We start from the raw sequence: 288,358 nt of genomic DNA, 5'->3' as shown, positions 1-288,358 counted from the left end.
ACCACATATGTTTATCAACTTCTATAAATCTTCCTTGTTGTCAGCCATTAGCTTTATATAATCGGCATATATTAGTCCCGGAAATGACTGTTTAATCCAATCTGCTTACTTGAAAAGGGAAGGCTCCAGCCCAGTCCGCTCCTCTCAAGCTTGGTCTCCAACCCTTGCAGCTACAACATTAACAACAAAGGAGACAGAGGACAACCTTGCCTAAGCCCCCGCTTTATCTCTACAAGCCCCGATACATTTTTCGCGTATTATAAGCAATCTGTACCCTTACTTATTTTAAAAGACTAATTACTCCATCTTCCGCATCCAATAGGCCCAGTATGTCCCACAGGTACTCTAATAACGTTGTCGTACGCTCCCTTAATATCCAGAAAAGCTAGCCATAGGGGCCTGTGTTCTTTTTCAGCAATTTCTATACACTGCGTCAAGGAAAACAAATTGTCCTGCAACCTCTTTTGCTTCCGGAACCCATTTTGTAGCTTCCCTAGCACCCCCTCGTTCTCCGCCAAAGCGTGCAATCTTTCGTTTATAATCTACGTCACCACCCTGCAAACCACAGATGTCATTGTTATGGGACGGTAGTTACTCACGTCATCTTTGCCCCCTTTCCCTTCTACACCACCCTGAGATCAAAGCGCCATCTTTGGCGGCAACTAGAAAACAGCGCATCTCGCATTGAGGCTTGTAGCACCACCTACAACAGCATCGTAGAAACAACCACGTGCCGCGTGCCTATGATGACGTCATTGTCCAATATGGTAGATAGAGGTGGAACTACGCGAGTCTAGAAGTCGTCAAGTACAGGTTACTTTCTATAGTAGATAAGAACTAAAAAAGAGCAGCAGTTGAGGCCATTAGGCCATGGCCCGCAAGGTGTTGCACTGCGCAGCTCACTAATCACAAGAAAAAAAGAAATCCACTTTTAATTGCTTTTAATTATTCACCTTCTACTTTCTTTTTATGAGTCGCCTCTTCTTTGACAACAAGAAACGTTTTAAGATGGACGACCATCTTGTCGTGGAGGTGGCTGTGTGGCTGTCATCGATTTAGACGGAGCTTCACTATAGTTTTAAGTTGTATCTAAGTATAGAACGTTTCTCGTCGCCCGGACTAGTCCAAACCTTTATTGCGCAGTAGGATACACGAGGCCAATGGCCTCCAGAAAATATTCCTCTAATAAAATTGATCATACATATCCGAAATATGTTAAGATGTGATGGTAATCGGTATGTTAAGTCGGAAACGACGCTGCTGACACCAGCGGTACTTTGAACGTTTAGATGGCTTAGTTTTGTGATATATTTGTTTTAAAGTGCACCAAATAATAACTGAAGACGAACGCCTGGCTACAAGACGTAATGAGTAATCGTTAGATAAAGAAAGATGCCGAATAAAGTTTGTTAGAACCAAAAAAAAAATCATTAGTGCTCTGTGCACTGTTCTAGATGTATTACATCTCCAGCTGACGTAAAGCACCTGCCAGCTGAGGAGAATTTGATTACACCACGTCATCACTATCGGTAGTCACCTCACTTTTCCTAAAAAGTAATAAAAAAGTATACCCGAAGTGCCATTTCTCGATTCGTTTTGACCATTGTGGTGTAATATAGGGCGCACTTGTCCTGTGTCTTCCTTGGTTTTTGTGTCTTCCTTGGTCTTTTTTATGTGTGTCTTTTCCTTGCGCTATTAGTTCTTTCAAAAGCTAAGCACTATCTTCCGCAAGTCTAAAAGTTTTGTGAAATAGAAATAAAATAATATTTCTTGCTCCTCAGGAGCACTTAACTACGCTTGCATTTATTTTCACTTTGTAGTGCTCTTGAACTGAATAGCGCAGTTCGAGTTCGCTCTTAAAATTATGGCTCAGAACTTGGCATCAAACTGCAGCCAAAAGCTTTGTCACAAAGGCTAATTGCGGAAATCAGTTTGCGAGGACAAGGAAAAATATTCAACTGAACGCGCGCAATGGCTACTCTCTTTGCAGAAAGGCCCGTGAAAGCCGGTTCCACAAGTGCACCCGTAAGGATCCGGCAAGCACTTCAGTATTCCCTGGAAAGATTTCACGTTTCTGTCAGGATTGGTGTCTGAGCATTTGCGGTGGCAATCCCGACCGATGTACTCGTCTCCGCTCGCTTAAATGCAGAAACAGAACAAAGTGACGGAATATGTGATCGGAAGGATAGGGCTTTACAGTGGCCCAGGCATTGCTCTATGTAAGTTGTCAGTGCGTATAATTGAGAAAAAGTGTATACCGCTTGTGACTGAGCAACAACTAAAATTTTTTGGATTCTTTCCCTCGACAACATCCCACATCACCTGCCACTCTTCAGACATCTGTCAAGCTTACAATTTATGCATCACTGCATTGGCTGTGCAGCTTGCTACATTTGTCTGAAAGACATCTGCAAAACTGGGAATGTGCTGGCAGATTCTTAAAAAGAGATATTGCAGTCAGAAAATGTTCAGCAGGTAGGCAAAGTCGCGATGATATCTCGGCATTGTAACAGGTGTAGCTCTATTATGGGAGCCTTGAGGTGGGGGCAGAAAATGCCATTAATGAAAAAAGTACAGATGGAACGATATTTTTGTCCACTGTTATTGGTTTCTAATTTACGTTTCTAAAGAACACGGTTGCCGCATAATTAATCACTGTGGTTTTTATGGAGGCAAAACGCTGAGGCGTCCGTGTGCCTTGCGATGTCAGTGCATGTTAAAGATCAACAGGTGGTAGAAATTATTCTGGAGCCCTCCACTAAGGCACCTGTTTCTTCCTTCTTTCACTCCCACCTTTATCCCTTCCCTTAAGGTGCGGTTCAGGTGTCCAACGATATATGATATATGAGACAGATACTGCGGCATTTCGTTTGCCCCAAAACCAATTATTATTATTATTATTATTATTATTATTATTATTATTATTATTATTATTATTATTATTATTATTATTATTATTATTATTATTATTATTATTATTATTATTATTATTATTATTATTATTATTATTATTAACAATTTCGCCCAGGCAAATGCGCAGCTGTCTCTTAGTGGTTAAGGAGTACCCTTATCTTAGACAGCAATGACCCCATATAAAGACCCTGACAGAAAACTAGCTGCAGGGATAAGAACAGTGTGGACTGAATTTAAAATGTACTATAGCGTTATGGCCAGCAGCTTACGAACACTCTCGGCGAATTGTGATAGAGTTGTATGTAGCAAGTGCTTATATTGCAATTGAAACATGGAGGCTAGCGAAAAGTTTTTAAATAACTACAGGAGAGCGCAGCAAGCCATGGAAACGAAAGTGGCACAAGTGAAGGCAAGGTACAAGACAGCAGCGTTGTTTAGGGAAGAGACACGAAAAATGACACCGACTTTAAATAAAGGTGAGGACTCAGAAGATGGGCAGCCGGGCAGAGAGGGAAGGGTGTCTAATGCGGAAGTGATATAAACAATAGCATTTACCGCAGCGTAAGTAATTTCAAACGAAGAAAAAAATTTGCAAGGGGTAGATGCAGTCAGGTGCGGAGATGAGTGACGGGAAATTAATTAGGCCACGTGACAATATCTTGAGTCTCTATCGTGAAGTTTTCATGGAAGGGCGTGTACACAAATCTTTTCCGGCGGGTTCGTTTCGCTGGATTGATTTTCTACTGATCTGTGATGCAAAGAGCGGATGAGGTGATACAATTTCTTCCTTGATTTTACAGATCCCCATTTAGCAAGCGGCACGTCAGTGTAGTCATCGCAGATATTTGCCCAGTTTTTGTAACTAAATAGCGTACGTGTTGACCCGAAATTACCTGTGCCTCGTGGAGGTTTTGGGGCTGGCAGAGGGCTGTAATTTGTCTCTTTCTTCCTGAAAATATGTTCCTTTCTTGATTCCATTTGAGTGCATGTCAGGAAAAATTACAAGAGAAATGCATCAAAGTTTTCATAGAATTGCTCACACACAGTTCCTTGTGTTGTGAAGACTCAGATGAATATGTTTTGAAACTTGAGAATTGAATACCTGTGCCCTTGTTGTTGCCTTTAAATAAGCATGTGCGTTACAGTTTGATGCTCGACGTGAATTCGGTTTTTTCGACTTGTTCCAGCACAGATTATAATAAGTGACAAAATGTCGTTGCGTTGCAGTTTGATGCTCGACGTGAATTCGGTTTTTTCGACTTGTTCCTGCGCAGATTATATTAAGTGACAAAATGTCGTTGCCCTAAGCGCAATAGCAGTCTAAATTTTTCTTCCCGGAATAAAAACAAATATTCGTTCGGAAGACTAGGAGCGCACGCAACCAGGCGCTCAGGAATTTCATACCTGCCGAGTGCCAGAATGGGAAACTCCGCAGCGGTGACAGTAATTGCACTTTCCGCGTAGGGCATTTGACATTAGATAGACAATGGCCCGCGCAAATAAACTAACTAAAGTACACTAACTACTTTAATAAAAAGGATAATTAGTATATACGTTGCTGACAAAGTAATGAACCTCCTCCGTACTTTAACATCCGCCACCGCACCGCCGTGGGCGCTTAGAATGCACTATTTTGCCACAAAATCTACACAGTCATGTCCGCTAATAAAACCTTCGTAGTATAAATAACTTATATTATAGACAAGTTTTCTGGACACGAGATGTTCCGACGTATTTTTGCCTAGTTAATATGAAACTTCCTGTCTGCACAATGCACAGGTTGAAAATGTACAGAGTTTAATCGAGCCCACGTATACTTGCTGCGGTAATGAGGACAGTGATAAAATAGAAAGGTCGACTTCCCAAATCAATCCTTCTTTTTCAATTGTTAGACCGCAGAGCACCGTCGGAAGGCAGTGCGAAAGTGCAGAAACCTTGGAGACTTTTTTGCTGTTCGCGGGTTTCATGCATAACGCTGGTAATAGGCACAGTGGTGCGCATTCCCATCAGTCGTATGTCATGACTGGCTGTGGAACAAGCTCTCAACCAACTCTAAGAACTTAAAAGGCGTGTTCAGCTGCTATCGTCCGACCGGGTAGATATTTGCACTATCGGCTCCCGTAACGTCAGCTGTCATAGTAAGCAATACGTAATCCACCCATAAGACTGCTTGCCAGCCACAGACTAACGGCCTGACTTAGCGCTTTAATCTCATCTCAGGTGACACGTTCGTGCGGCTTCGTGCCATTCAGGCTGGAACGTACTGCTACCCTTCGTCGCTGACGCCTACGACACCGCATAAAGCGTACTACCGGTTTATCGCTGTTTTCCAACCGCGCTTCTTAGGCCTCCAAGCAGCCTGTACAATGGCGGAAGCTCGCCCGGTCGTTCAAGTCTGACGACCAGGCAGCAAGAAATACCGCTTCAACAACACGCGTAGCCACGATTGCTTTTTAACGCAATCCGTTGCTCTGCTCCGTGCGATTTCTGCTTTGCCTGACCTATCTTCAACGTTTTTTACAGAGCACAACGGACTATACCGCGCTCTTAAGCGCACTAATCTCGTTACCCGCATCGTGTAGCCCGTAACGCCTCTCTTTGGGTGTCCGACACGCGTGGACGGAAGAATTTCCATATGCATCCTTCGAAGGCGCATTACGAACCATGCATGTTGTCTTCTAGATTCCCGAATGGCTATATTTTTGCTCTGGGGCCAATTCTAAAGAAGAAGATGGTAAGACATTGCCGCCATCACGCCGAGTCACGGCTGGACAGGAGACTGTTTCAGCCCAGACTTGCAGTTTCTTGCTCTGCCTAACATTCGCAGCATCTGCCCACCATTCGCTTTGGTAATACGTGTATTACGAATAAACGTATTACACACACACACACACAAACACGCGCGCGCGCGCGCGTGCGTGCGCGTGTGCGCGTGTGCGCGTGTGTGTGTGTGTCAGTTTGTGCAACGGTTACGCCGCCAGCCCTTTTTGGCTCTACAATAAACCGCTCTTCACTTGGTGGAGGTTTGGTTCCCTGTCCTCGTACCGCCCTGGACCTCCGCAACCGCACGCTACCGGCGCCCGTTATGCCTGCGCAGCCAGAGGCCCACTACAAAGCCGTGCAGGTGGGATCCCCCATCAACTGCTCCTGTGCCGTCCGGCAGCGAGACCCCGTCGTTTTCAGCGGGCACTGCGATCAAGATGTTGAAGACTGGCTGGTCTCGTACGAACGGGTAAGTCGCCATAACAACTGGGACGACCGCATGGAACTCAACAACGTCATATTTTACCTGCGTGACGTCACCAACCTCTGGTTTCGGAACCACGAGGCTGATATTCCTACCTGGGCTAATTTCAAGACGACGTTTGCAGAAGTTTTTCGCCGTCCCGCAGTACGGAACTGCGGGACGGCTCCACCGAACATTTTGTGCGCATCACCATTCCGACCCACAAAGCACTCATGCAGGATTGCTGAAAACCTACGAACGTCTGCGGCAGCGATACTACTGGCGTGGAATGTACAATTTTGTTCGCCGTTAAATACGCTCCTGCATTGCCTGTCAGCAGCGCAAGTCCGCTCCTCGCCCCTCCCCCGGCCCGTTACAGCCATTGCCTTGCCCAGCTCGACCCTTCAATCGCGTGGGCATCGATCTGTATGGTCCCCTGCCTTCCACGCCTGCCGGGAATCGGTGGATTATAGTTGCCGTAGACCACCTCACTACGTATGCGGAGACGGCAGCCCTGCCCTCAGCTAGTGCTCGCGACGTCGCATCCTTCCTCCTCCATCGTTTCATTCTGCGTCACGGCGCCCCTCGGGAACTTCTCAGCGACCGTGGCCGTGTTTTCTTATCTGACATCGTTCAGGAGCTACTGGATGCGTGCCACACCGTTCATCGCAAGACCACTGCCTATCATCCCCAAACGAACGGCCTCACTGAACGCTTCAACCGCACTCTAGGAGACATGCTTGCCATGTACATTTCCTCCGACGCCTCCAACTGGGATCAAATGCTTCCATTCGTCACTTATGCTTACAATACTGCCTCTCGAGCCACAACCGGTTTTTCTCCCTTCTTTCTTTTATATGGCCGTGAACCTTCTTGTCTCCTGGATACCATCCTTCTGTACCACCCCGAAAGCTCGGAATGCACTTTTCTCTCTGACGTTGCCTGTCATGCCGAGCAGTGCCGCCAGCTGGCCCGCTCGTTGACGAGTACCACTCAAGGCCTCCGCACATATGCGAGTGACCGCGGCCAGTCGGCCCATGACTTTCCCACTGACTCGCTCGTCTGGTTGTCTGTGCCGGCTGCCTCCAAGTTTGCAGTTAAGTACCTCAGCCCATACCGTGTTTTGGAGCGCGTCACCTATGAACTATTCCGTCGAGCCAGTGACCCCCTCTTCGGATCATCGCTTTCGGGGCCGGGAAATTGTTCATGTCAGCCGGCTAATGCCATACTATGACCCCCTTGTCACCCCTTCGCCCTGAATCGCCAGGATGGCTCCCTCCTGTTGCTGGGACAGTTGCAATGAAGAAGACAGTGCGCTACCATCGACGACGGTGAAGAGATTCGGCCGGCCTCGGCGACCGGCTGCCGCGCGTGGGAGAGCTCGAGCTCGCTCGGGAAGTCTGTTCTGGTGCCGCTGCTGGTGGGTCAGTTTGTGCAACGGTTACGCCACCAGCCCTTTCGGCTCTACAATAAACCGCTCTTCAGTGTGTATGTATGTATATAAATATATATATATATATATATATATATATATATATATATATATATATATATATATATATATATATATATATATTGGCAGACAAGGTAACGGAAATTAGGGGCTTGTTTGACAAACCCATGAAGGAAGCCAACAGTCACAGAAACCAAGGCCCATAGGAGAATGTTTCTGCTTTTTTTTCTTTTTTTTATATGTAGTACTAATCAGTAGGAGAATAATACTTCTATTAATCTGTCGATGATAAAAAAATTACGTACAAAGCAGCAGAAAAAATAATCATGCCGCCGGTGGGATCCGAACCCACGACCTCCAAATATCGCGTCCGGTGCTCTTACTGAGCTACGATGACGGCTGTCGAATCTGCTGCTCTCGAGGGTATTTATGTTCATTGCGTGTAGCGATTCTTGAGAGTGTTCACCAGCGCCCCCCTCGTCCATAGCGGTGGACGTAGCACGTCCCGTATTATCGCGAGTGTGACGTGGAATGTCATCTAACGGCGAGGGCGGAATGGTTGTTTTTTCTGCTGCTTTGTACGGAATTTTCTTTAAGCGATAGATTAATCGAAGTATTGTTCTCCCACTGATCAGCAATACATATTAAAAAAAAGAAAAGAAATAGGAACATTCCTCTTTGGACCTTGGCTTCGGTGACTGTTGGCTTCCTTCATGTGTTTGTCAAACGAGTCCTAATTTCCCTTACCTTGTCTGCCAATAGCTTAACAAGGGTCTCGGTTCTGGCAGTTTTCATGCCATAGGTAGCATACGAGGGCCCTCGCACAGTTTCCGCCCTCGCCGTAAGATGACGTTCCACGTCACACTCGCGGTAATACAGAACGTGCTACGTCCGCCGCTCTGAACGACGGTAGTGCTGGTGAACACTCTCATGGTTCGCTTACACGCAAAACATAAATACCCACGAAAGCAGCAGATTGGACAGCCGTCGCCGTAGCTCAGTTGGTAGAGCACCGGAAGCCATATTCGGAGGTCGTGGGTTCGGATGCCATGCCAAGGGCGGCATGGTTGTGTTTTCTGCTGATTTATGTCATTTTCTTAAAAAAACAATTGATTGGCACTACAATTGAAAAAATAGAAACATTCCCCTATGCACCTTGATTTTGGTGACTGTTGGCTTCCTTCATATGTTTGTCGAACGAGCCCCTTATTTCATTTGCCTTGTCTGCTAATACCTTAACGGGGTCTCGGTTCTAGCCGTCTTGATGCCATAGGGAGGGTTCGCGCACAGTTTCCGCCCTCGCCGTTAGATGTCGTTCTACGTCACACTCGCGGTATTACTGGACGTGCCAAATCCGCCACTATGAACGGCGGTGGCTCTGGTGAACACTCTCAAGGTTCGCTAACATGCTAAACATGAATACCCACGAAAGCAGCAGATTGGACAGTCGTCGCCGTAGCTCAGTTGGTATAGCACCGGACGCGATATTCGGAGGTCGTGCGTTCGGATCCCGCCGGCGGCATGGTTGTTTCTTCTGCCTATTTGTAAGTTTTTTTCTTAAACAACACCAATTGATTGGCACCACAAACTTAAAAAATAGAAACATTCCCTTATGCACCTTGGTTTTGGTGACTGTTGTATATATATATATATATATATATATATATATATATATAAATTGTAGAAGGAAGACCAAAAATAGATGGCGAAACGAGTGACAGGAGGAGGAAGGTGGTGCGGGGAAATTTGGGCAACGCGGCAAGGACAAGCCAATCACAAAACTACACAGAATGTTTACTACATTCGAATGGGCGCGAAAACACGGATTTATGCCACGTAGAAGACGACGGGGAGCAGGCAGTGCCGAGGTCACGTAGTGAAGCTGTCGCCTCAAAAACAGCCAACCAAAATGCACAGATGGGTGCTGATGCCGATGCGTGGCCAAATATATATATATATATATATATATATATATATATATATATATATATATATATATATATATATATATATATATATATGAATTGCAGAGTGACGCACGTTGAAAAAGATAACAAGGGGTTAATGCCATTTCTACGGGGGACGAGTCATCATCAGGCTGCTACAGGATTGCTCCAGACCGGCACTTAAGAGGGTTGGAAAAAGCCCGATATCATGCTCCTGAGTAAGAACCCAAAATGAACTTAAAATATGTCGTGGCACAAAAATGAAACGTACGCGCGCTCGGCGCGCGATGACTCAAAGTCCAGAAGGATGTCAGGGGTTGCATTCCGTTCACCACACAAAGTCCGCAAGCAGATACGCACACACACCAACACATTCCATTCATTTGAATCTTCTTGGCCCACAGCACGGTGGGTAGGTAGCAGATTGGCACCTGCCATGGAAGAAGCAGATTGTTACCTAGCAGAAGCAGGATTCAGATATGCACACAACGGCAGACTGCGGCAAACGACCACTTCATGTGCTAGCACACAGCAAAATAACCGCGTCCTTATCGACAGTCAGCAAGTCGAATGGCTGAGTAATTTTGACGGATGTTGTCACAGCAAACATAAGCATTGGCGGGCTGCACGAGCCTAGGGAACAGAATAATGCTTCGTCAAATTTTGTTCAATTACAGAGGGGACAAAGTGGACTACTTTCTGCCAAATCGCAAGTGAATGCGGCATTTAAGTCTACCAATATTCTTCACTCATTAGACCGTGGGTCTCGTCCTCTGAAGCGTGTAAAGGAGCCCATTTATACGCAGCATACTGTCTACGGGCTTTAGATTGTACCCTCAGTCTTCATGAGCGCCTTCGACCACTACACTGCGTGGCCGCTGATGTGTGGCTGTCGCCGCGTTCAGAACAAGCAGGAAACGAGAAAAAGGAGATTTCTCGTGAATTCTGTTAGAATACGCTTTTATGGGAAGAATTCCTTATTGAGGTCCCTAGGATCGAACCAAAATATCGCATAAGAAGAAGCAAAAAAATAATCAACGTATTTTGCTTGTGAAAAATTGTTATACACTTATTTCTTATACATTGCCTCCTACGTGAATATGCAACCAGTTGTGTCAGCCGCCGCGGTGGCTGAGTGGTTAGGGCGCTAGGCTGCTGGCCCGAAAGACGCGGGCTCGATCCCGGCCGGGGCGGTCAAATTTCGATGGAGGGGAAATTCTTGAGGCCCGTGTACTGTGCGATGTCAGTGCACTTTAAAGAATCCCAGGCGGTCGAAATTTCCGGAGCCCTTAACTACGGCTTCCCTCATAGCCTGAATTGCTTTGGGACGTTAAATCCCTATAAACCAAACCAAACAGCCAACCAGTTGTGGCTAGCAAGTTAGTCATGAACACATCAAAAAACATGTCAATAAATAGGACGAGCGTATAGTATAATCTGGTAGCTTTTCGCACTTTTTGGTGCAAGCCTTGCACTCACGTGCGTCGCAAATCTTTCCCTAGAATCCTGGCGGACAGATACAATGGCCAGTGATGTCGTCACATACAGCTCCGTTTTGGCAGAAAGGACATTGGTAGTTGCACGAAGAGCCGTAAAGTCCCCGTGGGTAGGCTGCAAGTAAAAAAAAATATTGATTGTGACCTGCCTCTGGGCCTATCATCTGCTCCTACCGCCAACAGGTGTAGACAGGTATTGCCGTTTAAGCCCTGGTGAAAAATTATTTACAGATACTCCTGCAACCCGCCTCACTGAACGCAACTCATACGCGATATTTTTTCTTAAAATCGTCATCACTGCTAGCTATACACTATGAGACCCCGTCTCAGGAACAGCAGCCTGACGAGTCTTGGAGTTCATGACAGGTACACAGTTCCCGCCTTTTTGCACCTCTCTCAGAATAGCCGCTTATAATGTGCTGAACATACAGTCTGCGTGGCTAGTTCTAAGTACACTCTTCTTATGTTTGCTCCATTTCAAATTCCACTTTGTTTCCTATGGTCACTTGTAATCCCATGTTTTCAGAACTTATCAATTGTCTTGAAATAAACGCTCCTTCCCCGCTCTTCACGTAAAACAAAAAATTAGACCATGTTAGGGCGCTGACCTGAGCAAGTTGGTACACGATATTGTAGTTGTTGTTGTTGCGTTCGTGACATGGCACATACCCACGACGAGGTATTCCTGCTCTAGTTTCCTGTTTGTTGTTCCGATATTGTTAAGGCTGTAGGCTTGGACAAAGATGATGACGAAGCATGGTGCTCGTGTATGTGGTGGATGAGGAGGACGAAGTGTATTCCGGCGCTGTCCCTCAGTCTATGGCTCCTCTGCTCTCTCTTTCTGTATATGTTAATCCCTTATGTAAATATATATTTATACCCGCTGCAATATCTACGCCGGCGCGTTATGCCACCGTGCCGATTGTCGTCCCATATTTTCAGCGCTATTTTTCATACTTAATAGGATGAAATTAGGGGCCTTAGGCAGTCATAAAAGCCTCAAGAAAATAATGGAAGCAGGCTTAATCAATCAACGACAAAGACTATCTCAAACACTGGCAGTAAGGACCCTTCTCAAATTTATAGGAATACAACGAAAGCTAGCCACCAGACACAATGAAGACATGCCACAAAAAATTTTGAAGCAGTTCAACGTTGCACCAATACCTAAAATTATGCACCTAGAACACCACACAGATAAAACCGGGGCAAAATATCTACAAGAAACGAATGGTGCACACAACACGCCTAATATGGAGACGCCGCTGAATACAAAAGAAAGCTTGCGATGGCAATATCAAGCATAGATAAGAAGCTAGACGGCAGAGCAAGTGCCAGAATCTGGATGCTCACCCAGAAGAAGCGGAGCACATCATGACAGCTACAACCGTAAAAGGACACTGCACCAAGCGTAAAATAATAATAATAGCAGACTCAGTATCGGCAAGTATTCCTGGAATGACATGAAAGGGAGAGTCTTAAGTAAGGAGTTAAATATACTGCTCAAAAACACACATGAGATGCCGCAAAAAAACAGTAATCTGGGCCCGTGGACACGAAGTCCTCCGGCGCGAAAATTGCGCACAATCCACCGCCTGAAGATAGGCAGGCCGGGCACTGTGATAAGGGAACGCTTCGAAGGCGATCGGCTGACCGCAAAGCATTACATAATAAATTAATACAAATTAACGAGAATGAGATACCCACAACCAGACAAGTTCTTGACAAAAGAAGAAATCACCATCAGGCGCTTCAAGACGAACGCATGCCCTCCACTCAGTCTCTTCCTCCATTCACTACGTCCGTCCTGCCTTTCCTCGTGGTGTGGTTGAGTATCCAGTTAGAAGTGATACAGTTCCTGCGCCTTCGCTGTACCCCCGAGAAAAAAAATATCCTGTCCTCTCTCGTGGCGTTGTCCACTCATGTTCCCTGCGATGCTGGTTACACCCCACTCATTTCCTTTGAGCGTGCAAGTAGGCGCTGATTTGTATCGTGCCCTGTCTAGACCTCAACAAACTGCAGGACTCCAGCATAACGCCAGTTAGAAGTCATAAACTGCTTACTCCTTAGAGCATAATATCCCGTGCAAAGCATACAATTCCACCGAAGTGTAGCAAGCCCTTAAATATCGACTACGCTCTCTAGGGAAAATTTCTCAGGGCGCTTAATTCTGCTTTCGTGCAGGAATGCGAAAGCATGGAACTTTCTAGAACGCGGGTTTTTTCTACGAGGGCAGTAGGCGTTGTATTCTTATGTTTTATTATTTAGTTACTTTTAATCTTGTTTTATTTTTATTTGATCTTATGTTCTTAATTATTTCTTCTATACATTATTTTTATAACTCTTCAATTATTTTTATTGATTTTCGATTTTAATCTGTTCTTTTTTTATTTTCTTCATTTTAGTTATGATGAGTTAATTTGATTGACAGGTGAGGTGGACACTTTCTGCGAACGGGCACTTCCTGCGGACTCATGAGGCAAGGAAGATTTTTGCCTTGAAATGGACTGGCTCAGGACTGTTCGCAGTGACCTTGGCCAGGGGAGCGTAGTTTTAGGGCGAAAGCTTTTCTTGCCTCATGAGTCCGCAGGAAGTGTCCGCCTCACCTGTCAATCAAATGGCGCCATGAAAACTAAAATAAATAGAAATGAAACCGAACACAAACATTAAAATATAATCGCAATAAAATTCAAAACGAACATAAAACAATAAAAAGTGCAAATAAAGATATTTGAAAAACAAAAGTAATGATTCAGAATAAAGAAATGACGTGAAAAACATGCAACCCCTTCTGACGTCGTGTAAAACAGCCTCATTCTAGAAAGTTCCATGCTTTCGCATCCCTGTATGTAAGCAGACTTAAGTGCCCTCAGAATGTATTTAATCTACTTGATTCCTACTTAACATGGAACTTTTATACACTTTATGCTTCAAATTTATCTCACAACACACAGAATCATACCAAGGCAGAATGTTTACATAGGAACACTTCAGTTAGTTTCCTCCTTATTAAGGTTCCTTAAATTTTTACACCTCACAACAGCCCGCGATATTTTATAAGAAGTGCTCATATATAAATGATGTGCCGTGTCTTCATGAGAGCACCATCATGCGCTGTCCAATAGAATTAATTAGGTTAGACAAAACCATAAATTAATGGACAACTCGTCATGGCGGCCTCTCGCGGTAAGCTCTGCAAATTAACTTCGTCAGATTCATTACGCTGCAGTGGGAGTCCTTCCGCTACATTTCCGGTTTGCATCATACGACGCATAATTCACTGCATTATAAACGGGTCCCGCTTATGAATGCTTATCATTATTCCAGCAAATAGGATGGCCCAGGTTTATCGAGGAATCAGATCCGTGAGCTTAGGCCAGTTTGTCTCTACAGTCTTTGCGTCACCGAGTTCCTTCACTTGGTAAACGTTTGAGGACGTTAACACCGCCACACGATATCGCTGAGCAACATTTTTTTTTAAAATATCGTTGGCGGTATATTTTGGTAAAGATACAGCAATAAAACTATTTTGAAGAAGTTAGCATAAATTATCATTTCTTAACAGCTGCTACAAATTGCGCAGTATTTAGCAACGTAATTTTATCAATTTATACTCCGTGCATATTTCTAAAAAAATTCCGGGGACCCTGAAGATCTACCTCAAGTATGTCTATGATCAACTTGCTCACCAGTTAATGTTTTGAACCTTAAGGATAAGTTGTGACAGAATTAATGGGTTCCACAGTGGCCAGGTGTTCTATTCTAATATCACTTCGCACACACGAACACCGTTATAATTTTTTTTCAGTGGGCTAGCTGTGGAGCCCCCACTTTTCGATTTCATCGACATTTGTCCTGTCATTCTGCGACCTTGAAAAGCGGCCCTGTTAGGTCCAACCACCCGGGTGGCAGACCGGCCACCCAGGTCGCATGACCGCTTGATTTCAACACAACGTGGCCACCGGATTGTAACCATGCAGCCGGGCGTGGCAGCTGAAAGTTGGATTATTAACGCGACAGCGTTAAGGAGCTCGTGTCGCAGAAAAGCCGGTGTCATCGCGTCTTTGGCCGTGAGCGAAAAATGGCGCACCGCGGTGGGCACCTGAACCGCACCGTAGGGGAAGGGATTTTCTTTCCCTTACGGCGCGGTACGGGTATAGAGCGAGAATTGTGAGACAGGCGTCATTTCCTTTCCTTAAACCAGTTTTCATTTCAATTTCGTTCCCTTACGGCACAGTTCGGGTGTCCACCGAGATATGTTTCCTTTCCTTAAATTGTCTGGGCAAGGGGTCGCACCGAAGGACGATGGCGTTCCCTGGATTCCTTGGCAATGCTGCAACACGCTGTCGCGTCCTGCTCTTAAACGCGAAGCTTGAGCGTGCTCCAAATTTTTTATTCTCCGTGAGAGGTTGCTTGGGAAGAAAAAAATGACAGTGGCGTAGCTCGGCTACACCAGGATATATGTAGCGAAAGCTAGTGTGAAACTCCCGGTTGGCCTTGTTCACTTATTCCACAACGTATGAAGCACAGGCATAAACGTCCAGTATGACCTGTAGTTCTTTTCTCACAAGGTTGGACAACCGGAAAAAGCGGACATGTCCAGGACCGCAGTGATGCTCTGAATCGGTTCGTCCGTTTAACGAAGCGATAGCTCAGAGCAGTGTGACGCTGGTTTTAGCGTACGAGTCTTTTCTTGTGGGCAAACACCTTTGCAGGCTGAGTGTTCGACGTTGGGTTAGCCCCGAAGGGGCACAGCGGGGTTTGCGAAGCCTCCTCCAAGCACACACACCGAATAGCCGGGCGCCTGGCCGGGTGGTGGCCTGTACCCATTTTTAACCGGTGGGTAGCCGGCGGTGGGTTTCGAACCAACCACCTCCCGCAGCCGAGGCGGACGCCCAGACCACTACTCCACGACTGCGGTTCATGTTTGATTTCAGCACAGAGGCTATCCGAGGATTGAAGGGGTCGCGTCACTCTTACGCCTATTCTCTAGGCTAACGGCACGTTGTTCTTCGGTTTCTTGAGCCCGCTGCTGAAGTCTCTTGGTCGCATTCCATCGTTCATCACGGGCCGTCTTCAGCGAAGCAGGACTCAGGTCTCTCCTCCGGCTGGCGCCGCTGCTGCTAGCGGTCGAGACACCGGACGTTAAACGTACCTGTCTCGCGGCGACATATTCACGGCGGCGATTAGCCAGTCGTTCGGCGCGCTGTTCGTCTGTTTCCTGGGCGATTCGTTTCGTCTTCATCTCGTTTCGCTGTCGATTCCAGGCCTCCTCCTGCTTAACAGAATTGTCGCCGTCCATACTGTCGCCTCAACTGTGGTTGCGGCGCACGCTAGCTCTCCTTTTCAATCCTGTGACATCTTATCACGCATGCGACGCAGCTGTCGAAGCGAGCACAGGCGAGCGCAACGACGAGGAACGCGATGTCACATCCTACCAAACGGCGGAGGCGGCGAGCGACGCGGTGTGACGTCATGCCAGATGGCACGGCGGCGGGCGAAGCACAGTAACCTTCCGCGGCGAGGCGCGCGTTGTGACATCACGTGCCTCCATGGAGTACCGCCACGTCAAAATCGCGAGTTTGCGGCCAGTAAAGCTTTCGCTTTAAACCCTGGGCATCAAAAGCCTCATCACTGGCAGCGCCTGCTACCGCAAGGAAGTGGCGCATCGCTTAACCGCTGCACCACTGCTCCAGGAGTAGTATGAGCTGTCTCTGCATGTAAACTAGAGAATGACAAATGCTGTATGTATTCTTTTTATCCAATTAGCGCTCTCGCGTAATACCCATAAGGTGGAAGTCATGTGTCCCCTCAAGGTTTAATGCGTTCCAATTCAATTACAATCTGGTCCACCTAAATAATGAAGGTAAATTAAACACAACTAGGGCTAGCGCACCTACGTCGCATTTTGCCCAAATCAAGCTCATTCGTCGGTCCTTTTATCTCTTCTTTTTATATGCCATTGTATGCTTTTTTATTTAAGTTCTTTGTTTTATTTCTTTTTTCTAAATAATTTACATATTAACATTAGGACACAGACCTCCCTTTAACCAAGTCCATCGAACGTGCCCTGCACTTCCATGCAACAAAAATTAAAGTTACTATATGAGCAATGAGTGCTGGGTTGGATTCACATCTGACGTTAATCTTCTTTTCAAAGGAAATCATTTTTTTTGCATTTTTTCTTGTGATAATAAAGTGTACCCTACTTTCAGACCTTGAAACCGACGAATGCCAATTCTGTTTTCATACCACAAGGGAGGCCACCGAACGCAATTCCTGCCTTTTACTTGCCGGATTGTCGTTAGCGCGCACTGTAACGCTATCGCGTTTATATACTGACGTGGTGAAGGCAATCGCCTATAGTCTTGCGTCACTCGAACACTCATAGGGCACGCTTTAGTTTTTGTTTTGCTTTGTTTTATTACTACCCCAAAGGCCCCCTTGAAGGGGTATTACATGAGGGAGTGGGTAACAGAGCATAATATTGCTTCAATTGATGCCTTGAATAGTGATGTATCACGGCAGTGATGAATCATGAATGATGGCCGGGTAAGTCATTCTAGTCTTTCGCGGTGCGTACAAAAAATGAGGACAGACGAGCAGATGTGCGGACAGGCGGAGGATAGGTGGTCTTTTCATAATTCGTGCGGCTTGAGTTGCGGTAGGCTGGGATGGTAACAGACTCGTGCGGAACATGATAATAGAACTTGTGATACCGACGTAATCTTGCGCCGTGACGTCGGCTAGTTAAACTTGAGAGATGAGCATTGCGTTTTAGTTAGGTGACACTTTCATAATAAGAATAAGCAGAGACGATGAACCTAGAGGCGTGGTTCAGAATGGCTTTTAGCGTATTAGAAAGATTATTTTGATTAGCGTCCCAAATAGCGCATGCATAATCAAGTTTAGGTCGTACCAATGTTAGATAGGCTAGTGATTTCAAAGATGTTATTGCTAGACATAACGTTCGCCGAAAATACCCGAAGGACGCGATCAGCTTCCTTTGAGATTTGTGTGACATGATATGACCACCGAAGATCATCCGTTAAATGAAGACCTAAGTATTTGTAAGTTGTTTCAGCGGTTATTTGTGAGTTAGCAATAAGGTGCTTTGAAGATGGGTTAGATTAACGTCTGTGGAAGGAAAGGAGAGAAGTTTTTTTCACGTTAAGCGACATTAGCCATTTATCATGTAAAGATAATATGCAATCTATGTCGGACTGAACGAGCTGGTGATCATTGTTAGTGAGTATAGGACGGTAAACAACACAATCATCAGCGAACAGGCGTATGTTAGAGCGTATGTCAGTTGGGAGGTCGTTTATATAAATGAGAAAAAGAAGCGGCCGGAAGATGGTGCCTCAGAGTACCCCATAAATAACAGAGCGGGAGGATGAACATTTGTTAGCAAAAAGGAACTTTTGCCGGTAAGTTAGAAAGTTACAAATCCAGGCCAGAACAAGGGAATTGAGATTAAGATGTAAGAGTTTCAAAAAAGCCGCTTGTGTGGAACATTGTCAAAGGCTTTCTCGAAGTCTAAAAAGAATGTGTCCACTAGAATGTTGAGATCAAGTTTAGCGCTTAGCTCATGAATAAATATAGTTAACTGAGTATTACAAGAAAGGCCCTTTATGAATCCGTGCTGGTTCGCGTGAAAGAAATTGAGAGACTAGAAATTTCCTGACGTAAGAGAAGATTACGTGCTCCATTATTTTGATGCGACGCTGGTAATGAATATCGGACGCTAATGTGGCGAGAAGATGAAGGCCCTTTTTTGGTACTGGAATGACTTTAGCCACTTTCTAGTCGTGCGGTACAATGCCTGATGAAAAGGATTGCTGAAAGATATGAGCAGGACACTTGTTACATGCTTTCTGTTTTTACTACCTTATCATTAATGTCATCAATACGTGCTGATGAGGTTAGTTTCAAAGAATAAATCACTTTAACAATACCAAGGAATTCGAATGATATATTGGTCATAACAGGGAAACCAAAGGACGGAAAATCAGGTAGATCCCCGTCTCGTTCGCGAGTAAATACAGAACTAAAGGTTTGGTAAAGCACTTCGGCAACATCCTGTTCGGCAACTGCAGTGTTATTAATGTCACGAAAGGTTATTGTGTTGCTAGGGTTAGGATTAATGCATTTTCAAAATTGACGAGGGTTTGTGCGCAACATTCTGGGAGTGGGGTGTTAAAAAATGTTTGCTTAGATTTAAAAACTTGGCCGTTATAAATCTTTTCGGCTTGGTAATATTTCTTCCACGTACTAAGGTTATTATTTCTTCAGGCGGCCGGAAAAAAGAATTTTCTTGTTGGTATTGAGGCATTTTAATGTATTATTGAACCAAGGGGTATAAACGCGCTCAGTCACAGTGCTTGTAGGAATATACCGCTGGATGAGGTTATTCATTTTATTCTTAAAAAGAAGCCAGTTAGTCTCGATATTTCTTTGCTCAAAGTCAATTAGGAACCAAACACAGAAATTGGCAAGTTCACGGTTTATGCTATTGTAATCGCCTTTATCATATAAAGTGAGTGTTTTGCTTGCTTTTTTTGGCTTTAGTATGTGGCTGAGAAACTTGGCGAGGATTATAGAATGATCACTCAGTGCTGGAAGATATGAAAGGGATAAGAGGTTCTCTGGATGGGAAGTTAGTATCAGATCTAGTATGCTAGATGATTGTGCATTTTGTCCTGTTGGGGAAGAGACTAGTTGGGTTAAAGCAAAGGTTTGATATGTGTTCATAAAATGGCATTCTGTGGAATTTGATGCGATCTCAGAAAGACAACACCAGTTTATCGCAGGGAAGTTAAAATCGCGTAATATAAAGACAGTAGCATGCAGAATTTTTGAAGTTATACTGTTAATAACGTCATTAAATAGTGGAATTAACGAAGCATCGCTGCCTGTCGCACGGTAAACACTGCAGATTAAAATGGGCGGAAAAGAGGCGGTGGATCAGATGAACAATATTTCAAGAGGTGAGTAAATTTTTAAATCGAAGCACTGAAGGTTACGGTGGGTGGCTATAAGCACGTCACCGCCACGTTTGCTTTCGCAATCGCGCCGAAAAATATTGAATTTCGGAAATATGTACGGCACTTCTTTGTAATCAATTAGTTCATTGAGCCAAGTTTCAGTTAGGACAACGACATTGCATTCAGTGGTGTCAATGAGGCTGGTGAGAGCATAGCGTTTAGGAAGAAGGCTTCTTATGTTAGTGTAAAGGAAAGATACAGAGTTAAGAGCCGCGCAGTGCGAGGGAGTGGGGGATAGCTATGGGGTGAAAGGTACCACCTGGTGAGAATCCGGATCAAATGTGTATGTGGTATTGCTTATGGTCATCCTTTTGTGCCTCAGGGTGAATCTCTCATGTTGGTCTTTTGCAAACTGAACGAGGCTTTTACGAGCTAGGCGGGTGTTCTGGCAATAGTTCCCGGAAATGATGTAATTGGTCCTTTTCAGTTTATTTGCATCAGTAAGTACCTGTTATTTAATTTTGAAGTGCACAAACCTTACCATTATTATTCTAATTTTCTTACTGTCAAAACGCCCGAGTCGGTGTGCTCGTTCGATGTACATTAGTTCGACTGAAACATTAAGCTTGGTATCACAAAATTCGATAATTAACTTCTCAGATTCCGCCCAAGTTTCACGATCGGTATCCCTTACACCAAAAAACAAAAGATTAGGACGACGAGACTGATCCTAAGAGTGATCTATTCTACGCACAAGGTCGTCTAATTTACTTGCGTTATTTTCAGCAAGACACTGGACGCTATAAAACTGCTGTTTAAGAGAGCTTAAAGAAGCACAGTCGTTTTCAATTTCAGCAAGTATAGCTTTAATTTTCCGAAACGCTTTCTCGTGTTCAGCCAGCTGGGTACGAATTGCTTTCTTTTCTCCTAGAATTGATGCCTGACCAGCCTTGATATCGTCCAGTGCCACTAACATGTCATTATTGCTATCGGCGCCACAACGAGTCGTAGGCCAGGGTTTAGCTCGATATCGTCTCAACGGACTAAAGATCGAGCAATACACGTGTGCACTCAATTGAAAGAGAAACGAAATAACGTGGGCTCGGCAGCACAACCAGAGCAGCATAACTAGTACGTATAGCAAGAATTTGGTAGGAATGTTTTACCTGCAGAGAGCAAAGGTGAGGCATTTTAGGCAAGCCAGTCGACGCAGTGCTGTCAAGCCCATTGCAGTGGGTGTTGGTTGTAGGCTGTCTTATATACTGGGACATCGTTGCCGGTGATGGTCCGAGTGATGTGATACGCGGGAGTACTGCGCAGTATTCAGCGTCTGGGGGTGGTGCTGCAGGGCAGGATTGAAGGTCCGGTGCCAGCGATTCTAGGGCTGCTGAAGGCCGCCTCCTGGGGCAATGCGTTTGCAGTAGCAAAGGGTCCAGAGCGATTGGAATTCAAACCGGGTGGCCAGGAACAAATGAGGATGAGAAGCTGCACAAAGCAAAGGTGAGGCATTTTACACAAGCCGGTCGACGCAGTGCTGCCGAGCCCACAAATGTGCGAGCTGGAACAACATGTTTATGGGACAGAAAAAGGAACTTTTGCATAGAATTTCTCAAAATGTATGACATTAAAATATTTCACCGTGAGAAAGACCAATTGCCGGTAGAGAATAAATCAGATTAATATTGAGCATGCAGAATTTAAGTCTTGTGCTGTTTCAGTGTATTCATTCAGAAGTTTTTTTTTCAGCGCACAGTAATAAACTATTTTCAACATTTGTCCGCCGCGGTGACTGAGTGGTTATGGCGCTCGGCTGCTGGCCCGAAAGACGGCCCGAAAGACGGCCGCGGCGTTCAGATTTCGATGGAGGCGAAATTATGAAGGCCCGTGTACTGTGCGATGTCAGTGCACGTTAAAGAACCCCAGGTGGTCGAAATTCCCGGACACCTTCACTACGGCGTCTCACATAGCCTGAGTCACATTGGGACGTTAAACCCCCATAAACCATAAACTATTTTCTACATTTTGAATGAAATCAAACATCTTGGCACTGCACCCTGCGTTGCAAACGCGCGCATGTAGTCGGCGAAAGGAGGTCGTGATGAGTAGCCGCGTGACAGCAGCGAAGGATCAGCATAAAGCGATTCGCACTTCAGCCAGTCATCCATTTTTGGGGGGCTCGGACAAATATTTTCTAAGCTGCTGTCGCCCACGAAGCAAAAGCAGCGATGCAAGTTCGAAAACATTACTAAATTTGACAGAGAGAAAAGGAGGAAATGCCTGGGCAGAGGCTGAACATGTTCTAATCTGTAACTTTCCTTTCACTATAAGGTCTACAGCCTAGCAATGCAAAATTCTATATTCAGATAGCACCACGTGAATGAATTATCATGTTCCATTCTTGAATGACTGATAAAGTAAAGAAAATGGCCAAAATGAACAATGTTAGCGCCCTTCCACGGCTCTAACGTTAAATATTTTTTATGTAATGATTTACTACTTTTCTTAGCTAACAGAAGATCACCTCATACGAAATGCTTACAAAGGAAGCAGGTAGCTTTCGGAAATACTGTCTTTTTGATAGTGATAGGAATTCCCCTATGCAAAACAAGAAAACTATTGTTTAGTACAAAATGTTCTTTCCTTCTAATTCAAGAAATTGTTCCCATCTGCCGCTGCGTCTGCACATTGTCTCAGTTAGGCCATTGCTTATTGCGGACAATTAGCCTGATGAAAACTCGGTAAGGTCCTCGGCCGATGTGCTCGTACACTCCGTTATCATTGATGTCCAAACTGGTAATTGTCCAGCTGTAGTAAGATCCTGTTCCTGTGAGAGGGTCATCACCGTATCCCGTTGCGTCCACCTTCAGCCATGAGAACACTCCCTCTTTTCGAGTGATACCACGTATCTTCCGCACTTCTAGGCCAGCCTGCACCGAAGGGCTAGCTGTGACCGCGTAGTTTACCGGCAGGACAGCTGACACATCTGTTCACGGAAGATTAGACAGTGTGCGAGCAACTAGGTGGGAACTTGGGCCACCTTACAGCAGTTCGCACTTTACTGGAAGAAAACGTTTATTGGCACGCTAAAACAGTGCGATAGAGAGAGAGAGAGAGAGAGAGAGGTTTTTTAACGCATTACTAAGCGCCGAGCAGATATTGTACCAGAGTGGCAACCGCCAACCGGACCACAACCAGCTGGTTGGTCAGTGATTACGCAAGCCAGCAACGTCGGATCTAAACGGTAAGTATAATGAGGCTAGAGAGTGGCGACAGTTCAAGAGTAACGGAATGCTCTTGTGGACACTTGGTTTGGGCGAACTGGGGCATGCAGCGGAAGGCTAAAAGCATTTAGTGAACGTTGCTGGTGCGGTCTTTAGAAGCCGATTGGTAATAATACAGTAATTCGTCATTAGTATCTACCCCAACGCTAGGGTGTACAATTATATGTAATCATCCCCTGATTCCAATTCTACTTAACCTTGCGGCGTTCTCTTGAACATTCGACGAACACCTTTCTCACTGCGAGTTGTAGATCAGTTCTCTCCAGCCCTACCAAGCGCTAGCAGTACCGCTTAGCTCGGCTCGTAGAGTGGCTACCCTGGTGAGGCAGAAGTTCCTGGTTCGAACTCCGACCGGTACGAATTTTTCTTCAACTACAAAGCTTCTCTAGAAGCTGTATAGCTTTTCCTTCTTGCCGTATGACTACGCTTGAATGGTGGCTAATCAGTAATTACTCTCTTTTTGTATCTGAGTAATGGTCGGGCAGAGTTATGGAGTTCATTGGGGTGAAGGAAGCTAAGAACGCCTAGCTGGGAATCGGTGAAAGATTTGTCAGCCGCAGGGAGGGTACGCAAAGCACGAATACTTAGTTCTGATAGCCATCCCTTGAACTTGATTCTTTTGAACACTTTGGCGTACGCAGTTTTGGCATATTTTGAAAGGAGAGATTTTATGGAATGTGTTTTTTTTTTGAGGCCCCTATTCGGTCCTCGGTACGGGTCCCTTTAATGAACGACGATCAGCTGAAAAGCGTTGTGCCATGCGTATATTTCTCAGGTCGGAAAGACACTGTTATTCTTAACCAAAACAGGCGATAAGTGAGGTTTCACCGAACTCGTATTGGGTTTTAGTGGTTGTAGTTGTCTGGTAATTCCTGAACCAGCTGCTTGATTTCTCGTCCCCGCTTCTTTTCTTTAGCCATTGCACAAGAAATTATTGCAATTTTTTTGCAAGGTCAAGAAAATCGTTACGAAATAAAACAAATATTAAAAATATTGCTTTCTTTATACGCCAGGTTTATATCAATTTATAATCTTGAACAACAACGGTGGCTGCCAAATAGCATACTGTCGTGCCTGGAGAGATTCTTTGGAGAAGCATGAAGACATGAAACTGTACAGCATTTCGCGTTCATAATAACGTATTTTTAAAGTCTGCGTTGTAACTTTCATGGTGGCCAATTCATACTCGTAACCTTGACAAAGAAGCTTTTATAATTTCCTTGCAAACTTTGAACAATCACAAAAAGAACGGCGCTGTTACATGACGAGACTATATTTTGAGCTACGGAACATGTATGAGGCGTTTACCAGGACGTTTTCTAATTTCTCTCGTTAAGAATGATCATCCATCAAAATTTGCGGGGCCCTGTTGCTTTGGCTGCCATCAGGGGTCCTCGCTTGGGACGGTCGCCAAAGCACATGGCCTCCCGGCATCCTTGTCCACACACTGCTATTTTCCCAACGAAGATTAGCTAATTTTGGTCCTGCGCAGGTTTTCCTTACCCAGAGGGTCAAAGTACATAGCTGATGAGCCGATTTAGACAGCGTGCGGCGCTCCACCTGGCACCGGAACATGGTTAGTCGTATGAAATTTTCGGTGACTGGTCTTGCTGGCCACTTCAGGATATAAGTACCTTAAAGTATAAAAAGTAAAAAAAATACGCACTAAAACACGGCCGTTAGTCCTGAAGAAGTAGAACAGATAATATATTAAATTACTAGTCAGCGCATTTGCCGTACCACCACGCTTTATTCACTAAATAGTGCGCAAAGTTCAGCTGTATTACCTGACGGTGCGAATGCAAGCGTGCTACACCTTGATCTGCTATGGCGTATACCCACCAAGATTTGTGGCTAGAGGAACAATTATGGTTCCGTTTTATGCGACTTTGATTTGTGCTGCGGCCGTCCTCGGAAAGGTGCGCTGTATCGACAACAAAATGGTGAGCTCTCGAATTAGCTTAGACTTGAAGAGGGAACGGAAGAAGATAGTCAGGAGGAAGTTCATTAATGAGTTAGTGGTAAGAGGGAAAGTGCTGAAATTCAGGATATTGCTGCAAAACTGATATTCGGCTTTAACTGAGGAATGCGACCTTGATGTTCATACAATGAATGATAATCTGACAGCCATCATTATGGAGTGCGCAGTAGAAGTAGGCGGTAGGACAGTTCGGCAGGATCATCACCTCTTTTGACCCCTTTTTTTTCTCTTTTCATGGACGCGGCCAACTTCATTTTTTTCGCGATCCACAACTGATTTTTGTTTTTGGGCTTCCTTGTTTCGGCAGGTTGCCTTTCAGCTATAGAGCCGTCGCTTCTTAATGCTCTACGCAGAATGTTAATTTTTGCGTCATCAAATGTCTGCCAGAAATATGCACAAGTGGCTTTATTACTTATTTTTGTCTCTTTGTCGTTACAATGTGTTAGTTTCATCGTGAGAAAAGAGCAAATTCATGGGTAATAATAGTAGAGGAGGAGGTCGCGAAGTGAAGACTGTCCGAGGGACCTCCTATGTGGAAATGAATAAATTTTGTGGTTAAATTGCAAGGCAGTAAAATAACAAAAGAGCATACAACAGTCCAATACCCAAAATATTTAATAGTGCAATGCTGAAGAAGAAAAAAGAAGAGACAAAAACTTCTATATGTATAAAAAAGAAAAAGAATAACGAAAAAATGTATGACTTGGTGGAGCAAAGCATAGTAGAACACAAGGAAGTTTTTTAATGTTTGATGAGATGAGTGCAAATACGGCACGATATCATTGCTTATCGCAACGAATTCCAATCTGAGATTGCTGAAATGAATGCAGTTTGTTTTCTGTATCTAGCGTTGGTCTACGGCAGTAACAGGTTTTGTCGTTCAGCAAATCTAGTGCTATTTTTGTTAAACAGCCTTGATGACTCAAAACTGATAAGAAAAACATCAGTATTACGTGATTTAACAATATTTCATGCCAAAATGAAGTTGGAGCTGCACCGAGAATGTGAGAACGTTAATAGTTCAGTCAAAATAAGGAACAGGTGCCTGGTAGTGGATGAGGGTGATTATACGTAGGGCTTGATTTTGAATTCAACGAATACATAAAAGATGATTTCCATTTTTTGCCCCAGTGTGACATGCAACACATGCGTTGACTGTGTGTGAAACAAAAATGCACAATAAGAAGCCTAGGTAGGTCAAACTAATGCCAGTCTAACTATCACGCCATTACCTAAAATGTTTTTTGGCTTATTTGAGTTTGGTGTTGTGAGACAAGTTTAAATGATTGTCTAAAAGGACGCCAAAAACTGTTTTTTAACCTGACGGCTATATAATGTGCGTGCCTGAGTACAACTGAAGCGCATGTATTAGGACTTTGTTGCTGGTCCCAAAGCATTAAAGTAGCATTTTTTAGGTTAATTTGTAGAAGCATATTTTGGCACCAAACATGAATGCACAGCAGGTAGTTGCTTAAATTGGCACTCAGTGTAGATGCGTCATTACCGGACGCAAAGATAGTAGTGCCGTCATCAAGAAAAATTGAATATAGTAGTTAAGACATTTGGTCAAATCATTGATAAAAATAAGAAGCAAGTGAGCGTGTTAATTTCGGGTCTTCAAATAGTACATAAATCAGGAACCTCAACAAATTATTGGTACAGCCAAATAATAGGTAAAGCGTAAGCCAAAAACGCCCTGAAACTCAGATTTTTGAAGCAGGATCCTAAAGTTAATTGTGTCGGATTATTTTATTACATCAAGGGAGAGGGTACAAAGAGAAAACCACGACCGTGAGAAGGCATATTTTGGTCAGTGATTTTATAAGGGCAAGATGGGTTGAGTACTTGGGTCTAAATACTAATTGGTTTAATGTGAAGAGGTTGAAATTAAAATCACACTTGATTAAACAAATTGTAATGAGGTTTTTAATCACTTAACTCAAAAAAGTGTAGCATATTAATGGAACTATAAATTGTTACAATACTTCAGTCCCCTTTCTTGAAAACCAGTTCCAGTTTTCTACTTTTTCACCTGAATATGTAAGCTGCCAGGGAAATAAATAGTTTGCTTTTGGTACTGCTCTGAGTTTATGTGCACTGCGTTTCTTCTATGGAGCCATCGCTTCCTAATGCTCAACGCAAAATACTAATTTCTGAATGTCTAGACTTCTGAAGATCGTAGAAATAGGCACAGACAGGTAGCTGTGATATCTAATTAAGCAGTTTAAAGTATCCAAAACTCTCGCGGTTTAGCAATCAAGAGGCGTGCTTTTGAACTTAAAGTGAAGTGTACAGTTTTTCCCGGTGTATTTCGTCTCAATACTTACGTCGAGGTGTCTCCGCACGCATCGACAAAATTTTGTGGACACATGAGGCTTGGATGTGAGCATCACAAGCATTCTCGCAATAAAATTTCAGTTCCAGCCTGTAATCTTTATATTGCTGCGTTTTCAACTCAAAATAACTAAACAAATTCATGGCAGAATAAAAGGCGTAGAGGTTGCCGAAAAATAAAACATTACCTGTGAAAACTGGCACAGCCGGAGATCGCAATTTTATAGAGCCGAAATTATTTCAACCAATAGCATAAGGAATACCTAGTTGCTAAAGGAGAAATAAATTGCAAAATGGTGTTGGACCCCAAAAAAAGATGCGTCCAAGATAGGGCAAAGTTGCACTGCGGCCTAAGTAGTGTATGGGTAATCAGGCCTAAACAGCAGAACGTGCTGTTGAGCGAACTGGTTACACATGAGTATAGCAACCGGCGCCGGTGGATGAAACAAATTTTTACAAACACACGCAAGGCGCACAAGCCACTGTGAGTTTTTCTTGCAACACAGATTATGTAACTTCATCCAAGCGATAAACCTGAAGAAAAACACGTCGTGCACATATCATAAGAACACACGCCGTTCGTGCGATGAACCCCAGAAACGCTATCTCCTTTGCCGATGAAGACACTGAGGGGCTACTGATGCAGAATTCGCCACGCTTACTCATTTCCAGACCAAGTATTTCTTCTGGTCATTTCTTAGCTCTTTTTAGTACGCGTGCCCTCTTGAAGTCCGGTTGTTAATAATAACAATAATAATAATAATAATAATGATAATAATAATTGATTTTGGAGGAAAGGAAATGGCGCAGTGTCTGTCTCGGATATCGTTGGACACCTGAACCACACCGTAAGTGAAGGGATAAAGGAGGGAGTGCAAGAATAATAAGAATTGGTTTTGGGGAATGTAAATGGCGCAGTATCTATCTCAAATGCCGTTGGACACCTCAATCACGCCGTAAGAGAAGGGATAAAGGAGGAAGCGAAAGAAGAAAGGAAGAAAGAGGTGCTGTAGAGGAGGGCTCCGGAATAATTTTGACCACCTGGGCATCTTTAACGTCCGCTGACATCGCACAGCACACGGGCGCCTTAGCGTTTGCCTGCATAAAAACGCAGCCGCCGCGCTCGGGTTCGAACCCGGGAACTCCGGATCAGTAGCCGAGCACTCTAACCACTGATCGCCGCGGCGGGTAAACACTGGACCTTTATGTGCTCCGATAGCTGATTGCTTCCCTTATAATGATGCTCATACAATCTGTAGCTCACAGATCTTCCCGTCTGTCCTATTTATGTGGAACCACAATTTAAAGGAATGAAGCAGACAACACTTTCATCGCTACCAGGTTCAGTTTTTCCGGGCAAAAATTTTGAAAATTGAAAAATTGTTAGACTCTCTTATGAAAATTCTGAGCGTAATGGTTCATTATTATTATATGTAGCAAAATCTTTCTTTTAAAGTGTTTGCACCGATCGCATTGAACAGTTAAGACTGCCACGGCCACGGTGGTCACTGCCACCTGCCACGGTGGTCACTTTTCTCCCAACCCGCTAAGCAGGTTGTGATGACGCCACACGGTCACGTGACCTAGGTAGCCCCCCCCCCCCCTCCCTAGACTGCTTTTCCGACGGGCGGGCACCTGTACCACCCCACGCTACCCTCTTTTTCGCTCACAGCGCCAACGCGGATTTTCTACGTAACGGGCCTTTAACGCTATCGCGTTTAAAATAATGAAATCAAGAAAACGCACTGGGAATGTCAAATATTTTGGGATTTCTTGGAAAAAAAAGATGAAGGAAGCGGTGATGTGGCCCCTGCGTCCAATCAATATATGAGGACGGGTTGTCTGTCTGGGTGGAGACCCGCTGCTGCCAGGTAGCGAATTCTAGTTGGCTTCAGTGCCGGGCAATCCCACAACTGATGAATGTTAGCCTCAGTGTCTCCCCTTATGCTCATAGGCAATAAACAACGCTATAAAAAAAGATAAACTGCGAAAGCAAAACACTAAGAGAGGCGATATGCCTATCTCAGAGTTCCGCACTGCGCCGGGAAGCGTTAATGCTTTCGCATTCTGCTCATCAAATCTCTTGGCGCAGATTTGTGGATGTTTTCAGTCAGCCCGTTCATGGCCAGTGGCCAAATAACATTCAACGTAAGTAGGCCCACGGCTGTTCAAGCGCTAGCACGTTCGTTGTTGTACCCGACGCATTTCATCGAGCTTTCACCTCCAGGCTACGTGCGGCGTCTTAGAGGCGCTTCGAAGCTTTTGAGGCGTCTGATGAGCACACATCCACCCCGTTAATGGCAAAAATTGCCGGAATCAAAATATGGCGTGCATGCAGGGTTTAGTCACCCCCCCCCCCTGTTCCCTGGAGAGCACCCCACCTGATGTCGACGACGACAGCGCTAGGCACGTGCAGGGGATTGTCAACGATCACGTTGTGGGTGGTGCGTACCTTAACTGCGTACCTTAACAGCTTAACTGCTTCGCTTCTGTTTGTATTCATTATCAATACGTTTCTTTACGCACGCGAGTCAGCGTCTGCTGACGCTCCTCAAGCTAGAAGTAGCAGACGACGCACCCATCCCAAAGCGACCGCAGCGCCACCGCCTAGGCGGCACCCGTTTTGGGTCCGCTCTGCACCCGGCCGCTCTTATCTAAAAACGTTGAGCAACCTTTATAGATAACGTTGGACAAAACAATGAAAACTTACGTGGCACTGTCAAAACCCTAGAGATGGCGCTCGCGTCTTTTTGAGGTAAAAGCGGCAACGGAAGTGGGGCACGTGCACGTGCACGTGAATGTGTCAGTGCACGTTAAAGATCCCCAGGTGGTTGGTTGTGAAACTTTATTTCCAGCGGATATAGAGGAGCGACACGAAGTCATCCCCCGCTTAAACGGCGGCCGCTATCCCTTGGGCAGCGGCGGCGTCTTCAGCAAGCTGGAGGAGCTTGATCTGTATCCCCGGGTCGGGGCTGAGCAATAGAGCCTCCCAATGAGCAGAGTCGGTAATGAAGTGACTCGCGGGTAGGGACTGCGGGCAGTTCCAGATCATATGATTTAGATCGGCTTTCGCATCACAATTTTTGCATTTGTTTGAGTAGAGTCCTTCCGAATAGAAGCTACACAATTGGGGATTTGGATAGGTGTTAGTTTGAAGTTTACGCCAGGCTTTAGCCTGTTGCTTGGAGAGAGTTTTATCTGCTGGGGGGAATCTGAGTCTTGCAAGCCTGTAGTGCTGCAGGATTTCTCTGTAAGAAAACAACCTGTCCTTCCCAGAGTATAGGGCGGGTGGGCTGCACGACCCAGCTCGGCAGGACAGTTCTCGAGCTAGGTTATGAGCCGCCTCATTACCAGCAAGGGAAGCATGAGCAGGCGTCCAGATTAGGCGAATGCGCCGCGTGGGCTGATAATTTAGCAGAATCCGTGCTGCTTGTGGAGAGATTCTTCCAAACGTGTAGTTACGTATAGCCAATTTTGAGTCGCTGACAATGGTTTCTGCCGAGGATCCCACAATGGCTAGAGCAATAGCTGTTTCTTCTCGAACATCTGTGTGCTGAGTGCGTATAGTGCCCCCAGTTATGAGTGTACCACGTTCCGTGGTGGCCACAGCTACCATCTTGTCAGCCGAAGAATCTCCCGCATCTACATATACCACAGAGGTATCATTAAGAAAGCGTTTGCCTAATGATTTGGCTCTCAATGTACGACGTTCAGCGTGGAAATCTGGGTGCATGTTCCGAGGTAGTGGAGGAATGACCAGAAGCTGGCGTATATGTTTGGGAAGGTCAGTTGTGGGTCCGCCTTGTCGTTCGTATGTTATGCCTAGTGTGGACAGAATGTGTCTGCCAGTTGGTGTGGCCGATAGTCGTTCGTACTGCGAGACGGTTACCGCTTCAATAATCTCGCTTAGGGTGTTATGAAGACCGAAACCTAACACTTCCTCAGTCGCTGTGTGCATGGGTAGCCCAACTGCCTGTTTGACGCATTTTCTGGTTATGGCCTCCACTTTTTATTTTTCAGTTGACTTGAGATGTAGGTAAGGGCATACGTAAGCTATGCGGCTTATCACAAAGGCTTGTACTAAAAGGAGAGTATTGCTTTCCTTCAAGCCCGAGTGGCGGTTACTAATGCGGCGAATGAGTCGCATAATTTGCTGCGAGGTTCCCTGAAGCTTCCGAATTACGTCACCATTGAAGCCGTGTTCTTGTAGAATTAGGCCCAAGATTTTAATTTTGGGCACTCGAGGAATGGGGACTCCGCGAATACCGAGTTCGATGGCCGGTGGGGTTTGCGCAAGGGATCTGATGTTGCGGAATATGAGAAATTCAGATTTGGCTGGAGAGCACCGCAGCCCCCTAGGGTCTACATAGTTCCCCACGATATCTATTGCATGCTGTAGTCTCTCCTCGATTTCGGCATCATTGCCCTCGGCGGTCCACAAGGTGATATCGTCAGCATAGAGGCTGTGGTGGAGTTGCGGAACCTGCGCTAATAGGTGTGGAAGTTTCCACATTGCAACGTTGAAGAGAAAAGGTGATAGAACCGATCCCTGCGGGGTGCCCTTGTTGCCGAGGGGGAAGTCATGCGAGTGGAGACCTCCTACTTGAAAATGCGCCTTTCTACCTGAGAGAAAATCGCGGATATAGTTGAAGGTGCGCGCTCCCACCCCGAGTTCATGAAGGTTCTCCAAGATCGCATCATGTCTGACATTGTCAAAGGCCTTTTCCAGGTCAAGTCCAAGAATTATTCTGGTGTCCCGCGTTTTTGCCTCAATAATCTGATGCTTGAGCTGAAGCATTACATCCTGCGTAGAAAGTTTTGGTCGAAATCCAATCATGGTTGGAGGGTACAGCTCGTTCTCCTCCATAAACCGGTTGAGGCGAGTATGAACTACGTGCTCCATGAGCTTACCTATACAAGACGTGAGCGAAATCGGCCTGAGGTTCTCAAGGCTGAGTGCCTTCCCTGGCTTTGGGATGAGAATGATCTCTGCCGTTTTCCATATTTGTGGGATGGAGCCCTCCGACCAACATTTCTGCATATACTCAGTTAGTGATTGTAGCGACACTTCATCCAGGTTGCGGAGGATCTTGTTGGATACTGCATCGGAGCCAGTGGCGGATTTGCAGTTTAGCCTGGCAATCTCTGCCCTAACCTCATCCACAGTAATGGGGGAGTCGAGCTGCGTGTTTTCCGGACCAGCATAATCTGGGAAGGCTTGGATAGGAGCATTGCCAATATATCTATCTTTAAGTTCAAGGAAAAGGTCCTCTGGTGGGCCTGCATACTCATGCACAAGCTTCTGCAGGTTCTGCCTCTGGGTGGTTCTGCTACCTGTAGGGTCAAGTAGATGACGGAGCAAGTGCCAAGTCTTAGAGACTCCCATATTGCGATCCATTTGGTTGCATATGTCATCCCAGTTTTGTTGAGTAAGTTTAGCTGCATGATCCTCGATCTCCTTGTTTAGCCTAGCTATTCTTATGCGCAGATTGCGGTTCCACCGCTGTCGTTTGAGTCGGTTCTCGAGTCCACTCTTTGCCTCCCATAGGTGAAGAAGCCGGCTGTCCGCAATCTCCAGGTGGTCAGCCTGGTCTAACGTATGGGTGACTGCTTTGGCATCTTGACAAAGATCCTGTGCCCAGATATCTATGTCTAGTATTTCGGGGGTATCAGCTTCTCGGGCGGCTCTTTTAGCGCGGAACGTGTCCCAATCGACAAGGATGGGGGCTCGAGCGCTACGACGTTTGGGGCCAGTTGAGGTCACTATTTCCAATATGTAATGATCGCTGCCGAAATTTTGTTGAGTGTTTATCCATGTTGGAGTGCCCGAATTTTTAGCAAAAGTCAGATCGGGAGACGTATCCCTGGAAACACTGTTACCGCAGCGGGTGGGGACTAGTGGATCTGTAAGAAGAGTCAACCCACACTGTTGTGCGGTGAGCCACAGTTTTCTACCTTTAATGTCCTCCTGTGCGTAACCCCAAGCCGGGTGTTGGGCATTAAAGTCTCCCGTGAAAATGACGGGGTGATTGCCTGCGAGCTTCAGGGTCGCCTGAAAAAGCGGGCCGAAGCTTGCTTTCCGTAACTTTGGGCTGCTATAGACATTCAGCACAAACAGACTGTGGTCGGGTTTCCTAGGCGGAATTAATTCGACTAGCACGTGTGTGACATTTGTGACTGGGGTATCGTGCTGTACTACCTTAATATTTCGTTTGACAAGAGTCGTGACTCCAAGCGTTCCACCCCCCGATGAAAAGGATTGATACCCAGCTAGCTTGCTATTAGTTTGTGTCTCTTGTAGTGCGATTAAGTCCGGTCCGTCCCTATTGTTGAGGAATTGTTGGAGTACAGCTCGTTTGCGGCTAAATCCTCGGCAGTTCCACTGCCAGATGGTGTAATTGGGTTGTGGCGCCATGTTGTTGCTAGTCGGATACCGCTTCAGAAGAAGCGGGTTTGCGAATTTTTTGAGGAAGGAGCCTGCTCTCTGCTTCCTGCTGCCAGCTGCCTAAGTTAATTAATTCCTGCCGGTGTCTGCATAATTCTTCCATGATGGAAGTCATCGTAAGCTGCACTTGAATGAGGGTGCTGTTAGTCTGCGTTTGCGCTTCTTCAATTTTGTGAATGGTGTCGGCTAGTGTTTGGCCTCCGGACAGGGGATCGCCTGCTTTTCGCTTAGGCGGGGGTGCCCGCGTTGATTCAGCATGCATGTCCGCTCCAGCGGAGGTAGAGGGGGTAGGGTTATTGGCGCCATCGGTCGTAGGCGGTGACCCAGCCTGCATTTGTTGCTGTTTTAGAGCGGCATTTTCTTTCTTTAGGTCCTCGACCTCACGAAGTAATTTCCCTACCAGCACTTTCAGGTCTGCTAGCTCAGAGGGGTTGGAGTTAGATTTCTGGGAGGCTTTATCTGCCCAGCCTACCTTTTGCGTGCCGATGGCGTCCTGGTTCAAACCGGGGTTCCGTGGCTGGTGTGAAGGAGTCCTGGATTTGGAGGCGGACCGGCCTCTTGGTTCCAGTCGTGGAAAGGAGCTGGATCGATGTCTATAGTTTGTTCGTCCCCTGCTTTTGGAGCGGCTGCGTCGCTCTTTAGACTGCGGTGACTCTTGGCTATGCTGGGTCAGATGTTGGCGTTCCTGTTCCCAGCGGCGTTTGCTGACAATGTATGGAGTGCGGTAGATTTCGCGGCATTTGCTGCTGCCCAGTTCATGGCCCTTACCGCACAAGGCACACTCAGGCTCGCAGCTATGTGTCTCAGGAGGATTGGCCACGCCGCATCCGCGGCAGCGAGCGTTTTTCGGGTCCGGGCAAACGTCTCTGCGATGTCCGAGTTGTCCGCACAAAGAACACACTTCGTATTTTTTTTCGTACAGGCAGCAGCGAATCATGCCACCACCAAAGCTGATCCAATGGGGAACTCGCTCACCGTTGAAGAGAATGAGAACCGTCTGCGACTGCGCACCCATGCGCCGGACTCCACATATTGCAGGATTCCTTGGATGCTGAAGGTTCGCAAGGATGTCAGCGTCCGATAGATGTTTCGGAACGCCTTGGATCACTCCTTTACCACTGCCATCCGGCGTGGCAACATACGAGGTGATGGCGATCTTGTTCTCGCCGTAGATGAGCTCCTTGATGTTTAAGTAGCGTTCCACTCGTACCGCGGAATGGGTGGCCACCAGTATGGTGTGTTGCTTGAAGTTGAGTAGCATGCAGTCTTCAGATGATTCTGCCAAGGTGAGGCCCGCGGCGTCCCGGATGAGTTGAAAGATGCCGAGTTGGCCACAGCTCTCGAGTATACGGAGGCCGCCCGATGGCCGGAATATCACCTTGGTTAGGCCCTTGGGTAGGCGAGGTAAGTTCGACGCCACCGATTGTCGAGCAAGTCGTCGGCCAAGCTTTTTCGCAGAGGAGTCGGCAGAGTGCCGCATGCTGCCCTGTCCCTGGGAGCGATCGGTTCCATTGTGTGCCGCGGGGTTATTCCTTTGGCGTTCGTGACCAAAGCGTTTCGATTCACCGACGGTGAACCAGCCATATTGGTGCGAAACTTCTTCGGGGCTAATGTCAGTCCCCTCCACGGTGACTTCCATGTCCAATGTTGGAGGAAGATCCCACTCAGATAATGCGTCACAGCCCCGTCAGAGCGGGGTCGCTAGGCCTGGCGTGGGCCCAGCGGGCCGTGCGTACCGGCGAGAGCCGAAACGCAGAAAAGTCCGCAGAAACAGGCAAAAAGGGACTTGCCGATGCGTCCGACGGCGTTATCTGAGCTTCGAAGACGAAATCCAGGCAAGAGCGGTGTTGACCGTCGCTGAATTCAGCGGTGGGCATGGGTGAAGCGAGGAGCGTTCGCGCGAGCGTCCGATCCACGCCACGTCCGAGCCGGTTCTCCCCCCAGGTGGTAGAAATTATTCCAGAGCCCTCCACTACGGCACCTCTTTCTTCCTTTCTTCTTTCACTCCCTCCCTTATCGCTTCCCTTAGGGCCGCGGTTCAGGTGTCCAACGATATATGAGACAGATACTGCGCCATTTCGTTTCCCCCAAAACAAATTATTATTTATTATTAAGTGGGGCCGATACCCGCGGACAAGTTAGAGGCAAGTTTTCCAACTATCCTTATATAAAAAGGTTGCCATTGTCAAGTTGCATCCCCTCAAGATACGTCCCAAACGGAATTTGCTTTATTTGGTGGGTCAAGGTGGGCTTAGAATTCGGCTTGCGGTTGGATATGGTAACACTTCAATTTCTAATTGCATATATACAATGTTTACCTATTATGTAATTTTGATTTTATTTCTATACCACAACCCATAGGGTTTGATTTGCCTAGCAAATTCGGTATAAAAATATCCTCGGAGAGGAGCCGCTTGTCGGAGCATATATATAGCGGAACGAATGTATACATATGTTGCGGTCACGTAGCGCGGATTCTTTCTACCCCTTTCAGGGTATTTTTTTTGGTGAAGAGGGCCGCGAAAGAGATGAGAAGGCGCAACCAATTTTAATAGCCGCCATCTTGGATTCGAGAAACCGAAAGTATACCGCCATTTCGTCCCTTGACGTCATACTCATATAGTTCCGCCACTATTCACCATATTAGACCATGACGTCATTATTGGCACGCGGCAGGCGGTTGTTTCTACAATGGTATTGTAGATGACGCTACACGTCTCAATGCGAAATGCTCTGCTTTCTAGTTGCAGCTACAGATGGCGCTTTGATCTCAGAGTAGTAGGAGAGCTCACGAAATCTCGAAACGTGATGAGTAATTGCTGCCACAGATGGCGTTGTGATCAAGGGTTGTAGCAGACCCCACGAAATCTCGAAACGTGATCAGTAAGAGCTCACACTCTTAAAATCAAATTATTCTACAGCCTGAGTGCAACTGGATGTCATAGAGTACAGTAAAATGTTTACCTATTATAATATTTGGGTTTTATTTCTATACCCACAGGGTTTTATTTGCATACAAAATTCGGCACACAACTGTCACCGGATGGGTGCCCGTTGTGGTTGGGGTGTATATATATATATGGGAAGGGGTTGTACACAACTAGGTCAGCGGAAAGAGTTCACGGCGGGCGACACATCGGCGAGCAGGACGGCGGGCAGCGCCGACGGCCAGTCCAAAAACCGAGTGATCTCGTGAAGCGCGGCGAAACTTCGTCTTTCACGGGCGCCTCGTCTTCATCGGCGCTTGGTCAACGACCTGCCTATGCGGCATCATGCGCGGCCGTGATCGTTCGTACAATATATATATATATATATATATATATATATATATATATATATATATATATATATATATATATATATGAACGAATATATGGCGGTCCCCTGACGGGCAAGTTTTCGTGCCCGTTATAGGATGTTTTTAAGGGGGAGGGGGCAAAAAATGAAAGGGCACAACCAATTTGAATGGCCGCCATCTTGGGTTTGAGAAACCGAAATTATACCGCCATTTTGTCCCTTGACATCATTGACATAGTTCCACCTTTATCCACCCTGTTGGACTGTGTCGTCATCATTGGCACGCGGCAGGTGGCGGTTTCTACAATGCTATTGTAGATGCGCAGCAAGTCACAATGCGAGATGTGCTGTTTTCTACTTGGTGCCACAGATCGCGCTGTGATGTCAGGGTGGTAGCAGACACCACGAAATCTCGAAACATGATGAGTAGTTGCTGCCACAGATGGAGCTGTGATCTCAGGGTGGCAGCAGGCCCCAAGAAACCTAACAATAAGAGCTAACGCTCTTGCAAAGGAGCAGAAAATATTTTAGCGTTGGTTGAAGAGAATAAGCAAGCGTGAGAAATGTTTTCTCTGAAGGGGCTAAGAGAAAATATGAAATTTCAAATCCACTGCTGACCACTAGAGCCCTCGTGTTTCACGTGTTTGTTTATATCTATTGGTTCTACAATAACTAGGAATAAGAAGATAAGAGGCCCTCAAAAGGGATTTAGCACATTTTTAAATTTACCTGAACCTGTTTTCCTTTTCCGGCTACTCCCATACAATGCGCTTGCAATGAGTCTGACCTTTTATAAGCATGAAGGAAATGATTACGACTTCGATTTTACCAAATAAATGAAAAGCTACGAAGCATAAACTAGCTGCTGAAGAGCTATCTCTGACACTAAACCTTTTTCATGGTCTTTACGCCTCCGATGCCGTTCTCCAAACTAGTGGACAAATTTTTGCTCCCATGGCTACCAGAAGGTTACCTAGCCACGCATAATTGTTAGAAGACGGCCAAGGCGTCCTTGGACGGAAAAAGACCGGAAAAGTTCTGCGTGAGTTGAAACCCGATGCACTGCAGCACTCACTGTACCATGCCAAAGAAAATTCTCCCCTAACTCGAAAGCCCATTTTCAACAGTTGTTAAGAGTGTGAGGTCGAACGCCGTGTATAACTGCAGATATATGGCTTAGAAAAGAGCGACGGGTGTGCCTAAAAGATACCTGCTCCTCTCACGGCGCAGTGTGTTCCGCCGCTGCAATGGGCTCAGCAAACAATTTAAAACTGCCTACTATTGCACTTGGGGAACTATTATGGTCGTCCTGGCTGGTTTCTCAGCTCGAGAAGCCGGCGCCATCAAGAGCTTCTTTCCGCTGGATAGCGCGCTTAGCGACGTTCGCAGCCATTGGTCCTTACGCCCCGCCGCGTTCATCTGGTTATCACTCGCGCTATACATGCTGCTCAGCTTTTCTCACTGCTGCGCTAACTTTTTTTCTATTTCAAACACTTGTCTTGTGGCATAAGCATACGCTGTCGAAAAGCTATACTTGGTCGTGGAGCCATTTCTCTCCAAGAAACCTTAGCTGACTGTGGCTCTTAGCGTTGTCCGTTAGAACAAGGACAGGTGTTCATCCCTTGTAGCCCTGGAGGCGTATTCACACTGCACCAAATTTCCGGCGAGCAAAGCGGATTCGCCCAGGTTCGGCCGCTTTTGACGCCGAAAGCGGCGCACAAAGCGGTAAGGCGGAAAGCGGAATGCGGCGCGGCGAGGGCAATCGGTCCGGTACCCTTTTTTCCACCTTCGCAGGGGAAGTGACGAAGATCGTTGACGTCACAACCGGTCAAAATCCAGTATGTCAGCAAGCATGGCAGTGGAACGTGCTGGCGCTTTCTCTGCGGAGACGTCACCTGATGCCATAAATGAGCACCCAATCCTATACGACAAGCGCCATTCAAATTTCAAGAACGTGACCCACAAGGACGAGCTGTGGTAAAAAAATCGGCAATGAACTTGGGATGACTGGTTGTACAATTTCTTTTATAGCTTGGATCACGCCGATGCTCGGAGGACCGCGAGGACAGTACATTACGTTTCACATTATTCACGCGCCGCTGCTAGCTTTTATCTCATGCACGCAGACCTCGCGTAGTCATGTACGACGCATGTGTTACGTACTGCGAAGCCAGCGTAGGGACCATTTCGCTATTTCTTTTGTTTTCGAGTGCCAGTACAGTACGTTTCGCGTAATGAGCCTGAAACGGGACGGATGGTTGTTTTCGAAACTATTCCAGATACTACCGACATCCCTAACAGCGCCTGAAGGCAATGTTTTTGCTGAAGGACCGAATCACAAAACGTTTTAGCCCGATGAACTCATTATGCTAAGCGGAACTGGAGTGACGCAACTGTAGAAAATTGAGCTCCAGAAATAAAGGAGCTCACGGGCGAACGGTGCAATGAACGAATTAAAACAAACTGGGCAAAATTGGTTTATAATTTTAACACTCCACAATTTTAGTGCACGTTACAAACTGCTGCGTTACAAGTGCTGGTGCATTTGTCGAGAAATCAGAAGAAACACCTTGACCGTGATGCCTCAGTAAAAATAAGAATTTCAAAAATAAATATTCACATAACTATAGAGAATGTTGCCGGTCTGGAGCTTTGAAGCAGGGGGGAAAGCAAGAGTTAATTTGCTATCACCAAGGTTATTTAGGAAGTCTAACTTTCTTTTCTGGAAACTATGAAATTCTTTCACCTTGCCAAACCTCTTGAATGTACAGCTGTTTAATTTTTTATGATACCGCAGTTTGGATCAAGGTACTGCTGACCATTCGTATCACACAATTGTGAAGTTCGTTTACTGGCAGTAATGATTGCCCTAAATGCCGATGACAGTTGGATCAGCCTCTTGACGTATATTCCTTCTGCTCAATAGCTAACTAGGGCCTCAATTCCGGCAGTCTTGATGCCTTAGGTAGCTTAAGAAAGTTCTCGCACAGCTTCCGCCGTCACCGTTTGACCACATTCCTATGTGGCACTCGCGTTAGCACAGGACGTACTACGTCCGCCGCCATGGACAAGGATGGCGCTGGAGAAAACTTTAAATGTTAGCTCACACTAGACATATACACCTCCGAAAGCAGCAGATTGGACAGCCGTCGCTGTAGCCCAGTTGGTAGAGCACCGGACGCAAAATTTGGAATTAATGGATTGGATACCACCAACGGCATGTGATTGTTTTTCTTCTGCTTGATAATTAATTATATAAAAACCTTATTATTATCCGTTTGATGAGACACCATAAACTAAAAAAAAATTTCCTTTGTTTCTTGGTTTCGGAGGCTCTTAGCTTCCGTCATGTATATCATAACGAGCACCTCTTTTCCACTCCCCTGTCAGCCCTTGACATACTGATATTCATGATAACGGCCACCAGTGAGGCACCACAACGTATCTTCGGGCACTCGTGAGTGCATAAATTAATGAAGCTAAATGAACCTGAACCTAAAGTAACACAATTTAGGCTGTTCAGAGACTAGGCTACACATGTTTAAAGGCGGAAATTTCGTGTTTTGCTATCTACCCATAGGTACGGACACTGCACTTTTTTTTTTGTAGATCTGAATATAGAAGCAATGCTATGAACGTATCCGCAGCAGTTGCATAGTCATTCTAAATCTGCCTCGTACGCCCGTAGATGCTGGTTTTCATCTTCGATCTCTAGCGCCACCGGATACCAATCGTGATGCAATGGCTAAGAGCATCCTTTGCACTGGTTACACGGCTCCTTCGGGGTGAAATTTTTGAAAAATGTGCCTTTAACATCATTTGCGCAGAGGAAAATACCTTGTTCTATTGCACTCTTCGGCCAGCGCACATTTGCACCTTTGAAATCCCCTATCATCATCAATTACACTACGCTTGTTCTTTTACGAAGTTCTGTGCTACTTTCGCTTTCATTCGCACGCTTTCATGCGCTAATTCCACGCACCATTGCTCCTCACGGCTATGCATCCGATAGGGACCATGTAGTAAAACAAGTTCCCTTGGGAAACATTGCTCTCTGGCGAGAGTAAACAGGTACGGCCTGTATATTGAAAATTGCTGTCGTCATGTTTAAGGAAAAAAGAAACGCAGCCCACTATGTCCGGGCATTATATTGTATTTCGTGGTTTCTAGAGATAAGTTTTTTGTTCAAATGCTTTGGTATCGTATTTTGTGTAAGTATGTCACGGGACAGTGATATTCAATGCATGTTGTACTAGAAAGCACAAATAACGAGCTTCATAGGGCGTGGAATATGCAGCCAAACGCACTTATGACTGCGAAAGTTACAAGGAACGCTCGCTTTTTCCCAGCAAGGGTGGCGCCGCGCTGCGCTTCATGTAAAAAGAACTACTGCGTACGCACTCACTACTCAGCTATAAGGAAGAAAGAGCAACCTGGAAGTCGACCCTAAAGTAAAAAACTCGGCTACAGGAAAGTGTGAGCCGACCGAGCATCGTAACACGGGCCGCGTGACGCCTTCTGCGTGAACGAGCGCTAAAATGTAAAAAGTCCACAGAGCAGACTTGGATGAAATTTGGCACTCCAAACATATACGACACATTTAGTGGAATACTTACCGACAAAGAAGGCGAAGAGGAACAGTAAGACAACGCCCAGCCGCAACACCACGCTTGATGAAGAGGACAAATCCTATTCCTGGTTGCCGTAGGTCGATCTGGTCAGTCAGCGCACATGGCCAAGCTGAAAAGATGAAAGAACGATGTAGGTGGTAAGCAGATATACTGACAAAGAGATCTACGCGCTGAAGAAAAGCACTATGCTTTGCCGAGCCATCCAAAGAAAGGGTGTCCCCATGAACAGCTCCTTGCGTTCGTCGCACCAAGCGACTGTCCCAAATTATGAAACAATAGCTGCCGGCAGCCCGTCTTCTAGAGCCTCTTTTAGCGCTCGGCCGGCGCCGCTGGCATAACGCAAGGGCAGAGAAACAAATGTACACCGCGTATTTTCTAGCAACCCTCACTCGGAGTGAGGGCCGCGAGGGGCAAGGGCTCCACGATACACGCACAATGTCCGCTGGGTCGGCAGAGCTGGCGTCTTGGTTCTTGAGGCTCAAGTTTGTCACCACGGACTCCTTTCCCGGTCGGTAAGCGGGCAACTCACAAGAAGAGGGAAGCGGGGACCGCCGACTTGCCTCGGTGAAACGCCGTTATGTCAAGGCCGATGTCAAGGCTTCTGCTCCCGGCTACGGAGATCCGCTGTTGCTGTGCTGTTGCTGCACATATAAAGCTCGGCGGCGGTGCCAGTCCAGAACGGAAATGACGTGCCCCGCCACTGGCGCTTGTGACTCACGTCCTGCGGACGACTGCGGTGGCGACATCAATGTCGGCAAGAATAATGGAACGTCGAACATCCTGGATTCCGCATCCCCCTATCTGCGCTACTGGGCGCCAGAGTCCCAGTCAGGATTACATTCGGGGCGAAGGCGGTCTTTGTGCCGCTGCGGTTGGTGTTCGTGGATAACTACCAGCCAATGGTCGGAAAGGGAGCTACGACTACAATCAATTCGTATACGTTGCTCAGTTGCCTATTCTGCCCGTCCAGTGGTGTGTCGATATTGCTTGTTATAAAAACGCCGTCATAACAGAGCCATGCATGCCGTCGCACAAAAGCACTGAAAAAAAGCCAGAGAGAGGGAAAAGTTTGTTCTGTGTTCCAGGTCCTGTCGCTCGCTCTAGTGGGTGGTTGGTGGCTACAGCTCGGGTGCGGGTGATGCTTACCCAAAGCATAGTTTGGTTTGGTTTGTTTTAAGGGGGTTTAACGTCCCAAAGCAACTCAGGCTATGAGAAACGCCGTAGTGAAGGGCTCCGGAAATTTCAACCACCTGGGCTTCTTTAACATGCACTGATATCGCACAATACACGGGCCTCTAGAATTTCGCCTCCATCGAAATTCAACCGCCGCGGCCGGAATTGAACCCGCGTCTTTCGGGTCAGCAGCCGAGCGCCATAGCCACTCAGCCACCGCGGCGGCCAAAGCATAGTTGATATAGCCTCCAAGAGCGGCAACAGCGGCTCTAAGACGGAGCGGGCATACCGAAGGGATGCTTTCTTGTGCTATATGAATGAATAAATTGTATAAAGGAGATCATCTTTCTTTTTTCTGGGGCATCGTTTTCTTTCATTTATCTGTTTTTCATTCGTCTTCACCTCCTTCCCTACTTTCGCTTTAAACTCTTCCTTTGTGTTCGAATAATACACTTTGGGATGATAACTACTGGATATTAGCCCTTCGGTCCACTAGCACTTAGAGGATTTTCGGTTTCGTGTGGGGCAGGAAAAGAATGACCAAATTTATTTTTTTTTGTTTCGTTTATATAAACACTAAAGTTGAAAGGCATTATTTCCCACTGCAGCGTTCTTTGCAGTGGGAGATCGACTGACTGCACTGTCGTGTTGGAGCCTGCACAAACTAAAATCAAGCACTATCCTCGGCTGGACGTTACCTGTATACGGAATGCACAGTAATGCTCTAGATTCATCCCGTCTAATTTGCACATTCTGTCGTACGTAGAAGTGACTGAAAATCGAGACGCTCCGCTATCAAACAAACGTCCGGGAAGTGCCCGATTCAAGAAAAGCAGTTACTTCCTTGCGCCTCTCCCTAGGTGTGCAAGAGGTCAGCCGCCCCGGGCGCCGGAAATCAAGGCTAGGCGCAAATTCTCGACAGGCAGTTTCAGCGGAACTCTCCTGGCTATTGCGCATCCCTTGTGACATCGGTAAAATAAGTGTATTTTTTCCTCGCTTGTGTTTTCGTAATTGTATGCGAGTTACGCTATTTAACGTAAGAGATGAGAAGTCACCATTCGAACCAAAAAATCTGGATCTTGAATTTCTTTCATATATACTTTTCTTGTTCAATTTAGTGAGTTACGCAGAAGCAGTAAACATTAAAGGTTAAAGAGTCGTTTGACTTGTTTAGACCGGTATAGGACAGTGCACTGTAGGGGGGTGAGAGCACGAGAAAAAAACTTGGGGGCTCTTTTAGCCAAATTCTTAAAGAAGAAAATGTGTTACTAATTATGTTGTCTGCCATGGTGCACATAATGAGCTTGTAATGTGCGTCTTGACATTTTTCTCCAAAGCAGCCGTTTTAGCCACTTCCAATTAACGACATGCTGTACATGACTCACGACCTTCTCGAAAATTCGATTCTTCCATTGGAATATTATATTAAATAGCACTTATCCCACCTAATAAACTAACTTATTCCACTCACTAATCCTTACTAACCAGCCTTAATCCATTTTCTGAGTTGGGCCTCCTTACCAACTTGAACAACACCAGCGCGGGAAGAGCGACAGTAATGAAGAGGACGGGAGAGGTGCTACAAAATTTTTGGGCTTGTTTGGAACATTGGGGGAGGCTTAACTTCAAAATTCTGCGGGTTCACAGAATTTGAAATGCGGCGTTGCCCTGTGATTGGTCTACTAGCGGTCCTGTGGCGTTGAGGTCGTCACGATCCTCTGAATCGCATTCGGAAACGCGCGGAGTCCTGCTGCACAACTGGCGCAGTGGTGCAACGGTTGCGCGATGCTTCGCTGCCCAGGAAGGCGGCTATTTCAAACAAAGCCACCGATGGAGCTTGTGAGGCGCAGGCTGCTATTCCTTAGCTCACCTAAGGCTCGCGCGCAGTGCCACTGTCGGCAGGTAGCATGTTGCATTGTGTTTGACAACGCGGTCAGCGGTTTACTCACAATCAGGAGGGCAGGTTGCACGCTCAAGTATTCATGCAGTTATGAGACAGAGAAGCTGGAAATTTTTGCAATTTCTATCATTACGTCTGTAGTGTAGCACGACGTAGTGCAGCACACAGATGCATATTAAAGCGATATCTTTAAAAGTCCCAGTTGCGGGAAAACTCGCCATCGATTCGTTCCTGTCACGAAACAGCAGACGGCCAACCTGCCAGGGTTTGTAGTTGGCAACCTTCCCACCCGGTAGTGCGAGCCTCACCACCATCGCAGCTGGCGATGAAATAAATTGAAATAAATACAAAGCAATCGTAACCTGCTAACCGTGCCAATACTGAGCATTAGCTCATTGGTAGAAGGGCATACAGCCTCCTGAAGAGCAACCTGAGTGTCTCATGCTTGACTGGTGGTTGTGTTTCAAAACGCCGCTTAACCACTGCTCCAGAGCAGTGGTAGACGTGTGAGAGCTCCCGTCTATAAATCTGTAAAAGATTGTACTTTCGCTGAAGAGGACTCTAATGCAATAGTCAGTGTAAAGCTGGATCGTCCAGTCATCAGCCCACCACCCGAACCACTGAGACACCATAGCGAGCGTTCAACTTTGTGGCAGGGGTTAAAATCAGCTACAACCTTGTACGTTTAAATATAGCGGCGTTTAAATCAGGTACAAAACCTTGTGAATTCTCGCAGTATTAACTAACAACAGATGTCCACCGCAGCATAGAACAGATGATCCAAACTGATGCCATTTTTATTGATGCTGCAAAGGTCAAAATCAAGTGCCCCATAATCACCTAATATTTAAAATTAACAGATAGCAATAATTAAATCATTATATGTATAGAAGAATAGCTCACATGGGTTTCAATGAGTTATTACTAGCCGCTTTAAATCTTCTTTTCAGTCTGTAAAATTTGATGTCTCCCAATGTTTAGTTTCCTGATGAATATTATTTTTAATATACATAAATGACATTGTTTACAGCATTACTTCATCAATAAGATTATTTGCCGATGATTCTTTGGTGTACCGCGCAATCTATAATCTTACTCACTCTGTTATGTTGCAGCATGCTTTATAGAAATTATACAAGTGGTGCTCTGAATGGAAAAGGACCACTAACACTAAAAAACACCCTTAATGTGTTTTAGTACCCTCAGTCAGGTTTTGTGGAACACCTACACTATCATCAACGCTGTAATAGAGCCTGTTTCATATTCAAAATCTTGTCAGCGTATCTAACTCCCAATCTGATGTCGAGTACTTATATCAATCACCTTCTCAATGACATGTAAACTCTAGGCGTAATTCCCCGGTCACCTTCATAAGATAACTAAGAAACAATTGCTTATACCGCACTCGTAAGACCGAAGCTTGAATAAGCGTAACTTATTTGATGTCCTTATAAACTGTACATTATAAACAAATCAGACACTGGAAAACAGGGCCTTTCATTGCACCTCCGTACTGGCGTTACTCGAACATCACTGGAATAAAACATTACCCTAGTCTCCGAACATTTGAAAGCAGTCGTAAGAATTCTTGCCTTTCTTTTTTTCATCAACGATACTTTAACCCAACACCCTGTACAGCACGGCTAAGTACTGACATATGAAGATTTCAGCCACTTCAAGAAAATAAAAAAAATTGAACCTCCGTTTGAGCCAAGTAAAGCTGGTAGATTTTCGTTTTCACACCTGGCGATAAGATAATGGAATTCCCTCCCGCATTCTGTAGTTAGCACTACTGATTGTAATAACTTTATTTAACCGCTAAAAGATTGTCTGACAGAGTAGGTATGCAAACTTGACCTTTCGACTGTTTTCTTTTGCATTCTTCGTAATAATAAAAATTGGTTTTTGCGGAAAGGAAATGGCGCAGTATCTTTCTCATAGATCTTTGGACACCTGAACCGCGCCGTAAGAGAAGGGATAAAGGAGGGAGTGAAAGAAGAAAGGAAGAAGATGTACCGTAGTGGAGGGCTCCGGAATAATTTCGACCACCTGGAGATCTTTAACGTGCACTAACACCGCACAGCACACGGGCGCCTTAGCGTTTTTCCTCCATAAAAACGCAGCCCCCGCGGTCGGCTTCGAACCCGGGAACTCCGGATCTGTAGTCGAGCGCCCTAACCACTGAGCCACCGCGGCAGGTTTCTTCGTACTTCTTTGGTGAATTCTTAAAGCGTTTTAGTATGTTGTACTTCATTCTGTTAATTACGACATTCTGCTTGCTGGCATAAAATATTATTGACAAATATAGGTACACACACTACACTCTTGAAGAAATTCCAGTAACATCACAAGGTGCGGGTAAAAATCTATTCTAGATCTGGTGGATGGCCTGGGGGCGGTCCGCACCGGATTAGGTGTTTCTGCCCAATAGCACGCGAACAGGGGCAGTTCCAAAGCCAATGTCTTGTGCCCGCTTCGCAGAGAGGAGCGAGTAAAGGGGCAGGAGTCATCAAAAGGGGCAAGGTACTGTGCCGGCCACGACCAGGTTACCGCTGGGGTAAGGGCGACACGGAGGCGTAACCTCAGAAGCAAGACCTCTTCCCAGCGTGCAAGGCTGCTAGAGAGGTTGGTGCCACGTGTTGCGAGAAGTGCTCGCTTGGCGTGCCGGAGGTTTCCTTTGCTAAAGAGTATTGTCACCGGAGTCGTTGCGGCCGCTTGATGGGGACGTGGGGGAAGTTATTCATGACTTGCTCCCTCCACCAAAGCTTGTGTGGGGTGGGCATCTCGACGAATCCACCGTACACATACCGTGGGTGAGAATTTTTCAATTATATCCTGAATTAGCTGTGCCAGTTAGTAAGTGTTCAGAACATGCCGCAGGCTACGGTTGCCACCTGAGGACTCTGTGAGGATGTCAAGGTAGCTTCTAAACGGCAGAAGTGGGCAGAGGTTGCTTGATGCGCGTCCCGAACGGCAAACAGCTCTGCTTGTGTCGATGAAAAGGCAAGAGAGCAAGCCTATGAGCATGTTGCAATTTGTAGTAATAATGCAGGGGAAGGGGTAGTTGTGGTCACTTGACCTACACTCACACTAGCATCGACATACATACACTGTATATCATGCTTACATGCTTAAATTCTGGTATATCATTTTCTTATTGTTCGTTTTGTTAACTATACTTAAACATCCCGTTATGATGTATTTCAGCGTACTCTTTAAATGTCGTTATATTACTATTGTATTTTGTTGATTGCTTTTCTTGCGTAATGTTCGCCTCCTATGCAATGGCCACTTGGACCTTTATGGTAATTGAAACATTTTGCTGGTATGCGTCAAACTCGTAGTTCAGAACAAAATTTAAATTCAACACTAACATCCAGGCATCCTAGCAGGCAAAAATAACCGAGCAAGGCTCAGCTTACCATCTTCTGCATGTACAACAGTGACATTATTCGTCCAGATGCTGTGCTTGTTGTCCGGTGTCCTCAGTTGCAATCGGATGTTTACTGCGGTGTATGGAGTAACCATTATGTCGTACATATCATTAGGCGTTGTTCCGGACGCAGTCAAGTTGAATTCGTGCGGTACTCCATTTATTTCCAGTACGACGTTCACGCTCCAGCAATTCCAGAACTTCCGATCCGGATTCTGAAGGCAGTAAAGAGGGTGCTTGCCACATTCAAAAAAATTTAAAATCACTAAGCAGAGGTTCTTTCTGGAAAATAGTTGCCGGTTGATAAGAAAACATTTAAGGACGCAAAACCATCTCGCGTTGTCAAAATGGATTCAAATGATAGCACTGCTACAGGTGTGCGAATATTAGATAATATATGTTATTGATATAAAAAGGTGAGCTTAATAGGGCTAATTAACTTTTTTTATCGTTCACAAGTCAGTTTTCGATTATTTGGAGTGCTTAAGATCACACGAGCATGCACATAAATAGACTATCTGGCAGTGCGTTAAAGAGAATCACTTCTAATGAGCGGGGGCAAACCTTATTGAGCTTCATGCAAATTCGCACTGCAATGCCACATCTACGTGAGGTCCAGTCGCCCACGCTATGGCAGTTGTAACGGACGTACCGTTGCGAGATTGTTTGTCATTAAAAGAAGCTGCGTTAGAGTCGCACAAGAAAATGAATCTAAAAGAATTCCACCCGTCTAGAAACACTCTGATTATAGCAATTCTGTGAGACAGGCAAAGCTGCCGCTTGGTTCATGTGGTTGAAAGTCCGAAAGCGGCAGAGGCTATGAGGGACACCGTGGTGAAGGGCTCCGGAAAAGTTTAACCACTTGCGGCTCTTTAACATGCACTAACATCGCACAGAACACAGTCCTCTACCACTTCTCTGCCGTCACAGGCGGGTATGCAATATGAACAATGTGCTGTTGTAGATAAATGAAGAAGCTACTGTAGCCGTAGCGGTATGTAGTGGTAACTATTGACGATGCAAGATAAAAGCCCCTTACTTGATAATGCAAGGACATAGCCAATTTTAGAGCGTTTGTGGCCTCTACGCAGCTTAGCATAAGAACGAGCATGCGCTATATTGAATATGCAGGCCAACTCGTCCTTTGCGCATTTAGGGTTTATATTTGAAGCTATGAGATAAGCATATTGCAACGCTTTCTCGCAGGGAGCAGAAAACGCTGGAGAGGACGCCTCAACCGGGTAAAAGTGGCACCGCACCGCTCTCTACAACTGAAGACTGTTCGTTGAGCACGGTATTTTAGATGTCGTATGCGACAAAGGATAGATTAAGCGTCGTCCAATTTTCTGCCTTAATATATTGCAAAGTCAAGCTGCGCCCAAATTACGCATAAGAGAGTATCACAGTCATTGGTCAACTTGTTTTGTAGGACGCGACTCGTTGAAGCCTGATTAGCGGCACACAACCGTTTGTCCTCTAAATTTGAATACCCTGTACGAATGCGATCAAGTGCTTTTCTCTGCACTATTGCTGCCGATAACACATGTGGGCTGGTTTTCCAAGGTTCCTTTTTTCTGATGCGTTCAAATGACTATAATAAGTGCCTTAAGCGCAGGCTATGCTGATTAAATGTCATTGCTGCTAAGCGCACCCGGAAGGCTACCGTCTTTTGTCTGAAATGAAGTGCTTAAATTATGGCCGACTACTGCACCAAACTCAAATCAGGTTTGAGCAGCTAACGGCTTCTGCGATACTACATACAGCTGATAGTAGTCAAGGCATTGTCATGTGTCTGTGCTGTAAGAAGAAATAAGCGAGGTGCTTCCGCCACGCATCATAACTTGTTCCCAGTATTTAGAGTGAGAGAGAAATGAATTTTAATGAGAGGAGAGGGGAGGTCGGCCGTTGTAAAATGACCCTGGCCTGTTACACCGCACTGGTGAAAGGGGAAGGGGCGGAAAGGGAAAGAGTGAGTGAAGGCTGATGATGGCATAATACAATGAGTTTCAGAGGGTGATGTCCACCCACACTAGCTGGTACTCGCGCCTAAAAGCGTTTCCACAGAGAGAGGGCGTCAGTCCAGTTGTGTCACGGCCGCTTCCAGTGTTCTCTCATCAGTGCAGTTCGGGCACTCTCAAAGAAGGTGTCCAATAGTCTGTGGGGTGTGGCACTGTTCGCAGTTTGAATCAGTTTCTATTCCGATCTTGCGGAGGCAGTGTTTGGCGTAGGCAACGCCAAGCCGTAACCGCTGGAATAAAGTCATATGCCCAGTATTAGAGAAAAATAACACATAGTGCGGGGACCGGGATGGTATCTATACTTTCCTCCCTTTCCCTCTTGCGTTGTGAGGAAAAACGAGTTACTAAAAAGCAACAGCACTTATATCCACTATCATGCAGCCAGAATGGTGGAGCGTGTCGTGAACACAATGCTACGGCGCATCAAGCCATGACTCCAGGAAGACCTGCGAGGCGCATGCGCTGTGCGGCTGCGTATCGAACGCCATCGTGCGAAAGGAGTCCAAAGGGGCCACGCGCCGTCATACGCTCGTTGCTGGCACGTTCCGCCGCTCGCACTTGATTAGAGAATCTCACTTCTTTAAGAAAAGATCACCAGCGGAGGTTGCAACCGGCTCTAATACCCGTTCCGGAATTCGCGGGAAGATAACATCCTCCGCTTATTGTGGGCCGGTCCGGCATCCTGTTAGAGTCTGATATCTGGCTTTCACTGACTTGAGCGGTGCAATTCCTTTGCTAGTGTCACGCGCTGCGCATTCGCAGACCAGCTGCGGCATACGCGCGATTGCGAAGGCGGCCAGGCGCACAGCGTATACACGTGTGATGTTTCAATAGAACCGGAATTAGTAGTGATTGGAGCTCTAACTTCTGATTTCCTCTGATGAAGGGAGTTGGGCCGCCGCGGTGGCGGAGTGGTTATGGCGCCCGGCTGCTGGCTGGAAAGACGCGGGTTGGATCCCGGCCGCGGCGGTCAATTTTCGATGGAGGCAAGATTCTAGAGGCCCGTCTACTATGCGATTTCAGTGCAAGTTAAAGAACCCCAGGTGGTTGAAATTTCCGGACCCCTGCACTACGGCGTGTCTCATAGCTCTGAGTCGCTTTCGGACGTTAAACCTCCTTAAGTGAAACCATAAACCAAGGATAGTTGGGCTGTGTTGGGTTTTATTGTACATGGCTCTCAAACTACGATATACAAGATAACAGTCCTTCTAAATTCTAACAAACCTATAAAAGATCTCATCCATAAATACAGAAATGAGCGCTTATTTAGGAAAAATTAACAGAAATGCTTTTTGTAGAACACTCATAAACTTACACTCGTGAAAATGTTCCTAATCAATAGTGTAAATGACTACTTATTTTGTTTCATTTTTTATTTGACGTGTCTATGTTAATCTTGCCTTTGTAATTCGTTTGTGTTAATTTATATGTTACATGTTACGCTTATATGTTACATGCTACGCTGTGTTGCTGTGCCAGGTGCACCAAGGGGGACGGGCCTCGTCAGGCTTAATATGCATTTTGCCCTCCCCTCAAGTATGTACACATGCTTGGAATAAAGAACTTACTTACTTACTTACTTACTTACTTACATAGGCAACTAAGGCCATCATGCACCAAACGGTAAGTTTAATGTGTTTGTTTCGTAGGCGAGAGTTAAAAATGTTTCAAAATACCCCAACTGATTTAGCAGCTTTGCTTCTTTTACGAATGCTATATTGCAGGAAATTCAAATCAGTGAATTTTCTCCTAAGAGTAATCTGGGGAGAATATGTTGTTTTGATCGAAAAATTGAGGCAAATATTTGTTCTTTAGTCTCTGGAACTTTGTACATGAACATAAATGTGGGTTATGAGGATCTCTTCTCCGCATATTCACATAAAGATATTTCTTGTTTTGTAAGAATAAAACTGCATGTAAGGTGTGTGCGGCCAATACAGGGGCGACATTAAATTGCTTCAATGAAACGTTCTTTAAGTGAACATGGCTTCCATTTTCCTGTGAAATGTTTTGCAAGGGTTTATTATTTACTTCAATATTCCATTTAAACTGCCATTTATCTTTCACCTTGCAACGTACCCACTTCACTTTATCTCTGTAGCGGATGCTGACACCGTTGATTTCTTTGTGCCAGGCTTGTGCAGTACATATTTCTCATTTCTACTGATCTCAAAGTGGTTCGGAACCAAGAAAAGTTTTATGCCTTGCTCCTTTGTTGTGGCTCTTGTTATGTTGTGTTGTGTATGATATTGCCGATAATTGGCACAACTGCATTCTTAGGGTGAATTGCAGTGCGTATGCTTAAATAATTGGTATAAATTATGCTCTTCACAATGTTCTCGTTTATTATTTTTTCTAAAGCCACAGAGACTGAGTAACACTCGGTTGTGGAAGCAGATGCACACTGTGGCAGCCTTACTGTACTCTCTCATTTGTTTTGTATTTCTTTTGTATTTATTTTTTACGAATACCAAGCTTAGAAGCGTCTTAAAGAATCCCGAACTTTCAGGTTGTGTCATATGCCTTCTCTAACTATTCTCTAATACCTTCTATTCTCTAAAAAGACAGCAAGAAAATCTTGTTTGTGTACAAAAGCTTCTTGGACTGTGTTTTCGAGACGAACTAGATGGACGGTTGTGGAATATGCTTTTTTAAAACCGCATTTGATGTTGTAGTAGTTATATATTTGTTTCACTATGTTTGGTGACCTTTTTCTTTTTTGCAAAGTTCATTGCAACGTCTCTATTTTCCTTTGTTTTGCCAACGTTCGCTGTCTGCCAGGCGCTGCCACTCAAGCCCTTTGAGGCTTTGGTAGGCCTGATTTATGTTGTCTGGCAATTGACATGAATAAAAGTTCTATCTATCTATCTATCTATTTATGATTGTCAAGAAGTTCTCAGGATAGAAGGACAAAGGTTAATCTGATATTAAGGACGCTTTCAAAGGATTTCGCAAGACATGTAAGGGCTAGGGGCCAGTAACTTCTAGGAGAGGTAGGTGGGTTTCCTGTTTTTTTTAATGGAACAGTAATAGCTTTCTTTTATGCTTTGGGTACATTCAGCAATACCAAAACTTTGTTAAGTAACCTTAAAGTGCCTCTACGGCGGGTTCAGAGAGAGAGAGGCTAGCATTGGATAATGTATTTAGTCAAGGCCAAGTGCAGTCTCTTTACCAGCGGGCAATAAAGTATGAATTTATTGCGCTGTAAATAAAGTAATATAAGGGTGTTTGTACTGCAATTTCTTGAAGACTTTGTTTTTCGGCTCTGTGTTTCTGTTTTAAAAAATTATTCTGTATGGTACGATGAACTGGAAAGTGCAGAAAAATATTCACCCGAAATGTCCGCTTCTTCTTTTATATCAATCTTCATGCCAGGAGCTATCAGGAGAGGAAGTGTGAATGGGGACTGTCTGCCCGTAAGCTTTGGAGCCTTCACCCACATTTGTTTTGAAGGCGCTGAGCTCTTAAAGGACTACGCGTATTTTTAGCAGCGACTATTTTCTCCACTGACACGAATATGTCGGGTTTTCATTTTAGTATTTATAAAAATTAAGAAACTCTCTTGTGTTACGTATCGACCAACAATGCCCCAGGCTTTGTTTTGCTTGTTTCAACTTCTTTGCACTGTTATGTATACCAAACTTAGTGATTTTGTTACTCCAGATTTTGTTACTCCAGCTACTCCAGAGGAATAGCGAGGCGCCCAGAGGTAATAATACAATTTGTGAAATGTTTTTTAAGTTCGTCTACACTCATATTATCCGAAACTATTTGATATATGCTCCCCTGTTCTCCAACCATTGCCCAGTCGGCTAAATGTAGCTTCCAACCTCGTGGTTCTGCTAAGATCATAGTGTTCCTTACTATTAGCTAGAGGGAAAGCTGGCGGTGCTGCATCTGAGCCATCATGGGAGCTCAAAACACCTTGGGTTGATGAGCTGTTTGGTGTAGGACGGTCAGATTTTTTCTGGAACACAGAGTGGTGGTACTGAGATGTTCCATTCCCTATCCACGGTGCGCCCCGCGCACAGACGCCTTCGGTGTAAAAGTAGTGCGCAAAATCCATAGTAGCGAAAACGCAACAGCACATGACGCCAATAAAAGGTTTCTGTTTTCAGAAATGCTGTGAAAAAACCTCTTAAAGTGTTCTTGCGACAACACTTTTTTTAACACTTTTCTTTTTAAATGTGCGCCTATTGGGCACGAAATATTGGCTTTTGTGGTCTGCAACACATTTCCGATAGGAGAGTAAGCCATCGCTTATTTTGGGCAAACATTACATTTGAAAGCTTTTCTGCTCATTTGATGCAATTTATAGACAGGGTATTAAACTCTGGGGCATTCTTGATTATCGAATAACGTTTGTTTTCTCATTATTTTTTGGTCAAAAGTTGTGGTTCTGCAGTCGATAGCTCTCCGTCCCATGGTGCTTAGAGCGCCCATGCTGACTGAGGTGGCCTCGAGCAACCTATATGCAAACTGCCATAGGCGAGGGGCCAGCTTTTCCTTTAGTTAATAGTAAGAAACTCGATGGCTGGGATCACTTCTGGTGCAGGTGTTAGGTTGATTAGTACTGGAAGGTGATGGCTCTCATGTGGGTTCTCGATGATATCGCATTCACAATCGCTAAACAGAGAGGGTGAACAAAAAGATCTTACAGCTTATTTTTTCAGACGTATAGGAGCAGTGTGTAGGTTTATCATTGTTTAGAAACAACATTTTATTTCATAAAGTGAAATCCTCTATGATTTTGCCTCTTGAATCAGTTTTTTTACTTCCCCAAAAACATGAATGGGTGTTAAAATACCCAGCTACAGAATACTGCTATGGCAGCTGCTCAAAAAAGTCCCTACTTCATGCCCGTTTACGCCAAAGTAGGGTTCGATAATAATACAACACACTTTTATTGTTTTCTGTGAGCAGAGTGGTTGCTACAGCTTCAAATTTAGTCTTTAGTAAAAGTTCACAAGCTGCAACGTCGTATTTTACTTTGATGGCAACGCCACCGGAGAGCCGGCTTGCCTTCGCACGGTCGCGGCGAAAAATTATATTTCTTGATTATATCTTCGTGTTGGGGGCCTAAGTTTGTTTCCTGTGTACCCAAGGCAACAGGTTAGAGTCTGGCTTTATTGTCTTTAACATCGGTTAAGTTAATTAACAGCCCTCTACCATTCCATTGCATTAGGAATTACACAATGAATTCTTGGGGATGTATTTCGAAAACTTAGGTCCCTCTTTCTTATGGGCCCGTTATTGGGATTTTTACCTTTTTTCGTTCAGGAGCTCGGCGCTACGTCCATCACCTCAACAGCGGCTCTGGAGGCCCGCAGAGATCCCATGTGTGTGCGCTTTCTAGGCCTCTCTCAACTGGGGAAGCCTGGCGGGTCGCGACCCAGAGGCCGGCTGGACATTTTTCTAGGGTGGAAAGGCGGCTTTCGCTGCATCTGCCCGAGGCGCGGATGTCCCTGTCACAGGCTCACTGTGTGTGGGAAGGGCAGGTGCTGAAGCCCGGTGTGGTTCACGACCCCATCACACCACATCGGCGAAATTTGTCCTTGCTACAAACAGGAATATGCCTTGTGTCTCTCTGAATTGCTGACGTGATTCTTTGAAAGATATATTTTTTTGTCTTTATAGTTATCTCCTATTCTGTTTTCCATGTCGGACACGACCTCGAGTACGCGGGGTGATCCCCTTCACAGTTCATGCACTGTGGTGCAGCGTTGAAATTCTCCAATTCGTGATCATTTGATGCACACTGGTCACAGTGTTTGCGCCCGCGACAACTCTGAGAGCCAAGGCCGAATTTTTGGCAGTTGAAGCAGCGTCGGTGATTTGGGGCAAAGGGTCGTCGTACAGCTATCTTCAGATATCTTACTTTCGTGGATTCTGGGAGTTGGCTGGAGGTAAAAGTCAGGACAATGTGCTTTGTAGGCATTTTTTTGCATATTTACGAATGTTTATTCGACGGACTTCAGTGATGTTTTGCTGTTTTATACCTTCGAACATTTCTTGTGCTGTGATAGCCAGGAAATCACAGTCTGAAAAGAGACCTTTGACAGTATTTAGGGATCGATGCGCAATAACTGAGAGAGCAAAGCTTTCTAAGTTTGTTTCATTTGGGAGTTTAGAATATTGTTATTGGTCTCGGAATTCGAGGAGGATGTTGCCGCTGGCTAGTTTCGCCACCTTGTAGCCAATGTCGAAGGCATCCGTCAGAGACTAAAAAAACTATGAATGGCGTTATTGTCTTTGCTTTTCCTGCTTCTTCACTGTGTATCACATGATACTTCGGGATGGTTTGTTGTTTTTTCGTTAGCAACTGAGCGATTACATCGATCCGCACTCTTTTATGTTAGCGATCGTGTTTGAGGGAGAGGGGGAGCCATAAATGTGTGTTCTTCGACCATTGTGCCAGCAACACACCAAGGAGCCCAACGAGGGGACGGGACTGGAACTTGAAAGCTAGTCCTGCCCCGCCAGCTGTACACCCCAGTTATAACCAAATATGACGCAACTCAGGGTAGTTGGTCACACAAGGTTAACCGTCACCACTAAGAACAAAAGCAAAAACCAAGAAGTGAAAGGAGTCAGGACAATTGTTACAAAGAAGATAGGAAATTGAAAGATGGAGAGGACAGGAAAAGGCGACTGCCTATTTCCTCCTGTCGGGTAAGGTCCGAGCTGCCGTCTACAGGAAGCTGGTCCCAAATTAGTGCGTTGCCTCCGCCGAGGGGCCTTAAAGGTGCAAACTCTCGGCACCGGCTCAACCACAAGGATCCCCTTTTTCCCGGACACGGCTGAGCCACGCACAGTTAGGCGCGGGTGTTCGGGCTAGTGGTGGCGCACTTCTCACCATCATCCCCCTGTGGGGATGTCCCTGCGGATGCTCGGGAACCCGTGGTGTCGCAACTAACCATCATCTGCATGTTACAGACGCCCCCCTACGGGCTCTGATGAAGAGAGACGTGGACTGCTGATAATGGTGACCTTCAATTTGCTCTCACGACTGGTTTCTGCTGTTAACGCTTCGAACGTAGCGACGAATCTCATCGTACGCTACTGCCCTTATCCGAAGTTCGTGTCTAGCCGCAGGCTGTTCAAATATCCAGCGGGAGAGGAAGCTTTTAGGGTGCTCGGAACAGTCGACTTACAGGTCTCGGCATCGCTTGCATAATTCAAGAGAACCTAGTAGGGCCTTTTAAAGCACTCAATTATGGAGCTTTGCACAGAACGTCCCAATAAACAACGACGGCTTCTACAGCGGACACAGTTTCAACGCAGTAAACTCAGATTCACGCTGATAGATCAGCTCTATTAGTTTTGGGAACATTTGGTGCGGGAGCTATGCGCAAGCAGGTTTAAACTTCCACCAGATTTTGCGGACACTTCCTCTTAGTACCGAAAAGTGTAAGCCACGTTTATATAAATACCCGAAGCATATTTCAAGAACTTTTGTGTGCAAAGGTTAATTAAGAAGACCTGCAGAACAGTAGCAGCAGCGTGTGGCTTATAACATTTCATGCTGTGCAGTTCATGGCGAATTAGAACATTAATAAATTTTCGAACTTCGTATTGCCGATGCAGGTGCAATGCTGAAGGAAAGACTATCCTTCTCTTTATTCCGTTGAAGACATTCACCTAAAAAATGCAAACTAAGCAGTGACCACAATGTGGAGTACTCACCGTCCATTTAACCTTAATTTTAGTTGTACTGCTGTTGTCAGTCTTAACATTTTGAGGATGAATTGCTGGAGCGAAAACAAGTCACATTATTAAACTAAACATACGCTACTCGAACATATATTTCAGCTCACCATCGCGCGTCATTTGAAATTCAGTAACGTTTAGACCATGCTCCCGGTAGTCTTTATCATCGTCAATGACAGTGACATAGACCTCATACTTTGTCACGCTTTGTAACAGCTGGTTGATGAGAAGGCGATTATGTCCAATGTTCGTGCCAGCAGCAACAGTTCTGCTGGTCTAAGTTTTGTTCCCTGCCTGGTATTGTGAGAACATTCTCTGTAAGCAACCCAATGCATGCTGCGAAGAGTGGCTGTCGATGTGCGCCATAATTAAAACTACAGAAAAAAGCACTACCATACGTATATTCCACATTCTAGGTCAGCTAACATGAAATCCTGCAACGTTATAAGGCTAAGCGAAGGCTATTGCAACAGGCAGTTTATTGAAGCCGTAAAAGCACGGAGTCAGAGCAATTACCGGCGTTGCGCACAGTCAAGTCCTCTTCGCACACACTATTATATAGATAGATAGATAGATAGATAGATAGATAGATAGATAGATAGATAGATAGATAGATAGATAGATAGATAGATAGATAGATAGATAGATAGATAGATAGATAGATAGATAGATAGATAGATAGATAGATAGATAGATAGATAGATAGATAGATAGACAGACAGATAAATAGACAGACAGACAGACAGACAGATAGATAGATAGATAGATAGATAGATAGATAGATAGATAGATAGATAGATAGATAGATAGATAGATAGATAGATAGATAGATAGATAGATAGATAGATAGATAGATAGATAGATAGATAGATAGATAGACAGACAGACAGACAGACAGACAGACAGACAGACAGACAGACAGACAGACAGACAGACAGACAGACAGATAGATAGATAGATAGATAGATAGATAGATAGATAGATAGATAGATAGATAGATAGATAGATAGATAGATAGATAGATAGATAGATAGATAGATAGATAGATAGATAGATAGATAGATAGATAGATAGATAGATAGATAGATAGATAGATAGATAGATAGATAGATAGATAGATAGATAGATAGATAGGTAGATAGATAGATAGATAGATAGATAGATAGATAGATAGATAGATAGATAGATAGATAGATAGATAGATAGATAGATAGATAGATAGATAGATAGATAGATAGATAGATAGATAGATAGATAGATAGATAGATAGATAGATAGATAGATAGATAGATAGATAGATAGATAGATAGATAGATAGATAGATAGATAGATAGATAGATAGATAGATAGATAGATAGATAGATAGATAGATAGATAGATAGATAGATAGATAGATAGATAGATAGATAGATAGATAGATAGATAGATAGATAGATAGATAGATAGATAGATAGATAGATAGATAGATAGATAGATAGATAGATAGATAGATAGATAGATAGATAGATAGATAGATAGATAGATAGATAGATAGATAGATAGATAGATAGATAGATAGATAGATAGATAGATAGATAGACAGACAGACAGACAGACAGACAGACAGACAGATAGATAGATAGATAGATAGATAGATAGATAGATAGATAGATAGATAGATAGATAGATAGATAGATAGATAGATAGATAGATAGATAGATAGATAGATAGATAGATAGATAGATAGATAGATAGATAGATAGATAGATAGATAGATAGATAGATAGATAGATAGATAGATAGATAGATAGATAGATAGATAGATAGATAGATAGATAGATAGATAGATAGATAGATAGATAGATAGATAGATAGATAGATAGATAGATAGATAGATAGATAGATAGATAGATAGATAGATAGATAGATAGATAGATAGATAGATAGATAGATAGATAGATAGATAGATAGATAGATAGATAGATAGATAGATAGATAGATAGATAGATAGATAGATAGATAGATAGATAGATAGATAGATAGATAGATAGATAGATAGATAGATAGATAGATAGATAGATAGATAGATAGATAGATAGATAGATAGATAGATAGATAGATAGATAGATAGATAGATAGATAGATAGATAGATAGATAGATAGATAGATAGATAGATAGATAGATAGATAGATAGATAGATAGATAGATAGATAGATAGATAGATAGATAGATAGATAGATAGATAGATAGATAGATAGATAGATAGATAGATAGATAGATAGATAGATAGATAGATAGATAGATAGATAGATAGATAGATAGATAGATAGATAGATAGATAGATAGATAGATAGATAGATAGATAGATAGATAGATAGATAGATAGATAGATAGATAGATAGATAGATAGATAGATAGATAGATAGATAGATAGATAGATAGATAGATAGATAGATAGATAGATAGATAGATAGATAGATAGATAGATAGATAGATAGATAGATAGATAGATAGATAGATAGATAGATAGATAGATAGATAGATAGATAGATAGATAGATAGATAGATAGATAGATAGATAGATAGATAGATAGATAGATAGATAGATAGATAGATAGATAGATAGATAGATAGATAGATAGATAGATAGATAGATAGATAGATAGATAGATAGATAGATAGATAGATAGATAGATAGATAGATAGATAGATAGATAGATAGATAGATAGATAGATAGATAGATAGATAGATAGATAGATAGATAGATAGATAGATAGATAGATAGATAGATAGATAGATAGATAGATAGATAGATAGATAGATAGATAGATAGATAGATAGATAGATAGATAGATAGATAGATAGATAGATAGATAGATAGATAGATAGATAGATAGATAGATAGATAGATAGATAGATAGATAGATAGATAGATAGATAGATAGATAGATAGATAGATAGATAGATAGATAGATAGATAGATAGATAGATAGATAGATAGATAGATAGATAGATAGATAGATAGATAGATAGATAGATAGATAGATAGATAGATAGATAGATAGATAGATAGATAGATAGATAGATAGATAGATAGATAGATAGATAGATAGATAGATAGATAGATAGATAGATAGATAGATAGATAGATAGATAGATAGATAGATAGATAGATAGATAGATAGATAGATAGATAGATAGATAGATAGATAGATAGATAGATAGATAGATAGATAGATAGATAGATAGATAGATAGATAGATAGATAGATAGATAGATAGATAGATAGATAGATAGATAGATAGATAGATAGATAGATAGATAGATAGATAGATAGATAGATAGATAGATAGATAGATAGATAGATAGATAGATAGATAGATAGATAGATAGATACCTTAATGAAACAGGAGAGGTCTATACAAACTAATAACTGCCTGCACCAAAGACAGTGAGGTCGATACCGTTTCTGGTATGTTCTGTATACTACAATGACAGCGCTCACATCTTCCCGGACAGCATATACATGAGGAGTGCCCAAGACATACCAGTATCTAGGCGAACATATATTCCGATTTAAATCTGGCAAAAAAAATAAAGTGTGCACTGGCAGAGCATGTCATATGCCTATTTTTCAACATATTTTCCAATATTTCTCAAGAAATAAATTGATACTTTTCTACTCCAAAATACAGCCAAATTTGGAGAAATTCTAGGCTTTCTGGGATCCAGTTTCAATAGTTGACTGCAATGCTGGAAAGTATGCTTAATCTGGGCAGAAATTCATTAGGTATATTGCAGCTTAACGTTAATATAACAAAGCGTGATCCGTTTAAACGATAATAAAATCAAAATCAAGAGGCATCTTCATTTCTTGGGTCCTCATTACCTCTCAGAAATTTTGATCGCGCATAGAAAGCTCACGAAATCGTGTCCGAACTAAACTGTGTGGGGACACTTCTTCCTAGCAGCACTGGTGGATATCATCAATTAACACGAGACATTGTAAACTGTGCAAATAACGCATAATCCCAGACTTTGCTGTACCAAGGGTGATTTTCTGTACTCGCTGTTTTTTTTTACCTGCGTTCTGGGTGTATTTTATAGTATCGACATTTTTGTATATCCAGCGTATCTGCTTTTGTGCAAGCGCTATGAGCACCTTTGTTTCGTTTTGATTTTTCTTTACTGGCCCAGCAGCGCCGAATTCGCCGTGGACTGCAGTTTGACCCTCATTTCACCGGAGCTGCGCCGTAGTCTTGGCAACACCGCCGCCACCGCTGGCTTGGCGCATGCGCACTCCGCTGCTGGGTTGTCGCCTGACCACGTGACTCGCCTCGACAGTGCAAGCGTGGCCACGCATGAGAGCTTGTTCGGGCCGTCTCATCTGAGCGTTGGCTTTCAGCCATCGTCGGAAAGCGGCGTCGCAACACCCCTCGAATATGGCCCGGCGAGCTGCTACCTGGTGAATGTCCGGAATGCCAAGCGCGCTAAACTTTCGCTTGTATATCCAGGCTTAGCCACAGTCAAGCCACAGCCGTTTTTTTTTATTTTGGGCTTATATGCCATGTGCATATCGCAGTTATTATCTGTGTTAAAATCACACTTTCGTATAGATGGTATACTTTTTATGCAGTTGTTTCGTTTTCTATTGTTTTCACTCTGGCCTACTTTCATCACGTACGCACTCTAATGCACTCTTGAAACGATGCACTCTCGGCGCAGCAGGTCCATAAACGAAAAGAAAGGTTCTCTGAATCACAATCCCATTGAGCCCACGTGTCTTGAGAGAGGAAGTACTAAATGCTGCGTATATATCTCTAAGATCACATGGTGGTTACGGTTTTATTTGAATGGATCATCCAGGGGCTTATCTTACGCAGCGGATACCTAGTGATTAAACCTCCAGCCTCCTATGGGGCAGGTTCTGTGCTCTTATAGATCGCAGGTGCCCCACAAGTATAATTTTACCCGAGGGAGCCAGCATGGTGAGCATGAGGACACCGACTCCAAAAAGAAAACAGGAAAACAGAGTTTAGTTATTCTTCCGCACGTTCTAAGCTCAGATAGCGGAACGTAGCATCTGCGTCTATGCTACAGGTCGTCGGCACATTATATGAGTAGAAGGTAGGGACTATCTCAATGATAGAATCGTAAGCTTAAGGAAGGGTGTGAGAAATGCTGCAAGTACATCGTTTTTCCAGCTCTGTTTTAAATCTGATTACAAAGAACTCTATGCTCAAAACCAGCTTGCCACACCTCCTGCCAAAAAGGCTGGGCTACATTTTAAATGTGAGCGTAATTAATAATTTTTTGTTGAAAGAGGAGTTTTTGAAGACACGCATTTGGACATAAAAGGCGACCAGGCTTTCTACCACAATCTGAATTACTTGGTTGAGAGCTCCCGGTTCACCCATTTCCACAACTTACTAGTCTTTGGCGCATATAATATATACGTCAACGGAAAGCATAATAATATCGGCAAAGAGCACTTAGAAGCCTTGTGCTAAAAATACTAGGTTATTTTTAACAACACTTATCACAAAATTGCACGCATATTTAACGTCAGCAGTATATATCAAATATGTGCCTGAATAAGGATTATAAAACAAAATAGGTGGCCTGTTGACTACAGTGCTACAAAAGGATTGCTACACCCACAGAAACTGCCTTCTTCAGCAAAGATGACTCGAAGGCGGGAAGCTGCTGCAGCATCCGATCAAGACTGTTGTGTCACCTGTATTCTAGGGCATCTGGGAGGCCCGAAGGAAGCCCATTGCACAATATTCCGTCTTTAAGTGGAACTCACCTTTTGAACCAGCTGTTCCAGCATTTTTCTGAAAAACAGGAACAGCTAGAACGCTCAATTCTATTTCAAGCAGAAACAATTTTGAGCGTTTTCTAGGATATTGCCGGCTACAGTTCATCTGTTGATATTTGCGGTGATCATTAGAAGACAAAGGGCACCAAGTGACTTGTGGCGAACTCTGGGCAAGAATGCCGGATTGCTGGATTGCAGGGCAAACTTTGTAGAGAAAATTAATAGTGGCTGCAGAGATATCCCCTATTCGAATCGGTTGTTGCATATCCAGAAAACTTCAACAATTATATTTGCCCTAAACTAGGTATGAGACAAACGTTGCCCTGAAATTTCGTGAAGAAAAGTGTTTTCTCAGTGCCGCGTATTCACGGGACTCAATACGGGGCGTTTGACCCGAGACGTTTTTAATTTTTTAATACAAGCTTTTTGAATTAGGGGAGCGTTTTTTTTTTCGGCACAACTAACACGTGCTAAATATGAGCTATTAGGATGACAAACTAATATTGAATATCTACCTTTTTAACTATTACGGTTAAGCTCTTATTGACTTACAGGCGTTTAGCCTACCGTAACTAATATCCACATCAGTTTTTCACAATGTTTAAAACGCAGTTGCCCTCGCCGCTGTTGCTCAACGTATTGATACGAGGTGGCAAACCAAGGAACAGGACATGACGAGAGAGTAAATTTATTATTTATAGGCTGCGGGCCTAGCGCGATCATTCCGTCCCATGCTACTGCCCGCTTCTTCTTCGTAACAATATTTTGGCCATTTCGACGAGTTATGGTATGTCGGGGTTGCTTTGCATATAATGTTTTTCAAGGCGCGTGTATTTTAGAGTGGAGAAGGCCACATTTCTTGGGCAAAAGCGCCGAAGGCAACCGCTTTTCTCAAGTTCTGATAACTAATGTGGATATTACTTGCAATAGGCCAACCGCTGCGGAATCAGTAGGGTAACAGTCATAAATAAGAACGTATCTATCCGTATTAGTTAGCGTACTAAGCACGTCTTAGCTGTCACTATTAGATAAACAGCATACTAGTTAGCATGTGTTAGCTGCATTGTGATGCGCTCTCCCGATGAAAATTCTGTGCCGAAAAAGCTATCTTCTAAATATATAAGCGTATTTAAAGAAAAATTGAGACCATCTTAGCTAAACGAACAGTATTTAATCTCAAGGGCAAAAAAAAATGTCTAAGTATCTTAAATCCGGTAATACGTTGTGGAGAGATTCATTTACTTGTAGTAAAAATCATTATTGGTTTCTAGCGTCGTGTGCATGATTGAAGGAAATTCTGACCCCCTGATTCTTCGAGCATCCACTTGAGAAAAAAATGTAATTCGAGTTACATTCTTCAACGACGGCAACGCTTTGTACGAGATGTTGCACATGCCTGCAAACAGAAATTTCTGGTGTTTTGCGCCGCAGATATAATTGAGTGTATTACTTGAGCATTATAGTATTTCCAATTTCTTTTTTTAGGCTAAAAAAACATTCAGCGGATGTAAGTAGCGGAAAGAACTTCACCCCAGGCCATCAGATTTCGAAAAGATTAATTTTGGGAGATTTACACTGATATATCTCAACGGATTTTGCTATTTACTGAAGAAACATTCGGCAAAATGCGCAGTTTAGAAGATTTTTTTAAACAAGCAGTTATCGGTATGTGCGATCACGGAGGATTGGCTCTCTTGGCAATTTGAAGCTCTCAGACTACAGCGGTCTGAGCATCCGCCTCGCATGTGGGAGGTGCGGGGTTCGATCCCCTGTGCCGCCGTGTACCCACCGATGATATAATGGGTACAAGCTTTCCCCTAGTCTGGTGTTCTACTTATATAGGAAGAACTGCTTGGGGAATGGGTCTTTGACCTCACCTTGAGTAGAAGAAAATGCCTAGTACCACGGCGCTCTTTGGCCACAGCCCTTGCGCCAAAAAAAAAATCCATCATCACCTTAATCAATTTTTAGGCCTTAAAACTAGATTCGTAAAATGGTCACCGCAAAGACCTTTGATGCGCTAGGTTTCCTTAATGTGCAAGGCGCACTGCAGGTGTGAGAAGATTAACCGTGCTTCCAAAGCAATTTTAAAAATGGCAATACAGTTTAAGTTCTTGTGTCGCAGAATGGTGAGTTCCTCCAACCCTTACGACACCTTCCGTCATTCTGAACACAGGTTCCTGTGTGAATGTTGCTGAATTTCTCTTTGATGCATAAGCACACGAGGTGCTGCTTGCAGTCAGGTGGACATACTGCGACACAAGGAACCACGCAATGAAAAGTGTGCTCAAGCTATGAAAAACACCTTAATCTCGAACAACGATATTACTGTGCTTGAAGCTATGTTTTTCTTACCCTTCGTATGAAAGGTTGCTGCAAAGGGTGTAACACAGTCGAGCAAAGAAACAAAATACTATTCCTAAAAACCACATACAACAGACCAAGCGAAACGAACCACAATCATCTAAAAAATATTGCGGGCACTGTACCTACAAGTTAGTATAAGATTTGTGATCTATAAGGATTTAAATTCCAAAATTTACTCAGGCTATGAGAGACGCCGCAGTAATGTGTCCGGAAGTTTTTACCTCCTGGAGTTCTTTACTGTGAACTGACATCGCACAGCACACGGGCCTCTAGAATTTCGTCTCTATCGAAATTCGGCCGCCGCAGCCGGAATAAAACTCACGTCTTTGGCGTCAGCAGCCGAGCGCAATCACCACTGAGCCACCGCGGCTGCCATAATATAAGGTAATATTGGTAATGTTATGACAAACAATCGTCGGTGCTTTATAAACAGATTTAGGGAGCCTGAATTTCCGAGCAAAAATAACAAAGGTAGAAAAGCTAAAGGGAGTGCCATTGAAACATGTGTCGCTGGTATTTTAAGAAATGTTTGATGCGCGAACTTTCATTTGTATTGTTCATTTCAGGCTCAATAATATCTGTGCTCGAATTCTGTGCGGTTGGAAGAAAGATGACACAGAAGTACATTTCTCTATAAATCTGTTATCTAGTCATTTGTCTAGAGCCGATGAGCAGTGATGGTCTGCAATGAACCCATTTACAGCGACCTTGGGAGCGCAGTAGTAATACTATTTTAAGACTGGACTTAAATAGAATCAGGTTCACGCATTATGCTTCGAAGATATTTATTTAGCTGAGCCGGACCATGAAATCCCCCCCAAAGCAGACCGCAGCGTGCTATTTATGAGGTGCATATAGTGTGGAGAGTACGGAGCTGCCAAAGAGCTCTTCCAATATGCATGTGGTTTTCTGGCCAAGGATGTCGTTAACGTATGCTTTAGTTCGTATTTGTAAGTCTGGAGTGTAATAAAAAATTGAAAAAAAAAGATGACCTTCCATGACAGAGCGGCGCTCTTTGCTTCCCGCCGTCACCTGGGCTTTAGCGCGGAATTTGGCGTACAAGGTGCTGAGTGTTTAAGGACTCCACTCTTCTAAGGAACCAAAAATCCTGAGAGAGTTGATGGCGACCTCACGCGAAGCATTGCGACTGAGATGCGCGGGAAAAGCTCCTTAGGTGATGATGCTGTGTTTAGTAGGAATCCGAACTCCAAAAAGAAGGGAAAACTAAAATGCCCATAAAACTTCCATACAACACTAGCTCCGTCTCGGCGCGAAGGGCGTGTCGCTGCACGTTGATTTCCGACTCCGCAGATTTGGGGGCCCGCGTGGACGTGAGGCTAGGCGAACAGTGTCTTGGTTTTGCGCAGCACACGTTTAGCTGCATCGGTGAAAAGTACGATGGGATCAGCGGGAAACGCCGAAAAATGACATCGTTAGTCGCTGGCCCAGGGGGCCATTTAGCTCTGGAACTATATACTACCAGCGCTAACACCGACTAAGGACCAGGCCGACATCATCTTGATCTAGGCTATGGATTGTTCTTTCGAGCTTGCGTATGTTTGTATGTGAAGTAAAGTCAGGAGAGGGAAATGACTTCAGTGGCTCGAAAACGGTTCTGCGTTTTATAAGCTGGCTCCACAATAAATCTGCGTCTGAACATCATGAAAGCATTTATATCACCACTCTAGTACACTGAAGTAAAAGCCAAGGTTGGTTTATGGCTTTTTGGTGGGAAAGAAAATAGCGCAGTATCTGTCTCATATATCGGCGGGCACCTGAACCGCGCCGTAAGGTAAGAGATAAAGGATGAAGTGAAAGATGAAAGGAAGAAAGAGGTGCCGTAGTGGAGGACTCCAGAATAATTTCGACCATCTGAGGATCTTTAACGTGCACTGACGTCGCATAGCACATGGAAGCCGCGGTCGGGTTCGAACCCGGGTATTACGGATCATTAGCCGAAAAGCCGAGGTACCTTCTTGGTTTTGAGAAAGCCTTACCCTTTAATACCCGAGAAAGTTTGTGGTAATGGAACTTGGTCTGAGCAAGGAGGCACCAGTTCATGACCCCAATTAGGAATGCTTGTCTCGGTGGGCCAGAGGCAAATACTTAATTGTGATGGAAGTGCAATTGACGCGGCACGCTGCGCATTTCGCAACGAGCGAGCTCTCTTCCTCTACGCAAATCTGTGAATGAGCTCGACTGGGTCAGTGTATATTGTCAGATTCTCGCGCTGTACCCGCTCTCCACCCAATTCCCATAACCCCATCCGTCATAACAATCCTTTTACCTTGCAACCCAACCTGCAGCCGCTTCGCAATGGCAGATTAGAGGAACCCGCCTGGGTGCGGTGCCCGGCTGTGTGGTGTTGCTTTTCAGCTTTATTCTAATGGTTTTAGTTTCCACATACGATTCCACAAAGGAGAACTTGCCCTCCATCGCATAAATTCATTCATATCTGAAATTAGTTTCAGAATATTTTGTGTTACTCTCGGAGATAGAGTCTCATTACTTTGCATTCCTTTTAAAGTTGCCTAACGTAACGATGGTCCAATATTCGCAATAGCGAAACGTCAATTTCTTATATAATACTGCTCAATGACCTGCGAACTTCTACAATTCTTTTTCTAGCGAGGAAGTGTGCAGTTTATCCAATGAATAAAACAATTTACAATAGCCTAAATTTTAATTCCAAGACATTAAAAAAATCTGAATGGTTCAATTGCCAGTTCTGCAGCAGTGCAGCAAATAATTTCGGGATCACTCTATTAAGTACGTCGCTATCCGCACTGTGGACTGGTCCCGTATACCAACAAATTTTGTGCCCATACCGTAATTGAATTATTTTAAAGACCACAAAAATCAACTGAGTGAGTCAGAAATTATCATGAAAGTAAATTAATCAGAAAATATCCTATCCGTGTTTTCGCACATATAAGTTGATTTTTTAATAACCACTTTCACGTGAATGAAAGTTTGTTCCAGGACTTGAGCCGTTTGTCTCATAAGCTGGTGGGATGGTTAGGCTATACAGCGCTCGATTTTGACGACTTGGCGCACAATCTCATCACCCCCCCCCCGCATATAAGCTGTACAACTACGAGCGCTGATTCACTGAAGCTATCGCATATAAAAGCGCCCTCAGGACTTAGTAGACTGTCGAATCAGCCGTGGTTTTCGCAACAAGAAAAAAGCACCCGGGTGCTCCCCACTCTCTCCTACTAAATATTTCTAATAATCGGAACTCCACCACACTTAGACTGCTCTTCGTTAGTCAAACATACCTCTATACCTCTCATCTAGGCCATACAAGGGGCAACGAAACGGGAAACTTCCTTTGCAAGTCTTACTCGATTGCTTTTAATATATAACTGCATTCCACTGATAAAGGCATAGTGCTTGATTTTAATGGTTTGTGCTAGATTTACACCGGATATACGGTTATCCTCCGTGTCGGCTGACCGAGAAAAAAAATATTTGTTTGATTTATTACAGCGCCATACGAAGTGGTTTTTAAATTCTCATCCAAGTAAATGGCGCATATTTATGTAAATACTTTTTTTAGAAGAACTGAAACCACCTTTCAATTAGACGCAATAAAACAAAAAAATATTGAGGGCACTCAGGTTTGCTTACATGGAGGAATGCGAAAGCGTGTGTTTTGAGGAAAGGAAAGGGCGCAGTAGTTCCCACATATCGACATCTCGCTGGACACCTCTAGCGCGACATTAAGCATTCTACTGAATGTGCATATGTCATCGGCCCGAACCCCTGTCGCAAGCTAGCCTCCAACTTGAGTAAAACATGTAAGCTACATGCAAGACAAATGCTATGACAGCACCCGGAATGGTCTACGACGAACGGATGCTCGAAATTTTGATACGAATGTAGTCAATAATGCTGCCACTACATTGAGGTCAGTCAGTGATGCCGTCGCAGGGGTTTGGTCTACAGCTTCATGAATTAGGGGTGTATGGGGACTTTTCATGACGTCACATTACAGTATTGTCACTTGACTTCGCGTTACATCACATTATATCGTTGTCACTAGTCCCGGTAAGACGTCACATTGCACCGTTGTCTCGTGACCAGGAATTAATTTGCATTACATCGTTGTCAAGTGACTTGGCATGACGCAATACTCATATCACGTCATCACTAATTATGTTACCTAGGTTCTTATACGTGCACTGACATCGCACAGTGCACGGCCTCTAGAATTTTATCTCCATCGAAATTCGAGTGCCCCGGTCGGGATCGAACCCGTGTCTTTCGAGTCTGCAGCCGGGCGCCATAACCACTGCGTCACCTCGGTATCTGAGAAGAAGGAGGGGGAAAAATCTTTATTTAAGGCTAGCACTAAGACACAGCGATGAGCGCTTGCTCCGCAAAGGCCCGCTGATAATATGCCGAGCCCGTGTGAAGCCAAGCAGTTCAAGAAGAAGGGGGAGAGTAAGAAAAATAATGAAAATCAATGGCAGTGTAACATGACTACGGAATGTGCTGTGTGTGTGCCCTGATCTCTGGACAGTGGAGACAGTGCTGCGCCATGCCATCCGAAGTTGTAGAGCACTAGTGGTGTGAGGAGGTTGTTCACATGAACTTAGCGAAAGACGTGTGCTTGTTCCGCACTGAATGACGGGCGAAGCTGAGGTAAAATTGTGCGATTTTCGCTTGTGTTCTGATAGTGTTCAGCTATTTGCTCTTTGTATGTTGCGGCGTCTTCCGCTGACGTTGGAATTGGCAAGGGGACCGAAGGCGCCCGGGTTTTGACTTCGCTGGCGCATTGATGAACCGACTAATTTCTCTCAATCCCAGCATGATCTCTTATCGTACGCAGGGTGATTGTAATGTTCAGATTGCTGTTATAGGACTCTACTAGAACGTTATGCAGATGGGTTTCTAGTAGTGTGCTTAAATATTGCGGATGGATTTGACGAAGCTAGTAAAGGTGTTAATGCTAGTAGCCTGGTGTTTAGTAGAGATGCTTCCGTGCCGTGCCTGGGGCGTAGCGCACCTGTGAGTGTCACTTCTTGATCCGTGAAACGGGCTATAACTGTGTTCATTGTTTATTTTTCAAGAACAAGTAATCGTTCCGAATTGTCGTTACCTTCTTAATGCTTTATGCTTACAACACGCTAATTTTGTCGAGGATTAACGGACCTCTTGGACGATTAGATACAAGGCGCTTCTTTTCTTATAGCGATGATTTGTTGCCTTTTTTAGCTTTACAAACACACTAATGAGATCGACAGGTAAGCTAAGCAGTGCGGACAGGCTCAGTGCTTACAGAAACGTTTCGGAACGTGGTTCTAGAGCACGCACTCACTGAGACTTTATTCTCAAGCTCAGTTTCAGTGACAACTTCCACATTCGGAATGACAGGATGCAAATTCACGTAGCGGCGGACAAGTAGGATGTTTGTGGTTTTGAGGTGACAACGCCAATCAGGCTTGTACACCTTATTGTTGTGTACGTGGTTGTATAGGTGCCCCATTGTCATTTATCTGATTATACGTGTGTACAGTAAAGTGCACTTTGCAGGAATTTCAAGGGCTTCGGTTTAGTCGGTTTTGCTCTCTGACTCAGGAAAACTACTGTTGTGAACGGAGACCGAGCGCATAAAGTTTGCAATAATATAATGAGCATCGCCTAATGAAAACAACACTATGCTAAGCCATAAGGCCGCAAAGCATAGCACTCTCAGCTTTCAACGGGGTCTAACGCCGTTAACGACGCTTGTTTAAGGGAATAACGGGTTCTATGTCTTAGGTGAATACATTTATTCAGTACACAAACAACAAGAAAAAGCAAAACGTTTGCAATATAACACCGATAATTTTGGTCACCTTGCAAATTAAAGGTCTCTATCTGAATGTATGCCGTTATAGCATTTTAACTTCAAGAAGAGCTTAGACGGCTAGATCCCCATTTTGGTAATTGGAATTTTCTCACCTTATCTCTACGACCTGCATGCAGTCACTACCATAGACAAGAGATAACACACTTATGACTTTCTTCTTAAATCAGCGAGGAAAAAATTTATGGCTTCCGCTACGTGGCTCAATGGTTACGGCGCTCGGCTGCTGAACCGAATGACGCGGGTTCGATTCTGGCCATGGCGGTCACATTTTTATCTAGGTGAAATGCCAGCGGCCCATGTACTGTTCGATGTCATTGCACGTTAAAGAACCCCAGGCAGTCGACATTATCCGGAGCCTTCCGCAACGCCACCTCTCAAAGCCTGAGTCGCTTTGGGATGGTAAACCCCACAAAACTAAAGCCAGAAATTTCTGAGTGTCATTTCCTATCGTTATATGAATAAAAGGGGAAGGACGCACGGAGGGTAGCAAAGATAGGTTTTTATGGCCGCCACGAAACGCTCAACTTCAATAGTCGCATTCTTCGCCTGAACGGCCTTCGCACTGCTAAGTAAGGGAATGGGCACAATCGTTAGTTCCGTGACGATCATTTCTGTGCACCGTTCTGTCCAGCAGTGGATTCCAGCCTCCCGCTCCCTTCCGCAATCGCCGTGCTTAGGTAGGCACCTTGACGCCTTGATTCCACAGCGTCCATCTTGTCGAAGCGTTGACAGGCACCCCGAGGCTATCCTCTCCTTATATTCGAGAGCATGTCATATAAAACTGTTTCTCTTACGGAAGCCAACAAACAGTCAACGAAACCAAGGAGCATAGGAGATGTCTTTTTTTTTAATTTGTGGTTTTTCGTCAATAGCAGATTAATAAAAGAAGAAGAAAAAACAACGACACGCCGCCTGTGGGATCCGAACACATGACCTTCCAATTTCACGTCTGGTGCCTTACCAACTGAGTTGCTGTGACGGTTGTCTAATCTTCTGTTTTCCGGGGTATATATGTGTGGTATAATTGAACCTTGAGAACGTTCATTTGCGTCACGCTTCTCCATGGCGTCGGAAGTAGTCCTGTATTACGTAGTATACGGCCATTTGTCATTTTTGGCTTAGTCTGTTTGTTTATTTGTTTATTTGAACCTCAAGGGTGCCAAGCGGGACATTACATGAGGGGTGGGCGCAAGAACAGCGGTTAACAATAAATGTTACATGACTTAACTATAGTCACAACTTTGCCCAAAATTTGGATAACTCCATGTTATAATGGCGGGAATATGGCCTAGCAGGCAGTTATAGTATATTTATTTGCTTTTATGTGCCAAGATAATTTTTATGCGCAAATAGACAGATCTTGAGGAGCATCTAATTAACGGTCCTTATTGTGCGTGTCGACTAGGCGTCTTGTATTTTTCAGTGTTGATGGGAGGTCAAATTTCTGTCAAGTTCGCCCGAGCACTTTCCCGCTGAACTGGGGAGCCTGTGTTTGTTGTTTTACACCAAAACAGTAGCTCCGAGGGCAACAAAGCACACCTAACACAACCGTAAGCATTAAAACGCCTTAAAAATCTTCATTTCTTAAGCAATAGTTCGGAGGACCAAGAGCGAGGTAATAGATAAGCTGCTGCCGTTAAATCATTCTTAGCCTGTCAAGGCAGTAGTTTACTAAACATTTGCTCAGAAGCTAAAAGTGGCCGAATTGGTATATATATCGCGATATTTTTTTTCCTGTATAATCTGAAATACCTTTTCAGTAGATATCAAAACAATCAGCGCCTTCTGCTGTAGAGAGTTCATAATGCTTCACTGACGAGTGACTTACTGCGGACAATAAGCCTGAAGAAAGCGCGATGTTTTCCGGCGGAGGATTTCCCTTTTTTTTGTCCCTTGTCACGTATGCTGCGCTGTGACCGATGCGAGCGCTGGCAATACTCCAGCTGCTGCTGGAAGCAACACCTGGCAGCATGTGAGCATATCCTGCCGCGTCCACACTAGACCATTGGTCCACATGCGGCTTCACAGTGACATCAGGCCCCGCCCGCACCTTCAATGTGGCCGATTCTTAGAGGTTCGCTGTGACCGTGTACTTTACCGGCAGGAAAGACAGGCTTTCTGCACAAGAAAAGAGAGAAAAATAGAAGATTAGCACTCCGGATTAAGCACTACGCGTTAACAATCCATGCTACTCTTTAGAAAAAAATTAAATCAAGTTGACGAAAAAGCTCTTTTCGTTTACGTATTGGGATTATGTTCTTTTCTTGTAGCATAGCTCATTACTTTCCGTTTCTTTGCGTCGCGGCGGTCACGATCGCGATTTTCTATGATTCGGGGGCCCGGCGGGGATGTGCCGTCATCGGTACGCTGCAAGATTATGCGTCACGCTAAGAAGACCCCTGCCTGCTTGCGTTTTTTTAATACACCTGTGCCTGCGTTTTTTATTACATTGATTTGTAGAGCCGAATAGGTGCAGAAGAAAAAGCCGTACAAAGGATTTAAAAAGCAAACAATAGTAAAAGTGCTGCACCGCTTGCTGGAGGGAAATCGATCGAGAAAGGCCCAGAGCGTAGCTTTGTAGTCCTCTCTACAGAGATGCTCTCTTGCCGACATCTGGTTTGGAATGTTCCGAGATAGAGTTGACCACAGCCTACTGGCTAATTTTGAAAGACTGATATGCTTAATGAATTACCTTGCAGAACGTATGTGCGATTGTGAAAATTCTTTCTGATGATAGATTTTGTGGGAGCATAGGTATTCGTTGTTCCTCTGATACAGTTAGACGCACTCAGAAGTGTGCGGATATCTTTGGCTTCATGTTCTCGGTGGACACCAATCATCTCCACCTTTGAGAAGTACCCGTGTCGGCCTCATTAAACGCAGGCGCTGCCAAAAACATGACTGTATACTTAAGCTTCGCATTGCCTTCATTTCAACCCAGGCCCCGAACAACGCCTCCCAACTTTCCGCTCAATACCGGCTTCACTTCTGCAACACGCTAAAAGGCACTCTAAGCACCTCCAGAACCTGGGCTTTTCTCTGAAGCCTACTTCAACCTCAGCCTAACAAGACAGTATCAGATTGCACACTATTACCCACTGTTTATCAAGCCCTGCTAACCGCTCTGCAATCTCAATATTTCGGTACCTACTCCACATCTGCCCTCCACACTGCGAAATCTGGTCTCCCCAACCCAGAATTTGATGCCCCAATCACAGACGAGGATGTTTACGGGGCCGCCCGTTTCTCCACCCGCAACAATGCCCCTGGGGCGGATGAAATCACCAACGCTATCATCCTGGACCTTTCCATAGAAGCCCTCCAAGCGATAACTGTCTACATCAATGATGAACTTCGGATCCCGCGCCTTCTCCCGGATCAGTAGAAGCACGCTGAGCTCATCCTAATCCCCAAGCCCAATAAACCGCCCTCCATCACGGCGATCAGATCCATATCCCAAACTTCATTTCTGGGTAAACTGCGTAAAAGGGGCCTACACATTCGCCTCCAGAAATACATCGATCAACACAAGCACATCCCACCATACATTTTCTGTCTTCGGCCAGTCATCTCTGCTCCATAATGATTTTCTTCTCAAACGTTATGTCTTCGAGGCCATCCCTCAGGGAGCTGAAGGTGTACTCCTCACCCTGGTTATTAATGGCGCATTCGACAAGATATCTCATGACGCCATATTCGAGGGACTAAACTGCATCAAATGTGACCCCGCAGCTCTAAATAGATCACCGCTTTTTATCGAACAGCATCTCTACCACCAGCATCGGCTCTACATCTTGATCCCATTCACAACGTTCAACAAAAGCACTCACAAGAGTGCAGTCATCTCCCTAGTCCTTTTCAACATCGCCATGACCACGCTGGCACAAATATTTTCAACCCTCCCTCACCTCGGCAACATACTTTACGCTGATGGCATTACCGTTTGGTCTACCCGTGGTTCGTTGACCCACAAAGAGACCGCTCTTCAATATGTCATACGTACAGTCAAAGCCTTTGACACCTCATGTTAAATGCAATGTGCCCCCGAGAAATTTTAAGTTCCGTATCCATGAGCGCAACAACACATCACAGGGACACATTTACCTCAAACTCCTTAACCACCCAATCAAAGAATGCCAAAAAATACGATTAATACAGCGGATTCCTGGTCATTGAAATGTCACGCGTGAAGAGTGCCCCCTCCAACTTGTAACAGCCGTCGCTATCCGCTGCATCTATTATGCCCAGCCATATCAACACCTCAGGCATGCTGACCCAAATCAAGGTCCTTCTCCTACGCTCCTTCTACAAAACTGCCCTGAGCCCTCCCCCCCTCCAATATTCACGTCTACAACACGTTTCTTCACCATTGGCATCCACAACCCTTTCGAGCAGATACAGGAGGCTGTCCTCGCCTCCCCATGAACTCGCCTCATCGCTAATACCACAGGCAGACCTATTTTAGCCATATTGATGACCCACAAGCTTCGCGCCCTGGGCCTCACAGGGGTCCTCCCTCTTCAAGTAGGTTCAAATGTCCACCTTGATGCCCTCCCACGCAACATGTACCTCCAACTCAAGCCTAGTCGACATAGGGCTCACGTTTGCTACCTCCGCAGACAGTACTGTAACGAAAAGCCGGTACTTACGCAATAGGTTTTCGCGCCGTTTGACCACCCCACCTTGCTGCAGCATCTGCAGCTTCTAACGTAGCAGCGGTGCAGAATAATGCCATCGGGCTCACCATCGAATCAGAAGACATACAAATGCGCAGCTCTCGCATAATCACCTACTCGCAGGCTGCAATGTCGGGCCTTCACCAACGGGCGAGTTCCCAAAACTTTCCCTCCACCAAGATGACGTGATCACCTTGTCCCCCGGACACAAAGCCCTACAAGGCAATGTCGAGGCTGACACCCTGGCTTTTGATTACACTACCCGAGAAGGAAGCAAAGTGTGGCGTGGGGGCACAGTGGGGGACATTAGTGGGGTGTGATAATTACAGTCCGAGAGGGTAGAAGCAGTCTCCACAAAATTTGTCGCTTGGAAAAAAATCCTCCAAGACTTTCTCTGTATACAAGAAGGCACGCAGGCAAGTAGGAAAGAATTGCGACTCCTAAAGCATATTTGCGCTCTGGCCGCACACACTCGTTCTCCACAGCCATCGCTGCCGACAACACAATGACGCGTAAAGTGTTAAATCGGCGTTTGCAGGAGAATATAGCTTCCGCACATGAGACCCGTTTCGTGGGCAGATCATTCTGATGCCTGTAACTTGAAGCAGAAGGTGCGCCACGAGCGTAGGTCATCGTGAATAAAAAGGGCGGGGAGCCTCTGCGGTGGATGAGTGGTTACGGCGCTCCGCTGCTGGACTGAAAGAAGCGGGTTCGATCTCAGCCGCAGCGGTCGAATTTCGATGGAGGTGAAATTCTAGAGGCCCGTGTACTGTGCGATGTCAGTGCACGTTAAAAAACCCCAGGTGGTCGAAATTTCCGGAGCCTTTCAAAGCGGCGTTTCTCAAAACCTTAGTCGCTTCGGGACGTTAAACCTCCATAAACCAAACCAAACCAAAAAGGGCGGGGAGGAATGTGTAACCATACCTCGAAGACGTTGCGAGGTATTAAAATTATGTTTCTTCTAGAAATTCCAACTCACCTTCGAAAATTCCTGACACCACTCTCAACGCTTCCAACAATACCATTGTAAGCAAGTACTTTCGTGGCTTTGCTCGTTTAACGTCTTGCAGGGATGGTGATCACTCGGCTGCCTTCTGCGATGCATTCTGCCTACCCTTAACGAGGCATTAGTAATTCTTACCTCCAGGCCTGTAGAACATTGCTGGGAAACCGAAAGACGATAGCGTGATGTGGTCCACCCGACACCGGAGCATGTTTGTTCGCAATTGCAGGTAAACTTCTTTTGGCTACGTCAGAATATGCGCGCTTTAAAATTATAGGCGCAGTGACATATACCATATAGTTGTAAACACGGGAATAACAGCCATGAAGAGTCAATTAGACATTTATTTTAGGACGCCTTTACCGTAATTAAATCCATCCTTGTTATTGAACGCCGCTCCAAAATTGATTGACAATTTGTAGCATTTACAGCAATCGTGTTAATGGAGTGTATGAGAACATAAGAACGGAATTGCTCGTGTTTTAATACTTTAATGTGCTTTTCTTTGTAACGCTACCTTTCTAAAATCTCCCTTCGACATGCTGAAGGTGCAAAGGAGATGCACGCGACTATCGACATACACCTTTAGCACCTGCTTTTCATAGTGTCTGTTCTTAATAAGTTATTTAACAATAAGACTACATAATTCACTATATAAACGTCATAAAAGCAATGTTTGACATGCTTTATCATCTTGATTTTTTAATTTTTGCTATCCTTAGTCATAAAAGAAAGCGCGTACTGAAGATGCGGCAGAGCAACGTGTTCCGATTGTCGTGCTGACTCCCATAATTGAGTTCATTTTCTTTGCACCTTCACAAGCACACCCAAAAAACACGAAACCATATAACCCCTTTGTGCATTTCCACACTGCAGCAATCAAGCGCTACACATGCAAACTCGAGTTCTATCATGAAGTTAGCAAAGCTCCCAGTTGCTTTGTCGAAGTTGGAAGGAATGAGTTGAGAACGGATAAGTTCAGCAGCTTACATTCTTTTGAAAATATTTTGCTATTGAGCTTTCAAAAGTTGTTTTGGAGATTTTGACGCTGCAATATCGCACATCGTTCTTCTAGGCTCTTTCTAATAAAAAATGCATGCCCACACTGTCTTTTTGAGCAACCTTGCCAGTCAGACAGTCAACCAACATATTGTATTTGCATCAAAATGGTATACACAGCTAAATGACGGCGACAGGAGAACAATCTTGTCATCAGCTTGACAAGCCTCCGGCAACCAGGAGAACATGGTATTGGTTTAACGTTAATTCTTTTATAGTTTTTATTCAGAATACAGAAAACGGTTTATGGTTGATGGTTCAAAATAAGATAAAAAGTTGACAGTGTAAACAGATGACACAGTCTTGTAATCTCTTGATACCGGAAGTTTACAGAAATAACTGCGTTCTTATTTATGCTAAGTTGTATTCCTTCTATGATATGCTCTGCTAGATTGCTAGGCGTGCTTGGGAAGGTGCAAGCTATTTGAAGATTTCTCACTGTAATCAATGGCGATGAGGCTAAGAGTAGCCTTGCTTGCGTAGGTTATTGCGACTGAAAAATCAATCCAGCTCTCCTGTACCGCTCTCGTTTAACCTAATGCGTTTGCGATGGAACGTACCAGCGACATTTACTGGTTCTTTTCGCGGAAAATATGTTTAGCATGCTAATCAAATGGCGGATATTGTATTACCCGAATCGCGTGGTTTTTTTATTCAGATGGGCTCGCACAAAATTAGTAAAGTTGTTTCTCCAGATACCGTTTAACAGTGATTAAGTTGTGGGTTTAAAAAACCGTTCCAGAAATTTCGCTTTCTATCGAGAAATATAAGGCGAGACCTTTTAGGAATACGCACTACGTTCCACGCTTTTCATCAAATAAGTTTAAGATGCGCTCTCCAAAGCACAGGTAACGCCAGTGCTTTCACATATTTCTCTGAGTTAATTTCACACAAGCCAACGGCAAAGCTATCAGGCATTTAACTAGTGCACGAAAGAGAACGCACTGTGTTTTTTCATTCACATACCACGAGGTATTATTATCGACACACTATTGTACATTAATATTGCTTGCTTGGGGTAAAACAGTTGCCTCAACATATCTAGCATGAAAAATATTAGAGTCAGCGTAGGTATCTAACTCGCCTAATTTGTCAATTAGACCAGAATCATTTACATAAAACAAAAAGATGAGACTCAGAACGCTGCCTTCTTACAAGCCACATTTTGGAATTCTTAAATGTCATTTGTGTGAATCAATTTCGACGAATTGTAAGCGTGAGGACATGTTTGATCGGAGAAGTGGAGAACGTGTACTGTGGAAACTACATCGTCCTAATTTCTTCAGTAATAAGCCGTTCTTAACGCCAATTGTAGCTCCTCTGAAACAAAAGTAGAATCCCAGTCATGAGGTTCTTTTGTACATTTATCAAAAGCGTCCTTTTCGGTAAGGAAACCACTTTCAGCATGACATTCTTATTCTTCTTTGCCAAGCTTTACGACAAGCGTGGGGCCACATGCCAGTAGAGATGTCTTGAGCAATGTGCACGTGAAGCCTTTTATTAAAGGACGCCTTTCAGTCAATCTGTCCGATTCTTCTATCATTCATACTTATGTTTAAAAGGCACAGACAGCTTTAAGCACAAAAATTCTTAACAGTAATATGAACAGCCTTCTTACTCTCCCTGGCATAAACAATTTCGCTCCTTGAAGCTCATGCGGACTGTACGCGAGTAAGCAATTGCCATTGAAGCCTTGAAATATGGTTACAACCAATCCTGCATCGATAACCTCCTTATCCCCTATTTCCATTCTTGGATACATAAAAATCTCGTCCCCCTCCTTTCCACTTTAATATATTTTAAAGGTTGTGCCGATCAACACGTCGTATGTATATATTTTCGGCATGTACAATAATATTACGGGAAAGAAAGCAATAGTGCTTATAAGCTTTTGCATTGTTAAAGTGTTGTACTCTCAGTTGTAAGTCCATTAATATCAAAAACTGTTTTTTAGGTCATTGCTCCAAGCTGACCTCGCGTGTCTGATGATGGCCATATTACAGAACCTAAGACAAAATTGGACCCCTCTTTTTTAGGCGAGACCCGCGTAAAAGGGCACGAATAAAATCTAAGGTAAAGACAGGGTGGCATATATTCAATACAGGGAGTAGGATACCAGAGGTATAGGCTCAAAATCAATACTTGAGATGCATACTTTAAGCGCATGGCTACAGACGAAGTCTAGGATGAAGGCTTTGCACTGTTGTTTTTACTTTCTGGACCCCATAATCTCCAGTAAACTGTTCAAGCTTCCCAAATAAAATATATTCTGTTTACAGAAGCGAAGCATTAGACAATATTTGTTTAGTCATACATGCATTTGAAGAGATTTGTTTGTAAACCATTCGTGCACAGCACATGAAGTTTTTATTTACGAACGTTATCTAGCCTGTTGAAAAGCTTTACGCAGATTAACGAGCCACTAGGCTGTCACTAAGGTGCTGCTAAAATGGTGTTTCAGACGCATTCTAGAAATCCATTCAGAATTTGTCGGTAGAGCACAGAACTGCAGCAAACGGGATCGAATTCTTGAATAATTGGCACCTTGCCGACTTCAGTCACCGAGCTTATGATAGCACAAGATCGGTAATTAAAGAATTATAAGCACAGAATGTTTGTTACCGCTTCCCGATAATATGATAATATTCGACTACAGACAGATTTGGCTAAGAGCTATGACACTAGAAAATCCAATGTAATGAAATGATGTAGGCCAGGACGCTAATGTGTAAAACATCCGCTAGCGCCTATATAGCATATTGCAATATTGGCGCACTCTTTTAAAAAAACAACGCGAAGTATACCTTATCTGTGAAGACAGCTATGCTCAGTGTTCTCAGGTTTAATAAGAACGAAATCTGATGCAAAACAAATGACAGAGTAGCAGTGTAGTTTGTTCCGACAATAGAATTTGCGGTGTTCTAGGTGGCTCAGTAGTTAGGTCGCTCGATCAGCTACTGATCCGGAGCTTTCGCGTTTGAACCCGACCGCGGCGGCCGCGTTTCGATGCAGGCGAAACGCTAAGGCGCCCGTGTGCTATGCGATGTCAGTGCACGCTAAAGATCCCCAGGTGGTCGAAATTATTCCGGAGCCCTCCACTAAGACACCTCTTTCTTCCTTTCTTCTTTCACACCCTCCTTTATTCCTTCCCTTGCGGCGCGGTTCAGGTGTCCACCGATTTGTGAGACAGATACTGCGCCATTTCCTTTCACCAAAAACAAATTTTCATTTTTTCAGTGTTCTAGGACATCACTAGAAATCAAATAGTGGAACTTGTACTAATGAACTTGCGTTCGAAGAGACGGTTGAAAGCTTGTGAAAAGAGCAGCTAAAGAGAACCTCCATCTCTGTAGGGCATTACCACATTACGCAGTGTATATTTGAGAGAGAATAGATTAAAAAAAAAATCTTATCCATCACGGGCCCGCCTATTACGCCGTAGTTGTTCTGTGGTCAATTCGGACACGTTTCGCCCCACCGTCGAAGATCTCTCTCTGCAATCATCTACACTACTTGTGGACTGCATACAAATTGCGCTGAATAAGGCTACTGCTGTCACCTGGACGGAAGTGAATCGCCCGGCGCCGGATGTGGGTCTGCTTAACCTGTGGGCTGCTCGCCGACAAGCGGAGATGGCAGCTTCAGAAGAACCGACTTCTGCGCAAGCACGCACAAGGCTGAATTACCTTACTGCCAAGGCTCGCTGATATGAACCGCGATCTCTCGCGTCGGCAGTGGCATGCGTGGTGTGAGCAGTTCTCGACAAAGTCATCGAATGGTGCTCACTGGCGAACGTTGCGTGCAATGAAACATGGTTCCCGTCGTCCTGACGCAGCGGCCACAGCATGCTTCGCAGCTAACTTAGCTCCGGATGATTTCGCCAGAGAGGCAGCGCGGAAGTTTTTCCCCAAGTATGATGTGTTGCCGCAAAGGCCATTAAAGCCCCCTTGGCTGCCATTCCAGCATGTGTCGATAAGCATCCGTCTACAGCCGACGCCGAGAGAACCGCAAGTTCATTTTCAATGCCCGAGTTGCTTGCAGCAATAGACGAGGCCCGTCGGAAGATTGCGCCCGGACCGGACTCTATTCCGCGCGAGGTTTACAAGAACTTAAGTTCCGCTCTACTGCCTCAACTGCCGAAGTAGAGACTGGTAAAAATTAAAATTTTAAAGATACGTTGGAGTTAGCCCGTCAGCGGCATTTTCTTCAAAGCGATCTGGAACTTCCGTTTTTACATTTTATTCCTGACGCAAGGAATAAGGGCATTTCCTTGTTTTTTATCATCGCATTAAGCTTTCAGAAGGCAGAAAATGCAACTGACTGCGACATGCAACTCTAAGCAGCACTGAGTTCACTCTCACTCGCCTTAGAACACGTTTTTTTATGTCTGTTACATTTTGCTGGGACCCATCACGGGGCGTAGCTGGTCGTTAGCAACAACTATAGCACATTTTAGAATTTGAAACAAACGATTGCCCTCCACTCTGTGGCCTGAAAAATGTTGGTCTATATTGGTGCGCTTTTGTAATTGCGGACGTTCGGGGCCTGCGCTAATACTATCGTCAGTTAATGTCACTCCCTGGCGCAATCAACTTCGACGAAACCAGCATCCTCAGAACCGAAAAAAATTGACACAAAAGGCTCCTTCTCGAATCCTAGCACGTCCTAACCACCCCGAGCAACATCAACCGCAGAAAAGGAAACCTGCCCCCAGTATATGCCCAGGGACTTCGCTCTGCAACTCAACGAAAAAAAGTCGCCATTGACCCGTCTCCCCACAGTGCTACAACGTGGCTAACAGGCTTAACCTCCTCCACTTCCGCCACGCCTTTCACATCACAGCTTTCATTCCTTTGACCCCCTCCTCCCCTCCATAGTTCTGGACGCTAGCTACTGCCCCCAGTCACCCCTGATGAAGGAGCCGAGCTGGCATCGAAACGTTGTGTTTGAAATTAAAGTTTTTTGGTTGGAGGTGTGCAGTTTATTATAAGTCTTCAGACATAACCAGACAGGCAAATCTGTCGAAATGTTTAATTTTCAGTAGCGTAGGTAACACGTGACTTTTACTCTTTCACCTGTTATAGAGAAATGAGCAGCGCAGTGCGAGGGGAAAAGGTCGGAGGGTGTGCTGCGCAATGATGAAAATCTAGAGGGCATGGCTGCGTGCGATAAACGCGCGAGGTGATTGAAACGCTCCGTCGTTGCCAAAATTCTTAAGACAGGGCCGAGGGCGACGGCATTTCTGCGATTGTGAGACTAAGCGCCAGCTAAGGAACTGCGACTTCAAGAAGGCGCCTAGCTGTAATGCGTGCAGTGTTATCTGCAGGAAAGTAGCTAAGCAACTTGCATTTAAGATGGATGACCGCCAGCTCTTGAATCAGCATGCCGCAGAAGGCATCTCGAAGCACCAAAATACAAAATTTAAAGCTGCTGATTTATATATTTTATTTATATTTATATTCATGGCTTCTATATTTGCGAGGTGCGTGTGTCACGGAGGGTTGCGATTTGACTGTGACGTCGTTTTGCTCCCTGCCGCAGTGGCACGGTTTTCGAATGGCGCGAGAAACGCCCCAAATTGATTGAGCCGCACCAGCGAGAGTATTCTAGGAACTGATAGGGCTGTTACTAACGGCCGGCTAAAAATCTCTAATTACATTTAGGTGCCTATCAGTAAATGTTAAAGTTACTTAATAGACTTTAGTTAATCGCTTTACTAGTTAACATGAATCTCCTGTATTTTAACGTCGATCAACACTGGCGGCTGTGCGGCAAAAATAGGTTTCTTTTTTAGCTGAAGAACTGTATTTTTGAAAATTAGTGGACGGCTTTCCTGAAACACCTGGTATAACATCAGAACGTGAATGTTTCTAAACAACTTTGGCAATTAAATGTGAGTAGTGATAGTTAGAGACTGGAATACGTTGAAGCGAGATCCCAGGTTCGCAAATATATAAAGTGAGGCACATTAGTGACAAAAGGCACAAAGTTATGTAGCTCCTAATAATAAAGCAAGCCGGGTACGGCTTTTTTTACCTTTCAAATAAGCGACAAGGAATGGTTTGCAGGCAGAGATACTGTGTGCCACCTTCCCTCCGCAACAGTTAAAATTCATGTTTCTTATACTAAAGAGGGCGGTCAAAAACCAATGAATTTGATTGAATGAAATTAACACTGTTCTATAGTTGTGAATGTAAAATTGTCCAACCACAATCTGAATAACTGACTTGAAGGCGTACCCACGAAGGAAGCGGCGAGGAGCAGCAGCAAGAGGCTCCCGCTTGATGTGACTCTTCATACAATGGCGTATACGCCTGCTCCAGGCCTCCCGATGTTGTTGATCCTGTATAGCACTGCAAGCTGAGCGTAGTGGTGGCTCGCTGCTGCGCCGGACGAGAGCGGGTATCGTGTCAGCGCCCGCTCTTGTGCCTAACCGGCTTTCTGCGCTTCTGCGATTACAGCGTTGTCGCTTGCCAGATGGAAGAATAAAACTTCCTGCATCGCGAATCTGACTCTCTCTTACACTTTCCTGTGGGACCGTCATTCGCGATGTACATGGCTCTCTTGCCGTTGTGCGTCATGTCGTCCCGAAATGGCTTTCGCGGCATTTTTTCTTGTTAGAATAAAGGGCTTGGAACGTCGCTACCAAAACTTTCACCAGTGCCAGAACTGCTTTAAGTCAACTGCGATGTTATTCCATATAATAGTTGTTTGATTTGCCCCTCTTTCGAACGGCCTGTGTTGCTAGCTGAAAGGCCACTTGAAGCGAAAAGAACAAGCGATTTGTTTTCATGCTCCGTAGTCAAGGCACACAATCATTCACAGCCTTTTTTGCGTTTTTTAGCACGTCACTGTACGTGTTCTGTGGTTTCTTACAACGTTTAATTGCTGGTCTTCTCTTACTGCCGACTCTCAAATTTTTTTACGCGTCCCAAGGTGTTGCACTCAAACAACTAGATTTGGCCAATGGTCATAATGGCAAAGAAAACGGATGACCTTTGGGAATGTTCAAGAAAGTACGTGTTCTGTGGTTTCTTACAACGTTTAATTGCTGGTCTCCTCTTACTGCCGACTCTCAAATTTTTTTACGCGTCCCAAGGTGTTGCACTCAAACAACTAGATTTGGCCAATGGTCATAATGGCAAAGAAAACGGATGACCCTTGGGAATGTTCAAGAAAGTTGAAATTGTACACCTTCTCTTTATCCTATATGCGCGTTTTGGGGGGGCAAAGTATGTCCTCTCTTCTACCGCCAATCAAGGAGCATGCATTTTTTTTTGTCCGTCAGGCTATAGGGATAGAAATTGTTTACCTTTCCACAAGCCTCACATACACAAACGACAGCTGTCAAAAATGCTCGTTGTTCCGTCATTTTTCTTACAAGCATTTAACAGACACTTCCTCAGTGCAGGGACAAGTGGAAGCCTACGAGAGCTCAGAATACGACCTGCTGGAGACTCAGCCGATTTCTTTCGCAGAGCTTTAAGAAGAGGACGGCAAAGACACGACAGAAGCGTGAGAGCTGAACGGTATGACACCAAAAGCCAGTGCAACGTCACAACGCTGCACCGAGGAGTGTTCTCATGATGGGAGAAGTCTTCTTAACATGGGAGAAATAACGATGGCAATGGCTGAGCCACCCCGCCTATGTTAAGATGTGTCAACCCCGGATATTTCTGTTCATGAACCCTCCAAAATTGACGGCGAGTTAATAACGTAGGTGAGGTAGTATGGTTTTTTTTTTCTGGTTACCGTCATGCAAAGTGACAACTTAATGTCAGTGGCTCAGGCAGAAGACAGTAATTTTATTGTTTGTGTCACTTCAGCGTGGTAATTGTACTTTATACAGGAGTGGTATAGAAAATAAGAGAGCAAGTAATTGTAGTACCATTGCATGCTGTGACGTTCACAATGTTTCCGGCAGAAAATCTCCCAGGTTACATTTATTAGGGAAATTATGAGGACAAACAAGTTAAAGGACACGAGTGCAGTAGAACTAAATATAACTGCAACTCCTGCCTGTAACATCTAAACCGTTTGAAATTAGAAGTCCCTCACTTGAGACTAATGCGCGGTATTTGATTGTCAGAACCATGTTCCCGTTTTGTGGCAATGAAAAATCACGTTCTGCATTCTGTGCCTCTCCTATCTTCGATAGCTAAGAAACAAGCGAAATCACCGATATGGATAGAAGCCTTGCAAAATCGCTGATCATGTTCCGCTCCGGCAGCGTGTTGCACATCCGCGTTCATTCTATTATTTTCCGCCGCCTGAAAAGTCCGGCTACCAACTTTAGTCCGCCGCATTCAGGTGACATAAAATCCACTTCAGATTGAAAGGTGTTTTGCAGAGCAAAAATTCGAACTTTCTACTGATTTATTTTTCACAAAGAATTAATTTATGAACATTAGCAGTTGCTGGTTAGCTCCCGTGCCGTCAAATTTCGCACTGCCACTCTATGCTTTGGTAGTTAGCACTGGAAGAGCCAGAAGATGACGAAACTTCTCCTTTTATTAGCTATGCTCTGGGTAAGTACTGGGCTCCACGCGCTGAATTTAAGTAAACAAAGTGCCTTCTGGAAGAGGCCTCTGAGTTATTCTGTCTGCTATAGGACAGAATGTAAAGCGCGAAGGGAATTGGGCAGTTCTGCCGTGCTGTGCATGCTTTCGCAGCCCAAGCACGTAAGTAGTGTTCAGTGCCCTCCGTAGATTTTTAGTACATTATCTTTCACTGGTTCTGGGCCTGAAAAAAATTTCGCTGGAAGTCAGCACATTGTGCGCTCGTGTTTTCTCTATCGTCCTCTGTTCTTCAATGCAGGTCTTTATTCAGCCTTAATGGTCCTGAGCCGGATTAAGCCATCTGCATGACAAAGGCCCCTTAACGTGATCTGTTTTTTTACCAGCCGCATGGCCCTATACCAAAAAAATTGTCTATTACCATCTTCCCAGTTGGCAGTCTCCTGACTCCTGCTATGTGTCTGTACCTTGGAATAAAACCGCTTCTCCTCATATTGCGTCGGTTATACGTTCTTGGCCACGACGTTCCTGCTAAGTTCAGTCCTTTTCCTCAATTTTTCTGGCATGTCATTGAATACATTCATCTAATACATGCGTCTCTGCTCTTTTGCTGTCTGTAAAATTTACCCATGCTGTTTGCTTGTCCATATCTTGTTGAGTTTTCCGTAAAAATTTTTTGAAGCTTTTTGTTTCCTAAACAACCCAATTTATCCTCCACAGGTGAGTACCCGCACGATCCAACTGTGGGGTGCTTATTCAGACAAAACAGGGTTTTTACTAAAAACAGCTTCAAAATGGTGTGTGAGTATTACGGTCCTATGCTACTAACGGTGCTGCTCAAATCTTGTAAATCTCGAGAGGGACTTTGTTATTTTGTAAAAGAAAGTTTATTTTCAGTATAACCACAATAAGGCCACCTTATCAAACAGTCATAAATATTATTACAGCTATGCAGCGTATTTCCTCATAACATCAAGAAACACGCGTGATGTATGCATTCATGCCAAAAAAATACCATCTCCTCTCACGTTTGCATCCTTTTAATTTTCGTGATAAAGCTCAAACGTGCGGAAGTACGCGCATTGACTCGGGATTGGGTTATATTCCAGACATATCGCGGCTCTTACCGCGAAGATTTTTCGGCAACCAGTCTCAAATATGACAGGTATACGCATGGGACAACACCCGCATTGTCATCTGTCGAGTAGAATGACAACGGCAGACTATTCTACGCTCTCATTTATCAAAACCTCATAAGTGCTGGAAAATATACTCGACCAAGTAGGTCTGTGTTTAGCCAATGAAACGGTTTTGACCAGGAGCGTAGATATATCATGCAAGGTATTTAAAGTGATAGGAAAAAGCGCGCCATATTGCTTGTGAAAAAACCAGAAAAGCAACATAGGAAAGATGGACAGAAAGAACATATTGTTAGGGGGATGAGAGGGGGGATGACACGCAGCAGAGATCCGCAGGGCGCAATTGTTATCCCTCAAGACCGTGAAAGCTGGCCCTTCGGTCTCAAGCATGGCCAGCAATGCATCGCTGATTACCTTCCGTTTGCGCATGGCAATGCATGCCTGAGAATCCAGTGGTAATACCTTCCTGCTTTCGGGAAATAGTTTACGAAATTTAAAGTTATTGAGGCCGCCGACCTTTCGGCTATATATTCAAAGCTTCTGCTCCACTCCAACGTAAAGGCAGCGTTGAAAGTGGTTGATCCATTACACACTTCAGACCAATAAACTGGTAAGCATATCCTCACCACAGCTCACCGGCAGAAACTGCGTCAAGTCTGAGACACACCCGAATCATGCACGTGGTTAAATATGGCACTCTAAATAACACACAGGCTCTTCCCAATGTTCTCGCAATTCATGCCGATCTAACTGGTACATTTTCAGCTCAACTGAAAAAAAATTAATATTTTATAAGCGCCTTGTGTCGATGACGCCAACAGCGATGAAATTAACTGTGGTGGAATACCGGTACGCAAAATTAAAGCCAAAGGGTTTCTTTTAATATTCTTGAAATGAAACGCATACGCGTAGGAGCTCTCGGCTTAGATATCGAGGAACAAGCTCCATCAGCTTTTGTATAGCATACGATCTTATTCCTCCAATACTATGTGTAAACAACCGGGTGAGGTATTCATCGTAATTACGCATTCATATAAAAAACGATAAATTCAATAAAAACGGAACCTATATATATATATATATATATATATATATATATATATATATATATATATATATATATATATATATATATATATATATATATATATATATATATATATTTTGTGAGCCACCGCTTGCACAGGCGTCTTTTCTTCGGGAACAGCCGGGCACACAGCGCGCGCTCCCCGGAGCCCAGGCAAGCGACGATGATGATGATGGGAATATACAGATGAAAGAGGTGAAAGTTGGCGCAAAGCGCTCACACAAATAGTTCCCCGGCAAGAAAGCGGCCATCCTGACCGCGGATTAAATAGAAGAGGGGCGACGGTTGTAGAATTTCATCCGCGATACATGAACCACATCTTGAGAGCGGCGACGGCGGTCGATGACAGAGTGCGAGGGAACAACGGCGTAGTTGACCGGAGATGTTTGCTGGACGACAAGATAAGGTCCGATAAAGCGCTGGAGAGACTTTGCGCACAGTCCAGGCGTGCGGACGGGTGTCCAGAGGAGGACCTCATCTCCGGGTCGGAAGGAGACCGTACGGTGGTGCAGTTCATAGCGGTGTTTGCGGTCTTGCTGAGTGGCTTCGGTGTTGACGCGGGCGAGGTGGCGACAATATGCCATCCGAGAAGCGAACTCTTCTCCCAGAAACGCAGACGGAGATGCGGGAGCAGAAAAAAAGGCGGTATTGAACAATTGGGATGGAACACGGCCATAAACCAAGAAGAAAGGGCTGTAGCCAGTGGTGCGTTGAACTGCGGAATTGTAGGCAAAGGTTACAAAGGGCAAAATGTTGTCCCAGTTCTTATGGTCAGGCCGAATGTACATAGATATCATGTCAGACAGGTTACGGTGAAAATGCTCGATGAGACCGTTGGTTTGAGGATGGTAGCTAGAACGTGTCTTGTGGACAGTGTTGGTGGCGCGGAGGACCTCTTCAAGCACATGGGACAAAAATGTCTTCCCACGGTCGCTGATCAGGACACGAGGAGCACCATGGCGCAACACTATCGCATGCAAGAAAAAGTCTGCGACTTCAGAAGCGGCACCGGAGTGAAGCGGGGCTGTTTCAGCATACCGCGTCAGGTGGTCAATGGCGGTGACAACCCAACGGTGGCCAGCTGGCGTAAGGGGAACGGGACCAAACAAGTCGATGGAGACGGTGTCGAAAGGCACGGATGGGCAAGGAAGAGGCTGTAGGAGGCCGGCAGGAACGGATGTTGACCGCTTGCGACGCTGGCAAGACACACAGGAGGATATGTATTTGGCGACGCTAGTAGAGAGCCCAGGCTAGAAGTATCGGCTCTTGATACGGTCATACGTCTTCAGGTGACCCAAATGACCGGCAGAGGCGTCGTCGTGGTAAGCCTGCAAAACTTGAAGACGAAGGGAGCGAGGCACAACGGGAACCCACCGGTGACCCGTAGGGTGGTAGGTGTAGCGGTAGAGTGTGCCGTGCTGAAATCTGAACTCGTGAAGCTGGCGGCGCGAGCGACTGTTGGGTGCCGCTGATTGGCCTCGGAGACGATCGATGATAGTGCGGCAGTATGGATCAGCCAGCTGATGGGAGGGCAAATCGGCGTGGACGTCGACTGGTGCAACAACAATGCGTACACAATCCAGAGTGAGGTCGGACGCCTGAGGTGAAGGGCACGTTGTTGAGGGAGCCGCAGAGTGAGTCCAGGAGTCAGGCAACGGGCACGAGACAGGGCGTCAGCGTCGAGGTGTTTTCTCCCGGATTTGTAGGTGACAGTGAAGGTGTACTCCTGAAGATGTAGCACCGAGCGACCCAAACGGCCGGACAAGTTCTTCAGTGTCGACAGCCAACAGACCGCGTGATGATCGGTGACAATGGTGAAGTGACGGCCGTACAATTAGGGGCGAAATTTCTGGATTGCCCAAACAATGGCGAGACACTCTTGCTCTGTTATGGTGTAGCTACGCTCAGCTGTAGTAAGAGAACGGCTGGCGTACGCTACAACCTGCTCTTGGTTGGCATCGTTGCGTTGTAAGAGAACAGCGCCAAGGCCTTGTCTACTGGCGTCGGTATGGGGAATGGTGGGGGCTGCCTCATCAAAATGGCGAAGCACAGGCGTTGAAGTGAGCGACTGCTTGAGGGCTTGGAAGGCCTCTTCGCATTCAGTGGACCACAGATAAAGCATCTCAGAAATCAATAGTTTATGGAGGGGGGACGCTATGGATACAAAATTACGTATGAAACGGAGGAAGTAGGACGCTAAGCCCAGGAAGCTGCGAAGTTCTTTCAGGCGCTGGGGGCGAGGAAAACTGAGGACAGCGACAATTTTTTCCGGATTAGGTCGGATTCCGGCCTTAATAACGCTGTGGCCGTGTACTTTGATGCTTTTGCTGGCAAAGTAGCACTTTTTGGTATTTAATTGAAGACCGGCTTTCGCAAGGCACGTGAGAACTGCGTTGAGACGGTGCAAATGCTGGGAGAAGTCGGACGAAAAGATGATAATGTCGTCCAGATAGCAAAGGCAGGTCTTCCATTTCATGCCACGTAGCACGGTGTCAATCATGCGCTCAAATGTGGCCGGGGCATTGCACAGTCCGAAAGGCATCACATTGAATTCGTAAAGACCGTCCGGGGTTACAAATGCGGTCTTCTCCTTGTCTGACTCGTGCATGGGGATTTGCCAATAGCGCGAGCGGAGGTCGAGGCTTGAAAAGTACTCAGCGCCTTTGAGGCAGTCCAATGCGTCGTCGATGCGAGGGAGCGAGTAGACATCTTTATGGGTTACCTTGTTAAGGGCACGGTAATCCACGCAGAAACGAATTGAGCAATCTTTTTTAGGGACGAGAACGACAGGAGATGACCAGGAGCTTGTAGACGGTCGAATGATGTGGCGCGAAAGCATGTCTGCAACCTGGTCCTCAATGATCTTGCGCTCAGATGCGGAAACGCGGTACGGATGGCGCCGTACAATAGCTGAGCCGTCCGTCTTTATGCGATGGGACGTTACAGAAGTCTGCCCTAAAGCGGACGTGCACACATCAAAAGAGTTCTGGTGGGTCATAAGAACTTCTAGTAAGGCTGTCGACTGCTCAGACGTAAGGTCAGCGCTGATGGCGGCTGCGAGCGCAGAGGAAGAACACGGAGCGGGATTATCAGCTGGTAGCACAGCACATGAAATCGGGTCGGTCTCGAGAGGGACAGGTTTACCCTCAAACAGGAAACCAATAGTAGCGCCTTTGGGTAGTAACATGGACTGGCTGGTAGTGTTCAGCGCCGTGATGACCGCGCAACTACGGACGAAAGATGTTAGGCAAGAGGCAACAGCGATGCCTTGGGAGGTCCAGCGTGGCGAAGGCATGACTAAGGCATCGCCGTCAAAAGCGAAGTCTAAAGTTGCAAGGATGAGCTGTTCACGGCCAGGGGGCAGGGCGAAGTCGACAGCAGCGACCACACGTGTCAGACCAGGGTGCCAAGTCTGGATCTGCTATGTGGATGAGGCGGTCGTTGCAAGAGATGAGGGCAGAAGACGACGACAAAAACTCCTACCCCAGGATTATCGGACGAACGCAGGACGGGAGGATAACAAATTCAATATGATAGCGCTGGTTGGCGATGAAAACACGCACATTGCATTGGCCAGTGGGGTGGATGAGCGTGCCGTTGGCTCCACGTAGAGGCGAACCGGTGTATGAAGTTGTGACTTTGCGCAGGCGGGAACACAGGGCAAGGTGAATGACGGAGAAAGCGGCACCCGTGTCTGTGAGAGCTTGAGTCCACACCCCTTCAACACACACTGTCAACATATTCGACGGGCGGTCAGGAGGAATTTTAGAGTTCGCACGGCAAGCAGCTTTCCCTCCAAAAACTGCTTCGTTTAGTTTTCCGGGCAAGGAGCGAAGGGCTGCGAGGCGGGACGAAGAGGTGATGAGCGGCGAAAAGGTGAAGGGGAGCGGCGGCTAGTAGAACGGGAGGACCGAGTGATATCCTGGGAGTTTGGAGGCGAGGGGGAGCGACGGTAAATTTGGGAGAACGGCGAGGTGGAAGTATCAGGCTGGCGCTCAGGTGCATGTTCGAAAGCAGCATAACCGCGTCGTTCATCTTGTTGCCGACGGCGGCAGACGCGTGAGACATGACCGCGGATCCCGCAGTAGTAGCAAGTAGGACGGGGAGTACGCCAGGCTAGAGCTTAAGGCGTTGCTGGAGGACACGGAGCCACGGCAGCCACGTGACCGCAGACAGGCGTTGGAGTAGACGTAGGGACCGGGGCGGGTGGCCTCGAGGCAATGTCGGCATAGGTGGGCGGGCGAGAAGGTGTCTGAGGGGTGGCAGGGGCTACGGCGCAGGTGAAAGCGGCCTGCTCATCTTTGATGACACTCCCCAAGTCAGGTGGGCAGGCGGGATATTAAAGGTGGGAGGGCCGAGAGTACTGGTGTGCCCGTAGAGTTCATCGCGTATCAGGGCACGGATGACGGAACGGAGGTTGCCATCGACGAGGACGCTGCCATCACTGGGATCTGGCTGAATGCGGCATGACTGCAGCTCATCCAGGCGCTGGCATGTGGAGGTAATGACAGAAACGCTGGAGGGGTTCTGGGCTATCAACACGTTGAAAGCAATGGTCCCAATGCCCTTAAGAATGTGGCGAACGCGCTCCGACTCAGGCATGTAAGCACTAACGCGGCGGCAAAGAGCAAGAACGTCCTCGATGTAAGAGGTGTAGGACTCCCCAGGCTGCTGAAGCCGCGCGGCAAGCTTCTTCTTGGCTAGCTCAGAGCGGCCTGTCGGCGTGCCGAAAATTTGCCGCAGCTGTTGTGTGAATGTAGGCCAGTCGGCGATGTCATCTTCATGATTAAGAAACCACGTCTTTGCGACGTCAGTCAAGTAAAAGACGACATTCAGCAGCTTGTGGGAGTCATCCCACCGGTTGAACGTACTGACCCTGCTGTAGTTGTCGAGCCAGTCGTCGACGTCGTCGCCACGAAGTCCGGCGAAGACCTGAGGGTCACGTTGACGGCTGGTGATGGTCCAGGTTGGGGCAGCCGCAGCAGCCGGGGATGGCGACGGGGGTGAGCGCGTTCCGTTGCCTTCCTCCATACCTGAGGGCTGCAGACGCAAAAGACGGCCTGATCGGAGCTCCAGGGAGAGCGAAAGACGGGTCCGAAGCGAGAGGTAGGGGATACGAATAGCACCTCCGCCACTTGTGAGCCACCGCTTGCACAGGCGTCTTTTATTCGGGAATAGCCGCGCCCCCCGGAGCCCAGGCAAGCGACGATGATGATGATGGGGATATACAGATGAAAGAGGTGAAAGTTCGCGCAAAGCGCTCACAATATATATAAATATAAATATATATATATATATATATATATATATATATATATATATATATATATATATATATATATATATATATATATATATACATAGTTAGGTTCTGTTTTTATTGAATTTATCGCTTTTTATATGAATGCATAGTTACGATGAATGAATACCTCACCCGGTTTGTTACACATAGTATTGGAGGAATAAGATCATATGCTATACAAAAGCTGATGGAGCTTATAACTCGATATATTTGTTTATTTATTTATTTATTTATTTATTTACAGATACCTTACAGGCCTCCGGAGAGGCATTGTGTAAGGGGGGTCAAATACAGAATTTTGTGCAAAATAGGTTAGTAATCAGAAAAACATAGTAAAGTACAGCAAAACACAAAAAACAGGTGAGTTCAGATACGATATCGCAATTCACAAAAAGAGATAGCAGCTAAACACAACTATGCGTCATGTAACAAAAATAGAGGAAATGCACAAAAAGTTATACAAGAGCAAAAGAGTATATCAGGCATACATGAGGAAAGCTGCGCATCAACAGAACCAAAGAGGCAATAGTCTCAAGCAGCTGAAAACGAAGTTATATGCACCTTGAGTATAACAATGACGTGCTAAGCGTTATCAATGAAGTGCTTGAGTAGATATTTCCGAAAGGTGTCATGATTACCCTCCAGGGCGATGCAGTCCGGAAGATCGTTTCAGAGACGAATGGCACGCGGGAGTGGTGAGAGGTTAAAAGCATGTGTGTTGCCATAAATCCGGGCATAGCTGTAGTTATTATGTTGTCTACGTGATAAGTAGGAGGGACGCTGTAGATGTGCTGGCGGTGAATCAGTGGCATGGACTTATTTGTGAAAGATAGATAAAAGGGCAATGTCACGACGAATCTGCAGCGGATGGAGCGAAATTACGATCTTTAGTTGGGATACACTGGAATGATAGTTGTAATTTTGCGAAATGAAACGACAAGCCCTATTCTCGACAGCTTCCAACTTCTCTATTAGATATTTCTAATGAGGTGACCAGATGGATGAAGCGTACTCTAGCTACGGTCTGACAAAAGTAATGTAGGCTTGTTTACGCACGTGAGGGGTAGTGCCTTTCAGGTTACGGCGAAGGAAACCTAGTGACCTGGAAGCATTAGCGAAAATGGTGTTTATGCGTTCAGCCCAAGAAAGGTTTGGTGAAAGCAGGACGCCTAGATACTTATACTGCGTAGTCCGAGCCAATGTATCCTTATTAATGTGGTAGCAAAAATCCGAATTGACTGATTTTCGGCTAAAAAAAATTATCTTACACCTAGAAATGTTTAAGGTCATTAGCCACGTTTTACACCAGTCGTTAATGCGATCGAGGTCACATTGAAGTGCAAGGTGGTCGTTAGTACTTTTTATTGGTCAATAAATAATGCAGTCGTCAGCAAATATGCGAATCAAAGATGAGATGCTTACTGGCAGGTCATTAATGTAAATTAAGATGAGCAATGAACCAACGACGCTTCCTTGCGGCACGCCCGATGTAACGTCGGAGAGAGGAGAAGAATAATTATTAACAACGGTGAACTGCTGGCGATTAGAAAGAAAATTACGGACCCATGACAGAGTTAAAGAATCTAATTTGAGCTCAGAAAGTTTGGATATTAGTCGGCAATGTGCTACCTGATCAAATGCTTTGGCAAAGTCCAAAACGATGCAATCAGTTTGTAAGTTACTGTTCATGTTGAAGTGTAGGTGGGTTGTAAACTCAAATAACTGCGTCTCAGAGGAAAATCCTTTTCGGAAACCATGCTGCTTAGTGAAAAAAAAATAATCATATTCCAGGTTATTGTAGATGTGTGATGCGAAAATGCGTTCAAGCATCTTGCAACAGATGCAGGTAAGTGAGATGGATCGGTAGTTTTCGTGCGAGTGTTTGTTGCCACTTTTGAAAACCGGTACAACCTTTCCTATTTTCCAATTGGAGGGCAGCTCACCTGTAGATATTGACTGCTTAAAGATATGAAGTAAGATGATGCTGGCGACAAGAATGGTATTTTTCAGTATTTTTGAATTAATTTCATCAACACCTGAGGAAGAGGATAAGATACTTCAGATATTAGTAAATAATACTGATAAAGGGGAAGATATGACAGGTTTAGTTTTTTGGGGGATATGCGTACTATTTCCTCGTATGAGCTATTGATGTAACTGCACGAAAGCATCAGTAGCGACATTGTAGGTGTACGTTTTTGAGCCCATGCGCAGTTTATCAACTGATAACTTATACTTCAACTTATGCTGTTTTGCGAACTCGGTCAGCTTTGCCCTTGCCTTGCGCGTTGTAAGCGAAAAATCTTTACGGACTGCAAAATTTTTCCTTGAAAAAGGTCAACTTTGCAATTATCGGCCTCCGCTTCTCAGCGTTATATTTCCCCAGTCGGTGAACCCGCTCGAACTGATGGCTGGTAGCGGTAATTTCTAACTTCTCTGCGCAGAATTTTATTATTTTCTCCTCGGATTTTGCCCAGTCTTCCTCTGATTCATCTTCTATTCCGAAGAAAAGAAGGTTTGAACGCCGCATCCTATTTTCCGCATCGTCACACCTTGATGCAATGGCTGACAGCTGATTCGAGACGCACACTATGTCGGCATTTTTTTCTTCCTCTTTTGTACTACGTGATGAGATGGCTGCTTCTAAAGTCGCTACCTTAGCACTAAGTAGCCGAATTTCGTTTTCACTTTCTGCCTGTTTTTGTTTGGCAGCTTTTATCTCCTCCAGTAGGAAAGCAGAACCGTCTTCAAGTTTACGGATCGTCTCAAGGGCCTCGGCAAATGTGTCAGCTTCGCCTTTAGACATGGGACCGGGGTTGGATTCAACATCACCAGAGAGCATTAGAAAGATGTTGCACAAGCCGGAAAAAAAGCCACTAAAAAACGCGAACATTCACTTTAAAATGTCAAGAGCAGGTGGGCACGACACACCAAAAGACAGCAATTGTTACTCTTAACACAAGTCGCGTTGTTCAAGTAACTAACCTGCAACATCAAGCAGCGTGAGTGCATCATCCCAGGTGCGATGTCGTGCCCGAAGTGTGCGCTTGCTGGGTGATTCTTATACTGCGCGCCAACCACCTCGAACGCTGGTGTTGTAGATCCGGGTTGCCAGACGAAAGGGTAGGATTCATCCAGAAGTGGCGTGCTCCGACTGGAATTCGGCGAAGTCAGTAGCAGGTGCGGTGACGGAAGGTGCCCTGGTGTGTGTGTGTGTGTGTGTGTGTGTGTGTGTGTTTGCGTGTGCGTGTGCGTGTGCGTGTGAAGAGCTATACTTATAAACTTATATAGAGTTAGTAATAGAAAACTTGAAGCCCGTTCTTACTTAATGCGACTTGCCAAACTTCTCAGCAAATTCAGACCACACTTAACAGTCATCTCTTAACGGGTACTATTGAAGATATGCACTATTTAATTCAGAGCCGTGCACTTTTAAATCACAATCCTTGCGACCATTATCAGTCTGTATACACATAGACGGCTGCCCACTTCGCTGCCAATTGCAAGCTGCGTGGGGTCGCCCCTTACCTCTCAAGCAGTGATGTTCTAGTAAGAGACAATAAAAAGGTGAAGGAAGAAGTTATAAAGCTCAATATAACATAACCTAAACATTGAAACTCGTTGCATCAAGAAGCATGATTACATATTCGTGAGTCAAAAATCAACATCTCCATGCAAGGTGAATTTCTTTACTGCGCACTATTAGTAGTGAGTGAAGTCCTGTACGATATTTTTTGTTCCAGCTTAAGGACACCATAAAAAAATTTTCTTGTCACGCCCTACAGAAGAAATTAAGTAGAAAAGCTCTCTGCAGGGGCAAGATTTGAACCCCCGCCGGCGCGACCAGATTCGTGCCGCTGGCTGGTGCTTCAGACCAATACGTCACTGCTGCAACAAGGCATCCCGCCTGTTAAAAAGCTAAGCGTAGACAGCTGGGCTAGTTGGTTCACAGTCGCATTATGATACATCGTTCTGGCACACGAAAAACACGGACGAAGGAAGAACAGACACACAATCGCCGGACATCAACTGAAGTTTATTCACAGAAACCAGTCATATATGTACACATGTGACCGCCAGGTAACTGATATCAAAAGCACAAAATCGGGAAAACCAAAAGGCAATCAACCAGAGCCACAGGTTCCATATCGCGCAGTTGTCTGAGTATCGTCATCTTGATTAACTGCATCAACCAAAACGTTTCATCGGGCTCCTTGTGCTATCGCAAACCAGGCTAGGCATTCTCTTGTAGTGCTCTTTATCATTTTCAACGCCTAATAAAGAAACCGACTGTGGCTGAATTAACACAAGACTTTTTTTATTTCAATAAATATATATTCCGATCCTTCGTTGGCCAGTTCCGTCAAGCTCGATTGTCTTGTATGGCTACATAAAACGCAATTCTGAATTCTGACAACATCTAAACAGTAGGTACATTTATTTTAGTTTAGGACACAAAACTACTCGCAGTTGAAGCTAAGCTAATGCTTTTTGTTTTGCGACAGCTGTTTTCTCTATTCATTTTTTCGTTCATTCGCCATTGGCTACGCTCCTTTATTTTAGAAAATGAAGTCGGTGTCGTTCCTACATTGATGTTACCTCGGACGTCAAAACAGTCACAATCAATGACTAAAGTGCATAAAAAAGGGAAACCATGAATAAGATCCTAATTTAATGTTCCACAAAAAGCTGTTCGAGAACAAGCAGAGGCCGAAGTGCTCAACTCACAGCAGGAAAACTGATATTCCAATATTCTTGAAGAAGATCATAAACATGAGTTATGCCTCAAGAAAGAAAATCGCTGCTGCGATTGTATTGCGGACTCAAAATTATAAAGTGTACAACTATGTCCTGAAATTATTTTACCCTCTCTTATTCCCTTCAAGTTCGAATATTCGTGGCTCGTAGCTGTTGTGGCAAAAATCCGCGTAATCTGACACAAAACAAGCAGTTTCGATTAAACTTTAAGAAAGCGGAGCACAATCCAGTTTTGTTTTTATTCTGTCCTTATTTTTTGTCTTCCCATCAGACGAAGAGCGCAAAGGCAAATCCGAAACTTTCTATTCGTGGGCGGAGGAGGAACAGATCGAACAGAAAACGACATTGGCGCCCTCTTGCGTCCCCTTGTAGGAAACAAGAAGGCTTTCTGTATGGTGCGGGGCACTTCCTGTTTAAGATAGCTTTGCAAGCTGTTCACAATTTCCGCCTGAGGAGATATCACGCGCAGCTCAGATCTTTCATCCGCTCTTAACTAAGAGGACATCTTCAGAGACGTTCTTACGTAAAGTCATCCGACACTCTTCTAGACATCCCGCGGATGTTTGTTGTAGGCAGGAGCATTAGCGATATAACTTTCCGTGCCTGAAACGGCCTGGAGAAATAATATTCGCGGGGCGTATATGACAATCGTGGCTTCTGAAGAAAAACAGCGAAAGTAGAGGCGCTGGAACCTCGTCCATATTGTCACGAAGCGGTGACTGCAATCCACAGAGCAGAAATAGAGCGAAAACCGCGTAGAAACAAAACTCTTTGTTTGGGCTGACTTGCGCCCACAGTGGACTGAATCACTCGGCGGCGACGTTGCAAAAAGCATGCTCGGCAGTCGTCGAACCAAATGCACTCCGCTCTCGTCCCTTCTCAATTTAAAACTAAGAGCAAACTTGATAGATAAAGCCTGCAATGTTACTAGAACATTCTGTAACAACATAGAGTCAGCTCCGCCCGCATGCGATCTGTCGAGATAAATCTTGTCGCGTCTTGCATCCACAAGTAAAACGATATAGCGGCGTGCCGGCAGCTTTGAAGAATGAACAAACACTACAAAGATTCACGGCAATATAATAATAGAGCCTATAAAGAGGGAATATACAGCCGGCGGGGACAGCACATGAAGATATAGGATGCATGCTCATTATTCATACTCAGGCTGCAGGAACACGTCTTCCATGCGCCATTCAAAATTTGTTACTCCAAAACGGGCATAACAAGCCTCTGATAACCTAGGTATGTCGCTATATTTATGCAGTCGACATACGAAAGCCTTCTTCAACAGGAAGTTGGACACACGAGATTTCCGTCTTTTATTTTGTGTCAGCACTATATATGTGAACCTAACTGGCGTTCTTATGTCCCGAGCGCGGCAGCCGCGTTTCGATGGACCTGGAACTGAAAAACTGGCAGTGGCTTAACTTGGCTAACCCTGAGATTCAGCGAAAAGCAAGCGCGTTTGCTAAGCGTCTGACGCTCGTCCGTGGCAGTTCCGCTACACGTTCGCGACAGCCGTTCTATATACCATATCTCATCATCATCATCATCATTTATTATCTATTAAGGGCCCTCGGTTGATCATTACATAAGGAGGAGAGTGGTAACGAGTAAAGTATTCACGTTGTCATATAATTATAAAGCGAAATAAAAAGCAGAGAGGCAAGATAACGTTATACATTGCTATGAAACCGTGGTTATTGAAAGGGCCGAACGAAGAAAAAAGACGAAAAGAACACTCATGCGATTGATTTCCGCATATGTTTACAATTCAATACAAAGGTTTACATGCACAATTATTGCAAACAAAGAGAAAAAAATTATACAAGACAAAGCAGAAAATATGACATATACATGGGCTTAGGGAAGAGGTACAAAGCAAAATTCGCGCTTTATATATGAGTAAAGCAGGGAATGTTCACTCATAAGGAGATTATTTGCAAACTGAGCAGATACTAGCTGCCTGAATTTAGAGTTGTCACGTTCATGAAATATTTGTTGAGGAATCGAATTCTATTCTTCAATGGCAAAGGGTAATAAGGATTTATTAAATGCGTTTGTCGAACCAGTTATGCGTTGCACAGTGATAGAATTGAAAAGGCGACCTGATATTCGTACAGGTGGTACTAAAAGGAAGGTTTTCAGGTCAGGGCGAATATAATATAGATGATGGAATATGCACAGCCGTGAAATCATCCTTCGATGAGCGAATGATTCAAAGTTTATGGATGATTTAATGGCACTAACGCTAACCCGTCTATCATATTCGCAACAGATGAAGCGAGCCGCCCGATTCTGAATGCTTTCAAGTGATTCAAATAGATATGGCTTTTGAGGACTCCATATTGCGCTGGCATATTCAAATTTCGGCCTAACGTGCACCTCGTAGGCGAGTTTTCTGATGTAACTGGGGGATAAAGAAAGGCAACGCTTAATGAAACCAAGTGTTTTAGATGTATCTGCTACTAATTTCGTGATGTGTTCAGACCAGTTGAGTTTGTCAATGATAACAACACCTAAGTGTCGGTACGATTCAACACGTGAGATGACAATGGAGTTTAACGAGTATGAATGGTTGAAGGTGGGATGCTTTCGGGATATTTGCATACCCTTGCATTTGGATGTGTTTAGATTCATCAGCCAGGTGGTGCACCAGGTTTCTATTAAGCGAGGTCTTTCTGGAGTTGTCTCTGGTCAGAGGTGGCAGTTATGCGATGATAAAGAACGCAGTCGTCAGCGAAAAGGCGAATTGTGTGAGTAGATAGTTGCAGGAAGGTTGTTTATAAAGACTGAAAGTAATAGTGGTCCAAGGACAGAGCTTTGGGGTACGCCTGAAATAACTTTGCAGGTTTTGGAGCGGCGATTGCCGATATAAGTAAACAGGGTGCGGTTTGAGAGGAAAGAAGAAATCCATGACAGTATTAAGGGATCTAGGAAGAAAGAGGAGAGTTTAGTCATAAGACGTTGATGTGGAACCCGGTCAACGGCTTTAGAGAAATCCGGGTAGATGATATCAGTTTGAATTGATGAATCTGAGCTCAGGTGAAGGTCGGTAGTAAACTCGAAAAGCTGGGTATCGCACGAGAAACCACAGTGGAAACCATGTTGTTTGGTAAAAAAAAAGGAATTCCTTTCCAGGTGAGAGCAGACTTGTGAGCATATGATGTGTTCCAACATTTTACAAGCAATACTTGTTAATCTAATTGGTCTATAGTTTGATGAATCAGAACGGTCACCAGCCTTGAAAATCGGCACAATCTTACTTAATGTCCAGTCATTTGGTATTGCAGAACTTGAAATTGATTGACTAAAAATGATTTGTAATATCTAGCATGAAATATCTCTTGTACCCTTTAGAATCTTGGTAGTTATGTCGTGCGGCCTAGGAGCGCTTGACGGCTTCAAGTTATCAATGAGTTTAGCTATGCCTTCGACTGAAATGGAAATTGGAGGCATCTGGCTGAAATTACGGCTGGGTAAGCTGAATACATTGAGGTCTGGTTCTCGAGTAAAAACTGAGTGAAAGTAGGTGTTCATGACATCTGTGCAGCAATCTGCGGGGACATGCGAGGCATCTTGGTCGTGCAAGAAGATATTTTGAGGCGAGTTACGGTTTGGCAACAGGATACTCCAGAACTCTTTAGGGATATTCCGAATAATTTTATGCAAGTCTTTATGGAAAAATTACTTTATGGAGTGGCTCAAGAGATTGCTATAAGTCCGGAGGCATTCAAAGTACTTGTCCCTGTTTGGAAGCTACGACCACATGGCAGTGACGTGGTATCACATGGTCTTACGACACCCCCATCGGATGTCATCACGTGGCTTCACATCACCCCATCGGTTGCTCTTAAGGTCGAAGGGCAACCAGAATGACGTCACGCAATGTCAAAAGTCAAAGGTGAACTGAAGGTCATCGGTCAAGGTCAGGGGTCAATGGTTCGACACCATAACTGTACCACGTATGGTCATACACGGCTATCCTTGGTTGGGCTGAATGTCGTCCAAGGTTGTTGTACTGCCTACTCGAACACTGCTTTAACTACCATAGTGAAGCTTTTCGCTTCAAAACGCGCTTGTCTTCATTGCGTTATCTGTGCAGGTTAAAGAACGCCTGCTTCTCGGAAATATTGCAGAGCTTTCCACTACGATGCCTCTTTCTCCCTCGAATTTGCAGTGCCCATTCGTCCCTTTCTTCAACATTTTTTTTTGTTTCACGGCTCAGGCCCCGCCGCGGTGGCTCAGTGGTTAGGGCGCTCGACTACTGATCCGGAGTTCCCGGGTTCGAACCCGACCGCGGTGGCTGCGTTTTTATAGAGGCAAAATGCTAAGGCGCCCGTGTGCTGTACGATGTCAGTGCACGTTGAAGATCCCCAGGCGGTCGAAATTATTCCGGAGCCCTCCACTATGGCACCTCTTTCTTCCTTTCTTCTGTCACTCCCTCCTTTATTCCTTCCCTTACGGCGCGGTTCAGATGTCCGCCGATATATCAGACAGATACTGCGCCACTACCTTTCCCCAAAAACCAATTATTATTATTTCAAGGTGTCCACGCAGGTAGAGACAGTTGTAGCGCGCTTCCTTTTCTCGTACCAGTCAAGTCTGAAATGCAACTCAAGGTAACTTCGATCGACAAAAAAAAGAGAATTGAAAGCTTCGTTGTGCTACAAAACAATAAGCGGTAACTAGTTGCATTCTTTAACTTTTCTGAGGAAACAACTAATTTGGTTAGGGTTTTTTTTAGCGAAATTTGAGCCGCTGTGTATCGTGGAGTTTGCCATGTCAATTTTTTATAGTCACTAAGTGGTCGCAACTAGGAATGTTTAGTGAGGTTGCCGTGAGAATAAAAATGTTTTTAGGCAGCATTTGCAGACCTGTTTTGTAGTGTATTTGCAATGACGGAATCTCGTTTTCTCGTATAGAAACGAAGTGGGAGAGTCCAGACTTGTATACATTTAATAACCAAAGCTTACATCATTTCTTTCAATACGTCCCAGTTTTTTTTCGTCCTTCTTTGTGTAAGGGTTGCACAGCTCTCACGCATATACTGACATTAACCCCGCACAAGAATTATGGGTTAAAAGCACTCTGCTCACGGCAGCACTTCTATGCTTTATTTTGAGCAAAGATAATTTTTGGAAGCAGGAACATAAATATCCGAGATGTGAGTCGAAAATTAAAGATTACTCAGGAGGAAATGAAATGAAATTGGTTTGGGGGCAAAGGAAACGGTGCGGTATTTGTCTGACATATCGGAGGACACCTGAACCGCGCAGTAAGGGAAGGGATAAAGGAGAAAATGAGAGAAAAAAGGAAGAAACAGGTGTTGTAGTGGAGGGCTCCGGAATAATTTCTACCACCTGGAGATCTTTAACCTGCACTGACATCGCACGGGCGCCTTTTTGTTTTGCCTCCATCGAAACGCGGCCGCCGCGGTCGGGATCCAACCCGGGTACTCCGGATCAGTAGCCGAGCGCCCTAACCACTCAAGGGTGCGACTCCAGGGTGCTGGGTATTAATTACTCCAGGTAGTTTGTAAGCTGAAAAGTGAATAATCTAGAAAGTTGCTGTCACGTGACGCGTAGTAGAACAATTGTTTGCCTCTTTGGTTCCGTCCCGAATTTTCCCGCATTTCCAAGCAATTGCCTCGAGAGTCGCCTGCAGAGATGCAATACTAGTGTAATCAAGAAAGCGTTCTTTTTTTCATGAACGGAAGTGCAGTTTCTTAGCAACGGGGAATGCCAAAAACGGCAACTAATTAACTACAAATGCAGCTCAAAAAATCTTTCGCAAACTAATCCGACTATCCGCAACACTTAAGTGCACCAAATATGCATGCTTGTCTTCAATTAGACCAGAAACTGTAACTTTTTATTTGGTTACTTTTGCCATTTCTAGTGTTCTATAGAGCGCAGTTTCTACATAATTTCAAGTCAGAAAGACTCTCCTTTGATTTTGAGATTAATATTTCTTTAAAATGACCTTTGATAGCTTAAAGTATCGTTACATGGCGACCAGCCAAAGAATCAGGCGAGATGAACGATGGCAGCGAGATGATTTTAATGACTGCTGGCCTAGCGCGAGCGCTCCGTCCCGCGCCACTGCCAGCTTCGTTGTCTTCGTGACAGTATTTACAAAAATTTTTGCAGAGCTAGGCAAATCGAACAAAACATCACCTTGCGCACCCCGTGGTTTCCTTACTCAGCACATGTCCACGTTTTCTGGCGTTCAAAACGGACAAAACACATTCCTATATGCGACGAACTAGAACATTTTTTCTAGCGCAAGCTAGAGTGCCCCAGCGCTAGCGCAAACTTTGTCAAAAAGAACGAGTGGCATTCGCCAGCGCAATACGAGTTTTTTTTAATTTTAAGTTCAACGCAAATTGTACGAACAGCGCCATAGATGGGCCATTTAATGTCTCCTAGCGGGTCTCAGTGCGGTCACAGCTAGAACTTTCTTTTCTGCAGGAATAAGAAGACGCTGTTTTCTTGCCGTTTTGCGACGCTGGTTCTTTTGTTTTAAATGGATTGTGTTAGACGCTCTCAGAAATATCCACTAAGCAAAAGTACCCGTTTAATGTTTTTTTTTACTTTTCCAATCCCAAAAGAACCTACGTGCACCTTTTGATGTCTTTGCTTCGCACCCTACCCTAAACTAAAAGTGGAAGCAACCCTAATTTGAGCTGAAGTATAAACTCGACCGCAATGCCACTTTTGTTCACGTGACCCTTCATTCTTTCTGTTTTGTTTGAATTACTTGGTTAGAATTTTAAAGTGCAGCGGATAACCTGGTGTTGACCTCGGTTACGTTCACAATGCAAGATTCTGAGCCCGAAAAGCACTCAAAGAAGCATCTGACCGGACCATACTACATTTGAGCATTTTACTGAAGGAAGCAGAGCAGGAAAGAAACTAAATATAAGCATTTGCACGCTCTGAACGGCATAAACTCGGGGGATGAATAAGAGGGCGCCATATTCTCCGCTTCCGATGAACTCATCCAAGCTCTTCCTGTTGCGAGAATGTGGATTATCTATGCGTGCCAGCGGCGCGGTGATCTCATGTTCGCGAGAGTTTTGTCTGTTCTCCAGAGCCCTCTGTCGTAACGTGCAAAGCTATGATGACACTTATCCTCGGTTGCATCCAACGTTGTTTTTCCCTCTTGACACGAAGAAGCATGTGTGTCCAATTGAAAGCCATAAAGATACGAACTTCCTGTTTGAATGAACTAGACTAAGCGAACCCTCACAATACTTACAGAACCGCTCATTCTACGAGCGAAGATCTCGACTTTCTTACTTTACAGTTTTACAGCCTTTGAACGCTCTAGGCCTAATTTTTTCAAGCACCACTTACCGGGTCATCTTGGTGCAACAGCAGACTACTGTACTTCACTCAAGATGTGTCAGTTCTCATAGGTAAGAATTTTCGGCAATACATTTCCAATGGCGAAAAATGTCTTTTTGAAGCCTGCATGCATTTCTACTTCACTGCCAAGCGATTCGACGTCTCAAAATTATGAGAGCATGCATGCGTGAATTGCAAGTAAAGCGTCGCCGCTTCATACGAAGTTCTTGTTAACGTAGAGTTCGTTGTCTTTTCAAGCATTTTTTTGCGCGGCTGACTGAAGAATGCCCAAGCACTTTTGAAAAAGACAATGCGTCTCCCATGAAGCATTCAGGATGAACACTGCCGTTGTCTTCATTTTGTGCCTTACTTCCTGCTCTGTGGGTAAGTTCAAAGAAAGTGAACTTCTTGCATCTTTTTATTTGCTGCTGTACTCAACTTACAAAGCATTCCCTTCTATACTTCGTCCTGTTGTCATTGCAAATTTCGTTTTCGATTCTATAAAATTAATTATCAGTTAGCCAAATATCGACAGATTTTTCGCGATCATAACAGGTTTTCTGAGAAAAAAATTTTCACTAAGGCCTCAAAAGCATGCAAGAATATTATGTTGAATAATGAATTCTTAAAATGTACACAATACTGTTTTACACACACCGTGAACATAAAGGTGCCGACCAAAAACCAAATTTGGGCACCCCACATCATCGGCACAATAGAAATTTTCCAAGAAAGTTCCGTGTCAGTGAGGCATTCTACAGCTTAAAACAAAAATGAAAGAAAATATGTTGTCACTTCACTGTTTCATATCACAGGCAGTATCATGAAGCTCCTCATGGGAAGGGTACCTCTTGTTTAAAAAAAGGCGTATATGTTGATCTTTAAAATTCTTGTATGTCGTAGCTTTTGCTCGAGGCTCCGGTGGCGTACCAGAAGAAGTTTTTTACCGTTGTCTTTAGTTCAAGCCGCGTTATAAAAGAAAAAGTTGCATTATTCGTGTGCTATCATAGTTGTGCCTCTTTTAAGGAGATTACTGGACTGTGGTATAGTGATATCCTTTTGGGAATGCCAGGATGCTGTAAGTTAGGTGCCGAATTTTCGCAATGCAATGCCTGATTATAAGCACGATTGGTCAGATCAGTTACAGAACTTTACTTTGTTATTCACCGTTCAAAAAATGGTGGTCGAAAAAATACCTTCTAAATCGCTGTTCAACTCAGCTCTAGACTCTTGTGAGGACTAAAGGGGAAACGAAATTATAGAACACGAAGTTTTAATAGTGATTCTAATTGATCACCTATGATATGCGAACCTAAGTGGGGTATTGCTAAGCCTTTAATATCTACAAGCGCGGTAATTCCTCAACAAGAGCAGTCGTTTAGTAGCCACGGTGATCACTTCTTTCCGTCTTCGATTTTTTTGCCCTAGTCATGAAATGATACGTTATTTTCATCCGATGCTAAACACTTATTTAAGTTGTCAGCAATGAAATTTGTTTCAGATCCAAGCTTGTGCTGAACACGTAACATTTGCAGGAGGGCATCCTGACGACATCGACTGCCGAGACACGGCCGCCACGCTAATTAACAGAATATGCTATTACGGACAAACCTGCACGTGAGTATCAAAACTAGTGCTCTGAAATGAGAAGAGCGGCAGTTTACGGCAGAAGTTAGTGCACCCTTATTTCAACTCTTCTGTGAAGCAGTTTTTTTTACTTTTCCACTGCCCTATCTTTATTCTCTCCCATCAATGTGTGTCGCAGGGGCCATAAAGAGCGCATTTCATATGTTCGAGCATCGCATGTATTAAGGATGACTAGGCAATTTCGTGCAGCTGAATGTTTTCATTCTCCATTGCAACACTGGGCCATCTGCTAAGAAACGTTCGCTCGCTTTTGACAAGAAAAGGCATTCGAACCTCTGAGGAAATGTTTGAAAATAAGTCGTTGTGAGCAGTTACAGCTGAATATGCACCTTTTTTTTCATGATAAAACATTTGGGTTCTAAAAGGATGTCTTTGTTTAGGAAAAACAGCCAGGGATGGTGCCTGAAGAACTCCTGGCAGTAAAATCTCTTTAGAGCCCGTCATCATTTTAATAGACTGGAAGTTTTTCTTTATGCTGAAAGGGCTGCCAGCAGTCGCTGAATTGTAAAGAATTTCTTAAACAGAGGTCGCAAGCTATATTCACAAAGCTGTTATGAGACGATCTACAAGCACTCGGACAAATATTATTTTTCAGAGAGTAGGAAAGAGTTGAAGTCCAATTTTTTCTCTTTACGATAACCTGATATGTTGAGGTGTAATTATTTAATTTTGAAGAACTTTTGAACTTTCTTTGGGCAGTATTATAACCTATCCATGAGCTTTTATAATGGGTTAAAGTGCACATCATTACCTTAGTGTGCACTACAAATTCGGTGTGTTCTCCTGTACATTCGGGCAATAGATCTCTAGGGTGCGTCACAAATGTAAATTTAGCTATGTGAAAAGCGTTATGAACATAACATTTGTAAGGAACAAACCTATGAATACCAATAGTTAGCGCAGGTTTTGACCACAAAAAGACAAAAAATAAAAACCTGTCGTAGCGAATTTGGCAGCATTGTGGTTATACACAAAAGCTTGACCCAAACTGCATGGGGAGGCCTCATATTACAATTTTATCCAATCAGTACGCACCAGTGCTTAATAGACCCGAAATCCCTAAAAATAAAGCTGTCATCCGATAATCATAAATACACGCGTGTCACACATTTGGGATTTCGGTCCCGAGACTGTCCTGTGAGGACCACGTAATGATCTGAAAAGCGGAGGGAGGAGTGACTATAGGTTTACTTGTGAAAAATGGCAGTGAAGTGTGAATGAGGCGCATTGCGTGTAGCGTAGTTCCGATGAAGTTTGTCTTGCATTCGATTCAATGCAGGAATCGTGTATTCATTGAGAAATTGTTCTAGACACACATTTTACACGATGAGTTCCTGGTTCGCGACGTCAAAGCGGTTATTACAATCTTTCTGGTTCGGTTATAGTGTTAGCCACTGTGTGGTCCTTCTGGCGTCTATCAAAAGTTGTCCTAGCCTTCAAGGGAAGCTGTATGACCTTGCAATGTAGACAGCAACGAGGAACATCGTGCGCACCACACAAGTATTAAAAGGCTAATTTTCTTTCTCTCTTCTTTTCAGTGTGACGTGCCCAGCATGCATTGATGCTGAAGAAGGTCGCGTCTATGGAACAGCGCAATACGCATCGGTAACTGTACCCTTCTCATGGTTTTTTAAAACAATTCGATTTCAGCTATTACCATTCTCGTATGACAATACATTTAAGCACCACAGCTACATATTGGCTTTTAGAGAGTTGATCAATGAAGCTGACAACAAGGCTTTTAACTTCGCCGATTAGATAAATTGATATGCACTGAAAATAATCAATTTGTTTATTGAATAAGCCTCGTACTAACCCAGACATTACGTGTGGCTCTTTGTGCAGCGTTTACAACCGCTAAGCTGCCGTCACGGTTTTTCATTACTTGAAATTCCCGCGTTAAAATGCGATCTAAAAAAGCCGCTATGCGAGCGTCTCATATTTTTTTCCGCGCCAGCCACGTTGCTCCCTTCACAATGGGAGACTCTCCGATGTCGCAGTTCGGACAATTGCAGCGACGCGGCCCTAGCAAGATGGAGTGAAGTATGAAGTGCTGGGAGGTAATTCGAAAGGAATAATGGTTCCGGGGCTCACATTTAGGAGTGCCGTTTTGTGTCCAAGAGCCGAAGTTGAGAAGGGACTAGAAATCAGTCCCTACTAATCAGTCCTTAGAAATAAGTTCGTACGATACCGTACGGGGGGATATAGCCCGTGCATCGCTCCGAGCACGGGTTTATCAGAGTTAAATATTAAACGAAGAACACTTAAGGAAATTGGACAATAACAGGTGGGTAGGCAATGTATTTGAGGACTTATACTGAAAGAGCGTTGGCTCCCAATGGCGAAAAGATAGGAAACTAAGCAGTAAGTGTACAGGAAGCAAGGATAAAGAAATGAACATTAAACAGAAGATGAAAAACGCAGAAGGTAAGTACTGGGTTATTTCAGTGGATGAGAAACAAACTGTATAGACATATAGCAATTGGAAAAGAAAGAAATCAAACAAATTGTTCTAGGATAACTCAAAGCGCAGTGCGCCAGTCTTGGATGTTAGATCAGTGTGTCTTAGATCGCCAAGCTACAAAAAAATTATTAATTAGATGACATGCCCAGGCTGTTGTCAATCTACAGAAACAATAGGAATTGTTATACTAGAATACGAAACTATCTATTAGATATCGATAGATCCTGAGGCCCCAGGATTGAGACAACAAATGTCATTTGAATGAATCTGCGTTAGAAGTTAGCAAAAAGCGATTGGAAGATTGTTGGCTCAAAAGTGGGGCGGTGACTTAAGGTTACAAGTTCATGATTTAAAATTCTAACAAAGATAACTGGTGAACTTGTAGCTAATCCCGTTAACCTTGACGAATTACTTAAAGAAAATGGAGGGTAAGAAAGCCGAGCTTGTTGGCAACTGCCACTACCCCCTTAAAAAGGGGGCGCTCTTAACTTCCATTCATCCCTCCATCAGATTGGGAGACCAGCTGAATGTACCGACTTCCGAAGATGTATACGGCTTCAGGGGCTCCTTCGAATTCTTCTGCGTTCCGTAATAAGGCGCCGCCACGAGAGTTCTCTCCCCAAAAACGGTGGAGAAGGCGCCAAGGCTAGCCGACATAGAATAGCAGGAAAGGATGATGCGAGCGGGTCTTGATCGATCGGTCGGATGAGCCGCATTAAAAAATAGAGGATTAAAAAATATAGGATTAGGAAGTGATGCATGAGAAGCTGGACATGCATGCCACTAAGACTGCGCCTACTGTAGAACGAGCTAATGCGCATGAAAGTGTTTTTGTTGTTTTTTAATGCCGCATAGTTTTTGTTATGCAGCAACAAAAAGACAAATCTGAGCAACTTACAGGACTTGAACACATGTTCAGTACACTGGCTAGTTATCAATGCCTTTTACTGTTTTGTGTTTGAGGGCAGTAAACAGTTTGTACAATTTCATCTGTAAATAAACAGATTCAATGTAGTTTCGGGAATACAGTGCATGATTTATACAAGCATAAAAATCGAAAGTTTGCGCTTTGCAAACCACCTCTGGGCGTGGACTACAGAATGTATCGTTGTGTTTCATATCGTCGAAAAAACAGTATGAAATGACCAGCGCGAATGGGTCAGGAAATTTTGCATTCTTGCACTGTGGCTTACTGGTCGCACGAGTGCTCACCGCAACGAGATTCTATATCGATTTCAAAGGCCTTAACATTATGCATATATAGGCGTGCAGGCGGATGATCGAATACGTAAAAGCGATCCTTTCTCAGGTTATCTTTGACAGCTTTGCTGAAGCAGTATTTGCCAACTTCTGCGCTGGATGAAGTGACTAAAAGCAAAGATACCGAAGTCAATGACTACTGCCCCAGCCTGCTGCCCCAGCGTGCATAATAATGTTCAGCGCCACGTGTATATATATTTTTCCGTACGGTTTCCTAACCTGGCTTCAGCGGACTATTACCGGCCCTGGGCCCCGAGCAAAAGCGCTGACATCGAACAGCCGCAGAGAATACAGAAAATTTATTAATTTTCCAAAGCGGCGGTAACGAAAAAGAAGGATTCGAAACTTTTATATCAAAACTTACATCGCTAAGATCAAGCAATACCTAAAACATAAAACAATTAATCCGTCGTTTTTCCTCGACATTTTGGCTACATAGGAGAAGCATGAGATTCCACTGCCAATGTTACAGAAAGCCATGCTTGATACTGGTGGCTTTTCGCATAAATCAACAAAGTAAGGAATGTTGATATCTTCAACAAATTTGATGAACGTCGTACGGATAAATGATTGCGCTGAAACTTTCGGCAGCATGGAAATGTTCCTTTAAGAGAGTACCCGCTAGCGTGGACTTCATAATTTCAGTTTGGTTTCCGCTGAGCATTTCAGTAGCATCCCCTAATTCCAATCTTCTCTAGCCTGGATGGAAGTGAGTGTTAAATGCACAGTAAACTTCAGAGAATCTTTAATCCTGCGTTTTATATTCAATAGCAGTTTGATGACTTATGAAGATTTTATCTCGTCAACTAATAACCGCGTGTAACGCTCAGAGAAGCGGTCGCGGTGCTGCAGTGAGTTTGCTATGACATACGGATGGTGCAGGGAGCAAACTGTGTGGGACTGAAGACTGAAGGATGTTTGTTTCAGGACCTGCGAAATGTCGGGCCGTGGTGCCGGAGAAACGGGGTACCTAATCAATGCCAGGGCGCACAAATGCAGACGTTCTTGTTATAGTGTTTGGTACCAGCAATAAGAATCAGTGCACTAATCAATTCAGGGCAAGACGTTGTGGAAATGCGCTACTTCATTGAGTTTTGCTGATCGGAAGCAAAATCAGTGCCAGTGCACGAGCCCCTGCATGACCAGATAAGAACGGTGCGGTTCTCACCGCAGCGACGTTTGGAATGCCTGGAAAAAATGGTGTGATGACCCCCATAATGCGCAGGTCCACACGGGACGGAGAGGCAAGGAGACACCGTATGGCTCAGTTTAAACAAACAGGTATATTCAATAATTACACATGATTAAGATTATACATCAGAGGCTGGGGCGTCCGAGCTTACGTGCCGACGACTTCATGGGGGCGATGGAGTGGCTCCGGAGTTGGGCTCGAGCGGTTGCTGGCAGAAGCTGCACGCCGTCGGGCTTCGGCGCTGAAGGCCCTCTTGGCGAACGATGTCGTCCTGAGCGTCCTTCTTCCGTACTGCTTCTCGATATTTATATCCTCTTCTCCACACTCCCTAGGGTGAGGACGCCCACGCCGGAGGGGAAGGAGGGGGGGCTAGGGCTTTCACTTGGGCGCACAAACATACCACCGCATCGTGGTCTCGCCCCCCTCACGTGTTGAGTCCGCGGGAAAGAAGGTTGTCTTCGAGGTAGCGCATAGCGTCGGCTGTGGTAAGGCGCGCTCTGGCTTGCTGACAGTTCCCGCGGGTCACCGGCCTCCATTCTCCATCCATCAACTGACACTCGCTCCTCAAGGTAAGGCGCGCTCTGGCCCGCTGACAGTTCCCTTGTCCTGGAATGTGCTCGGAAGGGCCGCCCCTGGAACCGCCACGCCAATTGGGGAGGATAAGCCCGTTTCCCCGCGGCGGCGGCGGCGGGTCCGGTTGGGTCCGGTTGGGCTTAAACCCCTTCGTTCTGGTCGTCACTCAAAGAGCATGGCTGGGTAATTGATGATGCCGCTGTCATCTGGGTCTCCGTCTACGCCGCGCCGACGAACGCGGAACCTCGTAGCACACACAAGGAATGTCACACTCGCTCACCCTCCAGAAAAATGTTCTCCGAACATTTGAGTCCACGCAGCTCCCCTTGTCTTTCTGAATCGCCTCGCACAGTGCGTCCGACAAAACACTTTTCGCTGCACTCAACACCACTGCACAACACCATATGCCTCCGCTGTCATAACTGGCGTCTCCAGGGGCAGCACTGATCTTCTTTTACAGATGAACATGAAACTCAGCACCCAAGCCTCTCCTTTCTAGTCCAAACTGGACGAAATAAATTTACCACAGTTACAAAGGAGCTCCCACTTCTAGCACGATCACGGCACAGACAAAAATATAGATAACGAAAGGAAGTAGAGCAGGTTCTGCATGCGCTCCGCATGCTCTCCTGTGAAGGTGTTACTTAATGACAGAAAGGTTTAACTACCAACTCCAATAACTTAACACATAAGCACATAGCAATGTTATGAGCTGTGGCATTACACAATTCTATCCAGTTCACAACTCCGCTCTGTTTACGCCATTAGTCCGACTTAGCTTTCCGATTTCGCAGCGGATATCGGCCTTCATGAGTCATACTAAGTAAGTCTGTGACCCTTTGTCTGGTTTGGGACTCGCGAGGGCTCGTGGCAGGAGCCTCCCCTGGCGTTATCTGCGCGGCAACCTCGCGCGCTTCTTCTTCTAGCAAAGCATGAAGTAAATCCGGTGGCATTCCGGCCGTCACCTCTGGCGCCTGCCGAACAAATGCAGGAGAGGGCGTTTCTTGCGAACTATCTGCGCGCTCCGCTTCACTTCTGTCCCCATCAAAATTCGCGCTTTCCCTTTCCTCATTTCGTGAATACTGAACCGGTGCCGACTTGAGGCGATTTGCGTGTATCCTTATCAAGCGCCGGTTCACGTCTCGGACTCTGAAGTTTACCGGAGAAAGCTTCTCGACAACCTCGCACGGTCCTCTCCACTTCGTCTGGAACTTACGAGCTAGCCCAATCTGCCTTTGGCAGTTTTCAATGTACACGCTGTCCCCCACATTAAACGGCGCGTCTCTAGCACTGCGATCGTGCACCTCCTTCCTGCGCTTCGCCGCTTTCTTTAAGGCCTCCTTTGCGATGTCCCTCGCCACTTGCAAGCGCGATTCTAGCTCCACCTTATAGTCGTCCAGTGAAGCGTATGGGACACGACGGGGGCCCTCTGGCACTTCACTAGGCTGGTCCGGGTCTCGGCCGTAGAGAAGAAAGAATGGCGATTCGCCCGTGCTCTCGTGTGCTGCGGAATTGTAGGCAAACATTGCATACGGGAGCCACAAGTCCCAGTCCCGCTGGTCGCGCGAAACAAAATGCGACAGGAACCCGGCCACGGTTTGGTTCAGTCGCTCCACCGCGCCGTTGCAAGCCGGATGGTACGGTGTTGTCTGCTTCTTAGCGATCTTAAGCAGCTCGCAAACTCTCCTCATTAGCTGCGACACGAAGTTCGTTCCCCGATCTGTCAAGAGTTGCCTCGGGGGTCCATGTCGGAGCACGATCTGTTCGAGAAATGCTCTTGCAACCGTGTCTGCCTTCTGATCTGGGAGTGCTACCGCTTCCGCGTATTTTGAAAGGTGATCGACAAATACTAAAATGTACTTGTTTCCGGAAGTGGTCGTGGGCAATGGGCCCATTATGTCCATACCTGTCCGCTCGAAGGGAGCCGAAACCTCAGGGAACGGCTGAATTGGAGCTGGTCTTTGTCCCTTGGGTGTTTTTCTTTCGAGACAGGAATGACACTTCGCACAGTAGTCTCTAACATCCTGTCGCATGCCACTCCAAAAGTACAAACGCTCCACACGCCTGCGTGTCTTCGCTACGCCAAAATGACCGGCGCATGGCGCATCGTGAAACGCGCGAAGAACCCTTTCTGTCCACGACCGAGGTATGACGACTCTCTCCCAAGCGGTTTTCTCTGGTCTCCCTTTCCTGGTTGGCCTCGTGCGCCGACACAGGGTGCCGTCTTTGCCAATGAAATAACCTAGCTGTTCGGGGTGAGACGGTGCGCCCTCTAAGCTTTCGATTATTCGCTTCAGGTCAGGATCTTTGCACTGCTCTGTGCGTAATTGGGCGGGGTCGACTACGGGGACAAACTCATCTATAGCTGCCACGGCAGCTGTGCGGCTGAGTGCATCAGCATTCAGATGTGTCTTTCCTGACTTGTGCTCAACTTCAAAGCAGTATTCCTGCAGGTGTAGATTCCATCTAGCGAGTCGCGAGCTAGGGTCCCTGACACTCATCACCCATTTCAGAGGATGGCAGTCTGTGACTAGCTTGAATTTGCGGCCGTAAAGGTAGCATCTGAAGTGCTTTACTGCCCAAACAACGGCGAGGCACTCCCTTTCCGTAGCTCCGTACTTTTGCTCTGTGGGGCTCAGCTGTCGGCTAGCAAAAGCAGCGGGATATTCTTTGCCCTCGATAACCTGAGATAGCACGGCACCAACTGCGAACTTTGACGCATCTGTGGCCATAACGAAGGGCAAATTAAAATCCGGGTGGCGCAACAGCGGTGCACTCATTAGCTTCCTTTTCAGGGCCCCAAAAGCATTCTCCGCGTTTTCGTCCCAGCGAAAGGCGACATTTTTGGCTGTTAAGGCGGTGAGCGGCTTAGCGAGCTTGGCGAACTCCTCTCTGTGCCTTCGGTAGTAGCCGATCAGGCCGAGAAACTGCCGGACCTGGCGGACGCTAGTCGGGGATGGAAAATCCGAGACACACCTTAGTTTCTCAGGGTCCGGTCGCACGCCGTCAGCTGAACCAACGTGCCCGAGGTATTTCACCTCGTTTTTGAGGAATTGGCACTTAGAGGGCTTCAGCTTGAGACCCGCTCCTCTTAGTCGCACCAAAACCTGCTCAATATCGCGCAAATGGTTCTCAAAACTGTCACTGTATATGATAATGTCATCCATATACACGAAGCACAGCCTCCCCAGAAGACCTGCCAGGATAACATCAGCGGTTCTCTGCCAGACAGCAGGGCTGTTGGCCAGACCCATCGGCATTCTTTTCCATTCATAGTGCCCTGAGGGCGTGTTGAATGCCGTTTTCTCGGCATCTGCCGGATCCATTGCTATCTGCCAGAATCCCGCCGCCATGTCCACTACCGTGAAGTACCTGGCAGAGCCCAGCTGAGAAAGCGTCTCCTGTATATTGGGGATAGGGTATGGATCGATGCGAGTGACGGCATTTAGTTTGCGGTAGTCCACTACCAATCGATACGAGCCATCTGGCTTTTCCACCAATAGTGCTGGTGCTCCCCAGGGTGACTTTGAGTGTTCGACAATGCCGCGATCAATCAGGTCCTGCACCTGCCGCTCCATCTCCTCACGTTGGGAGTAAGGAATCCTGTACGCACGCTGGTAAACGGGCGATGAAGTGCCAGTTTCTATCCTGTGCTTTATAACGCCACAGCAGCCCAAATCCAGGTTGGACGCGGCGAATACCTCCGAGTAGTCGTTCAGCAAACCAGCCAGAGCCTCCCTCTCCCTGGATTTTACGTGAGAAAGATCGAACGACACCTTTGGAGCAGCCGAAGGGCTAGCATGCTCTACAGTTGCGAGTACCGTATCGGTGGGCTCACGTTTCTCTATCGCAGAGGTGAAAAAAGCCAATGTTTTGTTCTTGGGAAGGCTCAGTGGCTGCTGGCTACAGTTAACCACCCGTAGGGGCACTCTGTGGGCGTCATTAACTGTCACGAGGCACGCGGCTGCCTTCAGGCCATTGCTGAGAGAGTCGACCGGCTCAAGCACTCCCACGGCGCCGCTCTCTACATCTGAAGGCACAAACGCGTACAAAATGTGCTCCGACCAAGGAAGGACGACCGCCTCATCGACCAGCCTGACGGCAACCCGCGAATATACCTTCTCCAATGATCCCACTGTTTGACGGGTGTCAATATCGGTAATGCGAATCTCAGCCCCTCTCCTGTTCAAAAACGGAACTTTTGATCCGCCCGCATTAACCTCTTCCTCAGAGAATGAGACTACTACCTTCCCTTTTCTCAAAAAATCCTGCCCTAATATACCTGACACTCCGTTTGGCAGAGACACCGTGTCCGGGCATACGTAGCAGGGGTGCTCCAATGCAATTCCGCCGAGAGAGAAGTGTAACCGGTAGAGTCCACTTATGCCAAGAGGATCCCCCGTTATGCCTACAAATTTGGTTGCCATACCACCAGACGCTTCCAACACCTCGCGGTCCCCCTTCCTTCGAAGCGTGTTAAAACTGCTCTCCTTAAGCAATGTCACCTTTGACCCCGTATCTATCAACAATTCCATGCAACAACCATTTAACTTGCAACGCACAACAGGGCATGCCTCGTCGGCCACACAAACTACCACCACCTCATCATCCACTGCTCCCTCCCCACGCTCCTCAGGCTGGGGAGGACTATCTAGTTTTTTGTCTCGGTATCTGGAGCCCCGCTGTAGGCTTGCTTAGGGCGTGTCTCGCCTGCTTCTCTTTGTGGCTCCCCACGGCGCACGTTTTGGCAGAACCTGGCGATGTGTCCGCGACCTTGGCAAGCGAAGCATACGATTTCTTCAAACTCTCGCATACCGCGCCTGTAGCTTTGTGGCGGTCTCCGGTTTCCAGCGAATGGGCGCTGTTGAGCGCGCGCTTGAACCTGGCTGTCAAGAGAGCAACCTCAGGGTTGAGCACCGCTCTCTCTATGACGCGTACTCTCGCTGCGGCTGTCGTTAACGCCTCATTTTGTTCCTCATCCAATGCGGCCTCCACAGCTTGGTCGAAATTGCTCGGCTTGCGCGAGAGCACGAACCGGCGCACGGGGTCTTGCAGACCAGCCACGAACAAAGCGGTCATTTCCTCTTTAAGTATATCCTCCGCGTATTTCTTCTTAAGCTGGTCTCCTTCCTCCTCCCTGCTTAACGTATCGCGCGCTAAGCGCTGAAGCCGCGACGCAAACGTTTGCACGTCCTCCCCTACCATCTGTCCGGCGTCACGGAACCTCTGTACTCGCACGTGACGTGGTTCAGTGTCAAAATGCTCAAACGCGAGCTTCTTAAATTCCGCAAATGATTTTGTGGATTTTACTTTTTCGTCTCGCCATCCAAAATCATGAGCAGCTCCTGCCATCTTACACCTCGCCATTCCCAGCATTTGAGCATCGGACCATCCCCCCATTTTCCCAATCTCTTCTAGCATGGAAAAGAAATCGCAGATTGGAACCCCTGTCTTATCTCCCGTAAACGTCGGAATGACGCTTCCTAATGCCAGCATGCTTGCTCCGAGCGACGGCTGTGGAGTGGGAGCTCCCTCAGAAAAAGACATTTTTTTTTTCAGGCCCTCCGGTGCCTCAAGCCTCTCAAATGGGGGTAAAAGTCCCACAATCAGTCCCGTGATTCCCTTTTGATTACAATTTTGAAGTCATGAATGTCGCAGCATTCAGAGGACATTTGCTTTTGAGACCCCACTTCTGACACCAATGTGATGACCCCCATAATGCGCAGGTCCACACGGGACGGAGAGGCAAGGAGACACCGTATGGCTCAGTTTAAACAAACAGGTATATTCAATAATTACACATGATTAAGATTATACATCAGAGGCTGGGGCGTCCGAGCTTACGTGCCGACGACTTCATGGGGGCGATGGAGTGGCTCCGGAGTTGGGCTCGAGCGGTTGCTGGCAGAAGCTGCACGCCGTCGGGCTTCGGCGCTGAAGGCCCTCTTGGCGAACGATGTCGTCCTGAGCGTCCTTCTTCCGTACTGCTTCTCGATTTTTATATCCTCTTCTCCACACTCCCTAGGGTGAGGACGCCCACGCCGGAGGGGAAGGAGGGGGGGCTAGGGCTTTCACTTGGGCGCACAAACATACCACCGCATCGTGGTCTCGCCCCCCTCACGTGTTGAGTCCGCGGGAAAGAAGGTTGTCTTCGAGGTAGCGCATAGCGTCGGCTGTGGTAAGGCGCGCTCTGGCTTGCTGACAGTTCCCGCGGGTCACCGGCCTCCATTCTCCATCCATCAACTGACACTCACTCCTCAAGGTAAGGCGCGCTCTGGCCCGCTGACAGTTCCCTTGTCCTGGAATGTGCTCGGAAGGGCCGCCCCTGGAACCGCCACGCCAATTGGGGAGGATAAGCCCGTTTCCCCGCGGCGGCGGCGGCGGGTCCGGTTGGGTCCGGTTGGGCTTAAACCCCTTCGTTCTGGTCGTCACTCAAAGAGCATGGCTGGGTAATTGATGATGCCGCTGTCATCTGGGTCTCCGTCTACGCCGCGCCGTCGAACGCGGAACCTCGTAGCACACACAAGGAATGTCACAATGGTGTCCCCGATTTTATTCACCCCGCCGCGGTGGCTCAGTGGTTAGGGCGCTCGACTACTGATCCGGAGTTCCCGGGTTCGAACCCGACCGCGGCGGCTGCGTTTTTATGGAGGAAAAACGCTAAGGAACCCGACCGCGGCGGCTGCGTTTTTATGGAGGAAAAACGCTAAGGCGCCCGTGTGCTGTGCGATGTCAGTGCACGTTAAAGATCCCCAGGTGGTCGAAATTATTCCGTAGCCCTCCACTACGGCACCTATTCTTCCTTTCTTCTTTCACTCCCTCCATTATCCCTTCCCTTACGGCGCGGTTCAGGTGTCCAACGATATATGAGACAGATACTGCGCCATTTCCTTTCCCAAAAAACCAATTATATATATTATTATTATTATTTTATTCACATAAAACAGCTACGCCTACATGGCAAAATCGCGGACACGCAAGGCGTAGATGGCGCGGTTAGGTCAGGTTAACTGCATATAAGGTCAGGGTTAAAATCTGGTTAGGAGAGGTTAAGTGCATTCCTGCTTTACAAACGGACTTGCGGTGCCGTAGAAGGCTGAAAGAATAACGCCACATATGAGAGCTAATATTTTATTTTTCCTTCATAGTGCAGGGTTTTCTCACTGTTTTAGACAAACGAAACAATTTTCTTCGATTTTAATCAGCAATACTCTATCAGTCTGAACAGAATTGAAACATTGTACCGTAGGCCTTTCTTAGTTATCGTCATCATCATAATGAAGCAACTTGAAATGTATTGGTCGACTGTACACTGAGGAGGTACTTTTTTCGGTGGAATTTCACAAAGCTCAGATATTGCAAATTGTCTGATCGCATTTATTTTGGTATGCCTTATAACACTGATTGATGTGCTTGGATGTATATTACACTAACTACAGTATTCAGCGGATGCTGCTAGAGCGATGCGCTTACATTGTTATACTAATGAACTATTCCTTGCTTTCTTATTTTCGCATACACTTTCTAATTTACGCATACCAGCGGACGAATAACGCTACCAAAGTTTTGAAGCCATTAAACTACCCGATGGAAACCATATCAATTAATTCTGTGACTCAACTGTAAAGTTGCAGTTTGATAGGGGCTATAATGTCTTTTGTGAAGCACTGGCAGCAAGTAGTTACGCGGATCTGATCAGAGCACAACGGTGTTCTCGTCCAGTCATGCCGCTGCATTAAGAAGTTTTCGAGCCACTGAATCTTGTGGCAGCATACAGTTAATGGGATTTTTAGGTAAATCTCAGACACAAACTTCTGGGCGTCATTGTTGTATAGGAAGAGAAGATACAGCGCCTTTCTTTTATGGCAGCAAACCTTCCTGCCAATATATAGCGTCGAAAAAGGCTAATGCCTAAACTCTAGAGGATTATCGCCTGACGTACAAGTCACCTCAGTGATGATTATAATAATAAAGATGGTGAGAATGGCCTGCGCACGTTGTTGCGGCGATGCCTTAACCTGACTTCAATCAAATTGCTTCGTAGGGCTGACTGAACTCATGCTGCTGTCCATATCCTTTCACTTTTCCTTCGCCCCCCCCCCCCCCCCCCCCCCCTCCGTCCACCTGTTTTAGCTGACGGCAATACTTGATCACGGATTATGACAGAGAAGCCCGGTAAAGGCAAAATGCAAATATGTCTAGCCATTGAGAGCGCAAATCGTTTCCTTGCGGAGGTGGTGACCTCCTCGACCCATGTTTCCTGGGAAAACAGTGCATCGAGAATTTACCCATTGAGACGGCAAAGCCGCATGCAAGCATCTCCCCAACGTGTAGAAGGAGACGCAAAACTTCTTGCGCCGCCGCGGTGGCTCAATGGTTATAGCGCTCGGCTGCTGACCCTAAAGACGCGGGTTCGATCTCGGCCGCGCGGGCCGAATTTCGTTGGAGGCGAAATTCTGGAGGCTCGTGTAGCGTGCGATGTCAGTGCACGTTAAAGAACCCCAGGTGGTCGAAATTTCAGGAGACCTTCAATACGGCACCCCTTATACTCTGAGTCGATTAGCGACGTTAAACCCCCACAAAACCATCAACCAAAGCCTCTTTTGATTCTTTCTCGTTCCGACTACAGCAGTCATCGGTGTGCAAGAGTGCCATTCATGACCAACGAGTGTCAGGGGCGGCCCCCTTTCGGGAGATAGTCTCTTTGTTGGTCTATGAGGAAGATGGATACATGGACTTCACCGGTTCAACACGCTTCAGAATTACATCAGAAAGGTGAGCATTGTACGCTTCCCTGAGCTGCTAGCGCACGAAAGAAGTATCTATCGTGGCACGGGCGGGAACAATTATCTTGCAATAAGAAGATATCTGATAAGTAATAGAGACAATGTGCACAGTAGGTCGGCTTGGCGACAGAGCGTATTCTGTAAGGCCTCAGAAATTTTAAATTCAGCCTAGTGCTATTTAAAAGCAGCCCTCTAAAATGGACAATGCGGTCGTAACGGGAAACCGGTATAGGACGAGTGGCGTGCTTTCGTAGCAGATAAGGCTGTCAATAATTTTAGAGCAGCTACGTGTTTTGTCAGTTTCCTTTAATGGGTGCGGAATTCATTAGAAGGCTCCAACAAGCAGACCGAATTTGTCTAAAATTATTAATTAAAAAAGTATTATTAATGGTAGAAGCTTTTTTTGGGTTGGTTGGCTCACTTAAATAAAACGTAAAACTGCGCGAATCTGACCGGATAGGAAAGAAAGAAATGTGAACACTATAGGCGCAGACATTCAACTCTTTATTCTCCAGAGAAAGCGCCTGCCATATAAGAGCGGAACCGAAGTGCGCAACAAAACTTGTCATTTGCAGGAGAACTCCTAAAAGGCAGTACACAGTGATCGTATTGTGGTTTTGGTGAGTAAAAAAACACGCGAAGAAAAATAACCACAAAATTGCGAGAGGACGAATTTAAAAACAGATAATACGACAGCAGGTTAGTACGAGCTTCATGTCAAAGCAAAATATTTTTACAAAAGAGGAAGAGAATTCAGCAATCACGCTGAGTAAATGCGAAAATAAAAATAAGACGAGGAGTGACAGTTTAGAAGGCAGAATGGAAAAACAACGACCAATCTCAATTTTTGCGATAGTTATACAACAAAATCGTGGCATCAAGTCTGTACAAGAAGGCATAACAGGTTCCAAACCGGTGAACATTAAAACGAAATGAAAGAATACATTTCAAGACCCGAAAAACTGTTTACAGCCGTGCATGGGACATCAAAGACATCAGAAGATTATAGGTGGCCTAAAATGGGGATGTCATTCAGTGAAACCGAAATAGTTTGAGTGCTCACAGATTTTTCGTCAGGTTTCATAACATAAAAAGCTTCGACGACCACTATTTCGGTCTTGTCTTCTGAACTGAACCAAATATTGGTATTGCGATAGACGGGGGGGGGGGGGGGGGGGGGGGGGAGGTGTCAAGCCCCTTTTTTCTCAACGTTACCTTTACCCTTACATTTCTTACAAATGTGCTAGGTGACCTCTTGGGGTGCTCTTTACAGACGAATTGTGGTCACATGCTCGCTCATTAAAACATCTACCAGTCTCGAGCAGGTGGAGGTCAAGTTAGTTCACAGCAGTAGTTAGATATGGTTTCCGCGCATGGGACATTCACATGAAAGAAAACGGAAGAGAAGCCTGTCCCGTCTTCTTGCGAGTGGGTCATATGTGCAGCCCATCTGTCTACCAGTCTGACCAATTCAACACCTGCCAAAAGAGCTGAATCGCATTTCGCGCACTTTGTGCCGTGATTCCTGTCGCACTGCAGCTTGCTTTTTTTCCCCTTTAGACATCAAAGGAAGACCCTGCTCAATATTGTACACGATGCCGAGAAAAATATCCCGACATCGCATCGGTTCGCCACTTTTCTAATGTTTAAGGACAGATGGCGCATGTACGGCATCGCCTGCAGCTGAGCATTTTCATAATCGCTTTTGCCGCCTATAAGCTTCTGTAATAAACTTGCACAGGCTGCGGTGATCGCACTGTGAGGGCTACCAACGCAATAGAAGCGCTGGACTTGTTGGTTGAAGCTTGCCTCAATTTGATGGTTTCATAACTTCTCTAGGGCAGACTGGGAGGCTGAGTTATGATCGCGATTTTTACAAGCTTGGATTGCGCGCTTCCAAAAACAGTGGGTCACTTATTGTTATTTCTTTGTATGATTAGCACGTATGTGGAGCTGAAATCTCAAGCTTTAGGTCGAATTTTTGTAGTGGGGTGTTAGGGGCCACCTCGCAGAAGAAGGTTAAGCCACTGTAGAGAATGTAAACATTCCTTGAAGATTAGGAACAACTTCATTAAGCCTGTCATCTGGAGACTGGTTAAGTGCAAGTAGGTAATAGTCCGCATAAATGAAAACACACAAAATGTGCTGCCAGGACAATCTTTGCTGTTTGACGTGCTGATCAAACGCTTTCAAGTATACCACAGGGAAGAGGTGCTACAGATGAGGCAATACAAATTTCTAAAATTGTTTCCTTTGAATTTAATGGCAATGGAGTTGAGCTAAACTCTTGAAGGAGTACAGACCCAAACTTTAGTTGAAAACAAACTCTAAGGCTAGTTTCGATCAGCAATAAGCATTCATCATTTCCGTCAAGAAAAAAGAATACAACAGCTGTATTTTACAGGTACTCACCTCATTAACACTTCCCTTTTGGGCTAGTTGGTGCGTTTTCAACCTAAGAAAAGGCAACTCTTGTGTCTTGTCCTTGCTTCGTCTGTGGTTGCATGCTTTGGCGCTGCTACTTTTCTTAGGTACTCACCAACGGAGCAGAAACGTGGAGGCTAGCGAAAAGTGTTCAGCTTAAGTTAAAGGCAACGCAGCGAGCCATGGAAAGAAAAATGACAGGTGTAACGTTAAGAGACCGAAAGCGGGCAGAGTGGGTGAGGAAATAAACGCGGGTTAATGACGTCCTAGTCGAAATCAAGAGGAAGAAATGGGCTTGGGCAGGGCATAACAGCTGATCCTTAAGGGTAACGGAGTGAATTCCAAGAGAAGACAAGCGCAGCAGGGAGCGGCAGAAGGTTAGGTGGGCGGATGAGATTAAGAAGTTTGCAGGCATAGGGAGGGCGCAGCTGGCAAAGACAGGGTTAATTGTGGGGGACATGGGAGAGGCATTCGCCCTGCATTGGGCGTAGTCAGGCTGATGATGATGATGATGATGATGATGATGATGATGATGATGATGATGATGATGATGATGATGATGATGATGATGATGATGATGATGATGATGATTTTTCCTGTGCCCTTTGCTTCTTAAAATTGTTGTCGACTGAATTAGGGCTACTGAAACAAAACGAAATCATTACTAAATCATCTATGAAGAAGAAATCAATAATGTATACTTTCATTTATTTTACAAAGGCGTTCAACAGCTTGCATCATGTTACACTAACAAGGAAATTAGAATACTGTGGTTATCCCCCTTTTGCCTGGGCGTTCCTAAAATCCTATCTTGCGAAAAGCAAACACTGCGTTGATTTAAGTACAAATTTTTCTTTTTATGAATTTTAACGCAGGCGCTCCTCAGTGAAGCATATTTGGGCCGCAGCTATCGAACTGGTACATCAGTGACGTAATGAATGTAATCAGCCAAAAAAAAATTCGTTCTTTATTCGGACTACGCAATTCTTTTTGTAGAATCCGAATACATTATGAACAGCGTCATGTTGCAAACTCAACACTTTAGTAGTGCTCGAATGGGGTAATAAAATTTCTCTGCACATAAACGGCACAAAAGCCAAAACCGTGTTGCTTACTTCGTGCCAAAATTCAATTATTTTAACTTTAGCTTTGATATTGCATCAATGCTCTTCAAATAGTTTCGGAATCAAGAACGCTAGATGTAATATTAGATAACAATTTATCATGGAGCTCGTAAGCGCAGCACATATTAAATAATCTTGCATAAACAGCAGGAGTACTCTGCACGCTTCGTTGCACGCTAACACTAAAATTCAAGTTGTTATTATATAACCCGCTGTTTTGTACCCACTTCATTGCTACGTACTCTTGTGGGGCACGACATCAAGCAAAAACTTAAGATTTATTCTCTTCAGAAGAAAGGTTTCCCTCATGTAACCATCATTTCTAATGAAAGCCCATTGCGCGATAACGTTTACACTTAAAACTTTTGTCTTTTCAAAATTTAGTGATTTAAACTTTGCGTAAGATTCAAACATAACTTAATATCCAGTGTATAGTGCCAAACGTTTCCCGGTACTGAAGTGTCTTTCTATGTCGAAACAGTGCTCTTTGACTCGGTTTTTCACGGGTGCTGACTCCTCTTTTCTTGAGATCACCGAAGTTTATTTCCCCACACCAAAAAAGGTCAAGAACAAAATTCATTCATTCATCCATTCATTCATTCTTGTTGCCTCCAAACGTTCGACGGCTATAAGGATGCCTAACTGGAAGTGTCACCTTGAAATGCAATGTCTGTTTCTCTCGACTCTGTTTATTTTTTTTCAATATTTTGCAGGTGGTCGGACCGCACCGATTATTTTGTGTTCGCATCGCCTCGAAGAACCGGTATGCTTTTTATAAGTTTGTTCCTATGTTTTTTTAAGAGCTTCCATGTCCTTGCATCTGCAGGCAAAAATAGTTTCCTCAACAGTACGCAGGGGGTAACTGTATTTACAGATATCCAAGCGAGAATTTTAAAGCAGCCCGTCTCAAAAGAGCACTTATAGTGCAAAGAAAGCAAGCATCACTTGTCTTTTCAGGTGCACAGAAAGCTTCGCAGGAGTATAGAGGATGTTTCAACTAAGATGTGAACTTTTTAAAAAGTAGGCTTTTTGAGTTAAAAGAGGGTTTTTTCGGGCTTACCATTGTCAGCGGTGTAGCGCAACAAAATACAGCTGAGACGTGCTAACTAGCGGGCTGGTTTCCTAATACTGATTAGCTAAATTGTAACTATTACTACTGACGAAGGCCTTTAGGCCCATTGCATCAAACCCAATATTCGGGGTGGCATTGCGGTAAAAGGGTGAAAACGAGAGGGGCGTCGCACGTTAAATTTTTCTTCAACAGCAAGCTTCAGGTTTATGGAGAAGGCCGCGACTGCTGATGCGGGTGCGGGGAACTTTGTCAGATAATTTATGCCCTCGAAATTAGAGAAAAACGTAAGCAAAAATAAGCTGAAGTAATAAAGAAATGTTCTCTTTACATAATCATCATCATCATCATCAGCCTGACTACACCCGCTGCAGGTCGAAGGCCTCTCCCATGCCTCTACATTTAACCCTGTCCTTTGCCAGTTGTGTCCACCCTATGCCCGCAAACTTCATAATCTTCTTTATCCCTCCACATATCTGAAAAACATTCGGGAAGAAATCACCAGTGCAGCGGAAGAAAAAAAGCAGCGGTGCTGATCAGTGCTGGCGCATAAAGGCCCGGCGAGGGGAGCAGGTTCAAGTGAAATTACAAAGGCGTGTGTGGTGGAAAATCTTACCTTGCCTATTTGAGAGACTGTCACTGCATAGCTTACTGGCTGAAGTTTTCGCTGTACTTTCTGACTTCTCGTTCTCTATATGCGAGAAGCTGAACTCGTTTTTTTTTTTTTACCGCCAACAGATTTCAAGCGTACTTTTTAAAACCGGACGCTACTCAAAAAAGTTCTATGAAGCAATGAACACCCAAATTTTTGTTACAAGTGCTACTCAATTACCATTCAAATGTTATACAATGTCACTTATATTTTGAAAAACATACATTTGTCAAGAATTTTCCTACAGTTTGTATGACATCTGTATGACAAAGCCTGTATGAGGTTGTTGAAGCATATAACTTTTTTCATTAGGGTAGTACATGATTATCGAACTTATCATCAGCTGGAATAAAGTGATCAAACCGGTTTTAGACGGCAGTTGTAACTTTAAACGCCTGTTCAGCTTCACGCTCGCTGGCTATACTTGCAGGCTTACTGATTATTATTTTTTCACACTTTGTACGTATAACGAAGGGGCGCTTTTGAAAATAATATGGCTACGAACGGAGAACAGCCACCAAATATGTTTCCGGACATTTGTTGCAAAATGATTGTGGATCATTTTCATACATGTAATGAACGGAAGGAAAAAGTGCAGAGAGAGTTGTAATCTTCACAGCCCAAAGTGAACTAAGAGCTTAAGGAAAGCCTCAGTTCTGTGTACGGACTGACGCTTTCCTCTCGACCTTTGTTTTTCATTTGGCAATTATTAATAGAAAGCCTAATGTAGAAATCTCAGATTAGTCTTAACAATAAGGAACTGCGGATTTATTAGGGACTGTATTGAATTAAATGGGGAGGAACCGGACAGTACCGAAATTAAAAAGTGGGTTGATGAAAGGGTTTGTTTGTCTTCAGCAAAGAACTGTTCATGCCATTTTGTTTCGCGTTCAGCAAGAGGGGCTTCACTCAACATACCTGTTTAGAAACAATGTTCTTAGTTTGTTCTTATTTTCCCAAGAAACGCTGGAAATCGCCTCAGTGCTGAATGAGTGAAGTGATCGTTCAGAAACACTTTTTCATTTCAGTTAGTCTAAAACACATTACTCATTTTTGTCGTCAATAAAAAAAGCTGTTCTTACCTCGTGTCACCGAATCAACTAGGGTTCCGTCAGACTGATTCATGGGCCAATAAGGCTATTAAAAATTGTAACACAATGCCATCTTTTTTGGGGATATGACGGTGGTGAAATATCTGACTAAATCTCGTTCTTGTTCCAGAGCACCTTTTGGACATCACCGCATTGCACAGAAATTTTATCTACGGTAAAAACACTGCCTCGGCGCTGGAGTGTCACAGCCCTGAAAGCCCTGTTGACCGAGCCGACTACACCATCAAGGAAGTTCCATTTCGCAGAGCACTATCAATCTTAACGGGTTCAACTGAAGGTAAATAAGTACACCGAACGTATTAAGGCGCTTAATTAGCACTTGGTGTCGTCTCACAAGAACGTCATTAAGCTGTCCTTAATATGTCACAGTTTACAGATTATGACTGCCTTCGTCCGCAAAGCAGACAACTGGAAGTGGACGTAGAAGGGTGCGATTCGGGTGACTAAAAATAAATGGCCATCATGAAGATGGCTCACGTGCAATGTGTGGCAAATCCACAGACATACTGTAACATATTTAGCTAGAATGTGGCAGTATCAATCCAAAAGAAAACACTGACGCCAAATCGGACAAAACGCAGCAAGAAAGACTGGAAAGACTGTCCACTCTTTCTTGCTGCGTGTTGTTAGAGTTTACGACAGTTTTTTCGGCTGATATGTACCAACTAGCCCCAACATGTTGTACCCATTATCAATCTAGGTGTCGATACAGGCACAGCAACTCTCCCTGCGGCTCTAGGGCTTAGAGATGACAAATGTAATGTGAATTAGCCTGCGCTAGACTTTATCAAAAAGCGATTTTAAGACTAGTGACTCAAAAGGGTGACGTAAGGATTCGTGTTCAGTATTAACAATTGTTCAAGAACAAAAATGAATAGAATTTATATGTAACCAAAATATCGCGTTTGACAAGTTGGCTACGGAAAAATAGACAGAAAATACACTGAGAATAGTAGCCCCTGCGCTGCTCAATTTCAAAAGGGACGCTACTATCACCCATCCGTTCTCAGGCCTATAGCTCTCGTTCATGTGTAATCTGACACAAGGTGATTTTCGGCTTCTGCCCAGACTCGTTTGGCCTAAGAAATGAGCGGAAAGTTGTTTTCAACATTAGGACGCCTAATAGCGCATCTGAGTACTCCTGTTATGTTTATTTTATGCGGCATCCGGCCCTGTTGAGTCATTTGCATAAAAAAACAAGAATCCTTAGAAAAAATTTGATTGTTCTGAGGCACATCACACGCTCGCAATTGAAATTTATCTTCGAAAACTGAGAGCATTGGAAACAAAGTTACCGAGTACCCTCTAATGGAGATTTGGTTCCAAAGCTGTTTGAACTGCTGTTTTTCTTCACTTTTTTTTCGCATCCTATATTACAGCATCTCTGCGCGATTTCTGGAGCCGTATTCAATAAGCTGTTCATTTTCTGTGGTCCAGTTCACGTCTATTCGGTCCTCGCACAGTAGTCACTCAGGTATACCCGCGGCTTTCAAGCTTTTGGGGGCAAGCGATTCGGCCACTGGGCGGTTGTTGACCGGAGCCAGTGGTCCGGTCCGCTCGCCCGCTTTTGACAGAGCGCGGCGATGCAGCTCCAGCCCAGACAGCGCAGGTAATCGGCCCAATATTGGAATTGCCAGTGTTCACGCTGGTCCTTTGTAGCATCGGCCTTTGCCAACATATGTCCAATATTGGGCCGATTAGCTGTGCTGCTAGGGTGCAACATTGGCTTCGTGTTGCATCGAGTTACAGCCAACGGGAAGGTCCGGTCGCAGCCTCCTAATGGATGGGACTCATGCCTCACACGCTTGAAAGCCGCGGGTATATCTGAGTCACAATTGAGAGAGGACTAAATGAGCGTGAAATGGGGAACAGAAAATGGCCTGCTTAGAGAATACGTCCTCTGCAACCGTGAGGCTGTTTAACCGTGTTAGCCGGGAAAATCTGAAAGAGACTACCAGCAATTTTGCCTCGCTTCTCTAGAGCCGTTCCCATAAACTGCCATCTTCCGAACGAAGTGATGGATGCGGCTGATATTGAAAATTTCGAGAGCCTTATTCATTAAATTTTTCTGAGTGTTTCTCTTTTTCTTATTATCAACTTTAGCCTATACTGTGGTGTGTGCTGTTCATATGTATTTCTTTTTTTTTGTTCTACATTGTTATTGTACTTTTTGTGTGCCCTCCAGTAATTTTGATTTTCTGTTGGTCGTTAACTGATGTATTGAGGGGAATTGTGGCGAACTTTTCACCATTGTGTGACCCCGATGTACTTATCCCCCCACAATAATGCCTTCAGGCAGTGTAGTTACTATGAATAAGTAAATAAATAAATATTTCCCTCCATCCCACCAATATATGATACATGAAAAGTACCATATAGCTAACTGTAGTATTCATGCTGATGCTAACTACTAACTGATGCTAACTGATGTATTCATGCGCATTATGGCGAACCTTTCACCATCCTGTGACCCGATGTGCTTAATCCCCTACAATAAGGCCTTCTGGCGGTGTGGTTATTACGAATAAGAAAATAAATAAATACCCGCCTCCATCTTAACCCCATATGGTATTTGAAAATAACCGTGCGGAGTAAAATTAAATGAATAAAGAAAGTGCTGCTGTCGTACATCGAGGCAGCACAACTAAAAAATATTCTTTTTGCATGAAGGATGGCGTGCCTTAAGTTGATCTCCGTAAGAGAAAACAAAATAATTCGTACACGCTAATTGCTTTTGTGTACACCACCACGGGAACAGACCCGGCGACGAATTTGCTATAAAGTAAGCGATTCGCTCCTAAGCTGCGGTCAAATTTTGGAGCAAGATGAACAACATGTTTACAAAGGGCTCGAGTTTTGCCGCTTTACATGCGAAATGGAACTTCGCCAGGCACATTGAAATACGGTTTTCTTAATTTTAAACTTATATGTGCGCTTAATATATAGAAAACAAGGTTTACATTTTTTTTCACTGAGAAAAATTAAGTGTCAAGAAGAATCGGCTTCTAAAATAAAGAAAGTGTTTGGAATAAAATTCTTTATCTTCTATCATTGCATTCCAAAAAACTACTTTCTGGCATTACACAAAATCCTGATTTTCAGGTGTCTTCCCGGTGAATATTCCGTCCAACTCCTATCCCCATTCCAGGACAAACTTGTTTTGGTGCATGGTGCACTCCTCACTACTTTCTGACGTCGCTTCTCCAGCACTTTACAACGATCATGAGGGTAAGAAACAAAATATTGGTTTGAAATAAGTGCGCAGAATAGCTTGAGTGCTTCCAAGTTTTAGTAATATAGCACTCGAGAAATTACAGCTGCGAACCAAGACCATTGCGTTTGGCAATGTATTAATGATTATGCCATTCAGCACTCTCTGAGTATTTATCCATTAATGGAGATTTCTCTAAATTTCCCGCAACCTTACTTTTTTTTTTGACGTTCAGTTAAATTTTGCTGCACTTCTGGCGCATATTTCATGTGATATTTGGTTTATTAGATAGGAAACTCACTTCCAGACTTTTTCTTAAACCGCTTTAAAAACAAACTCAATGATATTAAAATTTAATCCATGTGTTATGGAAGGGAAAACCTCAATTTTTGAATTCGCAAATACCAAAGCTCTAAGCTCACTAACGACCTCAGAGTTCTTTACTTTTTCAGCGTTTTAGAATCCCGATTGGACACTCTTCTGTATATTTTAGCATAAAACTAAATAGACAGTTAAAGAAAACAAAAAGGCATTGCAGCTATTCCTAAGTTTAATTTGTGTTACACTTGCTTCTCCAGACGGACCCACCTTCCTTCCTATCAAGTTCACAGTCACAGCCAGCTTGGGTGAGCCGGTGACTCTACAAGTCCAGGCGGTTCCAGGCAGTGCAGAAACACCTAGAGTAATGTCCTGGGTGAGGGTGACTGCAGGCGGAAGAGCAGACGAGGTCCTTTCAGATGGCGGCTGTCGTATGACATGGACAATTCCGAGAGCGGATGTGAAACACAACGGTGTGTACATTGCAAATGGACCCAGAGTGACCAGTCCCGGGAAAAACAGAGCTGTCTTCAGGGTTATTGTGCGCTGTAAGTATTCAATCCGCAGCTACGCGTAACTGGAAACCGATATATTACTAGCTTAATAAACATACCCTGTCAACATTCTATAAGAATCCTTACAAAAATGGTCTGCAGACAGTCTATAGACTTCTTAGAGACTTTTTCCTTCCCATATACATTTATTTTTGTCTATTCTTAGTCTATGGAGTGTCTATAGGAAAAAGTCTATTAAAGAAGCATGGTCATAAATCCATATATTGTCTAGTATTCTCTATGGGATTTGATATGCCTATGGACTGTTCCTAGGGTTTGTCTATAGAGAGTCTATGGACTTTATATACAGATGTCTATGGACAGCGTATACACTGTCTAAAAAAATTTTTGAAAAAGAAGGATCATTCTTTCTCCACCATAAGTATTATCACAGCGGCACCGGTTGGGGTTACATTGCGCGGTTGTATGGTGCCCAAGTAGGCGGTGCGGCCGTAACACCACGCCGCCGTGATTGGTCAGTTAACAGTGGCATGGCACATGTCGGCACCGCAACGAGTCAGGTTGAATGGCCTCTATTCAAAGACTGCTCGTATGACATAACTGCAACGTGCTATGACTAGGCACCACGCTGAGTGGTCCGAACAGAAGGCCTTCGCCAGTCATAGCATAGTGATGTCCCGCCACTGTTAGAACAAACTGAAGTATCACGGAATAAACGCCCTTATACCCCTCACCAAGAGCTGACGCTGAGTCTCCCGTTACAAGCTGTCGACCGCGCTATGCGTTTCTTTTTATTTTAAAAAAAGTATTCATACGACATCGTAAATTACGTATAAAAGGGGGCGTAATTATAAGTTCATCGTGAATCAAATTAAGATCACATCATCGGAATTGATCACAGTGTTGCTAGTCTCGCTTCTTTGTGTGCGCTTCATTGTCAGTGTATGTTGTGTGAACGTGAGTATAAACATTCCACAGATTTGTTACCGAACACGATATTAGACCAAGTAGCCAAAGTACAACCTTCGGTACAAAAAATGAGTGCAGATTTTTTCTGCTACGAGTTGCACTTAAGTCTCCTTGCGTGCGAAAATGCGAAACCTTTTCGAAGTCCGCCATCTGAGTTTGCGTCTTGAGGCATCGCTAAGTGGCCGAGCTGGCGTTAGCTTCTTTACTACGGGCGCGCCATTTGCTGGGCCAGCGTCGTAGATTGCGAAGGGTGTTTTCAGTGGGTGTCGCATGATGGAGCTATGACACGCCACGGAAGTAAATTTAACGGAAACGTACTTTTGTGCTCAGTTAATTGCGACATATGTAATTTATCTGCTCACAACTACACATGTACGCCTCAGAACATACCTCTAAGATGAGTTTCTAAGACAACTCTGCATTCACTAAACGCCCGTTATTCAGCTGTTATTGTCCAAACGTCGTGGCGCAATGGAATCGTCTCCGTCTCGCACACCGCAGGCCCGAGTTTGATTCTAGCCTACACCCCAATTTTCTTTTCTTTGTTGGCAGTCCATGCCTTGTTGCATTCTGGATTCCTCTTAGGATTAGATTATAGATTAAGGTTTGCGATGCTGGATCATGGATTTGGTTATGGATTCGGTTGTTGGACGGCTATCTATTGGATTGTTGATTTGGCTACGGATTGAAGAATGCGTGACACATCCTCTCCTTGTCAATCATGAGGCAATAAATTCTTCTGCATTGAAATATGAGGCTGTGAACACCATAGCTACAGAATAGCAATGAAATTGGGAGTATTAGTCATTAATGTCGCGCTACTTCTCGCGCATATTAGCTACACAATAAGCCACGCGTATCAAAATACTGTATCTTTGGGTCTCACAGAAAGTTCGCCTGATGCGATCTGTGTAAACCTACTTTGCCTGGAAATTTATCAGTGCGGAAGCAGTAATACCATGCCTACCAAACCCGGTAAACATCAGTCGTTTTCTGTTCTTGTTGTCTCTTCGCCTAGCGCGAGTGCTCCGCCCGCGGCACTACCATCTGTTCGTTTTCTTCTACGTGGCACTAATCCGGTGTTTAGGGTCCCAGCAGATACGTCCCTTTTGTGTCTGCAGCTGGACCAGCGCCAGCGCTTCGTCCCGCAGCACTCCCGGCTTATTGTCGTCTTCTACCTACCAAAAGTTCGTGTTTTTACACTGATTCGAATGCAGCAAATTTCATCGGTAGTTGTTTAGTTTGTTCCTTTGATATCAAGTGATAGCCACAGTGCGTAAACTCGTAACAAGAGCGTGCGAGCTGTCTGCTGAAAGGTTAAGATAGACATTATAAAAAAAATTGCTTGGCTTAGCTAAGGTTAAGCCTAGGATGCGAAGCATAATAGATTTGTGAAAGGGTATAGCCTGGTGACGTTGTCGTCGAGCTGCATACTGGGCACGACGCTTGGCGAGTCGTTCTTCTCGTTCTTCATCAGTCTCAGTGGCTCGCTAAAGCTTACGCTTTTCATTCCGCCGAGCTTCCCTGTCTGTAGGCGGCATCTCGCTGTATGACTGCCTCGGCGTGAGGAGCGGGGCTCTTTTATACAACGCCGCGACGACAATCGCCCCCTGGCGGGAGGAGCGGGAGTTAGCCTTGGTGGTCACGGCCGCGCGGCGACCGCGCGAGTTGAGCCCCGTTTCTCCACAGCTGGCGTGACGTCATACCATGGATGGATGGATGGATACGGCTGAACCCTTTACATCGGGCGGTGGCTCAAGCCACCTAGCCATGTCTTGTGAAATTTTACTCCTGTCTTGCTTTTAGCCACCAATCAGATAACCTTCGCTTGGTTACTTCTAACCTCTTAAAATCCACTTTCCCTTCACTATCCCTAAACCCCAATGCCTTGGGTAAGTCAGCCCCGCTGCCTTCCACTGTAGGGTGAAGCCCTTTACAGAAAAGTATCAAGTGTTCAGCCGTTTCCTCCTCCTCTCCGCACGCAATGCACAAAGTGTCTATCTCCTGGTACCTGACTCTATACTTCTTAGTCCGCAAAACTCCAGTCCTGGCCTCAAACAACAAAGAACTTCCCCTACAATTATCATAGATATTTTCTTTGACAATTATCTGTTTAAAGGTCCGGTATGTTTCTAGTGCCGATTTCGTCAGCATCCCTGTTTTCCACAAAGCTCTCTCTGTTCCTTTAACCTTTTTCCTAACCACGTGCTCGGCTGCAGCGCCCCTAGCGGGAGGAGCGGGAGTTAGCCTTGGTGGTCGCGGCCGCGCCAGGCTGGGCTATGGTTGAGCTAAGTAGTGTCCCTATTACGCTTCGCATAAAAGAATTCAGAATTAAAGGACGGCTTTGAAATACAAGTTTCTTCTTTTCCAGCCTGCCGTCATGGCATGTATGGCATCGACTGCAACAATCAATGTCCCGACTGCAAAAATGGTGGCGTTTGTCACGACACCTCCGGAGAGTGTATATGTCCTCCAGGGTTTAAAGGACACCTCTGTGAGACACGTAAGTGACAGGTCTGTCGGCTTCACAGACGGCTGGTGCCTGCATCATGTGTCCTTTATTTCCGATTCACCGCGATATATCGCCCTCAAGAATTTGTCTGCTGCATTATCTTGTGAAATGCAAGAGAAATTCATGCTATTTACTAATAAATAGACAAATTAAGGCATATGGCGACGTACCCTAATGATTAGTGGGTTCGCCGACTAAAAAAAATTGCCTTTATGCGAGTTGCAATGACTTTCCCCATATTATAACGTGTTAAATGATTTGGCGACATGCCTGAATTCGGATAGAACAAAAGGAGGATAGGTGAATGAGATTTCGGATAGAAGGAAAGAGGACAGCTTAGTCGTTTCGCCCATACACCGTGCAATCAGAATATGGCGTGACACAATAGGAAACGTGCATGGCCTATTACACTACCTACTACTTACATGCTTATTTGGGGGTTTTCATCTCGTTTTTCCCTTCAGCATGCGGCGACGATTTTTTCGGGCGACAGTGCTCAAGAAAATGCTCGGACACCAACCTCGACAAGAGTGTTAAATCCTGCAAAGGAATTTTGGTGTGTCTAACAGATCCATACGGCTGCTCCTGTGGAACTGGCTTTCATGGTCCCTTCTGCACAGAAAGTAAGATTTTCTGCCTTTTATTTTAAGATTTTTCATCTCTGAAAGTGTTAGGAGCATCGCGGACAAAACAGTAACCTGGAAGACTTAACCACGTGCACCACGTAGGACCCAGTGAAAATAAAAATTTGTTTACACTTCATCTTTAGCTTTTCTGCGACATTATGGGGATAAAATAATTTTTCAATCTCCTGTACCAAATATAAGCGTATGGACAGTTTTAATAAAGCGGCAAACTCTTCATGCTTTTGCAAACTGTAAAATATTGATTTCCTCGGTTATCTCTTTCATCCTTGTGTAAAAGCTAGAGCATTACCAAACGTTTTCGCGGCGTCGCATGTTTCTTCTCCGCATACTGTCAAGCTAAACTTTCGATACTTTTCTACTTTCACCCAAACCTTCTCTGAGGCCCTTATGCTCAAGATTTCTACATCAAGTGGTAATTGCCTAGGTTTCCAGGAGCATATTAAATTCTGTATGTTTGTAATCAAAAGAAGAGTGCTCAAGTACAAACTGTGTAAAAATACCGCCCTATTTGCTTGCGCGGGCTTAAGATATTCGTGATGGTTGAAAATCAGTAGCGACAGAGCCTTCCTTTGATAACGCGTTCCGTAACATTAAACGCCGGACAATGCACGAGTTTCTGCGGTCTCATTTTATTTTCGTCACTGACGGACATCGGAAATTTGACTTTGCTTAAATGTGAACTCCCCTGCCGCCTTGCGTCATATTAACATTATTTGGTTGGTTCGACAGAATACCGGCAAGCTATCTCAGGAGACGAAAGTTTTAATTAAGAGGCGTCAAAGCCGTCTAACCCCACGCAGCGAATATAACTGTCAAAGCTATCAAAGTCAATGAATAAGCACAAGGCAGCAGACAAAAGGAACTTTACTATGTAGACAATCGAGCATGCTCTAAAGAATGGAGGTAGCCAAAAAGCAGAGAAGCGGAAATAAGGCATAGCCAAATGTATTCCATAAGAGACAAAGAGGGCAATGTCACTAGCAATATGTATAAGACTGTTAAAGTAGCCAAAGAGTTCTACACAAATCTGTACAGTAGCTAATGTAATCAGTATGTCAATGAGCGAGACAGTAGCGGACAGCAATGCGTCATCCCGCCAGTAAAGAAAGAGGAAGTAAAGAAAGTTTTACGCGCAATCAAAAGTGGAAAAGCAGCTGGGGAAGATCAGGTAACAGCAGATTTGTTGAAGGACGGAGGAGAGATTGTGCTAGAAAAACTAACCACCCTGTATACGAAATTCATTATGGCCTCATAGGTACCAGACTCTTCGGAGAACGTTAGCATTACCTTAATCCTCACGGAAAGAGACATCATGGAGTTGAATAATTACAGACCGATGAAGTGACTGTCTGTTTTTTATAAGGTTTGGTTTATGGAAGTTTAATGTCCCAAAGCGACTCAATCTATGAGTTTAGTAAAACGAGCTTTTGGGCAAGTTGGTTACTTTGTTTCCACATAACTGCAGCGTAAAAAATTACGAGCACAAAAAAGGGGAGAAACACATACGACACACATACGTCCGTGTCGTATGTGTTTCTCCCCTTTTTTGTGCTCGTAATATTTTACGCTGCAGTTATGTGGAATCAATCTATGAGGGACACCGTAGAGCTCTGTAAATTTCGACCACTTGTCGTTGTTTAGCGTTCACTGGTATCGTACAGTACACGGGACTCTAGAATTTCGCCTTCATGGAAATTTTACCGCCGCGGCCGGGGTATTTCGTAAGGTAATTCCTAACACTCAGGACAACCTTAGACTTCAATCAACCAATTTATCAGGCAGACTTTCGCAAAGGGTACTCCACAATAGGCTATCAATCATATCAATCAGGTGATAGAGAAATGCCTGGAGTATAACCAACCCCCATATAAAGGCTTTAGAAATTAAGAGAAAACATTTGAATTAGTTTGAACTTCAGCAGTCATGCAGCTATTCCTGTATTATGATGTTAAACTACTGGAGGATATGTGTAGCGGCTGCACAGCTACCATGCTCCTCCATATAGTCACCAATAAAATTCCAATCAGAAAAGGTGTCATGCAGGCAGACCAGAACTCGCCAATCTTATTCACGAAAGACATGAGAGCGCAAAAATGGCAACACTGACGAGTAAGCGAACAGGACGAGCGCTGCTCGTCACAGTGAAATGATGTTTGTTGATGCACATCTGTTAGAGGTGATTGTTGGTCAACTGCGATTAAGAGCATGGATAAGGGCAGAGGCTATATAAACTCTCTTCCTTGAATAAATCCTGTTGAAATGCAGCGCTCGTCCTGTTTCCTTACTGGTCCGTGTTGCTATTTTTGCGCTCTCATGTCTTTCACGAATACGCACCAACAGGCCCTGTTGCAAGTTCTTCTTAATCTTATTCACCACCAGTTTGCAGGAAATATTCAGAGGCCTAGTTTAGGAACAGCTGCGGATATAAGCTGAAGGAGTATATGGTCAGCAATCTGCGATTCGCTGATGACATTGCCTTGGCAATTCGCTCAGGAGATGAACTGCAAAACATTATCAATTAGTTAGACAGGCAGAGCGTAACGGTAGGTCTTAAAATTAACATGCAGATAACCAAAGTAATGTTCAACCGTCTCGGATTGACAATTGGTAGCCAGGTGCTTGAAGTGGTAAGGGAATACGCCTATTTAGGGCAGGTAGTGACTGCAAACCAGGATCACGAGAGTGAAATACCTATGGTATTCCCCTATGGATAACAAACGTGGGAACCAGAGAAGGGGATTCAGCTTAAGTTAGGGAATGAAATGTGAGCTGTGGAATTAAGAATGATCGATGTAATGCTAAGAGGCAGGAAGAGGGCAGAGTGGGTAAGATGTCAAACTCTGATTAATGATATACTAGTCGAAATGAAGCGGGAGAAATGGACGTGGGCAGCGCACGTAATACGAAGGCAAATAACCGATGGTGCTTAAGCGGACTGACTGGGTTCGAAAGGAACGGAAGCGTGGCAGAGGGCGGCAGAAGGTTAGGTGGGCCGCTGAGATTAAGAAGTTTGCGTGGATAAGGTTGCCGTAGCTGGCACAGTACAGGGCTAATTAGAGAGATATGGGAGAAGCGTTTGTTCCGCAGTGGACAGGCTGATAATGGCGATGATGAACCTTTCTCGTCCCAAAAGCGCACTTGGCTCTTCAGATGGGTAATTGAGCAAGAACGCTAGTGAGCTCAAACCAAGGGTTTTAACCGCATTTCTTTGAATGTTATTTTAAGTTTCCAAAAACAAGTTATCGCGTGCCCATTAGGAGTTCCCGGGTTGGAACCCGACTGCGGCGGCCGCGTTTCGATGGACGCGAAACGCTAAGGAGCCCGTGTGCTGTGCGATGCAAGTGCACTTTAAAGGTCCCCAGTTGGTCGAAATTATTCCACAGCCCTCCACTATGGCACCTCTTTCTTCTTTCATTCCCTCCTTTATCCCTTCTCTTACGGCGCGGTTCAGGTGTCCGCCGGTATGTGACACAGATGCTGCGCCATTTCCTTTTCCCAAAAAGCAAGTTTCATTTTTTTAAAACAGCGCAACAAAACGACGGACAAGAATAAAGGCAGACACAAGACAAGCGCTGACTGTCAATTAGGGCTTTGTTCAGAAAGCCTGGCATTTATAAAACAAGGATCGAAGGCATGACGCATGAAGGCATGACGCACTTTGTTTGATAGAAAGCTCGCGTTTTTCCGGAAATTTCTGAGCGTCCAGCGCAACCTCGATCGTTTCTTAATTGTTTTTTACTGCTTTCTTGTGTCCTGTCTTCGATTATTCCTTCATGAACGCTAGGCTTTGTCAATAAATCCTGAGCTGTGAGTCAGCGCTCGTCCTCTGTCGGATTTTCTTTTCCGTCGTTTTTTCTTGCGCTGTTTTAACTTCATTAAAGCAAACTTTCCTCCGCAGTTTTTAGTTCTTGAAGCGGGAGCTTCACCACGCTATATAAACCCGATTTCGCTGTGTGTTGCCGGTTGACCTTCAAGTGAGCCAGAGGTCAAGTATGGCCGTAGTCCTTGCCATATTGTGTCCATCATGGTGTCACACCGCTTGACCTTTGACGTTGACCTTTGGCCTTTCTATTCGCCGGTGGAGGGCGGTAGAATAGGCCGCAGCGTTCATTTAGTGACTAACCTCTCGCGATCAACCATTAAATGCCACCTGCCAGTGCGGCAGGGTTGACGCGTTGCCTATCCTGTAGGGGAACGCACCCAGCGTTACAGACGCCAAGCCGCTTCTATCAGCGGTAGTTAAACAGCAGCTAATTTGTGGTATGGTGCCTATGTGTGCATCGTATGTATAGAGTGGTTAACATGGTTTAGTCATGAAGTATCAACTAGCTATTTTCTTTCGTCTCGAGCCAAAGGATCGGTACCATCAAGTGACGAGAAAGAGAGAGCTAGCAACTACGTAGCACAGTCCCTTGCGCTGTGCCATAACGTTCGTCATCGCGTTTTAAGCTTCCTGTATTCTGCTGTCAGGAAAAACAAATGTGGAAACCGATTTCCTGTCTTCCAACAACTGACTTCCACCGTCGCTGCAACAGAAGCATGCTGGGTTTTGCATCGCGTTTGCTGACGACAGCAGTACGTTTTCACACTCACAACAGTTTTGTGTTGTTTTTGATGTCGGGGCGCTGTTCTATTCCGTATCAGAAATGCCAAACTGGCAAGGATTGCAGCAAGGTGTTCATTGCGAATAATGCTCTAGTTTAGACTTCGTGTCGACCCCGTTCAAATTTTCAGTTTCGAAAAGGACTTCTCGGATAACAGGATGCGCGGTGTATGTTGGTGGTTATCATTTACATGCGTTAGTATACGGGTATTTCAGTGAACACTTAAAATTTTTTTTAAATATAGGCTTTTTGGGGCCAAAGTGTAGCTTTTTCGTTATAGTATTACCAGTGTTGACGGACATCAGAAAACCGGTGAATCATCTTATCCAGTAAGCTGTTTAAGTAATATTTAATGATTAACTTTTTAACTAGTACAGTTAGGCGCCTAGTTGCAATCACAGATTTGTAGCCGGTCGTTAGTAAAAAACATATCAGTTTTAGACTTTCGAGAACGCGATTACCCTCACCGCTGTGGCTTGACAAAATTTGGCTGCATGCTGCCAAAAACCATGCGCTTTCGGAAGCATGCAAGCAAAGAAACGCCTCCAGTGCACCTAAAAAGTCTAAAAAGCCAAATTTTCTTGACCCACAGCGCCAAGGATAATCGCGTTTTCGATATTATAAAAAATGATATCACTATTACTGATCACTAACCAGGCGCCTAGCTCTATTAGTTAAAAAGTTAATTATTAAAAATTACTGAACCAGCTTACTACTTAAACGATTCATCGGTTTTCTCGTGTCCAACACTGGTAATACTATGCCACAAAAGCCATATTTGTGCCCCAAAAAGCCTATTTTTGAAAAATTTTGAAAGTGTTCACTGAAGCACCCGGATATATCGAGAAATATTCTGGACGTATCAACTAAAGGACACCAGGCTTATGATGAATGCTAGCTAAATGAACAAGATCATTCGAATCAGATGCAGACAGCTCTTTGCATGTAACCATTTGCCGCCTTCATTTGCAGCCTGCCCGCCTCACCGTTACGGAGCTGACTGCGCGCAGAGCCGCGTGTGCTTCTGCAAGACCGCAAACTCCTGCGATATTCACACAGGAACGTGCACACAAGACAACGGAGCCTGTCGCCAAGGCTGGGGAACCGCTCCTTACTGCGACATAAAAGTGGATAAAAGTGAGCCTATACCAATGGATTCGATGTTTTAGTGCCCTTCTGTGGCATGCTTTCTTGTCCTCTCTCCTCAGCGCTCTCTCCGCCCTTCACGAATGAAAGGTCACTCGCTCGAATGCTTGGTGTTTTCTCCGGCCAACAACTGCTTGCGAGAGCAACGTACTTGCTAGCAATGATTGAAGTCAATGCTACTCTTAAACCTCAAGTAAAAAAAGAACAATACCGTGGAGCAGCAGACAAGCTGAAATGTCGATTTCGCTTCCTTTGGCTCGAAACCAAGAACGGCTCACCTCCGTACATTCGGTGCTGCCATTTATCAAAAATAAGTCCTCCTCCGTCGAAAGCTTCACGTGAACTAATCTGAAATTTCACGTCTAACAGTGCATCATCTGCCACAGCACGAAAAAGCTACCGCCGTTTTAAGCTGCTCTGAATGTTACTGCAAACTACAAGCCAAGAAAAGTCAAAACAGTTATATGTTGCCGAAAAATGAACCAATCTCTAAACAGTGTGCAATGTGAAATCGATGAACAAGTGTTGGTGTTTTGGATAGATTCTGCCTAGCGCTACTACCTCCTAGCTGTACTGAGTAGCATAGTTACTCCAGGTTTTGCTGCAGAAAGCATGTGGTCCCGCAATCGAGGCTCGGAGCACTACGAGGATTCTTTCAGCTGTGAAACTTAAGAGAAATATCAGCAGCTTTCATTTGGCAGCCGTATGCCAGCGTTGAGCTCCATTTTGTTCCGCTTAAGCTACAGTTTATGAAAAGCTGCGAAAAGAAAATTGACAGTATTAAGAATATTCGCGCCTCATCACAACGTTCACTTTCAATTACGAGCGCAAATTACAGCAGTGTTATTAAAAATTATGCGCAAACTCAACAACACAAAAATGCCGTAAAATACGCACGGTTAGAACTGAGTGGCAACGCTACTAAAGTGAAACCAAATACATAATTTTCTCTTCAAGGACATAATTTTATTCAGATAAATATTCGACCATCGCTGAAATAAAGAAAAGATTTTCAAAACGCTACAAATTGCTGTAATAATTTACCCAGTCCGAGAAGCAACGCTCTTTGACCCAGTGGCAAAACGCTTCAGTAGCATGACATGCTCTTGTTATGAGCGGAATTATATGCTGATATGCATAATAAAAATCTCAACTTTGTCTCAGTTAGTGTCTATTTAAGTAAATATAAACTATATGAATCAGCAAATCTTCAGATATTTCCTACCAAGGCGTCACCTGCACACATTGTACTGCGTATAAAAGCCTGGAATGCACCAGGTTGACCTTCTGTATGCTAAGTAATCCGTAATAATCCGGATGTCGTGATTTTAAAGCAAATAAACGTTGACATTCTCTTGGGGTTGTAGCTACCAAAAAATAAATCTCACCTCTGCGTGCGAAAGAAACATAAGATTCTTCCTCTCTTAATGTGCATGTAAGAAAAGTATTCCAAAAATTATTACACCTGTGTCCATTATTTATATAGAATAGTCTCACCTCATAGCAAATGACATGTTCAAAGCAAGGACGACGCAGTTGATTCTGCGAAGTAAGTATTAATCAGTTGTTTTTTAGGCAAGCACTGAACAGAATGAATATGATTATTCTTCTGCCGAATTCACCAAAGCTGTGCTATTTTTCGCACTTTTATTGTGTTATAAACGACAGCAAATAATTTCTTTATTGAGAAAAACGCGCACTATATACATCAGAGTCATGTGACACTAAAATCCAAGAGCATTTTCAAACAGCACTTTAAAGAGACATCACAATATATACTCATCCTCCACGTGGTTAACCCCTGTCAAAAACCGGGCCATTTCCCCCAAAACCTCCTTTTTCTAACCCAATGTCATCATCAAGAATTGTCAAGAAAAGAATCCCCTCAATAAACGGGGATTAGAGAAGGCCGACTTGCACATTGTAGCTGTTTCACTCTGATGCGGTGTCCTTGTATTATTTCTCTTGTTTCTTTCACTGACTGTCTGGTCCTCCCTGTGTCAACCGCCTTAAATACTACGAATTACTTGCGCAAGCTCTGCCAAGAAATCTTCATGCCTTCAGATTGATAAATGGCAGCCTTGCAGCACCACAACGCATCTTGCCGTCACCGAAAGACTACATTAGAAAAAACCGCCTGTAGCTATACCTCATCACTCTTTTTTTTTTGGTAATAAAAGGGTTTTTGGTAAAGTAGGGTTTTGTCAGGCGCGGAGCAAGTGAGAAACTTTCGCACGAAATTTCGCCCTCATGGTCAGCTGTCGTAGAAGCGTACAGCAAAAGCTTTACGCCTAGCGAGGACCAAGTTCGCATTATTCCCTTTGGAAAGAAAACAGGGTCAAAACCGGAATGGTCTGACGCTTCATTTTCTTTTTGCTTCATTTGTTTGGAACGGATTTCACGAAAAAAATGCATGGAGGCGACACTTCAGATCCGCTTCACCGCTGCACCACTCCGAATTTCCTGGACTACGGGGTCTTTAACCATATCGCGTTAACATCATGTGCGGGCGAGAAAATGCGCAATCGCAGGTACGGCCGGTGCGGACGCGGCACCACCGCCATTTCGTCACAGGCACTTTGCAGCTTTGTTCTAGATAAGAAATTAAAGCCCTAGCAGCTCGTCAGGCATCGTCAAAAGCGTTTTCGGGCCAGCGCAGCCTTCGATGAGGGCGCAGGTACAGAACTGAACCATGGGCTGTGGCGAAGAACTTGCGCAAAATAATAGTTTCTTGTCTTCCCCAGATGTAAATATCCGTTAAAAATTCACAGCAACACTTAATTGCACTAAGATTTGGCAATGCCATTGCTTTGAAAGTTGTTGATCTCTTACATCAGCTGTGGTCTCTGAGCTGTTGATCTCTTACAGAAGCTCTTGATCTCTTCCAACATACGGGACTGGTGGGGCTTGTGAGAAACAGGTTGGTCTTCCCGCGCAATGCTCCCTCCGAGCTCTTCTCGTACGCCACCTGCCACTTATTGGGGATTCTGTGACGTCGCGTTTTTTATCAATGAGGCCTCGAATGCTCATCATCATCGTCAGCCTGACTTCGCCCACTGCAGGACAAAGGCCTCTCCAATATATTTCTTATCATCCTTGTCCTGTTACAGCTGCGGCCGCCTTATTCTCAGAAACTTCTATATCTCGGCCATCCATCTAACACAGGACATCAGCGCCCGTCCTGTGCTTCGTGTTTCTTCTCTTCCTCGTTCAGTTGCGCTGTGTCAGTCTGCGGCGTAGAAAGTATGCACCAATTAGCCCACACCAAAATTTTCTTAGTACACCCATCTAACTTTCTGATCCCCCTTCTAAGCTTTCCGTCTCTCGGTATCCAGTTCGATACCCTTAACGACCATCGCTTACTTTGTCTTCGCATTGTACGCCCCTGCCCAAGCCCATTTCTTTCTCTTCATTTCTAGTAGGATGTTACCAACCCGCGTTTCTACCCTTACGAAGTCTTCAGTCTTCCTTTCTCTTCGCGTTACACCCATCATTTTTCTTTTTATAGCTTGCTGCGTTTTGCTTAAGTCGCACACTTTTCGTTAGCGTCCACGTTTATACACCATATGTGAATGCCGTTGAGATACAGTTGTTATATACTTTTCTTTCAAGAGAAAAGTATAGAAAAGTATATAAAATTCTCTCCTATTCTTTTTCTATTTGTATCAGAGATCTCGGTATATTTGCATTTTTTTTTTATTCTGTTTGATCACATTGATGCATTGTAAACTTTTGCATGGGCCCGAAAAGGGTCTGCAGCATGTTTCAATAATTGAAATAAAATAAATTAAACCTGTCCCTGCATTTGTTAACTGCCATTCATCATCTGAGAGAGCTTGCCAAATGCGCTCCACTGCATTCTTATCCTTCTAATCTAATTCGCTCTCGCGCACCGCATCTGCAATTTTAACCTGCCCTAAATTCATGAATTCCACTACCACTTCCAGCTCCTAGCTACTACTCACAAACAGCTGTTTTCTTCCGAGACTGTTGAACATTACTTTATGCTAATTTTTAGAACCATTGTCTTGCTCTGTCGGTCCAATACTATCACTACAACAAATTTTCAGGCTCTCCCGTGCTGCGTTCTAGACCGTTTGTGAGCAGTGTCACAGAAGATGCAGCGACCGTCATCTTCCGAAGGTGGGACTCAAAGAATGACATAGGCGTCGGAACTCCGCGCGAGTATCGCATCCAATACAGGGTAAGACTTTTTTCCGTTAATTGGAGACTTACCTTTAATAAAATTTAAGACAGCAGCAGCACTTTTTATAGTCAACACTGATTTACATAATCTAATCAGCTCGACCTGGTTCATCTGACAAACTAATGCAAGGTTAGGTTCTTACGGGTGAAAAATTGCTTTTATCATTTATCTATTTATCAACGATCTTTCAATTACCTAAGATAATGGCTTCACAGAAGTGTAAAATCCTAGTGCTTATTTGCAGTCAAAATCTATTGGTGCATGAAGCAATGGTACCGAACCCACACTGATACGGCAAAAAAAGCAAGTTTCTCTCATCTCGTTTTGAAAACACTCATTAAATAGTAAACGTGCCCAGAATTTTATGTGCTGATACGATACAGCGGCCTTTTAAAATCGACCTTACGCAATTTTGTCGTCCGTGGTACGTGGTCGTGCAGAGCGAAAAAACAGTAATTTTCAATATCAATCTCTGCATCAGCAACATTTACTTTATGAACTTTCTTGTCACGTAGGACAAAAAGACAAGCAGAAAAAGGTTTTTGCCATTTAGCAGCACTATAACACAGAAAGGGCTACATTTATAGAGAACTGTGTTCTATCTTCAGGCCTGAAAAATATACTGTTGACCTATGTACAAATGTTAGCGCAAAAATAAGAGACAATCACAAGAAAGGTGGACAAGACAACGCGCGTGGTCTTGTCTACCTTGTGATTGTCTCTTATTTTTGCGCTAACATTTGTACATAAAACTATGGACCAACTAGCCCCGCAACAAGTGTTACTTGAGTACTGTTGACCTATTGACCGGCGCGGAGTTTCCTTTAGTCACCTACTTGCACAGCAGGTCACAAAAGCAACCCGAGACGATATACGACAGACAGCTAAGTGCAAAGCAGAGTGACATGGCAACCATGTTATTTGGCTCTATTTGGGAAACGGCTGAACAAAAGTTGGGGCAGTAAAAAAGTTACCAATCAAGATGCTTTTTTTTATTTAACGCGGCTATCTGAAAGCGTCATTTTTTTTTTAAAGACGTCATCATTGTGAGACTCAGCCAAGATAAAAAGACAGCTTTTTATTCCTCATCATTTCATGCCCAACATTCTCGGGCAAAAATTTTTGAAAATTGAAAAATTGTTAGACATTGTTATAACCATATTCAAAGTACTGGTGCACTGTTCACATATTTAGCAAAATCCTTCTTTTAAAGTGTTTCCTTCGAACGCATCGAGCTGTTAAGACGGCCTTAGAAAACCAACGGGAAACTCTTTTGACGATATCAAAAACTTTAATAGAACAAAAAATGCAAGACTGCCATAAGGTGATCTGCGGATATATTGACTGTTATAGTGAAATGTTACATTATAAGAGAAAATGGCGTTCTTAAATGGTTTACCGCTCAAAAATGCTTTTCTCCAGAATCACTGGGTATGGTAAGGAGAAGCGGGCAATTATTTTTACTGAAAACTAATCAAAAGTATTCAATGTTTTTTTTAAGAAAGACAAATCGACACCAAGGGAGTTATTCGACTAAAAAAAAACATGAAATTTTGTGCTTTTATGTCATGAAAAGTTTTGGTTTTGTTACTCCTCTGCATCCCATTTCCTTATAAACTATGAACTTCCTTTTTATTGAAATTGCTTGACTCCTCATCGCCTCTGTATTGCTGGAGCTCAGAGGGAAAATTAATTAATTAATAGAAATAATCATTTAACAAAGCACAACAAGCAGCTAGTGGATATCCCTGTTAGTTACTGCATAAACGTGTAACGGAAGACGGCCTGCAATATCTGATAGGGATATGATATAGTTAACCACGCTGAGCGCCGAACACCGCACGATAAGAGCAACCACGGTTTATAGCCTTCAAATGAGTAACTTCATTATGTAATTACGCAACGAAGAGCGACGATATAGTTACACAGCCCTAGAGTTCGGCGCTTAGCAAGCCAACGGCGTAGCAAACAATAACAATGTCCCTTTCACATCTGGACGCCGCAATGGAAAAAGCGCCACGCTTAAAAGCTCTGCAGAGCAGGCTGGAGTTGCCAGCCGCTCGCCAACCTTATATCTAGCGGTTATGTCTAAGTTGAACATTAAATTTAAATACCAATATCTAAGAACAGTCGTCGCACGAAAAGTTTACCTATTGGAATTATCTAGAAAGAAAGACCGCCCTTTAGCTCTGAGTGCAGTGATTGCATTTTGGTGTATTACATTTATGGCAACATTAACGGAACAGTCACAGTCCAAGAAGCTTCTGTTGGGCTTCTTGTCATAAGAGCGCAGAGAAACAACGCAAACATACCAGCACTAACAGGGAAACAGCATCTGCCCTTTCTTCAGCGCCCATCATTTGATACTCTTTACGGCTCCCCGTATGTTCGACATTTCACACTCTGGTAAGTTACTGTATGACTTGGTGCCACCCTATTCCCTAACCGACATACTAAAATGGCGTCTGCTGAAATTAAGGTTTTAGAATATATCTAAAAGCCAAGGTTTCAACACCCTGAATCAAACAGCATTAGACTTTAATTTAGGGCGACTTATCTCATAGTGTTTCCACTGGTTCCCCAGGAGGCTGAAGTTCCTTAAAGATTCTGAGGCGTCACCCCTTCGCCATAGGACTGCATGAAGAGCGGCTTTGTAATAGCTATATAAATTCTTGCATGCCTAGAAGTGGGATCTAGCAGAAATTTTCTATGTCGATTATTTTTACGTAAAACTAGATAACAAGAAATTATTTCTATTTACTCAATCAAAACAAAAAGTGTGGCCTCAGTAAATGTTCGCCTAAAAGCCCCCATCCTCCAAGCAAGCAGAAGTTAATTTTTCAGCTTGCTTAGACTATAACTTTCGAAGCCACTGTCGCCGCATACTAAACTGTTTTGAAAGAAAGGCCTTCCAGTAGGTTAGGCTGTCTGCCTTGTAGGCTTTTAGTTAAGTAGACGGTTTAAGACAACCTGAGTGATTTTTGTGCTGGTATTTTAACCTGGGATTAAGCAGAATTACCCTTTTAAATGAGTGTTTTAGGACGCACAGCTTATCGGCACTTGCCCTAATGACGTAAATTTTTTCAGTTTTTCAGTACCCGTAGACCTCCAGAAATACACCTCGAACATTTCATATCACTGATTGCGAGCGTTCATAGGTAGAAAGAGTTATTCTGATAACACATTACGGGACAATCGCTGATTCTTAATAGCATGAGGTATACATTCTCGTTTACAAGCTGAGAATACCCGTTCTCAGTAACCTTATTGCTAGGAGAGCCCTTACATGCGGCCATAGCGGTTTTTGATTTATTTGAACCGCTCATCTATTGTCCCGACGAGAGACAAACGCCTAGAAGTGGGCGCTTTAGCACGTGTCATACTGGTAGAGATCTCGTGCACTGGACGTAGAGTCAAAACTACCGAGTGCATAACCCATCTTCGCTTGTGGCATGTCATTAATTGATCGTGATTGAAATGATGACAACGCCGAGGAGAGGACTACTGATCTAGCCATAGTGGGTTATTTATCTCATTCTTTCAACTAAGCTTAAAGGCCATTTCCCTATATAAAGGTAAGGCTCGAAAACCACGTACTTCGTCCGAATAAACCCCGTTAACTCATTTAATCCTAAGAGTTTTGTCAATATTTGCGTCAATATTTGCAGAACTAGCGTGTGACAACCAGCATCGTGTGCAACGCTGCTCAATGGAACTACTGTTTTTTAAGAGTGGGAACAATTTACTCCATAAGATGCTGGCAAGCTGAGTGGATGTTAGTGTGATGCGGCGTCGACTAGTCACAGAGCATTTCTAATATTCAAACGATCACTCTCTGGTAACAACACTACTGACGCTTGTCAGTCGCGACTATTATTAACCACTATTATCAACGCCTTAGGGCGGCCTCACGACGCAACTATACGCCTAGTTCAAGGCCTCGCTGGGTCTGAGCGCCTTTGTATGTCGCACTACTTTCTCGGCCTGAACCCTCAGTACCGTTTGTGCCGCTCTCCTTAAGGATAAAACGTTGAAGTGCGTACCATTTCTTCCACACATCAGGCAAGAAGGTTAATCTCGATAAGAATGCTTTCGTAACCCTTTACGGCGCGATTTTTTGTTTCGTCATAAAATTATTTCAGGAGACGCAGGCAGCCAGAAGAATCACTGTGTGCACATGAAAAATTCGTTCAATGGTTTTGTACACTTTTTAATGACCCAAAATATGTATGTTACATTTTGCAACCGCATGCAGATAAAAAACACATTACAAAAATGAATATAGCGCTTGGTAAGAATTAAATACAAATGCTGAGTATTGAAACAAACACAACAAAAGCGTCATTTCGCCGTGCGGTACTGGAGAAAACAATTCATCTTGTTTGTCGAGCAGATGTGAGCACTTCACTTTGAGCAGTAGTTCATACAGATTGCTGTGCATTTCTGAAACTTGAAATGCTGCCCCTTCTCGCTATAAAGGACACAGTGGCCAACCTAAAAACAGAAAAGCAATCATTAGCATTGAAACGATGTATGATGTTCCAGAAATTATACCTCTTCGAGCCTCACATCCTGTGTTGGAGTGGGTGCTGTTGAGACTCCGCAATAGCCCCCATGCGAAAAAATTCAGGCATTCTACAAAAAAATGCTCTAAGAAATAAACTTGCTCTCAGGATTATCATCACTACCGGAAAGGTCGCTGTCTTCGTTTTCCGAAGGAAGCGCCAGTACATAGAAGGTTTTAGGATCCATCGCCTGTTCTCACGAGAAAAGACTCCATGTGCACCTTGTTGCATATGCGCAACATATCGACTGTTCGTTGTCACAAAATAACCGCTCCAAATAAAGAAAGTTTTGTGGCTTCTACACATTAATATTGATAATTATTAAAGCCCAAAAAAGTTTCTTGCACGTTTCTTGCACTTTATCTAGTTCAGAAACCCAATAAAATTGCAAACACTTTCCGGCATTAGTACACGTGAGCTCGCGAAGCTTCCACCACGTTTGTTTGGCAATAATTCCGCTGAATAAGTAGATATGGCAGCACAAGACGGCGCGCGTTTCAAACGTATGTTGTAGAAATGCAACAGCGAGCACAGGAAGCTCCAAATCTAAATTCATTTTGTTTTTGGAGCCATTATGGCTAGGTTGCATATATTCAAGAACTTGCAGTAAAGGGATTAAGTGCGTGTTGCTGGCGGCCATGGTGCGCCTTCCTTGTGTCCTTTACGGCTACGTCAGTACTGCCGGCATCCTGTCTAGTTTCTGAACACACTGCCTATCATTCACCCCGAGCGCAGGCCATTCTGGGCCACCATGAGTTAATGACTGATGAGAACAAACCTTCCGGCAGCTTGGACCATACAATTCATGTAAACGCAAAACTTTGTATCGCTCAGGTGGTTCCGGGCACTACGTGGCAAAGCAAAACCGTCAGTGCGACGTCTTCAGAGATGTATGCCGTCCTCGTAAATGGCCTGATGGTCGGCGCTGAATACGAAGTTCGAATACTGGTCGTCACTGAAGACGGACTGTACACGGAGCAGGATGCGAAAGCTACACGTTTCCAAACCCAATGCGGAGGTAACAAATACAGAGACAGCATAAAGCTGTTTCAGCTAATTCTTTTCTTTCTTACCCAGTGCCCAAAATACCACCAGAAAACGTCTCTTTTGATAACCACAGCGCCAGTGAAATTGTGGTGAAATGGCAAGTAAGTATGTCTTCAAGGCTGGCTTTCTTCTCTTCTTGCTTACGCCGCTGGCATGTGTCGGCCCGCCATACCTCCGTCACAACTGCTGATTTATTATTGTTTCCCTGCCTTTGAAGTATAGTCTTTTTTTCTGGAAAGAGTACCATGTTTGATTTGATTTGATTCGATTTATTTGTTTCTTTCTGATGCAGAAAGAGGAGCAAGAGCAAAAGGCGAAACGCCTGACGATGGCTCTTGCCCCGCATACAGTTTGGCACAAACGTTAAACATAGCTTTTTAAAGAAAGTTTCACACCAAAATCTTCTGGGGGAAATAAGAAGGAGAAAAAAGGTAAATAAATCATGTAAAGAAAAAATAACAGTATACAACAAACAATATTGATGTTCTAAATTGATGTTCTAAAAAAAATCCAGGCCCCTAATCACGAGTGGTTAACTTGTCTTGAAGTGACTGATTGGACAGCCTCAACAGCATGGCTAGTCTAAAAAGAAGTTTGTAAGTGTGTAGAGGCATTTTCATCACCCGCTATGCCGCTCGCTGCAGGCCTTAGCAGAAAACCTAATGCGCAGACAGGCGGGATTCCATCCCCTTTGCCAGTGAGTACCCATCGGTTTGGGGGTGAGTGTCAGTTTTCCCAGACTGTTCACTGGGAAATCTTGGGGTGCCATGTTTGGGAACATGATATTTCACTCCGCATCGTGGAGACCAAAACAGGTGACCCCTGACGCTCTTTGGATAATACAAAATTGCGCCAATAACGCGTACTCAATGTCATCGCAACAAACAGACAATGTCATTTTAAGTTTCAACACAAAACCTGAGTGCTCTTAGAGCAAGGAAAATGAATAAATCTTTTGATTCACAGTCGGAGAGCAAAATGTTCACCAATAATTTGTCTTTGCGGTACGATATTATCCCAACACAAAGTCAGATCATGAGTTGCTTTTTCATTCCTTTTTGGCAATGGTGCTCTTACGCCATAACAAACATGTTCAAATTTTGAAAAATGTCTCGTTATTTGCGCAAAAAAAATTGACCGATGATTACGCTTCTCTGTAAAAATATTTTTAAGTAGAGCTGCGGGGGATTTTAAAAATAGGCCACCGCATACGAAACATGCCGTGCCGAATGGAGGCGGCTGAGAATTTCGGCTTGGTGTACCGCATAGCGGTCCACTTCTGTTGAGCCTCTCATTGGGCGAACGGGCGAAGGCACGCGCACTGAGGCGCCATCTCTTAGCGGGTCGCTGCCGCGGAGACCGCCTCTGGCTGCCACCGTTCCCTCTTCCTCCTTTTTCCTACTTGCGCCGTCTTAGCTAACTTTAAACCTCCGCTGTGCTGCTCGTTCGCTCTGCCGTTTACGCTGAGGCTGACGACGATGGCAATGGACGCCGCTCAGCCCATGAACGCGTGCTTAACAGCTGCTCTCTAAAATGGCTCATGCGTTTTCTCATGTTCCGCTGAGCCGATTTCACGAAACCACTGGCGACTGCTTCACGCAAGGATAAGGTTGCGCCAGTAGTCTTGGAACTTTACTGCTAAATGTGTGTGCTTACCAGCAGCAGCTGCATGGTGACCTAGCGCTTTTACGGCTGTAAAGGCGCCCTCGCCACCTTTCCAATGTGATGGGTGTGTTCACGAGGGTGGTGTTGCGGCCTAGTTGGTTTAACATTGCGTAAAGGGAACAGCGCAAACGCAGGACGAAGAGAGGAACGCGCAACACAGGCGCTGACTTACAACTGGTGTTTATTCTAAAGGTGCACACACATATTAAGTGGTCTCGAGGCTAGCTGTCATCTGAGTCAACGTCAGCGGTTATTCCCTACCTACACGAAGCAAGCCACAGAATCAAGAAAATAGCCGATAAACACGGAATACGCATGACTTTTTCGGGGCCCAACAAACTAGAAGGCCTATGCATAAGAGTTCATCAAGAAGATCTGCCGAAAAGCACGTGCAAGATCAAGCACAGGACGCCATAGTTAAAACCATGCGGGATCTCGGCTGTATATAAGATGCCTCTATCATGTGGTGCGTCCTACATTGGAGAAACAGGAGGATGTATCAACGAGCGTCTGATGGAACTCTCGAATCCACTCAAGACCGGCACACGCAGCAACTTGCTCATTCACTGCAAAAAAATGCTCTTGCCTGCCAACCCTTGACAAGAAAAACATTTTGAAAGGATACTACAGAGAGCGCACAAGTGAGATACATGAAGCTTACCTAATTCAAAACAGTGGCGACAGGTGTGTCAGCAGTCCCACCATCAAGGTATTGACAAAGGAGACTGCCTATCTAGACAGTTTATCTTATTTAACTTTTTAACTCTTTTACATAAAGTGCTAGCGCGTTCCTTTTTTTACTCAACCGCATGCCCATTATCCATCCTTCACTGCATCTTCTTGTTTTCATTCTCTCATGTCACCTTTCAAACAGGCATCGTTTCATGATAAAACTTTTATAGCTTTTAAGAAATTATCGCTTTTATCGGTCCCTTTACACCGCCCCTGACGTTGACTCAGCTAACAGCTAGCCTTGAGACTACTTAATATGTGTGTGCACTTTTCCAATAAACATAAATCTGTAAGTCAGCGCCTGTGTTGTTCATTCCTCTCTTTGTCCTGTGTTTGCTCTGTTCCCTTTTAAGCAAGGGGTGTGTGTTATTATTCGTGGGAGCCAAAATTCACAACAGCATATTGATCCAGGGTTGCTCAAAACACATTTAAGCAATGTTCAAGGCGCAAACTGAGGAGTAGTCTTTGTTCCGAACACAAGGTGACCACGGTAGTTTCTCAGGCCGGTTAATTTCGCAACTCTCAGCAACGCAGTGCTCAGCTTATATAGCTGTAAAACGCGTCACCTTGGCCTGTCAATAAATTTGTCGGGGACCCATCCTAAGGTAACGAAGCTTTTGATAAGCACGGATTTTCCAACCAAGTGAAACAAACTGAGAGCTGTTTAGGGTTGCATGCCCTAGTATGCTGTGCTGTTTGTTTCAAAAAGTTATTTGTTTAATAAAAATTAATTACCTAACCCAATAGTATTGGCTTTATGAATGAAGTGTAAAAGCCGCCTGGCTGTGCATCGGTTGGGGTGCTTGGCTACTCACCCCCAAGACGCGGGTTTGATTACAACCGCGTTTCAATGGAGGCAAAACGCTGGGAACACCGGCTAGATTTCAACTAACATTTACTGGACGCACACACGACATGTATAGGCTTCCTTGACCACATGCAGGCGACCCATCACTCAGAATAGGTATAACTGCTGCCGGCAATAATTTCCTTTGAAATTTACAAGGCGGGCAACATGTGTGTTAGCACCCCTTCCTGGCGTTGCCAGCGAAATAAATTGATTATCGGCGCAATCACATGCCAAGCAAGAGAAGGGGAGGCAGCAGTTAAACCTGTTGTGAATAACGAGGCACCTGCGTGAGCTCAATGAAAGCTACAGCAGGGAACAAAAAGGTATGATATATCAGTTCCTGGAATATAACTTCCTTTAGCGCACTGAAATTTGCGCACAAGGTTGGTGTGACGACAATATCAGAGTTTTTCAGAAAATGGAAATAAATATTTATCATCGCATTAAGCGACAATCTGTTGCCTCAGCAAATTTATTGAACAACTGCTTTCTGCGCTGTGTGGTGATATCGGCGATTATATGGTTTGTATTCCATATTAAGGAAAACGTATAAAGAACGCCTTTTCACAATAACGTAATGCATCAATACTTTACATGCAAGCCTTTTCCGGCTATCACTCCTTGATCCCGCCGAAGCATAGAGTCCAGGAAGCTGTCACTGAACGTCTAGCCTAGTGTCCCCACTCCTGCAGCAGCCTATCGACTTTATACTTGGTGCTGCTGCTTTTATTTTTCTCCCTCAAACGAAGCACGACGCTTATCCAATTATATACAATTAAAGTTATTTGGGTAAAATGGCTTGACCCCTCGATAATGTAAACTTTCTTCTTCTTCATCCAATCTTGCACAAACGTATAAATGTACGTCAGGTCGTAATTCTTTTCAAACGCATATTGAAATACCCGATTCTTGTGTGCTTGTGGAAGCATAACCTTTTCTAGAGTGTTCTGGTAGACCTCTTCTCTCAGGGTACCTTGAATACACTCAAGCAGACAAACTCCGCGAGAGGAGAATCAGCCCTGTGCTGTTGTGCTCCCACCTCTGTGGTTTAGCACGGCAAGGTGACAACGAGGTTGGCATAAATTGCGTTCGAAGCGACGTATACATCGGAATCCCATCAGTTCCGCACGACAAGAAATTCTATTCACCTACTTAAATCACTCTTTTCCATTCGTCCCCTATCTGCACTGGGGTTCCTATACCTACATCACCCTGGAAGCCCAATTCATTTCACAGATGTATGGGCCTTGAGCTGGCGTCCTGTTTTTCAGTTCAGCAAATCGCACATGACGTCTCACTGTCCATACAACTACTGTATAGCCTGATAACAGGGTCAAACATTCTGAAATGTCGATAACAGCCAGTTTAGAGTTTTTCAGGCACGCTCGAACAATGTCTTTCCCAACAACTTCGTTGGTCGTTCTGTGGTATCTCCAGCGAAGGTTGAGAAACCAAACCTCCGGAGAGCCTACACCTCTTCAAAACTTGTGAATGTGTCGACTGCGCTACTCTAAAATTCAGTGAAATGTGTTGGAGTTTCATCACATAGTTAAACTGCTATTTGAGGAGTCCTGATGGCGTTATGACAACCTCACACTCACACTCCACCCATTGCTTGTACAGAGATAGAGTAATAAATGTAACCGCAGAATATATCACCTTAAAGTCACAGCAGGTTAATAATAATTTATAACAGAGAGAAGATTAACGCTGTGAGAAGCGCCCATGAATGAAAAAAAAATCACAAAAACTCAACACGCAAGAAGATGGCATTACTTCATCATAATATATTCAGAAACAGCACACAGGTCTTTTATATGTGGGGTATTTTCGACTTATGCGAAAAAATTGAAAATATCTCTTTGTTCACTAGTGTATATATGTCATGTATGCGTCTAGTAAAAGTTAGTTGAAGTCTAGCGGATGTCCGTTGCGTGATGTCTGAGATGTAGTGGCTGTGTTTTAAAAACCTTTAAGAAAATGAATTCACTGCGCTTAAACAGCTCGTAAACCGTGCTGAGTTGGGCGCCGGTCACAGCCGCTGCTACAGCTTGCTCTTAATGTGACTTTTTGAGCTCTGATAATGGAACCACTGCCTACTGAAAGGGACTTTGGGACAGGGCCTTGTTTTATGCCTTGCGTTGCGCTTAAATGGCGGCAACCCACAATACCACCCGCTACTGACGTCTTTCATTGAAGTGTATAGAGTACGTACTATATTCATACAGAAAATTGGCACAGGTAAACACCCCCGTGCAAGTTGTGCCAGTAATGCCTAATTTGTTTTAATTCATCGGTGTGGCTAACAGGGCTCAACTAAAAACCTTGCGTCGCTGTGGAGGCAGCAACGGTAATTGCCTTTCGAAACTAAAAACTTAATGACATCCCCCTTTTTCTTGATACTATTACAGGTACGATCCTGAATGAGTGCGTGTGGCACTAAGTCATACTGAGGGGAGAGGAAGAGCAGCTGCTTTGGAGAGTGTTGCGTAAGAAAATAAATGTTGCGTTCGAAACACACGACCAAACAAAGTAGACACTCACGTTCATAGTATTTCAGCGCAACGGCACATAGCCAAAGGAAAGAAGACGGAAAATTAGAAGGACGAACACAGCGCTGACTGACAACTGTTTAATCAGAGACGCCCACACAGCTTAAATACTCTTAGACCAGCGTAAGCGCACACCGTAAAAGAACCAAAAAGGAAAAAATAGGAAAACAGAATCTCATCACATCTTTATCGCAAAAACTTTGAAAGGAACGCCTTTTCTGCATTATACAAAAAGACTTAGGTATCGCTGACGCATCCTGACCCAGCTTTTTTAATATAGTAGGCCTCTATCGTTTCACGGGTTGTTTTTAATTTGCTTCTGCTCAGAATCCTTACTCCCGAAAACCTCGGTGTGCAATACTTGCAAGTTGCGCAGTGCTCGACAAGGTTAGCACCTTCCCTATTCCTTAGGTCTCTTGAGTGTTCCCTAAGGCGGTCGTTGAAGCAAATTAAAAACAACCCGGAAACGATAGAGGCCTACTATATTAAAAAAGCTGGGTCAGGATGCGTCAGTGATACCTCAGTCTTTTTGTATAATGCAGAAAAGGCGTTCCTTTCAAAGTTTTTGCGATAAAGATTTGATGAGATTCTGTTTTCCTATTTTTTTCCTTTTTGGTTCTTTTACGATGTGCGCTTACGCTGGTCTGAGAGTATTTAAGCTGTGCGCGCGTCTCTGATTAAACAGTTGTCAGTCCGCGCTGTGTTCGTCCTTCTTCTTTTGCGTCTTCTTTTCATTGGCTGTGTGCCGTTGTGCTGGAATACTATGAACGTGAATCAAGAATACCAACTAGCCCAAGAACTGACTCTAAAGTAGACACTATTTACCGCATAATGGTGTCCTCTTCACTTTGTCGAGTTTCAAGCACTGCATTTATCTTCAAGAAAAGAAGGAAACTCATGTTACCGTCGCAAGAAAGTAGCTGTTACTGGCCCACCAGATTTACACCCGTATATGTAATATTCAACGGCTACTCACGCGAAAACAATTGTCACAGAATCCGGCTCGTGAGCACTGGTCTTGCTGGAGTGCAAGCGTGGTCCTTGATGTCAACGAAACATCGGTGGAATTCAACCTCACGTCAATAGAAACGAATCCTGTTGAGATGTATCGGATTCCAGTTGTCCCGCACACACTGACAGACATCAGGATGTGCATTAAGACACCTTGCGGCAAGCAGAGCGTCTGGACCAGGAAATGGAGTGTAATGTCTGCAGAGGATGGTAAGAGATTTCTTTTTTTACAACTAGAGTAGCGCTGTAGAAATCAAGATGTTTAATATTGCCTACTTGTTTCAAAATGTTCCTTTCGACCAGAGGTGTGAAAAAAAACACCCTCGATATCACCGCTTTTTTATAATTATAATCAGAGTATTATTAATCGGACGAAGATTACTTTGTGGAATAATTTGTGGCACTCATGTAGACTGACAAAGTAACTCTGTCTTTGATGATGGGCTCAAAAGCAACAACAGTTTCTTTTAAATTATTGCTCACGCTGTCTAAATTCGATAGGTGACTTCAGAGACTGTACATTAACGCTTGCAATCTCATCCCTTGTCAGTTTTTTTCCATGAGAAAAGCGCGAACGAATATGCACCTTTTCATTGTAGAAATCAATTATTGGCGCCCACTTCGCACATAGATAGTACGCCAAACACCACCCATTTTTTGCCCGTTCACTGGGTTGTTGCTCTATGGATCCTATACGAGCTGCTCAGTGGTGCCAAACTTTGTGCAGTTCAATATTCGGCATGCATTCGGCATATTGGAGCACAATTGTCAATACTTCAGTTACTTAAGCGTTTACCTGCCATCTGTTCGCTCACCGATGGCACAGTTTATTTTCGTTACGGTATATTACCCGATGCACATCCGCATATTGCAGCTGTAAAACGCAGCAAAACTGGATAAAAACCGCGAGCCCAAGCGGCAAAAACAGCCATAGGATAGTTGTGTTTGAGCAGCGGAGAAACAAAATAGCAAAGGCAACCAAGACGACAAAACGGTAGGAGTGGTGCGTGAAAACCAGAAAAAGGCAGACAGCTAAAAAAATTGTTTCAGCCTCGACTCGGAAGCACGCAACTTGGCACGATATTGGGCCAGGCGCCGCCTTATTGGGGCTTTTTACCAGTAGTCTTCATTCGAACGAAAAGCTGTTCATTTCTTATATATCTGCCTCACAAAAGAGAATGTTTAGTAATCACTAAATATCTAACGATGATAGCGGCTAGTTGCTGCACGAGAAAGAGTCAAATATAATGAAATACATAATTTTGGATTTCTTCTCCAGCTCCAACAGTGATCCAAAAAGTCCGCCTTGAGAAAACAACCGCTCATGATGTTCAGTTGTCATGGAGCCTGCCTCAAGAGTCCAACGGTATCATCCGCCACTACCGGGTCGTGTACACGCCTATAGCACCATCCTGTCCTCGTTTGGAGCAAGGAGAGACTCAAATAACTGTGCCGTCGTCTACCAGGAGCACCACTATAACGGGTCTGCATCCTTCGACCAGATATCTTGTTTCCGTAGCGGCTGTAACCATCGCAGCTGGACCCGCTTACAATATGACGGCCCAAACACTTCCGGATGGTGAGTGCTTCATTCTTCTTGAAATAGCGATAAAGTGTGGTGATACAGAAGCCCAAGCAAATTTCCTGCCTGTGAAAGGTTTGGACGCATATACGAGGAACGCTCGAAGCATCTGCATAGCATCTTTTCAAATACAGGAGGCTTCTACTGGAGCATTATAAAATGCAGGCGCTTTAGTTAAGATGAGCCTACAGTCTACTATGCTGACAGCAAAAAAGATAGCTGCTACCAAGATTTTGTTGCTGAATGATGGGTCTCTTGTGCTCCTGAAATCTATAAATGCCTAAAATCAACTCAGCTTTTTTTTTCGGAGCATAAAATGCATACGCTTTCGGCTATGCACAGATATCAAAAGGCAAGAGAAGACAAACCGCATTGGTACTGCATCCCTATAATGACTAGTTTAATGAGCCTAGTCGAGCAGTGAAGGCCATCAGCCATTGGATCCTTGGTGTCTCCAAACCTCGCCTGAATGCTACCTGGCGCAAAGAAGAGGGGATGCACGAATAATTTCAAGCCCCCTTCAATATTGTCTATTTTCTTTAGGCCATTTTCGGAGTGCGCAGTTTTTCCTAAGAATAGGAAGAGAAAAGAAGAAAGACCAGTTTTTAGTTCACTGACAGCATCCGCGAAACTGCAGTATCAATTTCAAGTTTTGCCTGTTTGTTGCATCTTACTCATTAAGTCATTTTTCTGATTCATCACGTTCAAGAATGCCTACAGTTCGGTTTGCATAAATACTGTTTTTTAAATGCTTGCTGACCTCAGTCAGCTTTCCGTAATAAATAACCACTCTGCTCAATGGTAAACTGGGCCCGCATTCACGACGTTTCATTTCTTGAACTCTTCGTGCTCGATGCGCGGAAGAAACACTGAATATGGCGCTCAAATTGTCACTAAAAACATTTTCAAAATCTGCAATCCTGCTTTTGGCTTCACAGATCCCCAAGGTCGACCGATCAATCTTCAGCATTCGGCACCCCTGCCGGGAACAGACCTATTGACGTGGTCTGAAATGCCTTGCGACCAAATCAACGCGAGGACATACTATTATCATCTCGAGTTCGCAAGCAGGGACCCGTGGGAGAAGACGAGTCATGAGTGGAACACGTCTTATCCCTTTCATGTCTGCGGGAACTTGCTGCCTTTCACAGCGTACGAGGCAAGAGTTTTCGCTGGGAATGAAGCAGGGCGGTCGCCGCTGTTCGCTGCTGTGAACTTCACTACCGCTGCTTCTGGTAAGTCCTTGTCTGATCCATAAAAGCACTAGAGACAAGACAATGGCTGTCGCACAGCAAATAGCCGCCGCGAAGATAGCCGTCAAAAATTTTATTGTGCGAATAGCAGCACAGAATCAATTTAGACAAATGATTAGTAAGTGAACTGTAGCGAGACCACATTTCTCTTGGAATACTCTAATCCCTCACAAGCACTCCACGGGAAGTTAAAAGTCTGATGCATGGTTTACTATACTGTACTAACCGCTTTCGCTAGGCTCGTATTCGACGGGACACGAGAGTGTGCCGCAAGCTAAAAATACGCATATAAACCTGTCCGCGGCTTTGAACAGGTTGTCGGAGCCTCAGTGAAAAAAACTTGCAAAACATTCCATTCCCCTAACCCTAGCCTTACGGTGCAAGTCCAGCTTTCTTGGACAAAAATTTTGAATATTGTAGTATCATTAGCTCCTGCTATGGAAATATTGAAGCTAATGATCCATTCTTCGGAGGCGCTGCAAAATGTGTCTTTTTAAAGTTTTTCCATTGCTCGCATCGAGCGTTTAAGACTGTCTTAGGAAACAAATGCGGAACGTTAATGATGGTAGCCCGAACGTTAATAGCAAAAAAATTCAAGCCTGCAAAACGTGGATCTGCGGACATCAGGATTGTTTTAGTGAACTGTTACAACATATAAAAATTATGTTCATAAACTATTTCGTGTTGAAAAATTCCTTTCTCCAGAGTTTTCCGGCTGTGTTGGAACAAAAACGTCGTTGCCAGCACCCTCCTATACCGGCGTTTGATTATACCTCACTTCAACGCATCAGCTTCTATCATGCTGAAAAAAAAGGCTGTACCTTTCTTTAATTTGCCGAAAATTGTTCTCCAGTGTGGAATGGCTTTGGCAATGCTTATCAAGTAAAGATGGTATTGCTTGCAGCTCCTGCTGAGCCAGAGGGTCTCGTTGCGTCACACGTTACACAGACCACAGCTCGCCTATCTTGGGAGGCACCGTATCCTCCGAGAGGCATACTCGATCATTACCAGCTGAAAATATCGAGTGGCGACTCTCTGTCAGAGACTGTTGAGCGGAATGTGGACCATGAGGATTGTAAAGTCGCAGGATATGCTGTCGGACGGCACTGCTACACCATCAAGGACCTACAACCAGCCACAACCTATAGTTTTTCGGTAAGTTGGGGTGATCCTTTATTTGCTGTTCTTCCCATAAACAGCACAACTCGTGAACTAGTGCACAGCGCTACAAAATCTGTGCTGAAAGAGAAATAAAAAATGTCACGTGACCATTTATGAGGCGCGTAAGGAGAATTTCTTGGCATTAGGTGAGGTGTGGGAGCGAATACTTTGCATAGTGTTGTGGCCTCCACTACTCATTTCCCTCGGGTACTACAGTGCACGTACTGCAGCACAGCGCGAAGCCAACGACCGAGCTAAGAAGACCTAACGCTCTTGGACAAAACTGTGCCTCATGCACTCAACACAGGAGGTCCCCATGAAAATTTGGCAAACCGTTGTTTTATAGTCTGAAATTAGTATGTTCAATACCCGCTAAACAAATTAGCGCTATATAAATGAAATTTGGCCAAGATGGCTCTGGTGATAGAATTGTGTACTTTAAACTCAAATCGCACTTTTCAGGAGCCCTGCTCAATAAAAATTAAAAAAATGTTAGAAAATAAAAACAAATTGCACTTCATGTACTAATAGTCTTATCCGCCACGGTGGGTCCCTAGCTATGAAGTTTGCCGGCTGGAAAACAAGTTCGCTGAATTAAATCTGTTCGCGGCGGGCTACGTCAGTACTCCAGACGCGAAGTTCAAAGACGCTAGTGCATTTTTGTTGTGATCCATATTAAACACGCCGTTGTTAGACATTTGTTAACAGCTCTCCCCTCTTCTGTGAGTCGTGGCCCTCGTTCCGAGGAAAACTGCCTTAATTGCTGAAATTTTCAGGTGCGAGCTATGAACAAAGGAACAGCCTACTCTCCTTATTCTTCCGAGCTGGAAATCACTACGGAGCAACTAGGTACGTCTTTGAAACATACGAACCCTACTTGGGGCTTTGGCCCTGTGCCTTCTTCTGAAGAAAGCCACTTAGGCTTCCTTCAGATACTGAAAGGGCAGTGTCTTCAGCTCCAGACTAGACTCACTGCAAATTATTTGTTCTCACTAAGTAATGGCTCTCACAGCCACGTTACGTGCTGTGCTGCGGACCTTCAAATCCATCTTTTTTTTTATTTTTTTCTTTCCCTTCATCCTCCTCCCTACATGTACTATCAGCGTCAAATGAAACGCGAACAAGAGAATTTCAACGCTAACTGCAAAACTGGAAGGTGTTGCACAAGCAAAGCAGCATACAAGAACGGCTGCTATTCGCATCGTGGATGGAAAGACCGCTCTTTGGAAGTGTTAATACGACACGCCTGTTTTTCGTCTCCAGCCGCAATAATTTTTCTTTCTTTCTGCTAGCGCTTGAGTTCATTTGTTCGCGTTTCATTTGACGCTGATGGTACGGTAGAAAACCGGCCACTGCTGACATTTGATAAGAAATGTTCAAAATTCCGCAAATGCATTTTCACGCGTAACAATGTTGCCCAAGACAAGATGGTTGACATTGCGTTTCCAGCTGAAACAAAGCAAAAAGGAATAGCGTTTGTTTGATTCATCCAAAATACATTTCTTACATTTTATCCCCACCCTTAGCGCCTGTCCTGCTGCCCATGCATGTTTTTTTTTTTTATAGAGAAGTCGGCCACCTTGCCTTTGGTAACACAGTTACGTGGAAAAACGAAAATTTGTTTTTGGGGAAAGCAAACGGCACAGTATCTGTCTCTCATCTCGGCGGACATCTGAACCGCGCAGTAAGGGAAGGAGTGCAAGAAAGAAAGAAAGAAAGAAAGAAAGAAAGAAAGAAAGAAAGAAAGAAAGAAAGGAAGAAATGACGAAAGAGGGAAAGAACAAAAGGAAATAAGGAAGGAAGAAGGAAAGAAAAAAGAAAGGAAGAAATAGAGAGAAAGAAAGAAAGAAAAGGAAGGAAGAAAAGAAAGAAAGAAAGAAAAGAAAGAAAGAAAGAAAGAAGGAAAGAAAGGAAGGAAGGAAGGAAGGAAGGAAGGAAGGAAGGAAGGAAGGAAGGAAGGAAGGAAGGAAGGAAGGAAGGAAGGAAGAGGGAAAGAAAGAAAGAAAGGAAGAAATGAAGAAAGAGGGAAAGAACAAAAGGAAGTAAGGAAGGAAGAAAGAAAGAAAAAAGAAAGGAAAAAGAAAGGAAGAAATAGAGAGAAAGAAAGAAAAGAAAGAAAGAAAAGAACGAAAGAAAGAAAAGAAAGAATGAAAGAAAGAAAGAAAGAAGGAAGAAAGAAAGAAAGGAAAAAAGAAAAAAGAGAGAAAGAAAGAAAGAAAGAAAGAAAGAAAGAAAGAAAGAAAGAAAGAAAGAAAGAAAGAAAGAAAGAAAGGAAGAATTGAAGAAAGAGGGAAAGAACAAAAGGAAGTAAGGAAGGAAGAAGGAAAGAAAAAAAGAAAGGAAAAAGAAAGGAAGAAATAGAGAGAAAGAAAGAATGAAAAGAAAGAAAGAAAAGAAAGAAAGAAAGAGAAGAAAGAAAGAAGGAAAGAAAGAAAGACGTGCCGCAGTGGAGGTCTCCAGAATAATTTCGACCACCAGGGGATCTTTAACGTACACTGATATCGCACAGCAAACTGGCGCCTTTGCGTTCCGCCGCCATCGAAACGCGCCCACCGCAGTTGGGCTCGAACCCAGGTACCCTGGCTTAGTTGCCGAGCGCCCTAACCGCTGAGCCACTGCGGCGGGTCATGCAAAAGCGCACTTGCAGAATTTGGAACATTATCTGTCGCTCTTTATTCTCTCTCTCCGCCCAAACAATGTGTCTCTTACGATGAACTCCTTGTGCAAGACTGTCCCACTAACGCCTCAGCCAATATCTCCACCTGCTTTCGTGACGAACTTGGAATCAACACCGAGGCAGTTTATTCAATCCAAACCCTGCTAGTGCATATTTGTTTTCTTTTGCAGAAGGTCCTGAGAAAATTGAGTGCTCTGACCGCCAACAACACAGCCTAAGGATCCGCTGGCACATGTTGGATAGAGCGAACGGCATGTCCACGACATTTGTGGTAAGGATGATCAATTCACACACACAACATAATTTTTTATCAAAATCTGGTGTAAGCTGTGCAAGGCGATAATAAAGTGTTTAAGACCAAAATTTTGACGATTGCATCGAAGGTTATCGTTGCTGTTATTGTTCCGCCGCGAGTCTGTTCGCAGAGTACTGTGTTTATTGCACTAAGAACTTAGATTATGAGTGCATTAATGTCAAGTAATAAGCATTTCTCGTCTATAGCGAATGTAATCGTAAATAAAAAGTTGCCGCCACCGTCCGGAAGATTAAGTAACGAGCGTTAGCTGTTTGTTTTTCTAGATTTGATATGAATGACTCAATAATCAATCACCAATTTGATATTCTAATGACGTCACCAATCAATCACCATGTGGGTTGCAATATCGATTTACTATGGAGGCCGCCATCTTGAATTCTTCGGACTTGGAAAATTTCACCCCGAAGGGAAATGGTAGCAGACTGAAAGACATCCAGAAACGTGACGAGTAAGAGCTAACGCTCTTAAAAAATTTAATACGGTGCACTAATTGAAATGCCATCGGCAGTTTTTCATCGACTTTATGCTTTATCAGTTATTGATATTTTCACCGGTGAAATATGGGAGCGCATCCAGCCGGCTCGGCAGTAGTCAGGGCACACAGACACACAGGCAGCAACACTGATGCCGCTGACACAGCTCGCACAGTGCATCTGGGATTCTCTTGAAAACAATTGCCTCGATCCTAAACGGACGCAAGATAACAATAAACATGACTGAAGAACCCGAATAAGGCTCAAAATAAGGGCAGCAAACGGCCGAACAGGTAAACACTGCGCTTAACGTTAGTGGTAAGGTTTCAATCTACTAACATTCACAACGTCAGACTGAGGAGCTTGGAGCGAAGAGTGGACAGTCTTTTCAGGAAGAACTTCGCAATCCGCTTCTCTGACCCGGCGGAGCAGCCTGTATGATATTCAACGTCCCTGTGGCGGAGGCTGTATCCCTGGGTGCCTTGGATTTGTTGCTGACTAATGCGAAGTCTAGCCGGCTGCCAGGATTCTTTGGCAAGCTGCGCAAATACTTCTGCACCCGAGACGGAAGCGAGCGCTCCACCTGGAAGAAGCATCGCATTTAGCATTGTCCTCACTTCACTTCCATGAACAAGGCGGAAAGGCGTGTGGCCGGTAGTTTTCTGAACTGCGGTATTATATGCCAACGTGATGTAGGACAGACAGCATGCCAGTTCTTCTGGTCGACGTCTGGGCGAATGGAGAGCATATCAGCCAGTTTATTGTTTAGACGTTCTGTGAGTTCATTCGTGTGAGCGTGATAGGCAGTCGTCCTGCTTTGAGTTGTGCAACTGAGCCGTTTTACTTCGTGCAATAGCTGGGCATTACTTGCGGTTCGCTTCCTGTGATAACAGCGACTGGAGCGCCGTGCAAATCACGATGTTGCGGACAAAAAAGCCGCTATTTCAGCAGCAGTGCCTTGCTGGAGGGCCTGTGGTTTGCAGTAACGTGATAAATAAACGTTAGCGAGTCCACCGAATAATAATCGGGCACAGTCCACCTGTGCACCAGAGATAACGGATGAAACGGCTCCAACAAGTCTGTGTCAATTATTGAAACAGAGATTTTAAAGGTACTGCCTTCTGCGCTGGCCGTCACGAAAATCATCATGGCATTCAAACTACAAAATTTTTGCGGAGACTACAGCCATAGACATACCGTCGCACTATGACCGCAACCCTGCGCCAGTAATACTTCCGGCGAATTCAGGCCAATGTGCGAGTGAAGCCAAGATGTCTAGAAGAAGGTTCCTCGTGACAGATGCTCAGGAAGTCGGCACTAAGAGCGACAGGTACGACAAGGAGACACACTGGCTCAAAGGATGCCAAAGTCTTTTTGTACAAGACGCTGTTGCGGATGGAAAACGAGGTCATCGCACGTGGCAAACGACTACGTGGGTGTCACGTGCGGCATTCAAGGCAGTCACTGAGCGCGCAAAGCTCCGCGTGATCTCGCTGCAGTTGAGTAAGGGTAGACGTTCGCACAGCCCCAAAGAATGCGTCGTCGTCCAGGTCGGTATCAACCTGGCCGGATGGTACTGGAGCGCGTGAATGGCAGTCGGCACTGGTGTGTTTTTAGCCGTATTTTCAGATGACAGTAACGTCCAAATCTTCAAGCCTCAAGCTCCACCTGGCAAGGCGTCCAGAACTATCTTTGAGGTTTGCCAACCCCCAAAGGGTATTATCGTCACTGAGAACCCTCAATCATCATGGCATTCAAACTAGAAAGTTTTTGTGGAGACTATAACCTTAGACTGGTCATAGGTCTAGACGCAAGCATATTTCAGAGTCAGGCTGGAGCAGGCAAGCCAATCAGAACCATGGATCACAATAACTCTATGTAACGTCGAGCTCGAGCAACAAATTGAACAAGTGACAATACTATTGGTATAGAACTGTTTCGTACAGTGATATTAATAAAAACTGCACGAATTTTCGGGTACAGGGCGCTGTATTGCCAGGTTCTCTAGATGGAGCGTCTACTATACTGAGTTAGCTAACTATTTCGCGAAGATATTTCGTCATCTACTGCAAGAAATGAGAATATATTCGCCTTTCCAAAGAATTGCCTTCTGTTCTAGCAACCTTGCAGCCAGCCTCCCAAACCATTTCCGCTTTGAAGTTGTGTACAACAAGTGAACATAACGGCGTCCTCCAGGTTAGGCACTCGCCGCAGTATATTAGGGGTCTCTTAGAGACCTTTTTACTCGGCACCTCACTTTGCACATGTTGCTTTGGTTGGATTAAAAATGTGATCTGGATTTGCTTCTCTGTCGAGCGCGTAACCACGCCGCATACAAGTAGCCAGTGTTTCCGTATATGAACGCAGCTACTTCCGCTGTTGCTGTCGTGTCTTGTGTGTCCAAGTAGGCGCTGTAGCTTTAGTTTAGTAGTCCGGAGGTCATTTTAGTGACGAATCGAACACGTAATACACAGCCCACTTAAAAGAAGTTTAACTAGGTGAGTGATAGCACTGCTTGCATTGGGAAGATGACTTGTAAAGCTACTGCATCGCCTTCTGCGCAATACGCCGCAAAGTTACCGCTCTTCGTAAAGCGGAAAGAGGTACCCCACTTTTCTGTTCTTCTAGGTGACTGTAGTGATGTGCTGAATGGAAGTCTCCAAGCCCTTTTGCGGTTCGGGTACCACCTCCCATCTTGTGTGTCTGGCTTCTTGAAATATTAACTCGAGGTTTCAAGGATGTAATGAACGATGTGTAAAAAAAGACCAAGAGCGCTGTCGCGTCCGCGCAAAAACAATTTAAAATCCTGCCAGATATTCCGTACGTTCTTCCACCAGAAGCGTTTCGGGACGCTGCTGCCTCCAGTATATGCCGGGCATGTTTAAAACATGAAAACTATGAGCTATAAATTATAATAAATGGTGAGACATTTGCTTGTTTTTATCAGACTTCAAGCTTGCAGGCGGGTTAATGGGCACTGACCGTCCCAATTAGAGCCACGTTTAATTTTACAAGCTTTTCTTTGTATAGATATTAAGATAACGCTGATTAAAATTCTCGTTATTTGCGGCTATTGTAATTTGTGATGCAAATATAACGGAAGTGATTGAAATTGGATCACTGGTTCACAAAGGAGGCATACTGAACCATTTTTATTATTATCGAATGCGTCTACTGCTAGCCCGTGAAATGACCTGAACGAGTCCGTGCCAGGCACAGAACTCCCCGTGAATCTAGTAATCGTAGAGCGCTCTTATGCAGACGCTCTACAGGAGTCAAGCAAACGACAAATGTGTAACTGCGAGGCAATATACAACTCGTGTGCATGTGTAAAGTTACTGCTTATGAATTCTGTACATCAACTAGACAACACGGTGATGAAAAAAAAAGCAAATTATCGTCCGCATTGCACAGTGGCCTCGCTCTCTGTAACATCTAGTAACACTTCTTGAAACGTCTCTTCCGTGGGGCTATGTGAAACATGTTTTACCAATGTACAAAAGAGGAAGGATTAAAACTTGAAAAAAAATGCATCGAAACACACTGTTTGCCTGCAATCGTCTTTCTGCCCGTTGTGGTGTTCTTATGTGCGATGCTGAAACCATGGAACGAGCCTACCCGTTAAGAATATCCGTTTTTCGCAACAGCAAGAAAAAGCTTTAGAAAATACAATTGTTGGATTGGCGTTAAGCAAGGACGCGAAAAAACTTTACTCAATCAACACATAATCCCTGGTAACACCGAATAATGTTGTTGACGGAGGTCTTGCGAACAATGCTAAAAAAAATCTTGACTTAAACACAAGAGCATATCGCTTCTTGAAATAAAAAAATTATCAGCTCCAGCTAAAAAATTTTTGTTTCGTGCTGGTTGTTTTAGCCTAAAGTTCCGAATTCTCTAAATTCAGTTGGTTGCATAGGTAATGCGCTCCTGAAAAATTTAGATGTTCATCGAGGCTAAGAAAATAAACGATGTCCTGACCACCTGGAGAAAATGCCAAGAAAATGTAATTCTCAGGGCATTCTCAAGTTTTCAAGAGCACAGTACTGATACGTACACAAATAAACGACTGTGAATTTATGTAGCTGAGCCCATGTATAGCTTTGAAAGATCTGCATTATATAGTAACTCGCCAGGTCAAGATAAAAATTATACAAAAATACTTATCAAGGTACACGCGTGCTACACTAGATATTACTTCAAGAGCGACAAAAAAAACGGGCTATGTGGGTTGCTGATTTGCAGGAGATGCATGATTTTTTCTTGTAGTGTAACTCAAAAAGAAATAATGTGGTTAAGACCGGTACATCACAGAACAGGAAACTGGTGGCCTCTGATAATGAGGGTGAATATATAAAGAATCCTCTCATGAACGTGAGAGGGGCTTAACATAGCTATGATATCCTAATAATTTCATTGCAATCTATAAAATACAGGTATTGAGCGCAGTGCTCCTTAACGTAGACAGTTACCGTTGCTTTCCAGGTGAATGTTTCACAGGTTAATGCCACGAATAGCAACCTGGTACCATTTACAAAGCCAAAGGTTTTCTTGATTAACGACACTGCACTTCGGGAGTACACACTGACTGAGCTTTCAGCAGGACTGGCGTACTCAGTCTGCGTTCAGACGAAGACAGGCCATCATTTGAGTAGGCCCACCTGTGCGAACTTCACAACCCTGCCTTCAAGTAAGCACGACAAAAAGCTGCGAACAGTTTCGGGCAATCTTCTGCCTTAAGCCTTGAAAACTGAACGGCTGGGAATGAACTATTCCCTTTAGTAATGCTTATCAATCGTGTCTGTGAGCAGTGTATATTATGCAGTAATTTATACAGTACGTATGTGGTACTTCCCTAACGCTGCATATGCTTTGTAATAATCCTAGCGAAGGATGGAGCAATAGCAAAGTACGCACGGCTTTTTTGTTTCAAATCCACTGCTCAGATTAATTTGTTAGTGCTACCAATGTGGCTAAATGGCGTCTCATCTTGAAGTGTTTTTTATTGTACAAAGTTGTTCTGCTCAGTGCTTTGCGCCTCAACAAAACTACTGCTGCTGCTATTGTTTGCAGTCTCCCCTAGGTTCCTCTAAATAGAACTATTTCTTCTGTGTTTATCGCTTCCAGTGATTCCGGCGCAAACTGACCTTTTGATAACTTCAAGTGCTCGAACAGCAGTTGCCACATGGAGACAGCCTAAAGGAGCAGACCAGTGGATAGACCATTACCATGTTCTCTACTGGCCGGTGAAGCATATGCTGCCTTCTTGTTCTCTTGCTGATAGCCTTGAGAAAGAAGTCATCGTGCCTCCGAGGTTCTGTAACGCATCTCTAGAAGGTCTGGTCCCGCACACTGTGTATGGTTTGACTATCACTGCGATTACTGCTGGAGATATAGGACTTCTTGATCCAGGAAGTCTCCAGCAGAACCTGACGTTCTCAACGAAGGAAGAAGGTAACGTAAGAAGTTTCAAAAGTTCACTTTAATAATACTTTAATAAAAGAGGAGCCCTGCTCGTTTCGACTGCTTTTATGGCTGTGAAATTGTGCATGTCTCGAGAAACTTGCTCCAGCCATTTTCTTTTCGACATTATTACGTGAACTATGAAGACTGTATTGGCACTCTAGTTCTGGCATAAAGTCACACTTACGCATAACTTACAAGGCTAGACAGAGGTATTCTGTAATAGTGCAACATATCAATGTACATGTAAAAGATTTCATGACTACTATATATATCATGTGTACATGTCCTTGGCGCCTAATCTTCCCGTTCCAGCACCTAATGGAAGGCCAAGGAACCTGCGACATTCCAAATCTGTGCCTGGGCTGGATGCCCTCGAGTGGTCAGAAATTCCATGCAAAGAGGCAAACGGGGACAGGATCAGTTACTACCTGGAGCTGGAGAGTTTGGACATTTGGGGGACGAAACATAGCGAGTGGAACACATCTTATACTTATCAAATGTGCGACGGCCTTGTGCCTTTCACGATGTATATGGTAAGGTTGTACGCCCAGAACGACGTAGGCCGGTCACCACTGTTCACTACAATCAACTTCACGACTGCGGCATCTGGTAGGTTGTCTTGTGCACTTATCACGTGGCTGTCTAGTGTGGAATTTAAACTGCCGTAATGGGCTTGCACCTAAACGCTCTGATTTCACAAACGCCCACCAGTGGTCGCTTTACGGTGCAAATGGCAATGCATAAAACGTTGCCTTTCAAAAGCATGAAAAACTACTGTATGCATGAAGATAAACATAGAGAACTATTAGGATTGAAATTCAGTCAGCAGCAAATAATCTTTTGCGCGCGATTTCTATGTATGACGCTTTCACTTTCCCCTGCGATCCAATGTCGCTCTTTCAGATTATTGCATTTCTGTCAAATTTTGTGCTCTCATATTGCATTACCCACCATATTACCAACATTTCACATCTTACCCACCACAGGACTTCTCAGGTTAGGGCTCCATTATGAAACGCCTGCTTTTTGTTGCCATAAAAAGCGACCACAATGCTACACTGCTCAAATGAATCGTTTACGGATTGCCCAGCCCATGTCGCGTTACAATTCAGCACCCCGCAAGAATCCGAAACCGTGCCGCAAGGCAACAAAGTTCCACCGTCCAATCTGCAAGCTTTTGATATTTTAAATCAGTTTAATATATCGGGTCAGCCCTGTCCGCGTCTTTGCTATGTGGCTGCGTTTCGTGAATCTTAAAAACCTGTGGCTTTTGTTTAGAAATTTTTTGCGCTACAATATGGACAGGCGTCAAATGTAACACCAACTTACAGTAACCGGACATATTACACACTCGTACACATCACTGTCAGGGACCGATACGTGTGCGTCCGGAGCCGTGAGAGCAGCAGTTGAAATTAAGCAGCTGCTGCGTTCCCTTTGTATATCCTCAGCACAGAGCTCGAAAGCCGCACCCACTTCTGATTAGGGCTTTTCGAAAGTGTAGTGCTCCTCACCACGATTAGCACTGCTACTGCGGACCAGATCGTAGTTCTCTTAATGTGCTCTTGTAGAGTTATAAAGACCTTATAACTGTACAAGTTATAACAATAATTATTCTGAACTGCTCATGCATAAAATGATCAGTCCGGATGAAGAAAACTCTTATTTCGTCTATAGGAAGCATGGTTTTGGCCCTCATTTTAGAGCTCGTAAATCGCAGAGTTTTGCAGAAGGTGCAAACACGTAATGGTAATGACAGCCCCGCTGGCATGGTAGAAACTTCTCATAAGGAAAATTAGAAATAGTTTCGTTTTTTAGCAGCGATCGATTCATAACAAATTTCACAGTTCTTTTCAAAATTTGAATGGCACTTGATGCAAAGGCAGATGATAAATACAATTAAGAGCCCAAGCTGGTATCCTAGGTGGGCAGTTTTCCTGAGAGGACTTAGTCAAATTACCGACGACGCATTTTGAGATAAGTAAATTCTCTTTTATATATCAATAAGTTGGCTGCTATCGAGGATTAAAGAAATGTTTTTTGCTCACACATAGTGAGATCACACTGACATGATAAAAGCTAAAGTCGCGTAAAATCATAGTCGATATTGCGAGCACTTAATCTCATTCATTGGTTTTTGCACTTTACTCCCTTAACTTCATCGTATGAATTGAAGTAACTGATGCGGCCGTAATCTAGAAGTTAATATAACGTAACTGACAAACTAACCAGATAAACAATACATGCAGATAAAGTTTGTCTTAGATATTGAAAGATTCTTGGCCTATATGAAATTCGAGTTAAAATATTGAGATTTTTTTATGCAATAAACGGAAATATATATATATCAGATTGCTCAGGTACTCACCACTCATGCTGCAGAGCATCGCAAAGTATATCTTTTGCTTAATTCCTGAATAACCGCTCAATTTTCAATGGTAGCAATACCATGTTTGTGAAAGAGGCCTTGACTGCTGCCTTTATTGGCCAGTGGATAATTATTTATACCTTGAAAAAAAGAGCAGACTAGAACATAAAAAGTTCCTTCGGAAATTTTGGTGCACTTACTCTGCTTCTGACCTATTGTTTCGTACAGAAATTGAATACATTGCTTGAAAAGTAATTTCTAGACCAATCTAAAGTTATTTTGATAGGTTTTTCTTCAAGGGTATGTGTCGTCATTTACACCGAGGCTTATCTCCTCAAGTGTGTTACCTATTCCCGTTCAGATAGTCACTCACATATCAAAAGTAAGGAAGCATTTCTTGAGCTCCATATCGATAAGTATTTCTTTAAAAAGTAAAAACATATCCAGTGTTTTGGAATGCTTAAATCAACAGGGACAAAGTAGCAAACCTCCGTGCACCGTCAACCCTGGAAACTAGCACAGCCACCGGTGGAGCTGTGCTGAGCTCCATAGGTAATTCTTGCCAGCCCAGTTCGCAATGATTGTTCATTTTTTCTCCTATCCTTTTCCTGTTAGATACCATAAAAGAACCACATTTTTATGATACACCTGAAGTTATCCCATGATGCTGCCCATTGACTTGCAGCTCCACCCCAACCGACAGATATGGTCGTGTCCCAGTTCAACCAGACTACTGTGCTTGTCTCCTGGAAGAAGCCTTACCCTCCTAATGGCATCCTCGACCAATATCAACTCAGGTTCTGGAGTGAAAGCGATCTTTGGAGGGTCACTCAGAGTAATTTTGTGCACGAAGAATGTCGAAATCAAAAGGCGGAAATCCCGAAGCACTGCTGCTTTGTAGGTGGTCTGGACCCTAGCACAACTTACTATTTTTCGGTAAGTCTGTTGTCGCTGTTTTCTGAATCCTCTTAATCTAAGCATATTCACTTTGCTCACAGCACGTGAACGTTAAGTGGGATAGATTTGATATTACGAATAAGAAAACAAAAAAAAACCAGTCCTGGAAGACAGAAGCACACAAAAAATACGTACTCAAAGATCAGCCACATCATATTCCACATATATGTATATATTCGCATCCCAAAGGCACACTTAATGGCATATCGCGCGTTTGAACCGCTGATTTAAGAAAACTCTATTGACATTTAATCATGTAGCGCTAACAACTATATACCGTGTTGATAATTAGGATAGGTGTCATGATGTTCATTTCTGAGCCTCTAGTGGAGAATCGGCTATGTAAAAGGCTCGAAGGTAAAGTGGAGTAAGCACAGCATTATATATAAATATAAATGACTGGTTGGTACAGCCCCGATAGAAATAAAGCAAATAGTGCGGATTAAGAAACGTGATCAGATCAGGGATCACCTAGCTAAGAGGGAAAAAAAGAGACTTCGGCGAAATATGTTATGTTGCCGTCGCGCTATTGCTGGTTTGTACGCGCTATACAGTAGATCCCTAAACAGTGAAATAATGGCTTGAATGAACAAAATGAAGTTTTAAAGATAATATGGTGAAGTTTTTTCAGGAGTAGAGGAGAGGCAATTCGCGAAAAAGAATTATCTTAGCAGCTTTTAACAGGCGCATTATTCTTGCTTTTGAGTTACTCCTTAACATGATGAGACTTGCGCCAGTTTGAAAGAAAAACGTCTTGCGCCCTCCTTTCTTTTACAAAGATGGCAAAAGTTAAGGCATCGTCTATTCCAACTTGATGGATCACATTGACAGCTTGCTGGACAGTAATCAAGAAGCGTTCTAAGCCAGACTTCCTCTGAATCCGAATTTAATCTATACATCAAATCTTTATTTAAGGGTCTGTGTTGCGTTCTGTATTGCCTTTTCTTCAATCACCTCTAGAGTGAGCTTTTTGCCCGTATTAGTTTAATCGCACTCAAAGGGAATCTTTTCTAAGCTTGTGCAGTAACCTTTGATATGAAGTTGATTCCTTTGAGGCAGAGTTTTAGACGTCTGTACAACGTATTTACGATGAATTTCACTTCAGGCCTTCCCGCTCTCTTACCATTTTTCGGAAATAGGTTTCGACTATGTATGCGTAGCTTTTTAGTTGCGGACAAGTAGGAAAAAACGTTTGATATACATTACTCGCTTCCAATCCAGACAGACTGATCGTTACGCTCTTAGGAGAGCATCATACCAGTGTCGTTTCCAACATGTGAACAGAGCAATACGTAACAATTAGACTTCTGCTTCAGATGGAATACACGTGCTCCATTCACACGAAACCTACTAGTAGCTCTATTCACTCACTTTTACCCGACTTCGGCTTTGAACACATCAAAATACAAATGTGAAATCATGAGAATTGTGGTCGATAAGCATTACTTGCGTTCCATTCCGAAAAATTAAACAGCAAATTTTGTGCAAGAATCGCATTGCGAATTTGATCATGGCAACGCGCAGTGTGAAAATAATACACTCGATAAGGCAAACCTTGCTTTTCATTAATATTCATTGATCACTCAAGTTTTCATGCAGAGTTATCGCACTTCTTATGAGCACGTGTACGCATCACTCGAAATGAACGCGAATAATCGTAGACACACAAGGTTCACGGTTAGTGTCGGTGTGCTAATGAATGGTCCCTGATCTATATTGACCTTATTGAAGATATGTTTCTGTTTACCTGTTCTGTTTTTTTGTTTCCAGGTTAGAGCGATGAACAAAGGAACACCTTATTCTTCCTACAGTCCAGAACTTCAGTTCAGAACTTCTGAACTAGGTGCGTAATTGTTTTGCCCGGACTGTTATTTTGTATTAGAATACATGTCCTATAATCAACATGCTACCAGTGCCATTAGTTTTGCTGTAAACAATGCCATGTTATTACACCTTAATATTCATCTTCCGTAAACTCGCGAACATCCCTGCTTTTGACGTTAAAGGCTGTAAAAAAAGATATTCCCTTCAAGCTTTTTCCAGCGAAAAAAATTTGACCCGGACCTCATTTAGGCGGACAGATTAGTTTAGTCTAAAAGCAAACATCACGTTTTCATCCTTATTGCACTCATTTACATGGCTACAACATGAAGGAGGAAGATAAAAAGTCTCTTTGCAGGTTTTCAAAAACTCTTCGAAACGAATTGTGACCATCGGAACCTGCAGGAGGATGGAAAATGATGAAGCAAAGCTTTAAAGAAAAAAACATGAATTATAGAGTAAAATAGCGGTAATAATAAGATGGCAGACATTAAAATAAAAATATAGTCATCTCTAGCGCATGAAGGCGGCGGCCAGCAGATGAACTACGCTCTCAAATGATATCTAGAAGAGTGCTGAAATGATAACAGAATAAATTCTGGAGGTATGAAAGACGATACAAGGCAAGACCGAAAGTCTGGCCGTAACTATAAATAAGCATGCTGAAATTGGCGCTGGAAAGCAATATATAGAGAGCGTACGGAGTGGCGTTTATCTTGATGCTGACATAACCCATCTAATTATAACAACGTTCAGCTTCATTAGAGTGCCGGCACTGCTTCGTCACCTAAAGAACGATGCTAAAAAACGAAAAATCAATAATTTTCTACTCGATTTGCATACTTTTCTCTTCCTTTGCAGAGCCTCCAAACAACTTGTCTGTTTCTGAGCGTACCGAGACCAGCCTAACGATCCACTGGCAGGATTCTTCTATGAAGAACCAAGGACCCGCAAGATATGCGGTACATGAAGTACTCTGTTCTTTTTCATAAAGAGTCACGAATCTCACTTTTGGAAAGAAGCATCGATTAGGCTCAGCTGAGAGTAATTGGGGCATTGTTCCTTTAAAGACCGATGCTTGTGGTTTCATTGTTTAGACTACTCGTTCTGTAGAGCTGTTTAGAAGTTTATCACACCAATAAAAGCTGAAACCATGCCCTGTGCCTTCCAATGGCCGGCCGCATCCTGGAATAGACCTCTATGTTTGCTCCAATACGTTTTCTTTGATGACAATATTTACCGGACCCCTCTTTGTTTTGCGTGCTTTAACCACAGTCACAATTTTGGCGCTGAAGGCAATACGGCTGAAGAAAAAGAGGTTTTTATCATCTTGCATCAGTAATCAAAAGTGCTAAGGAAAATTATCTTTAAAATGCTACAATGCAAACTCGATGACAATGAATGGCTTTCGGTGTGATAATGAGCCTGTACCAACGCTAGACAAGCGGCAATTTACGCCTTGAAAAAAAATATGAAGGGGCTGCGAATATAAAGACGGACTTCAAGAAATTTCATAGACTACAAGTATTGTGCCTTGGCTTTTATATGCTGCTTAATTAGTGACGCAAAGTTATCTGTTCATCACTTTCTCTGCTTCGCTAAACGTAGGTGAACTGCTCAGAAATTATAGAAGACAACAGCTTGGAGACAGAATCATCGAAGACATCTGCCACGATCAAGAGCTTCATGCGCTTTCAGCATACGATAACAGGACTTTCTCCCGGAAGAACGTATTTCGTCTGTGTTCAGGCTTTGAGCGACCGTCATTTCAGTGAAGCCAACTGTGCCAACTTCAGCACAAAACCTTCAGGTAATCATCAATGATACTAAGCTGACATCTCCCAATACAACTTAAGCAGCCCAACATAAGGACTCAGTCATCGGCAGGTTTTACAACGCAGCAATCGTCTGTCATTTGCATGAAAGACTCCTAATGCATATTCCAAGGCCACCTGCCGGCTACATTATTTTAAATCATTTCACAGCACCCTACAGAACTTGCCGTCCTTGCAAAGTTCCCGCGGCAAGCAGTTAATAAGACCCTTAGACAACAATACGCATGCCACATAACATACAATGGTTCGCAAGAAATGATAGCCTTCCCAAGGTGCAAACCTTCTGTTTATCACTGCTGTTCGCTCTCCTCTTCACAAATGTCCCCGATAACTCTATCAGAGCCCAATTCCTTTTGGTTAAACAATCATTTTGAGCGTTTTGAAGTGAAAAGCATCCAAAGCTTTGTTAGGCTTCAAACATACGCTATGTACATTTTCAATCAATGCTATTAAGCAATAAATTTAAGTTTGTGTGAAAAAAGCTAGCAACTTGTGGCTGAAGCAGATGTAATCCGCGGCCACTCAGTGCTTCTCCTTATTCAGTGAGGCCAACCACTGATGCAGTATATACAATGAGCTCCAAATTCAGGAGGGCACTTTGTTGACCTAAAGTGCGGTGAGGCGAAAGCTTTCAGCGCGATGTTGCTGGTGTCACTGAGGTGTGGTTAAGATGTTAATTAAGTACACAATTGTTTGTCAATATTAAAGACTGGAGACACTGGAAGGCGTTTGCGAGACATCTGTCTGATTCGACGCCTTCCCGCAAACACTCTCCAGCGTCCTATACAAGCAGAACTCCATATCCGTTGGCAGGAAGTAGCGTTGTCGTTAGCACACTGGGCTACGCAGCGGGAGCATGGTGGTTCGAATTCAATCGTGCACAAAGGTTTTTTTCTTATCGAATTGAAGAGCGTATGGATGGACGGACGGTATGACGTCACTTCCGTTGTCGTGACTTCCGGTTGGCGATGTAACAGGCGGACAGGATCTCGACCAGGAGTATGAGCCATTAAGGTATTTCGCCTTGAAATTGAATTTGGAGATTCAGACACAGTTTTTTTTAAATAGAAAATGCAGAGGGCGATCCGTCTTTGAACGAGGGCAACTTGTACATGAATGTATATATATATATATATATATATATATATATATATATATATATATATATATAAGCAGGCAAGGTAAAGTAAATGAGGGGCCCGTTTGACAAACTTAAGGGAGCCAATAGTCACCGAAACCAAGGTGCATAGGGGAACGTTATTACGTTTTTTTAATGTGTTGTGCTTATCAGTGGGATGATATTACTTAGATAAATAAATCGCTTAAAGAAAATTACTTATAAAGCAGCAGAAAAAACAACCATGCCGCCGGTGGGATCCGAACCAACGACCTCCGAATATCGCGTCCGGTGCTCTTACCAACTGAGCTACGGCGACGGCTGTCCAATGTGCTGCTCTCGTGGGTATTTGTTTATTTCGTGTACGCGAACCTTTAGAGTGTTCACCAGCGCCACCCTCGTCCATAGCGGCGGACGTAGCACGTCCTGTAATACAGCGAGCGTGATGTGGAACGTCATCTAACGGTGAGGGCAGAAACTGTGCGAGAGCCCTCTTAAGCAACCTGTGGCATCAAGACTGCCAGAACCGAGACCCTCGTTAATTTATTAGCAGACAAGGTAAAGTAAATGAGGGGCCCGTTTGACAAACTTATGAAGGGAGCCAACAGTCACCGAAAGCAAGGTGCATAGGGGAACGTTATTTTTTTTAATGTGTTGTGCTTATCAGCGGGATAATATTACTTAAATAAATAAATCGCTTAAAGAAAATTACTTATAAAGCAGCTGAAAAAACAACCATTAAATAAGCACAAGACATTAAAAAAATTAATAACGTTCCCCTATGCACCTTGGTTTCGGTGACTGTTGGCTCCCTTCATAAGTGTATATATATATATATATATATATATATATATATATATATATATATATATATATATATATATATATATATATATATATATATATATATATATATATATATATATATATATATATATATATATATATATATATATATATATATATATATATATAGAGAGAGAGAGAGAGAGAGAGAGAGAGAGAGAGAGAGAGAGAGAAAGAGAAAGGACAGGCTCTGTCCGAAACGTCGACTCAAAATAAATCTATGGCTAAATGAAGCGTTTTTGAACTTTGCATTTTGCCTCTAGCAACCATATGTTTATATATATATATATATATATATATATATATATATATATATATATATATATATATATATATATATATATATATATATATATATATATATATATATATAGATATATATATATATCCCCTCGTAGAATTCTCGCGTCAACTCAAAAACAAGAAAAAGAAACTGCGCGTGCTTAGTTTTTATGCCGCGCTACTACATCCGTCTTGGCGTGGCATTTCTTGCTTTGTGCTGTAAAACGAAACACGAAACGAGTTTGGCTTTAGCAGTTAGTGTACCATGCATGTGTTCAAAAGTGCTTGCTTGCCTTAAAACTAGTTATGGCGCATTTAAGTGCCAAAAATTTTTCATGATCAACGTTTTGAATCAGTTAACTTCAGAGTAGTCCACGTATAAAGGCAATAGAATTTGTAAATTACGTGAGCACAAGAGAATAAAGCTGTCCGAATGCACACCCTCTCACAATAGGCGATAAGGCTGCAGAAATAAGCCCTTTATATATACGCATGAACTTTTTCCAGATCACTCATGGTTTAAAATGCAAGTGTTTAACGAAAATACAGCACATCTTCCTGACTTGGGTCGAACATTTATTAGACTATCCCGCTTCTTACCAGATGCTGGACATGGAACTGGTACAAAATACAGCTTTTAAATATGTCGTTGCAACTTAACACACAATGCACTTAGATCTTGTTTTATATTACGACATCATAGGCGACAGCACCGGCATCGCAATGTGCAGTTTGCTTTGAGTTCAGAATAATTAGTCAGTCTGAAAATCATCTTCTTATCAGGTCAGTGTGCTCACAACACTGAAACCTTTTGTTTCCGCAAAATTCTCTCACTTTAATTCCAAAATCTCACGCTTCTATTTGTTCACGAAACTTGCAGTGGTTCCAGCGCTAAGAGACCTCAAAATAGCTGCCACAGCCCACGAGGTTATCATTAGCTGGAGTCGACCGGAAGATGCCTACCAGTGGATAAGCCACTACCACGTTGCTTACTGGCCAGTTGCACATATGAATCCTCATTGTGCTCTGGCTGAAAGGCATCAGAGAGAGCTCATTGTGTCATCAAACTCCTGCAATGCGACTCTACAGGAACTGCGTCCTTACACGCTCTACTCTGTCATCGTCCGCGCTGCGACCACGGAGGACATTGGGCTTTTGGATCCAGAACAACTTCAGCAAAATGCATCGTTCTCAACCGAAGCAGCTGGTAGGCATTTTAAAACACATGAATTTGGAAAGTCAGAGGTATCGTAGGCGATGAAGTGACAAGCACTTTCATTATTTTCATAACAAGCGCACATGTGTTATCTTGTTTCTGTATTCTTATTTTCAGCTTCTCATGAGTGAAGCTGTATTTACGAGCGGCAGATGTCTGAATTCAAACGTAAAGCTATCTTCGAGCCTATTCGAGAGTGGCGTACATGTCTAGAAACGTTGAACTCGTGTAATGTAGCGCCCATACGACTGCGTACAAATTGCGACAAGCATCGTTTCTGACTCGCTGCCACTTACACTGTCACATTTAGTCTGTTTTAGGAATCCATTCAGCCTGAACACTAACTCCGGTCCGCTGTTCGATAGCCCACAACCAAAGCAGCACAAGTAATTGGCCCAACATTGAAACTCTATTGGCAAAGCTGGCCCTACAAAGGACCAGGATGGGACCATCCTGTTGCAATATTGGGCCGATGACCTGTGCTGCTTGGGAATAGCATCAGGGTTGTCGCTAAGCAACAAAAATATATCCTCTAGTTATCAAAGTTACGCATGTGGGAAGCTTAGTTTAAAGCCGCCTAAGCTATTTATATAATGAAAGGAAATGCTTTGGCACCACGCATCGAAGAAGTGAGTTAATCCTTTTTTTGCATGACTGGAATAACCCCTCGTCTAATCTAATTACAGCGATACCAGATACATTTCAGATGTCAACTTTGTATAAGCGCCGTTATCATTTCAGTGAAGCGGCTAACAGACAGTGCGCTGGCCCTGTCAGGTAGTGCCAACGAATTCCAAAACCTTCATTTAAAGTTAACTTCAGTCTGGTATAACTTAGTTTTCAGGTCAAAAAATGCATTTTGTGTCTACTTTGCTCACTTTCCCGTTATTAGAGTTTGATGACCGTTAGAGAAAATAAATATAGGCTCCTGATGTTCCTCGGTTCGGCTTGCAAAGAGTGTGTTTTCAACACCTCACACCCGGTGAACATTCTAGTCCAGCTCCGATCACAAATTAATGCTGAACAGAGGCAGCTTAAACAGGTTTAATTACTACTAAAATTTGCTTAAGTTTGTTTACATTAAAAATTTTAAAAAGTTAGGACACGTGCTTTGCAAAAGCGCTGCAGGGCGTTCCTGCGAGCATGAGCAGTATGACGTAAAACTAAAAAAAATTTGTGTGCCACTTCACCAAAGAACAGAATATCTGTATTTTCCAGGCTCGCCGGGATGAAGCAAAAGTTAGCAAACAACTGTCATACCGAACACACAGATCGGTCCCCATATCTTTCTGCTCCAAAAAATTCCCCAAAAATTCTAAAAAGTTGTGTGCGTGCGCTTGAATCCGTGCGTCGGCCCGCGCTAGTGACCTCGCGCCACCTCAATGTAAACCAGCTTTGCGATGGCCAGTACACCAGAGTGTGCTCATCGCGAATAATCATGTAACATTTATTACGCGCTACGATTTCCGTCAAGGCCAAGTGGTTTGAACCACTGTGCGCACTAAGGATTGTGCCTTAGGACATAGCATAGGCCGTTTGAAATACAAAGAAAAATGAAAGAAACTGTTTTAAAAACTGATATCTTTTTTTCCTGGCTGTTTGCTTTTCAGCACCACACGGCAGACCAAGCAATCTACGGCATTCTACGTCCCTGCCAGGAATGGACGTTCTGAAGTGGTCTGACGTACCCTGCGCAGATGTTAACGGGCCAACCCATAGCTTCTACCTTATGCTGCAGAGCCTCGATCCCTGGGAGAAAGAGCCGAGAGTGTGGAACACTTCTGAGACTTTCGTAATGTGCCCTGACCTTGCGCATTTTGCCACGTACCGAGCAACTCTATACGTCCAGAACAACAAAGGTCGCTCGCCACTGTTCGCAACCATCGACTTCAGGACGGCAGCATCAGGTAGGCTTGTTCCTTGCGAACTTCTGTCTTTCTCAAGCGGAAGCCTGCTGTTGAGAATTCATTCCTGAATTGGATTGCAGTGGCCACAGCAATTATTCTCTAAATCCCAAAGGTTAACATGTAGGCTAGAGCTTGATACCAACTATGTCTGGCAGCGCGCTTAAAAGTAACGCAGGATAATAGGGGAAAACTGGTCGTTGTATTTTTCGCAAACAAAATGAAATGCGCCTAAATAACGTATCAGCGAGTAGTTGCAAAATAGCCTCAATCGTAGATCAGATGTATTCACAGAAAGAAAGCGGAGCTTTCGCGGACACGTCACATTCAAAACATCTTTAATTCAATATATACGTTTGAACAATGCGCAAACTGTCAACATTACGTGACTGTCGCGAGACGTTCACTTGATCAGTAACGAGGATAGTGGGACCGCTACGAGTGTCATCCGCTGAACCACCGCCAGGCACGGTACCATGGCCTCGTTGTGACCGTTGTTGTAGCCCATGTTGAATTAAGTATGCAGGTCTTGGATTTCAGAGTTGGGGCATTAACGAAAAATAGCCAGCAGCACGGCTATAGGTTTCGATGACTTTAGCGCATTATGCAGGACACGGTAAACACTAGGCAGTTTTGTTTTTTTTTCGAAAATTGTGTCAGGTCGAATACAAACCACACTTACCGGTTACGTGTGCTTGTTCAAGACTCTCAGTAATTGCGTTAAAGAGACCACTTACTGACCTCCAATGTATACCACTGGAGAATATATTTTTCGCTGTTCTCACATTTATGCTTCATTCATGCTTTAACATTAGGAAGCTTAAATGAGCTAAAACCCGACTATTGGAGACGGTGTGTAACCAGCCTCACTAAACTTACCATACTTCTGGTGACGAGTGATTTGGAGCCCACGGCTCCGAGAACATATCAGCTTCACTGAGCGTTGCTTTAGAAAACTCGGCCATCAGCACAGCTTTCTTCTCACGCGTTATACTGACCGCCTATTGCGTTGTGGTTTGGATGTAGCAGTCTTCATCAAAATTCATAGGTTTTTCCACGCGAAAAGAGCAATCAATCGTCATAAAGTCTCACGGCACGGCAGAAGATGTCAACCACCGCACAAGGACAGCAAATAATTTAAAATGCTATTGCTAATTATGTATTCAGCTTCACACGCATCGCTCACAAAATCTGGGATAACATGCGAAGCTTTTTCCTAGAAATAAATCGTAATGATCGCACGTTAATTTCTCTCGTTTTTCTCGGACTGCACTGTTCTTTAATATTTTTCTAAAAACCGAAGAGACTCAGATGCAAACAAACTTATTGTGAAATCAAATTTGTTTGGTGTACAAAATTTGCCATGGCGTGCAGGTGAGTGTCCACAAGCTTAGCACTCGCTGACAGTGGCTGATTAGGCCAGTTTTATCACGGGAGAGGAAACTCCGCGGTTACGCTTCAGCAGTGTAAAAAGACAGTTGGTCCGCTAATGCCAGTAGTAATGCAAGGAAGAACCAATTTATCTTGCAATGCCCTGAAAGATGCTTGTCAAAACAGACCACAAATAGCCGGATCTAAATTGCTATCATATAAATAGAGTTCGGAAATATGCAAGCAACTTCGTCCATGGCATTCATAGGTCTTAGAAATTATCCGTATTGTAAAAAGCATTCACACAGCTTTGTTGATATTCGATCGGCTTCATCACACAATATGTGTATACATAACAACGCAGATCTATGGGCGCATTGTTATGGAATCATAAGCTGAAAACAGCACACCAAGAACGAGTTCGTGTGCTGTTGCGCTGTTTTTAGCCTTATTATGGCTATATGTCATGTTTGAATGTGTGTGTGCGTCTAAGTGAGTTTATAAAGAATAAATCTGTGCACCTATTTTTTCTCGAACATCAGTAGTTCTCATGGAATGAAATGCTTCACAGCTCCAACGGAAATAACTGAACTGCTGGTCTCCCAAGACAACCAGAGCACTGTGCGTCTGTCCTGGAAAGAACCGTATCCACCGAACGGTATCCTCGATCAATACCAGCTAAGATTTTGGAGTGAGGACGATCCTTCCAAGGTGACTGAAACGTCTGTTCCCTACTACGTCTGCGGGGGCAAACGACCACAAAATCTCAGACACTGCTGCTCTCTGGACAATGTAGCGCCCAGCACTAATTACTATTTCTCGGTAAGTTTACTCGTAATCGTTATCATGCGGTTCTTATTGCACGTGTTTTCTCATGACCTCATGTATTCGAAAATTCCTTCCGCCCTTGCTTCTACTGTACAGTAAACGTGCATGGTAAAAATTGCATAAACTGCACCTACTATACCGGCTCGTGGAAAACATACCGGCTGCTTTTACCTAAATTGGGCAGACGATTTAAAAACAGATTAAGACCGGACATGGGTAAAACCTACAGCATAATATATTCTTTCGGCTGGAGCAAATGGGGTACTTTATTACATACTTCCTAGTTAATTGTCTGATGGTTACTTCAGCGAGTTTTATATATTCATATTCATCACGTAGGTAATGGAAAGGCGTCATGTAGCCTTTCCCCTACTAACGCCGTGGTGGCCGTTGCTCCCACTGGTATCCCCACGCTGACCCGGTCAAGCCCGCATGCCAAAGTTCTAGAAACTTTTCCTGAGTTCACCAAGCCCCGTAATCTTAACCAGACACCTAAGCACAGCGTGGCATCCCACATTATCACGCGTGATTCACACGCAAGCAGCTTGTCCGTGCCGCTTCTTCAGTGAGTGCCCGGCGATTTCTAAGCAGGACTTGCACGTATGACCCACCTAGGTATTCTACGACCTTCATACACCACTTGAGCCTTACCCCTTCATCTGGCGTCCAAGCAAGAATCGAATCCCTGGTGACCGTGTGCAGACTACGAGGCCCTAAAAACGCACACGGTTCGCGGTACCCATTCCCTTCCATGCATACAAGATTTCGCCGCCAACATGGAAGCTTGCCAGCTTAACCTTCTCAAGGCTCGCCATAAAATTCCAGTCTACTCTGCCTATATACTAAAGACAGACATCACTACACCATTCGCACTATTAGATTACGTGCGAACGCCTTTTGGAGCCCGTAACGCATCTCGAGACCTTCCAATAATTTATTGCAAAGGAAACGCGCTGACACCGAGCTGTATTTGCCTATATCGACGACATCCTCTTCGCGAGTCGCACTGAGCAAATTCACCACCGTCACTTCTCTGAACTTTTCCAATGCCTTCAAAAATTTTGGCCTCAATGTGTACGCCAAGAAATGTGTCTTTAGGTTTTCCGAGCTTCAGTTCTTGCGTCTCCACATCTCGGCGTTGGGCATCCGCTCTTTGACGTTCCATTTCCTGTTCGTGGAAGACCTCCCAACACTCACGGCCCTCCGCAAGTTGCTTGAGTTCCTGGGCTTGGTGAATTTCTCACGGCAGTTTATTTCCCACTCTGCAGAGCTCCATTACCGGTTGACAGACCTGCTCATTACAAACAGCTCGCTTCCCTCTCACAGCTAAAGCTGCTTTTAAGACTGCTAAACAAACCGTCGCACTTGCGGTAACCTTTGTCCACACGAAGGCTGATGTGCCCACTCGCATCTCAGTGGACGCTTTTAGCGTGACCATCGGCGCTGTGCTACAAAGAACAAATAGTCTCCGAGTGGCACGCACTGGGTATCTTCTCTCGGAAACGTTAACCTGCCGAAACCCGCAACAGAGTTTTTGAGCGTGAGCTCCTCGCCATATACTCTTTCATTACGCCCATCCGGCACCTCATAGAAGGCCATTAAGACGGAAGATCGGTCTGGGTGGTAATTCATTTTGACGGAACAGCGAACAAAAGCAAACGGACACTCATGTCGTCGTGTGTTTCTGAAAGCCAGTGTCTACTTCCGCGCTGTTGCGCAGAAGTGAGAGGGCCAGCAATTTTACGTCCTCACGAAACACAAGCCCCCGCCCCACCGCATGCCAGCCCTTTGTCAACGGAATTAGTGCGCGCCTGCATCGGCAGCTGGTCTCTCCTCCCTGCCCACCAGCACAGGTGGCAGTGGGTCGGCAATCTTGCTATGGTGTTTCTCAATTTACGCGCTGTACTACATAGAGACGCTGGCTTTTCAGCAGCTTAACTCGTCTTCTGCACATCCCTATCGCTTCCTGAAGACTTGTTATTTCTCTTCCTCACCCCAGCCTCACCTATACCTCAACACCCGTAGAACTGCATTCAGCATTTGCACATGGTTCCACCTCGATCATGACCTTGCGTCTTTAGCGCTCAATTTTTGGGGCAAGTCGTTGCAAAGGTACCAGTCATACCTGCTCAAGATGCACCGTACCGCATCCTCCACAATGCATTAAAGTTTGCGACCATCCTACTAAAAGCTCAGGAAGAGGCAGACACGTTCGACCACCTCACACCAGCCTACAACCAAGTATCTCCCAAGGAGCACACCGCAGATGTCGTCGGTGTATCCACCGATCTACCTGCTACCAAAGCACCGCCATCTCGGCCTCGTCGACGTTTCAATTCCGCCGTTCCGTCTGGGCGGAGGATCCTGTATATAGCGTCCGCTTATTCCACATCGCAGAGGCGCAAAGGTCGGCGCTCACAGCCGGCGCCTTGGTGCAGGCTGAGATCTGAAATTGAGGAATCAAGTTGAGCGGCGGGCCCTGTGTGCGCATGCACAGCATGAGCAGTCAAGTTCCAATATCCCGCTTTTATTGTACTTTTTACTATGAAAGCTCTTCTTCACTCGCAATCCTGAAAAGGGCGATGTTTGTCTGAAGCCTCTCAGATGCCCACAGACAGAAGTAGTGCCGCGACTGGGAAACGAACCCACGCTGACGCGAACATATCGACTTCGCCGTCACTCCATAAGATTACTTTGTTGTCGCCGCAGCTGATCACGCCTAGTGTTAAAGTGCTACACTCTCGCGCTGTGCAATGCACACCGCCGTCTTCATCAATTACCCATAAGTGCGCAAAAGTCGCAAAATCAAAAAGAAAAACTCATAACTCGCTCCTTTGCTCAGTGTAAACCTCAATCGTGCTTTGAGCTACGTGACTGTAGTGAATGGAGGTGTACTATCGGGAGCAAAATTAAAAGACCCATACTAGCAAGTGGCGAAGCGGGCCCGGCTAAAGTCACTGGAACGGGAAAAGTACCGCATTTGTTTTCTCTCGCCGCCGCGCCGGCGGGCCAGCGCGTGTGCGCTCCCGATTCGTTCTCCGCGGTGACGTGGTCATTCCCCGCCATAAATGGTCCGCTCGCTTCTTTCTCGCGGCCGCCGACACACAGACCGTCCGGAGCATTACGTAGCACTTGCTCTTACGGGCCGAGATAAGCGTGCACAGTATTTCCAGTCGCGTAGTGACACTTGTGCAGTTTATGCCTACGTAGAGATTGCGCGCGGCCGTCGCTTCAGCGGCGTTGGACCAAATACGGCGGCTCCGGTGATGGTTGCGGTACTTTTCCCGTTCCAGTGACTTTAGGACCGACTGCTAACGGGCGCCACCTGACCAAGCACTCCTGTTGTCGAAACTGGCACTGAGTCGCTCTGCTCGAGATAAGAGCCCGTAGGCGCGCGCCAGTGCGCCCTTCTCGACAGCAGGAGTGCTTCGTCAGGTGGCGCCGTTTGCAGTTGGGCCCGGTTCGGCGCTTGCTAATATGGGTCTCTTAATTTTGCTGCCGATATTACGCTGCTTGCGATTGCGTTGACCACGTTTCCGGAGGTACGCGGCACTGGAGCAATACGCCGCCTACGTTCTATGGCTTCATTGGCGCTGGGATTGGCAGCGTAGTGGACCCTGTTGATTTTTAGGAAAGAAAAGCCGCATAGCTGGCTCCTTTCGTCAGTGGACAGCTAAATCACGCTTTCGTTAAGTGGCGGTGGTGTCCACTTTCAAAAAACTGTTTTTGCATATTTCGTGCTTAACGATGCTTAAAGCGATAGATCTACTAAGTGCAAACCATGAGTATGTATGTGGATTTGACATTGAATTTAACTTCAGGCTTAGCAAGCGCGTAGCAATAGACTTAGATCACGTGCTCAGCAAAATGTGAATTTGGCTAATGCAATGATGACCTGCAACTTTGGCTCTGGTCATTATAAATATATGGTCCACCCCGCCCCCAAATTGACCTTGAGCTTTTTGGAACAAAATTGATACCCGATCAAATCTAAATATGATAAATACGATGGGGGCCTCCATATGATCCACTCCACACCAAAATATATGGTGGCTTCCAAATGTGGCCCACCCTGCGCCCGAAATTTGGCCCGCCACCTGAGGTTTGGCAGGCTGCTTTGATCGGCTGTTCAACTCTCCAGGACCAACGAGCCTTGGTGACAAGAGTCTGGGCCGCCGCAGAGGCCGCATGGGTCCGGGTCTAGGGAGCCCTCCTAGTGATTGTGAGGCTCGGGCCCTTCAGGCCCGGTCCAAGCAATACCTCTTTTGTAAATAGTATAAATAAATGTTTTACACCACCTCCACCACCTTCAAATTTGACCTCAGATGGTCAGCACGATAAATGTCAGGAACGTTTTCGCGAATAAACATCCCAGCCTATCTTCGACCTAGAATTCTTGCCATCTGGGCAACTGCTCTACTTGGTGCACCAGTATGAATGCACAGCAAACGCCTCCTCTCTTGAAATGCGAGCCACGCCTCCAGCTTTAAGGAACGCCTTTTAAAAACGTCGGTTCATTCGTTCGCCGCGATATGCTGCTCTGACGGATATGGTGACTTACGTCATAACGAGAGTTGCAGGGATGGCATACGAATTCTCCTGAATAAAGCGTTCCGTCGCAATGAAAAAGAGAAGAAAAATCTAAGTACGCGGCGTTCAACGTCGCGAAGCGACATATGCTGCTATGAGAGCTGGCGTAATTGAGTGGAGTAAATTTCGACCCATTGGGGTTTTGAACTTTCCAGATCGTAGAGCACATGGGTATGTTTTCATTTAGCCTCCATCAAAATGGGAAACCCTTAGCTAAGATTCCACGGTGATAATTTGGGATTAGCAGCTGAACGCTGCAGGAGCCATCGCAGCGGGTAGAACCTCTATGCGTTCGCTACTATCCCGAGGTGAGCCTATGAGTAATCTTGTGCTCTGTCACTTTAAATCAACGTGGGGGCTGTCATGAAGGCCAGCGAATTGATGGAGGAGCGAGCCCGATTTTCCGCATACCCGCTGATCTGGCTACCATTAAAACTGGAGAGGCATAGACAAAAGTGTTCATGGCCTGTTCTAGCATTTTACATGCCAATTCACAAAGAGAAAAGTGTGTACTTTCTTAATAAATTACGGCATCCGCATTTTATTTTCGTGCGCGACTTCTGCATTGTTTGTTCTTCTAAGCATTTTATTCCTCTTTTCATTTGCAGGTTCGGGCCATGAATATGGGAACTCCTTATTCACCGTATACCGCCAAAATTCAGTTCACAACTGCTGATCTTGGTACGTACGAAAAAAAAAAGCTTCTTAATTTGATTTCACTTGCCCGAGTGTGCATCCACTACGATGCATGTCCCTCTACCGGGTTCCAGCACAGTTTGGAGCCAAGCAATGATTGCAAATAAATATTCATATATGTTCAAACCTTTAATAAATTAACTGACATCTATGCAAAATTATTACGCTTCGTTGGCGCGAATAGTTGGTTCCTGTACTGTTTCCAACCCCAATACATTGGCTGAAAAAAGCGTTGCTGTGACCGTCTACGTGACCAAAAAGATATACATTTTCAACTCCAGTATTTCAACTTGCTATCCACCTAAGAGGTAACTGTCTCCCTCTTACAGAACCTCCCGAGAACCTTTCTCTTTCATTGTGCACCGAGACGACCCTTCAAATTCATTGGCAGGAGGCACCCATGAAGACCGCAGGACCTACGAGCTATGTGGTAACGATCTGCGTTTTCTAATGTGCTATCGACGCAGTACGATTACACGTCCTTACTTTTCAAGTTCTTATCGATGCTAATGTTTCAAGTGCCTCGAAAAACGGCGCTTTCCTTTAGTTCGGGAAAGAGAATGGTGGGCCGCTATCTCCAAGCCCAAGGTAAACTTTCCATATTTTCTAAGGAGCAAGATAGCGGAATGCTCATGCAGGATTCATGGTGCATTCCAGATAAAAGTTAGGACTGCGCGCATGGGACAGGACAGGTGAAAGAGTAACAAACCGCCTGCGCTTGTGTTGTCGTCTTCGTTCCTTTTTATGTGTCTTGTCCCATTCGCGCAGTCCTGTATTTTATCGGGAGATCGGAACGTTTCCGGGGATACGGTGGTCGCAGCTGTTACGGAATAGGGTAAGCTAAAGGTCAGTGGAACCAACCGTTGTTTAGTTTAATGGTTTATGTGAGTTTCCCCTAAAGCGACTAAGGCGCTGAGGGACGTCGTAGTGAATGGCTCCGGAAATTTCTACCAACTGGGGTTCTTTAACGTGCTCTGACATCGCACAGTACACGAACCCCTATAGCATTTCGCCTCCACTGAAATGCGACCACCGCGGCCGGAATCAAACCAGCGTCTTTCGCGTCAACAGGAGAGCGCCACGCCGGAATATTCCACAGTCCTACACTGGGTGCAGTTTGGTGGCTGATGATAGTGAAGATGGTGATTAATGTTCCCGTTATAAAGATCCTGCTCTTTTTGTTTGATTGTTGTCTTCAGCATCTCTCATTTTGTGGCCCACAGAAAGTCAGCAACTTAGATTAGTGACTTCCGAAAAGATGATGGCGTGTATTGCTTCCCCAAATATTAGCTAATTAAACGTCAAGGTAACTGATAAGACTCCTTGCAATCATACAGGCCTGATACGAGGACAGAAGGCAGAATACACACCTCATTCAAAAACTGTATCCTTGAATCTGATACCCTTAATTTCCACTATATTTGTTCAGCTTTGAGGAGGCAATTTTAGACGCAAACTACACCTTGAGAACCATTATACAAATTACCCGTTTAATTGGTACTTTGTGATAAATGGTTTTTACAATGCAGGTGAACTGCACCGAAGTTAACGCATTCAACAACCAGGAGATTGTTTCGGCACTGCAATCATTTGTGATCAACGACTGCACACTTCACACCCACAGCATAACTGGGCTTTCTCCCGGAAAAACTTACACTGTCTGCGTTCAGGCTGTGAGAGGAAGCCATTTCAGCGAGGGGAACTGCAGAAACTTCACAACGAAGCCATCAGGTAGGCACTGGAAAATAATACTAGGTTAGTGTCTACGGCCTCTGCTTGGGCATCCGGAACCGGTCTCCGGATCCGAATCCTCTCCTATTTATTTGTGAAATAATCACATATTTCTTTTTCAACAAATAATAATAGCAGATCACAGAAATCTTAAGTCGGCGCCTGCCACATAAAATCGGGTAATATAAATTTATTGCTCACATATGTCTGGTTATTTTTTGTGCGGCACAGTTCTACGAGCATTGCCTTATTTTTAGGCACCGCTTGCAGGATTTCAAACTGGTTTTCCTATTCACTCAAGAAAGCCCACAAACGTTAGAATGATGTAGCGGTCCTGTTACTTCAAGATCTTCGCAAAAACAGGGGTAAACGGCGGCTTCCTAGACCTATAGTTGTTTAGAAGTTGCAATATTTGGCGGCTTCAAAGGGCACTTTGCTCGTTATTCTAATCTATCCAGCTTGCGCGAGGAACCTGTATCCGCTGAGTGCGCTGTCAGATCTGGCCTCCAGGAAGCAACGTAGCTAATAAAGCTAATGCTGATAAACACTACTTTCATGCAATACGGGCCACCCATATCTCTGAGTTAGAAAATGAATAGAATAGAGAAAATTCTCTTTCAAATGTCTCTCACATTGCGTCGTCGTCGTAGGCACCGCTGCAATTCTGCCACTTTCACATGAACGTATATTAGCCGCCGCGGTGGCTGAGTGGTTACGGCGCTCGGCTGCCGGCCCGAAAGACGCGGGTTCGATCCCGGCCGCGGCGGCAGAATTTCGATGCAGGCGAAATTCTAGTGGCCCGTGTACTGTGCGATGTCAGTGCACGTTAAAGAACCTCAGGTGGTCGAACTTTCCGGAGCCCTTCACTACGGCGTCTCTCATAGCCTGAGTCGCTTTGGGACGTTAAAACCCCATAAACCAAACCAAACCAACATGAACGTATTTATCTCAAGTCCCCTCTCACACCGGTGCAGTGCGAAAAAAATCGGTGGCTTTTATTATCGGGTCAGATATGCTGTACCACTTCCTTTCACATAAGGAATTTATGACTGCGCGCATTTTGAGGGAAACATAAATGTTTCACAAGAAAAAATTATATTTTTTGTTGTTTTATAGTTTGTGAAACATGCTTTTTTTGCAAACATAGTATTCTGCATGTCAATCACAAAATAACACCCCATCAACAACCGTATACGTGCATGAAAAATACCAGTCCGAAATTGAGACTGTAGCCAAGTATTTGAAATTTTAATTTGAATTTTCTCTGAGGTTCTTAGTAGTTCTCCACAGAGCGTGTAAACGTGAAAACGACACGCCAGAAAGGTGGTTAAATTCCCGAAATTTTTGAGACAGAATTTTTCCCGCAACGAAATTATGCAAAGTCGCCTTTATAGGTGAGTTTTGGGTCACGATTTGGAAACATCCTGGCTTTCTGTGGAGAACTTGCATTGTCAGTTTTTGGTGCCATTTTCGAAGGGATAACATATATATTTGTTTACAAAATTTGCAGTCATACCGGCACTAAGTGGTCTCACTGCATCGGCACGAGCTCACGAAGCTTTCATCAGCTGGAGTCAACCGGAGGGCTCCAGCCAGTGGATACGCCACTACCACATTCTCTACTGGCCCGTAGCGCATAAGCAGCCTCAGTGCCTACTGCGGGAAAGCCTCCAGAAAGAACTCATCGTGACGGCAAACTCCTGCAATGCCACTCTGGAAGATCTGCAGCCATACACCTTGTACGCTGTCACCGTCAGTGCCGTCACAACTGAAGACCTAGGATTTTTGGATCCTGAACGCCTTCAGCAAAACACATCTTTCTCAACGAAGGCAGCAGGTGAGATATTTCTAAATCCCTGTGAGGAACGTTCATGCGTATCTAAAGCACGTAGTTCATGCAGGATCATGTCTTTTAAAAATTCAAAAGGATAAATGAATGGGTGCATTTTACTCTGAATTTTTCATACAGGCAACCTCCATTACCTTAAGGCAACCTTTACAGGCAGCTTTCAATGCCACAGGTGTTTATTGCGATATTGGACTCAGCGCTGCCGTCGACATTCTTTCCAAATCATTATATTCGCCCGCAAAGAGGCCCTGTTAGAAACCTTCACTGAATTTTTGAAAGTTATCGATCATTGCAAGGTATTTTTGGAATGTTTCCTGATATGCTAGACCATACTGACACATTGACAGAGATTCTAGAACTATACAATATGTCAAAATTCTACTTTCAGCTGAAATTTTGGCGTACCTACAGAAAAAATTGCCACGAAAAGAAATTATATGTTTTTTTTTACTGCTTCCGAAGAAATTTATCTTAAAATGGTTGCCGAATCACTTATGTGCCTTTCTTACAGAGCGTAATGAAGCATTGCAAGCTGGGGGTTCAAAAACAAAATTTGCTAGTCGTTTTATAAAAGAGCGATGGTCTGTGATTTAGTGCTTCTACAAACGGAGCCAGAGTGGTCATCGAACAATTGCGGCGACAGAGAGCAGGCAGTACAGTGTTTTTATTACAGTTCACTAACACTCACTCCCATATAAATTGTGTGTGATATCACTTGTACAAGTGATGCGTAAAACTGACGTTCGAATCGACAGAGAAATAGAACATTGATCTCATCATATACGATAGAAATGCAGAAGTGGAATAAAATTCTTAATATTAAATAAGGTGCCCAAAGTTTTGGCTACCAATGTATTGATCACCTTCCAGCCCTTTTGCCAAGAATGAACGGTTGTTTCGCGCTTGCATACTCTTGAGCGGATTAAGCCTTCCTGGCATTATGTGCCAAACAGACCTAGTTCTTCTACGCTTACATCACTCCATTCTCATTGAACGCCGGGACCAATGCCCAAGTACTCGGTGTAAATGAGGTACGCAAATATGGTGATCGGCTGCGATTGCGGACGAGTGTCCCTTCACGGCGCTAAATAAGCTTGCATTCCCCTCAGCGCATTAAGACTCACTGTCATTATGTGCCACGCAGACCTATACTTTCTACACTTACACCTCTCCTTTCTCATTGAACAGCGGGACCAATGCCCAAGTACCCGGTGTAAATGAGGTACGCAAATCTGGCTTGCGGCTGCGATTGCGGACGAGTGTCCCTTGACGGCGCTTAATACGCTTGCATACCCTTGAGCGGGTTAAGCCTCCCTGGCATTATGTGCCATGCAGACCTACATCTTCTACACTTACACCCCTCCTTTATCACTGAAATTGGGGACCAATGCCCAAGTACTCAGTGTAAATGAGGTACGCAAATATGGTGAGCGGCTGCGATTGCGGACGAGTGTCCCTTCACGGCGCTAAATGCGCTTGCATTCCCCTCAGCGCATTAAGACTCCCTGTCATTATGTGCCATGCAGACCTATACTTTCTACACTTACACCTCTCCTTTCTCATTGAACAGCGGGACCAATGCCCAAGTACTCGGTGTAAATGAGGTACGCAAATCTGGCGTGCGGCTGCGATTGCGGACGAGTGTCCCTTGACGGCGCTTAATACGCTTGCATACCCTTGAGCGGGTTAAGCCTCCCTGGCATTATGTGCCATGCAGACCTACATCTTCTACACTTACACCGCTCCTTTATCACTGAACTTGGGGACCAATGCCCAAGTACTCAGTTTAAATGAGATACGCAAATATGGTGAGCGGCTGCGATTGCGGACGAGTGTCCCTTCACGGCGCTAAATGCGCTTGCATTCCCCTCAGCGCATTAAGACTCCCTGTCATTATGTGCCATGCAGACCTATACTTTCTACACTTACACCTCTCCTTTCTCATTGAACAGCGGGACCAATGCCCAAGTACTCGGTGTAAATGAGGTTCGCAAATCTGGCGTGCGGCTGCGATTGCAGACGAGTGTCCCTTGACGGCGTTTAATACGCTTGCATACCCTTGAGCGGGTTAAGCCTCCCTGGCATTATGTGCCATGCAGACCTACATCTTCTACACTTACACCGCTCCTTTATCACTGAACTTGGGGACCAATGCCCAAGTACTCAGTTTAAATCAGGTACGCAAATATGGTGAGCGGCTGTGATTGCGGACGAGTGTCCCTTCACGGCGCTAGATGCGCTTGCATTCACCTCAGCGCATTAAGACTCCCTGTCATTATGTGCCATGCAGACCTATACTTTCTACACTTACACCTCTCCTTTCTCATTGAACAGCGGGACCAATGCCCAAGTACTCGGTGTAAATGAGGTACGCAAATATGGTGAGCGGCTGCGATTGCGGACGAGTGTCCCTTCACGGCGCTAAATGCGCTTGCATTCCCCTTAGCGCATTAAGGCTCCCTTTCATTATGTGCCATGCAGACCTATACTTTCTACACTTACACCTCTCCTTTCTCATTGAACAGCGGGACCAATGCCCAAGTACTCGGTGTAAATGAGGTACGCAAATATGGTGAGCGGCTGCGATTGCGGACGAGTGTCCCTTCACGGCGCTAAATGCGCTTGCATTCCCCTCAGCGCATTAAGACTCCCTGTCATTATGTGCCATGCAGACCTATACTTTCTACACCTCTCCTTTCTCATTGAACAGCGGGACCAATGCCCAAGTACTCGGTGTAAATGAGGTAAGCAAATATGGTGAGCGGCTGCGATTGCGGACGAGTGTCCCTTCACGGCGCTAAATGCGCTTGCATTCCCCTCAGCGCATTAAGACTCCCTGTCATTATGTGCCATGAAGACCTATACTTTCTACACTTACACCTCTCCTTTCTCATTGAACAGCGGGACCAATACCCAAGTACTCGGTGTAAATGAGGTACGCAAATATGGTGAGCGGCTGCGATTGCGGACGAGTGTCCCTTCACGGCGCTAAACGCGCTTGCATTCCCCTCAGCGCATTAAGACTCCTTGTCATTATGTGCCATGCAGACCTATACTTTCTACACTTACACCTCTTCTTTTTCATTGAACAGCGGGACCAATGCCCACGTACTCGGTGTAAATGAGGTACGCAAATCTGGCGTGCGGCTGCGATTGCGGATGAGTGTCCCTTGACGGCGCTTAATGCGCTTGCATACCCTTGAGCGGGTTAAGCCTCCCTGGCATTATGTGCCATGCAGACCTACATCTTCTACACTTACACCGCTCCTTTCTCATTGAACAACGGGACCAATGCCCAAGTACTCGGTGTAAATGAGGTACGCAAATCTGGTGTGCGGCTGCGATTGCGGACGAGTGTCCCCTGACGGCGCTAAATGCGCTTGCATTCCCCTCAGCGCATTAAGACTCCCCGTCATTATGTGCCAAAGAGACCTATGCCTTCTACACTTACACCTCTCCTTTCTCATTGAACAGCGGAACCAATGCCGAAGTACTCGGTGTAAATGAGGTACGCAAATCTGGCGTGCGGCTGCGATTGCGGACGAGTGTCCCTTGACGGCGCTTAACACGCTTGCATACCCTTGATCGGGTTAAGCCTCCCTGGCATTATGTGCCATGCAGACCTACATCTTCTAAACTTACACCGCTCCTTTCTCATTGAACACCGGGACCAATGCACAAGTACTCGGTGTAAATGAGGTACGCAAATCTGGTGTGCGGCTGCGATTGCGGACGAGTGTCCCTTTGCGGAGCTTTCTACGCTTGCATACCCTTGATCGGGTTAAGCCTCACTGTCATTATGTGCCATGCAGAACTACATCTTCTACACTTACACCGCTCCTTTCTCATTGAACTCCGGTACCAATGCCCAAGTACTCGGTGTAAATGAGGTACGCAAATCTGGCGTGCGGCTGCGATTGCGGACGAGTGTCCCTCGACGGCGCTTATTACACTTGCATACCCTTGATCTGGTTAAGCGTCCCTGGCATTATGTGCCATGCAGACCTCTATCTTTTACACTTACTCCGCTCCTCTCTCATTGAACACCGGGACCAATGCCCAAGTACTCGGTGTAAATGAGGTACGCAAATCTGGTGTGCGACTGCGATTGCGGACGAGTGTGCCTTGACGGCACTAAATGCGCTTGCATTCCCCTCAGTGCATTAAGACTCCCTGGAATTATGTGCCAAACAGACCTATACCTTCTACACTTACACCTCTCCTTTCTCATTGAACAGCGGGACCAATGCCCAAGTACTCGGTGTAAATGAGGTACGCAAATCTGGTGTGCGGCTGCGATTGCGGACGAGTGTCCCCTGACGGCGCTAAATGCGCTTGCATTCCCCTCAGCGCATTAAGACTCCCTGTCATTATGTGCCAAACAGACCTATACCTTCTACACTTACATCTCTCCTTTCTCATTGAACAGCGGGACCAATGCCCAAGTACTTGGCGTAAATGAGGTACGCAAATCTGGCGTGTGGCTGCGATTGCGGACGAGTGCCCCTTGACGGCGCTTAATACGCTTGCATACCCTTAAGCGTGTTAAGCCTCCCTGGCATTATGTGCCATGCAGACCTACATCTTCTACACTTACACCGCTCATTACTCATTGAACACCGGGACCAAGGCCCAAGTACTCGGTGTAAATGAGGTACGCAAATATGGTGAGCGGCTGCGATTGCGGATGAGTGTCCCTTGACGGCGCTAAATGCGCTTGCATTCCCCTAATGAGTTAAGCCTGCCTGGAATTAAGTGTCATGCACCCCTAGATCTTGCCCACTTACACCACTCTTTGCTCACCTAACACCCAATGCGTCTGAGGTGCTTATTCTTGAATGCTACTGTTGCCGGCTAAATTAATTATGGGCCTGTCGGTGTAACTAACTTCCACTCAGCGTTCTAGCACCGATCGGCACAAGTGCAATGATTTAGGAGAAAACAAAACTTACTTCCTACTGAATTTTCTCGATTTTTTTCTCGTGCTTGTTTTTTCGTGAGAAACATATTCATTTCACATCAGTACCCCGCCTTTTGGCAGCAGTGAAATCAGTGAAACCAGAATTGATGTACAAATTCGGGAAGCGGAAGCCAGCCGCGCTTTCTGTTGGACTGATTTTTTCACATCCAGAAAAAAATAATATCGCTTCATAGAGAACACCCTGTACCAAGTTACGTGTTTTTCCGTGTGGACTAATCTTCCTGCTGCAGGCCACTACATCCTAGCTCTAACACAGGAGCGGTCATTGCCAATAATTGGGGAAAGCAGTCTTTTTCGATTGTTTTGGCAACACGGGTGCCTGGCAAGAAACAAACGGCTGTCCTTTTTTTAAAGAACCGCATGTGGTGGTAGCGAAGGTACGACATGTGCACCTTTCAATCTGTTCTGAGCTTTACACCATTCGGTCAAAGCCGCGCCTATACGTTGGTGTAGACGCATTCGGTTAGAGCTCTCCAGCGCGAGACATTAACCGTCTAATTTAAGGGTCAGTTTGGCCAATTGTCCTATCGGTTTTGAAAGCATCAAAAAATTGAAAGCCCAGTTCCTATTCGGTGTAAAGCTGTTGAAAAGGACCAGTTGGAACTCAAGAGTCTTTAAAAATTGTTTTCACATTACGGAGAAAGCGATACATTTTTCGGTTCCCTATACTTCAGTTGTTCAAAACTTCAACCATTTCAGTTCCAATAGCAAGGGAGGCATCCAGGCGATGCTGACGTGTGCTTGACATCACTTGAAACCTAGCTCTTCCCTCAAAAACACAGGCCGTTATTTATATTTGTTGACTAACAAACGTGATTTAGTTGTCCTAAAGTGCAATATGCTGGAAGGTTTAGCGGTGCTATCTAGAGGCTGTCCGAAATTTCACATAACCAGGAATAGAATGACGTGAGGAAGACATGTATTTCTTTGTCTTCTCTGCTCTTCAGCGCCTCATGGCAGACCAAGCAAATTCCGGCATTCAACGTCCCTTCCTGGATTTGACGTCCTCGAGTGGTCTCACATCCCCTGCGAAAATGTCAACGCGGCAAACCACAGCTACTGCATCGAGCTTGAGAATCTGGACGCCAGGGAGACAGAGCCAAGAGTGTGGAACACCTCTGACAGTTCCCTGGCGTGCCCTGACCTTGCGCATTTTACGGCGTATCGAGCAACTCTATACGTCCAGAATGACATAGGCCGCTCGCCACTGTTCGCTACCATGAACTTTAAAACAGCAGCATCAGGTACATTCTTCTTTTCGGTGCATTTTCAAAGTGTGTGGCTTATACCACGTATTTCCAACGCCCAAATTTTAGTTAAGATATCAGCTTGCTGGAGTTTCAATGAGTTTCAGGACGTACCGTCAGCTTAAAGAGGTATGTTGAAGGGTACATCACATTATCTTTTGGCCAGTAAGGCGTACTTACTCATGCATAACAGGCGGAAACATGATCTTATTGGCAATATTTCGAGATTCAACATAACTGTGCGGCACAACAATTATTGTGGCCAGTGACAACGCCAAGCCGAGAAAGTAATGGCGGCACAGGCTATGTCTCTATTGCAATCCTACTGCCAGTGACTGCGCGGCGCGAATATCATATAGTGCTCCCAAATTTCAATAGAAACCAAGGATTTATTTCTAAGAAGCCCTAATAACATCTAAGGTATTTACGTTCATATGGAGTCTGCTTGCGAAGCTGAGTAGTCCTAAAATCTTGGGAACATAAATTCACAGTCTTTTTCTGTGACCATTGTAAGAATATCGTTGTCTTGTGGCGTTAAGTACTAATCAAATCAAATCTAATCCAATCAGTTTATTCAAACATCCTGAGATGCTTAGGAGCACGGAGAGAAAGCCAAAGGTTGCTTGATGAAGCCCGTGCTCCTTACAAGGTATACAATGAAAAACGCGGAATGTTTGAAATACAAGCAGTGAATTAGCAAAAAACAGTAAACAATGGGTTCTTCAAAGGCACAGTTTATTAAAAAGACAATAATTTGGTTTCCTGGACTGCTGGCCGACCGTTGAGCTTAATATCAATGCATGTCGCCCAAACAAAACTAAATATGCTTTACAAAAGCTCCGCTGACATTCAACGCGACCATAGCACACTATACTGACTGCATATAAAATGTGAGATTATTGTATCCATGCTTTGGTTACATCGCTCTCTGCCACACTTCTGTTTGTCCTTGTTTCTTTTTTGCCACGTCAGATATTACAGAAGGAGTTAGTTTTCTTATATACTTAAAATAGCCACGTCAACGTTGAAATTTTTTGCAGCTCCACCAGAACCAACTGGTTTCCTCGTTTCGTATTTCAACCAGACCAGTGCGCGCCTTTCATGGCACAAGCCCTACCCTCCAAACGGCGTCCTAGATCATTACCAGGTCAGATTTTGGACGGAACATGATCCGTCTACAGTGACTGAGATGATTGTTGCCCACGAAGATTGTGAGAATCATCGGAAAGAAACTCCTAGACACTGCTGCATGCTATATGGCCTAGACCCGAGCACAATCTACCACGTCTCGGTAAGTATTAACACTAGCAATGTTTCACATGCGCGCGTAAACTCATATTTTTCTCCTTGTCCAATGTCAACTATGCTTTCCACTTTCAGCCGGATGAGCTCGTAGCCTCACTTCAGCTGTTTCGTGATGTTGAGAGCATCATTATAAGTCTAATCTCAAAACCCAAGGCGTATAGTCACCTATTTCTCCCACTTACCGGCGCCAAAGGGGGGCGAACTTTTTTTTCGCGTTTTAAAAAAGCTGCTTCATTACCGGTTTATCTCGTTCAATTTTGGTATTTCTTTTGGTTGCAGAATTCCATCTTCCTACATGAAACAGTGAGGGTTCATTACGTAATGAAATTGAAAGAAACACTATTTATGTGAACACAAAGAAAGCTATATTCACAGAATGAAAAGATATCGCTATGCGCGTTACTCACGCATTTATTCTCAGCCTCTTTGTTCGCCAGTACTGGACGTTCTAAAATATATATCCGGAAGGAAAAAGTTTAGACAATGTCCGTGGTCCAGTTCGGCGTCATTTTCGATATAGAAAAATTTATATTTAGCTATGTCTGAGGTCTCTAATTGTATTCTAGAAACTGTATATTCATACCTCGTTCAAAATACATGTACATAACATGGTTCAAACATGCTTCTAATGCAATTTTTCTGGGAAAATCTTCGGACTTTATACACTTCTCTTATAAGCGGATAAGGTCTTTCGGTATTAGGCGAATTTGAATTTTTTTTACTTTCGTGATTAGGGTTTTGGGAAATAAAAACACCGCATGATGTCAAGACTTTCTGGCGCTGTTCTACGAAAGCATATGTAGCGGTGCTTCTATAGAGGAACACAGGTCTCTTCAGTACGTAAGTAGCCTCATTGACGCGGCTGTGGAAATCAAACGTCAAGCCAGTGTTCATGAAACGCTTCAACATAGAATTCAGACTGTGAATGAGCCTCTTTCTCCCTCCTCTTCACTCACCCAAACCAACACCTAATAAAGCAATAAAGCATGTTCTTCATTTTCTATCCTTGCGGCTTCCTTAAGCCTTAATGTAAACTCTGCAATGAGTGCAGTTATACAGCCGCCATTAGGCGAACAAAGCCCAACGCCTCCTACGGCGTTTCTCAAAAATAATATATTTTCTACGCGGCCCCAGCGCACCTCTGTGCTCTTAGTGTACAGCGTAAAATCTTTTTCCCTATGCAGCAGAAAGCGTTACTAAATCCCTAAGTAGCTAGTGCAGGAGGAACTTGGCGGGCTTCGATACCAGCATTACCGTGCCAGGCTAACAAAAGCATGCATCGGGCGAGACAGATCACTCTAGAAACAGAGAAATTACTTGCAGTGAGTCACATGAGGAAGGATATAAAGGGACTTACAACTGATACCAAAATAATTCGAAAACAGGACATTTCTAACTCTCACCTTTCGTGAGGATGATAGGACTTCAATAATCTCTAACATACTTTACCACTATCTGAGCGAACGAAGATTTCATGGTGGCGTGAGTGACAGACAGCTGTTCGTTAACCTATTAATCTTAGAGCTCTATAATGTTCCACGTCGACGGTGCCACCCAAGAGAAAAGTCAGTGAATAAAGAGCGTGTTAAACACAAGAAATTTTACATTGATCACGAGAAGGGGCAATTACAATGTAATCGTTATGAATTGTTAGCGTGGCGTGTGCGTAAACGTCCTGGAAATAAATGCGTTCTTTGAGGCAAGCAGTAGTTCAGAGCCGCTAAACAATTACGATCGCCTGTGATTGTTTCACCTGGGCTGACATCGCACAGAATGCCGCCATTCATTCTATATCACCTCCTTCTAAAGGCGTGAAATCGCGTGGTCTCGATAGTCGTCACGTTGGGTGAGGCTTCGTGCTCTTCTAAGCACTTGCGTTTATGACTGAGCAACTAATCTGACGATGATCGATACCCCAGTGGATGCATATTCAAGCTCTCAAGCAATTTTTGGCATAAATTAGTAAACTATTTTTATAGGCACAATATGTTTTCATTTCGTTTCTGGACATCTTCGGCGTTACGGCAACGACGCATGTTATTGGTGAATAGTTGTGATGGAGATAAACAATAAACGGGTAGAATAATGAAATGTAAGCTCCGGAGAAAGTTGCTTATACTTTTATTATTTTGCTTCAACTTCTCAAACCACAAAAAACTAATAATCCTTCAGATATTCTTGAGTAATGGTCTGTCTTGGTAACCGCAGGTTAGAGCCATGAACCAGGGAACCCCTTTCTCTTCGTACAGCGGCGAGGTTCACTTTGAAACTGCGGAAATGGGTAAGTTCAGATAGCAGAAATCATACTGCTTTCTTTTCATGAATGCACTGAGTAGTTTGGCAAAATGTATTAGGTATTCAATTTACAAAGCACCCTAAATCGCTTAATGTTTTAATTGGGCTGGTTGGTTTCACTTTGCGTCTATCCCGACTACCGCAGCCGGACGAGCACAAGATACGACGAACAAGAGAGTCGATATAAAAAATATGCTTGATTTTCATATACTTTACTCCTATCGGTGCGCTTAAGGTACTTCGAATGAAATCTCTCGTTAGTTTGATTTGAACTACACATTGTGATAACATGTAAATGAAAAAAAGGATAAGATGCAAAATAAAACTCTTCAAGACATGTAGTTTTTCTTTCTAAAGTAATATGCATTTGAAATATTAAAAATAATGGTACCGTTGACTTTATTCACATGTACACCTCGAGTGTCAGTCGGTCGGTCTTTGTTTAGCAGCTCTTTTTGCTGCAATAGTGGAATAACATTCTGGCAACTTGCATCTTTTTAATTGCATTTTATTATCAGTTGTGCTCTATTCACCGTATATTCATATTATTTACTACATAAGCTTTGAAACATAGTAATTTAAACGCAGAACATGAAATACGCTGTACACCGCAGAAGTATTGCAAAACTTACAATGTTGACACAAGCGGAGCGCCGCTAATCCCTTTTGAATAATGGCTGTACATCAATAACAATGGCAACAATCGATCAGATGTGTGATTTCCTTAATGCAAGTTTTTTTATGCAAGTGACTATTCTTTGTTTGCAGAGGCACCTCGGAACCTTTCTTTTTCGAACCGCACAGAGAACAGCATCCAGATCCACTGGGTTCACCCATTCGAGAAGTATAATAGGCCGGTGACCTACAAGGTAAACTGTTTGGGCTTTTATTTCATGGAGAAAAATAACATCGTAAGCTCATCATATAGAAGCGTTCCTTCTGGCCTTCATATCAACCTTAGAGTCTTAAATGACTCGATATTGTGCAGAACTAATCACCAGTCAATAGTACATTTCGTCTGCTTTTGTTGTCGGCTTTATAATTGCTCCCCAGAACTCGTTATCTTACTTCTTCACTACTATGTTCAGTATTAAGAGATGCGGTCTACTTTTTCCCTCAAGCTAATCGGTAGGCTGTTTTTGTGACATGTTTTTCACCTTCCAAAGATGTAAACCTTAGATTAGTAATAAATACTCCACGGTCTCAGAACTTCAAGGGGGACCATTGCGAAAGCATAATCATTGTCAGTGCAGTCATATTCCATTGATTTTGCATATAAGTACTTGAAGTTAAGAAAGTATGCACTCAATGCTGTTTTCTTACTCTCTACAAATTTTACAGGTCAACTGCTCCGACTTTGATGCCGGTAACGGAAGCCTGGCGTCCGCCTTAACACAGCAAAAAACTTTCGCCGTCAAGAACTGTACACTTCAAAGTACCCTAACCGCGCTTTCACCAGGATCGACTTACTTCGTTTGTGTCCAGGCCATAACAGGTCTTTATTTCAGCGAGGCTACTTGCACAAATTTCAGCACGAAGCCTTCAGGTGAGCATCGCAAAACTAAGGAAAACCTAGGACACCATCCAGCATTATGGCTTGTAAAACCACACAATTTCTTTTATGTTCAAATGAATTATTACTTCTTGATCGGGTTTTGCTCTTTATGGAACTCATTGTAAAGTAGGTTCTCTGCATTTTCATATGTTTTCAAAAAAAATTTTGTTTATTCCAAGAAAAATGTTTTGTTTATTCCAAGCCCCTATTTTTCTAGGAGACTGCTACAGCTAAAAGTAAAGTTTTTCTTTCAGAACAATCTAGCTTTCTTCACATTGCAATTGGCATACTTCTTAATATCACCTAGTGAGAAACAGAGTGCAGTATGGATTTTTCATTTCGGCATAAACATATAGCTAGACTGCCGGTGGTTGTGCTAATTTCTTCCAGCACCCGGCAACCTATAAAAAAAATATTTTTAGAGCCATGTTTTCTTTCTTGCAAAGTTGTTAGAATTTAGAACCATTGTAGTGGCCTGTAAAACGTTCTATGCATACCTGCGGAAAATTACAGTCGGCGCTTAAGATTGAAAAAAATAATTATTTTACTTTCTACGTAAAATCTGTCGACGAAATTTCTTTTAATCAAATTAGAAACCGGAGTCCTGAAAGGACAAATTTTATGAATTGGCTTCCCAAAAAGCCGATTCAGGTCAAAAGGTTTCATGGGGCAGATGGACTCATCATTAGAGAGAAAAAACTGATACTGCAACCAATTGTCTTGGGAGAACCGACGTTTCGGTGCCAAACGTCGGTTGTCTCATGAGAACTGAGTGGAATTATAAATGTTTATCTCTCTCTAATTCTCCTCCCGACCAGGTAGATTTCTGCCAAAATATTCGTGTTTAAACGTACTTTTCATGCTACTGCATAAAAAAATTGCATTCTTTATCTTGATGTTCGAGCACAAAAACGATTTCTTTAACTCTCGTAATAAAATGAAAGTTTATAATCAAATGTGTATATCCTGTGAATGTATTTTTCGGAATGTTGAGTTAAGGTATTTACGAGCAGATGTGCGTTAAGTTAAGAAATCCTGCAGTAGGCTCTTCCTTGGGAAGTCCGAGTTGCGGCCGCGGAACCACAACACTGAAGGTACAACAGTCATGCGCGGTGTGTCATTTGACATATATTCAAAACATGCTCAATATTTGCAGGCAGTGAACTCTGCTAACATTTTGGACCGTTTCTGCCGTGAGTCTGAAGAAAACTTCGAAGTAACACATAAGAACAAGGCCATAATAAGAACGAAAGCGGCCTGCCCTAAGGCTTTGGCATTGATTCCTCGTTAGATCAGGTATTTTGGCGCTAATAATGTCTCTCTTTGTGCGAAGTAGCAACTAACAAGATTGAAACAATGATAGAAAAAAGCAGCAAGAAACCCTGCTCCAGATAATTAGAGCAATGATGGTCGAGATGTGCGGGTAGGCCTGTCTTTTTCTTCTTTCGAATGCTTCGACTGTCAAAGGTATTCTATGCGATGGGCGTCTGTGCAGCAGCATCCCAGTCTTAGCGCCCTCTGCTTATTTTACTTGTTTCTAAATACGCTGCCGATCCGAATATAAATTTATTGCTGGTCGGTCCCGCTTTCCATACTGCTTTCGCCTTTCGTGTCGTGTTCAAGCTGACGCCCGATATGACTTCCGTACTTTCACCAAAACACTGTTCACAGAAATGATAGCTAACCTAAGCGTTTGGCTATTAATTGAAACCGAACACTAGAGCTGAAAGCTGCATAGGTGATCTTTTTTTTTTTGAGAAGCCGATTCTTAACCTTGCAGCAAGGTCTTATACCTGCATCAAACTTTCGCGATGTTTGCGATGCACGTGATGTCGGAATACAAGCATATAGAGGGCCAATTACCTTCGACAATTACGTATAGCCTCTTGTAGTGCTCGCATTGTTTCCCCTTACAGTGAACTTTTTTTCGCCTTACTTTCAGCGGTTCCAGCGTTGAGCGATGTCGTGATAGATGCAAGATCTAATGCGGCCGACATCTCCTGGAGCAAGCCAACCGAAGCCGACCGGTGGATACGCCAGTACCGCCTCGTCTACCGGCCGGTGGTGCATATTCGCCCTCGCTGCCGTGTTACTGAGACGTACCAGAGAGAAATCAATGTGCAGCCCGATTCTGGCAAAGCGACGCTGGAGGAACTGCGTCCTTACACCCTTTACGCTATTACAATCACTGCCATCCCCAGACCAGACAGAGGATATCTAGATCCAGGACGTCTACAGATAAACGCATCTTTCTCAACGACGATAGCACGTGAGTATTTGCTAAAGCCTGTCTAAAAATCTAATTAAGGTTGCATGTGCTCAAGATATGTGTTCTCTACCATTGTCTCGTAGCCAAAAAGAGTGCATCGCGCTGGGGGGCAGCTTTTGCAAATGCCAGCTTCAGGTACTTAAACTACCTGAAACTGCTGCATCATGGCCATCTAAGTCCACGCATTAGCCGTCGCAGTAGCCCAGTGAACATGGCACTCGGCTGCTGAACCGAAAGACGCGGGTTCGATCCCGACCGCAACGGGTGCATTTTAATGGAGGCAAAATTCTAGAGGCCCGTGCATTTTGCGACATTCGTGCACGTTAATGAACCCCAGGTGGTCGAAACTGCATGGAGTCGTCTGTTGCGGCGTCCCTATTAGCCTAAGTCGTTTTGGGACGTTAAATCATATAAACCTAACCAAACCAAAGTTCACGTAATGTCAAGTTCCTTTCAAGTGCCAAAGAATAAGAGTCAATTAGCGAAAAGAATAAGAATCAATTAGCGAATTACGCTGAAAAAAATCTGTCGCTATTTCCAAATGACAATCTTTACTTGGAGGGCCAGATATTCGGCAACGATTTCAGACCAATTAGGCATTTTTCAGCCGCGAGTTACAGGGTTCAGGGCATGTTCTAAGTATTAGTGAAAAGGCTTGAACAAGAAAGCATGACAAAAAATCTCCCATTTTGCTTCATGTCAGTAGGGTGTCGATGTTATTAGCGATACTCTTTGAGTGACATCCTTAATGATAGAACCCTGCATAAGCATTTCGTCAGACCTCAAAAGCCAGTGATTCAACGCATACGAAATTTCAAGGACCAAATGGCAGTACCGATGGTGTAGATAACAGTGTTCTGCTTTCTTGTAAATGCTGGCAGAAATTCGTCTGAAACTCCTGCTCAACGTGAGGAATGCGAAGTCGCTGGTGATCAAAATTAAATATATATTTTGGTCGCAAAGAAGAACGTAAAACGCGTAGGCAACGATCTGGCGTGTGACTATTCCAAACCCTCTGCTTCCTGCCTATTTTGCTCTAGCCAGTCCAACGCGTTCTGCTAGTTCAAGACTATCAGGGTTATCTGACAAAAGGAAACAAATTCAGTTAACGTGCACATGAATACCACCACACACCAAGCCATATTCGCACTGGGCTCGTCTATTCTAAATGCCGAACACTTATAAGGAGCTGTTTACTGTCAGGGGAAAAATTGTTATCGCAGAACTTTCCAATAGAGAGAACTACATATCTGTCTCTGTATCTCTGCCTATCCAGCTCCAGAAGGTCGACCAACAAACCTGACCCACGCGGCATCCCTGTCTGGAATGGACGTAGTCACATGGTCGGAGTTTCCGTGCAGCCAGGTCAACGCAGCAACACTCTCTTATCATCTGCTGCTTGAAAGCAGAGACCCATGGGAGACGAGCAGAACTGAGCGAGACACGTCACAGCCGTTCTACCTGTTCGAAAACCTCGCACCTTTCACAAAGTACGAGGTTAAATTGTACGCTCAAAATGACGCTGGACGCTCGCGAAAATTCGCTGCCATGAACTTCACGACGGCCCCTTCAGGTATGTTGACTGCGCATTTTGATTTTTTTATTATCACAAGGGTATCGCCTTGGCCGACCACAACGCGCAATCATAGCTCGAAATGCGAGAAATGTCCCCTTATATCACGAGTCCTCAATAATATTACCCTTAATCAAACAACACGAGTACGTCTCTGGCGTGTGTCATCTAAAAAAATCTAATCAACCGCCGTACCGCGCCGATGATAATGCTCCCCTCTTATAGTATCAACAACCAGTGTCTTGGGGTGTCTGTTGCCCGCCACTGGGTAGCACAGTCATTCCCGGCTGCCTGGGACAATCATCAAGAAAACGCTTTTAAATCGTTAGCTCTGCAGCGAAGCTTCCCGCCATGTGCATAGCAGCTAGTTCTGTCAGCATGTGTCCGCACATCGGCAGGGCGGCGGGCAGGAAAAATTGAGAGAAGCCGTGTCCAACTTTCTCGGACACAAGTTTCTAAAACTGTAAAATTGCAAATACTGTTATGGAAATATTGATGGTAATGGTCAATCTGCTGATATGTAACAAAATCTTTCTTTTTTAATGTTTCCGTCCATCGCATGGAACATCAAATACGGGCATAGAAAACCAAAGGTGGACGGTTTTGATGATAGAAAAAACGTTAATAGAAAAAATACACGACTGCCAACGGGTGATCTGCGAATATATTGATAGCCATAGTGAAATCTTACATTGTATGAAAAATTTGCGTTCGTAAACGGATTCCCGCCCACAAATGGTTTTGTTTCACTCCCTCTCTTATCCCTTCCCTTACGGCGCGGTTCAGGTGTCCAACAATATATGAGACAGATACTGCGCCATTTCCTTTCCCCAAAAAACCAATTATTATTATTATTATTATTATTAATTGCAGGGTATGAGAGTGGAGCGTGCGTCACGCGTGCGGACATTGTGATTGAGCCATAATTTACCAGGTGCCAAGTGGGCAGCACTTACGTATATTCATGCAGTGTCGGACATCACATGTGAGCGTGAAACCGAAGTATGTTAGCGGGAGAGAGAACGTCGTGTAAAAGCTAGGGTGTGAACCGCGGCCCGCGAAAATGGCCAAAGTTCTCAGGGAAGTTGCGCAAGCTGAGTAAGGGAGGTCGCATCACTAAGGTTTCGCGCAAGAAGCAATGGGTAAGAACACCGAGGTGCTGGCGCAGGAGCTTTAAAGCACTCGTAAAAATAGGGCGTGTTCCACAACAAGGAAATCGCCTCGTAGAAACCGCATGCGAAAAATGCCAAGAGGGTGAAATTTCTCAATTATTTATCGCGAAGCTGAAAAAAAGCTAGCTAGCGCTGATAGACCTCACAAACCATGCATCTGTGCTGGCCGTATTTAATTTATTCTTTGTGAACCTCATACCATAATACATTTGTAGCGGAAAAGTTCAGATAAATTCATCTATAAGGTTTATTGGAAGAATGTGAGGCACATATATGCTAAAACTTATGAGTGAAATTCTCCACTGCAGTGCATTATGGGCAGAGGGGGTTGAGCTAGCGAATTTTCTAGCGAATATTTTTTCACACTCTGGACCAGCAACATGTACTGGCGTACTTTCATGGTACACTGCAGCCTTTCGGGAGGGATTGCGACTTGCAGACCACAAAAAGGAAGTCAACCTATGGGTGTGACAACACTTCGGTGTGACAAAGCGTGCGGCTTGCCATCGATGGGAAAATCACATCCGCGGAAGATTCTGAAGGACAAGCATGTTCTGCCATGAAACAATAGCTCTCGGACGACATTAAGCACAGCGCGGATTCAGGAAATCATAAAGGACTCCTGAGTCATTCAGGGAAGCGGAGGCCCAATGGTGCGGCAAGCTTTCTTATTGCCACTCGTCGACTAATACCAGTGTTAACAAAATTTTAGCATAGTGGAGACGTTCTAGCTTGTGCAAGATTACCAAGCGCCGGCTGCGAAAACACAGTGGCATTGCGGGCGCGCAGCCGACACCCCATAATCTATTTTTCTCTAGCCTAATATCTGTACATCGTCGCAAAACTCAATATGTCTTGATAGTGCCTCCACAGTAGCGATGACACTGAAGCTACGCAGGTGCATGTGCTTCTGTCAGCTACCTCATTGCCAAATGCACTCGTTGAGACATCCTTTCCTCAACTTCCAATCCCTGGGACATCATTGGAGATTTCAACGCCCATCATACACTCTGCGGAAGCCGGATCATCAACGCAAGAGGCAGAGCTCTGGTATCTTTCGCCTCCAGTAATGAACTTTGGCTGCTGAATGATGGAAGTCCTACGTTCTTACGTGGCTCCACGTACAGCAGCTGTCTTGACTTGGCTTTCGTCTCACGAAGCCTAGTCAGACGTGCAGGGTGGTTTGCGGACATAGAGGCGCACGGCAGCGACCATATCCCCACGTACATCAAGATCAGAGGATTGACCGCTTCCAAAACACAGGATACGATCCAAAGAGTGGACTGGCCTAAATTTCAGTCTCGTATGGAAGAACACTGCGACGCCAATTCATCTTTCGACTTGGAAGAGGCAATCAAGAGCGTGGTGCAAGACACTATGTGTACTCTAACATGCTCCTCGAAACTTAATGATTTTGATGTGGAACTAGAACGACTACGAGCAATCCGACGACGTGATGAACGAAGGTACCGACGTACGAAAACAATGGACGATCTACGGACCGCCAGGCGCACGCAAAAGAAGATACAGCGCCGGTTAGACAAGCTCGAATCGCAACGTTGGGCTGCCTTCTGTGAGTCGCTAGATTCACGCAAGCCTTTATCGCAACTATGGAGAACGGTGCGCGGGCTGCGGACACTTCCCGTACAGCGATTCCCATTCAAGGCGCTTGCCCTCTCTCAAAAGAGATCAGAGATTGACGTGGCAGAGGATTTCTGCGCCAGATTATCCGGCCAACTCACAGCTACCAACATTCCATCGCCTTCGAGCAGCTACCCGCCACCACGTGATTTCCGGTTGGATCTACCATTCTCGATCCACGAACTTAAGGCAGAATTAGCTTTGTGTAGCCGCACATCAGGGCCAGGACCTGACGGAATTTCCTACCGAGCTCTGTGTCACCTGGGGGAGCGAGCGAGAGGAGTTCTTCTTGAGGTGTACAATGAATGTTGGAGAAATGGCACGCTACCAACAACCTGGAAGACAAGTCGCCTTGTTCTACTGCTGAAGCCTGGCAAGTCGCCGTTGGAGCTCTCATCATATCGCCCGATCGCTTTGGCGAGCTGTGTGGGCAAAGTAACGGAGAGGATAGTCCTAGGACGCCTGGAGTGGTACTTGGAGTACCACAACACCTACCCAGATGCCATGGCGGGCTTCCGACGCGGTCGATCATCGATCGATAACATCGTCGACCTGGTGACCTACATTCAACATGAGAAATGCCGTAAGCGTCTCTGCGCATACTTATTCCTCGACGTTAAAGGGGCGTATGACAACGTTACGCATGAAGCCATCGTCTCTGCTCTCGCAGAGGTAGTAGTGGGTGGTCGGATGTTTCAATGGATACGGAGCTGTCTATCCATGCGATCCTTCTTTGTGAGCACCGAGGAAGGCCATACTTCTCTTCACTATAGCTACCGCGGCGTCCCCCAGGGCGGTGTACTTAGCCCCGTGTTATTTAATCTAACACTAATTGCTCTCCTTGAGCACGTGCCAACCACAGTCAGGCTGTCAATGTACGCGGATGACATCTGCATATGGACATCTGCAGTAACACGTCTACAGTTGCGAGCGAGAATTCAGAGAGCCGCCACACAAAGTGTTATCTACCTCCGTAATCGAGGCCTGGAAATTTCCTCCAAGAAATGCGCACTATTGCCATTTACGCGCAAAACCATGGCAAACTACAGTGTAATGATAAATGGACAAATAATACGACGGGTCCGATCGTTCAAGTTTCTAGGTGTTATAATCGACAGGGACTTGTCATGGAGCCCACACATATCATACGTGAAAAAACGGTTGACAGGCATCAGCCACCTGTTCAAGTTTTTCGCTGGCAAGACCTGGGGAATGTCGCCTAGTGCCATGTTTCATCTGTAGAGGGTGCTTTTTTTAGGATTTCTGCGATACAGCTTGCCAGCAATAAACAACACAGGCAAAACGAATCTACACACAATACAAAGTCTTCAGGGTCAACTGCTCCGGATCTGTCTAGGCCTGCCTCAGATTGCTTCAACAGTGGCTACGATAGCAATCGCTAGAGACCACCTTGTCAAGACCCACATTGAAATTGAAGTACTCAGGACCCATATAAGGCATCTAGCCAGGAATCCTCGTCACCATTTAGCCTCTCTACCAGCGGACAGGCCACACACATCTTTCAGCCAAACGATAACTGCATATGATTAACCTTTGCCAGCTTGTTTCACTCCGGCTGCGAGACATTCGATCCCTCCATGGTGCCTCGCTCAGCCAAAAATCAACCTCGCAATAACTGGTATCTCGAAAAAAGCTGATCTGTCATCACCAGCCCTTAGACAGCTCACGCTACTACATTTGTACGAGAACTACCGTGACTCAACGCATATTTACACTGATGGATCTGTCCTTCCAAGCAGCTGCGCGGCGGCAATCGTCATTCCAGCGAAAGCTACAACAATCAAATTTAAGACGACGCACGCGACAACATCGCTCTTAACTGCTCTTCATCACATTGGTGATGAACCGCCACACAAATTGACAATATTCTGCGATTCGAAGGCGGCACTGCCGTCTCTACTGTCACCTCTACGACGCGGACCGCACGAACAACTAATCTTCTATATTACAGAGACGTTACACCATATAAGTGATGCCGGCCACGAAATAACGTTCCAGTGGCTTCCAAGTCACTGCGGGATTATCGGCAATGAACGGGCGGATCACGCTGCCCGCTCAGCCCATACTGAGGAGCGCCACGTCCCAATTCCTCTTTCTAGAACTGACGCGGCACGGAAGCTCCGCCTACTTGCTCGGCAGTGCACCGAGTCGCAATGGAATGAGCCACATTTAAGAAATACGCGGCTGTACTCACTTGATCCAACATTAAGTCTTCGAGCGCCATCACAGCTTCGCCGTAGAGACGCCACGCTTTTATATCGACTTTGGTTGGGTGTTACCATTACTAAAGCCTATGCCTTCCGCATAGGGATGACCGACAACCCAACCTGTGATCACTGCGGCCATGAAGAATCAATTGGCCATACATTGTGCTCCTGCCCCCAGTACAGTCCACAGAGGGCATGCCTTAGCCACGAACTTGACCAACTGGACGACCAACCGCTATCCGAAAAAAGAATTCTACAACATCGAAAGGACCTACCGTCGCAGAAGAAGGCCGTGAGAGCGCTTTTGCGCTTCTTACAATCTACCGGCCTGTGTGAAAGACTTTCACTGGAACGCCTTGTGTGTGTGTGTCTCCATGTGTTCACGTTCCTTTTTTTGCGTTTTCCTCTCTGTCATCTTTCTAACCTTTATCCCCCATCCCCAGTGTAGGGTAGCAAACCGGAGACTCACATCTGGTTAACCTCCCCGCGTTTCCTTTTCATTCTCTCTCTCTTTCTCTCTCTGCTCCCTTTTCAGCGGCCTCTCTGCGAAAAAGGGAGTTCCATTGTTTGATAAAACATAGAGCGAGGACATTACAATAAATGTTGCAGGATCTTCCCGTACTCCAAATCGTTAGTGGCCAATTGGGAAAGTGTACTCATGTAAACATGTATTCTTGTGTTGTTACATCAGTATATTTTATGCGTAGTAATTATCAGAACCGTCCTAGCTAGAACAACATGCCGCGGCCGCTTACTTCGCAAGACGCTTGTTTCCTAAGCCAAAGGACACAGGACCGAGCCCCGACGTGGACGGAGCATTCCGATGGAAGAGCAAAGCAAAATTATCCATGTACTGCACAGCTGACGTGTGTGTTAAAGAATCCCACTTGACCGAAATTTATCTGGAGCCCTTGACTGCGGCATTTATGTGTCCCCATATGCAGGTTATGAACATTTAACTCCACATACTACGGCCTATGCCATTCCTAGCTGTAAGCCTTAAATAATGCCGAGCGCAAAGCGAGGGAAGTGTTGCGCTATTTTTGTGTTGTGCTCACAGGAAACCCTAGTTCAGTGACTAAAAAGACGACAAAAATGCTCGGGAAGCTGTAAACTTTGCAAAGAAATAAATAAAAAAAATATCGCTTCATAACAAAACAGGTCACTTGCAATTTCTTTTGTGGAGCCCTGCCGCGGTGGCTCAGTGGTTAGGGCGCTCGACTACTGATCCGGAGTTCCCGGGTTCGAACCCGATCGCGGCGACTGCGTTTTTATGGAGGAAAAACGCTAAGGCGCCCGTGTGCTGTGCGATATCAGTGCACGTTAAAGATCCCCAGGTGGTCGAAATTATTCCGGAGCCCTCCACTACGGCACCTCTTCTTCCTTTCTTCTTTCACTCCCTCCTTTATCCCTTCCCTTACGGCGCGGTTCAGGTGTCCAACGATATATGAGACAGATACTGCGCCATTTCCTTTCCCACAAAACCAATTATTATTATTATTAATAATAATCCGTGAGGAGCTTATCTTTTATACCTAAGATCCTCACCACAGCATACGAATTTATTTATTCGTTTAAAATACACACGACAATGACAAAGACGTTGCTCATGCCTGCTAAGAAACTTTTCTTATTTTCAGCTCCACCGGCGCCAAAATACCTTCTTGCGTCAGAGGTTACCGAGACCACTATTCTCCTTTCTTGGAAAGCGCCGTATCCTCCTAGAGGTGTGCTTGATCACTACCAGCTAAAAATATCTGCTGATGAGCAGCTGTCACAATCTACTGAGAGGGTCATCGCGTTTGAAGCCTGTGATAGCTCTGGAAATGCCACTGACAGGCATTGCTACACTGCCAGAGATCTCGACCCCAGCACCACCTACAATGTTCAGGTGAGCGGCCCTGTTCAAATGCGCGTGCAGGATACACACAAGTTACAGCTGCAGAAAAAAATATGTAAAACACGTTTTAAGAGGCGTTAAACATCTCGGCGCCACATCTGGCAGAGGCTGAAGCGCTGTATTTGGTTCTTTCACAACGGAATCACAAATTGCGCCAGACTGCTCTCATGAGATTACCATATCTCCTTTCCGCTGTCCTAGATATCAAAAAAGTATTTCAGCGTTGTTTGATATATGACTCACCTTTTGGTAATATTAATTAGAATACCTCAATTCAGAAGTTGAAGTTGTAAGTTTTTCGGTAAGTTTTATTTATTTGTACGGCTGTCTAACCAGATGATACCAAGCAGTAAAAGCAGGAAATAACATTGCCCAGAAAATATTAATCATGTTTGGAGGGCCACAAAGCTCAATACTTTGGCCGCTGAGTTTCAGTGTTGATGTAAATAACCTAAATGGTTTTGATATTTCAAAGCGCCTTGATTTGTACGCGGATGCTGCGGCAGTGGTTTCTGGCCATTCATCTTATGAATATGCATCAGAAGAAATTCAACGAGACGTCCGCATTGCAATAAACTGAATATTTAAATATTATCAATATAAATTTCAGCTAAAGAATGTGGACACATATCAGGAAAGCACTCAAGCGCATTGAAACATAGGCTGCATTCAGGTACTACGCATAATGTAGTTATTATTCGTGTTGCGTTGCACTCTGTATTAACCCACCGTTGAATATTTCGCTGACCGCAGAGGCGGCTTCATCTTCGGGACAAACACTCGATATATGTTTGTATGAGAAAGCGGAAAATTACAGCATGCATATACGTAGTACGAGAAGTGCGAAGTATAAAAACGCTCTAAAATATTCTAAGTGAGAGCATTCCACGATTCGCGATAATCGTAAAGAGGTTTCTGCCATATCACTCATCACAAAAAAGTTCGATAACTCTCGCAAAACTTCCATTCATATTGCTTATGATGCACGACCCGGTTACAGGAAAACATTCAAGAACGTTAAGATAGAAAGAAATGGTTTTGTCCAAGCGAGTTTACACAAATAATCATAAAAGACCACGACAGTGTAAGGTATATTCTTTCTTTAGAAAAAGGAACTGAATAACGTCGTAGTGCAAGTGGCATTAAACAAGCAAACAGGTTGTCATAAAAATGCTTACTTTCATGATACTCCTTTTTTTTACTTTTTAGTTTGCAGAACTGCATATGTGAACAAGGGTGTTTCATTCATAATGATTCGCGTTCTTTTCTTTTATTTGCTTTCACTCTCTGTAGTCCTCTACCTGAACACTTATTTATTATACACGTTGTGCTATTGTCCAATGGGAGGTCAGCACTACTTCTGTCGTCCACCCAGAAGCACATAACTAATAGATAAGCCAGGAAATATAGTTGAATGTAAGCCGGGAAGAATAACATTAATTATTTTGTTATTTCAGGCATATACACCCTAAACAATACATTTTGGAACAATAAGACTACAATGATCATTGTATGAGCCACATTTTACTCCTCAAGCTTATAGAGAGCTGCTTTTGAGCTAGCAAAGCTGATCAGGTATAATACGCAGGTGATCATACCTTTGGTAAGCACAGCCTCATTTCTTGCACTATTATTCAGGTGAGGGCGATGAACCGTGGAACCTCATACTCGCCATACTCTTCCGTACTCAAAGTTACAACTGGAGACCTAGGTACGTATTGAACGCCAATGGCTGGCAGATGCCAGTATAGGCTCCTGCAGTTTATTCAATATTGTTGAGATGTGATCTCATGCATCAAACCCAACATTTGCCTACACAAGCTGCCAAACTTCGTCACAACTTTGACACTATAATGTTACGATCAAAATACCAAGAAGTCTTACCTGTACAATCTAGCTTTCACATATCATGCATCTTGAATCCATGCAAGAACTTTGCTAGGCTTTGAAAACCTCTAAAGCCGCCTTTACTTCCCGACCTATGGATTCCGAAAAATTAAGGCTTAGAGCTCTTATGAAATCACACTAATGGCTGACACTGCGCGATTTTCTTCATACCCATAATGGTACTACGCAAACATGCAAAGACAGGAGCTAAACCTGAACCACACCAGCGCTCATGTTGTTTTTTTCGCTATTCGTTTCTGTTCTGCTGTGTCACCGCTCCATTGTCATGTATTGATATGAGACCTACACAGTGCTATTTACCGGCGTCTTAGCTGTACAGTGCTTGGTGTTGTAACCTAACTGCTTAAGTTGGGAAGTGCATACTGCGTACATAGTGTACTGCAAAAGAGCTTGCCTAGTGCTTTAAAATGGAAACATTCAGCAGCCAAATCTACTTGAAGTTAGTTATACAAAATCGGGTTGACATTTTAAAGTTCTTTTTTCGTTTTTTTTTTCAATTCGTCTTTTTCTAATCACCCCTTGCTCTCGGTGACACATTGCCTGCGCCCAAATGTTCACCCCACACTGCCGGACCGACTCCGGCGCAACTAGTGGCGAAAACTGATGACACGTTTGGCATGTCTGAAGAGCTTTCCAGTCATTTTACGCCTGGAGGAAAAAATTTATAGCTGTTTATGATTTGTCGGGGCACTGTTTTGGTGACACAGCCAGACTGATTTCGGCAGCAGTAGGACGGTAGGAGCTGCTCCGCGCCAGACAAATCGTGCCTTTGCTTGATCGCTTACGTAACCGAGTTCTGTTGTTTCCGTCATGTTGTCGTAACGAGAAAATTAAACGAAAGCTAAATGCACTCCCATTAGTCGAATGGAGGGCTGTGTTGCTTACCACGTAGTGTTTATTACTGAAATATTTTGACGCAGAGTACAATTAACATCCCAATAAGAGCAATGCTTGTTAGTGCTCATACACACTATGAACGATAGAACAATTGCAGAAACTCCGTCCACAACGGAGTTTTTTTATGTTCGGTGTAAACCACCTCAAGATCCTCAGAATGAAAGAACAGGCTTCATCGCTCCACATGTTCTCTAAGCTCTGACATCGCTAAGCATTGCACGCTTCAAACAGTATTCTCCTGCCAAAGATCCTTCCATATCGCTCTTTTTTGAGGCATACAAAAACATCTTGCATTGTTGTGAACGCAGCTAAATTATTCAGTGCATAATACCAACTTGTGCTCTTCTACTGAAAGATGTTGCCAGAAATAAGCAAATCAATAGTTGCTTTACACCACGTTGCCATCGCAATTTGGATGTGCATACTTCACATGAACGCTTTGATCATTTTATAACCATTGTCCTGAAACTTTCTATCTTAAACTTTTGACATTTCAGAGCCTGTAGAAAGCGTATATTGCTCCGAGCGCACCCGAAACAGCCTTACGGTCCACTGGCGACTGCACGGAGCGAGGAATTGTATGCCCACCGAATTTTGGGTAAGTTCCTATGGGCAATGAGAAACCTTTTGAAGGAACCGCATAATCTGCCTTCATTTCGTGCAAGCGCTAGCTAACTCAACGCGTGCAAGAAATGCTACTGTAAATACCGACACCTTATTCTTGATTCTTCAAGGCAGGTGTCAGAGGGTGCACCGTCTTTGTTTAGCCGTAGTCTAAGTGGCAGTGATTTTGCCTTGCATATTTCGCAATTATGGGCTTCGGAAAACATATTTGCATGAAGAAATTTCATATCCTACAGCACTCGCCATGCGGAGGTATCGACATCGTGTAGTTGAGTTGAGTTGAGGTGTTGAATGCTACAGGTGGAGTTAGCCTTGCTTATTCTGCCGGCAATTGCTCCTCCGTAGCGTCCCTTCTATGTTAAATAATGTCATAAAGCCTGTCGCTTCAACCCCGCTATGCGCACAGTCTTTTATAGTAGCACACATTCTCTCCCACAGTCATTCCAGAAGGAAAAAAAATGGTCATGGGCAGTTCAGATAAGCAACGTTTTACCTAATAAGTGGCAGAGCATGGAGGAAACCAGGGTGGACGTATTGGAGATTACCAGTAGCGGCCTTTAAAATCACCGGATACAACCCATGACCAAAATGATATTTAGTGTCCTGCTGACTGCTGTGTTTGTATTTTCTTTTTGTAATGTTCATTATCTCCCAAAGCCGGCGTTAAGGTTCACCTACTTCCGCGAAGTAAAAGACCTGATTTGTAGCGTACACAAAATAGACTGAACTTGATTTCGTTCGAGGCTTCGAGTGTAATGAAGGAGTCCAACGTGTCGCACGTGCTTGTGGAGGCTTTTTGCACTGTTCACACTGCATTCTGTATGTTTGAATTGGGTTCTTCGTGGTAATGCCAAAATTTAAGGGTGTTGAGAGCATTTTCAAAGGAATTTAAGCCCATCGTAGATATGGAAATATTTTTCATGTTCATATCACTTTGTTGTCTTTTCGTGTTCGCTCCTAACGCTTAAAACTGACGAGTTTCGCAAGAACATCATGACAGAACGACAGGATGTTTAAGCTTCCTTGAACTGTTTTGGTGCATTTTCTTGATTCACCATAGGCGCATTGCGCAATCACAACTAACCACGATTTTGGTTAATGCTTAACATACTTACTGGACACGTTCGGCATAACTTTTGGAGCTATGTAAAGTGCTCTACATGTACAATTTCTGCATGTGAACAGGGCTGCTAACTGTTAGTGTGTCTTCAACTCACTCATTTACCAGTTTCAAGGCGCCTGTGTAGAAGCTCACTTCTGTGCTGCTGCCATGCATTCAGGTTATACTATAATAAGTAGTTCGCTGACAAACTAAGTTATTTTCACGTAACAGTGATTCTTTCTGAACCCAGGTCAAGTGGTCAGCAGCTAACGCCACAAACGACAGTCTGGCACTAATGTCACTACAGCAGTCATATCTGGTCAGCGACACCACAATCCGGGAGCACATCCTAAGTGACCTTTTCCCGGGAACGACATATTTGGTTTGCATTCATGCAAAGAAAGGCACGAGGTTGAGCGCAGCCAACTGTGCGACCTTCACTACAAACTTTACAGGCAAGCATCAAAGACTCGTTCTCGAACAGTTGTTGGTACTGCTGCTTTTCAAGCGCCAAACATTCTGATCCCAGTGAATTATTAGTGTATTCATCTTTGATTGCTTATTATGTGCACATTTCTTGTGTAAACCAATAGGAGGACACTGTATTCAGCTTTATAAATGCGCCACCTTGAAGTTGTGCTCCAAATATATCCTTGCGTAAAAAAAAAACCTTGCGTAAAAAGAAAGAATGCTTGTTTGTATTCTTACACTGTGATACGATGGTGTTCTGCAAGCTGTTGTATTACATCCACGTGGAAAAACCTCTCTTGTCATTTTGACTTAACACTATATAGGATGCTTAGCTTTTATATACATATCGAATCAGGCTTTAAAGTTGTTGATCACGTGCTTAGGACTCTCTGCAATTGTACGCAATGGCCTTAGAACAGAAAGTAAAATCTGTGCTGCCCGGTTCGTCACGATGGCAAGCGAGAGAAACGACAAAAACCAATAATACTTTCACCTTGTTTTTACTTACAGAAAAACTGAGGCTTACTCACATCAAAAACTGTTTAGATGAATGCGTTTGTTTGTTTTTCGAAAAGGTTTCGCAACTATGTCTTAAGAGAGCACAAAATTTTCCTTACTCAAAATAGTTCCTGTACAGCAGGTGCTGCAAAATTTCTCGCAAGAGCGGATGACAACGACAAGACGAGTAATTTTACGTTGTTTCTCTAGACTTTGGTTTAATATGAGCAGGCAACGAAGTTCTCACATTGACAACATTTTGGAAGGGACTACAATTTCCCATTCACAAGTTTGCCATTTTGTGCAGTTTATTAAAAAGCAATCATTCCTCTTGAAAACACCTATTTGCAGTGGTGCCTGCACTGACAGACCTCGTAATCAATTCAAGAGCCTATGAAGCTTTTATGAGCTGGACCCAACCAGGGGGAGCTGGCCATTGGATACAGCACTACATCGTCACTTACTGGCCGGTATCGCATATGCGCTCCAATTGTCCTCTGGCGGGTGGCTCTCAAAAAGAATTCACTGTGCCGTCGAAGTGCATCAATGCAACACTGGAGAAACTGCACCCTTATACCGTGTACGCTGTGACTATCAGAGCCGTCACTAGGACTGACAGCGGGCTTTTAGATCCAGATCGTCTTCATACAAACGCCTCTTTCTCAACATACCCAGCAGGTGAGTGCTATGAAAAGTGTTCAGCAACAAAGCAATGGACAGACTGTTATCATTAAAGTGATTTTTTTTGCGACAGGCAATTTTATAACGCCTTAGTGAATGCTTGGCAAAACACTTTTTTATTTCCAAGTATTCAGTTTGGCTTTGTAATAACGTTTTGCTTGAGGTAACTATAAGATTTGAACTCAATATAGTTTTGGCGCAGTGCCTAATAGCGATCTTTCAGAACGAATAATCAGTTACCATATTGCAGCACCGTATGATCTTCCATAGTTTGACATGCACTACATGCGCCTTTTGCATTAGTGTCTTAAGTTGGTCGTTACCTTCACGTTCATTGTCAGAGATCAGAATAAGAACATGTTCAATGCTAAATTGTTACAGCTTGAAATATTTGTTGTAACAAGAGCGCGGGTGTATATTTTGCAGTGAAATTTGAACAAAAAAAGCTTCGAAGCACATAGAAATAAACCTGAGACTTCGCATTAAATTTATTAGTGCAGAAACAAATTCCCTTGATTCACTTTTCAAACGCGGGTTCGATCCCGGCCGCGGCGGTGGAATTTCGAAGGAGGCGAAATTCTAGAGCCCTGTGTACTGTGCGATGTCCGTGCACGTCAAAGAACCCCATGTGGTCGAAATTCCCGGAGCCCTTCACTACGGCGTCTCTCATAGCCTTAGTCGCTTTGGGACGTTAAACCCTCATAAACTAAACTAAACTTTTCAAATATTTTTCTGTTCATTATCACAGGCTACGGCTGATAACTTCACAGTTAGCTGTACTGATAGGTGGTCTAAATGTTTTAAGCAAGCATGGTATTTCGGTGCTCGGATTTTGAGGCCAGGTTTCTATTTATGAACAAATCTTGGCGTACACCTCGCACTTTCTCAAATAGCAAAACGCAGTCGGATTTTGTTTTCCAGGTAGCACTTGTTTTCATCTCGTAGGACACAAGGTTGTAAGGCGTCATTGAAGGCTTTGAAATACCCTAGGGCATTAGGTGAGAGTTGGTATAGGGGCTGTATGTAGTTATCAAGAAAAGCGAGTTAGCCACTCTCCTTATAAAGGGTGGAATCTTGGACCGCACCTATAAAGGATTGTATTTAGGCGTGTGTGAGAGGTGCATATACATTAAAGAGAAAGCATGCAACTTTTTTCCATCCTCCCGTAGAGTTCGCGACGTAGGAAGCATATATCATAGGCATATTATATTGGACGCCAGTCTTTAGTCAGACGTATATACAGTTCATTTTTGTGTAGCAGCCGGAAGCGCAGAGAAGCTCTAATTAAATTATTCCTTAACAGAGAATATTTCAATCTATATCGCTTGCAAAATGCATTCGCGAACCGATCATGAACTGCTTTATTCCATTAATGCCAGCGTTGATTTTGATCTGTAATTGTAAGAAATACTCATTAATTACGTTTGTGCGCACATTCTCTTACAAACCCTCCTTCTCGTGGCAGGTTTGCATGCTTAAAAGTTGGTCATCACTATAGTTATATGAAGTAATTTCAATCCTATGTTGGCCGAACATCCTGCCTTGGTTGTGTTAAAAACTTAGAGCTTAAAGTAATGCTTAAAGACCAAGTAGCAAAAAATGTTTCTTCAATAAACAGACTCATGATCATCTCTAATCCAGTATTCCTTTAGAGCTTTCAGATAGCATAGTGTAAACCAGGACCATCCTGGCACACCTGTCACTGGTTATGCATTTCTATCATCTGACCGTAGAATAAACGTTGACTATGAAGGTGGAAACCTGCTCTCAGCGAAGGATAAAAATATCACACAACAAAGATAGGCCAGGTACGACCTTACATATGGAAACCGGAACTCTAAACTGTATTTAAGAGTGAGCTCCCTGTTCGCATACAAGAGAGTGACACCGGTCGCTAGCGTCGCTACCAAGGTCGCGCGGATACGACCGGTGTCGTTTCCTCTGTCGCTTAGTAGAGAAGCTTTTTTTAAGCCCAGGTGACATGCGTCATCTGTTGCAATGCAGGTACTTTCGTGTGATGCCTGTCACACTGGCCTGGAAAACACTGTTAATCTCTCTCCTCTATCTGCTTCTAAGGGAGCATACTATTAGCTAACTTCAATATACCTGTATGCAACTGAGCATACCCGCTGCGACTGATGAAGTGCAGCGGCGCTGGGAATCCGGGGTCCGTAACTAGCTCGACACGTTATTCTCCCTGGCATGCGCCTGATCGTAGGCCGCTCCAAATGTTGTTAGACCTGCGTTGCCCGCAAGCAAGTTGTTCTCTTTCGTTAAACCTGGTGGGTGTGCCTCACAGACGATGGAAAAGGAATATTTTCTCTACTGCAGTGGTACAGCAGCCGCGGCTGTGACAAAGCCGGCGAGCTTACTATGCAAATTCAGGCCACGGGGCAGGAGCAATGCCACAACTCGGAAACAGCCAACGGGGCTGTGACCGGCTAATCAAGGGGGCCTTCAGGGCGACAACTCAATTTTGTTTTTTTTGTTAATGCATAATCAAGAGACGAGGCAAGCGACACGAGTAAAGCAGTTCCCGCCAGAGGGCCGGTCGGCGCTTGACGTCGTCCTTTGTGCCTTCGTGCAAAATTTAGATTACAGTGAGCTCAGCCTTTATTCATTCTTTATACGAAGCTGCAGGCCATGTCATTTCTCTCTAAAATACAACCTCGCAAATTGAAGCACCTAACCATATGTTTCGTAGCTTTCGCCTATTCACTGCCCAAATGCAGTGCCATATAGGTGTATCTGCCAAGCACTCCCGAATTTTCGCTCAAATTTTATCCGTGCGAAATTTCACAGATTACCTCGCAAGGATACAGTTGTGGGTTATTAAATGAAACCAAAAACAGAATTTCTTTCTAGCAGATCTTTCGGAACGCATTTATAAAAACGCGATGAAGAGGGTGGTGACTAGAAAAAATACATTGAAGCATAATGGAATCAAATCAGTCTACATTTCACTTCAGAAAGCCGTTATTTTTTTTTACTGGGGCTCCTGGTGTTTCTTATATGTATTTATATCACTAAAAAAAGTCGTTTTTGCAGGAGCAATTTTAGTGCAAGGCGAAAAGCTTAGTTAAGATCAGTTTTACAAAACTAAACGTCCATCTGAGTGGCACGTAACTGAAACTCGGTACAAAAACGCTATATCTTCGCTTTTTGCTGATGTTAACTCCGAACAAAGTCATACCAGAGCGAGTAACAAGCCGTGTTCAAAAGCGTAAAATTTCTTCTGCATGGTACCACTCGTGGTGGCTCAGTAGTTAGGGCGCTCGGCTACTGATCCGGAGTTCCCGGGTTCGAACCCGACCGTGGCGGCTGCGTTTCGATGGAGGCGAAACGCTAAGGCGCCCGTGTGCTGTGCGATGTCAGTGCACGTTAAAGATCCCCAGGTGGTCTTACCTACGTCTCAGTTTTATATACACCGGTGATAGGCGTATTTGAAATAAACTTTAGGCTATATTGTATGGGTATCAAGCTACTGCCTGCTTTACCGATGTCGACACGCTGCATGGCTCTTTGTAGCATGATGAACTACAGCGCAGGATTCCGCTCTTTGTAATGAACGGTGAGCGAATTGCTACTGCCGCACGAAACCTTGCATAGCGAAGAACTGCTACCTCCTGTGCTAAACATATAACCACACTTTCTTAAATAAACAGTCGTATTTTACAGAGCACTCTCCATAACGTCGCGCGTCTTGCGTGGCCAGGAGAAAGAAAGTCAGTCAAAAGAAACCATTCTCTATTTTTCACAAAAACAATAACAGAGGAGTCCAGTAGCACACCGCAAGCACTTAAAACCTAATATGGTCGTTAAGAAAAGGACCACTGAGAGCGACCCCAAATTGGGAGTTTTTTTCTGCTCGCCTTGTAAATTGCGCAGCGCCCAGCAGCTGGCCAACAAACCTCAGGCACTCGCTATCCATGCCTGGGGTAGATGTGCTGTCATGGTCGGGGATTCCCTGCCATGACGTCAACGCCGAAAGTGTCAGCTACTACCTCGAGCTCGACAGCCCCGACCCCCGGAAGATCGAGCAGAGCGAGTGGAACACGACATACGAATTCAACATGTGCGTCGACCTGGCGCATTTCACTACGTATCGGGCCAGGCTGTTCGCTCAGAATCTTCGAGGCCGCTCGCTGGGGTTTGCATCTATCGACTTCACCACGTCTGCTTCTGGTGAGTCTCACTTCAAGGTTCAAGCTTCAAGGTTCATTTATTACATGTTTATGGTACAAGGTTGGAAACACTGGAATACAGAAGGAGGTCCCAAAGTCAGAGACTGCGGACGGGACCTCCTGTAAGAACAATTGTAAAAAAGATTTACATACAGCAGACGCAAAAAAAAATTAAAGTTGTTGGCATCATGAATGAGCAGTGAGGGAAATACGAGAAATAATGCAAACCCTTATTTGAATGAAAAATGATTACACACCTAATAGCATACAGACCATTACAAAACACAAATCATTGAATGATATAAATGACAAAACTAGTATCATATACGAAGTAAAATACTATTAGGGGGATTGTAAAAACTGATGGAGAGCGGATTTGAAGGCACAGTTATTAGACGATTTTATTTATTTATTTATTTATTCAAGGTACCTACAGCGCCTTGAGAGGCATTATTGTAGGGGGGGGGGGGGGGGGTAAGTACATTAACAGTAAAATTCAATACAGCACAAGAGAACAAAACAGAAATAAAAGTTACAGAAAAATGATAAGAACTTCCAAAAAGATAAAAGCGTTCTGATTGCACCCGAGACACAGAACCAACACTGACAGCAGCATAATCAGAATATTGCAAGGTCAATTGCTGCCTGGAAATTCTCGCTCTCAAACACTTCATTAGGCAGCAGATTCCAGTCACTTATTGTGATGGGAAAAAATGAATATTTAAATGTATTGATCCGGCAGTTATACCCTCTAATTTTCATGGTATTGTCCCTTCTACTCGAAACGTAGTGAGGTTGCCTTAAATAGAGGCTTTTATTAATTCCTGTTTTATTATTGTAAATGTCGTACAAAAACTTTATTCTAAAAACTTTTCTTCGGTGGGATTCTTCGGTGCGATTGCTTCATGCTAACTGGTAATGAGTTCCATAATGTAGTGGCAGTGAAACGAACTGTTTGCTTTCCATAATTAGTGTTAGGTTTAGGGAGTAAAAAGTTACTGTTATTAGAAAAAGGCGTGTCGTTGCGATGCGAATTTTGGTCGCTGCTAGTTAACGAAAAAGGAAGTAGATTTCTAACAGATTTGTACATAAGGGTACATAATTTGTAGTTAGATCTGATATGTAATCATTTACTTGTAATGTAATCCTCTGAGCGCAATATTGAAATATGAACACGTTTAAAGGCCGGGCTTCAAGCACACACTGCAGCTGCACTGCGCACCAAGCCGGCGGGAATCCACGTACCTTCATCTCACCAAAAATATTCAAAGGCGATATTACAGAGAGCTAACACGAAATTGCAGAAAGAGGAGGTTCCCATTAAATCTAGTAAATGACGCGCTGAACCGCACTGCTGCTAGTGCTAGTTGTTTTTAAACAACAGAAAAGAACCGCGCGAAACTCCGATGATGAAAAGAGACAGCATTGCCTGGACGCAGGGACCGTACCATCGTTCTCTACTGGACTGCATAAAATCTGATAGCCTTTTTCTATTCATTTAATCACTTCTACATCTTTCATCACACCTATCATTCACCTATCACCTATCATTGATTCCCTGGGGCAATAAATTTCTCTTCAAAAAACAGACAGCAACAACGCTGACTATCCACTGAACTTTGTTGTGAAAGCTTGCGTATAGTACATAACGTATAGCAATGCGGGGGCGTATCAGTTCATTCAATGTAAGTTTAAGTCGTCGAGCTCTGCCTAGCGCTCAACCTTAGTGACCTGCTGCTAAAGAAATTAGCAGGCAGGAGTGCACTGCCACATGTAACTGAAAGCGGGGTCAAGCCGATGCGTTGCGTTCACGATTACCTACCACTTTTTCAATCGATCGCGGGAAACGAACCAATAACCGCGGAAGCCATTATGGAGCTGTTTCGAGGCGAATTACCAGGCGTCTGGTTAACTTCAGAAGAACCAGAAAATAACAAATTCTGGATCATCTCTACGGTTCTCCCTGTAACAGCTGAGCGCATGTGCCTGCAGAGTGCCTAAAGAAGTTAAATTTAGGCACCGAAAGATGTTTAAAACTTTCTCTTTCTAAGGGAGAGCACCTTTACTCATGGGCATTTTATATTCAAGAAATTTTTTCTAGTACACGACACCGGCTTCATAAGAGTCTCTAATAAATAGCTTTTTAAGATGATTTTTTTCTTATGTTCTCGAAAACAGGTAATGCACAGTCTGTTTCTTTTGCAGCTCCACCGAAACCAACGGAATTACTCGGGTTCAATGCAACGGAAAGTAGCATTACCTTGTCCTGGAAAGCCCCTTACCCCTCGCACGGCGTCATGGAAACATACAAAATCAAGTTTTGGGGGGAACGAAACCTGGACAGACACACTGAGATGGACATAAGTGAAGAGGATTTCCAGCGCTCAAACTGCAGTCTTGAAAATCCTTGTTACACCATCGAGAATCTGCGGCCTGGTACAACATACACCTTTGCGGTGAGATGCCCCTTTCAGTTCATACTTTTCATTCCTAAAGGCTCAATTGACAACCACAAAATCTTTCCAGACCTAGTTGCTGTTCTTAGGACGCTTTTCAAGGTATAAATATGTATATCGCTCACAAAGGTCAACGAAGGCTTGTGAATCAGCATCTTAGCTTATTCGTATTAAGCCTCTCTTTCCCCAGAGAATTCTGAGGTCTCTGTTGAGACACCACACTATGATCTCCCGCATATGTTTGTTGTCGTTGTAACACAACACTTTTCTTGAGAGTTACAGGGAGAGTATATTTTATACGGCTTGCGTTACACTCCACACAACCGTCCACACAACCGTGGCGAAAATGGCCACACTTTGCCGCAAATGAAAACGTATTAGCAAGCATATATCTACGAACTGATCTCAGGAATCTGCGTGCCACGGTCTACGACAGCGTGTTAGCTGGGTTGCTGATGAAAAAAATAAATTGGTGGTGGTTTAGCTGTGGTTAAACCTGGAGTGACGCAATAGCCACAGCTGGCTGAGTGGAAATTGGTCACGTGACCAACAACCCAACGAAAGACGTGATCAGCCACGGCGCCGCGCCGCCGGCAGCTGCTCCGCACCACGTGACCAACTACATGACAGCGTGGCGGCGCAGCCACAGGGTGGCGGCGCCGCCACGCTGAAGGCTCGAAACGCTACCGTAATGTAGCTATCGCTACAAAAAATAAACCTGCAGCGCCTAATAATCTGTATACCTAAAGGCTATAGGCATGTTGCTATCAAAAATAAAATACCTCGACATCTGTCACTTCATCTCGCGTTACAGAGCGGTAACCAACCTATGAGTTCTTTTCTTTAATTATCTGATGAGTACATTGAATAATCGTTCTCTTGCCACTGCAGAAGAAGTAACTGCGGCCTCTATAGTGCGCAAGCATATTTGCATGACTCGTCTGCATTGCACTACTAAGCCTACAATTGGAAAAAAGTCAACCATTTTCCTTTTTTGTCGGGAATGTAAAAATTGTGGCCATCCGTGATTCTGTTACCACTTAAACTGCTTTCCATAAGATGCCAGCCTTTCTGCACGAATAAAAAGTGTTCCACTAATGTTGTGGCACCAACAGCGCAAAGAGCTTATTTTTTGTATAGAGCCTTTCTGTAAAGCTAACGACACCATTTACGACGCCATCCTGCGCAGTTGCCACCACCTATATCTTAGGAATTATAATGAATAGGGGCTTGTTCTAGACAACACTCTCTTTATTTTTGTTGTCACTCCCTTTTCATGCTTCGGGGAACGTTTGCCCGTAGGCTAAAGTTGTTTTTATGTTCTCTGTAATTCCTAGTTTCGTGACTGAAACAATATTAAAAATTACGCCTCGAATTCCTAACTCGAAGCTCAGTAGGGCTTAAGCTGTTATTATTCATACGTTACGAAGTTAGCCTCACTGATCAGGAGGGTACTAATATTGATCATCATTACCAGGTAAAAGCAAAAAACAGAGGAACATCGTACTCGGACTACTCAGCAAAAATAGAGATTGCAACAAAAGAGTTGGGTAAGTATGAATATTGCATATTTGTGTGGACAGACTCCTGCTCCTCGTTTCCGAGAGCAGTTTATGTCATTAAGTTAACACACCTGATCTAGCAACTAAGGTGTTCTGCGCTTTTCTAAATAGCCTTTTTGAGTTAGAGGAGCGCTTTTTTGCAGTAGCATTATCTGTGGTGTAGAGCATTAAAATACAGCTAAGTCTCGTGAACTTATACGATGGTTAACTAATATAATGTAATTCGCTTTAACTATTGCTGTTGCTAACATTATTTATCAAGAGCGTGTAGCCCACATTAAGTAATATAAGTATTATTCATGTCAGTATTTAGAATTTCAAAAACGCATTCACCCTCGGCGCTGTGGCCGAACAATTTTAGGATATTTTGACCGTTCACTTGTCCTTGAAGAAATACCTTGCCTGAAAGCTCCTCGAAAGAGCACGCAATTTGGCGCGACGTAGCCAAAATTTGTTGGGCCTCTGCGTCGAGGGTAACTAATTTTTAGAAATTCTCAAATCTGATATAGATATTATTTACGGTGGGCTACACGCCTCTGAACAAATAAGTAGACTACCAGTAATAGCCACAAGGTTAACTACGCAATATTAGTTAGGCAGCCTACTAATCAGTACTCCTTAGCAGTATTCTGATGCGATAAATCGCTTGCAATACTCTGCCTTGAATAGCGTTTTCTTACTCAAAAAGATTTTTTTTTAATTGCAGTACATCTCACGTGAAACACAGGGCTTTCAACTACTGCAGTTGCTGTCATTACAGCATATCTTGTTTATACTAACACGACTAGGCAGGAAAAGAAATTACCGAATTTTTGCCGTTTATGAGAATCCGTAGATACAGCGATAACTTCGTCATTAGGCCCCCTCCTTCACCGTTTATAAGCCATTAAGCCCAAATTTATGTAGGTGAGACGCACCTTATCCAGACAGCGGCACGTATTATCAAGATCACAATCTTTTTCGCTTTCCTGGAAAACAAGATCAGCCAGAAGTTGTCTTTTGCACAATGCTAATATATTGGCGCCATTTAACCAAGAGAGAGCCTACTGTACTTCCGTCGCCGTGGAGGAACAATTGAAAGGTGTCGGATTTTCTCTGCCTTCCTAGGCATCAGCCACAGCGCGAAAAACATGAACGAAGAGTAAGACGAGACAGCGCTATTTTGGTCTCTACTTCGCCCTAATATTGTTGGTGCTGTGTCAACTCTGCATGTTCAACGAACTTACCCAGTCTTTCACGCAAGTTGCATATCATGGTCATTCGTACCCTGTAATCTTTATAAATCGAACACACGCTTTATTAAAACTGACGTCTTCGCTCTATGAAAATCAGATTAATTTTATTTCGGAAAAACTTGCGCTAAATCTAACGCTTAGTGATGAGAGAGATCGTTAGAATAAGTAGCCCAAATGAGCTACCTTAGATTTCGAAGCACAACAGAAAAGCGCCTCGCCATCGGATCCAGTTTTCGATACGTATCAGTAACCATTGCCTGTCGTTCACTGGCATCGCGCTGCTGCCGTAGCTATGGCCGCGCACAGTTTGCCTTCATTGCTTGTCACAAATTCCCGCCCCGTGTTCGAAATTCCCAACGTGCGCTACAATCGTTGCCCTGTTTCCGTTTGTGGTATTTTCGATGAAATGAGTGCCGCTCCTGTCTACCCCTCATTTTGTCCTGCGCACTAGGCGTGGCCAGAGAAAGATGATCTGGGATGCCACTGGAGCCTTGCGGCCGTTGCCGTACCTCGCAGCGTAGCCAACTCGGCATAACCTACTTGACATCAGCGCTTACTAGTCGCATTCGTTCGAAAACGCTCAGCGCGCCAGTGTGTTCCGAGTGCAGTTTCCAGAGCAATCGAATTCATCAACCTCATCCTCCTGTCGACTGCCCTTTAGTTCGAGTCACGCTTATGTCTCATAAAGTTTTAGGTCTCTCAGATTTAGAAATATTGAGATTCAATGTTCTTCAGGCAAGGGTCGCATTCTACTCTAACTCACCTGACTGCGTGGTTTAACAACTACACACGGCTGCCGTCGCTTTGGTTGTTCTTTTTTTCAGAACCACCTCAAGAAATTCGCTGCACAAAGAGGGCTGAACATGATTTGACCATCAACTGGAGTTTGCCTGACACGGTGAATGGAAAATCAGCGATCTACGTGGTCAGTATATCTCGTTTGCATTGCCTTTGTCGCAAAAGAACAATCTCTGAAACACGAACCTTTAATGCCATCCGTAGTTCAAGAGAAGTCTTGACGTAAGAGACGGTGGTGTGATGGCCATTCGGTTTAGAAGTACAGTAGCCTTGCTTTGCGATTGGAAAGGAGTTAAATCTTCTGGCTCTAGTTCAAATCTCTTGCTCGCGGCTCCGTAACATAAAGCATGGGATTTAGCTCTCTTCAGGCACGGAAAAATCACAAATATATGAACTGGTTGGTACATCCTATTCAATGGAAATGAAGACAGCAGCGGACTCCAGAGTAAATGGTTGTTAGTTCATCACTGATCTCGAACACACCCCACCCCTCCCCCCACTCGTCGCCGTTTCAAAAATGTGTGAAAGCGACAGTGATGGTTGCACTAGAACGGCCCCCCATTACACTCTCAATTCATTAACACTCCGGCCTATCTGTCAAAGGTCACTTTTAACCCGGCGAGCTCTCTGAGGCATTATAACAGCGGCTAGGCTGGACTGAGGAAAAGACAGGCCTTTGTCCCCATCCAGTGGGGAGTGGGTTGCTCGTTGTTCAGGCCAGAGGTGCAGAGGGCTATAGGGGGGGGGGGGGGGGGCTGATGGAGAGACAGTGCAGGCTCGCTAATGGTCAGGTACCCGCACCCCACGGTAAGGCGACGAAGGCCCGTCTCCTTCTCTTTCCTGCCGAGCCTCAGCTGCAGTACCCCAGAATGTTTACAAGGGGTGTAGGTGTGGCACCCACTATTCAACTACTCGCGGCTTTCAAATTGGTTATAGCACAAATTCGCATGGGCCGCTTTCAGTGCAGCAACAGGTGAGCGCTGCAGTCCTTGGTTTACACAGGGGAACAGAAAGCCTGTCATACAGCTGGCGTTGGGAGAAAAAATTACAACTGCTTGTGACAATAAATTCATTCGCTTCAGGGTTACCGCAAAAGCTCGCATTAGTTGGCTAAGCCGCTATCACGCTTTCGCGGTATTCACGAAATTATTTCGCGCAGAGATTTCTTTTTTCACACACATGCCCCTTGGGTGAAGAAGGCGCCACTGAGTATGCACCTTTATTTCAGTAGCCATATATTTTCCGCAGCACTATTGCGTCAAGCTGAGCGCAATGTTAGCTAATCTCCAGGCTTAAGGCCGCAGTCATCTTCAAGACATTAGTCGATTAGTTTCTATCTTACTTCCTCCGCCTCGTATCGTTTCCATCCAGGTGAAGTACACCGCGGTCAACTGCTCCGACCGCAGTCTAACAAAAATCGGATCAGAAGCTTCCATCATGATAGAAGACCGCAGCGTCAAAGAAACTCAACTAACAGGACTATCACCTGGTTGTACGTACATGGTTTGCGTTCAAATCAGCGTTGCAGATAGCTACAGCAAACCGAGTTGCGCGAACTTCAGCACGAAATTATCAGGTGAGCACTGAGAATTGGTTTAGGTCTCTCATATGCATTTTGCTTGTTTCTCGTTTTAAATAAGTATATCTCAAAAAACTGAAGACGAGCTGCACGTAACTACTTAATCAAAGGGATTTCTCGAATGCGGCGTCCCATTTAAGAGACATTGATCTAAGTTGTAGTGGAAATAGCACTAGATTCTTTCCAGAGTTTCGCCAACAGGAGAAATTATTTCACAGCTAAAATTATATAGAAAAATAGCAGACAGAGAGTTACCTAAAATGCTTTCATATATTCCACCCTAAACTTGAAAGAAATCTGCACAAAAGCCCGAGAAATGCGCAATACTCTATTATACTGTTAATCATATGAGATTCTGTACTCCAGTTTTAATTCCTCATAACGATCTTGTTTACTTTTTTTAATGTTTTAAACTTCTGTTTGCTTCTGCCATTATTTCTTCTCTTTTAAGTCGCGTGTATCCATCCCACTAAGTTGGTGCAACAAAGTCGCAGTACATTTAAAACACCTAAACACTACCGTACGCAATTTTCTAAAACGTTTCACCAAAAATAAACACAAGTTGGTTTAAATCGATAAGGTAGAGATTTCACAGAGAAGAAATTTAATTTCATAAAGGTATGCACATACAGACGCAGCCCTGGTTGTCTATATAACTCTTCCGCAGTACCTCCCTGCCATGCTAAAACCCTCTAAAATATGCAAGAGGTCATCAGTTATATCACACGAAAAAACAGGGCAGGAAATTGTTCCTTAAAGCCACCCATGAAGGACCATAACTATGTTATTGGCGGATTTCCTGTCCCAATTATGTATAAAATGTGTCATTCTCCCTCCAACTATACAAAATCGTGAAGTACCTCGCTCGCCACCGTCGCCTTCGTCCGCCGCGCTGGATCAGTGGTTATAACGTTCGGCTGCTGATCCGAAAGACGCGGATTCGATCCCGGCCGCGGCGGTCGAATTTCGATGGAGGCGAAATTCTAGAGGCCCGTGTACTGTGCGATATCAGTGCACGTTAAACAACCTCCCGTGGTGGTCGAAATTTACGGAGCCTTTCACTACGGCGTCCCTCATAGCCTTAGTCGCTTTGAGACGTTACCCCCCCCCTCGTACCATGTTGTTGTTGTTTTTGTTGTTGTTATCCTCATACTATACGTTCCATGTACTATGTACCATCGCCTTTGCTTTAAATTCTTCGTTCTTTTTTGCAGTTCTTCTGCTGGATCAAGCACCAATCGTCAACGGCCTTCATGGTAGCACAGTTAGTGTTACTCTATCCCCAGTCGACACAGAGAAGATACTCCTGACGTAGGCATTTTGGAAACTTTATCGCGCACTGCTATTTTGACGGCAATGAATAACTGAAGCATTTTTTTTTTCAGGGCTTACTATCTGATTGTAGTGCGTGGAGAACGCAAGTTTGAGCTGCCCGTAAGTCTACTGAACTACAGCGCCGCAGAAGACGCGGGACTGGGATACTACGTCGCAGCGACATTTGCACCAAGTGAAATGAATGACCAGCTGCAGTACGTCATCGGCACCGGAGACGCTGTGGGAGGCTTTGAGAACAAACCGCTAAAAAAGAACACACACTATAGATTCGCCTTGGTCGCAGAATCAAACCTCACCGACGTAAGAAGCTGCCAGATTTCTTCTTTATTATCTGCCTTCGCGCTGTTTATTTCGTTGTTTTTGCTCTCGAAGCACGAATGAGACTTTCCGTGGTTCAGAACATTGGCAGCGTCGTCCCTGTTAGTTACGGCGATGAAAAAAAATCATAACATTACCTAAGCGCTTTCTGTTCCCTAACATGTTACTACTGACTATGAAATGGAATACTCAAACAGGGGTCTTATAGGAAATACTTCTAGTACAGCCACCTCAACCCCAGTATTCTTTCCCGCCCGCATTTGTGAAGTTATAGAACTGACGGCTGAAATAAGTCCCCGCATTGTGACGAAAAAGTCACGCTTTGCTCCGTTGCCTTCACTAGGACTCAAGGAAGTGAAGATTTAGAAGTATGAACCTTGGGATATATCATACTGAGACAAGCAGCCACTTTCTAACAAAAGCACTTTAAAGCCATCACCTTGTGGTGTTCGTAGAACGCAGAAATCAAGACGGGATAAGAAGGCTCCGTAGGACTTTACGGGGCGGCAGCTCGGATGCTTCCTGGTTGCGTTGATGCCGGTGCTCTCTTTTCGTAAGATCTCAGCTAACGTCACTTAGTGCGCCACTTACAGTAACTTGCAGTTACTTGCAGTAACAAACTACTGTGGTATGTATGACACCACAACGGCGAACACATTTCGTCCACTATTGGCAAAAATAAAAAACCTCTCCCATTAACCTCCTCGCCTGTCAATATGGCAGTCAGGCGCCCCTGGATACGAGTTGTTTTCTTGAAATACTTGACACTGATTGAATTATTTTTTTAAATTGCTGTACGATGCGTATTTGAAGGATAGGATTATTGTAGGCATTCAGCCGCGGTCTGGGCCGCCATGGTCTGTGCCGCCACTGAGCGTGTTTGTTAAAGAAAATGTATGGCGTGTTCTTTCCACGAATCAGCAATTAACACTTCCCCTTTTTGCATCGAGAAAGTTTCGCGTACAGCACGCATCACTAATGGAAATACAATTTGGCTGATGTACTAGAGGCCAAAATATGTGACTGCACTCTCACTTGTTGTTGACTTCAGAAATCATACTTTGCAAAGCCCGACCAGCAAACTGGTCTCGCCAACTTTTCTTTCTAATCCTACAATGAGAATATTTTCACGATATTCATATAAGAAAAGAAAAAAGGTCCACGGTTGTGCCTTTCCTCTTCCTCTAGATCTTTATTTACCTTTTTTGGAGAAAGGAAGAAAGGTTAATTTTGCAGAACTACGACCGTATGCATTAATTTTCCCGCTGGAACACATAGTTAAAACGGATACTTCATTTGTGATGTTAGGATAAACTCGGGGATCTGAAAAAAGTGTTTGCAGCTCCACGTGATAATACGCGCTTGCTCACAGAGCCTGGAATGACATTATCAAAAGTTTCAGCGGTGACAAAAAATTTCGCCCGTGCGACCATGGTGAGAACTAAACATTTTGACAGATTTGCGTGTCTGGTTGGGTTTGAAGACTTATAATAAACTGCACATCTCCTTCTGGACTCCTGGCATATCCAAACCACTCCGAGCAATATCAACCGCCCAAAAGGGAACCTGCCCCCAGTATATGCCCAGGGACTTCGCTCTTCAACGCAACGAAAAAATGTCGCCATTCAGCACCTCCCTGCAGTGCGCCAGCGTGACTAACAGCCTAAACCCCCCTCTCCCGCGCCTTTCGCGACACAGCTGTCGTTCTTTTCACCCCACCACCTCCCCTCCATACTTAAAAGACGCTAGCTACTGCCCTCAGTCACCCCTGATGAAGGAGCCGAGTCGGCTTCGAAACGTTGGGTTAAAGTTAACATTTTTGGTTGGAGATGTGCAGTTTATTATAAGACCATGGTGAGACAGGTAGCAATGGGCGAGGGAACAAACGCTGGTTAATGGCATCCTAGTCGAAATCAAGCGGAAGAAATGGGCTTGGGCAGGACACGTAATGCGAAGGCAAGGTAACCGATGGTCCTAAGGGCAACGTGGTGGATTCCAAGAGAAGGCAAGCGTAGCAGGGGCCGGCAGAAAGCTAGGTGGGCGGATAAGATTAAAAAGTTGGCGGAGATATGGTGGCCGCAGCTGGCCAAGAACAGGGTTAATTGGAGAAACATGGCAGAGGCCTTTGCCCTGCAGTGGGTGTAGTCAGGCTGATGACGATGATGACCATTGTGACTCTATTTGCTTGCAGGAAACCTGGTATGGCTATGGATTGACCTCGTCTATATTAGGTAGGTTCACAAAATGAAATTTATTTATTTGTTTACAGAATACCTGCGTCGCCCATGGGCATTATCGTAGAGAGACAGTTTTAAAAATACGTAATTTTCACAGTAGTTTGCAAGAACGCACAAAAGAAATAGGCATCAAGGCAATACAAAACAAAAAAGACAAAAGAATTAAAACATTTTACACTCATAAATACCGCCGGAAATAAAAATCGTAGTTATCGATGACTGAAACGCTGTCGTTGGGAAGCAAATTCCACTCTTTCACTGTTTTGGGGGAAAATGAACGCAAAAGGGGTCGTTTTGCAGTTTTGGAGTGGTCGTGCCGAGTCGAGGTGTAGGTTGCCTCCGTCACATAGTCCCGCTTGTCAAGGCCTGTTTGATTATAGAAAATAGTGTGGAAGATTTTCAACCTTAATTTTTTCTTCTGGCGCTTAAAGTTTCCCAGCCAAGCACGTTCTTTATCTCAGTGATACTTTGACATAGTTAATAATTATTGCATACGAAGCATACAGTCTGATTTTGCAGCTTTTCTATTGAATGAATGAAATAGTCCTGATATGGGTGGGCCCAAAATAATGCATGCATAATCGAGAATAGATCTGACATGCAGAAAAATAAGGTCTTCTTTAACAACATTTCACGCTGATTTCAAATTTCTACGATTAAAAAACATCTTACTTGCCCTAGATATTGAATGCTGGATCTGTGCGTTCCGTTTAAGTTTCGGTGTGAGAAAAAGGCGAGTGAAGGGCTCCCGACAATTCTGACCAACTGGGGTTCTTTAACGTGCACTGACATCGCACAGCACACGGGCCTCTAGAATTTCGCCTCCGTCAAAATTCGACTGCCGCGGCCGGAATCGAACCCGCGTCTTTCGGGTCAGCAGCCGAGCGCCGTAACCACTGAGGCACCGCGGTGCCCTTTGTGGAAAAGAAGAAATCATTGCTAGCATGAAAAACTTACCTCCTAATGAATGTTTTAAGGCAATAAAACAAAAGTCTATGTTTTGCTGATGAAGCTTAAGAGGGAACGCTAAATCTTGATATTCCTCCCGTTCTGAACTTTTCAGTTGGCGAAAGTGTGCTCACAAGAAGAGGTGTTGCCGGCGAGTTCTTCATGGGAGCCGGCACAAGCGACTGGTTCTTCATCGGCGCGATCTCGTTTGCCATCATCTTCCTAATCCTGTTCGCCATTCCCATAGCGTGCTACTGTCGAAGGCAAGTTCCGCAGATCTATAATACGGCTCTGCTAAACTGGCACAAAAGAGAGCTTCATTTGTGGGAGACATAAATCTCGGTGAGACGCCTGGAATTTATATTGCTCGAGAGCCCCAAAGATGACACCATGCTTAAAACAACAGCTATGTATAGGCTCTTCAGAGCGTAACTAAAACCACATTTAGAGAACCACCATCGCGCTTTGACAAGTTCTGTGAGAGGCAGCAAGACAACACGGGCTTGTGTTACGAAGTTCTCTTTCGGCGTCTCTTTTTATACGATGACCATTTAGTTACAACTCCTGCTGATTCATTCATTAGCTCTTCTCACGCCAAGTTCTAACGGCATAATGGAAATAGTCTTAAAACTATTATTCAGACTGTGATCTAGCCAAAAAAAAACGAACTGGGGAAGCTCATGTTATTAAAGTAGCTTTATTTCTGAGGAAAACGGTGTACTCAAAGCTATTGGTTGCTCAATAATAAAGTGTAATGTTTATTTATCCTTTAGAGTGTCAGTATGGATCACTAAGGAAACTTTCAGTTTTCTTTACGTGGTGTAAGGACATTCTAAGTTGATTTATTTTCTTCCTTTTTCTCTTGATATTTTAGGAAGAAAAGGGGACGCGAGAAGTCAGAATCTCCTTCTGCAGGAATGAGCAAAGAACACTCCACTACCCTTCTAGAATGTACGTAGACTACCTGACATTGCCGCCAGAGTAGTAGTCAGCCTTTGGTGCAGATTTCAGTAATATACAGGCGTGAGCAAAAGAAGAGATACCATTGCTGCGGCGGCAGGAGCGGCTGCGTAGGCTGCGCGGCGCTATCTCGCATCGCGTGCTTTCTGCGAGAGTGCCCCAAGTGATGACAAACACCGCCTTGACTCTCGCGGGGCGTGCATACAAAGCTTGATAATTTTCTAGTGCGGCGCTCGGCTACTCTGCTGCTGATGGTCGCGAAGGGTAGCAGGCATGGCAAAGTGTCCAGGACATGGCGCTGCCACTCAGCAGCGGAGCAAGAGGATCGCAGCACAGCGTCAAACCACTGCGCTTCGGACTGGAAAATGCTTTTTATGGGGTTTAACGTCCCAAAGCGACTCAGGCTATAAGGGACGCCGTAGTGGAGGGCTCCGGATAACTTCGACCACATGGAGTTCTTTGATATGCACTGACATATCGCACGGTACACGGGCGTCTAGCATTTCACCTCCATTTAAATGCGAGAACCATGACCACTGAGCCACCATGGCTGCTCGAGAGTGGTAAAAGGACGGCTTGATTTTAGTTGCACTTGGTACTTTCTTCGAACTGAAGAAAGAGTGATTTGTTTTTCCCTTGAGTTCAAAACTCATTGGCACGAAGGTTTAGAAGTCTACCGCGTCTAATGGCGTATTCCGACCGGCAATCCTGAGCAAGCTTTTTTTGCTCCACGAACTTGGAAGCGCGTTTCAATGGGCGATTTGGATTCACATCCATACTTATGATTGCCTACCGCGAAGTCGAGACGTATTTTGCGCTCCTTTCTTTGCGCCGTTTCACCGCGAACGTCAGCCGCGGAGAAGCCGAATGGCGCACTAGAAATTCTTCAAGCGTGATAAGCACCAGAGCGAGAGCGAGGGCGAAATTTGTCGTAACTCGGGGCATTCTCGCAGCGAGCGCGGGGCGTGAGATAGCACCGCCGCGGTGCGGCCACACAGCAGCTTCTGACGCCGGAGCCGTGATCTCTCCAGTCTTTCTCACGCCTGTACATCTTCCCCGCGGTATACTTCCAAGAGAAATTATTCTTCGTCATGTTCGGGCAAGTTTGTTTGTAAACTTTGGATTCTGAATTTATCTAAAATCTTTCATGTGCACGGAATGCTGTAAATAATTATCATTCGATTCATTTATTGCAGTACCGTGGCTTAAAACTCTGCGCTGATTAAAGAAACAGCCTACGTTTTGTGCACAAGCTTGTTATAGGTTTATGGATTCCTCGAAAACCATTAAAAAAGGTTTCAGTCCGTAGATACGCAGTGTTGGTATATTAGTGTCGTATATACTGCGCACTTCTGTTAGATATTAAGGACTCATCAGACGGTTGAAATTATTTTCAGGCCATCTGGTCGTAGATGTTTTCTAATAAATAGAGGCAGCGCTCTCGCCTTTACACCGAATAGAAGTCAGTCCTGCGCATGTGTCCGTTGAGTGCTTTTAAGCAATCAAGTTTCTCGAGACACTCAAACAGAATTTTAAATAACAAACATTCAGACATCTATTGCCTATTTTTTTCCACTGCAGTTGCCGAGCATTCGGATGCCCGCCAGCCTTGTGAAAAGATCAGTGAAGAGGACGACAGGGGTATTTCAACGGCAACCACATCTTTCGCGTGCACCCCTCACCTTACAGAAACTTTGCCTCAGATACACTTGCTCGAACACATTGCAGAAACGCAAGAACACAGTTCGCTGCAAGAGGAGTGCACGGTAGGTTCCTTTTTAGTGTAATAGCAGTACTGGGTACATTTTCCGATTTCGGGCATACGTACTATTGTGGACAAAAGTGGCATACGCCACGCAGCGGGAGCCAGAGCAACGAAAAACTGCATCGTAACGCCATCTACGGGCGGCCTCTGGGATCGAGATGGCCCATAGGAGGGCTTTATTATCCGCAGGCATGTCGCTTGACTCGTTTCAAGGTTTCTTGCTTCAGCTCGCCAAAATGTCGAGCTGCGCCGCAGCAGTAGCGATCTGGTGGCCCTCTTTTCATTTTGTGTCCTTTTTTTTTTGAAGCGATGTTTATTGCCTCAGGGAATAAAAACTATGAAGTGAGAGATGACTAAGATGCTTAAATAAATGAAAAAAGGTGGGCTGATTTGATGAAATCAAGAAGTGAACGATGATATGGACCCTGTGTCGAGGCAATATAGCAATCCGGATTGTCCGGTGAGAGTTCCACTGCCGCCAGGTGCCGAATTCTCGTCGGCTTCAGCGCCGAGCAATGCCACAACAGGTGGTGGATATCCGCCTCACAGTCTCTGTTCTTACAGACTGGTTACCCGGGGCGGGGATACAAATCTTTGAAATGCGGCCACTTGCGTGTCACAGCTGGCGTTAGGGCAACCCGGAATCGTATCCTCCGAAGCGCAACTTCCTCTGCACGTGTAAGACCACGGGGGAGGGTTACCGCACACGGAGGGATTAGAGCACGTCTGCGGCGCCGGAGGTGTTCCTTTCTTGTTAAAAGGAGGGCGGTGTCACCTAGAGTGAGGACTCGAGGCAAAGACGAGGTTGGGGTCGAAAGGCGGGTCGCAGAATTTGCGCGGAGTTGTGCGCTCAGGAGGTCACGCGGGACCCACTCAATACGGATTTGCTGCGGGATGCGTGCCGCTAGACGATGGATGTCTTGGCAGATTTCTGGGGTGCGACTGACTCGTCGTAGTAGGCGTGTGACGTGAAGGGCGTCGGTGCGAATGACCATGCGGGCTGTGGGTAGCATGGGAACGGCGGCCACCGAGCAAAGTGCCTCTTGAACCGCAAGCATATCCGCACAGAAGGAAGAAGGAGGTTCTGAGAGGCGAAACCTTGACGTTTTGTTCAGGGCAGGCTTGCAAAGACAGTAAACTGCCGTGTTCTTTTTTTTCCTCGCGTTCGAGATATGGCTTGAGAGCCGGTGCGCGCGCCGACTCTCAAGCGACATGCCTGCAGATAATAAAGGGCTCCCATTGGCTGTCTCGATCCCAGATGCCGCCTGTAGATGCCATTACGATGCTATTTTCCGTTCTTTCGGCTCCCGCTGTGTGGAGTATATCATTTTTGCCCCAATAGTACGCACGTACAGAGTTAATCACACTTGTCTAGAGCGCTTGAGAGGTACCGCCCGGTGGAAATAAAGCGAAATTCTGAAGTCGGTATTGACTTTCACTATAATTGCGTTGGAGAGCAGCCTAATACCCATGTGAGCCGCGCAGGCACCAGTGCCTTATCCCCAGCAAAGCAGCTGCGATAAGATTTAAGTTAATTTGCTCCACAACGCACCACTCAAGCGCTCTAGACAAGTGTGATTGACTCTACTACGTATATACGTGACATGTACGTACGTACATGCGTACGTACTTTTGCAATCATAAGTTTAGGGAACCTGAATAGCGTCAATGTATGAGGGGACGTGCATGCTCTATTCGCTGGTAAATACAAAACGCCACTGTGTCACGAAATAGAGTTGCAATAAACTTCCAAGAACACGCGCAACGTAATATTGTGGTCGTGACAATACGTGCCTGAAGCCTGCTTTGTAGTAGACCACCCACCTGCCCACCGGTTTGTGGGCAACCTGGCAGGTTTACACATGGCAGGCCTTCACCTGGGTGAAGGCTTTCAAGGTAAATATGCCTTCAGGGTATTGGCTGTTAGGTCAAAGGCCTTTTGTGGTAAATACATATAGTTCATACGTATTTAGGCCTCTGCTGAAATATGCCATCGTAAAAGCCTTCATTATAAATGCCTTCCAGGTAAAGACCTTTATGTGTTTAGAACTTCTTGTTGGGCTAGTTGGTGCATTGCTTTGAAGAACCACGTTGCGCATTCAACTTAGAGTTTGGGCTCTTTTCGTCTCCTTGGCCTTTTCCTGTGTTTGTCTATTTTGATTGCGCAATGTCGTTCTTCAAATACCTTTATGTGGAAGGCCTTCATAATAAGGGCCTTTAGAACAAAGGCCTTTACGATAAAAGACGTTAGGCCAAATGCCTTTAGCACGTAAGGATTTTAAGTGCCAGCTAGTGCTACCGCACGATATTCCGCGCGTAGCCACGCAAAAGTATGTACTATGTTTTTATCTAATCTTAACGTCTTCTCTGTAGCACTTCCGCAGCAATGTGACGCACTTCAATAGACTGTTGAGAAGAAGGGCTAACGCGCTCGTTGCTCACACCCCAACACGGCCAAGACAGTTGCTATGAGCGGGATTAAAATGCCTAACGTAATAATATTCCTTTAATTTCTGACGAGTGGTCGCAGTGGAAACAAAGAAATTCTCTCTATTAGTCACCTCAGCAGCGATGTCGAAAAACGTGGTACGAATACTTCACATTCTTTGGGATAGGATGCATGTCTGATTGCCTTCCGTGCTCTTCTTTTCCGGCTGGCTCTTCACATCTACAAATGGAGAGTAGACCACGTCTTTCAAACGCGTCTTAAACGGTTATAAAGAATGTTTAAAATGCTGAATATTGTATCTAGAGAAAATTTTAATATTTGTTTCCTTCTTCCGTGCAGGGATTTGACGATGGGAGTCATCCGTCCATTTCCGCCGATGACAAGCACGAGAGCGAATGCTAGATGTGCGGGAAGCAGCCTTTAACACAGGCTGCACTAAACAGCAATTGCACATCCGAACCGCCCTCGCAAAAAAATTTCATTGCTATGCCAGCATAGAACCGACATCTTAATGGCGCCCTGACAGCACGATGTGGCGTTCCCCTTCTGATAAAGATTCCTTCGGTTTCATCCCGACCTCAGCGTAGCATTTAGATTCTAACCGATCGCAACAATTCGTTGCAATCTCTCTGATACTGAGGTTTATTTTAGACATTAACAAATGCAGGCGGTGGGAATCAATTCCGAGCCCTTTACTACTGCATGGTGTTAACAAAAAGCGTTATTGTGTTAAAGTGAATTGCTAACTAGTCGCAGTTTTCATTCGACTTTTTAGAATTATCTGCACTGCCTATTAGGCAACATCTGTAGTGGTATCGTATGGTTTAAAATATTTACTGTTCTCCTGCTGTCTTCTCCCACACTCTACTTACGCCGAAGACCTGAAACACAGGCCGCTGGATTTTATCAATAAACTAATATATTACAAAACGCGTGTAAGAATTTTGCTCAAGAAAATCAATCCGCAGATCTTTACTGCGGTTGATGTGATATTCAGGATAAACACTACACAACGGCTTCTCTCAAAGCATCCATGGTGCTCCGGAGATTATATCGTACGTACCATACGAAGACAATTTAATTTTCTATTTCGTTTCGCTTTGAAAGCGGTCCTGAGGACAGCCACACACAGTAAGGTTGCAATCTACCCAAACGACCATGTACACGATGCTATGTTTAATTTTTTTCTCTATTCATCTCCTGTGCATCTTCATAATCTCTCGCTCGACGGCGGTCTGCAAGCGTTCAGAAATCAACGCCACCAAGGTGGGTGCCCTTGACCTCAGCGACGCCGCATTTTCATGATTTTGAAAGAAACTTACCTTTAGAATACCCAGGAAATTAAAGCCACTCTGTGAAGAGACGACCACATGGGTACCTTTTGCGCAAAATTATAGCAGCAATATCGGGGATTCGGTAAGTAAATGTACGCGTCACCGTAATTCTGCCATGCGCCATATGACATCACATGATTATTGAAAAAAGCGCGAAATTTCCTACATATTTGTGACGGATGATTACTTAGTGCACGAAGGCAGAGATTAAAGCAGTAATAAATATTGTATAACCGCTGATTTCAGCTAAAGTTTATTCAGGACAAGCAGAAATTGAGCATGAGATGCTGCGCTAAAAAAACGAAAATACAAGAACCCAAAAACCCGAAGCTTCCCTTCGCAAAGGCCAGCAACCAAATCTTCGCACGTAAAAAGGCACGATAACAAGTGCGCACAAGAAGCACAAGCCCTAGGAAGAACTTATCCCTAATCTCCGCTACCTCGCCGCGATATGTGGTAGGCACTGGCTAAGAATTCTAGCTCATTTTGGGATAACACAGTTGAAAGGAGACTTATGTAATCATCCCTGTTCATTTTAATACGAAATGCAGGCGCGACTTCTCCAGCCAAATTATTCTTTATGTAAGAAAAGAATAACCGTGTTTGTAAACACAGGAACCCAGAGAAAGGACGGTTCAAGATTTTGAAATTAATTCTAAGAAGCATTATTGTATGAATTTAACCATTTTTTGAGCCTTGCGGTCAACAAGCGCTCAGCTTGTTCAATATGCACAGCCCCATTGGAAAGCAGTTGCCTATACACAACGCCACCAGAGCTCGAACACAATTAACCATGATTGGCGCTTCATCCAACAACCGCCATTCACTCCATCTGCTCATGTGACAGATTCATTCAGCGCGTAAGGACAAATTATCTTTAAATTATTGGAGGAAGAAAACTTAACTCTAATGATCTATTTCCTTTCTAGCTTCTTGAGGCTATGTAACATCGCATGTACAGTTCTGAACAAAACTTTGCGGGATGCGGAATCGAGAAAAAAAAATTTATTGTCAAGTTGCTTCGCTAGCCAGTCCGATTCGCCATTTTTCTGTCCAGAGCACGCATGTCCCCTCATGCTTCTATGCATCTCACTCACCTTCCGTGCCTGACCATCCTGCAATGATTTTTTTTTAACGCAAATGCGCTTCCCAGAAACCTTCGTCCAAGACCGTTACTCAGGTACAACAGCGAGCTTCTTAAGCTGATTGCAAAAGCACTCTTAGCTATCACCCGCCTGCACCTCATTCGCAGCCTTGTCGCACGCCCTAATTTTAATCTGTCCTCAATATCTTTATCTTTGTCACATTTGCTACTTAATCCGAAAGGATGTCCTTATCACGGGAGCACATCACTTGAACATGGCTGACCTGAAACATCACACCACGATACCATGGCTCGCTACATAGAACCGGAGTCGGATGTAACCTAGCAAGCTTTTAAAAAGACCTTGCACGGTACGCGAAACGCAAATGATCGAGATGTGGTCTATAGTATAGCTGAGAAACTACTTTTGCGTCTTTTAAACCTTTCGTGATAAACCTCAATCGCCGACAACTTTCCATGAGCAACTTTATGATGTCTTTCTCCTCAGCCCTAAAGACCTGGCGGCCCGCGAAATCACGGAAGCATTTCACACTCCCACCAAAAAGGATGCTTGCTAAAATCGCCCCTCATCTTTATTACTGCAAAATGAGCTAGAATTCTTATTCAGTGCCTATCACGGCTCGCAGCGATCAGTGAAAGATTATTGTGATTGCTTCCTCGTGCTCGTGTTTGTTGCTGCTATTTCTTATCAATCCTTTTTTTTTCTTTTGGGTATGTGTGTACTGCCTTATGGCTGGGGTTTTGATTGCCTGCCTTTATTCTTGTATTTTCGTTTGCTCTAGCACTGCATCATCATATAAGAAATCTGCTTGCTTTCGACTAAGTTGAACCGAAGTCAGCGTTTCTCTTGCCTCTGTCTTCCCTTCAAGGCCGAGTTCATCCACCGCACTTTCGTCACTTATGATGTCATTGGCCTGGTCTTATTAACAGGGAACCCACGACAATTAACACAAGCCAAGTGAACAGAAAATTAAATTGATTGTTACAGAATACAAAACGTCACAGAGTTCAAGCATTTACAAAGTTTACAAAAATATTTACAAAATCATAAATGAAATTTCGAAGTATTCGGAACCTCTAATGATTCCATACGGCCGAATGCTTGAATTCCGCCCGAAGAAAATTTGCAACCGATGTATTCGGTAGTTACGTCCAGTACACTAATTACAACAACTTACCTATCGCTTCATTGCCACTAAATACCCTACTTATCGCTTAAAGTCAATTGAATTTTAAGCCGTACAACTGTAGCTGCGATCTGCGCCGCCTTATTTTGAGCAGTAAACGAAACATCCAGCACAACCGCCAAGATTTCCTTTCAAAGCGGGGAGGAGGATACTGAATGACCAAATAAACGGTGGGACAATGGGAAGCAGCAGTCCGGCATGCAAGTATGGGCCTCTCTACTGTGTGGTTTTTTTTAAGGTGATAGCCTGTAATGGCCATTACCCGCGGCGTCCGTCCGTGATACTCTTCAACTCGATAAGAATAAAATCTTCGTGCATGATGGGATTCGAACCACAATCTTTCCGTTCCGCAGCTGAGCGTACTTACGACGACGCTACTTCTTGTCAACGCATATTCAGTTCTCCTTGTCTAGGACGCTGGAGAGTGCTTGCAGAGAGGCGTCGAATCACATTGATGCCCCCCAAAAGCCCTCGAGTGTCCAGCATTTAGGAATCACAAACAATTGTGTACTTAATTAGCATCTTAACCACACATCACTGACACAAGCAGCAACACCGCGCTAAAGGCTTTCGGCTCACTGCACTTTAGGTCAACAAAGTGCCCCCTGAATTTTTTCGCTCCCTTCTAGAGCGCTGTATCAACCAGGGCATTACGAATCATTCCAGTGAGACCTTGGCGTGGTGGTCTTCTGGCTCACGTGCGCACACCATTGACCTAATCTAGAAATTGTGTCAGAGGCCGGTCGTCGTAAAGCAGCGCTTATTTTTTTACTTTTATGGACTGCATTTCACTACCACCCTACGTGGATCATGCGGCCATAAGAAATGTTAGCTCACTGGAGACAACAGCATCCACGCCGTGTTCCAATGATTTCGGTATCATAATTGAAGTTAAGCTTGCAGTAATTCAAGTGTGCATCAGGGTCTACTTCTGGCTGGTTTATGATTGAGGATCAGAATTCTCGTTTGGGCAAGTTGGCGACCGTTCATAAAGACTGACAGCAGAAATCACACAAGGACAATAAACCTTCACACATAAGATCTACAGAACTGCCCCTGTAGCTTTATTTCTGCCGTCCTTGTGTGTTTAGCACTGTGTCATTATTTATGATGCAGCTTTGCCTCATAAATACGCGCACTACAGCAATGTCCAGCGCCTTTCAGAGCAGTCGATTCTTCGACAGTAGAACAGAAGCTATTTTAAAAACGTGCACAAAAGCAAAGTAATTGAGAAAAGAGTACAGCTTTGATTGTTGCACCCCGTTCCATGGTTGTAGTAGTGACCCTTGCCCTGCCTCCTTTTTTGGGAGTGTGCAATGGTTCAAGTAAAACATATCAACTCGACTGCAATGGCACAACTTTATTCACAGTGTGAATATTGGTCAGGGGTATGTATGGCAGCAATAAATACATAATAAAATTGCGACTCACATCATCATTCACGCGAGTTGTCGATTCGATGGAAATAAAGAGGGTAGCGTCGAAAAAGAAATAAAATTTTCCCGCACAAATCTCTAGAGATCAGTTGCAATGGTGGGCATAGGTACCAGCGCCCAGTTAACGCGCTGGAGGGCGTATGTTTCAGCGGCGCCCGTCCGCTCCGTGGCTCGAACAAGAGCGACTGTTCGTTGTTTAAGTCGCGGAGCTCTCACGTACCAAGACAGGGGGAGCACAGAATCTAAAGGTTCGTCTTCCTTCCGCGGTTGTGCGGCTTGACGAGTCCGATGAAAGTCTGCGTCGAACAGAAGACACAGGGTCTACCTCGAATGGCATGTCCGCGCACAAGCGGATATAGTGGATCATGGACTGGAGGGGGGATGAGTCCCTGCAGCACCGCCGGATCCTCGTATGGGCAAAACCAGGTGACTTGTTTTTCCAGGCCTGTGGCGTCCCGGTAGTGCAAGTGAATGGCTTCGACTCGCGGCAGGCCACTCGCCAACCACCTGACCAACGGCTCGGCGACACCGACGAGCACTGCGTCGGACAGGAGGCACATGTAGCGGAGCGTCTTGGCCTTTTCGATGTCCCCCTGGGACAAAACCACAGAACTACAGCTGGAGACCACTGCTGCACAGAGCTGGCAGTGTTGCTCACACACACACACTTGTACGTAGTTTGTCAAAAGCTGGCACTGAGATGGACTTGTGTGGATCCACTCAAGTCAAGCTATTTCGGACAAAAATTTTTAAAATGGGAAAATTGTAAGACATTCCTTACGGCAGTATTGAAGTGAATCGCTCATTCTTCTGATATCTAGCAAAATCTTTCTTTTACTGCGTTTCCGTCCGTCGCTTCGAGGAGTTAAGACTCCCACAGAAAACCAATGGGGTACGCGTTTGACGAAAGCAAAAATGTCATTATAAAAAATTCAACACTGCTGTCAGCTGATCTGTAGGTATGTTGATCATTATAGTGGAATATTACATTATGTGAAAAATCTAGTTTGTAAATGCTTTCCTGTTAAAAACCCTTGTGCCCAGAATTGCTTAGTATGACACGTTTTCATACCGATAGGATGCCTCTCCCTTCATTTTTGTTCAGTGACAGCGTGCGATCCCTGTGCCAGATTTAGGGAAACTACTTGCATTTCTGCTAACGCGTCTCTATACAGACGACTTAATGAATTGTGCTCATAAATATACGTCTTCCTTTATCAGAAAATAATACGCGCAATAACTCTTTCTGGACGGACACCTCCACTCTGCTGTGTGCAGAGATGAAGAAGGCAGCGAAAGATGCAAGAAAGTGCTGCGGTGGGTGGCTGCGGGTTAAGTATTGCCACCAGGTTTCTTTACCTTTGCGCTGATATCGCACAGCACGCGACACATTTCGGACTTTGCTGGCAGCAATACGCGCCCGCCAAGACGGGGATTGCATTCCATAAAATCTATTGGGATATGACGGCCGGGGCTGGGAAACAATGGTCTCTGTTCAAACTGATCGTCCATCTTCACTGCTCGACTCGATGCAAACAGGGTCATCAATTTCACATACAGACGAGACCCAGCAGGTTTAGTATTAAGTTGTGCATGTCTGAAAAGGGCTGGTCGCGGATACAGCCGCTTCTTGCAGTGGATAACCACTTTGCGACTTAGTGCCCGGTCTGCTCCTGGCCCCCGTCATTTATATCAGCTATGATCCCCTGCTTCTATCCTGTGAAGCGCGTGCCATGCGTTCCAATTGATAACATTGCGCAGCAAGTGCAAAGTACGCTGAAAAATGCACAAGTATAGTGCCTGTGTTATCGTGTCGTCATCTTTTAACTCCTTCATTTCGCTAACGCGAAATATAAGCAGCAGCGCAAGGCTGGTATTAACCGATATTTAGGCGTCCTCCCCCCCCCCCCCCCCATCTCTTCCCTCTACTATCTTGAGAGGACTAAATCATGAGAAGTGAGTTCTCTTGCTTACTTTCGTTGTAGCACTAAAGAAATTCATAGGCGTTTTTAAGCCCGCCCACATGAGTTTTCGGATGCACCCATGCTACAGTTTTTTGTAACTTATGATAGCAGTAAACAGTGATGCGTATTCCGCATCGCAAAACCAATACGAAGTTTAATACTATGAAGGTTATGCATAACAGGGTAATAGCTCTGCCCAAACTAACTTTTACAGCCTTTACAATCTACACGGGGATTCAGGCTGGATCGGAGTTGCATTACACGTACGTCGTTTCAACAACCAACGTTGCTTGTGACTACAATACTGAGATGTTCCACGTTGAGAAATGCAATGTCGTGATTACTGGTAGTGTATTCCCGTTTTTTGGTTTGGTTTGGTTTGGTTTGGTTCATGGGGGTTTAACGTTTCAAAGCGACTCAGGCTATGAGGGACGCCGTAGTGAAAGCCTCCGGAAATTTCAACCACGTGGGGTTCTTTAACGTGCACGGACATCGCACAATACGCGCGCCTCTAGAATTTCGCCTCCATCGAAATTCGACCGCCGCGCCCGGGATCGAACCCGCGTCTTTCGGGTCAACAGCCGAGTGCCATAACCACTGAGGTACCGCGGAGACTATATTCCCCCTTTTTAATCGGAACTGCTACGAACCAACGGGCCATACTAGACAATTGTACCCCAAGCAGTTCTGACGACGGCCTAATATCCTTTGTTTTACTTTCGAAATGCCCTGAAATGCGTGTGATAAACATGCAGAAGTAAATTAGCATTTACAGGGCCTCCTCAACGTGAGCAGCTCAGAGTTTTAACGTCTCCATCTGTAAAAAAAATTTTGTAATGGGACCTTCCTTCGAGGTGTTTATCTTATTGTTTTGTAACTACAACTGGCCGACTCACGTAGAACGAAATAATAAACAAACAGCACAAAATAGCGGCCGCCCCACATTTTTATACCACGCATGGCATTAAGCTAACAATAGCTGGTGCTCTTCCCACATCCACAGCATGCGTTAGCGCCATAGCGACTCCAAATTTTATCCACGGGGACCACGCTTAAGGGCTCTTTAATTCCCTTATTCCCCCCCCCCCCCAAGTCTATAAAGCGCGCCATGGAAGCTATGCGTGGTCACCATATGAACCCTGTCACGCTATATATGAACAGGCCCAGCACTCTGGCCCTTATTAAGGCGGCAGCGCTAGAGCGGTCGTTCGGGGTAACGCGTTGTCACACTAATTGACCGTTGGTCGCGAGGGTTCTGACGTCACACGTTGAGCTGGGGAATGATAATGATGAAAACTGCAGTTAAATTGTGCCTATAACAACAGCATGGCTGAAGTGTCTTTAATGAAATATAATATAAAGTAAACGAATTACACTTAAAAAAAGTAAGGAAAATCTCTGGGAATCGAACGAACGGCCTTTAACAGCCGAGTCGGCCTGGCTACCCGTAGGATGCTCAGAACCATTCTCTTGGCATTGTTAAAGGAAGACCTTGTGGTGTACCACGTGGTCTAGTGTGTCTACTGATGTATGCTAGTGAGTATAAAATTAAAAAAGTACTAATTACGAAAAAATGCATATGCTCATTAGCGCCGTCGCGTCATACCCTCAAGGCGGAGCTTAAGTGTCGTAATTCAGCCCTTTCCCGGAAACTGATGTTCCAGGTTAGTTCTGCATAGTAAATACCTTGAAGTCGGGGTCGCCGAAGTTGAGCCCCTTGTACTTGAGAACGAGGACACGCAGTCGGCGGTTGTTAGACAGGAGATGGCCTAGCCGCCTGTAGTCTTGGAGGGGATGTTCGGAGTGGTCGAAGATTCGCAGCTCGGCCAACTGACAGCTTGCGGCGAACGCTAGAGAGCTCACCATTGGAACGCTGAGCGTTAGGCGACCGTCCGATCTGCTGACGCTCAATTCGGCCATGCCAGCGGGATCTAAGTCGATCCTCTGCAGGCAACGATCACAAGCCCTGGCCCACCCGTCGCACCCAGAGCGAACGTCCAGGTCCTCTAGTCTGCGACACTTAAGCGCGAGTCTTTGGAACGCCCCGTCGTGCATGAGACCGCAGGGAGGGAGGGAGAGCGCCTGGATATTTGGAATCGGGTCCAGCAGTTCCGTTAGATCGAGACTTTGGTGGAAGTGGAATGAGTTCACATTCAGCTCAGTGAGGCTCCTAAATCCCTGGAACAGCTCCAACAGGGCAGCGGCGCAAGTAATGCCTGCACCTGGAACCTCTCCCACATCCATCGGTGCCCGCATGACCAGACAGAATGTCCGCACATTACTCCAGTTGTTGAGCAAGCAAGCCTGGCGGATCTGTTCGTCGAGGTTAGGCTGTCTGGCAGTGAACACAGTCAGGGGCTCGGACAGATGCACTCGTTCGGTGGACGTCGCTAGGTCGCCTAGCACGGCGATATTCCAGGGGCGCGGCTGGCGTCGGTACAGAACATTGCCGCACACGGCAGCGTAGTGTCTAAACTGGAGCTCCCGTGGTGGTTCGGGCAGTTCCGGGGGCGGCACCTCGGACGTGAACATGAACGTCTCCATAAAGGGCTGATTGTCCAAGATTTTAGAACACCGCAAGATGCCATTGACGAAACAACCACCCATCAAGTGCACGTGCAATTTCGTCACTGACGGGCAGCGCTCGAGGAACATTTCGAGAAGGTCGAAATTGGCATCGCCGACGATTTCAATGTACAAGATACGAAGGTTTTTTGCCACGGCTTCGGTTAACTCACCCCCGCTCAGCTTTATTACTTCCACTAGCTGCAGGTTCGCTTCGTCGGTTTCATCCACCATCGAGAACTCCAGGTGCGTCAGTTGCTGGACCGGCCCCAGCATGAGACTCAGGAGGTCAGCAGCCTTCATACGGGTGGCGATACAGTTCAGGACACGCAGCTTCTCACAGCGGGTGGCCAAGCGGGCCAGTTCCTCAGGGTCCGCGACGAGGCAGTTCATGAAATACAGTGCCACGAGGCCCGTGCCCTCGGTGTCCAGGTACTTCTGAAACACGGACGCTGGGGCATTGGCCCGAAGCCAGAAGGTAGGATCGGAGCCCATGCTCGAACAGTTGACAATTTACCTTCGTACAAGCAGAGCTGAAGTTCTGGGTGCGAGAATGTTGTTCGGGACGAGGTGTGGTTCTGGCCGGACGGTGAAGCTGCTCTGAAGTGTCGAAAGAAATTGGCGGCGTTGTCACCTTTTGAAGTATCTATTCTTGATAGGGGGGGACCTTGGTAAAAAGAACAAGTCGCACTGGGGCCGCAACAGCCCTTTTTGCTGCAGTTTGAAACAATAATTCAGACTGTTCAACGCCTGCAGTTACATATTATGGAGGGCAGATCGAGATACCGACTTTTGAATGTTACTGACAGCCAATCTTCAGAAGAAAATCAAAACGCATCACTAATCGTGAAAAAAAACACGGTATTAGCAACGCTTTTGATGCAGCAGTTATGTCGCTTTTCTGTATAAGTCGATGATTCCTTAGTATTGCGGCAACGTGTTCGCTTATCTTCTTGTAAATGCATAATATCCGCACAATATGTCTAAAGAGAGACTGAAAAACGTTGCAGCTTTTTATCCTTTTTGAACGCGTAAGCCATCCTTTTTTTGTGATTTGTTTTCTGCGCGTTCGAACACGCGTTCATAGTATACTTAGCACGTGCTCTCTTCCGCACTCGCAGATGCTTGCAGCGTCCGCATTCATGGTCGTTTTGTGTTATGGTTTTAGTTTCTCTGGTTGGCTCGTCACGTGCATACAGGTGCTATAAAAGCTTGTGTCAACGCTAGCATCATCAGTCATTTCGGCACCGGAGCCGGAGTACCCGGGTTCTCAAACCCGGTAGCGGCGACCGCATTTCGATGGAGGCGAATGCCAAAAGCACCCGTGTGATGTGTAATGTGAGTGCATGTTAAAGATCCCAGGTGGTCGAATTTATTCCGCAGCCCTTAGAAACGGCACTTCGTTCCCTCTTCTTACACTCCCCTCATTATCCTTACGTTACGGCGCGGTACAGGCTTCCAGCGTGATGTGAGACTGTTACTGCGGCTTCCATTACTTTAAAAACGAATCTTAAAAACATTTCTTGCATCCATTAGACCTATCTGGCCTGGAACACGCGAACTGCAACTCAGATAAATTTACAACGAAATGCATGCGCCTAGGCACCTACAACGAGAGGAGGGGGAGATGATACGTAGACAATTTTTGCCTGTTTGTGCTTACAAATGATATTCCAGAAAAAGTGCGTAAACTTTATTCATTAGCATTCTTTGCGTTGTTCCTACTGTATGCTCGATATTTATACTAGCAGGGATTAGAAACCAGATGTTGTTGTGTGCTTGGCAGTCTTGTTGCGCGCATGATTTGTGTATGCTTGAGCTATGATTCAGAAAGCCTGCAGTCACGAGTAGCGAGAACCACAGGACGCGATTTATTGCCCTTTCTCGTCTACATGGGTTAAGCGGGGTTTTCATTCTGCCGATAAGCAAGCTTAAAAAATACGAAGTAAACATTCTTGCAGAGGTCCCGCGACGCAGAGCAAGAGGTGTCCAGCCAAAAGAATGGCACGAAGTCTCATTCGGGTTTGCTATCACTGTATCTAGGTACGACGTTTTTGTAGCGAGAGCTACACTACGTTACCACTTCGAGCCTTCACCGTGGCACCCCTTGAGCTCCGTGGTGGCACCGTGGCTGGTCACGTGGTTGGTCACGTGGTGCGTAACAGCCGCTACTGCCGATGGCGCGGCAAGCCGGCGATAGCACGGTGCTCAGAACCCAAAAGGCAGTGATTCAAGTACGGGCTCGACCATTTTTCTTTTCTTTTCAACACGACGGCTTTTCTTTTTTTCAGAGGCAGTGCGTAATGGTGGTGGACTTGCGTCACGACTGTAAACCAATGGGTAATTGTGTTATGACGTCATCACCATTGTAGTCTGTTCGTTGTGCGGTATTTGAATTACCCGCCTGAGTTCATATGAATCTGACGTCACGACCCGCTCGACTGATCTCGATTTTCGAGGCGACTACAACTACCACGTTTTTTTCAGCTAAACGCTATCGCTATAAACAGTACGATGACCTCGGACCGTATTCTTTACAAGTACAAAGTGGGCATGTTTAAATGGGCATGACTGAACGTTTCTTTTCTTCAGTAAACATTGAACGCCCCAGCTGCGTGGGGGCTTCACTGACATAAAATGATAAGCAGCCGCTTTTTTATGCTTTCAACGGCTTTAATATAAATATGTCAATTTTGCACATCAATCGCGGATACAATGACACTGCAATTTAACCCAATTGATGTAACAGCAAAGACAGGCCAGCGGTTATCACGCTCCCGCTACATGCTCATTTGAGGCTATTGCCAATCGGGCTGGACAGAAACGGACTTTTCAATTCGCTGGATACCTGTAGACTACGGGCCCTTCTCAGGACAACTACCTATAACCCTGCAACAGTCGGGACTTCCTACAGCACGTTACTGTTTCTTGAAACTTGACACTACTCAAGTCAAATGACTTACTGATGTTGTTGTTAAGCGGCAGGAAATAAAACCGATTAAGAAAACAACACATACGCGATTTGGACGTTGAAAGCCATATAAGATTCGTATGCTGCGCATTGTTAAAGTAGTGCTTTCCTATAACCTTACATGTGTTTGGGGTCGGGCAGGAGTACGAGATGCGGGAACTGCAGGCAGACTTGTGCAGACATTGAAATTGTGGAGACAGTCTTTAAGCGTATGGAGGCCTTAAAATATCATTTTAATGATATATCTGATGACGTGTATGTGTCACAAAGGACATCAGCGACCAAAGAGCGCCATGCTACAAAGTTTTTTGTTATACTTGAGGTGGAGTCAAAGACCAATTTCTCAAGCATTTCACCCTAAACAAGCCGAGAACCAGAACAGAGGAAATCTTGTACCCATTGTATCTCCGGTGGGTACCCGGTGGCACTGGGGACTGAACCTCGCACCTCCCACATGCGAGGCGGATTCTCAAACGGCATGGCCACCGCTGCGGTGCAGAACAATTCCTGCAGCAAGCCTTTATGTAGAAACAACAAAAATATAAATAGATAACCTCACTTCAAAAGACAAGAAGCGTACTTACCTGTGCGTATTTTCTAAAAACCTGATCTCTACCCAAACTCATCTGTCTTGTCGTCTGGAGACATCAGAAGTGCCTTTGGAGAATAGTCTTCACAACGAACATTGAGCTACCAGACCACTGCTCTAGAACTTGGAAGACTCTGAAATCTCAGCTTACTGAACATACAGTTGCGTGGCGGCAAGCCGCACAAAATTACGTGATGACAGATGTTCATGAGATTATTTACTTTCTACTGGTCTAGCGCGAGTGCTCCGTACTGCGCCACTGCCCGCTTTGTAATCTTCTAGTCGGTGACACGACCCGGGGTCCCTATGCGATCGTCTCGACCGCGAACTAGAAGAATGGCACTGACGAAACGCAGGAGATCACGATGGCCGTGACAGAGGGTTGAACAAAGAGAAGAAGGTGGAGTGCTAGCCGCCACGATGAGAAGATTAGAGGATTCTGATGGGTTGGCGCCTGGTGCACGAAGACTCCAGAAACGCCTCATCGCCTAAATCCGACGCAGGACCCTTGACCGCATATTTTGAATAAAAAGGTAGCTCAAAAAGGACGACCACAAAAGAGAGACATCAAAAACACGAACGCGTCCGTGTCTAGGGTCGTCCTTTTTGCGCTACCTTTTTATTCAAAGAATGCGTCACCAAATAGCCCAGCAACAAGACTTAATGACCACACTCATTTGAAGGTGCGGGAGTGCTGTGTTTTGATGTGTGAGTGGTCAGTGGGGTCGGAGGTCAGTGAGGCCGCCGCCGTCACGTCGTTGCGTCTCCTGGTCGTGGCTGGGGGACGCTGTTAGAAAGCGGTGACGTCTGGCAGAATGTGGCAGGCTTAGGTAGTGAGGGGAGATGTGGATCACGAGCACATCTAACCCAAGCCTTGGGTGGACGTCAGGCTCCGAAGCTCCATGACGGGCGGATGAGGACCACCATGGCCTATACCAAATGAAGAGCGGCGGCAAGCTGAAGAAGGCTATGTGATGACAGATGCTGATATAATGATTTAATGGCTGCTAGACTAGTGTGAGCGCTCGGTCCCGCGGCACTGCCCATTTCGTCATTTACGCTGTAACATTATTGATTTGTGTTGATTCCAGCCGTGACCATCTGCCTCTTTGGTAGACTTTTGCAGTCTGAGATCTCACAGTCGCAGAATCCTGTAAAAAACGGACGGCACAACATACTGTCCTTCAAAATAATCTTCGGCTCAAAAAATGCTATGCAAGCTTCATAGCGGTTAGCACTGATGTCTCAAAAACTGCAGTTTACGTCTGAAGCATAGTAGCAGGAGGAAATAGCAAAATACCAACAAGAGTACCACAATTTTCATTCATTTTGAACTGCCGAATGTTAAGCCGTTTCTATCGAAGGAGATTCGCAATAAACGACCATGTCGCAAACAGTATAATTTATACAGACTCCTAAGCATGAGCGGACTCGACAGTAGGTCGAGCGGCAACATGAACTTGAACCTTTATGCTTCGTGTTACAGCTTGTCGCAAGCATCTTCGGAGTGGAAGCAATGCCTGACATCCGCTTCCTAGTTGCGACAAATGCCTGTTATCACCGTTTGCCTACGTCTTACAGGAGCACACGTGGGGACAGAATATAATAACAATAGCATAATTCTATAATTACAATTAAATAATTACAGAATTGTAATTATATATTTACAATTTAAAAAAGCAGTTGTGGCTTCGGCGCCGAGCAGGTTAGGCCTAAAAATGCCTAGCGAACGATGAGCTGCCAGCCCGCCGGCGGGTGGCGCGTGACTGCAAGAGTTATATGATGTAATTATATAATTACAATAATATATTTCTTTAATCAATGGAACAATACGCTTGATGCGGGCTTCATATCGCAGACGCATGTTCTAACTTGTTATTGCTCGATGTTATTGCTCAATTTGTCATCTGTTTCTGTCCCAATCCTGCCTGGTCCTCACGGCCTGCAGTGTCATAAATAAAATTAATAAATAAAAGAAAAATAAAAATATATGTATGCAAGTAATTTCACAAGAGGCCTACCGAGGTTGAGATGGCGCTCAATAAACGCCAGATTTTATTACGATGCTTAAATTATGTTGCGGTCGAGCGCGGATATATCGAACACGGAAATTTCGAATTATTGGATATATCGAATGCACAAATTATCGCTTTCAAAATTTTTGTGTAAAAGTGTAGGAAAACCATGCTGTATATCGAGCTCCAATTTCAAGGATTGATTGACATATCGACCCGCGCGATGGGCCCCTTCTACAGTGCTGTTCCATTACTTTTCCTGCGCTGAGATGGGTCGGACGGGCGGCCTTGGGCACCTGCTGGCAGCACTTACGCTCTGAAACCGTGTGACGAGATTAGCGCGAGGTGTGCTTGATGATGGTCTTCGGTCGCCTGTACCCGTCTTCCCCCAACGTTGCTGTCATGCAATGAAGTCATCCTAATTAAAGGCCTAAATGCCCACGACGGCCTTCGCCTAGACCGTTTCCTGCGGAAGGTTTTGCAGAAACCAAAAGTGCCTTAGTTTTAATGTCCAATTAGTCTATATATCTATATATATATATATCTATATCTATATATATATATATATATATATATATATATATATATATATATATATATATATATATATATATATATATATATATATATATATATATATATATATATATATATATATATATATATATATATATATATATATATATATATTGTCGCCGACAAACGTAGGGCGGCACGAAAAGGGGCTTTTTTAATCCGAAGGCCAGAAACCCAGCAGCGCGCGTTCGAACGGTAACGTCCTCTTCTTCGCTCCCACACGAGCCCAGTAATGCCGCTCGGCCGCATGGCGGCGCTCGCAGAATGTGAGCAGTGTGGCATTGCCCCCCTCTTTTCAAGAGGCATCGCCTCGATGCCCCCGGCAAGGGGAATAAAGAGTGTGGAGACGCCGAAAGTGCGATGGCGTGTGGTGGCAGCACTGAATGTGAACTCCGGGAGGGGCTAACGAGCGTAACACGGTTTCATGCGGGACACGTGGACGACTTCAGACTTGGGTGGGCGAGAAGACCGGACAACTCCTTGCGGGTACACTTCATAGTTCACATCGCTGAGTTGACGTAGCACCTCGTAGGGGCCGAAGTAGCGCCGCAGAAGCTTTTCAGAGCGACCGCGCACACGTATAGGGCTCCATACCCAGACGTGCTCGCCGGGTTGGTAAATCACCTCCCTGTGCCGGAGGTTGTAACGCCGGGCGTCAGTTGTCTGCTGGTGGCGAATGCGTTGTCGAGCAAGGTGGCGAGCGGCTTCTGCATCGCGAACGAATTGGTCAGCGCCTGGGACAGTAATAATAATAATAATAATTGGTTTTTGGTGGAAAGGAAATCGCGCAGTATCTGTCTCATATCGTTGGACGCCTGAACCGCGCCGTAAGGGAAGGGATAAAGGAGGGAGTGAAAGAAGAGAGGAACAAATAGGTCCGTAGTGGAGGGCTCCGGAATAATTTAGAACACCTGGGGATCTTTAACGTGCACTGACATCGCACAGCACACGGGCGCCTTAGCATACAATCCGGGAGCAGCATGGCGTCAAGCATGGTCAGGGCATCTCGGCCATACACCAAACGGAAGGGGGTGAAGCGCGTCGTTTCTTGGAGGGCGGTGTTGTACGCAAACGTGATGTAGGGAAGTATTTCGTCTCAGTTGCGATGGTCAGCGTCGACATACATAGACATCATATCTGTGATGGTCTTGTTCAGCCTCTCAGTAAGTCCATTCGTTTGAGGATGGTAAGCAGTCGTTTTTCTATGACTGGTGCCACTAAGACGGAGGACCTCGTGTGTAAGAGCCGACGTAAACGCGGTTCCCCGGTCAGTTAATACAACCACGGGGGCGCCGTGGCGAAGCACGATGTGGTGAACAAAGAACTGTGCAATTTCCGACGCGGTGCCACGGGGAAGAGCCTTGGTTTCACAATAGCGGCTCAGGTAGTCCGTGGCAACAACAATATACCGGTTTCCCATGGAGGACACCGGGAATGGGCCCAGTAAGTCCATGCCGACTTGTTGGAATGGGATTTGCGGTGGATCAATTGGCTTCAGAAGGCCGGCCGGTTTTGTCGGTGGTACCTTCCGTCGTTGACACTCACGGCAGGTTCGAACGTAGCGTTGGACGACCGCAGCAAGCCGGGGCCAGTAGTACTTGTGGCGGAGGCGTCCCAATGTTCTGGAAAAACCGAGGTGGCCAGAAGAAAGGTCGTCGTGGCATGCAGCGAGAACTTCCTTACGAAGCAAGGTTGGGACAACGAGGAGATACGCAGTGTCGGTCGGACCGTAGTTTTTCTTGTAGAGGACTCCATTTATTAAGCAAAACGACGAAAGTCCGCGCGAGAAGAGTCTGGGCGGAGACGGAGCGGTTCCTTCGAGGTACTCGATTAGAGGCAGCAGTTCGCCCTCTGGTGGTGGGCAAGGTCGTATGTGGTGACAGCGCCGAGGAAAGCAGAATCGTCGTCGGACTCATCTGGTGGGCACGGAAGAGGAGCTCGGGAGAAACAGTCTGCATCGCTATGTTGCCGACCCGACTTATACACGATGGTGACGTCGAACTCTTGCAACCGAAGGCTCCACCGTGCAAGTCGCCCCGATGGATCTTTGAGGTTTGCAAGCCAGCACAAGGAATGATGATCGCTGACGACTCGAAACTGGCGGCCGTACAGGTATGGACGAAATTTTGTGATTGCCCACACAACAGCGAAACACTCTTTTTCCGTTGTGGAATAATTCACTTCGGAACGGGACAAAGTGCGACTTGCGTATGCGATCACGCGTTCCACACCGTCTTGCCACTGCACAATCACCGCACCGAGGCCCACACTGCTGGCATCTGTGTGCAGTTCCGTGTCGGCCTGCTCGTCGAAGTGGGCAAGGATAGGCGTAGATTGGAGGCGGGCCTTAAGCTCTATGAAAGCTTTTTCCTGATCTTGGCCCCAGAAAAAGGGTTCGGAGTCTTTTGTCAGGCGAGTCAGCGGCTCTGCGAGCTTGGAGAAGTTTTGAACGAACCTCCGATAATAGGCGCAAAGCCCCAGGAAACGCCGCAAGCTTCGTTTATCTGTTGGCTGGGGAAATGCAGCAACGGTGGCGGTCTTTTCTGGGTCGGGGCTAACGCCCTGAGCGCTCACAATGTGGCCAAGAAACTTGAGCTCCCGAAATGCGAAGTGGCACTTTTCTGGCTTGAGAGACAGACCCGCAGAACGAATTGCTTCGAAGACGGCACGCAAACGTTTCAGGTGCGCCTCGAACGTGTCGGAGAAAATCACGACGTCGTCGAGATAGACAAGGCAGGACTGCCACTTCAGGTCAGTTAGTACGGTGTCCATCGTACGTTCGAACGTCGCAGGGGCTGAACACAAGCCGAAAGGAAGCACCTTAAATTCGTACAGTCCGTCAGGAGTAACGAAGGCGGTCTTTTCTCGGTCACGTTCGTCGACCTCGATTTGCCAATAACCGCTACGAAGGTCGAGTGACGAAAAGTAGGTAACATGGCGGAGGCGGTCTAATGAGTCATCAATGCGCGGCAGTGGATAGACATCTTTTTTGGTAACGTTATTGAGACGTCTATAATCTACACAGAACCGTAGGCTGCCGTCCTTCTTTGCGACGAGAACAACAGGTGACGCCCAGGGGCTCGTCGATGGTTGTATGACGTCGTCGTGGAGCATTTCGGCAACTTGGCGGCGGATAGCATCGCGCTCCTTCGACGAAACACGATAAGGACGCTGACATAGCGGTCTCTGGTCACTGTCGACGATAATACGGTGCTTAGTTATTGGCGTCTGGCGAACCTTGGATGTTGATGAAAAACAGTCGCGGAAAGAGTCAATAAGGCTTTCCACGCGGCGTTTCTGATTGGTCAGAAGGTCAGGGTTCACGTCGGTCCTAATGGCTGTTGCAGTGTCCTGTTCAGCTATTTCGGGGGCCGTTGTTGATAAGGCACATTGGCCGGCATGCTCGCCAAGTTCTTCAAAATCGGCAATCACCGTGTTTTTCGTCAAATGTTGGGGTTCACAACTAAAGTTGGTCACTAAGAGCGTGGTACGCGCGTGAACAAGGTCGACAAGGGCGCGAGCAACGCAAACTTGCCGAGACAGTAGCAGCGACATATTCGCTTCGGCAATGCCCCGAGTACCGGAGCTGGTATCACACTGGACTGTGACAAACTTGCTTGCTCTCGGCGGTATCGTTGTGTGGTCATCAGAGATGCGTAATGGTGCTCTGTGCGGCTCGGGGTCGGTATCAACGGCTCGCTGTGTCGAAAACGATACCAACTGCTCGTGCAGGTTGATGACCACCCCATAATCTTTAAGGAAATCCATGCCGAGAATCAGTTCTTTAGAGCACTCTCGTAGCACGGCGAAGGAGCCAGTGAAAGTTGCACCGCGGATCTTTTACGGCTGGTGCAGACGCCAACCGGCGTTACCACATGGCAACCAGCTGTGCGTATCTGCGGCCCATGCCAATGTGTTAGAACCTTTCTGAGGGTTGCGGCTAGGTTACTACTCATGACAGAAAAGTCGGCTCCGGTATCGACGAGTGCAGATACGTCATAGCCATCGGCGGCAACAAGAATTTCGGCGGCGGAAACAATTGTTTGACAATTTGTCGGCGAGGTTTTTGGTGCCGTCGTCGATGGGGTCGTCGCTGAGGTCGTCGGTGAGGTCGGCGGTGGGATCGTCTTTAAGGTCGGCGGGTGGGGTCGTCGCATAAAATCGTCGGATGGAGGCTGTTCACTGTCTGCGGCAGCGGCGGTCCTACCCCCAGAGGACGCCGTCTTCAGTTTTCCCGGCGGGGAGACGTGCCTCTGAATTGGCCAGATGATGGTGCATGACTGGGTGGAGGAACTCGTCTTGGAGACGGCGACCTAGACTGGCGTCGTGGAGGCGTTGAGGGCAGCACATTATCGGCCAGGTGCTGCTCAATGTCTCGCGGTCTCTCACCATAGCGCGGTCGAGGTGCGCTCGGTGGAAATCTTCTTAATCCCATCCGCCGGTAGGGGCAGTTGCGGAGGATATGACCGGGCTCCCCGCAGTGGTAGCATAGTGGCCGGTTGTTGGGTGTGCGCCACACCTCAGCTTTTCGAACAGGGTGCGGGTCACGCAGCTCGGCGGAGGGAAAGTACCCCTGCGTTTGTTCGGCAGCAAGGCGGAACGCATGTGGAACTGGCGCAGGTCTCCGCAGAGCTTCACTGTAGCTCATGATGTACGGCTCCGGCTGCGGTGTCCGTAGGGCTTCGTTGTAGCTGCTGGCGTACGGCTCCGGCTGTGGTGCCGGTGGTGGCTGGACTGCTCGCCGAATTTCCTCGCGGACGGCATCGGCTACAGCTGCAACACTGGCAGGTGGAGCATCTAAGCGGAGGTTGCGCAGTTCTTCGCGAACTACACTCCGCACAAGCTCCCGAAGAGCCTCGTCCCCGGCGACTGGCAGGGACGCACAATAGTTGCTGGCCGCAACACTTCCCGGACGACCGTACTGCGCACTGCGTTCCTGTAAGGAACGTTCCATGCCTGTGGCTTCTTTAGCGAAGTCAGCGACGGTTCTTGGTGGGTCGCGTATGAGGCCAGCGAAGAGCTGCTCCTTCACACCACGCATGAGTAGGCGCATCTTGGTAGCCTCTGGCATGGCAGGGTCAGCCCGATTGAAAAGACGTGTCATGTCTTCAATAAACATAGCGACGCTTTCGTTCGCCTGCTGTGACCTGGTGCGAAGGGCCAGTTTCGGCATTTTCCTTGCGTGCGTTTGTGCTGAAGGTAGCCAGCAACTGACGGCGGAACGCTTCCCAGTTCGTAAAGGATGCCTCATGGTTCTCGAACCATGTCTTCGCAGAGTCTTGGAACGAGAAATAGACGTTTCGTAGTTTTCGGTCGTCGTCCCACTGGTTAAAAGTGTCCACACGGTCAAAGCTGGACAACCAGTCCTCGACGTCCTCAAACCGATCGCCGTGGAAGGATGGTGGTGAGTGAGGGGTGAGAACTACAACGGGCGGGACAGTGCCGGAAGGCTGGCCTGTCTGACTGCCTGTAGTAGACGTCATGGTACGCACCAGCCTCGTCAGTGGCTGACACTCTGGTTGCAGGCCTCGCAGGCGGCGGCTCGCTTTGTGGACGGGTGTTGTGTCCAAGCGTCGCTGATCAGCGTCAGAGTTGCCCTCGGGGTGAGCGTTCATGGAACGATACCCAGCACCTCCACCAAAGTGTCGCCGACAAACGTAGGGCGGCACGAAAAGGGGTTTTTTTAATCCGAAGGCCAGAAACCCAGCATCGCGCGTTCGAACGGGAACGTCCTCTTCTTCGCTCCCACACGAGCCCAGTAATGCCGCTCGGCCGCATGGCGGCGCTCGCAGAATGTGAGCAGTGTGGCAATATATATATATATATATATATATATATATATATATATATATATATATATATATATTTATGAAGGGAGCTAACAGTCGACGAAACCAAGGTGCATACGGGAACGTTAATTTTTTTTTTTTTTTTTTTTTTATGTGTTATGCTTATCAGTGGGATAATAATACTTAGATTAATAAATAGCTTAAAGAAAATTACTTATAAAGCAGCAGAAAAAACAACCATGCCGCCGGTGGGATCCGAACCCACGACCTCCGAATATCGCGTCCGGTGCTCTTACCAACTGAGCTACGGCGACGGCTGTCCAATCTGCTGCTCTCGTGGGTATTTAAGTTTACTGGGTGTAAGCGAGCCTTGAGAGTGTTGATGCCATAGGTAGCATAAGAGGGCTCTCGCACAGTTTCCGCCCTCGCCGTTAGATGACGTTCTACGTCACGCTCGCGGTATTACAGGACGTGCTACGTCCGCCGCTATAGTCGAGGGTGGCGCTGGTGAACACTCTCAAGGCTCGCTTACACCCAGTAAACTTAAATACCCACGAGAGCAGCAGATTGGACAGCCGTCGCCGTAGCTCAGTTGGTAAGAGCACCGGACGCGATATTCGGAGGTCGTGGGTTCGGATCCCACCGGCGGCATGGTTGTTTTTTCTTGCTGCTTTATAAGTAATTTTCTTTAAGCTATTTATTAATCTAAGTATTATTATCCCACTGATAAGCATAACACATAAAAAAAAAAAAAAAATTAACGTTCCCGTATGCACCTTGGTTTCGTCGACTGTTAGCTCCCTTCATAAATTTGTCAAACGGGCCCCTCTTTTCATTTAACTTGTCTGCTAATAGCTTAACGAGGGTCTCGGTTCTGGCAGTCTTGATGCCATAGGTAGCATAAGAGGGCTCTCGCACAGTTTCCGCCCTCGCCGTTAGATGACGTTCTACGTCACGCTCGCGGTATTACAGGACGTGCTACGTCCGCCGCTATAGTCGAGGGTGGCGCTGGTGAACACTCTCAAGGCTCGCTTACACCCAGTAAACTTAAATACCCACGAGAGCAGCAGATTGGACAGCCGTCGCCGTAGCTCAGTTGGTAAGAGCACCGGACGCGATATTCGGAGGTCGTGGGTTCGGATCCCACCGGCGGCATGGTTGTTTTTTCTGCTGCTTTATAAGTAATTTTCTTTAAGCTATTTATTAATCTAAGTATTATTATCCCACTGATAAGCATAACACATAAAAAAAAAAAAAAAAAAATTAACGTTCCCGTATGCACCTTGGTTTCGTCGACTGTTAGCTCCCTTCATAAATTTGTCAAACGGGCCCCTCTTTTCATTTAACTTGTCTGCTAATAGCTTAACGAGGGTCTCGGTTCTGGCAGTCTTGATGCCATAGGTAGCATAAGAGGGCTCTCGCACAGTTTCCGCCCTCGCCGTTAGATGACGTTCTACGTCACGCTCGCGGTATTACAGGACGTGCTACGTCCGCCGCTATAGTCGAGGGTGGCGCTGGTGAACACTCTCAAGGCTCGCTTACACCCAGTAAACTTAAATACCCACGAGAGCAGCAGATTGGACAGCCGTCGCCGTAGCTCAGTTGGTAAGAGCACCGGACGCGATATTCGGAGGTCGTGGGTTCGGATCCCACCGGCGGCATGGTTGTTTTTTCTGCCGCTTTATAAGTAATTTTCTTTAAGCTATTTATTAATCTAAGTATTATTATCCCACTGATAAGCATAACACATAAAAAAAAAAAAAAAAAAATTAACGTTCCCGTATGCACCTTGGTTTCGTCGACTGTTAGCTCCCTTCATAAATTTGTCAAACGGGCCCCTCTTTTCATTTAACTTGTCTGCTAATAGCTTAACGAGGGTCTCGGTTCTGGCAGTCTTGATGCCATAGGTAGCATAAGAGGGCTCTCGCACAGTTTCCGCCCTCGCCGTTAGATGACGTTCTACGTCACGCTCGCGGTATTACAGGACGTGCTACGTCCGCCGCTATAGTCGAGGGTGGCGCTGGTGAACACTCTCAAGGCTCGCTTACACCCAGTAAACTTAAATACCCACGAGAGCAGCAGATTGGACAGCCGTCGCCGTAGCTCAGTTGGTAAGAGCACCGGACGCGATATTCGGAGGTCGTGGGTTCGGATCCCACCGGCGGCATGGTTGTTTTTTCTGCTGCTTTATAAGTAATTTTCTTTAAGCTATTTATTAATCTAAGTATTATTATCCCACTGATAAGCATAACACATAAAAAAAAAAAAAATTAACGTTCCCGTATGCACCTTGGTTTCGTCGACTGTTAGCTCCCTTCATAAATTTGTCAAACGGGCCCCTCTTTTCATTTAACTTGTCTGCTAATAGCTTAACGAGGGTCTCGGTTCTGGCAGTCTTGATGCCATAGGTAGCATAAGAGGGCTCTCGCACAGTTTCCGCCCTCGCCGTTAGATGACGTTCTACGTCACGCTCGCGGTATTACAGGACGTGCTACGTCCGCCGCTATAGTCGAGGGTGGCGCTGGTGAACACTCTCAAGGCTCGCTTACACCCAGTAAACTTAAATACCCACGAGAGCAGCAGATTGGACAGCCGTCGCCGTAGCTCAGTTGGTAAGAGCACCGGACGCGATATTCGGAGGTCGTGGGTTCGGATCCCACCGGCGGCATGGTTGTTTTTTCTGCTGCTTTATAAGTAATTTTCTTTAAGCTATTTATTAATCTAAGTATTATTATCCCACTGATAAGCATAACACATAAAAAAAAAAAAAAAAAATTAACGTTCCCGTATGCACCTTGGTTTCGTCGACTGTTAGCTCCCTTCATAAATTTGTCAAACGGGCCCCTCTTTTCATTTAACTTGTCTGCTAATAGCTTAACGAGGGTCTCGGTTCTGGCAGTCTTGATGCCATAGGTAGCATAAGAGGGCTCTCGCACAGTTTCCGCCCTCGCCGTTAGATGACGTTCTACGTCACGCTCGCGGTATTACAGGACGTGCTACGTCCGCCGCTATAGTCGAGGGTGGCGCTGGTGAACACTCTCAAGGCTCGCTTACACCCAGTAAACTTAAATACCCACGAGAGCAGCAGATTGGACAGCCGTCGCCGTAGCTCAGTTGGTAAGAGCACCGGACGCGATATTCGGAGGTCGTGGGTTCGGATCCCACCGGCGGCATGGTTGTTTTTTCTGCTGCTTTATAAGTAATTTTCTTTAAGCTATTTATTAATCTAAGTATTATTATCCCACTGATAAGCATAACACATAAAAAAAAAAAAAAAAATTAACGTTCCCGTATGCACCTTGGTTTCGTCGACTGTTAGCTCCCTTCATAAATTTGTCAAACGGGCCCCTCTTTTCATTTAACTTGTCTGCTAATAGCTTAACGAGGGTCTCGGTTCTGGCAGTCTTGATGCCATAGGTAGCATAAGAGGGCTCTCGCACAGTTTCCGCCCTCGCCGTTAGATGACGTTCTACGTCACGCTCGCGGTATTACAGGACGTGCTACGTCCGCCGCTATAGTCGAGGGTGGCGCTGGTGAACACTCTCAAGGCTCGCTTACACCCAGTAAACTTAAATACCCACGAGAGCAGCAGATTGGACAGCCGTCGCCGTAGCTCAGTTGGTAAGAGCACCGGACGCGATATTCGGAGGTCGTGGGTTCGGATCCCACCGGCGGCATGGTTGTTTTTTCTGCTGCTTTATAAGTAATTTTCTTTAAGCTATTTATTAATCTAAGTATTATTATCCCACTGATAAGCATAACACATAAAAAAAAAAAAAAAAAATTAACGTTCCCGTATGCACCTTGGTTTCGTCGACTGTTAGCTCCCTTCATAAATTTGTCAAACGGGCCCCTCTTTTCATTTAACTTGTCTGCTAATAGCTTAACGAGGGTCTCGGTTCTGGCAGTCTTGATGCCATAGGTAGCATAAGAGGGCTCTCGCACAGTTTCCGCCCTCGCCGTTAGATGACGTTCTACGTCACGCTCGCGGTATTACAGGACGTGCTACGTCCGCCGCTATAGTCGAGGGTGGCGCTGGTGAACACTCTCAAGGCTCGCTTACACCCAGTAAACTTAAATACCCACGAGAGCAGCAGATTGGACAGCCGTCGCCGTAGCTCAGTTGGTAAGAGCACCGGACGCGATATTCGGAGGTCGTGGGTTCGGATCCCACCGGCGGCATGGTTGTTTTTTCTGCTGCTTTATAAGTAATTTTCTTTAAGCTATTTATTAATCTAAGTATTATTATCCCACTGATAAGCATAACACATAAAAAAAAAAAAAAAAAATTAACGTTCCCGTATGCACCTTGGTTTCGTCGACTGTTAGCTCCCTTCATAAATTTGTCAAACGGGCCCCTCTTTTCATTTAACTTATATATATATATATATATATATATATATATATATATATATATATATATATTCAGTAGAGGTTTCAATGCGGCAGTTTAAAAGTGTAAGTACAGTATTACGACAAACGCGACTGTTCGTTGACTGTTCGTTTTAAAGGTTTATTGTGCCAACAGTTTCGGGAATGGTATTCCCTTCGTCAAGGCAGGCTTACAATGAAACAGTTTTCTCAATATACGGACACAGATCGAGTGAGGATATATCCTCGCTCTCTCGCTCTCTCTCTCTCTCTATATATATATATATATATATATATATATATATATATATATATATATATATATATATATATATATATATATATATATATATATATACAGTATAGAAAGATAAACGTATTTGGTTGCTAGAGGCAAAAATTCAAAGTTGAAAACGCTTCATTTAGCCATAGATTTTTTTTAGTCGACGTTGCGGACAGAGCCTGTCCTTTCTCAAGACTTGAGAAAGGACAGGCTCTGTCCGAAACGTCGACTCAAAATAAATCTATGGCTAAATGAAGCGTTTTCAACTGTATATATATATATATATATATATATATATATATATATATATATATATATATATATATATATATATATATATATATATATATATATATATATATATATATATATATATATATATATATATATATATATATATATATATATATATATATTGCTCTGGTATTAGAATAAGAAACCTTATGGTAGGTAGTAACTAGTTCCATAGGAACACCAGTTGCGGTTTCGATGCCAAGCAGGTTAGGCCTAATAATGCCTAGCGAGCGATGCGGTACTAGCCCGCCAGCGGGTGGTACGTCACTGCAAAAACCACACCACTAGTCTGGGTGCAATTCCTTCTTCCTGTTCGATTACAGATGAGCGTGTATACTACCATTTTTGTATATCGAATTATTGATATGTCGAACTTCATGGTCTCCTTCGATTTTGATAAAACCTGGTTCTATTGCACTGATTTGACGTGCAATGACAAGTCTCTAGACGATGAATCCTAGATAGTTTCACGGAATAGTGACGCGGAACGACCGCTCTCGCTAGGCCTCAACCATTAAATCATGCCATGCCCATCCGTCATATCGTCGATCAACATCGACTCGTAGTCTCTAACCTTTGGTGGATGTGTGACCAACCCTCGTCCTCGTGGTCTTGAAATTTCGCTGCCCTGCGAGTGCCTTCGTCGTTGGCTGCGTGTGCCTGACCCGCGCCGCCCGGCTGCGCCCTAGCCTGCCAGAAGAGAACCGACCTCGCCGTTCCCCCTGTCCACAAGTAGAAATGACGAACTGAAGACGGCGGAGAGACCAGACTCTGACCTCACTGACCCAAGAGGCCGCCAGCACGTAAGCACACAATTCCTCTCCCCTTCTCCCGGCTGATGCCGTTCGGTCAGTCCATAGGCCTGGGCCATCGGCTTCGGGCGACCTGCGGCCCGGAAGCTTTGTGGGCCAGCACTCATCTGATCATTGTCTAATCCAACCAGCCGGCAAGCACCCTCACCTTCTCTTCTCCGTGCAAGTATTCTGCCACGCCCATTGACATGTCCTTGTTCTCTTCCCCATGCATAGCCCTTCTATTTCAAGATCTGGACGATCAGTCGGCGTCCCTGTGATATGTCATGGACTCGATGAAAACAAAGCGCTAGAACCGCAACAATTAAATCGTGGCATCCCCATCCACAAGCGAGCAGAGTGGGTGAGGGAACACACGCGGGTTAATGACATCCCAGTTCAAATCAAAAGGAAGAAATGGGCTTGGGCAGCGCATGTAATGTGAAGGCAAGATAACCGCCGGTCATTAAGGGTAACGGTGTGGGTTCCAAGTGAAGGCAAGCGTAGCAGGGAGCGGCAGAAGGTTAGGTGGGCAGATGAGATAAGGGAGTCTGCAGGCATAAGCTGTGCGCAGCTGGCAAAGGACAGGGTTAATGTGAGAGACATGGGAGAGGCGTTTGCGCTGCAGTGGGTGCGGTCAGGCTGATGATGATGATCCCCTTCAGTCTTGCCGTTCTGTATTTGTGCGCTTGCCATCATGTAGCAATGCTTATAACATTGTACCAGTTCTGTTGAACTAAAATAAGGCACAGTGCGGGCTGCGCTGATGAGAGTTGGGCATTAGGTTACGTTTAGTAGGATTCATGGACATAAGCCAGTTGTGGCAACAAACCTGCCCCAGCCACCTCCAGTCGCTGTATGGCAAGTTCAACCTTCGTTAGCAGCATGTACCATTTCCATCTGTCTTCGACAGGGAGCAGCAGCTGTTACCTGAGCCGATATGAGGATTTCTGCTGCGAAAGCATTATTCCGATCGGTAAACCTCGAGCAAGATCTTGCGATGTTTGTAAGCTTGCGCTGTTTGTGGGTTCGTGCCAAGTGAAATAAAGAAATAGAAATAAATTACATAAATATCCGTGATTCGGATTCGAACCAGCGGCGGCGCTGGTTCGAATTTCATCTGTTACGTCATTTCGAAGAGGGAGAGAGGGGCGGGGTCACGGAAGCGTGGGGACCTTTTCGGCGTCCACGAATTGGCTCTTTTCGACTGCTGGGGCGAGTACACGGCGGCTTCTCGCTTTCTGTAATCCGAATGATGCGGGCATGGTTGTTCGTTTCATCTGAGACGCAGTGGCATTTTGCAAAAAAAAAGAGTATTTCGACGGTATCACCAGTTCTACATATTTAGCGGGCGTTCATTAAAACTGATGCCGCTTTAAGTGGACTCCGCTGTATTTAATGAAGAGAGCATATTTTTTACATTCTCTCCCGCAATTCTTTCTTTATCATGGAAGCAAACCTGAACGTGGAAACAGTCAGCAAACTTTTTTTCGTTTTACAGTGAATGCCCTTGAATACTGTGTTCGAAATCGTGTGGAAGTAATCACATTGCTGCATCAGTTTTATACGGAAATGCTCATTTACAAGGTTTGCGCGATAACTTCGTTCTTCGTTAAGGTACAAAAAAGTCATCAATTAAGTACGAAAAATGCCAACAAAATCGGCGATGAAAAAGTGCACTTTATTGCCACCTTCATGTTCAAACTTATGATATTAGCTTTGCAATAAGCAGCACCACCACATCCGGAACAATGCTAGATATGCAGAAATGTTTGTTCCGTGCAAAAGGGCTCAAGTTCATTCAAATTATTCAAATCCTAACTGTGGATTGGAGATCAGGTGAAGTTGGAGTAGGCGCCGAAAGATTCCACAAACGCGTGCGCAACTTCGTAGCAAAAGGCGTACTGTCCCTGGAAAAGAAGAGGTACAGAAAATCAGTCACAATGTGTTTTAGTTTTTCCGGGAAAACCTTCTAATCCGTGCACCTTTATACACGGTCTTGCCAACTGTCGGACTTGTTAAATCCAGTTCGCTCTTACTGAATGCAGGTTAAGTAATAATGTACAACCTAAGCTTTTCAAACGATTTCCTGCAACTGCCCTAATCTGTGCATGGGGGTGTTTATTCAATACACGCGTTACTTTCAGGAGTGCCTTGGAAATGTCGACAGGTGCATACACGCCAAATCAATTGCTTGCAATGCTGAAGTAGAAATTTTAGAAACAGAGTTACGTGACTCTTTAAAAAAAACCGGAATACTGCTCTATCATTGCGTGCACCCCTGCCAATAAAACAATGTTGGAATAGCAAGGGGTATTCAGTGCGTATGCAGCCGCCTAAAGTAATCAAATAAATCTGTGGCGTATTAAGTATGCAACGCAAATCTTTTTTTTAATAACTATTCCAAAAGACATAAGGCACGTCAAAGCCTGACTGAGGTAAACTATTCCCTTAAGACGCTCATGGCCAAGCCTTCCTCTCAATATTTTCTACACAAAACATTCTGGTAAACTCTTTTAGCATTTCCGTTTAGCTTGAGTGTAGTTTTCAGTCGGGATGGTCATAATGTTTGAATAGCCTGTTTTCCTATGAGTTTTATGTGCACAGCAGCCTCCTCACAGCATTGGTGATGAATTCCGGTCGGCTTGCGCGAACTCTTTGCACGCATCGAAAGACGTCTAGTTCATGTTCGTTCTTCAGCTGGTCGCAGATGGAGGCCAGTACACAGAATAGGCCGCTCTCTTTGCAACCGTCACTGAAAAAAAAACCAAAAAAGAAAGGTGAAGTAGCTTAGGAAGTGGTAGGATTCGTCTCTTAGAGGTTAGGGATTAGGGATTAGCTCAGTCAAGAAAATAACTCTCCAGATGAAAACGTATAACAACAACTAAGCTATAGCGCTACTTCCGGCAAATATAACTTTTATGGCGTCATGACAGCTGCCTTCTGTGTCTGGCGCGTCATAGATCGCTCCAAAAGAGCTGGAATTCGCAGATACTTGATTTTACTTCAATTATAAATTGAAAGGAGGTTCGGAATCTTTCTGGCTTCGGCTGTATAAGTAGCAGTAGTGATTTATTTAAAATAATAATAAAAGAAAGGAAACTATTTTTGCTAGCCCCGGCATCTGCCATCGCTATGGGAAGCACCTGAGATGGGGCAGCGGAAATAAGGGTTCGCAGGCAGACTGGAGAAATGAAATGAAAGAGGTGAGGGGACAGGCAGAAAAGATAGAGGGTAGAGAGGTACAATATACAAGTATTACTTCGGCTGTGCCGAATTCGCTCATCTGGGAAGAGACTTTTCATGCAAAGCGTGGCACAGAAGAATGAAACAGGCACTGTCGAATGAGGGTTGGTCATTTTTAGGCGATTCGTCCTTTACAATAAGTGATACGCTCAAAAACCCACCTGAAGGACCGGCATTTTTTTTTGTAAATCCGCTTAGCTTCTAAAACCTCAAGAAGGAATACCAAACAGTGCAACACAGGTAATTCAAAGTAGACATGGATAATGGAAACTTTAGAACAGTGGTTTGAAAGAAGCTTTGGTGTCGTCATTGCCAAGCAACAAGCAGGCTCTGTCTGTAAAAACTGCGCGGCGATAATGGCGCTGCACAACTTTTTAAATACGTTGTATGTTAAGCAGAATTTATATGGAGGGTGATTTTCTAACCTTTACAGTTTTTTCATTAAAACGGATACTTGGGCAAGTTGGTAAGTCATTTTAAACAGAACAGCGTGCAGTTTCATGGGGCAGTTTGACAGCGCTCGTCTATGTCTTGTCTCCCTCGTTGTCCCCGTCAAAATGCGCGCTGTTCTGCTTAAAATACAGATGTTTATTTTAAAAACTGCAAGAGATACATTGGTGCAGTCTGTTGAGCTGGATTGTACAGAAAGAAGCACATTATGTGCCTGTATGGACTAATATTCAGATGTTCAATGAACATAAATGAGCTAACAAACTTTTTGTTTTTATTTTAGGACCAAATATATATGGCGAAATTGATGGCCATCGACATCGAATGTGAGATGTTTTTTTTTTAGTTTCCTTGCTCGGCAATGGGCTTCGAACTATCTAACTTCGAAAATGCGCATTTGAAAAGCTTTTTGAGTTGGGTTTCACGCATTACATAACGATAAAATGGCGTTGCTGGACGTAATATCGTCGCCAAAGCGTAGCTACCTCCATGAACATCATCAAATGCACCAACTGCGCCTAAATTTGCTGCATAATAATTGCCAGAGAAGCTATTTTATAAATACGCAATGCGAGAAAGCCAACTAAATGAGCGTTGAAATGCGTATTTTTGACGTTTGATATTTCGATACAAATTGCCAACTGAGCTCATTTAAGAACACAGCTCACGTTCTATGCTTATGGCTTTCAGTTTGGTAACATAACCTTGCCCTCCCAATTAAATAAAAAAACTTTTATTCGTTAATTTTGTTTAATCGATTAGTTACTGATTCCTATGAGGTGCATTATGTCCGTCTCGCTGTAATCCAGCTGAATAGACAGCACCGGCCTTTTCCCCACAGTTTTTTTTTTCAATGAAAGAATGCAAAGGTTAAAAATATCTCTGGCTATAACTGCACCTCGGCGTTTCAATACTACGCACACCCTGATGGCGCGCACTGAACGTGATGCCGACGAGGCTGCTTTAAACACCGCGAAATCTAATTTTCTTCGGTTCTCGGTGCTTCACATTGGGGGTACTCACAGGCACAGCACCACTATTGGTGCTCCCTCTGCCCGCATCTGCCACTGCTCCACGTGTCGAAGTGTATCCAGTGCGATGCAGCATGACCATGAGGTTCTCTCGAGGCTCTGCCACGCGCTACAGTGGAACTGCTTCACGATCCGTGGTGGTTTCTAATCAAGAAAAAAAAAATGGAGATTCGTTATATTTTGAAAGAAAGTGCTAAGGTAATTAATTGGAGAATTCACCGAACACAGAACGCTCCATGCAGTTCGCGCTTTGTCCAAGAATAATATGATACATAAAACCTGCGCATTAAAGATCACTTACTACAGACAACATTGTAAAGATTTATAATTTGCTGGCAGTTACAATTTAGTCATTCATTTTCTCCCCGAGAGCGCGCGTATATATTAAAGATTGTCTGGAATAGGGAAGACTAGTAAGGTCAGGAATACCCACATATGCTCCCAGAAGCAATGGAAATCCTACCAGAGGCATTGCACGCCAGTTGACCACTGCGCTCGACTATCACCAATTTTTCGGAAAAAAACTACGAGACACGGTGGAAATTTGGGATACATTTTTACGATTGGACGAAAAAAACACATTTTTTTTGCGCTGCGACCCTCAACTTTTGTTCGAAAATTATAGCAAAATCATTTCAAACAAATATATTTTTCAAATATTGTATTTTTAACTAAGAGCTATAAACTTTTTCCACTCTAATAAGATATCTCGTTTTTTATATACAGTGATCTAAAGGGATATTTTTTTAATTCTCTCCCAAATATAAAACATCGAAACGGTACAAAGCCATGCTACTGCGAGTCTTTTTTATTATATTTATATTATAAACACTCCAACATATACAGAAATAAAAAAAGCCTATAAAACGCTTAGGGCCGCGAAGAATGTAAGCCACAGCAGGAAAAGAATGGTAAACTTGAAAAATATTCCTTTTTTTCAACATACTCGGCTGTCAATTGCATACTGAGGTGCTGTGAGTAAAAGCATGAAAGGTAGGATGTTGCGTATTACCATTCAATAGTTTTTATTACAGGAACTCTAATAGGAATATTTTTTTTAGTTTAAGTGAGAAATTATTCTTATTGCTTTAGCACGCGCGCCCTTTTCCGGCCACACACCACACTCTCTCTTCCCTGCAGTGCACGCAGCCGCCACAGATAAGGGCACACAGAACCAGAGGTCCATTGCCCAAATGCTGCGATGGTACTGTGGGCTTCGATGATGTGCTCAGGGGTACGGGTGCGAATAATAAAAACTAAGCCGTAGCGTATAACGACTCATGCGTGGTAACTAGAAAGGCTTACCAAAGATCGCTTCACCCTAGCTCCTTATCCCTCAATTACTGGAAGCGCTTTCAAGTTCATGAGATTCTTTCAGTTCGAGCACCACCACAGTTCCCAACGTTCTTTCATGAGGAACAGTATACAGCCCTTAATGTCAACACACGAACCTGCCATTCGGACCGGAAGTGCACTTTTAGGTCAGATAGCACACAGAATGAAAACCGTTCCGAGAGATCGTGGCGTACGCCGTGAGTCAGGGTCAGATCTCTCGTTCCTTTGGCGGCGTGCATAGAAGAAACACATTAACACGAGCCAGCTGGTCGTTCGGCAGTCTCGTCGGTAATATTGTGGAGCGCGTTTCAGCAATCAAATTCCAGTCAAGCCTTATCTAGCCAAGATTAGTGCGTGCGTACTTTATAAGTATGTTAGTGCATGCCGCTGGTGCGCTCGCACATGAACAAAAATCTATCATATCTTCTCTGAGGAACGCCTAATAATTTTTTCAATGCCGAAGCTAGCACCGCATTATTTAGTGAACGAACCTGTATGTCTCTGTCTTCATACAAAGGTCGAACGCTGACGCAACCTTGGGCGGTTTACATGATCGGAAAAAAATTGGAGGCGACATGCGCTGCCTAAGGGTACGACGCGACAGCGTAATGGTGTAATTCCCATATACACAGAAAGTCATTCTCTACTTTATATTCACAGATCCCTGGTAGTCCCCATACCCTTCCTGGCACAGTGGTGCAGAGGTTAAGCTATGCGCCACTACCCTGCGATGCAAGTGCTCCCAACGGTGGGCCTTGTGCGGGCAGGTTACTCTTCCCGAGCGACCAGTCATTAGTATGACTGCCACCTGCCACTATGGGCAGTTTACTTACTATCCAGTGGACAGGTTATGATGACGCCGCAACGTCACGTGACCCATGTGGCCTACCTGCCTCCTAGGTTGCTCTCTGGGCACCACCTGTCAAAGCCATGCCCGTGGTTTTTCGCTCAAAACGCCGACAACGCAGACACCGGATTTCCTGGAAACGGGGCTTCTAACGCTATCGCGCAAAAATATCAAGATAGTCGTAGCCTTGCGGTTACCGCCCGAAATTTCGCAAGAAAAACATATTCAACTCACAGGGCGGTTTGTAAGAATGGTACCTTTGAAAGGAGCATGGGCGTTTCATCACATCAAGCTGTCAGCCCTTTGAACTCTAATGCAGCACTTAACCAGTGACCGAGGAGTTTCAAGTGTCGAAACACTAATTACCATTCCAAACTTGCTTAATTCGACACCCAAAAATCTGGAGCATCCACTTGGAGCACCGTGGAGCTACTTATGTCTCTCATTAGCTCCTGCGACTGCGTATGTTGCAGGGAAGAGAGCTTACCTGGTGTCTTCTGAGAAGGGTTCGGGTGTTCAACTTACGAAATTGATTTTTCGCCTAAAACAAAAGGTGCTGTGATTCAACTTCCTCAAGTAAATGCCACTGAATGGTGCTATGCGGTGTACTATCTTCCATATTTTTACTTAGACCACTTCAATACGCAGCTGACGGCAGAATATGCCACAAAACCAAAATTTGCCAAATTGGGAATATTTACTGGCGTGGTCTACTTTTCTTCCCCAGCGAAACGTTTCATCACCTTCTCGATAGTTCTGATATATCTGAAAACATAGTTGAAATGACTTATGTGGCCACGAAAAAGTTATTATAAAAATTCAGTAGCCATATTTTGCATTTATTTCGGTGCGTCATGTTTAGGGAAAAGTAAAATAAATTAACTTCAACTCGCTAAAGAACCCAGCCTCCGCTTTATCTGAACCTAGCGCGCGGAGGCATTACACACCGCAGACCTCATATGGCATTGCCCAGACTTTGGCAATTGACGCACTGAGATCGAACTGTATCGTACGAAACACCGCTCCCTGCAACCAACCGACCTTAATACCGAGCTGTCCAACTAACATCTTCCAAATATGACCACCCTCCCTAGTGGTCTGATCTCTGCTATATGATGTTGCGACCATAACTGCATCTTTTAAGGTCGACCATTACTGAATAACTAAACTTAAGACTGCGCCATGCTGACCGCGATTCTCCGATGAAGCGGACAACCCTCAAGATTTGATCGCTCTCTATACCCCCTCCTGCGGCTGTGAACATTGCTATCTTAAGGGACTTTCAACTGAACTACACGTCATCTCACCTCACGGTAATGAGCTTAGTTAGGACATCCGACCAGACTCCGACATACGTAATAAAGGGCGAAACACAAGCGTTTCTTCGGCGTCGCGTCAGCGTCTCGCCTACTGCCCCAGCAGAACAGTTAATCGGGCAAATATTTGAGATACTGTGGTCCTTGGCAGGGCCAATATTTAGCAGCACATTTCCTATATCGAGCCGATTACCTGCGGTGCTTGGGTGGCGTCACTGGAGGCGAGATTCTGGCGTTTCGAAGGTGTTTGACTAATACAGACATACTCCTTCCAAGTACTAGAATTCTGCCTCCGGCGACGCCAGCAGGCAGACGTTCACGCGATGCCGCGGAAACAGTGCCCTGTGGTTCGGCCTTAAAGCGTTCCACAAAACCTGCGTAAGATAACCACTAGAAAAGGGGGCTATATAACGTAAAAATGGAGGCGGAGATCTCTACGCTTAGCCTTTTCTATTGTTTTCTTTTCAATATCCTTCAGATATAGCGCCCACACTATCTCGATATCATAAGTACGACATCATACGGAATTTGTATGTATTCCGATTTTTTCCGAGTGCGCTGTCCGTGTATAGAGCGTAAAGTCTTCCCATTATTCTTCACGTTTCCATACAGGACACACAGAAAACATATGCTATTGCATGCATACACCAATCAAGCGTTTTACCATGATATGAATATAAAATTATCATCCCTGAATGTGGTTTCAGCAGTGACTCAATACGAGGTCATGATTTTAAGCTTTCTCTCCAGCCGTAACCACTGTTGAAACCCGAACCAAAAAGACGACCTTTTAATAAAATCAATGTATTTCGTGCGGTCATACCGTCTGCTGGCTGACTATGAAGGACCGCACAGCCAATGCTGGAGACTCTGTGCTCTCAGTGTGGGAAACTTCCACTGCTCCGAGTTGCAAGCTGCGGCTCAGCTCCGGCCAAAACTGCGGTGTTCTCTGAAATGTAAAAAGGCACAGTGTTTCGAGACAAAACAAAAAAGCAGATTGATTAGCAGAGCTAAGTGCTGAGTATTGTGCACCAGCCATACTTACACCATCAACATCATGATCAGCCTGACTACGTCCATTGCAGGGCAAAGGTTTCTCCCATGTCTCGCCAATTAACCTTGTACTTTGCCAGCGGCGCTCACCCCATGCCTGCAAATTTCATAATCTCATCCGTCCACCTAACCCTCTGCCGCCCTCTGCTACTCTTGCCTTCCCTTGGAATCCACTCCGTTACCCTTGAGGACCAGCGGATGTGTTGCCTTCGCATTACATGCCCTGCCCATTTCTTTCTCTTGAGTTCGACTAGGATGTCATTAACCCGCGTTTGTTCCCTCAACCACTCCGCCCGGTTCCGGTCTATTAACGTCACATTTATCTTTTTTTTATAGCTGCCTGCGTTGTCCTTAACTTAAGCTGAACCCTTTTCGTTAGCCTTCGCGTTTCTGCCCCGTAGGTGAGTACCGGTAAGATACAGCTGTTGTACACTTGTCTCTTGAGGAATATTGGCATACTGTTATTCATGACCTGACAAAAGATGCCATATGCGCTCCACCACACTCTTATCCTTCTAGTTATTTCCTTCTCATAATCCGGATCAGCTGTCACTATCTGCCCTAAGTAACATATTCCCTTACCATTTCCAGCACCTCGCCACCAATTGTGAACTGCTGTTCCCTTGCTAGACTGCTTAACTATACTTTGGTTTTCTGCATGATAATTTTTAGACCCATCATTCTGCTCTGCCAGTCTAACTCATTGATCATGCTTTGCAGTTCACCTCCTGAGTGACTCAGCAATGCAATATCATCAGCTAATCGCATAATATTTAGTTATTCTCCATTAAAACTTACACCACCTGTTCTCAGTTCAGTCCCTGGAATACCTCCTCTAAACAGGCGGTGAATAGCATTGGCGAGATCGTGTCGCCTTGCATGACGCCCTTCCTTATTGAAATTTTATTGCTGACTTTATGGGGAACTATGGTAGCTGTGCAGCTGCTACAGATATCTTCCAGTATTTTCCCATAAGGCTTTTCTACACCCTAATTCCGCAATGCTTGCGTGACTGCCGAGGTTTCCACTGAATCAAATGCTTTGTCGTAGTCAATGAAGGCTATATATAGTGGTTGGTAAATGTGATCTATTGTGGAATATCCTTTACGAAACCCTGCCTGATCATTTGGTTAATTGAAGTCTAAGGTTGCCCTGGATCTATTAACGGTTACCTTAGTACATACCTTGTAGGCAACGGACAGTAAGCGATCGGTCTGGTTTTTTTCATGTCCTTGGCGTCCCCTTTCTTATGAATTAAGATAAGGTTAGCGTTCTTCCAAGAATTTGGTACCCTCGAGGTCATAAGGCATTGCGTGTACAGAGTGACTAGTTTATCTTGCGAGTTCTGACTGCTCCCAAGCTTTGGACTGCTAGATGTTCTACGGGGCCCCTGCTAAACAACTTGGCTATCATTTTTAAAACTGCACAGTCAAAAAACTCCCCGGCACGAGACATCAAAGTAATAAGTACATTGCAAGGCAAAATTTCTAGAATTCCGCTTGATATCTCGAATGCGTGAGAAGTTCAACATTTTATTCTTTTCTTTCTCAATGTTACTTGGTAAGAAAGTTAGGTCCACTGTAGTTAAACGGCACACTTTTAGCTAGGAGCGCTAACACCGAAAACTTAAAAAAGGAATTTACTGCATTCCATACGCTTTATTTCAATATTTCGTTTGATGCGACCAATTCTGTTCAAGTACGTGTTGTTCGTCCTCAAACAGCACAGCCGCTTTCCTTCTGTCCTCCGAAAAATGAAGTTGAGTAACAAACTAAAGCGCCCCTTAACGTCAACCTATAGCTGATTCCATGTGAGCCACACACAGGCCCGTTTAAACCTGCACGAGCCATAAGAGGAGCCGGGTGCAACACAGACCCCGGAGATAACTGCAGTTCAAAGAAGGCTGCATGTTAGCATCATAAATTCTACATCCTTTTCTAACACCGTAGTTCTTTGAAGCAGTGATCAAGTGGATACTGAATGATCTCTTTTCGCGACGTTTATTTTTCAGGTAGATGCTGGAGTCCTCGCAAAGCATCGTGTAACTCGAAGCTACTTTCGTAATGCGTGTGAATGTTAAACCTTTTTGTGTTACTCCTACAAATACAAAAGGACGCGCACATCAGAGCGCACACAAGAATATGACTCGGGGCTCCAACCGTCGTGGGTGCCTAAAGACAGTGAAGAATTAAACAGACGAGCAGCACGAAGGAACAACTGCATTTTGACGAAGTGTATCAGTTTAAAAATATCATCTATAATTTCACAGTATGGTTTGGTAGACGCACTATAGCGTCGCTCTCGAATGCGACTTATCCGGTTAATCCGACTGAGAGCCACACTATTTCCTTCATACGCACCTCGTCCACAAGAGGTCCCAATGTGACCAGAGTAATCGAACCACTGCCGGCGACCATTTCCCAAAAATCGTCCACAGTCTCTGGCAAGGGCATCTGTGTCACCAGGTACGCGTTTTCTTTCTTGTATCCCTGCGTAGCAGATCATATTTCGCATGTAAGACAGTCTGCGCAACAAATTTTAACACTTTTTTACCAGAGCGGTTCATCAGGTTAGAGACAAACATGCTAGGAGATCTAACATATTGGCAGCTTATTTTATTGTAATGTTAGTCGGACATATACTTAATTTAAATTGCTATTTTTGTTCTCTTTGTTGCACTTTATTTGTCGCAAAGTTGGCACATTTTCCAGGCGGGGCTACCCTTTCCACCTCGCATAGAGCAAGCTGCCGAAATCGCATGCACTGCCTTAAATTTGAAAAATATAAACACGTGTTAGGTCGCTATTTTAATAAATTTTATGCGAAAACTGACGTGAGCCATATTCTAGCCGGACATAACCCAAATACTAAGTCATTATGCTGTCGTGGGAGAGCTATAAATTTGTTATATTTTTGTCTCCATGAAATATAAAATGCCTGGTTACGGTGACGAGTTCCGTTTTGTGACGTCAGTGCTGCCTTTAATCTCCGTGTAGAATGCTGGCCGCATTACGTTTTGCATAGTACTATGTCTGTTCATAGACAACATGAATTGCCGCCTCACCATATATTAAGAGTTGTCGCGACTGTCCCATCACATTTCTTTTTCTTGTACTCCGCATATACTTCTATTGCTTGCCAGTGACACACGTACTGACACGTGCGACATAAGTGTTTACTACCCTCAAGCTGTCTTCCTTTCACGGAAACTACCTGAGAAATGGTACAACTGACGCCGTAAGCGAAATTGCTGACTCTAGTAATCACGTTCCATCTGTGACCTTTCGTCGCGACTTTGGTCCGCATTGATCAAGAAAAAAATGTTCTCCTGCACTCATTTATCACACCGAGAAAAAAATAAAGCTTTGTGCGGACTTTTCAGCCACAAAGGTCGCAACACAGAGAACACCCATTTTTTACGGGTGCATTTTCATAAGACAAATTCGTTGCAACAACTTGCGTTGCGACACAGTCAGGAAACTACTAACGGAGTTCGGATGCAAGAAATATGACAGCACTGAGCGACGGCAACGCCTACAGCTTTACTGCGGCTGCACTTCGTAGAAATAGAAGAGGGCAGAGACTTCGAATATGTTTAATGCTGCTAGAAATATCTTAGCCACTTACATCCACAAAAACGGCGTTGATGTAGTCAGTCTTCTTGACGTCGTTCTTCACGCTTAGTAGAGGCCTCTTGATGTCAGCTAAGGAAACGATTGCGTCAAGTTAGCTGGTATGAAAGCTGAGCGTAAACAGATTCCGCGCAACAAAAATTGGCGGTGGTTTAGCTCTGGTTAAACCTGGAGTGACGCGATAGCTACAGCTGGCCGAGTGCCAGCCACCGGCAGCAGCAGCTGCTCCACACCACGTGGCTGGTCACGTGACCAACCACGTGACGAACCACCTGATCAGCCAGGGCGCCGCGCCGCAGGCAGCTGCTCCGCACCACGTGACCAACCACGTGACCAAGCGACCGGCAGCACGACAGCACCCACGGTGGACCACGGCGCCGCCACAGAGCTGAAGTGGTGCCGCGCTGAAGGGTCGAATAGGTGGTGTAGTGTAGCTATCGCTACAAAACACCTCTTGGAAGTGCATTCCACTGGGTGACAGTGCGTGGAAAAAATAATTATTAAATCTGTTAGTGCGTGCAAAGATTGGTTCCAGGTTGTGATGGTGGGAGGGCCGAGTTTGACTACCCACACCTGGATGGATATGCGCCAGTATAACGGCCATCGAAGTGGGACACCCCCTCCCCCCCCCCCCCCCCCCCCCACCCCCCCCTCAGAACTACCATTTGCCTAAAATTTGGGGGCCACTCGTGATTCGCAATGACCCGTAATTCGCACCCGTGATTCGGGGATATTCGCAATGACGACCTTTCCGCCCATAAGCCGTGCATTCCTGGGACCTTCAGACAACCATCAAGGCCGAACCTTTTTTCGCAGGGTGTGCCGGAGGGTGTCAGACGATTCGTCGTGCTGTGATGCTCACGTTTATAAAATTTATTAATGGTATAATGAGGAAATATACCGGATATAGCGAAGGTGACTGTAAATCGCAACAGTAGTGCAAAATCTACGAGGTAGGTGGCGCTGCTTGTGTCTTATTTGATCCTATTTGATTAATGAGAAAATTAGAAGAAAGGGTGCCCAATGGATGTCAAAAGTAAATAAAAAGGATAGAAAAGCAGCCCAAAAATTCTGGAAACATCTAAATGCAATGAGTAATAAAACTAGGCTAGAACAAAGGTTTATTGTTACAGATGAGGGTATTCGACTAGAAGGGGATGAAGCAATAAAACACATTGGAACAAGGATGACGAAAAAATTTTCAGCAAAGCACGTGGTACATAATTTATCGAAGGAGGATAGACCGGTTACAGCAATAGCTTCACTTGAGCAAGGAGAGTGGGAAAGGGCAGAGAAGAAGGTTCCTAGTGGCACATCAACAGGACCAGATGGTATCCCGATTATGTTGATAAAGAAGTTAGGACCAAAATCCAAGCAAACATTAATACAGGTAGTGAACAAAATGATAGTGGATGAGAAAGTCCCCGATGAATGGCGATTAAGTAGAATGAACATGATATATAAGGGAAAGGGGGACAAAGCAGACGTAAGTAACTATCGCCCCATAACAGTGACGTCTGTGGTTTACAGGGTGGTGATGCAAATTATAAAGGATAGACTGCAGGCTTGGGTGGAGAACGAGGGGGTGCTAGGGGAACTACAGAATGGGTTCCGGAAACAAAGGAGGTTGGAGGACAATCTATTTTCATTGACACAGTGTATAG

The 288,358-nt window shown here is 44.8% G+C and overlaps 5 protein-coding genes across 12 annotated transcripts in view; 2 read left to right on the top strand and 3 right to left on the bottom strand.

The window, feature by feature from the left end:
* The window catches only part of LOC144110812 (uncharacterized), a gene marked incomplete at its 3' end in the record, with an annotated part of 7,902 nt that extends 1,745 nt beyond the window's left edge, over positions 1 to 6,157 (bottom strand). Inside the window, exon 1 of the mRNA XM_077643906.1 lies at positions 6,003 to 6,157. Within this exon, the coding sequence (XP_077500032.1) occupies positions 6,003 to 6,157 (155 nt within the window). The remainder of the gene's footprint in view (positions 1 to 6,002) is intronic.
* LOC144110183 (uncharacterized) overlaps positions 1 to 85,507 on the bottom strand; it is a 147,276-nt gene extending 61,769 nt beyond the window's left edge. The window contains exons 1-6 of one of the 8 annotated variants that reach the window (XR_013309756.1): positions 42,520 to 42,662; positions 41,976 to 42,099; positions 21,188 to 21,506; positions 11,018 to 11,149; positions 3,807 to 3,880; positions 1 to 170 (exon numbers count right to left, since the gene is read on the bottom strand). The exon at positions 1 to 170 is cut by the window's left edge and continues 1,104 nt beyond it. Coding sequence is in view for 1 of the 8 variants with exons in the window: in XM_077643018.1 (XP_077499144.1) it covers positions 41,976 to 42,099; positions 74,304 to 74,371; positions 85,231 to 85,289 (251 nt within the window). In the remaining 7 variants the exon portion in view is untranslated. Of the gene's footprint in view, positions 171 to 3,806; positions 3,881 to 11,017; positions 11,150 to 21,187; positions 21,507 to 24,805; positions 24,937 to 41,975; positions 42,100 to 42,379; positions 42,663 to 74,303; positions 74,372 to 85,230 lie in introns of those variants that run through there. The other 7 variants (XR_013309757.1, XR_013309760.1, XR_013309754.1 and 4 more) reach the window with 7 other exon arrangements.
* Positions 85,508 to 107,011: 21,504 nt separating this feature from the next.
* On the top strand, positions 107,012 to 223,561 carry LOC144109672 (phosphatidylinositol phosphatase PTPRQ-like). The gene is made up of 46 exons (XM_077642474.1): positions 107,012 to 107,219; positions 107,407 to 107,532; positions 108,684 to 108,765; positions 110,334 to 110,400; positions 122,914 to 123,059; positions 127,332 to 127,381; positions 129,561 to 129,728; positions 132,554 to 132,679; positions 133,241 to 133,528; positions 136,836 to 136,967; positions 137,441 to 137,599; positions 143,200 to 143,364; positions 147,444 to 147,577; positions 152,980 to 153,163; positions 153,223 to 153,293; positions 159,987 to 160,212; positions 161,282 to 161,581; positions 162,523 to 162,819; positions 163,742 to 163,992; positions 164,775 to 164,847; positions 166,846 to 166,946; positions 171,950 to 172,154; positions 172,592 to 172,918; positions 173,243 to 173,539; positions 175,984 to 176,234; positions 178,026 to 178,098; positions 178,938 to 179,038; positions 179,685 to 179,886; positions 183,037 to 183,363; positions 184,983 to 185,279; positions 187,219 to 187,469; positions 192,674 to 192,746; positions 193,091 to 193,191; positions 194,291 to 194,492; positions 196,003 to 196,329; positions 202,270 to 202,566; positions 203,610 to 203,860; positions 206,083 to 206,155; positions 206,938 to 207,038; positions 207,511 to 207,715; positions 209,667 to 209,993; positions 211,270 to 211,566; positions 218,248 to 218,498; positions 220,146 to 220,218; positions 221,810 to 221,910; positions 223,289 to 223,561. The coding sequence occupies exons 2-46, from the start codon at positions 107,484 to 107,486 to the stop codon at positions 223,559 to 223,561; spliced, it is 8,352 nt and encodes a 2,783-aa protein (XP_077498600.1). The 5' UTR covers positions 107,012 to 107,219; positions 107,407 to 107,483.
* A 796-nt stretch (positions 223,562 to 224,357) lies between these two features.
* Positions 224,358 to 247,439, top strand: LOC144109484 (uncharacterized). Its single transcript, XM_077642306.1, has 13 exons — positions 224,358 to 224,685; positions 228,577 to 228,873; positions 231,078 to 231,328; positions 232,806 to 232,878; positions 234,950 to 235,050; positions 236,295 to 236,499; positions 237,717 to 237,813; positions 237,888 to 238,137; positions 240,347 to 240,386; positions 241,456 to 241,603; positions 242,215 to 242,291; positions 243,882 to 244,066; positions 246,854 to 247,439. Exons 1-13 carry the CDS (start codon positions 224,412 to 224,414, stop codon positions 246,914 to 246,916), a joined length of 2,061 nt encoding a protein of 686 aa, XP_077498432.1. The 5' UTR covers positions 224,358 to 224,411; the 3' UTR covers positions 246,917 to 247,439.
* Positions 247,440 to 275,444: 28,005 nt separating this feature from the next.
* LOC144110924 (receptor-type tyrosine-protein phosphatase epsilon-like) overlaps positions 275,445 to 288,358 on the bottom strand; it is a 23,321-nt gene continuing 10,407 nt past the window's right edge. Inside the window, exons 5-10 of the mRNA XM_077643992.1 lie at positions 286,690 to 286,766; positions 285,423 to 285,551; positions 282,833 to 282,958; positions 278,504 to 278,655; positions 276,404 to 276,539; positions 275,445 to 275,694 (exon numbers count right to left, since the gene is read on the bottom strand). Of these exons, the coding sequence (XP_077500118.1) occupies positions 275,620 to 275,694; positions 276,404 to 276,539; positions 278,504 to 278,655; positions 282,833 to 282,958; positions 285,423 to 285,551; positions 286,690 to 286,766 (695 nt within the window). The 3' untranslated portion in view covers positions 275,445 to 275,619. The remainder of the gene's footprint in view (positions 275,695 to 276,403; positions 276,540 to 278,503; positions 278,656 to 282,832; positions 282,959 to 285,422; positions 285,552 to 286,689; positions 286,767 to 288,358) is intronic.

This window comes from Amblyomma americanum, chromosome 11, assembly GCF_052857255.1.
Source record: "Amblyomma americanum isolate KBUSLIRL-KWMA chromosome 11, ASM5285725v1, whole genome shotgun sequence".
Taxonomy (NCBI): Eukaryota; Metazoa; Arthropoda; class Arachnida; order Ixodida; family Ixodidae; genus Amblyomma; species Amblyomma americanum.
This window is presented reverse-complemented; position numbering and strand designations above follow the sequence as displayed.

Bases quoted from the DNA above. Each gene is read 5' to 3' on its own strand.
- LOC144109672 (XM_077642474.1), top strand. From the start codon at position 107,484: ATGAACACTGCCGTTGTCTTCATTTTGTGCCTTACTTCCTGCTCTGTG. The intron at 161,582-162,522 runs GTGAGTGCTTCA...TTGGCTTCACAG, and splicing joins GGCCCAAACACTTCCGGATG to ATCCCCAAGGTCGACCGATC. The intron at 179,039-179,684 runs GTACATGAAGTA...CGCTAAACGTAG, and splicing joins AAGGACCCGCAAGATATGCG to GTGAACTGCTCAGAAATTAT.
- LOC144109484 (XM_077642306.1), top strand. From the start codon at position 224,412: ATGAGCTGGACCCAACCAGGGGGAGCTGGCCATTGGATACAGCACTAC. The intron at 235,051-236,294 runs GTCAGTATATCT...GTTTCCATCCAG, and splicing joins GAAAATCAGCGATCTACGTG to GTGAAGTACACCGCGGTCAA. The intron at 241,604-242,214 runs GCAAGTTCCGCA...TTGATATTTTAG, and splicing joins ATAGCGTGCTACTGTCGAAG to GAAGAAAAGGGGACGCGAGA.